Source organism: Hypanus sabinus, chromosome 15, assembly GCF_030144855.1.
Source record: "Hypanus sabinus isolate sHypSab1 chromosome 15, sHypSab1.hap1, whole genome shotgun sequence".
In the NCBI taxonomy this organism is placed as follows: domain Eukaryota; kingdom Metazoa; phylum Chordata; class Chondrichthyes; order Myliobatiformes; family Dasyatidae; genus Hypanus; species Hypanus sabinus.
In genome coordinates, this window is record NC_082720.1 from 85229502 (window position 1) to 85517859 (window position 288358).

Genomic DNA, 288358 nt, shown 5'->3' on the forward strand with positions numbered 1-288358 from the left:
TTATAGTTAGGGAAGAATTCTAGACAATGTTTGTGGGCACAACTGCCATTGAAAGGTGGGAGGATGAAATTAACTGGGTATCCACAAAAGTAAAAGAGTATTTCATGAAGAAAGTCAGTTTGCATACAATGAGGAGATAAGCAATTTTGGATCAGTCCCTGTAAACTCTTGATAATAATATAATATTGCAACATAGAACATGAAAACCTAGCGACATGGGAAAATTATAATAAGATGGAAATAATAAATACATTTTTGACATGGTTAAGGTGGAAGGGAAAAGTAAGAGGCCGGTTTTAAAGGAATAGAAGGTGGATATAGACTGGGTTGAAATCATGAAAGCAAAACTATTGTTTTGGATAAGGAATTAAAACAACCATGGACATTACAAATTTGAACAACTAAAGCACTTGTTAGGAATCTGCAAAAGCAAGTTGCTACACTGGGCAGTGGGGTGGAGATACGTCTCTACCAAAGGAGGTGTAAGGCACTCCTTCCCTCCACTAGCCTGCAGGTCACCCCGAGCAAGGTGTTGCACTTGCTTAGCCCCCTAATCAGGGCCACATGAAGCCACGGGAGCAGGTGGCAGAAGGTTGTATGAGCTGCTGGTGAATATCACAGGTCCTAGTTAAACGACCACTGACGCTAGGCAGACATAATCCGAAGGCCACCCATCCTGCCTAGAAGGTGGCTACGGCAAACCACATCTTTAGAAAAATTTTCCATGAGCAACCATGATCAAAGACCATGATCACCCACATCATACGACATGGCACATGATGATGCTGATGAAAGTGCTGGAAATTTGAAATAAAATTAAATGCTGGAAGTATGCACGCTATCAGAGTAGACACAACCTGCTCATGGTTCAGGATCCTTCACCATAATGGAACCATTGCAGTGTAGGTAACAAGGTAGGAATAGTAGTCAACAAGGTATGAAGTAGGATAGAATATCAGCCATTGAGTAGTAAAGTTTACAGAGGCTGGAGGACAGAAGGCTGGTGTTCAAATATGACAAAGTAGTGGTAAGATAAGGTTACAATATCAGATGGATTGGGATAGAGGAAGGAACAACTGCTGCTGTACCGATGGAAGAAAACAGACGATATTGATCTGAAGCTGAACACACAAAGTTGTTCACCGTAATTGCGAACTATATTGTTCAATTCAAGACAGTGTCTAAGAGGAGAAAAGATAAAATATTATTCAAAAATATTGTTTTGGGAGATTTTGATAGTATGGAAGGGATAGAACATTTATAAGATAGATTAAAGCCAGATGGAACATTGAAGATGTAATGGATCACAGAGATGACTGCAGTAATATCAGATTGTCATGGCTAAGCTTAACAATAGGAACTCAAGGTTGATGACACTTGAAATAAAAAAGCAAATTATTGTTGATGCTGAAAATTGAAAATAAACTGGAAATTGTTGTGACACACTTCATCTCATAGCATCTGTGACAATTTGAAAAATGCCATATTAATGTTTTAGATTCATGGCTCCTTGTCAGATATTACATTAAGAGCAAATGAGGAAGTAAAGTATTAGAAGGGAAAGAGAAGAGTAATTTGTGGTGATTGGATGGAACATGGGAGATGGTTAAATGACACTAATATTGGTAACAGAAAGGAACGCAAGGCATAGAGAGAAATTAGCCAAATAAAAAATGTAGCCAGGATGTTAAAACAGAATAGCAGAAGCAGCTGCCTGTTAGGAGACAAATCTCAAGGATGTGTAACGTATAAATACTTTGATAATAAATGTTCTTTGAACTTTGGGATTTGGGGGATTTGTAGGTGCACATGCGGAAGTCATGAGGAGAATGGCAAAGTAGAGCAGCGTCTGGTACTTGGGTGGATATGGCAGAGAAGCAGACCATCTATAGGTGGGATGGATAGATCAGGGGTGTCCCCATTCGAAGTATCAACCCAGGACCTCTGACTCCCAGACTAGTGAAACCAGTAAAGCCCTGTTAGACTGTTATGTCTATTTGTATTACTTTACATTGTTCTAAATATCAGAAACTATGGACTCAGTCTTTGAGACAACTCAGTCATCAGAGAAATTAATTGTGAATCTTCTCTGCACTGGCTCCTTAAATAAACCAACTAAAATTATATGCAGAACCTCACATGTAGACTCACCAAAGCCTTGTTCAGTTCTTCTCTTTGCACAAAACCTTTTTTGCAATAAAAGCCACCATTCCATTTACTTTCTTCATTACTCACTGAACCTGCTTGTTGATCTTGTGTGTGTGAAGACTTGCAGGTCTCTCTGAACCAGTATGTTCATTGGTTTCACTCCATTTAATAATCACCTGCTTTTTTACTTTCCTACTAAATTAGTTAACTCATATTTCCCCAACTCTGCTTCATCTTATATAAACTTGCCCACTCAATAAACCTCTCTCCATATCCGTTAAAAAATATTTTGTACCCCAGTCATGGGCCGTATCTCCAATATTGATGAGTTGGTGTACAGAAAAGAAATACACTCAGTTCCCACTTTCTTATGTACCTCCTGTACCTTATAAATCGGCCATTGAGTATATGTTCATGGTCTTCTGCTGCTGTAGCTTATCCACTCAAGGTTCAAAGTGTTGTGCGTTCAGAAATCCTCTTCTGTACTGCACAGTTGCAATGCATGGTTATTTCAGACACTGTCGCCTTCCTTTCAGCCTGAACTAGTCTGACCATTCTCCTCTGACCTCTCTCAGTAACAGAGTGTTTTCACCCACAGAACCACTCCTCACCAGATAATTTTTGTTTTTCACATTATTCTCTGTAAATGCTAGAGGTCTTCATGCATGAAAACCCCAGAAGTCAACAGTTTCTGAGATACTCAAACCACCCTGTCTAGCACCAACAATCACTCCACGTTGAAAGTCACTTAGATTAATTACACTTCATTCCCTCTTGTGCTCTGAACAAGAACTGAGCCACTTGACAGCGTCTGCATGTTTTATGCATTGAGTTGCTGACACAATTGGCTGATTAGATGCTTGCATTAATGAGCAGGTGCACAGGTGTACCTGAGTGTTGAGAGCCTAGTGACATGGTGCCCTCATTCAGAAAGTGAGGAGGCCTGGGATCCAAGGAGACCTTGCTTTGTGGATCCAGAAATGGCTTGCCCACAGAGGCAAAGGGAGGTTGTAGATGGTTTGCATTCTGCATGGAGGATGGTGACCAGTGGTGATCTGTTCTAGGACCTCTCCTCTTTGTGATTTTGACCTGGCTGAGGAAGTAGAAGGGTGGGTTAGTAAGTTTGCTGATGACACAAAGGTTGGGAGTGTTGTGGATAGTCTGGAGTGTTGTCAAAGGTAACATCAGAACATCAATAGGATGCAGAACTGGGCTGAGAAGTGGCAGATGGAGTTCAACCCAGATACGTGTGAAGTGGTTCATTTTAGTATGTCAAATTTGAAGACAGAATATAATATTAATGGTAAGACTTTTGGCAGTGTGGAGGATCAGAGGGATCTTGAGGTCTGTGTCCATATGACACTCAAAGCTGCTGTGCAGGTTGACAGTGTTGTTAAGAAGGTGTATGGTGTGTTAGCCTCACCAACCCTGTGATTGAGTTCAAGAACCATTCAAACTATATAAGACCTTAGTTAGACATTCCCCTCCCCCACCCCCCTCAGAGTACTGTGTACAGTTGTGGTCACCTCACTACAGGAAGGATGTGCAGAGAGTGCAGAGGCAATTTACAAGGATGTTGCCTGGATTGGGGAGCATGCCTTATGAGAATAGGTTGAGTGAACTTGGTCTTTTCTCCTTGGAGGGATGGGGGATGAGAGGTGACCTGATAGAGGTGTATAAGATGATGAGAGGCATTAATTGTGTGGATAGTCAGAGGCTTTTTCCCAGGGTTGAAATGGCTAACATGATGGGACATAGTTTTAAGGGGCTTAGAGGCAGGTACAGGGGGGATGTCAGAGGTAAATTTTTCACATAGAGAGTGGTGAGAGTGTGGAATGCAGAGCCACCAATGGTGGTAGAGGCGGATACAATAGGGTCTCTTAAGGGACTTTTAGATCGGTACATGGAGCCTAGAGAAATAGAGGGCTATGTGCTAGGGAAATTGTAGGCAGTTTCTAGAGTAGGTTACATGGTCGGCACAACATTGTGGGCCGAAGGGCCTGTAATGAGTTGTTTTTATGTTCTATGACAACAACCTTTCCTTCAAAGTCAGCAAAACAAAAGAGCAGGTCAGCCCATGTTCCTGTTTACATCAACATTGCTTAAGTTGAGAGTTTCAAGTACCTAGGAGTAAACATTACCAATAACAACACAATCAGGATGCTGGAGGAAGTCAGCAGTCAGACAGCATCCATGTAAAAGAATAAACAGTTGATGCTTTGGGTTGAGACAGGATGAAAAAGGAAGGGGGAAGAGACCGGAGACTGGAATAAGAAGGTAGTGGGGTGGGGGGAGGGTAAGGAGTACAAGCTGGCAGGTGATAGGTGAAACCAGGTGAGTGAATCAAAGTGGGGGGGGGGGCGGTGAAGTGAGAAGTTATGAGGTGATAGGTAGAAATAGGAGAGCACAGTGGACCATGGGAGAAAGGGAAGGAGGAGGTAGACCGGAGGGAGGTGATGGGCAGGTGAGGAGAGAAAGGGTAACAAGGGGGCCAGAACAGGGATTGGAAAAAGGGTGAACTTCATCAGTAGCCTGTAATGGTCCAACCACATTGATAGCGTGCTCAAGAAAGCTCACCAACAGCTTTAATTGCTCAGGAGGCTAAGGGAATTTGGCCTGTCCCTCTTATTGATACATGGCAGTAAACATTTTATAGAGACACACCATGACTTGGTATGGCAACTGCTCTGCCTATGACCACAAGGAAATACAGAGTTGTGGGCACAACTCAGAATACGACTAAAATCAGCCTCCCCTCCATAAACCCTGCCAATGGATAAACGACACAAAAACCCCACAGGATGTCCCACTAGGCTCAACGATAGCTTCTGTCCGCGTTATAAGACTATCAAATGTATAAGATGGACTCTTGACTTTACTATCTACCTTGTTGTCACTTTATACCTTACTCTCTATCTGTGCTGCACTTTCTCTGTACTTAAACACATTGTTCTATCTCAATGCACTCTTGTTATCAATTGAATTGTATGGACGATATGCAAGATCAGTTTCTCACTACACCCCATTACATGCGATAGTAATAAACCTATTTACTATATACTAACTTAATTTCACCTTGCTAATTTAATCTGGTTTGTCAAAGACTTGCAACCTTAAGAAGTCTATCTCTCATTTTGCAGTTTTAGTCAGAAGTTGCAGTTATTTGGTACTCTGGTGTAAAACAGCAGAAAAGGATGTCAAAGATATTTCTCTTGTTTGTCTTCTTCCTCCCTTTCCTCATTATGTGTTTAATACAGAAACTTATGATGTACTAATGGATCTGATAGACAAAATATACACAAGACATTTTTGTCACTGCAGATGCACCAATGACACTTATGGCACCTGTCACTCTCAATGTTTTATAAGGACAGAAGCAATATGGTATGAAAACCATATATATGATTTTTGCAGATGTGTAATTGAATGTACCTTCAAGCAGGTGAAGTCTAATTATTATTAATTAAACAAGAGCTTGTATTAAGGCACCTATTTTTAGCAAACTTTGAGTGAGTCAATTAAGAGACAGCAGACACACTACTTTCGCTATTTTATGTTCCTGAGAATGTTCTACTTACCTTTAAGAAAGAGACAAACTTTTGAACTGCAACATATATTTTGACTGTGTTGTGCTGCAACATTCTTCTTGTTCAAGCAAACACGAGGGAATCTGCAGATGCTGGAAATTCAAGCAACACACACAAAATGCTGGTGGAACACAGCAGGTCAAGCAGCATCTATAGGGAGAAGCACTGTCAAAGTTTCGGGCCGAGACCCTTCGTCAGGACTTCGTCATTCTTCTTGCTGTTTTGTTTTCATTGTAATGGAGTTATACTGAGTTATATTTTATAAATCACCCCAAAGAAGTGGTGACAAATACGGTATATCCATGTCTAGATTATGAATGAAACAATGCCTGATAAGGACCTTATCTGAAATGAATTAAGCTGACCTGATTCAATAATTGTATCACAAATGGAACAATAGAACATTTCCCTCCAGGAAGATTTTAGTTGTCAGGTGTAGCATTATTCCCACAAACTATAGTTTATTATAGAAATAATACCAATTGAGATGCTGAAGTGTTTTTAGTTAAAATAGATAAAAATGGAATATTGTTCAAATAGTTTCATCACACTGGAGTTTCATGTATTATTTAAAGATGATTATACTATTTTTCCAGGCCAGTTAAAGCAGTCTTTGAATGTCTTATATGTAACACAGAGCAGGTTCTCCCAGTGATATTGGAAGGAAGAGATACTGGACTTCATTCCACTTACAGAGCGATTTTAATTCCAAGGCCCTTGGAACGAATCTTTTCAGCTTCATATACATCTATAATAAACGTTATTGCGTCAGGACAAAACTTTCAGCGGCCATGCGAGCCACGCTTGTGTATTTTACAGCAAATGCAGCATTTAAACAAGGGAGAATAAATATGTATAAAACTTTCGGAGCTTGTTGAGTTTGGATTATGAATTGCAGGATCTTAATGTAATTCTCCCACTCCATTATAAATATACTTCCATTTAGTTATTCTGTACTTTAATTCTCAGTGTTATTTTATTTCACACATCGTAACACCACTTTCCGCATCCACGTCTTGGGATAAACGTTGACCAATGACATTAATTCTTAAATTTGATCATCTGATTCCCCACCAGAAAAGGGTAATTGACTTCACAACGGTTTAAGAGTGTAAAGTTGTTGGTAACTTATTCTCACTTAAATATGCCCTACTGATTATTATACGGACTGAATCAATCATTATTCCATATCTGCTAATTGCATTCTGCCGTCAGTATCTTGCGTTCGGCGTGAGGTCAAAATCCTAAACGCTTGAAGTAAGGTGTTTGCTTTGCAACGCCACTGGACATTTTAAATTAAAAAAAACGCAAGCGGTTGAAAGATAACTGACAAGTGCTGTAAGACATTTAAATGTAAAAATAATATACAGAATTAAATGAGATGCGCATCCTTTTCCCGAGCCCATCTCTCTTTAGGTTTCCCTGTCCTTCGAGCATTGCAATATTTAAGTAAAAGACGCCAGTTTTGACGCAGGGAGATCTTGTCTCTTTCAAGAGGCAATTTTAAGTACGTCATTAATATGGCGCCAAAAGATTTTGAAGTATGAGCTATTTCGTTGCTAGGTCCTGTAGTGTACGCCCGTGCCAAAAAAAATCGCGTTGTTTTTCCTGGAGGTAAATTTCCCGAAGTGAGTCTCCCTCCTGCGTTCTGACCGTCCGGGCTCTTGTTTTATTCCCACCTCCAGATTAATACTCTAACCGAGAGGGGATCGGACTGCAAAAAAAAAGGAGGGAAGATTTTTTTTTAAATTAAAAAAAGACACAAGATGCAGTTTGCAAAAAGGATCGGTACGAAAGGATAAGAAACGCAACAGGACTGCATTAAAGTGATCTGGAAGGTGGGAATGAGAGAGAGTGTGAGTGAGTAAGGAAGGGAAGGGAAGGAGCTGCAAAGTGTGTGTGTGTATGTGTGTGTGTGTGAGAGAGAGAGAGAGCGCCCATTGCATTTCATTGGCAGCCATCTCAGCACTGTGTAACTGCATGTTTTTTTTTACAGAAGGGAAGAGAGAGAGAGAGATTTAAATATATTAATGTGCATCGGATCGATGCGCGTTTCCTCATGAGCCGCTTTTAACATATATCAGCACCATCGCATTTATATTACAACACCATCATCACCATCGTGGCCCGAGGAGAGTCACCGCAAAAAAGAAGCTAGATCTGAAGCCAACAAGCAAGCAAAACAAAAATTGCATGGTAATTATTATTGATCGTTTATAACTAGAGGGCAGAGTAACTGTTTCGGGGAAATTAGATCTGCACCCCACCCGTGCACAAATGCTTTTACTTAAGTGATCAGGAGTGCAAAGCTCAACTTTTTTTTCTATTGCCGATATTCTATTGCATGTCTGTATCAATGATTGCAGTCCAGTTATTAAAATATGTAAGCACCCTTGCCTATGAAGGGGGGTACGGGATGGTATGGTGGTAGGGGTGGAGGGTGCTGTTTATGACGATCTGTGTGCCCATGTAGCTCACAAGGGGTAGGGGGGGGCGATTCGGATTTTTTTTTTGAAAAATGCACCGTCTTCACTTAGTTTAATTCTCAATGTGCGTGATCTGTGCTGCGTTAAGGCTGCCGTTTGCGAAGTACGAGTTAATTTGCTTAAAATGTTTAATAATTTTAGTGTGTGTGTGTGTGTGTAATCCTGTAGGTTTTGCTGGTTGCTCAGTGCAAACTGCTCTGCCGACTCTAGGGGGAGTGGCTCTTGTTTATCCCGAATCCGCTGCGCTCAGGTTCTCTGGAGGAGGCGTGGCTCACCCATTTCATCCCCTGCCAGCGACAGCACAACTGAAAGGTGGGGGCGGCGAATTAAAAAAAAGTTCCTTACGCAGGTATAACTTCCAGCTCGCTTAAAAATCATCCATCCAAATTCCTGGCGATCTGTTCCCCTTCCCTACCGGGGGGGGGGGGGGGGGGAATACTTGCACTGCTAACCGTAGGCCTGGACCACAACTTTATGACAGCTGCACACGTGTTGTGCTTGATGCCGTGTGGCAATCATTTGACCAGTCGCTGCATCACGCACTCAGCGAGAGTCCATAGATTGGGGCAGAAAGGGAGGAAGAGGAGGGCTGTTGACCCTTCCTACGCTGGCAACTTTTTGGGTATCACTGACTTGCAGTGAAGTACATTTTCAACTTAAGTGCAAAACATTTTTAATGGAAAAAAAGCTAGGAAACTTATTGGCATTGAGAATTAAATTTATAGTCCAGGGGGAAAATATGTTGACTGGAACATTAAAGGATAAAACTTGTTACAAGGGAGATAGAGAACTAACCGTTTTTGTAACGTGAAATGGATGCATTTGATAATCTGTTGCATCCCAGGTGAAATCGGAAGTATAGACAAAAGTTGTTCTACGGTTAGAGAAGTGATTAATATTTTCTATCCGGTGATGCAGTGTGGACTGGCACTGAGTTAAAGAACTGGAAAGATTTATGAAGTATAATTGAATGTCTTCTATGTTGTATGTTTTGGGCTTAGTAAATTAGAAAGCTTTACTTGTTTAAATAGGACTTGCAAGTGCAGAGTATGAAACATAACAGTTGCAGTGCGTCAACCTCCTCCTTTCTTTAAACATCTCTTGGCTGTGCACTACTTTGCATACCGGTGTTCTTGTGGTTAGTGCACTGTGACCCTCCCTTGATTTGTAACTGGTGAAGAGTATAGACTTTTTTCACAGCTGTGGTCACACACACACTTGCTAAAAGAAGTGGAACTCTAGAGGTCAGTGTTAAGTCTGAGTTGGCATCTGGATGATAACTGAACAATGAGTTGTCCACAGTAATTGGCCACCGTGCCCTTTATTGACCTTGAGTTTGTCTACCTGCAACATGGGAGGAAGGGAGTTTCTGTGATGAGCTTGCAGGTTTTGGTCTACCTGATTTGTGTACCTTTGGCGAAATGGTGTGAAGATAATAGATCAAGTGCCACGATGCATACTGTGCAAGCGAGTTCAGGTAGCATGCTGACATAATGTGCGGAGCATTCAAGTGCACGGTTCAGATCTGATTCTGATGTTAATCCAGTGTTGATTTTGTATTGTGAGATTGTGTTGGTAAAGACAAAATCTGGTAAATAGTTGCAATATGCAAATGAGCTGAAACCCAAACCTTTGTGAGATTTGAACACAGTTAGCGCTGGTCCAGCTACATTTTAGAGAAGTGAGGTTGACCTGTGCTCTTTCCTGTTCTCAGGCAGGTCTCCACTAAAAGAGGATATTTTAAGAAAAAAACAACTTACAGCTCTTGAACCAATGCCAGCAATAACTGATCTTCTGACTCTGCAGTCAGTTCTCACCACTTCGCAACCCAACCTCACTCCACAGTCTATTGCGCTCTCTAATCTCGTTTTCCTTATTGCTATCTGACTGACTCGCGGAAAGTTCTGCCTCTCAATCCCACCGTATTCTTCTTCGGGTGCCTTTGCTCACCTCCTATCGGTGGGCTGTGGGCATGTTATTAGAAAAAGAACAGTCACCTGTTGCTGTTTCCACAAGTAGGAAATTTAAAAAAATATACAAAAAAAAAGACTATTTACACTGAAGTGAAGACATCCCTTGGTAGGTGCAAACTCAAATGAAATAAATTGAGGTGAAGAAACAGGTGGATAAGATCCAAATTCTGCTTAGTTTGGCTCAACTATCCTTGTGTCAGTGGATATACTCACCTCTGCCAGAAGAGCTTTTGAGTGGACTGTTCTGAAACTAATGGTCATTGGAATCATCTGTTGCTTCACTGACTCAATCCATGTTCACAATTAGTAGATCCTTTTATTTGCAGTGCATCAGGGTAGTAAAAAAAATCAATGATTTTCACATTATTGCCCTGATTTCCAGACCAAATACTTTGAATGTTTGTGAACTTCATTTCTTATCCATTCACAAAAGCTCTGAAACATTGCAAACTTCTGTTAGCATTTTGAAAACTGTAGTTTTTTCTAGTCTAGCCTTGTAACTGAAACTATTCCAGTATATCTTATCTGTAGTCTTCTACTGACCTGTATTGCTTTCCTGAAGTGTGGTTAGTGGAACTACCATTTTCCATTTACTCTCCACTTTCTGCAGGGATCACTCTCTACGCGACTCCCCTGTCCACTGACCTTCCTCCTGCTACTTATCCTTGGAATTCGAACAAGTGCAACACCTGTGCCTGCACTTCCCTCACCCCTGTTCAGGTCCCCCAAACAGTCCGTCGAGGTGAGGTGGTGCTTCTCTGCGAGTCTCTCAGGATCACCTACTGTAACCGGTGCTCCTGGCACAGCCTCCTCTGCCCATGGGAGCTCTGACATAGATTGTGGATTGCTTCATCGAGCACCTTTGCTCAGACTGGATTTCCCGGTGGCCACCCATTTAAATTCTAATTCCCCATTCCCGCCTGACGTGGCCTCTTCCATGGTCACTCTCAGGTTGGAGGAGTAACACCTTACGTTCTGTCTGGGTAACTTCCCACCTGGTGGCATGAGCATTGATTTCTCTAACTTCTGGTAATTATCCCCTCTTCCCCCTCTTTCTTTTTCCATTCCCCATTCTGTCTCTTCTTCTCATCTGCCTGTCACCACCCTCTGCTGCCCCTCCTCCTTCCCTTTCTCCCAAGGCCTATTGTCCTTTCCTATTTCATTCCATCTTCAGCTCTTTACGTTTTCCACCGATCACCTCCCAGCTTCTCACTTCGACCCTCCGTCCTCCACCCACCCGCATTTCCCCTCATTCGGTTTTAAAAACACCTGCTGGCTTGTACTCTTTCCCCTCTCCCCAATCTTCTTCTGGCTTCTGCCCTCTTCCTTCCCAGTCCTGATGAAAGACCTTGTCCTGAACCATCGACTGTTCCTCCAGCAATTCGTGTGTGCGTTGCTCTGGATTTCCAGCATTTACAGAATCTCTCGTGTTTATGCAGTCCTCCATTTGTGACCTAACTTGTGTTTCATTGAGGTTCAACATAACTTTTATACCTGATGCCTCTATTTATGAAGCTGAGCATCCCCTGTGCATTCTCCCAATAAACTTTTCTATCCTGTATGATTTCAGATGAGTGAGAACTGTTCTACCTTTATGCTGACATGAACCTTGCAGCTGGTGGAGATGATCTGTGGGTTTAGAAAATGAACATTTGTAATAACTGTCAGACAATTTAATGTTAATAACCTGTTGCCAGTTAAAGATGAGTTAGATAGGGAAATTGCAGGTGACAACATTGCTGCCCTTGTGTTTCTCAATGTTGAAATAATATTGTATTAGAGTAGTGCTTTTTTTAGATTGTACGTACTGCAGCCTCTGTATGTTTGAGATCAAATAATGAATATGAAATTATGTTATCATGCAGAAAATAAATACTGAGGTAGTGTAAATGGATTGCCACAACCTATGGACTCACTTTCAAGGACTCATCATCTCACGTTCTCGATATTTTTTGCTTATTATTATTTCTTTTGTATTTGCACAGTTAGTTGTCTTTTGCACACCAGTGGAACACTCAGGTTGGTGCAGTCTATTATGGATATTATTCTATTTTGGATTTATCAAATATGCCTGCAAAAAAATTGAATCTTGGGGTGTATATGGCGACATATATGCACTTTGATAATAAACTTACTTTGAGCTTTGCCCATTCAAAAATCTGATGGTGGAGGGGAAAAAGCACCAAGACTTTGGTGATATACTGAGTATCCTCATACTCCTAATGAAATAATAGCCACTGTTGTGCTGCCTTGGTAATTGTATCAATATGTTGAGGGCCAGATAGATCTTCAGAGATGTTGACACACAAGAACTGGAAACTGCTCACCCTTTCCACTGCTGATCCCTCTATGAGGACTGGTGTGTGTTCCCTTCCTGAAGTCCACAATCAGTTCTTTGGTCTTACGGACGCAGAGTGCAGGGTTGTTGTGCAACACTACTCAACCGGCTGATCTATCTCACTCCTGTATGTCTCTTCCACACCATCTGAAATTCTGCCAACAATAATTCTATCGTTGGCAAATTTATAGGTGGTGTTTGCGTTGTGCCGAGACACACAGTCCTAGGTGTGGAGAGAGTAGAGCAGTGGGATAAACAGGCAACCTTGAGGTGTACCAGTGTTAATTGTCATTGAGGAGGAGATGGTACTTCCAATCTACACTGACCGTAGCTTCTAGATGAGGAAGTAAAGGACCCATTTACAGAGGAGGGTACTGAGGTCCAGGTTATGGAGCCTGTTGATTAGTACTGAGGGTATGATGGCTTTGAATGTTGAGCTGTAATCAATAAACAGCAGCTTGATGTAGGGATTGCTACTGTGCAGGTGATCCAAAGCCAAGTGGAGAGCCACTGTAGACCTATTGCATCCAATGTAGACCTATCATCTCGATAGGCAAATTGCAGGGAGTCCAGGTGCTAGCTTGGGCAGGAGCTGATTCTGGTCATGACCAACCTCTCAAAGCACTTCATCACAGTCGATGTGAATGCAATTGTTGAAGGAGCTCACCCTGCTCTTCTTGGGCGCTGGTGTGATTGTCGCCCTTTAGAAGCAGGTGGGAGCCTCTGACTGCTGCAGTGAGGGATTGAAGACGTCCTTTAACACTCCTGTTAGCTGGATGGCACAGGGTTTCCAGGTACACCATCAGGGACTGGTGCCTTTTAAGGTTTCACCCTCCTGAAAGTTGTTCTGATGTTGGCCTCTGAGACAGACATTATAGGTCACCAAGATGCTGCAGGGATTTCCACAGGTGTAGTTTTATTCTCCTTTTTAAAGTCTGCAAAAAAGGCATTGAGCTCATCTGGGAGTGAAACATCACTGCCATTCATGATGTTAAGCTTCACCTTGTAGGAAGTAATGCCTGCAATCCCTTTCTGTGCTGACGTGCACATGATTCCGTCTCCTAACTTCACTGGAGTTGTTTCCTTGCCCTTAAAAATGCCTCTGTAGATTGTGCCTGGACTTCTTGAATAGTTCTGGATCACCGGTCTTGAATGTCACAGATCTAGCCCTCAGCAAACTATGATTCTCCTTGTTCATCCACGGCTTTTGGTTTGGGTATGTCTGATAGATTTTCAAAGGCACGTACTCATCCACACAAGTTCTTGATGAAGTTAGTGACATCTCTGTTGTCTTTATTGAGATCCGAAAATCAATTCCTGAATATTGTCCAGTCCACCAACTCAAAGCAGTCCTGTAAGTGCTGCTCTGCCTCCCTTGACCATACCTTCATGGTCCTCACTGCTGGTGCTTAGGCCTTTAGTCTCTACCCAAGCGCTGGAAGTGGAAGTACAGCCAGGTGATTGGACTTTCCAGAGTGCAGGCACAGTAAGCATTCTTGGTGGTGGTATAACAGTGGTCAACTGTGCCGGTTCCTTGGGATCCATAGGTAATATGATGGTGGTAGTTGTTCAGAGGCTTCTTCAAGCTATCCTGGTTGAAATTCCCCAGAATGATGGGGATGGGGCAGTTCTGTGACTGCTGATTACAAGCTCAGGTCCTCCAGAGCCTGCCTGATGTGGAATGTACACTGCGACCAGGGTGATGGTGGAAATCTTCCACGGCAGATAAAATGGAGGATGCTCGACTGCTAGATATTCGGGTGAGTGGGACTGAGACAGAACCATCCTGTCTGTGTCCCGTGATGAGTTAATCATGAGGTATACGTACCCCCCCCAACCCAACTTTAAAAGACTCAATTCATCTATCCTTGCAGTGAATGAAGTGCTCTGGTAGCAGCACTGCATCCGTATTGGTGGGGCTGAGCCAAGTTTCCGTGTAGCAAAGTACATAGCAGTCCCATACATCCCTCTGGTACTGCAATCTTGTTCTGAGGGCTTCAGTTTTATTTTCAGAGACTCGTATTTGCCATCAGGAGAATTGGGAGTTCGGGGGGGGGGGTGTATCTAAGGCCTCTGTGTTTCAATCGTACCTACAGACCAATACGCCTTCCCCGCTTCCATTTTCTTAAAGTGAAATTGGATTCATGACCTGAGTCTCCCATCCAGGTATGTCCATTTTGAGGATTGATAGATTTTTTTGAAATGTCTTAAAGTGTGTTGCTTACTCTAGTACTGCCTGTGACAGTGGATTTCACCTGTAGTTGTCTTAAACAGGAATATTCGATGATTCCTATCAGAGCTGCACACAGAGGCACCATTTATTGGCATCACCTTGAGAACCTTGGGTCCATATTGAGTCTTTATAAAGCAATCCAATCATTCCCATTTCCCCTGCTTTTATCCTCAGCTTTGCAAATTATTGTCGTTCCAAATATCTCTCCAATTCTTTTTTAACAGCCTAGCAATAAAAAGTCAATCTCCTCACTCACATCACCATTGTGCCTTCCGTCTATCACTTTGAACCTGTGCCCTTGGTCCTTGAACCATCCATAAATGGAGGTGGCTTCTCTATCCACTTTAATCCTCATGATCTTGTGCCCTTCAGCCTTCTTTGCTGTGGCAAACTATCCCAAGTTGCCCTGTGGCTGAAATCCTTGTGGCTAAAATCCCTCAATCAGATGTGTGAGGAGATTGGTGAGTAAAATAGGAGATTGGTGAGTAAAATCAGAGCTCATGGCATTGGGGGCAGGGTTTCAACATGGATAGAAAACTGGTTGGCAGATAGAAAGCAAAGGGTAGCAGTGAATGGGTGTTTCTCAGACTGGCTGGAGGTGACTAGTGGGGTACCACAGGGCTCTGTATTGGGACCACAGCTCTTTACGATTTATGTCAATGATTTAGATGAGGGCATTGAAAACTATATCAGCAAGTTTGCTGACGATACTAAACTGGGTGGCAGTGTGACATGCGAAGAGGACGTTAGGAGAATACAGGGAGACTTGGATAGGCTGAGTGAGTGGGCAGATACTTGGCAGATGTCATTCAATGTGAATAAATGTGAAGTTATCCACTTTGGAAGCTGGAACAAGAGGGCAGAGTATTGTCTGAACGATGTCGAGTTAGGTAAGGGAGAAATGCAAAGAGACCTAGGAGTCCTAGTTCACCAGTCAATGAAGGTGAATGAGCAAGTGCAACAGGCAGTGAAGAGGGCAAATGGAATGTTGGCCTTTGTTACAAGGGGAATCGAATACAAGAGCAAGGATGTTCTTTTGCATTTGTACAGGGCCCTGGTGAGACCACACCTGGAATATTGTGTACAGTTTTGGTCTCCAGGTTTAAGGAAGGACATTCTGGCAATTGAGGAAGTGCAGCGTAGATTCACTAGGTTGATTCCTGGGATGGCAGGGCTGTCTTACGCAGAGAGATTGGAGAGATTGGGCTTGTACACGCTGGAATTGAGGAGATTGAGAGGGGATCTGATTGAGATAATTAAAGGATTTGATAGGATTGAGGCAGGAAATATGTTCCAGATGTTGGGAGAGTCCAGTACCAGAGGGCATGGATTGAGAATAAGAGGTCAGTTATTTAAAACAGAGTTGAGGAAGAGCTTCTTCTCCCAGAGTGTTGTGGAGGTGTGGAATGCACTGCCTCGGAAGACGGTGGAGGCCAATTCTCTGGATGCTTTCAAGAAGGAGCTGGATAGATATCTGATGGATAGGGGAATCAAGGGATATGGGGACAAGGCAGGGACTGGGTATTGATAGTGAATGATCAGCCATGATCTCAGAATGGCGGTGCAGACTCGAGGGGCCGAATGGTCTACTTCTGCACCTATTGTCTATTGTAATACCTGTTTATCTCACTGCTGGCATGAGCTTTGAAAACTGGCGACAAAGACCTGAAGGTTCAGAAAATGAACCAACCTAATTATACTAAATTTCTTCTAGTGATGGTGTTGAAAAGGCAGTTCACTTCAGTTTCAGATCAATGGTGACTCCCAAAAGGTTGATAATAGACGATTTAATGAAAGGCTGGAGCTATTTATAATCAAGGTGGGTCAAGTGAATGACCTTTAGAACATTTGGATGGAAATAGCTTAAGCATGGTGTATGGTTTGTTGATTATCTATTGTTTACCTTTTGTAAACTGGCCTGACTGATATCATAGGAAGAGTTTTGAATGAAGGTCAATGTTTTTAAATCATTGACTGTCTCCTTCTGTCTGCTCGTAGTATGAAGCATCTGTAGATAGTTTGGCTAACAGCACTGTGCTAAGAAATTTTCCTCAATATTTGGTGGATTATAGTAATTGGCATCTAATAATTGAGACTTTTTTCCTTTTGTGTCATCTGACTCTAGCAGTTAAATTGTTTTTTAAACTTGACATCAATTGCCTTGCTTTGCCGATACTTATCGTTGACATGGTTTACAGAATGCGGGGGTTATTATTGCTTCTCTTCTAGCAGTTTTCTCTTGTGGTACTTTTCATTCCAAGCTGTAATGGAATTTGGGACTGAGTGATTTTGACCAAATCCAGAATGAGCATCATTTAGTGAGAAGAGTATTGAGTAGGTGTCACTTGATGGAACTGTTAATTACTTCTAACACTACAAGTTTGTTAGAGGAGGGATATTGGACATTAATAGGTTAGGTTATATACATTCTCTTTTGTTATTTATTGGGCAAATTTCATGATGTCAATGCAGTATCTGAACTGAAACCTCTGTGCTAATTTACCAGAGACTATGTTATAAAATAACAGACTTCTTTCAAAACATACACCTTGAGTATGTTTTTGCTATTTAGTTAACATAAGTAGTTTGTAAACATAATTTCAACAAAAATGCAAATAATTAACATACTTTAAGTTATGTATTTTTTTTGCCAGCGTTAATAGACATTAAAGAATGGTGATACAACAGCATCAGGGTAAGAGCCGCCTGGATCTTGGATGAACATAGAACCCTAGACAGCTAGGAAATACCACCACAGTGTAATGGAGTGTCCTCTTTCTCCCCTGTCCAATACTTAATTGCAAGAGAAAAATGGTCTACAAATCGATTTGCAATATTATTACACTCTTGTTTTATTCTCTGAATTGACTGGAGGTGAATTTTATCAAACTTGTATGTGAGAAATCCGACTAACAGATAGCAGTTACTTGTATGCTTGCGAGTATTTTTCCAGTCTAATGATCCTTATAATTTGCAGTACTTCAAATTGGAAGTTTAGAAGAAATCAAATACAATATTAGCATTGATTTCAAGAGGACTAGAATATATTAAAAAAAGGGTGTAATAGGGATGTAATGCCTATATAAGGCATTGGCATATTGTGAGCAGTTTTGGGCTCCTCATCTAAGAACGAATGCCTTGGTATTGGAGAAGGTTTGGAGAAGGTTCAGAGGAGGTTCATGAGAATGATGGCAGGAATGAAAGGGTTAACATATGAAGCGCTCTGGCGCTGTACTTGCAAGAGTTTAGAAGAAGTGTGGACTTCATTGAAACCTGGTGAATATTGCAAGGCCTCAATAGAGTGGATATTGAGAGGATGTTTCCAGTAGTGGGTGAGTCTAGCACCAGAGGGAACATCCTCAGAATAGAGGGACGTACATTTAGAACAGAGATGAGGAGAAATTTCTTCAGCCTGAGTGGTAAATCTGTGGAATTCATTGTGTGGAGGCCAAGTTATTGGGTATACTTAAAGTGGTAGTTGATTAGTGAGAACATCAAAGGTTACAGGAAGAATGCTGAAGCATGGAGTTAAGAGGGAGAATACATCATCCATGAACAATTAGTGTAGAAGATTCAATGGGCTGAATAGTTTGATTTTGCTTCTCTGTCTTGTGGTTTTATAATGTATTTTAAAATTATGCCCACTTACACCATAATGTATTATTGTGTGTTTCTCAATATAGTTGAAATTGAATTGAAATGCATGACTGTTTCATTTTGTAAATGGTTTTATGAGTCATGTAGCAAATTTCTTTAGCCATTTTGAATAAAAGTCTCAAATTTGTGTATGTAAATTATTTGTCTATATCCCAACAATCTGAAGCTTTATTTATAACATATTTCCTTCTCGTCCACATATAGTTCATATAAATGTTATATTAATGTGACAGTCTGATATCATTACTAAAAATTAGATATTTTCTTGTATCATGTACTGAGATCTTCTGTGTTGACAATTTCATTGAAAAGTCAATCCATTGTTGAAAACAGAATGACTCCTTTTATGCTCATGCCAACTTTTTTCAGGAAAAGAAGCAAAGGAGAATTGCATTCCTCGTCCTTCAAGTCTACCATTAATGCCTGTTCTCTACCACCAACAAAAAAAAAACTTTTCTCTTCCATGATCCAACAACAGATGCTATTTCTGCTACATATTAAATGGAGCAAACACATCTGGATAAGAAATTGCTTAACAATTTTGCTGCAATCATTGTGTCTTAGAAGACCAGTGTTTAGCATCCACTCTGTTGCCTGATCTCCATTCCATTTCTCTGACCTCCATTCCCTTTGCCCATTTGAGAAAGATTGTGAATTAGAATGGAGCTCAGAGGCAATTTTCTGCCATGGGCTTGTAGACACAAGGAACTAGTTTAGAACTTCTCTCACCTTAACTCAAGAGACATTAAAGGTAAAAGGTAAAGCAGGCGCAGTTCACCTGTCTCAGATAGATTTTAATGCAGGCGCCGATTCTTGCGTGCGTTAATACAACTCATTCTGCCATCGTGAAAAGGCATTGTGAAACACAAACGTGTTCCTTCACAATCGTAATAATGTTTTTATTAATAAAGCATTATCTGAAATAATGCTTTATATGCTTTTCAGACCCAGGTTTTGAAGGAAGATAATGTAATGTTTCTGTTCATATTTAGATGTTTTAACATCCGTGGGAGCATCTTATTAGTTGGAAATGCTGTTACTATTCACAATACACGATGTAGCTACTGGGCATGTAATCTGGGAAAACGGGCACATACTTTGAAAAGACCAGAAGATTGTATCAAAAGGTAAGTACTCCCTATTGCTTCCTCTGAATCTGTTTATTAATTGCAGTTCTGATTGTATAGCAATTGAATAATGATTTTTTCCTTTTTTCTGGTTAGAGTTCATATTTCCAGAAACTTTCATGACAAAGTTTAAATTTCTTTTATCCTCTCTAGCTGTGGTTATCTTTACCTGCTTTTCTGGTGGCACCTTGTGGCAGTCACTCACCATTTTTTGGCAAGTTTTTGCACCTGAACCCAGATTTAAGGAGTCAGTATGAAAATTTCCACAGAACAAACCTTCCCGTCTCTTGGGAGATGTTTGCCTTCTATTTAACTCCAATCCATGACTAAGAACAGAAGTACACAGTGAATGAAATCACAGGTATAAAGTTGCTTTCTAGACTCTAATAATCCAGTGAGCTAAATGTCTCTACCCTTTAAACTTAAATGTTTAAAAGAATAAACTGCAAACTTTCATATAAACTTTCATATAACTGCAGAATTTCATATAAGGTATTTCCTTGCTGATGGAGCTCCAAAATGAAGTTACAATACCACCAAAAGTTTATTTTTAAGATTTAATTGAACTATAAATTTAATGTTTCAACATCTTTATCCAGAAGACTCTTAAATAATGCCTAACTGGACAGGTTTGAAACGTGTAATATTGATGCTCCATCACCAATTAATCGATTTACTGCTGTAAATAAATACACAGGGCATCATTGCAGTTGTGGAGTGATCACTTTGCAGACTTTCTTAAGGGGAGGCTGCTTTATGATGAGGTACTATGGATTATTGTGGATGGTAGAAGGAAATAGACAAACGCCCAGTGGCATACAACTACTAAGTGGAAAGTACAAGTGATGGAAGTGTTTGGGTCTTGGTAGCATCCCATACCTGGAGGTGTATACTGTATGAAGGAAGTTCTTCATTTTGAAGGAAAGTACTTGGGTAAGTAGTGAAGATCACAATCACATGTGCCCTATCACATTTAGCAGAGAATGGCAGTTGGCAATTATTTTACAGTTTTGCTTAAGGTAAGGTTAGTCGTCTGCTTGATAGGAAAAGCTTCTGAAGCTGTATGCTGGAATCAGCCCAAGCTATTTAACACAATTCAAAGTAAATTTATTATCAAAATGCATATTGGTCAACATATTCAACCCTGAGATTTGTTTTTTTGCGGGCATACACACTAAATCTAAGACGCACAATAGGATCAGTGAAAGACAGCACCAAACAGGATGGACAAACAACCAATGTGCAAAAGACAACAAACTGTGCAAGTGCAAAAGAGAGAAAATAATAATAAATAAGCAATAAGTATTAAGGACATGTGGTGAAGAGTCCTTGAAAGTGAATCAATAGATTGTGGGAACAGTTCAGTGAAGCGGGAAGTGAGGTTGAGTGATGTTATTCCCCCCCCCCCCCCCCGCCCACCTCCGGTTCAAGGGCCTGATGATTGAGGGGAACAGCTGTTCCTGAACCTGTCGGTGTGGGTCCTAAACCTTCTTCCTGATGGCAGCAGTAAGAAGAGAACGTGGCCTACGTGGTAGGCATCCCTGATGATTGATGCTGCTTTCATGCAACAATGCTCCATGTAGATGTTCTCAAGGATGAGGAGGGCTTTAACTGGGAAGGACTGCGTCATATTGAATAATTCTTGTAGGATTTTCTGCTCAAGGGCATTGGTGTTTCCATACCAGGCTGTGCTACAGGCAGGTCAATATAGTCTCCACTACACATCTACAAAAGTTTGCCATAGTTTTAGATGTCATGCCAAATTTTTGCAAAATTCTAAGAAAGTAGAGGTACTGCCATGCTTTCTTCATAATTTAATTGAATTGATCTCATTTCTTTGCTATAATTACAGCATGATGATGGCTAAGTTATTATAGTGGCCCAGAAAAGCAAGAATTATTTACTGCTGTCTAAAAAAAGATCATTACAATGCTAGAATGAGCAACAAAAAGAATCAAATCTTTAGATAGCAAGCAAGCATGTGTTTAACTGTGTATTTTATAGGTCCAGACAGTATGCCTATCAGAGAGCAGCATTTTCTCCAACTACAGAATTATGCTAACTAGTGCCTTTACTTTCGCAGAGCGTGTGTCTCCATGGTCACTACTGTGTCAAAATTGATGATTGATAATGGGAATAGGATCAGAATCTGAATTGGGTTTAATATATCTGGCATATGTTGTGGAAATTTATTGTTTTGCAGCAGCTATATAATGCAATATATAAAAAACTTGATATATGTACAGTATATAAACAAATAAGTGCAAAAAGATATTGTAAATAATAGTGAGGTAGTGTTTGTGGGTTGGTTCATTGTCCTTTCAGAAATCTGATGGTGGAGGGGAAGAAGCTGTTCCTAAAACTGAGTAGAAACCTGTGTCAATAAAATGGTACACTTATGAAATCTAAGGATAGATTATGGTAGAGGATCAGGGAGATAACGAAATCTGATTTGTGCAATTGATGTATGTATTCAGGCAGTGATTTTCATGTGACTGGTCTAGAGCATCACCATAGAAGGTGCATCCTTGCAAGAGCATTGGTAAATGTTCTGACTTTTTCTACCATAAATGAAGTGCAGCACAGCTTTTTAAGTAACAACCATGCACATTTCTGAAATCTGCACCAAATTATTTGAAGAAGACACTTGGGGTGGGGGATCAAAAGGTTTAGAAGATAATCACTTAATAGGCATGGATTGTAGTTGACCATATATTGTTGGCATCATGAGGAGAGGGTGAGCATCCATTAAGAAATTTGGCTCTGAGGGTATTGGGATCTGTTGACCAAAGTGTGATAACATGTTTTGAGCACTTAATACACTGGGGATCCAGAAGCCAAATGCATTGAAACCATCTTTGCCCTCAGAGCTTGGCCTCTGGTTACAAGAAGTTGTGAATGTCTCTCAACTGAGTAACAAACAACACAAAATAGACCACTGTTAAGCTAGGATAGGACAATCAAGCAACTCTTGAGGCTTGTGAGCCAGAAACATGATTGGGGAATTTTGCCTTCAATTTTGGCAAAAGGTTCTAAGTCAAGAACATGGGATCCTGTGTTCTGTATTCAAGAGGGTGAGTGGGTATATTACCCCAATCTCGAGTTTATAGTAAAGTTGATCTTATGATTTTTTTTTTTTTGAGAAGCATTGTGTGAAAAGACCAATGTCACTGATGATTTAATCTAAACGATTATAGAGGAGGTCATCATCTGGATAGTTTTCCAACTGGGTGTGAAACGTAATAATAAACACAATTTTTACAGCCACAGGAGATCTGTAATATCAACCAAGTTGCCATCAATAGTTGCATTTTTCAGATGACTCAGATTCTTTTTTAGAGTGTCTGGCACAGCATCAACATGATAGAACAATCATGTTCCATCATATTGCTGTGCTCAGTCTGGGCTGTTACACGAGGCTGAGAATAATTTCCTTCTAGTCCAGTTCTGCGGATTCAGGAGAAGAACAAGTCTCCCATGCAGGCTTTGCAAGAGGAGCGGATGCATACTCGAATCTATTATCTCTCTATGTAATTCATCGACTGAAGTTGGAGTGGCCTTGGATATGAGGTGGAGGCAACAAACCTTGAACAGGTTGCCCTTAACTGGTACCTGAACTCCACTCCATTGAGGAGCTTGTTGGAGATGAAGAATTGTAGCAAGGAGCATTGGAAAGAGAATTGACTAACTCCAGACTGTACAGCATTGAATTTGTGGTGGATGTATTGAAGAGGATTTTGACTTGTATGCTTTTGCAGAACAGATGGAGGATGATGACTTTTCAAATGGCGACAGCTTGTTGAAACTTGTATTGTACTTCTACTTCAGGCAGTTATCCCCTAATAATATTCTTTATGGAAAGAAATGGGTGATAATCCTCATCTTGTATGATCGCTTGTATAGCTTCCTGCGGCTTCCAGCACCACCCAGGGTGTTCCTTGTTCTCATTGCAACCATCAGGAAGGAGGTTCAGAAGTCTGAAGGCACACCCTCAACGATTCAAAAACAGCTTCTTCCCCTCTGCCGTCTGATTTCTAAATGGACACTGAACCCATGAACACTACTTCACTATTTTTTTTAGAAGTTAATATTTTTGCACTACTTATCCTACTTTAAATGTTTAATATACATATACATACTGTAATTCTGTTGTTCTCCTATATTTTAATGTTTTGCATTGTACTGCTGCCGCAAAGTTACTGAATTTCACAACATTATGCTGCTGATGGTAAACCTGATTCTGATTTGGAATCAGAGCTCGGATTCTGATTCTGAATGCCAGAGGTTCGTATGATACGCATATTTTCAGGAAGCTGCTCTCCCTGAACTCTTGTTGTAGGATGTCTAAGCTTGTGTGTGTTTCTCAGGAGGTGACTGTAGGTAGCAAGGACAACCACTGAGGAACATGATAAGGTAGATTCCTGGACTGAAGTTATCATTTAAGTGTTCACTGGGCTTTGTTAGGTTGTGCTGCCAAATACCATCTTGTAAAGTGTTCCTTGATGTTTCCTGTGGGGTCTAAAGGTCTCCATTTGGAGATTGTTGGTGATGAGACACAGTTGCTTTGAAGGCACTGAAGTGTTCAGTGGATTTTAAGAAGCACCCTCATTTTGAGGTTACAGAAATAACTATTACTTCAATGCAGTACTTGTCCTGAAATTTCGTTGCATTTTCAGTCTTCGTTCCTACCAGGCTTGGCAGCTCCTTGCAATCTGAAGCTTGTACGAGAGCAAGCTGAGTCTTCTTTCATGTTTGATTATATGTTCATGAAGGCGAGGGATAAATATATCCTTCATTATGATCAGTTCTGATTGGGTTTCCTTCATACTGTTCTGAGAATAGTTGGAGTTCAATTTCTGGCTGGAACAACTGCAGAAAAACTGTCCTTTTGGACAGAACAGCTGACTCTGAAATGGTATTTTAGGGGATCAATTAGCTCTTCTATAGAGAGATGTCTGTCAATATCATTTGTGATGAGTTTAATTAAGTTTACTGGAAAAGCTGTGCCTTAAGAATTTGTGTATTCAATTTACATTATGCCAATTGTGTGGGCATTCAGAAGTATCCTTTGCCTATTATAGTTCTTCCCCAAGATACAACTTCATGAAATGCAGTTGTCTACTGACAAGTTACCAAAGATTATTGGTAGTGAGAAACCTCTCCTCTCCAGTCTTCCTGGGAAGAACCAACTGCAATGTGCTCCTGTTGACAGATCACATGAACAGGTGAACTTGCCTTCTGTTTTTACTTCAGTGCACTATCAAGAGGCAAAAAACGTGATCCTGACACATGCTGCTGTTGTGAGGAAAGACAGCTCATGTCAGTGGCTCCTGGGGACATCAGATTCTGGTGTGTAGGTTTCTGTCTGTTTTTCACCCTACTGCAGTACTAGGGTGAACCATGACTTCTTCAAACTATACTTGTAAATAGAAGCCACCTGGTGCTCAGTACAGACTTCATCTCTGATTCCATCTCATCCCTGGACACAGTCTGGTGTAGATGCAAAATGTTCCCAATTATGGCATCTTGTTTTATCTCTGAACTCAGTTTCTAGCCTCATTCCTCTTTGATAATTTTCACCTTTGTGACTTTTGCCCAAGTAATGATTGCCCAGATTGAATCCTTTTTTTGTTGTTGGCCTGATGTTTTAACCCAACGTGGTAACTTTGGTAAGTCTTGCCAGCTTCACATTGAGATTGTTTGCAATTTTGCAGGTTTCCGGATGGATAATGAAATAATGAAACGGAGGAAATTTTCCATCAGTAGTGAGGACTCGGACACCACTGACAGTAAGGACCTCAGGGGTAGAAACTACACTTTATGAATTGAAGTCAAGCTCATATTTTTTTTAAAAATGATTGTTTTATACTAAGAATTTATATTTATTTTTATATCTACAAATACATTTGTCAAGTTTCTGTCTACGAGGAAACTTAGAAGTATATGTCTCTACTAGTTGTCAGAAATTAATAATAATGTTTATAATGTCTATTTATCTTTTCACTAATGTAACTGAAATGATGATCTTGGTGTGACCTCACAGAGTCACAAAATGCTTACTATCATGTCCACACCGACAATTGAGGACCCATCTATACTAATCCCATTTTTTCGTACATGCCCTATACCTTGGTGTTTTAAGTGTTTGTTGAGAAATTACTTAAATATTGTGAGAGTATTTGCTTCTAAAAGACCAGGCAGTGCATTCCAGCCACCCTTTCGGTAATGAAAATATTTTTCAGGATCTCTAAACCTTCTAATCCTTACCTTCAACCTGTATACCTCAGCCCTGGAATAAAACTTCTCCCTACCCTGATCTATGCTACTTTTAATGTACTTGTCCTCTCTACTGCTCAGAGACTAAGGAAAACAAACCCACCCTGTTCGTTCTCTTATCATTGAAATGTGCACCCCAAGCAACATCCTGGAGAAATTGCCGTGCTTGTACTCCAATTCAGTTGGGTCGCTCCTCTTTTATGGTGACTACAATTACTCATGGAGTTCTAGCTGCAGCCTAACCAACGTTCATAAAGTTGTACCTGTCTGTACTTGTATTTATTTGTCCACCGAGTGAAAGGTGCCTTATCTTCCACCTTCAGAGATCCTTGGATTTGTACACCAGTGTTTCTCAATACTTCCTAGGCTCTTACCATTCATTCTGTATACCCTGCCTTAATTGTCCTTCCAAAATTTATTGCCTCTCAACTACCATGATTACCATTTCCAACTGCCCATCTTACCATCTCATTAATATTGTGTTGTAACCCAAGACTATCCTCTTCACTGTCAGCAGCACCATCATTTTGTGTCATCTACAAACTTACCTATTATACCTCCTACATTCACATCAAAATCAAACAGTTGAATCCCAGCACTGATCCCCCTGATACATCCTTGGTCCCCTGCTTCTAATCATGAAAATAATCTTCCACTGTTACCCTTGACCTCTTAATACCAAACAAATTTTGGATTCAGTTAGTCAATCTGCACTGGATTCCATGCATTTTAACCTTTTGGTCCAGTCTTCCACTTGGGACCTTGTTGGAAGTCTTATTGAAGTCTTTGAGGACTGTATCAACTGCACTGCCATTATCATTGCATCTTCAAAATTTCAAATCAATCAGACAGGACTCTAGCAAAACCATACTAAATATTTTGATTATTTTTTTGCTTTTGTTAATGTAAGCTAATCCTATCCCTCATAATATTTTCCTGTATTATGCAAGGAGAATGATTCAATTGTCAGCCACCTCCAAATGTTGTAATCAGCTCTACACTTCATGTCCTGAAAAAAAAACAAACTGTAATATCAATATTATCTTTAATATTTTAATAATTAACACCAAAGCAAAACTTAATTTAGTAAGTGGCTTCCATTATAAATTGGCACTGTAAATGAAGACTGTTAGAAAATGATGTCCCACCACTGAGTTGGCATTCCAATGTTCTGCTATACTGAGTAAGGCCAGTGCTTTGCCTTGCATTTCTGGAACAAAGAGCTTCTAACCTTGCAAGGTTGTCAGAGATTATGCTTTGAAGGAGGAAAATATGGCCTCTATCTCTTAACGTTATGATGGATTGCAGAATGGTGTGGGCAGTGATCTCGGAGCAGGTCATGCACCCAGCTTTTTGAGCAGGAAATCAGATGTGAATGTGGGAAAAGGCTTAATCCCGACAACGTTCTCAGAGTCTTTTGTAATACAGCTGTTTGTACCATCATTAGCGGAAGCAAACGCCTTCTTGATGATATCAGCAACTCTCCAGCTTTTTTTTTTAATATAAGCGCTAAATCAAACAATTTGAGTTACTTCCATTTTTTCATTTATGCAAAGATATATTTATAGTACCAGTTCTGTATGAAATCCCTTTTACTCTTGAGTACTAGTGTCTTGTATTTCTCTGCCCACCTCTCCCAAGGTCACATAACACTATGGTCTCGTGGTTCTAAATCAGCAACTACAAAGCACCCTTGGACAAGACAGGAAGAGAAGAAACCTTCAGAGGTTTGTTTGTTCATAATTCTGCTGTTTCTACAAATGAGTTTCAGTGCATGGGGATCTTGCCTATTACTGGAAACGCTTCACAATTAGAATAGGCAGTCAATGGTTGAATTTTAAAAGCCACCCAAGGATCCTTTGGTTTGTTTTAAAATGATTAAGTGCAGATTGCTTTTTGTAAGATTCTGTCGACTATTCTTGGCACCTGAAACAAAATTACTGTATTAAAATGAATATACCTGCACATTCAAATTGATGTATTAAAAATAACATTTTATGCCATATTTATGTCCTGTTTTGACATCACATGCAGAGCTAATAGTGCTATTCATACTAAAAAAAAAGAACATTAACAATTGCACTGCATGGAACTCGCATTGAGCGCTAAAAGTTTTACTTGGGATTCTGATTTTGGTGATGAAATTGGCCTTTGCCACTGTTTTATCAACTGTCTTGTCAGTATTTACTGTTTCCTGCTTTCGGCCAACCCCAGTTTCACCTCTCTCGTCCCCGTAACTGGCGTTAGATTCTGTTGACTTGTTTGTATGTTTTGGGTGAGGGGATATTTTACAATGCATGGGTGTGTTCAGTTTACTATGTGCACCACAGGAAGTAATGAAAAGGTACCAGTTTTAAAAAATAACAGCAAGATTTGTGCAATATCAAAAAATAATTATCAGATCGTAAAGGCAAAGTAAAAACAGTTTCAACTTGAAAAAAGCTGTACCTGGACAAGTAGTCTAAAGGTATACTACAGTTGTTTGTATTCATACTGGAGTTTCTATGATGTGGTACAGAAGAGTATCATATAACCTTACTGCATCACTCTGAGGGGAAACAATTTTACCACAGTCATTCCTTCACATCATTCAGCTTCTTTGTTCCAAGTAAGTGACTAAAACTCCCGAATTATTTTCCTTTCCATGTGATGACAGTACAGACCACCACCTTTAGAGCAGTGCTGGCGCGTCCTCTCATAACCTGCTAGTTTATTAGTTTGTTATGTGCTGGGTGATCTTGGTCTTATCCATGACCATGATTGTTCTTGGCAAATTTTTTGACAGAAGTAGTTTGCCATTGCCTTCTTCTGGACATTCTTTACAAGATGGGAGACCCCTCAGCCATTATCAATACTCTTCAGAGATTGCCTGGCGCCAGTGGTCACATAACCAGGACTTGTGATGTGCATCAGCTGCTCATACGACCCTGATCGGGGGGCTAAGTGGGTGCTACACCTTGCCTCCTGTGGGAGAGTCGTATCTCCAGCCCCACACCCTACCGGATAGTACACAATCACATAACTGTGTAAGGAGTGTTGATTTAATTGTAGGGCAGAGTTTGTTCATGACAAGAGGCTACTCGTTGTCTGAAGCGATCCCTGTGGAAAGTGGCGGGCGTGGATGGAGTGATCCCTGCTGGGAATTGGTGGTGGGGGTGGGGGCAGTCTGTGTGGAAAATGGGGTGGGGGAGGGGTTGATTCCTGCAGTAAGTGATTGGGGTGATGGAGGGGGTGATTCCTGCAGTGAGTGAGTGAGGGGACACGGGGTGATTTGTGCGGTGAGTGAGTGAGGACACACGGGGTGATTCCTGCGGTGAGTGAGTGAGGGTCACGGAGGGGGTGATTCCTGCGGTAAGTGATTGGGGTGATGGAGGGGGTGATTCCTGCAGTGAGTGAGTGAGGGGACACGGGGTGATTTGTGCGGTGAGTGAGTGAGGACACGCAGGGGGTGATTCCTGCGGTGAGTGAGTGAGGGTCACGGAGGGGGTGATTCCTGCGGTAAGTGATTGGGGTGATGGAGGGGGTGATTCCTGCAGTGAGTGAGTGAGGGGACACGGGGTGATTTGTGCGGTGAGTGAGTGAGGACACGCAGGGGGTGATTCCTGCGGTGAGTGAGTGAGGGTCACGGAGGGGGTGATTCCTGCGGTAAGTGATTGGGGTGATGGAGGGGGTGATTCCTGCAGTGAGTGAGTGAGGGGACACGGGGTGATTTGTGCGGTGAGTGAGTGAGGACACGCAGGGGGTGGTTCCTGCGGTGAGTGAGTGAGGGTCACGGAGGGGGTGATTCCTGCAGTGAGTGAGTGAGGGGACACGGGGTGATTTGTGCGGTGAGTGAGTGAGGACACGCAGGGGGTGGTTCCTGCGGTGAGTGAGTGAGGGTCACGGAGGGGGTGATTCCTGCAGTGAGTGAGTGAGGGGACACGGGGTGATTTGTGCGGTGAGTGAGTGAGGACACGCAGGGGGTGGTTCCTGCGGTGAGTGAGTGAGGGTCACGGAGGGGGTGATTCCTGCAGTGAGTGAGTGAGGGGACACGGGGTGATTTGTGCGGTGAGTGAGTGAGGACACGCAGGGGGTGATTCCTGCGGTGAGTGAGTGAGGGTCACGGAGGGGTTGATTCCTGCAGTAAGTGATTGGGGTGATGGAGGGGGTGATTCCTGCAGTGAGTGAGTGAGGGGACACGGGGTGATTTGTGCGGTGAGTGAGTGAGGACACACAGGGGGTGATTCCTGCGGTGAGTGAGTGAGGGTCACGGAGGGGGTGATTCCTGCGGTAAGTGAGTGAGGGGACACGGGGTGATTTGTGCGGTGAGTGAGTGAGGACACGCAGGGGGTGATTCCTGCGGTGAGTGAGTGAGGGTCACGGAGGGGGTGATTCCTGCGGTAAGTGATTGGGGTGATGGAGGGGGTGATTCCTGCAGTGAGTGAGTGAGGGGACACGGGGTGATTTGTGCGGTGAGTGAGTGAGGACACGCAGGGGGTGATTCCTGCGGTGAGTGAGTGAGGGTCACGGAGGGGGTGATTCCTGCGGTAAGTGATTGGGGTGATGGAGGGGGTGATTCCTGCAGTGAGTGAGTGAGGGGACACGGGGTGATTTGTGCGGTGAGTGAGTGAGGACACGCAGGGGGTGATTTGTGCGGTGAGTGAGTGAGGTCACGGAGGGGTTGATTCCTGATGTGAGTGAGTGGGGTGATGGAGGGGGTGATTCCTGCGGTGAGTGTAGAATGGAGGGGTGCAGAGGGAGTTTCCTTGTCAGTGAATGGGGGGAGGCGATCACTGCAGAACATGGAGCGGGCAGAGGGAACAATCCTTGCGGAGAGTAGGGGGAGGGTTAGGTGGAGGGATCGACACTTGTTGAAAGTGGAGAGCTTTGGTGGGGGGCTGGGGTGGGCCATATGCTTGATCTAAGCAAGCAGAATAAGATTTAAGCATTGTCTTGCAATGGCAAATATTTTTAAAATCCTTCCCTCTGAGTTCAGTTATTTGCAGTCTAATAATTTGCGTAATTATTGTGTTTGTTATTCGGCTTTCTAGTGTGTGGTAATTGTACCTGTGATTTAACAGTGTCAAATTCTAATCCTGTGAATTTAATGTCTGGATGTGGCTTTATTGAGAATCCTTTCAATGAGTTGCCTTTTTTAAAAGTTTTCCTATTTCTCATATATTTCGTTAGATTTCCTTCTTTTGGAGTCACTGTTCCATATTTGTGGTTGTTCCTCCTTCAGTGAGGCAGCCCTTCTTCAATTAACGTCTCTTGTTACTCGGTGAAAATGATATGTAACGTCTTGGATGTCTGGCATTTCCATGCTCGTGCTCTTTGAACGGAAGAATGTGCAGCTCCAATAAATTAAGTACTCGTTTAAAGAAACTAGCTTGTAAAAGAGAAATTTAAGTTGATTTAATCCTTTTCACCTCTCAAGCACTTGCCTATTCAGTCACCTAACTACCCATAACTACCACTAGGTGCCATTAGCTCAGTTTGTCACTGTTACGCAGTACACTGACTGTATTGGCACCAATATGCTTCCTTATTGGAGAAAAATGTTGAAATACAATCTACGTGGAAGTGTCTTTAATGTCTTTTGTCTGTAACTTGTCTATATGTTTTAGTTTATTGCCTGTAATACAAACAGAAATTAGCTTGATCACTAATTCCCTCAATTGTATTGGACAAAGATTTCCTGACTGAAGAAATGTCCAAAGCAACAAACAGGAAATGCTGGAGGAACTGATCATGCCAGCCAGTATGTATGGAAAGGAGTAAACAGTCAACGATTTGAGCCAAAACTCTTCTCTGGGACTGGAAAGGTAGGGGGAAGATGCTAGAATAAAAAGGTGGCATGAAGGGAAGGAGGGCAGCTGTGAGGTGGGTGGGAAAGGTAAAGGGCTGGAGAGGAGAGGAGGAGGGGACCCTGGGGAAGTGATAGACAGGTGAGAAGAGGTAAAACGTCAGTGTGAGGAATGGAAGAAGAAGGGAACGGGAGGGATATTTTTTGGTGGAAAGAGAAATCGATATCCACGTTGTCAGGTTGGAGGCTACCCAGACAATATCAGGTGCTGCACCTCCACCCATCACGGCTGGAGGAGGCCATGGACTGACATGTCGGAATGGGAATTAAAATGTTTGGCCACTGGGAAGGTCTGTCTTTGTCAGAGGGAGTGGTGGTACTCCCTCAATTTGCAACGGGTCTCATCGATGAAGAGGAAAGGTCACAGAGACCACCGGACCCGACAGATGACCCCAGAAGTTTCACAGGTGAAGTGTTGACAGACTGCTTGGGGCAACTAAAGGGAGGTGAGGGAGGAGCTGATAGGCAAGTGTAGCACTTTGGCTGCTTGTAGGGGTAAGTGCTGGGTGGGAGATCGGGAGGGGAGGGAAGAACAGATGAGGGAATCACGGTTGGCGGGAGGTAAAGATATATTTGGTGGTAGGCTCGCTTTGGAGATGACAGAGGTTGTGGAGATTGATGTGTTTAAAAAAATTTTGTGTTTCGTGGGATTTGGAAGTTAATACGAAAAGTAACTAAAATAATTTGAGTAACCCCGCAAAACACCAGAGAAAAATATGTGAGAAATTTATATTGAACTGAGTGACAGAAACCATGATCAACATGGCGACCACTGAACTTGATCATTGACAAGTGTGGAATAAAGTATTGCTAATTTTATCAAAAGAAAGGAACTGAGATCGAGTTTGAGGTATTTCTGAAGATTACATTCATAACAGTTTTTGGAAAGGACAGACTGTAAAGTATTTAACACATTTTAAATCCTTTTGCATTAGTTCAGTATACATCATCCTGAAAACGTAAGAGGAGATCAAAAGCTGATAGGTCTGAACATGAAACAGAAGTTTGTGTGATTAGTGCAGTGTTGTTGCAGGCATGAAGTGTATTTATTGGGCAGAACTCTTGGAAATAAACCTCTGAATCAAGTAGTCAGACAAAATCTGTCAGAAAGCTGAGAATTGATGAGCTGTAAGCCTTGTTTGCCATTTAACTGGTCAGATCAATAAAATGAACAATACATTTATTGACAGTTATTGGAAAACAGTTTATAGTCTGAAGTTCCAGACTGTTGGTTTGGAGTTAACTCGTGATTTGCTGTTCAAGATCTCACAGTATGGGTTACTGACGAAACTAAGTGCTTTTTTGTCATAGGACCTAAATTATAGATTTGTGACATTTATTACTCAGCTATAGTGGGTCTAATTAAACATCCTATTGTTTATTCAAAGGTGATAGGAAAAATTGGAGTTACTGAGTGATCTTTTATCTACGAGGTGATGTTAATGAGGTGTAGTCAGAGTATCATTAACTATGCATAAAATTTTCCTGCTTTCCCATCCGGACCAGAAGGGAAATGACTAAAGCCATCCCGTGGATGAAAAAAGTTACAGCTTTCAAGCATAATTTGAGACTTTGCGGCTTTTCATGTTTAGAATTGCAGAGGTTAAGAAGTAATCGGATAAACACCTTTTCCTCTAGTTTGAGCACGTGACGTTAGATTGCATGGTGAATAATAAGATATGAGTTGCATATAGTTTGAAACATTGAGTACATTTACCATATATGGTTTGCATCCTCTGTGGTTGAGTTCTGTGCCTGCAGTTAGTGCACAAGAAGCTGAGAAGGTTGCTGTTTGCCATTTGTCAAGTTTATATTTAAAACCCAAGTCACCCTATACAATGAATGTCAAATTGTAAATTTAACATTAATTCAATAGTCCTATGGTATCACCTCTGATTAGGGGGAATGCTTTCCCTACCTGGCCCTTGCAATGTAATTGTGGGCAGAGGAAAAGAACACTACAGGTGCAATTTTTGTGAGATCTGCAGGTACGCTAGGCTCCACTTACACTATCCTGCCTAAAAAGTTCTTCAGAAGGTTATCTAATCCCCAACGAAAGTAGTCATTGAAATACAACCTCTGGGAAATTTGATTGTAAATATGCTTAATGGGAAATTCGGTTCTTAGAAGAGCATGTATATGGTAGGATGGTCCTTTAGAGGCATGTTTGCCTCCACCGTTATCAGTTAGAATTGAGTTCTAACTGCTGTTAGAATAAGGTCCAAGCTCATGGTTTCTCAGCAGCATGAGGTGGTTGCTTGTCTTGGAGCTGGTCACATCTACAAAGTGTTTGACCTTGTCCCGATTACTTGCACTCCGTGCCAGTTTCCCGGTAAGACTGACCTGTCGGTGTCTGGGGGGAACACCATTTTGCTGATGCACCCAAAGCTACTACTACAAGTGGAAGTTAGAATGGATTTCAAGTAACTTAATCCATGAACCACCCTTGAAGCAGAATGCAACATATTACCTCATTTTAGTGCCCCATGCAGTTGCTGAGGTTTTGAAGGGAAGGTTGTTACGGATTATAGTTCAGTTAAACAAGTGGTGCCTTGAGGACACTCTATCCTGTCAATATCCTTGTAATCGAGCAGGGATAATGCAGGTAGGGCTGTCTGGGGAGCTTGTTGAATGGTTTTGCATGTCTTCTATATGTTCGTTCTATATATGTGCATCTGAACTGTTTGCCCATCAGCGGTTAGACTTGTAGATGTTCTGATGTGACAACATATTCTGTCACTAGCATGCTCTCTCATGATTCAGTCCACAGTATTGTCACAGTAATTTGCTGATTTCCCAAAGGGAAATAATTCACTGATATGTGAAGAACAGGATGATACCACACCCTCCCCGATTCTACTATTGCAGTAAATGGTTACAGTGTACATGCTCCGACCTCTTGCTGATTTGATGGCACGGAACTGAATTATGCACTACCAAGATAAATTTCTATTTTACCCGTAGGGTTAGAATTCAGGAAATGAAATAGATCCCTCCTGAATTTGTCACTCCTGTGTTAACAGTTGTAGTCTAGGAATGGCAAAGCTTCTTGTCAAACAGGACAAGTCAAGGAGAAGTATGTCTTGTCTTGTGGTAGGGTTACACCCTTCCCCTTAGAAGAAAACAGAAGCACCGCGAACCCATTACTGGTGATTGAACCTAATTTGCAGCCAGAAACGCAGCTTTTTGTTTAATATATTTTTATTCCTCCACAAGCTGTTTAAAATGTATCTCTTCGATTATTACCAGACCAGGATAAAGCACACTTAGCCTTTGGTGGCCTGTGACATGTGCACCGCAACGCATTTATGCAGAGGTCTGTATTTTTTTTTAAATTCATTGTAGCTATTACACTGATGGATGACTGCTTAACAAAAGATGACTGTCACAGATCACGAGACCTCATGAAGGTGTGATGTATTCTCTGGGCTTTACAGTGCATTTCCAGTCTCTAATGATTGTGTCAAAGGAAGGAAATGTATTTTTTTCCCCCTTTAAGCTCTCCTCCTCGTACTCCACAGCACTGAAGAACATTGGAAGGTCCCAGCTGTCTATGTTATATACAATCCAGGGCAGTACGATATGGCGAGCAAGCTGTGCCCATGCAGGAGGCTCCACCTCTCCATGCAGCTGATGAATCCAAAGCTACAGCAGAGACCGATAGAGTTTGGCACCATTTTGGCGAGAGTTGCCAGTCTGTTGAACTCAACGTAGGACTGGGGACTCCAGCTCTGGATTTTCCACAGGGTTTACTCCTGAAGCCTTCCCTATGTGTGGGTATTGTTGCAAGGCAGCAGAGGTTTGAGATCTGTTTTCCTTCTTGATGAGCTACCAATCATGGCTGATGAGCCCCCTCCCCATCTGCCAAAGTGACAGGTTTTAAGGCCCGAGTAACTCCTTTCTCCTGTTAGTAGAAACAGTGCCACTGGGCTTAGTAGGTGAAGGCCAGGAGCTGGACTTGGTTGTCAGAGGCTGTCTACAATTCACGCCATTGGGAGCATTTAATAGGTAGTGGGAGCTTATCCCCACTTGCCCCAGTTATGACAACCTTAGGAACCAAAGGTAAGAGATGCATATTGAAAGTGGAGAGGTAATAAATTCTAAGTAACTATTGCTTTATGAATGAACTTCTGTCTTGCAAAGTATCACAATATTGCGTGAAATTAGGTCATTCTGAAGAGATTGGTCGATGTTCCAGAACCAGCTTTAACAATACACCAGAGCTAGAATGAAAAAGGCTGGAATGACCGCTTGCAAAAACGTAACCAATTGCTACTTGGTTAAAGTAAACTATATTAGATTGTAGATGTGGCACTTCAGAATAGAAACAAAGAGACTATGACTTTCACTGAAATATAGCCTTAACTTTAGCATTATTTGGCATATACATAACTCTGTAAACAGTAACATTCCATACTGTAGTATGGTGGGGTGCTAATGGGGCATTAAGTGCTTCTTCTGTTATGATGTAAGTGAAAGCAGTAAAGGGAGTTGTAAGGGCAAGGCTCAATCTTCAGTGGCATTACAAGTTCGGCATTGCTGTGCTAAGAGACTTGGAACATGTTATTAGGAAATTAAAGGTAAACAGGGCCGAGACCCTTCGTCCCAAAACGTTGACTGCTCGTTTCAACGGATGCTGCCCGACCTGCTGAGTTCATCCAGCTTGTTTGTACCTGCAGTATATTTTGTGTTTACTAAAGGTAAACAGGGCTTGTGTCTCCATTTATAAGATGCTGCTTTCTTAGATTTCATGAGCTATTTGTAAGACAGTAAAAGAATTCTTCAAAGTTGTGTTATGCTGCAGATATGAGCAGAGTTTTCGTATGATAAAGAAGTTAATAGTTCAAAAACTGGTTTTATGATAATTAGCAAGAATTAAAGTCACAATTTGCCACACAAGGAACAAATGACTCATTTTCCCCCTCCTCCATTGTTATAGGACTACAAACAAAAGTTCCTTAAAACTAATGTCGGAGGAGTTTGAGTATTGTGCTTCTCAAAGTTGAAAGTAAATTTATTATCAAAGTACATATATGTCACCATATACGACCCTGAGATTCAGCAGATCTATAGAATGATAACTATAACAGGATGAATGAAAGATCAACCTCTCACTCCCGTATGAAGCTGCTTTGCTTCATCATTTCACTGTTAGTGACCTGCCAGTAATGTGCACTTGTGGTTCTGGCAATCGTAATTAAATCCTTGGATTTTCTGATGCATTTTGCTGGAAATGTATATATTTGTCTCACATTTTTTTTCTATTTATATTTTTCTTACTTTGAATAATTAAGTAAAAATATTGAATTTTGAATTTTTAATCCATCTGTTATGGAATATACCGTAGTGTGAAGTAATCTGAATTCATGTTTACTTTTCCTAAACCCTGTATGCAATATGATTGATATAAAGAATAATCAAAGAACTGATCTCCTGTACGTTGTACCTGACATAAGAGAGCGATGTGGTTGATCCATGCTCCAAAGCTGCCGTGTAACTCTGTATACTACAACTTGTTCACGGTGTCAAAGCTAAAGCAAAGGGAAGCAGGAATCGGATAAGGGATGGTAGCTTTTAACTTGCGTTATGCTTAATCAAGCATTCACTTTTTAATTTGATTGTTTAGAGCAAATAATTTAATGATTTGTTTCAGAACAACTGGCACCTTGCCCTGTGTCAAGAATTTCAAATTTATACAGTGAGATTCCACATACATTAACTGCCCCTGGAAGAATTCAACATCTGGCATTAGTTCAGTGATTGCCTGGTGACTAGTTCTGGACCTACACAACTGTATTCCTGTAAAAGGAAGTAAAATTGGATATTTTAGCTCAGAAAGGGATAGGAATCAGTTGGTCGAACCAGCATCATCTCTCCGAGACTAGGGTTATTGTAATCATATATTGGGCATTGGCACTGAATTTAATGGAGCATGAAGTATCTGTCAGTGCCAAAACTAACTCCTAGGTAAAGTGGAACGAGATAACACCGCTCAGATACCTTCTCTTTGTTGTGGTGACAGATTGTTCCCTAATCACAGATTTAAGTTACATTGCAGTTGAAACATTGGGCACTATGAAGCAGCTTTGCAGTGTCAGCAAACGTAGTGAAAATAGCAATTTATAGCCAAGGAATTCTAGAGATGTACCGCTTAGAAAAAGGCCTTTTTATCAGTTGTGTCCATGTCGACTGAAAACGAACTGTTCTGAACAATCCCAACTCTTTTTGCCTCTTGCCCGCAGTCATCCAGCTAATAACGCAAGTGCATGGACAGGTACCTTTTAAGTGTGATGAGGGTTTCTGCCAAAGCATATTCCCTTCCACCACCACTTTGGGGAAAAGAAGATTACTCAACTTCTCTGCCACTTTAAGTTTACCTGAGTAAATGTAAGGTGTCTTGTTGAAGGTACACAGTGTGCCGGTATTGAAGGAAGTGAATGTGAAGGGTGAGGATGGGATACCATTTATATGTCCTGGATGGTATTAAGCCTCCTGTGTGTTACTGGAACTTCACTTATCCTGGTGAGTGGAGAATATCGTATCACATTGCCAGCTTGTGCATTGTTGATCAGGGAGGCAAGGAAAGCTTTGTGGTGTCAGCAGGTGAATCACCTGGAGCAGGACACGACCTCTATTCAGATCTTGTTGTCATAATTATGTGGCAGGTTCTATCGAGTTTCTGGTCATTATTGACCCAGTCAGGATGACGATGAAAGATTCATTGACATAAACACGCTGGAGATAGTTAGTGCCTGGTATTTTGCACAGTAAATGTTATTTGCTACTTAACTACCATGCCTAAAAAAAAATTCACCTCGGTCTTGCTCCTTGCGGACGCAGACAGCATTATTTGCTGAAGAGATGTAGGTGGAATTGAATGTGGTGCAGTCATTGGTGAATGCCCTCACATCTGACATGATGATAGAAGGAAGGTCCTTGATTTAATAGCTGTAGGGCAAAGCACATTGCTCTGAGGAAATGTCCTGGGGCTGGGGTGATTTACCTCCAACAGCCACAACTGTATTCCTTTGCAAAGGTGTTTTCTACTTGATGCTCACTTTTACCAGAACACCGTCATGTCACACCTGGTCACCTCCCTCCTTGGTATCATAGGCAGTCACTCTCACCTCAGCTACCTCAGAAATTCAGCTCTCTGCTCCATGTTTGCCCCATGGCTGTTGATGTGTAGAGTAAGAACCGTGGTCCAGGTACAGGAAGGTGAGACAAGACAGGAGGCAAGGTTGGAATGAACTAGATGGTCTGAAAGGCCTGTGTTTCTCTGCCGTAGTACTTGTGACTCTTAAGATATCCTGGAAAAACCAAAACTGGGCACCTGTGAGCAGATTATTGGTGAATAAATGCTGATTGTACTGTAGGTCATCATTTTGCTGATAACAGAATAGAATGATTCTGCAGTAATTAGCTGGATTAGATTTGTTCGGCCTTTCATTAACAGGAGCAAACAAAGTCTTCACAACTTTCAGTTTTGCCGGGTAAGATGCCAGTGTCGTTACTGGACTAGAACGGCTTGGCAGGAGGCATGGCTAATTCTGGAGTGTCTGCCTTCAGGACTGCCTCTTTTCATAGCCTTTGTGCTCAGGTATTGAATCGGCTGCAGTGAATTGAATGGTCTGAAGACTGGGTTCTCTGATGCTGGGATCGCAGGAGGAAGATGAGCTGGATCTCTTGCCTGGCAAATGCTGCAGTCTTGTCTTCAGTATGTGCTGTGCTGTTTGCATCGAGAATGAGGATGTCCTCCTCCTGCTCATTGTCCACATCCATTCACTACTTGGTGAACCAGAATCAAAATTCAAAATAAATTTATTGTCAAAGTACGTATATGTCACCACAGTTTACCTTGAGATTCATTTTTTGCAGATATTTACAGAAAAATAAAGAAATACAATAGAAATTATGAAAAATTATACATTAAGACAGACAAACAACGAATGCAAATAATAAAAAGTAAGTAAATAATACTGAGACCATGGGTGGTAGAGTCCTTGGAAATTAGTATATATTGCCTCTATTTCCTAAAAAGATTGAGGCATACAAGGCTCCCACCCCCCCCCCCCCCATCTTAACTGCATTTTACAGGAGCACCATTGAGAGCATCCTGACAAGTTGCATCTCCATCTAGTATGGGAGCAGTCGAGAACCAGACCAGAAGTCCCTACAAAGGACTGTGAGTACAGCTGAGGGGAGCATAGGGGTCTCTCTCCCATCAATCGACATTTATCAGGAACACTACGTACAGAGGGCCCTTAGTATTATTAAGGATCCCACCCATCTATCCATCATCCCCTTGACTTTCTGCCACCAGGCAGGAGACTACCATGCATAAAAACAAGAACGGTCGGAGTAAGAAACAGTTTCTTCCCCCAGGCTGTTAGGCTTCTGAATTTCCTGCCACATCGTATTTGAAATGTCACTGGTTAATCTTTCCATACCTTCCAATATTTAATATTAATGCACTTTATATGTAATTTATGTGTGATTCATCTGTAGATTTTGTCCTTGTCTTCATAAGTTATAGTGTGTTACGTGTACTACTGTGCTTTACACCCCGGTTCAAAGAAACTTTGTCTTGTTTCTATATACATTATATGGTTATGTATATAGTGAAGTGACAATAAACCTGACTTGTGGAGTCATTTTAGCATTAAGGTGCTGGTTCAGGAGCCTGATGGTTGTATTAGATTTATTGTTCACTGACATGCTGTAATTTAGGGAAGCAGAACACTGCAATACTGTAGTTATAATAAATAAATAGTGCAAGAAGTATTTAAAGAATGGTGTGATGGGACTGTAGGTTGCCTAACTCTATATTGCAAGTGTGCTTTGCTGTTTAGCATGGATGTAGTGCAGTGTTGAGGTTGCAGTGTTGATTTTATGGTTTGTATAGTGCTTCTCTTGCCAAGCCCTTCTGTGGGTCTCATGGCTTTGATGGTCATGGAAGAGTGCAGAATATTCTGGGCCGTGAAGCCATAGATTGAGGCGATGAGCATTTCAGCTTTGGCGATAATCCACAGCATCTTAAGATGCCTTGTTTTGATACACTTAATCTGTTCTGACTCAGTCCTATATAATATGAGGGTGGTGCCAATGCGGAAGTCTGCCCTGAGCTTTTACACGAGGATTATGGTGCTGTCATTTCTACCAGTGCACATCTCACACACATGGGTTGGTGAGAACAGTTCAAGTACGTTTATCCCTTGCTTGAGACAAACACTACCTGCTGCAGACCCAGTCAGCTAGCTATGCCCCTCACGGCTTGGTCAGGGTGATACCCTGTTGAGTCACCTACCCACAGTTTGTTCTGTGTCATGTTACCTTCAGTGCTGTTTTTTTCTCTTCAAGCACTGCTCATCTTGGAGGAGCACTGGCATATCAGTTCAGGGAGGGCAGTCGCTGAAAATCAGGAGCACATTTCCCTGCTAATGGGATTTCATAGCGATTAATCCTCACCCGTATATCACTGTGCACACTTTAGTTTGTCTGTGCTATTAGTGGAACAGGTAGTTAGGGAGTTGGATAAGTACATTTTGATTGCAGGGTATCATCTTATGAGTACCACTGTGATAAAACTATTACCTGACTTGGCTGGAGGGCAGTTCTCAAAACGTGGGCATCAGTGCAGATGCTGTGAGTGAGGAGGAGTTGCTTAGCTGGGCTGGGAGTGACATTATGTCCAGATGTGATACTTTGACTGCTAGATGTTTTGATGAAGCAGTTATGGTACAACTTGATTGTCTTGTTAAACCATTTCAGAAAGCATTTAAGAATAAATTGCATTTGGCATCTGAAATTGCCAATAGGCCAGAGTGGTTAGTGACCCTATTTGATCATTTCTTGTCCTCTGGCCAGTTAATTGATACCTTCCTGCCAGTTGGCCAGTTCATTAATAATCTTCTGTCTATAGCTTTCTTTCTCACCTACTTAAACATCTACAGATGTCTTAATCATTATTTATATAAAAACACAAGGGACTTACCACCAGGGACTGCTGAACCCCACTACACAAAATAATCCAGTTTTGAATATTCACCTCAGCCATTACTTTTGCTTCTTGTGACCAAATCAGTCTGGAATCCAATCCCACTTTGTCTAGAACACTCTATATTATGACTCTTCAAATCAGCCTGACATAGGAGACTTTGTCTCTCTCCTTTCTGTAATTCATGTAAACTCTAGAAAACTCAAAATCTGAATCCACAAATATCACTTGTTGTTGCTTCAAATAAATTAATCAAAGTAGACATTTAACAGGTCCATCTTTGATTAGCATGACTTGCTAAACTAAAATATAAAACGTTAAGCTTTCTCAAATTATTTTCCTACTCTTTTGCTCAGCTGACGGGCCTGTAATTACTTGATCTATCCCTTTTCACGCAACTGGTAACACTTATTCCATTTTAAACTGGAATATGCTTGTTTGATTTTGTTTCTGCAAACTGTTCATGAGTAATGCATATTGTGCTAAGTGGCATTTTGTTCACAAATTGACTACAAAGTTGAAGTGATTACTTAAAAAATAAGGTTTTGGCTGCATTTTAATCCTGCTCTCTGTTTATCCCAAGTCAATACAAAGAATCTGTTTGCAATCACTAATTGATTCCTCTTGTGATATTACAACTTGTATCATACCCGTCCTTCACCTTTTCAGTAATGGGAAGAGCTTCATCATTCTGTTCTGCACCCTTTGTTGATATAAGGGTATATACCTTTCTTGTTATCTATATTTGACTTGAGTCCAATTTTTCACTGTTTATTTATAACTTCCAGTCTTTAAACCTTTGTCCTTGCATACTGTTTTCAATATAAAATCCATAAACTCTGCCTAATTATAGGTTTAATGCAACTGATAAGAAAATTATGTAGTAACACAATATTTACTCTCCTATAGATAAACATATAATTTTTCCCTTCAAATCTCTAAATATTTTTGAAATAATATTTTACTTTTTTTGTAAAACAGTTTCTATGGCATTAATTGATGAGGAGACCATTATAATTTAACTACAATAAGAATTAATGTGTTGCTAAGAAACATCACTACAAACAATGAGAGTTAGCCTATCTCAGTAACAATTTAAGCTCTGCTGGGGCTGTAGCATATTAAGTATCACTTTCTTGTTTAAAAAAAGTACTGGCCTGTATAATTGTGTTTACTTTTGTTGCTTTGTAGCTTAGAGAACTGTGTAATAGAACAGATACCTTGCATCTGAAGCAGTATTGTGGATTTTTTAAATAGAGCCAAGGAATGTAAGTTATTAGAAACACACAAATTCCACGAACATTTAAAAGTGAAACATAAAATGGTTTTAAAAGAAATTGGAACATTTCCCCCCTTTGAGTGTCAGTAAATTGGTCCAACCAATTGGTCATAATGGTATAAATATTGCCTCATCTAATTTGAAAAGTAGTAGTTGCACCAATTTCATTATTGATTCTTGAAAAGTTATCCACAGCATGAAGGCATCAGTTGTAAGAGTAGCATTTAGTGTCCATTCTTGAGTCTTTTTCACCACTGGTAACTTCTTAGATCTGAAAGTTAGCTCATTTGCTTTCAAATGCTGAGGCTATAGTTGCTGAACGAACATTTTGAGAGAATCATGTGCTGTAAAAGATACAACCTGTAGGATTGGATGTTGACCTGGGTTTCTACCTAAGACTGTAAGATATAGGAGCAGAATTAGGCCATTTGGCCCATTGAGTCTGCTCCGCTATTTCATCATGGCTGATCCATTTCCCTCTCAGCCTCAATCTCCTGCCTTCTCCCTGTATGCCTTCATGTCCTGACCCTGTAGGTGCAAAAGTCATGGGTATTTTTCCATGTAAAGTTTCTAAAAAATATTAATGCTATAGGATATAGTTTCACACAATCTGTCTCCAAATGTTGAGCTATTGGCTGCATATTTTGAGATAAAATGGTTTGGTAATATCATTGGACCGGTTTTTAATCGGCCCATGGACTGTGTTACAGCAATGCAATGCACCCCTTAACAAGTGGTCTGCCTCTGCTCGTGTTGCCTCACCCCACCACCTGTCCAGAAAGGTGTGGCGTTGTGGGTATTGACAAATGACGTGAAAGCTTTGATTGATGGAGAGTTGGTGTTGGGCAATGAGTGTTCACAAAACAGCAACATGATACTCTCCAGGAAACCAGTTACCAGGCTGCTGCAAGCACCATTTTGCATTTCTTCACAAAAGCGCCTGTGCAGACAGGTAGGACCTCAATTTGGCATCCTGTTCGAAAGGTGGGACTACTGAACTACACCTTTACCTTAGAGTTACACCGCAGTCACTTTATGTTGCTTGTGCATTAGCAGTCATGGGACATTGTGCAATTAAAAATATCTAATGTTATATTGGAAAGAACTATATTTGTCACAGGTATCTTTTGGCAAGAATTGCCTCCAAGTTGGGTTACTTCCTAGGTGAGTTGGCAAAAGTAATCTTCTGCACAAATCCAAGTTCAAAGTAAATTTATTATCAAAGTACATATATGTCACCATATACTACCCTAAGATTCATTTTCTTGCGGCATACTAAATAAATTCAGTAACCTTAATAAAAAGATAACCAATGTACGAAAGGAACTGTGCAAATACAAAAAAGACAGGAAAAAAGTTTTTAAAAAAATAAGAAATAAATACCTAGTGATGTGAGTCCTGAGGCTTCCTGATGGCAGCAGCAAGAAGAGAGCGTGACCTGGGTGATGGGGGTCACTGACGACAGATGCCGCTTTCCTGCAACAATGCTCCGTGTAGATTATTCTTGTAAACCTCCTCTGGACCCTCTCCAATGCCAGCACGACTTTTCTTAGATATGGGGCCCAAAATTGCCCACACTATTCTGTATGTGGTCTGACCAAGCCTTATGAAGCCTCAGTTGTACATTTTTCTATATTCTAGTCCTCTCAAAATAAATGCTCACATTGCATTTGCCTTCCTCACCACTGAATCAACCTGCAAGTTGATCTTTAGGGAATCTTACATGAGGAGTCCCTTTGTACCTCTGATTTCTGAAATTTCTCCCCATTTAGAAAATAGTCTATACCTTTATTCTTTCTACCAAAGTGCATGACTAGATACATCTCCACACTGTATTCTGTCTACCACTTCTTTGTCCATTCTGCTAATCTGTCTTAATTCCTTCTGCAGAATTCCTCCTTTCTCAGTCGTACCTGCCCCTCCACCCGTCTTTGTATCATCCGCAGACTTGGCCAGAAAGCCATCAATTCCATTATCCAAATCATTCACATATAATGTGAAAAGAAGCAACCCCAATACTGGCCCCTGTGGAACACTGCTAATCACAGGCGGTCAACCTGAAAAGGTTCCCTTTTTTCCCCACTCTTTGTTCCTGCCAGTCAGCCAATCTTCAGTCTATGCTAGTATCTTTCTGTAATACCATGGACTCATATCTTATTTAGCAGCCTCACATGTGGCACCTTTTCAAAGGGCTTCTGAAAATCTATGTAATCAACATCCATTGACCTGCTTTGTCTATCCTGCCTGTTATTTCTCCGGAGAATCCCAACAAATTTGGCAGGTAGGATTTTCCCCTGAGGAAGCCTTGCTGACTTGAGCCTATTTTATGAATGTTCCTCCAAGTACCTTGAAACCATATTTTTAATAATTGTCTCTTAATGTCTTGCCGACCACTGAAGCCAGGCTAACTGGCCTCTTGTTTGCCTACCTCCTTTCTTAAAGAGCGGAGTGACTTCTGTGATTTTTCCAATCCTCTGGAACCATTCCAGAATCCAGTGATTCTTGAATGATCACTACCAATGTTCCCACAGTCTCTTCAGCCACCTCTTTCAGAACCCTGGGGTGTAGTTCATCCGGTGCAGGTGACTTTATCTATCTTCAGACCTTTCAGTTTCACAACCACCTTCTCCTTGGTAATGGTGACTACACCCACTTCTGCCCCCATTACACTTGATTTTCTGGCGAGTTGCTGGTGTCTTTCACAGTGAAAATTGACACAAAAATACTTATTCAGTTCATCTGTCATTTGTTCCCCATTACTACCTCTCCAGCATCATTTTACACTAGCCCAGTGTCCAGTCTTGCCTCTCTTTTACTCTTTATATATATATATATCTGTAAAACCTTTTGCTATTTTATTTTATATTATTAGCTAGCTTCCTACTGATTTTTGCTAGATTGTATGCCCTCTCTTTTGCTCTTGTGCTGACTTTGACTTACTTTGTCAGCCATGGTTGCTGCACCCTCCCTTTAGGACATTGCTTCTTCCTTGGGATGAACGGATCCTTCATCTCAGAAACTCCGGCCATTGCTCTTCTGCTGGCATTGCCCCGCCTTACCATCTTTGGTCAGTTCTCTGTCCTGCCTCTGTACTCAACAGTAATGCTGACACATCTGATTTTCGCCTCTCCCTCTCAAATTGCAGGCTGAATTCTGTCATATTATGATCACTGCCTCCTAAGGGTTCTTTACCTGAAGCTCCTTAATCAAATCTGGTTCAGTAGACAATCCAGAATTGCCTTTTCCCTTGTGGGCTTGACCACAAGCTGATCTAAAAAGCCATTTCATAGGCATTCTAGGAGTACTTTCTGTTGAGATCCAGCACCAACCTCATTTTCCTAATTTACCTGCATATTGTATTCCCCAATGACCTTGTCCTTTCTATGTGCCTTTTCTACCTCCTGTTGTAATTCGTGTCCCACATCCAGGCTACTGCTTGGAGGCCTGTATATAAACTCCCATTGGGATCTTTTTACTCTTGCAGCTTCTTATCTCTAACAAGGATTCCACATCTTCTGATCATATGTCACTTCTTTCTAAGGAGTTGGAATATCTATTCATGCATTGGGCATGATGGTGCTGTTGAGTACAACCCTTGACTTTTGGTTTAATGGAGTTTGAAGATTTATCAAGTGCTGTTATAGAGGTAATGGGGACTTGGTGTAAGGCATTCTGTTAGTATAGTGCACAGTTAGTTGTTATGGTGCCTGGAGACATCAGGTCAAAAATCAGTTCAATCCCTATCCAATTGTAGCTTGTCTTATGAACCCTGAAGATTAAAATGCAGAGACAGATAGCAGTTCAACACTGAATCAGATTCCCCTTCCAAAAAAAGTATTGACTCAGTAAAGCATGGTCTTTCAGATGCAACATTAAGCAAAGCCAGTTAGTTGCAGCTTTGTGCCCGCAACCATATGCAGGTGCGAGTGTTTTCAGCTTGTGTTTGCACTTTTGGTGAACATTTCTTCTACAAAGTAAGTATCCAGAAAACATTTGAAATGAGATTCCCACTTGGTGGAAGCACGTAAGGGAAAATGTAGCAGTCCTGTAGTTGTACAAGGAGGAAGAAGAACCAAAGCTTAAAAACCTGGATCTTTTGAGGAGAGCTGTATTTCTGTGACTGTACTGAAGTACTCTGGAACAGTATAGAAGATAAAAAGAACTATAGATGATGGAAATCTAGAATTAAACCAGACAATACCATAACACTGAATAGGTCAGCATTTGTGGAAAGAGAGACAGTCACTGTTTCAGGCCAGAGACATTTTGTCAGCATCAGGAAAGAGGAAAATCAAGTTGTCAGGAAGGGTGGGATAGGGATAAATGGATTATACCTGCTCACACTCCCTCTGCTCCTGGTAATAGCAAGGGTATGAATCCTATTAGTCCTCACTTTCTACTCCATCCTCAGCACTCCCTGGTATATACTTTGCAATTTTTTTCCCAGCGCCAATAAGATCCCACTATCAGAACTAATTCCCTTCCTCCCTTTCAGCATTTCAAATAAGAACATAAGAAATGTCTCAATGGGCCTGATCCTGTTCCACCATTCAATAAGATCATGGCTGATCTAGCCTGGACTAATCTCCACCTACCTGCCTTTTCCCCATAAACCTTAATTCCTCTACTATGCAAACATCTATCCAACCTTGTCTTAAATATATTTACTGAGGTAGCCTCCGCTGCTTCATTGGCCAGAGAATCCTACAGATCCACTACTCTCTGGGAAAAGCCATTCCTCTTCATCTCTGTCCTGAATTTACACCTCCGAATCTTGAGGCTATGACCCCTAGTACTAGTCTCACCTACTAGTGGAAACAACTTTCCTGCCTCTATCTCATCTATCCCTTTCATAATCTTACATGTTTTTATAAGATCTCTCATTTTTCTGAATTCCAGCGAGTACAGTCCCAGGCAACTCAATCTCTCCTCACAGTCCAACCGCCTCATCTTTGGAATCAACCTGGTGAACTTTCTCTGCACTGCCTCCAAAGCCAGTAAGGAGACCAGAATTGCATGCAGTTGTAGCCTCACCAGTACCCTGTATAGTTGCAGCATAGCCTCCCTGCCCTTAAATTCAGTTCCTCTAGCAATGAAGGCCAACATTCCATTTGCCTTCTTGATAGCCTGATGCACCTGCAAACCAACCTTTTGTGATTCATGGACAAGCACTCACAAGTCCCTCTGCCTCTGCATAGCAGCATGCTGCAGTTTTTTTTACCATTTAAATATGAATCACCTCTTCCATTTTACATTCCAAAGTGGATGACCTCACACTTACCAACATAGTACTCCATCTGCCAGACCCTTGCCCACTCATTTAACCTGTCTATATCTCTGCAGAGTCTCCATATCTCCTGCACAATCTGTCATCAGCAAATTTAGATAAACTACACTCGGTCCCCTCTTCCAGATTGTATATTGTGAACAGTTGCGGGCCCAACACTGACCCCTGCGGCACACCAATCACCACTGATTGTCAGCCAGAGTAACACCGATGTATCCCAACTCTCTGCTTTCTATTAGTTGAACAATCCTCTATCCATGCTAACACATCACCCACAACTCTAAGCATTCTTATCTTATGGATAAGTCTTTTATGTGGCACCTTATCAAACGCCTTCTGGAAACCCAAGTAAGTAACATCCATCTGTTCCCCTCTATCCACTGTGCTTGTTATATCCTCAAAGAACTCCAGTAAGTTTGTCAAACAGGACCTGGATTTGCTAAATCCATGCTGCGTCTGCCTGATGAATCCATTTCTTTCCAGATACCTCACTATTTCTTCTTTAATGATGGCTTCAAGCATTTTACCAACTACAGATGTTAAACTAGCTGAACTGTAGTAACCTGCCTTTTGCCTACATCCTTTTTTGAACAGCAGTGTGACATTTGGCGTCTTCCAATAGATATTTCTCTTGTTATTCCTCTTTCATTTCCTTCCCACCACTCTGCTTCCCCTGCCTTCACCACCTCCCAACCCAACTAGTCATCTCTATTTCCCATACAGTCACAGGAGATGCAATACTCATTCCCCCATCCACAGACCCAAAATGTCCTTCCAGGTGAAGCAGTAATGTACTTGCAATTCTTCCAATCTTGTATAATGTATGACACGACTGTGTACAATCTTTGAGTGTTGTGATATTTCGATGTATTTGTGACAAATAGTTAAACTAGCACTATGTCACTACTGTACTTGCTGTTCACAAATACATTCCATGCTGTATTGGAGAAACCAAAGATACTGTAGATCAGCTGATGACACCCTGAATTCAGTCGGAAATGGTGATCCAAAGTTTCACGATACCTTTAGTTCCTCATTTCTTTCCCTCTGAGGCTTCCTGCACTTTTATTATGAGGCCCAGTGCTATAGTGAGGAACAACACTGCATCTTCCATCTCCTCCATTTACCTGATCACGGATCCTCAGCCTTAATCCTCAGCCTTATTCTTCTCAATTTCATCTCCTGGACACTCCCCACCTCCTGGTTTAGCTCAGTCGCAAACTGACACTGGGCTGTATTCCATAATTTCTGGACGCTGGTCCTCCATCTCCCTCCATTTTCCTCTCCAAGGCAGCTCATTTTCAATTGTGAACATAGCTTCCTTTTAGCTACACCCTCAGTGCCTCACTGCAGTGGTAAGTTATATTATCCGGTTGTGTCCACCAAATTTTCTCGTCAGTTATGTTTTTACTGAGGTTGATTGAGGGAAACTTAATGTTGTGGATGTCAGTGGTCGATCTCCTTCAGAATAGTGGATAGAATGGTGTGCATGAATCTCAGAGGAAGAATGAGAGGGCTCTGGTAGTCCCACGCCATCTATTGCTGATCTGCTTTGTCAGCCTAGATTTTTTCTGGTCTCAGGAATGTACAGACAATAACCCACTTTTAACTACCCAAGCAACAAATAATCTTACATACCCCAGAGACGAAGACTTTGCAATTTAGAGCAATTTGCTCGACGTTGGCTCAGATTATAAAATAATTTTTTTTTGCCTCGTTACTTGACCAAATTCCAAGACTGGAGGCAGAGCTGATGACTCACTCTGTATTGGGCTTGGCTCAGTTCTGCTTGCTTCTTTCAAAATTTGTGGGTCTGAAAGTGGAGAGGCATAACGAGTTTCTCCCTCCAGTCCTCTTTTGATTCTGTTGCAATATACAATACCTTTTCATCACACTACCAGTGCCTGGCTCTTTGGAATTTCTTCCCAAAACCACTCTATTGCTCCTTTGCTTAAAATCCTTCATGAAACCTTCCGAGCTTTTACCCATCTGTTTTCCCATTTCCTCATGTGGCTTGATGACCAGGTTGGTGTGACCTTCTGAAATACTTTTAGCATGGAAGTACTGGAGAATCACAAGTTGGTTGTTCACAGATTGTTCACTCTTCTGAATGAGCTCCTCCAGAACTGGCCCGTAAACAGCCAGCAGGTTTGTGCTGGTGTTTCATGGTGTACGATAAACTAAAGTAATAATATATTACCGTAGTTCAGGAATAGTTCTGTAAATAAACCAAAAAGGCCTTGCTACAATGTATGGATGTGCTAGAGATGCCAGTGGCTCTTGTGGTTTGTTCAAGTAAAGAAATAACGTCTAGCATCTTTTCTGCAACATGCTAACATATGCTGTGAATTATGTTGGTGTTCCTGATACAACATGAGATGAATTTCCCAGCTTACTTGCCTTCTACCAAGGGAGCGTTTGGTTCACATGGAGGAAAAGTTGTGTTACATTGTAAGTAACTTCACTGCATAATGTTGGTTCGTTTAATGCTTCATTCTTGAGCATGGAAGGAGCTCACAAGAAAACAACATGTAGCAGTACAGACTGGGAGAAGAAGTGATTACTTGTGGTAAAATAGCTGAAACTGAATGATTGAATCTTACCAAAGTCAGTACTTGTTAGCATAATGTTATTACAGCTTCAGGAACCTGGGTTCAGTTCTCACCACTGTCTGTAAGGATTTCTATGTTCTCTGTTACCACGTGGGTTTCTTCTGTGTCCTCCGGTTTCCTCCCACTTTCCGAAAGGCATAGAGATGAGTTAGTAGGTTAATTGGTCACATGGGTGTAATTGGTCGGCAGGGGTTCATTGAGCTGGAAGGGCCTGTTACTGTGCTGTATCTTCAAATAAATTAAAAAAAACAAACAAATGATAAAATCCATCGACTACACATTTTCGAACAGCAGTCCTTGTTGCCCCACTGCCTTTCTCAAAGATGATCTTTTTGTTCTCTTTCAAATTTATCGATACTCCAGATCAACAATGAAGCAGACTTTGACCATTCCTCTGCCTCTTTGTATTTGCTACCTCCTCACTCATGCTGATTTATTATGTAGAGTACCAATCCAAAATGTGGACCATCACTTTGACTCCACAGATGTTGCTTGGTCAGCGGAATTCCTTCAACACGAGCGTTCCCAGCCTGGGGTCCACTGACTCCTCGCCCATTGGTATTGGTCCATGGTATAAAAAAGGTTGGGAACCCCTACTTTAGCAGTTTGTTTCTGACTGCAGGTTCCAGCATCTGAAGTCTCTTCTGTTCCTAGTGACTCTACAAGGCTCTGCATTCCAAATTTTTAAAAATGTATCAATAAAAAGGTTTTCCTTGTGTTGCCTCTGATTTGTTTGCCAATGACCTTAAGTCTGTGCCATACCATTTGCCCTCTTGTCCATCCTTTTTGAGCTCACTTCGTGTATAAGAGCTTTTAAAGACCTAAAGGTTGCTTCCAAACCTTAGAAGTCTGGTTACGAATCAAAGAGCAAATTTTGAAGAGGAGCAACGCGAAATAATGGGAAAAAAATGGAAGGAAGGGAAGATATAGATCTTTGATTTGTTGATTAATGGAAATCTGCACAAAGGAACTTTTATCTGTTGATTTCATTAACACTATGTTACCCTCACCAGTATTACCATTGCTGCAACTAGCCTACTGATCCCCTAACCCTTGCTCTTTCTACTGCTTCACACTCCTCTCTTCCCTCATTCCTCTCTCTTCCCATTTGCTCTGCCACTCACCCTCTCAAAGATGAAGGAAAAAACAGCATCTGAATGGTGAGAACACCAGAGCTCTGAAAAAGCTTTTGGCAAGTTGGCTTTCATAAATCAGTGCACTGGGTACAGGAGATGGGATGCTGAAGTTGTATAAGACGTTGATGAGGTCTAATTTGGAGTATTGTGTGCAGTTTTGGTCATCTACCTACAGGAAAAATGTAAACAAGGTTGAAAGAGTACAGAGAAAATTTACAAGGATGTTGCTGGGTCTGGAGGGCCTGAGTTATAAGGAAAGATTGAATATACTTGAACTTTATTCCTTAGAATGTACAAAGTAGAAGACTGAGGGGAGATTTGATAGAGGTATACAAAATTATGAGGGGTATAGATGGGGTTAATGTAAGCAGGATTTTTCCCTGAGGTTGCCTGGGGCCATAGGTTAAGGTGAAAAGTTTAAGGGGAATATGATAGGAAATTTTTTCACTCAGAGGGCCGTGAGAGTGTGGAATGAGGTGCATGAAAGCTCAATTTCAATATTTAAGAGAGGTTTGGCTAGGTGCATGGATGGTAGGGGTATGGAAGGTTATGGTCCCAGGGCAGTTCAATGGGGGTAGTAGGTTAAATGGTTTTGGCATGGACAGGATGGGCTGAAGGGCCTATTTATGGCTATACTTCAATACGACTCTCCCAGTGCCCTAACACATGACGCACAAAAGGCTGTTGTGCAGATTTTTCATGTGATTTGGAAAACGATAAGAATGTTTCCTCCATGAGAATGCAGAATTAGGGGTCACCGTTTAAATGTATGTTTGGAAGTTCCTTCATCAAAGTGCAGTGGAACCAGGGTCTGGATAATGTAAAGTCGAAGGTAGATAAGTACATGGGATTGAACGGTTACCATGGTCAGATGGTATTGTGGAGTAGTTGTAACAGTCAGATCAGCTGTGATTTAATTAGCTGACAGAACAGGGTGAAGGATGGGTGACCTGTTCCTACTCTTGTTCATTGATATCTATATACGCCATTAATCTCTAGCTTCCTCTCCCTCACCTCTCTTACTCTCACTCATTTTCACTTTTTCTCTCTTTCTATAGCTGACTGTCATGCAATTCTCCTTTGTCCCCTCACACCAATCCCTCCTGTCTTTTTCCCTGCATCTTCCATTCCTCTCTTCCAGTAACTCCTACATCCCTCCCCTGCAAGATCCAACCAAGTATTAAGACATTTACATCATTTTGAATTAACTGAATTTGCTTAGATGTATTTAATTGTTTATGATCAGAATCAAGTTTATGATCACTGACATGTCGTGAAATTTGTTGTGTTACAGCAGCAATACATAAAAATACGATAAATTACATTAAGAAACATATAAATATTAAATTTAATTACTGCAAGGAGAGTGCAAAAGTAATGAGGTAATGTTTATGAGTTCAGATATCCGATGGCAGAAAGGAAGAAGCTGTTTCTAAAGCATCAAGTGTGTGTCTTCAGGCTCCTGCACCTCCTCTCTAATGGTAACAATGAGAAGAGAGTACAATCGTCTGTCAGTATCTGTCAGTATCCAGGACCCTATGCGGATACCAGAATCCGCGGATGTTCAAGTCCATTATGCAAAATGGCATCGTATTTGCATATAACCTACGCACATCCTCCAGTATACTTTAAATCATCTCTAGATTACTTATAATACCTAATACAACGTAAATTCTATGTAAATAGTTGTTATACTGTATTGTTTAGGGCGGGGGTCGGCAACCCGCGGCTCCGGAGCCGCATGTGGCTCTTTTACGTCTGTGCTGCGGCTCCCTGTTGCTTTGGGAAATAATTGGTTGTGGCGACCCTTTTCCTGGCACATCCGAACCGACTCACAATTAGATAGCCTACGGGGGTTTGCGAGCACAGAGCTTTGGAGCCTCTGCGCCATGGGGGGCAGGTTGAGGGAGGCTTAAAAGTGAGGCTGAAGATTTCGAATAAAGTTTTTTCCTTCGACTGCAGTTACCGACTCCATGTCGTAATTTTAGCGCTGCGTGTAGCACACCGCTACATGGTCAGTATTTAATTAAAATGTATTTTATGTTAGTTTGTTAGTTTTTGAAATGTAAATCTAAATTTGAAGATTATGGTGATCTTGTACAATCTAAATAAGACTTTGTGGCGACCCATTTCCTGACACATCCGAACCGGCTCACAATTAGCCAGCGTTCAGGCTAAGGGAGATAGCCTACGGGGGTTTGTGAGTACGTGTCTTTTGCAGCATCCGCGCCCATGGGGGGCGGGTTGAGGGAGGCTTAAAAGCAAGGCTGTTTAGTTCGAATAAAGCTATCTTTGACTGCAGTTTACTGACTGCGTGTAGCAACCGCTACAACGTGTTTTTATCGCTGGCTGTCCAGAGGGGAGGTGCTGAAACGCTTTGTCGCGTGTCTGGAAGAAGTGAAAACTTTCCTGGGCAGCAAAGGGCTCACCTTTCCTGAGCTGGAACAGCCAGAGTGGCTGGAAAAGCTACACTTCATGGTAGACATAACAGCGCACCTGAACACGCTGAACACAGCTCTTCAACGGGGTAAGGACGTACAGCCCTGCACATGTTGGAGGATGTTTTGGCATTCGAGCGCAAGTTGACGTTGCTTGCCAGAGATTTACAGAAAGGCACATTGTCTCACTTCCCCAATTTGAGAGAGTTCAAAAAAGGTCACGACATGATAAATTCGGAGTATTTACATTGGGCAATCATCGCAATGCAAACATCGTTTGGGAAACGCTTCTGTGAGTTCAGAGAGGAAAAAAACACATTATCCTTCCTGGTCACTCCCCTAAGCATCGATCCATCCCTACTGAATACGACTGCATTGTCAGGTGTGAGTCAACCTGAACAAGGATGATAAATATTTTAATTGCCTATTATTTTACGTATATTCATATGTTTTCATTGTTCAGTGAAATAGTCCTTTTATTTTTCAGGTTGACAGCTGGCTGACGTTATTTTTGGTTTGCTGCTGGCGGCAAATTTAAGTTTGGCGTTTTTCATAAATACAAGAAGGACTCAAATAGACGTTGAGTATTTTACTTAAAAGTAACCTTCAACCCAACGTCTTTTTTTCGGAGGTCAACATGTTTTTGTTGCATGCAGAAATGTAATTTCGTTTTCTCTGCAGGAGTTCATCAATTTCATAAATGCAACACATTATAGTTTGTTTATACATAGCATAAAGGCAAAACAAAACGTTGTATGCAGTGTTATTTCATTTTAAATGTCAAACGGGTTTTGCGGCTCCCAGTGTTTTCTTTTCTGTGGGAAACGGGTCCAAGTGGCTCTTTCAGTGGTAAAGGTTGCTGACCCCTGGTTTAGGGAATAATAATAAGGAAAAAAGTCTGTACATGTTCAGTACAGAAGCAACCATCGTAGCTCTTCTGGGAACGCTGATGCTGCCTCGGCATCAGCCGATGCCGATTCTCACGTGATCTTTTACGTTCTTGAGGCTGTAGCGCTTTACATAGCTAGCCTTAAACTCCTTCCTCGCACTCACAACACAAGTAGCGAATGAATGAGACACGAGGCGAACAATGCTCATACAACGAGTGCTGGAGAGAGACTGAGGATTTGTGAAATGGCAGGAGGCTGCAGCAGGGTATGCCTACACATCACTTCATTCGCATGGATTCAGTGTAGTGCTCGGCACGCGGCAGATTCAAGTTTTGCTTTTTGGAACTCCCTTGAATTTTTTTTTTGAATATTTTCGATTGGTTGAATCCGTGGATATGGAGGGCCGACTGTATGTCCTGGGTGTTGGGGAGCCCTAATGATGGATGCCACCTTTTTAAGGCTTTGCCTTTTGAAGTTGTCCTGGATGTTGGGGAGGCTAGTACTCAAGATGGAGCAGGTTAAGTTTACAACCCTCTGCAGCTTTTTCCGATTCTGTGCAGTGCCCCCTGCACACCAGACTGTGGTGCGGCCAGTTAGCATGCTCTTCACGGTACATCTGCAGAAATTTGCTAGAGCCTCTGGTGACAAACCGGATCTCCTGAAGCTCCGGATGAAATATAGCTGCTGTGATGCTTTCTTCGTAATTGCATCAATATGTTGGGCTCAGTATAGATCTTCAGAAATGTTAACACCCAGGAACTTTAAACAGCTTAGCCTTTCTGCTATGGATCCTTCAATGAGGATGAAGTCCACAATCAGTTCTTTTGCCTTACTGATGTTGAATGCAAGGTGGTGGTTGTGACAGCACTCAACCAGCTGATGATTTGCGCTCTGCGTAGCTACGCAGTTATGGGTGTGGGGACAGTAGATCAGCTGGCTAATCGCGCATCCTTGAGGTTAATTGTCAGCGAGGAGGAGGTGGTATTTCCGATCCACACAGACGCTGGTCTCCTGTTGAGAAAGTCAGGGATCCAGTGTTTTAATGCTTATCTTTTTAAGATTTTGCTTTTTAAAAAGCACTTCCCAGGCCTGCATTCATATTTAGAACTGTTCTATTGTAGCTTATAATGGAAATAATGACTCTTTGCCCATTCTTCATTTAAAACTATCAACTCTAAACTTTTTTTTACACGGAGTTTCATCTACTGCCAGTCTTGCCTGTCTGCAGAAAGAGATTGGAGACTTGAAAGATGTCCAACAACTTTTACATGTTGGAGGTAATTAGCCTCCGAAGTGGCCAAGATGGGTGTTAAACTATAGTCCCAGAAATAATCTTGGTAAAGTAGTTGAAACCAACATACGCAATGACCTTGTGGCTTGCTAAATGGCTGATAAGCACTGAAAATGTCTGGCACTATCTGTTAATGAGACTGCTTGATACCTGTTGGCTGGTACTGTAACGAATGGTTGTACTGTTAATGCTAATTGAAGGGCTGCTCAAAAGAGTACTCAGCACTTTGTGTGTGTTGCTGCTGGAGTTACAAAGAGAGTGTCAGACACACATTGTGAAGCCTTGGTGGATATTTTGCCCACACTTAAGAATACGGCTTTCTCTGAAGATCGACCTCATGTCAGGACATCTTGCGAGGAGCCCGTGACCTGGACAAAGAATGGGACAAAAGTATGTTTAGATCCAACACCAATCGGAGGAAAGGTATATTGCCCATCTCAGAGTACAAGATACCGCTCCACTCCATCATCTCTCTGTGCCGATCCAAGAAGCGGAATAGTCTACCTAAGGAACTTGAGTCATTATCAGAGTACTAAACCTGTTCTAAAACCAGATCTCCAAGCAAACCAAACAATCCTGCTGCTCTCTAACAGGGTCTGCTTTCATCCTTGGAAGAAATAGCTCCCAGTTCCTTTACAACAGCATTTTGCACTTGGCAAATAAAGCTTTGAGATGGGTGTTCTGGTACTTCACTTGATTGTTGCAGCATCAGCGGAGAGCAAGTTCCTCCATGTAGCAGAGCAGCTTGTGTCCTGAAGAAGGATCTCAGCTTGAAACATTCATTTCCACGGATGCTGCCTGACCTGCTGAGTATTTTATGCACAGTAATTTATGCTTTTGATTTCCAGCATCTGCAAAATTTCCAGTATTTGTGACACTATTATCTGCTTAAGGTACAATCAGAATCAGGTTTAATGTCACCAGCATATGTAGTGAAATTTGTTAACTTAGCGATAGTAGTACGATGCAATACATGATAAATATGGAAAAAGAAAACTATCAGTTATTACAGTAAGTGTATGGTTGGCGGTCTGTCTGTCTCAAAGGACAATGGCCATCATCACAAGCCTGGGTGGAAGGTATGGAGATCCTGAGATGCCCGATTGTCAAGCTCCCCCTCTCGGCCTCACCAGTGTAGCCCAAAGGAAAGCTTATGAAGCAATACGTTGGGCACCAGCTTGGCTGCAGGAACTGTCTGAAGGCTACCCAATGACGTCCAGTTGCCTTGAGGGCTCTGCTCCAGATTTGCCGTCTAAGTTTACTCCCGTAGCCTTCGTCTCTCTTGAGGCTGCCCACAGGGCAGTGGGGCTATTTGTACCCATAGTTGGGGATCTGGTACACAAGCACCAGGGCGTGTCCACAGACTGGTGAGCCTGCGAGCTCTGAATGCAGGGGCCAGACCTCCTCTCCATCTTCGGTAGTTTAGCCTGAGTCAGAACAGAGTTCAGTTTCTCTGTGTCGCCAGCGAGGAGGCTCGCTGTTGGAGAGGATGTGTACTGGCACATTCCGCTCTCCTTTTTGCGAGACTGCTAGCCAGTGGTGGAAGCTGAAAGTGAGAGCGACAAGCACGATGCACTACCACACTGGATGTATCACAACAACCATTTTGACACCAGTAAGTGTGTGTATATATAGTTAAATTAACTAAGTGGTGCAAAAACAGGAAAACAAATGAGGTATTGTACATGGGTTCAGTATCCGTTTCGGAATCAGATGGCAGAGGTGAAGAAGCTGTTCCTGAATTGCTGAGTGTGTGCCTTTAGGCTTCTGTACCTTTTTCCTGGCGATAACAATGAGAAGAGGGCATGTCCTGGGTGATGAGGGTCCTTGATGAATGCACGCCACCTTTCTGAGGCACAGCTCCTTGAGATACTACGGAGGCTTGTACCCATGATGGAGTTCACTGACTTTACAACTTCCTAGCTTCTTTCGCTCCTGATTGGTCAAGGCATATGGAAAATGCACGACTGTTTCTGAGTAGTGATATAGCCTCTTCTGCATCAGCAGAGACAGCATCTCTTTCACTTCACACTTGAAAGGCAACACCTCCAACGGTGGAGTATCAGACTAACTTCGGGAGTCAGACTGGAACCATGACCTTTTAACTAAAAGGTGAGAATGTTAGCGCTGAGCCAAAGTTAACACCTGTAGTATATTTGACATATTCAGTCACTATAGCAACCAGCAAAAAAAAAACAATTGAAGAGACTCATTTTGCCAAAACAGAAGAAAATGCGTTTGATAAAGCAATAATATGTTCACTACTGCATTATGCAATAGAATACAAGGAAATCATTTCAGCCCCAGAGTCAATTTGCAGAAGTGCCAAGGGACCAATTCCTACTACTATAGTCTGAATAATGAGAGACAAGAAGCTGGAAAAATTGCCTTTTTGCTTTTGAAAGAATGTAACTGGAAGTTGGTTTTACATTGATATATAAGATGGAGATAATATTTCTAGAACAATACTTCTCATTACTTCTTTATAGTATGGCAAAGGAAATGCAAGAAAGTGGCTGACACATGAAATGGATCTTCAGGGAGGGTTGTGCACGTGGAAATTTAGGAAACATTGAAAAAACACATTGCTTGTCACAAGTGCCAAACACATTCCAGTTGTACTCCCCTCTGGCACGCTCTCTCCTGAGCTTTCTTTGCCATCAGCTTCAACGATTCTTCATTCTTATTGTTGTTTTGAGTACATGTAGAATTTCGGCACTTCCTAGGAAGAGAGTGAATCGCGACGTCTCTGCATTGTTTGAAAGGGCTGTGACACATGACACTGACAGCACCTGTGCTATCTTCTTTAGGAAGCACTTTCTCCTGATAAGGAGCCAGCAAAAGGGAAAGAGGGACTGAACTTGGGATCCGCAAGCGGGCTGAAAATGAACAAGTGACCATTTTTAGAATACAACTTAAGTTGTGCTTTTTTTTCCTGAGGTAAATGAAAAGCTATACAGTATTCATGAAAATGAACCTGACGAACTCACAATAATGAAGCAAATGATGGAACTCTTGAGTGAGAGATGGTTTGCACCAGGTGGTTTTTATGCTAGGGATCTTTAACGTTGATGAGAGCATAACAGGTTTTTTCATTCTGGCTCTTTACCCCTTCCTTTCAGGTCCTTATGAAGGGTCTCAGCCCGAAACATCAACTGCTTATTCCCCTCTACGGATGCTGCCTGACTTGCTGACTTCCTCCAGCATTTTGTGTCTGTTGCTTGCAATTTAAGAACTGCTCTTTCAGATTGCACGTGTCACTTTATTATTTAGGAAAGATGGGAGAGAAAAATCAGAGATTTATTAACTATCTGGTTAAACATCTGTTGTTGGGAAATGATCAGCTTTTTTTTTAAACTAAGAAGTGTCTGAACAGCCTGAAGACATTCAAAGCAACACACAAAATGCTGAAGGAACTCAGCAAGTCAGGCAGCATGCATCTAAGTGAACAAACAGTTGACGTTTTGTGCTGCTTTCCTTCTTCACGACTGGAAAGAAAGGTGGAAGACACCAGGATAAAAGGGTAGGGAAGGATAGCTAGAAGGTGATAGGTGAAGCCAGGTGGGTGGGAAGGGTAAAAGACTGGAGAAGGAACAATCCAATGGGAGAGGAGAGCAGACCACAGACGAAAGGGAAGGAGAAGGGGCACCAGGGAAGGTGATAGGCAGGTGAGGAAAAGAGGTAAGAAGCCAGGGATTAGAAAGAAAGGGGATGGAAAGAAAAATAATTTTTTACTGGAAGGAAAAATTGATATGGCGGCAGGTTGGAGGGCACCAAGCCAGAATACAAGGTGTTGCTCCACCACCTGAAGGTTGACCTCATCATGGCACAAGAGGAGGTCACGGGCCAACATGCCAGAATGTGAATAGGAATGGGAATTAAAATGTTGGGCCACCAGGAAGCTCTGCTTTTGGACGGAGCAGAGGTGTTGGACAAAGCGGTCCCACAGTCGTCGAGGAGGCCACATGGGGAGCACCGGATGCGACAGACGATACCAGCAGGCTTGCAGGTGAAGTATTGCATCACCTGGAAGGACTGTTTGGGACCCTAAGCATTCAACTAGATCAGAGAGAGTTGACAAGGATTTGTAAAGGGTAGATTACACCAATTTTCTCCAAAGAGGCAACTGAAGTAATGAATGGGATATATCAAAGCATGTTATCTATATTGCTTTGCAGAAATGTTAAAAGGTCAAAGTAAATTTATTATCAAAGTACATATATGTCACCATATACAACCCTGAGATTCATTTTCTTGGCGAGCGTACTCAATAAATCCATAATGGAATAATAACCAGAACAGAATCAATGAAACAGTGAACCAACTTGGGTGTTTAACCAGTGTGCAAAAGACAACAAATTGTGCAAATGGGGAAAAAATACAAAATAATAATAAAAAATAAATATGCAATAAATATCGTGAACATGAGATGAAGAGTCATTGAAAGTGAGTCCATAGGTTGCGGGAACATTTTAATGATGGGGCGAGTGATATTGAATGAAGTTATCCCCTTTGTTTCAAGAGCCTGATGGTTGAGGGGTAATAACTATTCCTGAGCCTGGTGGTGTGGATCCTGAGGCTCTTGTACCTTCTTCCTGATGGTAGCAGTAAGAAGAGAGCATGTCCTGCGTGGTGGGGGTCTCTGATGATGGGTGCCGCTTTCCTGCGACATCAGTATAATCTATCGTTAGTATAATTCAAAGTGGAATGTGCAGTATACTTGAAGAACTGAAATGCTGTTGAAGTTGACCCTTCTTGAGATGTCATAGCCTTAGAGGAGGTGAGGTGTTACATAATTGATAAGAAAGGTAGGGGAAAGCAACTTCCATGCAATGTGTCTGCAATGCTGACGAGAGTGGAGGTTTTGTATTGGCATTTATTACTTGGGTATAAAGCATAATCACATTGCAGTGAAATTCATCACTTTGCAAAGCAATGCAGCTGTTTACTAGTGAGGTAATGAAGTTGTGGCAGTGTTTGTCTTTTCTCAGCACGTTCCTGGTAGGTTTGTTTCTGTTTCATTTTTCAGTATTTTATCTCAGTTTGTCGTTCACATCTCAAAGGGACTAACTTATGGTCTTAGGGTCTTAATGGACGTCAGTCAAGATGTAGGCAGAGGTCCTTCTGCTGTGTGTAAATCTGATGTCCCATTTTTCATGCTGATCCATTGGAGTTCCCAAGATTGTACTTTGGCTATTTCCTGTTAAGATATGTACGTGTCCAATAATGTTAAGGAAACAAAATCAAGTAAAAATCATAGATTTGTGGTGCTAGGTGAGGCTTTGCCAAAAATAACCATAGGACACTACCCTACGTAACCAAAGGGTAAATGAGTGATGATGTCTGTAACATGAATGACTTACTTATAAGTTGCAAGCCTTTTATGTGTATGCTGTTGTAAAACCCTCACAGTACACGTAGGTATAAATGGAAGATTTTTATAAAACGTGAAAAAGAATGTTGTTTTTACATTCCGGTTGGTTTCCTTGCTGGCTGTGGAATGTCTTGCATCTTCTGATGGGTTTGTGTGATGTGGCATTGGGTGATGCCACCTTTGCAGCAGCCATCTGTCCCCCACCCACATTGGGTGGGGTGAGGGAGAGATGGCTGCGCAGAGCTGACATCAGTTGGCTAATCTGCCTCTTACAATTCCACTTAGCACCATGCATGAGATGTGCCCTTTGCCTGCTTCCCTTCCGAGGAAGAGAAACTGAGCATAACATGCCACTGTGGTGAGCAAGATGCCTGGCCAGGAAAAACAAATTTCTGCTCTTGCCGGGGGCGGGCAGTGTTTATATTTGCTTTGGCATCCGGGTCATGAGTCCCAGATTTTCTTAGGCTGGTAAACAAAAAAAATTTCATGAGGTGAGTAAGTTCAGCCCCGTGCAGGATTTGCTTATATAACTTAAAGGAAATAAAGCAGTTCTATTTAGTTTTTAACATCAAATACAATCTTTAATTTTAAGAACAATGAGACCTCGTGCTTTTCTATTAACTCAATTTTTCACTTTGCAAAATTTCATAAGAGAGAATGGCACAATGGAATCCCCATTCATGTGACCATGTGACTACAAGTCCCCTGACCTGACCATGTCACTGCATCCGCAAAGCAAACAGCATTATGAAAGACCCATGCATCCCTCATACAATCTCTTCTCCCTCCTGCCGTCTGGGAAAAGGCTCCGAAGCATTCGGGCTCTCACGGCCAGACTATGTAACAGTTTCTTCCCCCAAGCTATCAGACTCCTCAATACCCGAGGCCTGGACTGACACCTTGCCCTATTGTCCTGTTTATTATTTATTGTAATGCCTGCACTGTTTTTGTGCACTTTATGCAGTCCTGTAGTCTAGTGTAGCTTTCTCTGTGTTTTTTTTAAATTATGTAGTTCAGTCTAGTTTTCGTACTGTGTCATGTGAACCATGGTCCTGAAAAACATTGTCCCATTTTTACTATGTACTGTACCAGCAGTTATGGTCGAAATAACACTAAAAGTGACTTGACTTGATTTTAAAGTAACACTCTAACTTATTTATTATTTTGTTTGCTTTTGTTTCGTGCTTTTGTTGTCTTTTTGCACATTGTCTTGTGTGCATTTTTTCGTAGATTCTGCTGTGTATCTTCATATTTACTATGATTACCAACAAGAAATGAATATTAGGGTTGTATATAATGATATATATGTACCTTGATAATAAATTTACTTTGCACTCAACTAAAAGTGTTGGTGAGCTTCCAGTCGTTAGGAGTTTGCTGTGGTTGAAGGTCGGGTGGAAACTGACAGGCTTCTGCAAGTAGCTTGAAAAGTCATACTATCAAAATCTATTTTGGAATAAAATCAATTTAATTCCAGTTTTCACTAATATGCACACCTCCAGAATTCCTGGGAGCTCTGCAATGGAGGCCAGATTCTGTAACAAAAGGTCTAGGAAATCCGTCCATGAGTTTTACAAAATACTGAAATACTGTAATGTTCCCATGATCTGCTGGTATCTGGAGCTGTTCACTTCTACCTGTGCATGTATTCAGATTCAGCTGACTGACAAAGTTCCCCCCTACTTTTTTTCTCTTTCTCTCTGCCCATCACTCTACCTGTTGTCCATCTCCCTCTGGTGCTCCCTTCCCCCTTTCTTTCTCCCTAGGCCTCCCGTCCCATGATCCTTTCCCTTCTCCAGCTCTGTATCCCTTTTGCCAATCAGCTCTCAGCTTCACCCCACCCCTCCGGTCTTCTTCTATCATTTCGCATTTTTCCTTCTCCTCCTACTTTCAAATCTCTTACTATCTTTCCTTTCAATTAGTCCTGACGAAGGGTCTCGGCCCGAAACGTCGACAGTGCTTCTTCCTATGGATGTTGCGTTCCCTGCTGCGTTCCCCCAGCATTTTGTGTGTATTGCTTGGATTTCCAGCATCTGCAGATTTCCTCGTGTTTGCTTTTTAAACATTTTGTTTTGTCCACCTGATTACTTCCATTAGGGTCCTCTTGACCTTTAACTGAATCTGTAAAGTCCCTTTTCCTTAGATTAGTGGCATGACAGTAGGGGCATGCAGCGCTGTGATGTAACAGTGGAACGTGTGGAGTTCCACCTCCAGTTGCTTGCAGGGTCTGAATAAATTGACACGTTAGCCAAAAGCCAGGCTGCTGATTGAAAATCAGACGCAGCCTTCCACAAGTCCACCTCAGGATCTGGATGGTGAGGTGATGACTCCACAGGATCATGGCGGTTCTTTATCAGCACTGTTGCCTTCTGCCAAGCTGGAACGTTGCATGTTTATGCAACACGCAGTGGCACGGAGGGGAAGCTTGGCAGTTAAAATAATAAAGTACACATATAGGATTGAAGCTGTCAGAAAAATTACGACGGCAGTGAAGATAGATACACACACACACACACACACACACACACACACACACACACACACACACACACACACACACACACACACACACACACACACACACACACACACACACACACACACACACACACATATATTGTTCCTGGCAACATTCGTAATTAACTTTGATGAGGTGAAATTTGTGGTGATTGTGTAAATTAATTCACACAGAGAGCGATCTGAGCTACTGGCTTATTTATGATGGGCAGAGAGCTGTAGACAGGACTGCTCACGTAGCTGTCAAAGCTGTTAGTCAACAGAATTCTCCCTGATCAGGTTGCCATTAATGGCACAGCAGCTGCCAGCAGATTGACAAACTGCTTCCTCACTCTGCTCTCAGTTATTGGCGGGGGAAATGGCATCGCCGTGCCAAGCAGGACCAATTTTGCTAGGGCCATTTGGTTCCCAGAGCTCATTATAATCCCGCTTCAAACAGAGATCAAGAGCTCAATTCTAGACAGAAATGGGAAATAGTTTTCTTTTGACCTCAAGGCAGCATTTGAATGATTGTACTATCAAAAGGAACCAGTGAAATTGAAGATGGTGGATATCAATGGAAAATATGCAGCTGAATATCAATGTAAATTTATTATCGAAGTACATATATGTTGCCATATACAACAATGAGATTAATTTTCTTGCAGACATTCACAGTAACGCAATGTAATCAGTGGAAAACTGCACAAAATGAGATGGTCCACAATGTTGTGCTGATTTTGATGCCAATTAATACTAAATGTCCTATGTATCATCCATATCGCGCCCCATTCCCTTCATAGTCATGTGTCTGTCTAAATCTTTTCCAGATAACTATCACTTTTTGTTTAAAAAAATGCAAACTTCCTTCCTCTAACCTCTTAATTATGTTGTTTGGTATTTGGCATTTCTCCTCTGGGGAAAGGATTCTGACTCTACCCTAACTATACATCTCATAGTTTTAAAATCCTCCGTCAGACCTCCCCTTAGCTTCCATTGCTCTTGGAAGAACAACCCAACACTGTGCAACCTTTTCTTATGTCTTATCCTTTCTAATCCAGGTAGCACACTGGCAAACCTCATCCATACCCGATCTGCATCCTTCCGATAATGAACTGCAAGGAATACTGTGGGTGTGGTCTGACAGCTTCTACACCATGTCTTTGGTATTCTTATGCTCAACACCCCTACTAATGCAATACCCCAATTCCCTCCTTTATCTTTGAGTGAACCTGCCCTCTCCTTCATCATCTTCTTAATACAAGTATAAATGTCTTGGGAATATCCTTGAGCCTGCTCATCAAGGACAATTTAATGGCCTCTTTTGGCCATCCTAATCATCTACTTGAGCACTTTCCTGCTATCTTTATATCTCACAAGCCTTGCATATGCTGCCTTCATTTTCTTCCAGACTAAATTTAGAACCTTTTGGGTCATCCAAGGTTCCCCTACCTTACCACCCCACGTGTCCGATGTGGACTTGTGCAACAGCAGTTGCTTCCATTCATTGCCCTGTGGATCCTGTTGTAATTTGCCCTCCCCTGCAAGATCCAGTTTTATCCTTACTCAGAACTGTCTTTAAACGTAATCAGTTGTGGATGCTATTCCCAAAATACTCACCCACTATCATGCCTATCACCTGGCTTGGCTCATTTCCCAAAACCAGTTATGTTTTCTCCTCTAGCTGGACTCTCCACATGCTGTTTTAAAAAAAAAATCCCACTTAGACGCACTGAAGAAATTCCACCCTATCTGATCCTCTTGTATTGAGGAAGCTCCAGTCAGTACCGGGGAAATTAAAGTTTGTCACTATGATAACTCCACTGTTCCTGCATCTTTCCATAATCTGTCCACGTAACTGCTCTTCGGCCTCTCAATAGCTACTGGGGGCCTATATTATCGCACCTTTCTTACTTCAGAGCTGCAGATACATCACTTGCGAGGGTGAGCCCTCCAGCGTGCTTTCTCTGAATACAGCTCTGACTTTCTCCTTTATTAGTAATGCCACCCCTCCACCTCCTTGACCTCCCTCGCTATCCCATCTAAATGAAACCTAGAAACGTGGAGCTTCCGGTCCTGTCCCTCATGCAACCAGGTCTCTAATGCAGAAGGATTTCCTCACGCGACTGATGTGACTGTGTGCATGCTTCTGCTTTTAGACCACCACAGCAGAAGTCTTGGAGAGGTGAAAATAAAAGGAGATGTCCACTGTCTAGCTGGAGTGTATTAGTGGCCTTCCATAGAAAGCAGGGAATGGTTGATGCAGTTGTGTCCAGTTCCAGCATTGAAGTTCAGGATGCATTTCCAAGGTCACTTTGAGAGCCACCTGCAGTGCATGTCCTGCCCTGCTCCGGAGCTGCATCTGTGGCTACAGCAGGTGGCATAGTTCTGTGAAGGTTTCATCTGGGAACACGGACAGCTCACATATTGTTCATTGCTGGTGTTCGAAGGAGAATTACTTCCTGAACAAGCAAGGCAAACATTGCCTCCAGCTAGTAACTCATTTACTCTTTCTCCTCCTCTGTCCTGCTGTGTTATATCCACTGCTGATCCTCCTGCTATTGCTGGTTTGTGAAATGAACTGCTGATAATGCAACTGTGCCTGGGGGCAGCTAATTGTACAGCATTGAAATCAGCAGAGGTGATTCAGCGACAGTCAATCCACTATGAGATTTCTGCTATTCAGCTGTAGAAAGTTTTGAAAACTTGCTGAATTTTAGCAATGTCCATAAATTTTCATTAAGCAACTAAAATAAAGTTGAATTTGAATAGCAGTGACAAGGATTGGATAACCTTCATGCTGAGGAATGTGCATTCATAGAACATAGAAGAGTACAGGAGCAGCTCTTTTGGCCCACGATATCTGTGCTGAGCAGGATGCCAAATTAAACTAATCCTTTTTTATCTGCACGTGATCCATGTCCCCCCATACCTGCATATTCATGAGCCTGCCTAAAAATCTCTTGAATGCCACAGTCATACCTGCTTCTTCAGCTATACCTGGGAGCAGATTCCTGGCAATGCTTCAGCTCTGGGAGTTTACAGAAATGTTGGTTTAGGAAAAGGGTATTAGCATTAAATCCCCATAGCATGGTCATATCATGATCTGTCTTCTCTGCATGTTTCCGGATCTTGTTGGCAAAATGATATCTGTGGCATGCATCAGGATCCTTTTTAAACCGATTCAATCGATCGGTGCTGGATTTCTTGGCCAGTGAATTGGAACAGGGTACAGCACAGGAGAAGGCCCTTTGGCCCACAGTGTTGTGCCCAACTAAATAAATTGTGGTTTGTCCTTCAGTGGAAGATCGTACAAGTAGTAGTGGATAGGGCCCAGTCCATCACGGAAAAGCCCACCCCACCGTGAAGTGCTGTCGCAGGAAAGCGGCAGCCATCATCAGTGACTCCCAGCACCCGGCTCATGCCTTCTTGCTGCTGCCGTCAGGAGGAAGGTACAGGAACCTCGAGACTCACACCACCGTTCTTTATAATCCTCAAGGGCTCTGTCTGATTCTAGCTCCCTAAGCTTTGCATACTTTCTCTTCTTGTCTAAATTCACCACCACTCTCAACATCCGAGGATTTCTTACCTCGTCCTTTCTTCTGTCCAGAACATGCCTGTCCTGTACTCTTGTGTACAGTGGGTCTTTTAACACTCTCTACATGCACTTCCCCCAAAACAGCTGTTCCCTATGAACTCTTCCCTAGTTCCTCCCTAATGCTCTCATAATTTGTCCTGCTCCAGTTTAATACTCTCACGAGGTCAATACTTACCCTTGTCTATCTTAAAAGTCAGCGAGGCATAGTCACCGTTCTACACAGTGAAAGGTCAGTTACCTTGCCTGGTTCATTACCCAATACCAGCTCCAGCATAGACCCTCCTCTTGTTGGACTATCTACATATTGCTTTAAGATGCTTTCCTGGATGCACCTTACAAATTCTGCCCCATCTAACCTTCTGGCACTAAGAAGGTCCATGTTTATATTTGGGAAGTTGAAGTCCCCAATGCCAACAACCCTATTGTTTTTACACCTTTCCTTAATCTGCCTGCCTATCTGTTCCTCAATGTCCTGGCAGCTATGGGGGGGGGGGGGGGGGGGGGGAGGGAGGGTCTGTCACTCTTCCTATTTTTGAGGGTTTTTTCCTTTTTCTATTTTTTCAATTTGTTGTCTTTTGCGCACTGGTTGTTTGTCTTTCTTTGTGTGCAGTTTTTCATTGATTCTGTTGTGTTTCTTTGTATTTACTGTGAACGCCCACAAGAAAATGAATCTCAGAGTAGTATAGGGTCACATATATGTACCTTGATAATGAATTTTATTTTGAACTTTGAGGAGGGTTCACAATATTTATGGAGAAGCCTCACCAAATGTCTCTCCTGCTCCTCCTAAACAAAACTTGTCACTGTGTCTTTCTACTTTAAATGGATGATACAAACTGATGCCCCAAAAGGCTGATAACATGCAGAATTCCTTCAGTGAGTTGCTATCAGCATACAATTACTATCTTGTTATCCTAGAATGAAATAAGGTGGTAACAGAAAATGAGTTGTCTGGTGTTTCCGATCAAAGCTGGCTCTATGAATTGTGGCTAGAATAATACTGAACAGAATATTTGGAAATCTTGACGGTTCGGCATTTTTCTCATTACTAGATAGTTTTTGTGCTCCCATTCTGCACTCCTTTGAAGTTGCTAAGTTCATTAGAATTTTTTTTTAATAATCCTGTGTCATATCTTTAAAAAATGAATTAAAAGGATGTTGAGATGCATCCAGAAAGTCTGCCAGTCTTGTACCACCAAAGTCTTAATTATCGGGCTTAACTGTCTTTCACCACCTGCAGCAAATGTCACAATGTCAGGAGAAGAAAACCCTGAATATTTCCTGTCCTGACTACCCCATTGGATAGACTGTTGGGTGACATTTAGTCTTCAATCTATCCCTTGTTAAGTGAGGTTGAAATACTCAGATTCTGCACCCTTCCATGCAGTTCAGTCTCACTTACGACAATTTGTCAACAAAAAAAAGTTAATTTGCAGTAATGTTGCAAATAAAATGTTCTTCAGTAATTAAAGTCTGTTCCGTGCCTTATAGGCTCATCAGGCCGGTGCTTATTCCGTTTTTCATGGTGTGAAGCGACTGAGAGCACAAGACCCCCCCCCCCCCGCCGGATAGGATGCCAGTCTATCATGGGGTTAACCCCCAGCATTTTGCCAGTACCCATTTTCAGCTGGGTGGGCTGGAGCAAAGTGTGGTTAAGTGCTTTGCTCAAGGACACAATGCACTGCCTTGGCTGGAGCTCGAACTCACAACCTTCAGATCGCTAGTCCAACTCCTTAACCACTTGGCCACGCACCACACTTCTTCAGTAATTAAGTTGTGATAATATTGGGTTGAAACCCTTGGCGTGGTATTATATTTAATAATTGAAAATAAATTATCTTTTTAAAGTCTTCAATGCTGAAGTTCTGGCACATATGTATCATTTGCAGGAGTATGATGCAACCATTGCTGTTTAGGCAGGAATAAGATGTCTGTTTTACTCACAATAAATAAAGGGAGCTGTGGAAATGGTGTCCCAACATATTCAATCCTTTTTGACAAGGTGACCTGCATTTCCCTATGACATGTGTTAAGTGGTTCCAGGTGCACAAATAACTCCCGGTGGGGCCACTGTACATCAGGAACGTGATTAGACCCAGTGGACGAAGAGCAAGTCAAGGATGCAGCGTGTGGGTGGCATCTCCCTGCATGGTTCTTGGGGTGCTCTCAAACTCCCCCCTCCAGCTCCTAGAATATTGACCTGTGTTTGCCTGCAATACATTGTGAGATGGAGAGTTGACATATACGGGCTCGCTGTGAGATCAGGAGCTATCTAGTGTAGAGCGGCCCGCCTCCCTTCTCTCCTTGCCCTTGATGGAAGGGAAAGAAAACACTTCCTCAATCTCAGAATGTGGGGATCCCCAGGTAAGGCAGCAGATTATGATGCTTTATCTTTTTAAGTGAACTATTATGAGAATATTTGGAACCTGCCCAGACCCTTAACCCTGTTCTATCTAATCTGTAATTCATTGACCAATATTGGCTCCTTATTCCCCATAGCTCTAGACCAAAAGAAAATTGGTCTTAGATTTATTAATTGAACTGCTGCTTTCTGGGGGAGAGAGTTCCTGAATGATCCACTCCAGCTGCTTTCAGTAGTACTCAATGCACTGCCACTGCTTGAGAGAGCATTGAGCCACTGACCAGTGATGAGTTTCAGGGTCGCGAACCTTTGTGCATGTTCGCTTAGAAGGATAACTCCACTTTATAAATTTCTCTCAAAAGCACTAAAAATCTCATTCACTAATACTCTATATCCCAGAGAAAACCAGCACTGTTACACTGACTCTTTCCAAGGCCAGTATGATCATTTGAAGAAGCGATGTCAGAAATGTTTACATCAGCCAAGGAGAAGTCTAACGAGTAAATGTTTTATTCGGATAAGCTTATTCTCATCTACACCCTGGCACAATGAAATACCCTGCTCACGCAAAGCTCACAGAAAAAAACAGTACGCATAATGAATGCAACAATGAATGGAGTGATGAGCGCAGACACAGTGGAAGTAAAGTGGGTCAAACCGAGCAGTATTGCCGAAGTGGCAGTAATGGAAGAAGGAGAATGTGGCAGTGCCACAGAGAAAGGAATGTGAAAGAGGTAATTGGCTCAGAAGTTTGCTAGCAGTGTGGAAGAAGCTGTTTTGAGTCTGGCCGTCCAAGATTTTAAGCTCTTGTTCCTTCTAGAAGGTGGAGCAGCGTAAAGGTACTGTCATGGATGGCAGGCACCCCGATGATACTGTTATCCTTCGTGAAGGATCTGATGTGCCTACAATGGGCTGCACTGCATTCACCTCTCTCTTTTGCTTCTGAGAGATTTTCTGTCCTTTTTCTGCTGTATACTCTGTGAACCTGTCCAAAACATTTTAGTCATCTGTGAACTTGTGAATCTCTTTGGACCTCCATATCTCTCTTGTGTTCAGTCACTCTGTGCTTAATTAAAGGACAGCAGATGTTCCCCACAGCAGATGTTAAAGTAAATCTATAGTTTCCTTTTCACTTGTTTGAATAATGGAGTCATATTTGCAGTTTCCTCAGTTTAAAGGATGATTCATGAACTGAGAGAGTTTTGATGCATTACAACAAAAGCATCCGAGTCTCGAATTTAATCAGCTTCTACTTAAGTGTATTAAACACCCACAGGGTTTTTGTTCATGGACCCTCTGCTTGGAAATTCATTGCTGCGCTTGGCCTAAGGCACAATGTATTGCTGCTCAATCTCATTTGGGAGTTAAGGCCTTGCCTTTGAGTCCCCCACTAGCACAGAAAACACAAATTAAATCATAAATGTGTGACAGTGACAAATACAAATCCAGAGAGTCACAGAGGAAAGAAAGGGGGGTAGAGTTGAGAGCAACTTAGATTGGGGCAAGGCTCAGCTGCTAGGGAACAGGTGGGCAGGTTGCGTGAGTAGGGGAAAGGCCATGGGGTTTGAAACATCTGTAACAGGGGTGACGGGGCTGATAGTTAATTGTCAAGAGAGAATTTGTCAGTGGGCATTATGATTTCTGAGTGCAGGTTATTAACATTAGGGTCGGGTGTTGGGTGTCAACTCAGATGCTCTGATGGGGTAAGTCAAGTTTGTGAGACAGGAATTCACTACCGTGTGGGATAGGTTGGAGATACGATGTCCAAGAGAGAGCCAATAAATACACTTAAGTTGATTTAGGTGCTCTTAAATCAAAAAGGGATTCTACTTGGTTTAGCTTCAACTATGACCTACTTAGAAAGGACACATTGAGTTGCATTTCAGGAGGCTTTGTGAAAGTCATGTATATGAAGCTGAAAAGGATGGAGTTAACATCCAGTCGTGTCACATCAGAATGGCTACACTCTACGTGACAGGAATCCTTCCATGCATGAGTGTGTGAGCTGTTCCGAACAACTCGAATAAAGATCATGGTCTTCGTTACTCTTGACTTTCAATAACAATCTTGCTCATAGCAATTGTGTGGTGAACTACATATACCTGTCTGGACACGCCCCCTGCTGACTGCTCCTGTGGCTCCTCCCACAGACCCCTGTATAAAGGCGATCAAGGCCTGAGCTTGGCCTCTCAGTCTCCAGGATGTAGTATGGTGGTCACTCACTGCTTGTTCCTTCTTCCAGTCAATAAAAGCCGATATCTCGCCTTTACATCTCAGAGTGAGTTATTGATGGTGCATCAAATTGATTGGTGAAACGTGCAATTTTGAGAAGCTGTGGCATAGATTTTATAGATGCTGCAATTTCTTTCCAAAACCCTGAAGTGGAAACCTGAACATTTCTAGATTTTTAAGTTTTCATTTCAGCGATATTACTTTTCCTAATCTAGTATTTCTGCTTAAGTAATCAGTTATGAGTACCAGTCTTTGATTTGTTAATTTCTCTGGAAAGCCTCGGGGCTGATGACTGTATAACATGATTATCTAGTATCAGAATCAGGTTTAATATCACCTGCATATGTCATGAAATGTGTTGTTTTGCTGCAGCAGTACATTGTAATGTGTAATAATAACTACAAATTACGGTAAGAAGTATATATGAAAAAGAAAGTTAAATTAAATAAGTAGTGCTAAAAATATTGATGAATTGTTCATGGGTTCAGTGTCCATTCAGAAATCTGCAGGCAGAGGGGAAGAAGCTGTTCTTGAAACATTGAGTTTGTGTCTTCAGGCCCTTTCACGTCCTGAATTTCATTTGCAATGCTACCTATTCATATATTTTGAAAAGACACAACTTCTGATTATAATGTTTTGTAGTTTGTTATTAACCTTAATGAAGGTTTGAAGAGGTTGTCAGATGAACAATAAAAAAACAATGGTTTCTCTTTTACTTATTTTCAAAAGGTCTTTCGAACAGATCTGATCACTGCCATGAAGCTGCCTGAATCCTACCAGCTTAATGCTGATGAGTACTATGTGCTGGCGGACCCATGGCGACAGGAATGGGAGAAGGGTGTTCAAGTTCCAGCAAATACTGAGTCGATCCCTGAACCAGTAGTGAGGTAGGTCACAGCATACCCTGTTTGGAGTACAGAATTCATGCCTGACCAACACCACTGGAATTTGTCAGGTATGCGGTTTATTAGGCAATCTGATTGTGAAATGTGCTCTGAAGTTACAATATGCTGAACAGCAGAAGCATATATCGATAGTGTGCAGGGAAACCATGACTCGACGTGTTCTGCTGCTGGTTGAGTGAGTAAATGTGACATTTAAGCGTGATCTTTGGAGGAGAGCCAGTGTTAAGGGATGGAACTGTTGATGATGTCAGAAGCTATATTAACTATGCCCATTGCCATAGAGGTTGGCCATTATTGATTTCTATCATCTTTAGCTACTTCATTGCTGTGGTAGGGTTGGAAATTTGACATGAACAAGTTCCAGAGGTGGAGGATAAATCAAGTGGAAGCCGTGATATGAGGGAGTGTAGACACGAGAGAGACTGCAGATCCAGGAAGTGTGGGTCAACACACACACACAGTGCTGTAGAAACTCAGCAGGTCAGACAGCATCTGTGGAGGAAAATGAACAGTTCATGTTTCAGGTTGAGACACTTCAGCAGGACTAGAAAAGTCAAGTGTATTGCCATTTAACTATATACATGCGGACCATCAAATGAGAAAACGTTTCTCCGGACCAGGTGTAAAGCACAGTAGTGCACATAACACACAATATCTTAGGAAAGTAAGGATAAAATCTACAATTGAATTAAACAAAGTAAAATGCATAAATTAAATATTGTAAAGTACAGAACAGATTAATCATTTACACTTCGAACATGATGCGGCAGCAAACTCAGAAGCCTAATAGCTGGAGGGAAGAAGCTATTTCCCATCCTGACTGTCTTTGTGTTTGTGCGTCGGAGTCTCCTGCCTGATGATGGTAGAAAGTCAGAGGATGCTGGATGGATGGGTGGGTGAGATCCTTAAGGGTCCTGTGTATGCAGCGCTCCTGATAAATGTCCGTGATGGATGGTAGGGAGACACCTATGATCCTCTCAGTCATTCTCACAGTTCTTTGTTGGGCCTTCTGGTCCGAGGCTCTGCTGGTCCTCTTTCAGATGGAGATGCAGCTTGTCAGTCCACTCTCAATGGTGCTCCTGTAAAATGGGTGGGGTTGGAGGAGCCTGGCCTGCCTCAGTCTCCTTGGGAAGTGGAGGTGCTGCTGTGCCTTCTTGTTCAGGGAGGTGATATTGAGGGACCAGCTGAGCTCATCTGTGATGTGAACTCGGTGCACCTAACTCTCTCAACGGAGGTGCGTTGCCCCTTTTCTTTCCAGTCCTAACCTGAAACATTGGATTCAATGGGAGATGCCAGAGAGTAGTGGTGGATAACTGTTTATTGGGATGGAGGCCGGTGACTAGCCTGAGGGATCTGTTTTGGGCCCAATGTTGTTTGTAATATACATAAATGATCTGGATGATGGGGTGGTAACTTGGATTAGTAAGTTTGCCGATGATACTAAGGTAGGAGGTGTTGTGGATAATGAGGTGGGTTTTCAAAGCTTGCAGGGAGATTTATGCCGGTTAGAAGAATGGGCTGAATGTTGGCAGATGGAGTTTAATGCTGAGAAGTGTGAGGTTCTACATTTTGGCAGGAATAATCCAAATAGAACATACAGGGTAAATGGTAGGGCATTGAGGAATGCAGAGGAACAGAGAGATCTAGGAATAACAGTGCATAGTTTCCTGAAGGTGGAGTCTCATGTAGATAGGGTGGTGAAGAAGGCTTTTGGAACGCTGGCCTTTATAAATCAGAGCATTGAGTACAGAAGTTGGGATGTAATGTTGAAATTGTACAAGGCATTGGTAAGGCCAAATTTAGAATATTGTGTACAGTTCTGGTCACCGAATTATAGGAAAGATATCAATAAATTAGAGAGAGTGCAGAGATGATTTACTAAGATGTTACCTGGGTTTCAGCACTTAAGTTACAGAGAAAGGTTGAACAAGTTAGGTCTCTATTCATTGGAACGTAGAAGGTTGAGGGGGGATTTGATCGAGGTATTTAAAATTTTGAGAGGGATAGATAGAGTTGACGTGAATAGGCTGTTTCCATTGAGAGTAGGGGAGATTCAAACGAGAGGACATGATTTGAGAGTTAGGGGGCAAAAGTTTAAGGGAAACACGAGGGGGTATTTCTTTACTCAGAGAGTGATAGCTGTGTGGAATGAGCTTCCTGTAGAAGTAGTAGAAGCCAGTTCAGTTGTGTCATTTAAGGTAAAATTGGATAGGTATATGGACAGGAAAGGAGTGGAGGGTTATGGGCGGAGTGCGGTTAGGTGGAACTAGGTGAGATTCAGAGTTCGGCACGGACTAGGAGGGCCGAGATGGCCTGTTTCCGTGCTGTGATTGTTATATGGTTATATGGTTCATTTTCCTCCATAAGGCGCTGCCTGACCTGCTGAGTTCTTTCAGTATTTTGTGAGTGACAAGGGAGTAAAGGTTACATTGTAAAGCGTGGTGTCACAAGGTGCAACGGGAGTGGTTGAGGAAGTAAGTAGGTAGAGAAATACAGTGAATGCAAGACGATACGTTAGGAAATTAACAGGTTGAAATTTTGTTTGTTTAATGACCTTAGGCTGAGGTAGTTCCGGGATTAAATGCAGAGGGGTTGATAGTGTACAGAAGGTGGTGTTATGTGTGGTACAACGGAGTGATCAAAACGGCTTTTGGCAGAGTTGAAAATCAAGAGTAGAGCAACAGTGTGATATAGGAACTGGACACGAGAAAAAGAACATTCTGCCTGTGAAATCAATGGAAGGAGAATAATGGCAGCAGGGATGAATATTGAAGCAGTTAGAATGAGTTAGAATCCAGTTAGAAGGCTGCTTCCTTCTACTACAGAGTGCTTTCCCCTTACATTCCTTCTTCACCTCTCCTGCCTATCCCCTCGCCCACCCCTTGATCTTTCCCCTTACTGGTTTTTCACCTGGCACCTACCAGCCTTCTCCTTCCCACCCTCCCCCCATCTTCTTTACAGGGCCCCTGCCCCCCTCCCTCTTCAGTCCTGATGAAGGGTGTCGGCCCGAAACGTTGACTGTTCTTTTCCATGGATGCTGCCTGACCTGCTGAGTTCCTCCAGCGTGTTGTGCGTGGTAGAATGAGATGTTGGTCCAGAATCCAAATGGATGAGAAGGAATATGCTAAAGGAATGCCAAATAGTGAAAGGAAGCAGTGAAAGTAATTGTAAAGGTGTCACAGCAGTTAGTGCTGCTGCCCCACGGCTCCTGGGGCTTGTGCCTGACACTGAACTGGGATGCTGTCTGTGTGGAGTTTGCATGTTCTCTTTGTGTGTGTTTCTTCCAGGGTGTTCCAAATTTTCTCGTGTTCCAAAGATGTGCATGACTTTGTAAATTGCCTCTTAGTGCAAGGAAGTTGTTCAGAACTAAAGGGAATTAATAGGCTTGTGACAAAGTAAGCTGCAGAGCCACGGTGGATAGAATGGAATTGTTTTGGTTGCTCTGCTGACATGGTTATATTAGGTGAGGTCTCATTCTTCTGTAACTAGGTAACAGGACGGACAGCAGCCAAATAATTACTGAGAATATCAATTACCAGAAATATAGCGTAAGAGATTAGTAAGAAAAGAAGGAAAAGGGATTGCATTTTTGTCATGTAACCAAGCCTCCATCTTTAGTCAGAATACCAGAAAGAAAATCACCCACCTTATTTATGAAGGAAGATTGAATAAATTAGAGAGGCATCTCAGTAATGGAAGCAGGGAAAGAAATGATAAAGCGGCCCAGCAGTTGTTGCTGCAGCCTCACGGGTCCAGGGGCCTGGGTTTGAATCTTACCCTGGCTGTTGTCTCTGGAGTTTGCACATTCTCCCTTAGACGAATTGGGTCCCTTCATAGGAGTTCCAGTTCACTCTTGACTCCTAAAGTCGTTAGGTTAATCAGCTCTGTAAATTATCCTTTCTTGCAGCTAAGTAGTGAAGAGGTAAAAGGGGACTGATAGGCAGCTGATCAAGTTCAAGTTCAGTTTATTGTCATTCAACTGTACACAACAAAAAAGCAAAACAACGTACCTCCAGACCAAGGCACACAACGCAGTACGTATAACTCACACACGTACCACATAAAGTAATATACAGTAAAACGCTGTTATAATGCGATCGTTCAGGTCCATAAAATGTCATCGCAAAAAAAACGGTCGCGCTAAATCGGGGTTCAAGAAGATCAGCTTTCAAACTGACCCAGTGTTGACCTAACATCCTAAAATCCCCCCCCCCCCATTTGACCCGTTTTTTGCACGTTCACCTTCTGGCAAGTAAATTACCTTTGAATTAAAGAATTCCATGAATAAATCGTCGTCGTTACTGTAGAAATTAAAACACAAATTAATTTTTAGTAAAGCTTTTTAATACACAAAACAACAAATAAAAACATTAACTTACGTGTTCCAATCTTGTTTACACAAAACAACAACATCACGTGATCTTTGCGTAGTTTGACTCCCTCACGTCGGTGGGCATCATCTTTGCTAGCCAGTGTACAGTCTGGGATCATCTTGTAGCAGAGGCCTGTTTTGTCACAGTTGTACACTTGTTCTCCCACGTAGCCACCTTCTTCTAAGAGAGTTTTTAGTTCAGCCGGGTATTCGCTGGCGGCGGTACTGTCGGCTGAGCGAATTTCTCCTGACACTAACACTGAGAAATCCCATGACGGTGTTTAAACCGGTCTAGTCATCCATTGCTAGCTTTGGAACTGTGAGGTTTTTCCATTGATCTGCTTGTCAAACTTCTCAGCTTGAGCTTTGAGAATAGGACTGGAAATTGGAAGACCTTCTCAGCGAGCTTAAACGAACCACTTGTGCAGGGAGTCATCGCGGCTGACATCTTTGGCTGTCTTCAGGTGTTTGGCTTTTAGTCCTGCTTCTTCAACTTTGCAAAGCGACGTGCATAACTTTCCTTCATGAGACTTCCAGCCACGAAGTGTTGATTCCGGTATCCCGAGGTCTCGTGCAACTTGAGTTTGACTTTTAGTCTTGATCGCGTCAAGTGCATGAAGCTTATCTTTCATAGAAAAAGATTTTCTTTTTCTAGCACTTTGTTCTATTTTGAGCAAAAAAAAAAGTCCAGTGACTCTCACAAAGTGCTGGTGGAACGTAACAGGCCAGACAGCATCTGGCCGAGACTAACGGAAAGAAGAGATAATAAGAGATTTGAAAGTGCGAGCGGGAGGGGGAGACAGGAGGGGGAAGGATGAAGCCAAGAGCTGGGAATTTGTTTGGCAAAAGGGATACAAGGCTGGAGAAGGGGGAGTGTGGATGAACATGGAGTCCAATGACTCATCGTGTTATATCCGAATTCGCGTAAAATCGGGGTTTCCCTGTATTAACAAATAATAAGGTGCATATCCAATACAAATTAAAAAGTAAACAGTATCACACTGCTGATACTTCATATGTGATGAGACTGGGGTAGCAGCAGGGAGCTCAGTCGTCTAACAACCTGGGGGAAGAAGGTGCTTCCCATCTCCGAATGTTACGGTACCTCCTCCCTGATAGTTGAGGGTCAGAGAGATTGTTGGGTGGATGGGAGGGATCATTGACAAGAAGAGGAGATGCTGGGATATACTGAATGGATATCAGATTAAAGAAAAGATGGTCAATGAAGAAAGGTGAAGAAAAAGGCAAAGACAAATTAAATGATGAAAGAATATGAAAATAATAGTGTCTTCTGTAAACCAGAAAGAGTGAAAATCAATACAACAGTATGTTTACTGAAGGATGAATAAGCCAGCCAGGGAAATGGCACAAAAGTATTGAAAGTAGTTTACCTCAGTTTTCACTAACAAAGATATTAACTAGACTAAGGCACAGATTCAAAAGTATATGAGGTTAGTTGGGGAAAGGATGACAAACTAGGGAAATTAACAAAGTAGGAATCCAGGTCCAAATGGTGTTTATCTGCTGATACCTTAGAGAGGAGACAGAACTGAGATACCATTACAAAGATTCAGATGCTTCGGAGATGGTGCCAAAGATCTGTTCTTAATGTGTAAAATATTACTGTGTAAACTAAACCATAGAATTTATAGAGCAGTTAGGTTAATGTCAGTGTTAGGAAAGATTAAATCTACAGGAAATGAAGCAATATAAAGGCATCCACTCAAAATGTAATAACAAATAAATTATGAAATAATATATAAATAGATTATGAAAAGTTAAGTCGTGCTCAACAAAGCTGATAGAAGTGATAGAATGAGATGACGATGTAATAAGCAGTTTGTGCATTAATTTTCATAAATTGTCTATTAAGACTAAGTTCATGACAAAGATTAGGACATGAAGTATTGGCGAGCACATTTAGGAATAACACATTAGAGAGGAAGTTCGGAATAATGGTGTTGTACAACAAAAAGTGATCTTCAGTTTACCAGCATCTGTAGAACAAAGAGATAGTTGGTGTTTCAGGTGTTGATCCTGCATGGGGATTGAAGGTGCAGAGTGTCCATAACCAGTATAAGGAGGTGAAAGGGAGGGGTGACATAGAGGCTGGAAGGTGACTGATGGAGCTCGGTGGGGGAGGGTGGAATTTTGAGACGAAAGCTGGTGGGAAACAGACAAGGAAAGGTTTGGCAGGTCAAGCCTGATGGGGGAATGAGACGGGTGAACCCCATCACTGTTGCTGGATTAAGTTCCAGATTGTCATTTTTGTTGTGTTTATCTTTGTGGTTTTAGCTTTCTTCAGGCTTGCTTATATATTTGTATAACTACGTGTCTGTAAACGTTCACTATTTGTTTTAAGTTCAAAGAAATTTATTACCAGAATTCATAGACGTCACCGTATACAACCGGCATTTAATTTCCTGTTGACAATCACAGTAAATGCAAAGAAACACAATAGAATCAGTGAAAAACTGCACAAACCACCAGTGTGCAAAAGACAACAAACTGTGCAAATACAAAAAAAAACAAAATGATAATAAATAAACGCTAAATGTCGAGAACATGACATGTTCTTGAATGTGAGCCCATAGGTTGTGGGAGCAGGACAGTGTTAGGGTGAGTAATGTTATCCCCTCTGTTTCAAGAGCCTGATGGCTGAGGGGTCAGGCTGAACCTGGTGGTGTGGTCCTAAGGCACTTGTGCCTCCTTCCTGATGGCAGCAGTGAGGAGAGAGCATGGCCTGAATAGTAGGGGTCCATAATGATGGACGCAGCTTTCCTGTGACAGCACTCCTCTTAGGTGATCTGGGCTGTACCCATTACTTTTTGTAGGCTTTTCCATTCAAGGATGTTGGTGTTCCCACACCAGGCTGTGATGCAGAAGTCTGCTCTCCAATGCACATCTATAGAAATTTGTCAGAAGTTTTAGGTGACATGCCAAATCTTCGCAAACTTCCAAGAAAACAGAGTCGCTGCCGTACTTCCTTTATAACGGCACTTACATGCTGGACCCAGGACAGATCCTCTGAAATGATAATGCCGAGGAATTTAAAAGGGCTCACCCTCTCCAATTCTGATCCCCTGATGAGAAGGACGGGTAGTCAGTAATCATCCTTGTGTTCTTGGTTGACATTGATGGAGACACTGTTGTTGAGAAGCTACTCAGCCAGATTTTCATTCTCCCTCCTCTATGCTGGTTTGTCACCACTTCTGATTCAGCCAGTGACCGTGGTGTTGTTGGCAAAACTGAGTATCACGTTGGAGCTGTGCATAAGCATGAAGTGGATAGAGCAGGGGGCTAGGCACACGTTCTGTGCTGGTGGTGATTGTGGAAGAGATGTTGTTGCCAATCCAAACTGACTGGGTTCTGTAGTATATTGGGTTCTATACTTCTGTAGTCTCTTCAGTCTCTTCTTCTGCAAAGCTGAAGTGTGACTCAGTTAACAAATTTCTTAACTAAACCAGTTCAGACCAGTTTACGGTACAAAAGGGAAGCATTTGCTCAAGTTCCTTTGTTACTTCTTTACTTGCCTTGCTTGCTGGTACAGGGTGACGCAGCCTTACCTGTACCATGAAGACGGAAACTGTAAAATTTGTCCCTTTTTTTGACTCATGAAGATTCTTCATGAGAACATCCTCTCCAGATCTGGCATGGTTCAGAAATGGATTGATCTCAGCTAATACATCCATCCTCAGAAGCTGCTGGTGTAAACTGTCCTCGATGGGTCTCAGCACTTCCCTCTGTAACTGGATCTTGGACTTCTTGGCAGGTAGACCACAGTCAGTCTGCAGTCACGCTGAGCACCGGTGCAACAACCCCACCCCCCCACTGCCCTGGGGCTGCGTTCTCTCCCCCCCCCCACTGCCCGGGGCTGCGTTCTCTCCCCCCCCCCCCCACTGCCCCGGGGCTGCGTTCTCTCCCCCCCCCCACTGCCCCGGGGCTGCGTTCTGTCCCCACCCCCCACTGCCCCAGGGCTGCGTTCTCTCCCCACCCCTCCACTGCCCCGGGGCTGCGTTCTCTCCTCACCCCTCCACTGCCCCGGCCCTCCGCTGTTCACATTGCTGATATATTACTGTACTGCTAGATCCAGTTTAAACCAACTCATCAAATTTGCTGAGGACACAACCGTTGTTGGCCTCGTCAACAACCAGTTTTTACAGGAGCACCATCAATAGTGTTCTGACCATCTGGCATGGGATTGCAAGATATCCGACCCCAAATCCCAACAACAGATCGCCTGGACTGCTGAGAGGGTCAATGGGGTTGCTCTTCCACCCATCGGAGATATTTATCAGGAGCACTACGTGTGCGGGGCCCTTTGCATTGTCAGTGATCGCTCCCATTGGCTCAACGATCTCTTTGACCCTCCACCGTCAGGCAGGAGGCACTGTGGCATTAGATCAAGGACTGTTAGGCTGGGAACAGCTCGTTCCCCGGGGCCATGAACTACCGAACTCCCTGCCACCACCCGGCTCTCATCACATATGAAGCAGTGGAAGTGTTATACTGTTTTCTTTTTGACTTGTGCTGTAAATGCCCCTTAATATTTGTTAATTTATTTGTGGCGATGTTACCTTATATGTTGTGTGTAAGTTACACAGTGCCTTGAAAAAGTATTCAACCCTCACAACTATGCTCACATCTTACTGTCTCGTTTTCTACCTCGAAGCTCAAACCATCATGTAAAAGTGGAAAAAATATGAAACCGCAGCCACACTGCCTAGGCCAGGCTGTCCCTCTGAACTTAAGTCATCAGAGAAGAATGGCCCTTTAAGAGAGGCTACTGTGATTTTGCAGAAGTCAGTGGCTGCAACTGGAGATGAAGTTCTTGGCTCCATATTCTCTAAGGCATTGCACAAAAAGGATATTTATGGAAGTGTGGCAAGGAAGAAACCCTGGCTAAAAAATAAAGCATGTCCTTGTCTGCAGAGACTTTGCAAAGCATCACTTAGAAGATACTGTAAAGATGAGGGAAAAGGTCTCGTGTTTAGATGAAACTAAAGTGGACCTTTTTGACTTCAACTGTAAGCAGTACATGTGACATAAACTGATCACAGCGCATCAGCCAGGTAACACCATCACTACTGTAAGGTATGGTGGAGGAAGCACCATGCTATGGGGATGCTTTTCAGCAGCAAGGACTGGAAATCTGGTCAGAAATGCCGCCAAATACAGAGGGATGCTAGATAAAAACCTGTTAGCCTCTGCCAGAAAGCTTAAACTGGGTAAGAAATTTGTCTTTTAGCAGGATATTGACCCAAAGGACACTGCTAGAGCAACGATGGAGTGGCTTCAAATGAAGAAAATTGATGTCCTTGAGTGACCCAGTCAGAGTCTTGACCTTAACCCCATCGAACATCTCTGGCAAGACCTCAAGACTGCTGTCCACTGCTGCACGCCAACTAACCTGGCACAGCTTAAGCTATTCTGCAAGGAGGAATGGGCAAATCTTGCTCCATCCCGTTGTGCAAAGCTAATAGAGACTTATCCAAGAAGACTACTGGCTGTAGTAGCTGTGAGGATGAGTACTTTTGAACTGCTGACATTTCAGTTTTTAAATTTTTAGTCTTTTATGCTTTACAATTTTCCTTGCATGTGATTCGCAAATAAAAATTCTTAGTTGAGTTGCTAGAAATCCCTGGTTGTAATGTTCATTTATATGAACAAACAGCTGGGGCAGAATACTTTTACAAGGTACTGTGTATACTGTTTGTGCACCTTGGTCCGGAGGAATGTTGCTTTGTCTGGTGGTGTACATGGATATGGTTGAATGAGGATGTCGCTGAACTTGAATTTGATCAATGAGAATTGGTCAGCATCTGGGAGCATACAGCCCTCAGGTGTGGATAATTCCAAAAATTCTCAATGCCCTGAGTGAACTTCTCACCTGTGGACTAAATAACAGGTACTTATTCTGAGCTCTGCTTTCTATTTCTGTTGTCTTGCTGTCATAATAAGACAACTTTGCACCATCTATCCAGTCAAGCCTTGTTAAGATGTATGCTTCACTTGGATCATTTCTCATTCTTCCAAATTTTTGTATTGCTCTACAAAATATGTCTACTCTGCCTCTTCTCATAGAGCCAATCTCATCTGCCTCTTTGTTGTGCTAACATAAATATATCGTTCTTTAGGACCAGAGACCAAAACTATTTGTAGTATTCCATGTGTGATCTCACCAAACCATGTGTAATTGCAACAATGTTTTCTTAGTCTTGTGCTTCAGCTTGCTTTCAATAAAAGTAAGCATACTATTTGGTTTGTGTTAACAGCATATTAATTTACTGTATTTTGAATGAAAGTATATTTAAATCTCTCTGAGCACCATTACTATAAATTTCCTCACTTCCTTAGAAACATTCTGTTCTTCCTACCAAAGTAAATAACTTGACATTATAGATCAGGGGTTCCCAACCTGGGGCCCATGGACCCCTTACTGGTATTGGTCCCCGGCTTAAGAAAGGTTGGGAACAATGGGATGGTATAGATCTACCACCTGCCTTCTCCATACCTTTTGAAGATGTTTATATCCTAATGATAATTTAGTTCCATCCCCCACTTTCCCAGATTCGTGATTTTGGGGGTGACTAAATGGTCTAGAGATCTTTATTTTCTCTCTGAATTCTCTTTTGAATGTCGGTTTTACATTTTCTACCCACTGACCCATTGGAATTGTTCATGAAGCTAGGGAGGTTTGGAAAATCTCAACCAAAGTACTTTGTTTATCTTGTCAACCGTTTCTTCATTTCCCATTAGATTTCTTCCACCTGAGCCTTTAAATAAACTTGTACTTATTTCTGCTGTTACTAGTCTTTTTGTCCCTGCTTGCCCTCTTGTTCACCTCTGCTCCCAGTCTCAGTTCCATTCTATTTATCCTAGACGTACTTACATTGGAGGATCTTGGGCAACACTGTTCCCAAGTAATCAGCGTTGGTATTTGATTGCAAACAAATAACTGTCAAGGTATAATAGGCATTTTGACAATACTGGGAACTAATGTAACATAAAACAAAATATCTGGACAGGAATTTTCAGACTGTTCAGCAAATAATGTAAGTGAACTTGTATTTGGAATGAACATGAGGCTGTGAACTTCAGTAGAGAAAATGAAAACACTATCCACAGCACAAGATAAGAACCAAATAGCACCGAAAAACGAAGGGATCTAGATTCATTAAGAGGTGCATTACTGCGTAGCAAAGGAATTAAAAAAGTCAGCAAAAAGTATTCTAAAATTACGCTCCTCTTTCTCTTTGGAAGAAGTGAAAAATGTTGAGGAAATTGTGAATAGATCACTGAAATTATATAAGGCTTTACTGCAGGTAGCAGGAGGCTTCCCACTTGATCTTTTGTGCTTTATATTTCTCCTCTGCATTGCTCCCTGGATATATATCACACCATGCTCTCAGATTGAGAATGACGTGTTTCAATCAAAATTACAACATTTCACAGGATAGAATTCCAAGTATCGACCTCCTCCAGAACGTAAGATGTGTCTCCGTAATCAGGTGTAAGCAAGCATAAGAACACAGACAAGGAGGAGTGTAACCAGGCCACCGGGCTCCTGGAGCTGCCCTGTCATTCCACGTGGCCATGGCTGATGGGTTACAGAGTTGTAGGGAATAGAAATGGGAGCCTCAGCCCAGCACGACTGTACTGACCTTTTTGCCTATCTGCACTCAGTGCCATTTGCCAGCACTAGTACCATGTCCTTCTGTGCCTTGTTTAATAACGTTATATAAGAATTCTATTTGATTCCATCACCTCTGGCATTGTATTTCAGATTGCAAGCATTCTCTGTGTTTTTTAAAAAAAGTTAACCTCAGGTCACCTTTAAATCTTGCACCTCTTCAACAATTCTACCTTGCTTTGATATCCATACCATGGGGGAGAAAGAGGATTTTGGCTATCTGTGCCTCTTGTAACCTACTCATTAATGCTATCTACAACCTCTCTACTGTGCCAGTTATCAATAAGCCTCAGTTCCTCAACTTTTTAAAATATTTGCCTGTTTCCATCTTAAATATAATTCCAGAGATTCACAACCAAAGTACATTTATTATCAATGTATACAGTGTACAACCCTGAGATTCGTCTTCTTGCAGACAGCCACAAAACAAAGAAACACCATAGAACCCGTTTAAAGAAAAACCCCACACAAGTGCAAGCAGTAAAACGCATTCAGCACTGAGGATATTAAATGTCAAACCACAGTAAAAGTGAGTCCACAGCCACGAGCCTCGAGCCACCAATGCAATCGAACCTTGCAAAATGGGGCCCATCACTCCTGCACCTTCCGCTGGCAGCATTGAGACAGAAACCGGTCAAACATGGACAGATGGCACTGAATTCCCAATCAGTATCTGCTCTTATCCTCCTCGATTTTAATCTTGCTGGACGCTTTAATTGTCGTGGAGTAATGGCACCCACCACAGGTTTGTATTTTGCCATTGGGAATTGACACAGCGTACACCCCCAGCGAGAGCTGTAGCTGTATTCCACGTCAAATCCCCCAGGAGACCACAGAAGCACTAGATTGTTCAGTCGGCCCAAAAATACATTCTTAAAAGGGAAATTACAGGCTGCGTTTGACCCCGGTTCAGAAGAAGAAGAATAGTATCCAGCAAACATGAGGAAATCTGCAGATGCTGGAAATTCAAACAACAACACACACAAAATGCTGGTGGAACGCAGCAGGCCAGGCAGTATCTATAGGGAGAAGCACTGCCGATGCTCAGTCCGCCAGAGAAAGCAGGATCTCCCAGTGGCCACACATTTTAATTCCACGTCCCATTCCCATTCTGATATGTCTAACCATTGCCTCCTCTACTGTCAAAATGAATCCAAACTCAGGTTGGAGGAACAATACCTTATATACCGGCTGGGTAGCCTCCAACCTGATGGCATGAACATTGACTTCTCTAACTTCCGTTAATGCCCCTCCTCCCCTTCTTACCCCATCCCTGACATATTTAGTTGTTTGCCTGTTCTCCATCTCCCTCTGGTGCTCCCCCTCCCTTTCTTTCTCCTGAGGCCTCCCGTCCCATGATCCTTTCCCTTCTCCAGCTCTGTATCACTTTTGCCAATCACCTTTCCAGCTCTTAGCTTCATCCCACCCCCTCCGGTCTTCTCCTATCATTTCACATTTCCCCCTCCCCCCCACTACTTTCAAATCTCTTACTATCTTGCCTTTCGGTTAGTCCTGACGAAGGGTCTCGGCCCGAAACGTCAACAGCGCTTCTCCCTAGAGAATAGTATCCAGTAGTTTTGTAGGATGTCGCCATTGCTCACTGGTGCCATTGCCAGGTTAATCTGGCAAAAGAAGTTGCTATGCACCTCATCTTGCTCCTTATAGTGTAACTTTGTCCCCGTGATCATATCCACACTTTTAACTGGAGCTTCTCGGGACATGACTCATTGGAATTACGTCAGTCAGAAGAAATCTGCAGCCAGCTTTTCAAAAGTTTTTTTTAATGTTGGCAGATATTTGAGTGGATGGCAGCCAAAGTATTTAAGGAAGATTTGCATCTCTGTCAGTATAGCCCGACTTCAGGGCTTTCAGTAGATTTCCACAGGAAAGTGCGCCTTGGGGTGTGTTAAAGCAGAGATCTCTGCTCTTCCTGTGTCCCATGGATTTCTTCCAAGGAATATTACCTATCTATTCCATTTTTGGCAGTTTTCTAATTTTTTCCAATGAATTTCACATGACTTAAGTCTTACACTTCTTGTTAAAATCGCTTGTCCTAAAGAGATAATCATGGAGCCCTTGGATTTAGGTTGGACTCTTGACTGTTGGTAAAGGTGGCCATCAAAGTTGGAAATTGGATGGGAACACTTCTGTCTTGAACCTGTAGTTGGACTGTACTGAATCCAATTTGACCCTAATGTGTGTGAAATTGTTATTAGATAATTATTGTTTGAGAGACTCTGAGAAACATTTAACCAGTGAAGGTGTGGGAAGTATTTCACTGCAATGCTGAACAGGTCCAAGGGCTTAGCAAGCCTCAGTGTAAGACGTCTTCCTCATGAAAAAGTAGCTATAGCAGACATTACAGGGTTATAAAGCACTCATGTTTTTAATTGAGCTAGTTGGGTATTGGGATTATTTCACTGGTGTTTTAGCATGATTAGCTGAATGTTTTCCCTACCAAATCAAAGAAAGAACTGTGGTTTATAGGATGTGAGCCCTTTAATTCACAGATATTAGTTGTGGTCTGCTAATTGTTTGTAAGAGTTTATCCTTCTGCTGTAATATAAAATGTTGGATTATGTTACGAAGAGAGGCTCGGAGCTCTGGGAGTGTCGGGCTGAGGCGGCAGACCACAGCCCTCAAAGGCCAGATGTTTTTCTAAAGAGACATGGTGGTCTTTAGGTGGCTACCAAATAAGCACATACTAATTCTGTTCCATTTCACTCTGCCAGTATGCATAAATGGGGAGCTGTTTCTCTTCGGCAAGCTGCAAAGTGAGGCTTTGAAGTGGATTTGTTCATGTAGGAGTTTTGCCAGCTTGTTCTTACTAAACTTGGGTGTTGGATGCAGTCTGATAATTGTCTGATGGTTTGTTATGATGGGAGCCGTTCTTTTGCATTACACGTGTAGATACTGTGCAGCAGTTGCAAGCATGGACTGAGTGCTTCTTTACAGAGAGGAGGCCTGATCTGAATGGTGTCACTTCCCTCACCGCCAGCATCCTGACCTCCTTCATTCACCTGCTCACACTGCTGCCGTGCAGCAGAAGCTAAGGCAGAAAAAAAACCAGAACTTAAGCCATCACAAGAAGCATAAAGGAATGATCAAATCGTAGAACCAAATGTTGGAAGTTTTTGAATCCTACTGAAATTCGCCTTGCAGAGTTCACTTCTTACTTGAATTATTAACAGGCCTCCCTTACATGCGACTTCAGGAAAGGAGAAGATGCACTGAAATTCCAATTCCTTTGCAATTAAGCTTTGTATTGCTAAGAAAATGAACTTCCATTCAAATAGGAAACAATGAAGCCTTTAAAGTCACTGATTAATAATATTTGGTATGCTTGAAATTCAAGAATACACTGGTAACTTGGCAAATTTGGAAGTCTGAAATGCATTCTTCCCTTGGTATCCTGAGGCTAAGCACGAATTGTCAGTGATAGCAATGACGTGCAGCTTGGTCTGGAGGGTTACAGACTGGCAGCATGGTGGCACAATACACAACCACTTTGATTCTGGATGCAGGACGCACTGGTTAGTGCTCTCTTGTAGTCTGTACCTTCCTAAGGGTAACAATGATGGGGAACGCTGTAAGATGAACAGTGTAACTTCAGAAAAAATGAAATTGGGAGAGGTGAGAGGACTGATACTTAAATATTGATGCCACATCCTTGCCAGCAAAATCAGTGCTGAGATTTTACAGCTCACAGACACAAACCTCGTCAACTTTTCTTTGATAAAATTTTTCAGCATTCAGTCGACTCCAGTGGAAGATCTTCAACAATGTCATTCAAACAAAGATAATTTAAAACTTAGCAGAAATGTCATTTCCTAACTGGTTTTATTTTGCGATTTGCTTTTATACTTGGTCCTTTGAGCAAAATGGCCTCGTCATTCCACTCTCTTTGCCTGGCTGTATCGGTGGAGTTGCATCTCCTTCGTGTCAGGTATCTTCTGTGTTATCTCTAACCACAATGGATGCTTGCAGCAATGAGGAGAGTATAGTAACCGAATGTGTTACCCAGCATTACTGGGATTGCAAATGACATTACTTGCTCACGGTCCTTTGCACTGCAGCGTAACGTGGCAACCAGGTGACCTAAATAAATTAGGACAGTGGGCTGCAACCAGAGAAATGAGAAACAACGACAGGCCTTAAAGTAATTCATTGGAAAGGGGGGTAAATAATATGCCCAGTGGCCACTTTACTAGGTACACCTGTAAACCTGTTTGTTACTGCAAATATCTAACCAGCCAATTATGTGGCAGCAACTCAGTGCATACAATCATGCAGATGTGGTCAACTGGTTCAGTTGCTGTTGAGCCCAAACATCAGAACAGGGAAGAAATGTGATCTAAGTGACTCTGACCACAGAATGATTGTTGTTGCCAGACGGGGCTGTTTGAATATCTCAGAAACTGCTGATCTCCTGGGACTTTGATGCAAAACAGTGCCTAGAGTTTACAGAGAATGGTGTGAGAAACAAAAAGCATCCAGTGAGCCTCAGTTCTGTGGTGAAAATACCTTGTTAATGAGAGAGGTCAGAGGAGAATGGCCAGACTGGTTCAACCCTACAGGAAGGCGACAGTAACTCAAATTCATTAATGCAGTGCATTACAACAACGGTGTTAGAAAAGCATTTCTGAATACACGTGCCAAACCTTGCCGTGCATGGCTTAGAGCAGTGGTCCCCAACCACCGGACCTCGGACCACTACCAGGCTGCAAAGCATGTGCTACCAAGCCGCGAGGAAACGATATAATTTGGTGGTATGAAACGATATGAGTCAGCTGCACCTTTCCTCATTCCCTGTCACGCCCACTGTTGAACTTGAACGCACGCGAGGTCATCAGTCAGTCATTAACCTACAACTACTCGAGTAAAAAACATACGTCGTTTGAGAGTTTCTTTGGAAGAGGTGGTAGGGGACATAAAAGGCTTAATGATGATGATAACGCAGAGACAGCTGAGGCCGAGACTGCAAAAATAAAGAAAGATTCCTTCAACAGAAAATTCAACAAGTCGTACATAAAATATGGCTTTAATGCGACCAGTGACTCGAATGCTCCAAGCCCCCTGTGTGTGATATGTGGAGACAAGCTGTCTAATGAGGCAATGAAGCCCTCAAAACTGCTTCGGCACCTTGAGTCCAAGCACCCTGCATTTAAAGACAAACCCGTTGAGTTTTTTGAGCGGAAAAAGCGTGAGCAAGCGGAACAGAAGCAAGTGCTGAGAGCCACCACCTCCACAAATGCTGCTGCTCTGAGAGCGTCGTACTCAGTGGCTGGCCGTATTGCTAAGGCTAAGAAGCCTTTCACTGTTGGTGAAGAATTGATTCTGCCTGCTGCCAAGGACGTGTGCCGTTAACTGTTGGGAGGAGAAGCTCCAGCTAACAAGATGGCACAGGTTTCCCTTTCAGCTACCACAGTTTCAAGGAGAGTCGATGACATAGCTGAGGACATCAAAGCACAGCTGTTGGAACAGCTTAGCGAGTCACCATGGTATGCTGTCCAAGTCGACGAGTCTACTGATGTCGATAACAAGGCAATACCTCTGGTTTATGTGCGATATATATTTCAAGACGATGTGCACAAGGATATGTTGTGTGCACTGCCGCTGCCAAATACAATACAACTGGGGCAGAACTATTCAATTCTTTGAATGATTGCATGTCAGGGAAACTGGACTGGTCATTCTGTGTTGGAATATGCACAGACGGGGCTGCAGCTATGACTGGACGGCTGTCTGGTTTCACTACCCGAATCAGAGGTTGCTCCTGAATGCCAGTCTACACACTGTGTCATACACAGGGAAATGCTGGCTGGCCGGAAAATGTCACCTGATCTTAACAGCGTATTGAGTGACGTTGTTGAAGTTATCAATCACATCAAAGCAAAAGCCCTTAACTCACGTCTGTTTGAGCAGCTTTGCGAGGAAATGGATGCAGAGCACAAACGCCTTCTCTTACACACTGAAGTTAGGTGGCTATCAAGGGGGAGAGCCCTGGCCAGGGTTTTTGAGTTAAGAGAGTCATTACAGAGATTTCTTTCAGGAAAAAAGTCACCACTGGCAGCACCCTTCAGTGACGAGGAGTGGATAGCAAAACTAGCTTATCTGTGTGACATCTTCAACCTGCTCAATGAACTCAATTTGTCACTTCAGGGGAGAATGACAACTGTCTTCAAGTTGGCAGATGAAGTGTCTGCTTTCAAAGCCAAACTGGAACTGTGGGGACGGCGAGTGGATAGGGGCATATTGGACATGCTGTCAACATTAGCTGGGTTTTTGGGAGAGACTGAGGTTGCACTGTCCTTCTCACAGCTGGTGCGCATCACCTATCTTTGCTGTGTACAGAATTCGAGAATTACAGAATTACTTCCCAACTGCAAATGACCCAAGACGTGCAAAGGAATGGGCCCATGACCCATTTGTGAATGTCCCCGGTGAATCTTCCATGTCAGCGCGGGAAGAAGATCAACTCCTCGAGCTTGCAAATGATGGTGGGCTGAAAAGTATGTTTGACGTAAAATCTCTGCCGGCATTCTGGGTCAAAGTCAAGGCTGAATAACCTGACAGAGCCACGAAAGCACTGAAAACATTGCTTCCATTTCCAAGATCATATCTCTGCGAAGCAGGGTTTTCTGCAATGAATGCAAGGAAAACTAAATGGTGGAATGGACTGGACACAAGGAACCCCCTTCGAGTATCGCTGTCTCCCATCACCCCTCGATGGGACTGTCTTATTGCAGGGAAACAAGCCCAGGGCTCCCACTGATTCAGCGATATTGGTGTGTTGCAATGATTTTATATGTTCATACGAGGAAAATAAGCACTGTGTGTTTAATAGCCAAACGTTACTTAAAATGTTATGATGCTATTGACTTATAAGTGACTTATAATTGACTTACCACTATATTCAGGCGAGGAAAATATGCGCTGTATGTTTAATATTAAATTCGTTAGATAAACCCTTTTAGAAACGAAATTGAGTGTATTAGCCACTTGTGAATGACTTATAGTTGACATCACCTATATTCTGGTCGTGATTAACACCCACACCCACCCTCAGCTGGTCTGCAAGAATATTGTCAATATTAAACTGGTCCACGGTCCAAAAAAGGTTGGTGACCCCTGATCTAGAGTAGCAGAAGACCATGAACATACACCAGTGGCCACTGAGTTTTTAAACAACAGAAACAACTTCATTGATGGATTTAATTCAATTTTTACACTAAAAATTACATTGGAAAACTTATGACCTTTTGCATGACCTCTATTGGTTGCACCAGCTGAATTTATTATTATTGAATTGACTGTTAGAGTAACTCTTAAGTTGCTCAAATGATTTTGATAGAAAAAAATAAGTAAGGAGTTCAAAAATATTGAAAGAATGGTGGCCCAAATATACTGTATAGGCAATTGTTTGTCCTGTTGTATACAGGTTTCCCCAGCTATCTGAAGGTTGAGTGTTCCTATGAAGCCGTTTGTAAGCCGAAATGTCGTAAATTGAAGAAGCAATTACCATTAATTTATATGGGAAAATTTTTGAGCATTCCCAGACCCAAAAAATAACATACTAAGTCATACCAAATAACAGAGAAAATCTTAAATAACACGAACATATAGTAAAAGCAGGAATGATATGATAAATTTACAGCCCATATAAAGTAGAAATATTGTATGTACGGTGTAGTTTCACTTATCAAAATCGGGAAGACAGCAGCCAAAATCGATTTGGAGAAAACAAATTGGCACATACACGCATGCGCATGTACACGCATACGCACACAACTGCCCACTCAAGGCTTCACGGTCTTTCTCGGGGTAAATGCGCGTATAAAGCAGGCATCTTTTTTTCGTAAAAGCGAAAATCCTCTTTGTTAGCGAAAACAGGTACTAATATAGGTTTTTCATAACAGCGAGTTGTTGTAAAGCGAACGTTCGAAAAACAGGAGCCACCCAAATTACTATAAATTGCACATTGTCCTGTTTTCTAAGCAGGTTTGGGCAGAACAACAGCCCGGATACAGAGAATTCACTTGTGCACAATCAGGTTTTCTCCCTTCCTTTTCTAAAGACACTGGCAATCACCCAGTAGCCCTGCAAGACTGAACTTTTTCATTGATGAGCTTCCCAGGCAAGATACTTCGGCTAATTCATTGTGAGCACATCAGCTGTGAACTAGATATATCTGCAGTATCACAGCCTTAGTTAATACTAAGGACTTCTTTCCCCTATTTAATTCCATGGACAATAGCAGGACTAGGAGTTTACCAATTTAAAGGACTTAAACGGCAATCTTCTGAATTGAATGAGCACCAGCTGATAACTGAATGTGAAATCTTCCTTGGATTGTTCAGCTCACACTTCTAAATGTATCATTTAAACTTTTATAATGTTCTTTACTGTCTTAAATGCAATATTCTTTTGCAACACACACAAAATGCTGGAGGAACTCAGCAGGCCAAGCAGCACCTATGGAAAAGAGTGAACGGATGATGTCTTGGGTCGAGACTGGGAAAAAAGATGAGAAGTGAGAGTGAGAAGGGGGGAGGAAGTACAAGGTGATAGGTGAAACTGGGAGAGGGGAAGGGGGTAAAGAAGTAAAACGCTGGGAAATTGGTGAGAGATAAAGGGCTGGAGAAGGGGGAATCTGATAGGAGAGGGTAAAAGACTATGCAAGAAAGGGAAGGGGAAGTAGGAAGAGAGGGAAACCAGAACCAGGCACATCTTTTCCTCCCCCCAATTTCCGCTGGGATCGCTCCCTATGGGACTTCTTTGTCCACTCATCCCTCCTATTTAACCTTGCTAATGGAACAAATGCCACACCTGCCCCTACACCTCCTCCCTCACTACCATTCAGGGCCCCAAACAGTCCTTGCAGGTGAGGTGATGCTTGACCTGAAAGCCTGTTGGGGTTATCTCCTGTATGTCGGTGAGACCCGACGTAGATTGGAAGACCGCTTTGCTGAGCACCTATGCTCCATCTGCATGAGAAAAGCAGGATCTCCCTGTAGCTACCCATTTCATTGTCACTTCCCATTCATATTCTGACATGTCAGTCCATGGCCTCCTCTACTGCCGCAATGAGGCCACACTCAGGTTGGAGGGGCAACATCTTATATTCCATCTGGGTAGCCTCCAGACTGATGACATGAGCATCGATTTCTCAAACTTCTGGTAACTGCTCCCCCCTCACTATTCCCCATTCTTATTTCCTTCTCCCATATTATCTCCTTACCTGCCTATCACCTCCCTCTAGTGCTCCCCCCTTCCCTTTCTTCCATGGCCTTACATCCTCTCCTATCAGATTCCCCCTTCTCCAGCCCTTTATCTCTTTCACCAATCCATTTCCCAGCTCTTTACTTCACCCCTCCTCCCCTCCCAGTTTCACCTATCACCTGCCACCTTGTGCTTCTTCCTCCCTCTCCCCCCACTTTCTTACTCTGGCCTCCCCTTCCTTTCCAGCCCTGAAGAAGGGTCTCGTCGAATGTTTACTCTTTTCCAAGATGTTGCCTGGCCTGCTGAGCTCCTCCAGCATTTTTTGTGGTTTGCCTTGGATTTCCAGCATCTGCAGATTTTCTCGTGACTGTGCGTCATACTTCTGCTGGGTTACAGAACTGGAGACACCGGCTCTTGTTCAAATTCACGTGGCTGCCAATGCCTGACTGGAGTTGGAACTAGAGCAGAGGTCCTGTTCTGTTCTCACTTTACAGAACAGAGTGTGATCTGTGGTAGGTTTCTACAACCCTAATGAATGGAGCTGGGTTGCATTTTCTATTCCTCCTGTTTTTCTAGCTGGGATCAGTTACCTGGGTTTCCACTCTGTGTTGATCCGTTGGATAAATGTAGCAAGCGGTCAAATGGAAAATCCGGAAATACATTTGCATCTGCAATGGCTCAAAGCGATCTCTACTGAAGGGATTTCTTAACAAGTTTGTTTGGCCTTTTGTAGCTTCTTCTCAGTTTGCCCATTTGTAACATGATGATGTTTAGATGAAAATGTTTGGTCTGCATTAAGGAATTGCTGGTGGGCTCACTGCCAGGAACAGCCAGATCAGTATGACAAATTCCCTCTTCCACCGGAGACTACAGACTCTCTCTGATACTTCATCAGCTATCACGTCCATTGACATTTAAGTGGTTGCATAATTCTTCGGAAAGATGCCTGTAGGTCGAGATGCAGCTGGTGAATCAAAATGTTAAAAAAAAATGCAGATGCTGGGAAACTGAAATAAAACAAGAAAACGTTGGATACATTCAGCAGTTCAAGCAGCATCTGTGGAGAAGGGAGAACAATGCTCCTCTTCTTCTGAAGGGCATTTGACCTGAAACTTTAATTGTTTCTCTTTCCACAGTTGAGGTGACTTAGTGCTATGACTGCACCTTAATTCTGAAGACTCTGGGAATTTTGCTTTAAGATCAGTAGCTTTTTAAATCCAGCTTTGCTGTGCTTTTATCCCATTTCTTTGGAATTTAAACATCCAAAGTCTGACATGTAACATTAGAAAGTTGAAGTGTCATGGATTCATTAAACCCTTCATACCTGGTCCCTCTTACTCAGCCGCCAAAACCTCTTTCAGATCTTGTTGCTTCGTTGCACTTGATGCAACATTTAGAGATTCCAACACTTTAAAAACATCAAAGCAGCAGGTACTCTGTCCATTGATACCACTGGAACCCTGATCTTGCGTAATTAGCCATGGTTTGATTGGTTCAATTGCAACATCACCATCTCAAGCTCAGTTCCTCACCTGTGCATCTACGTAAGTTTACCAACATCACAAAGACAGATATTACTGAGAGATATTAATAAATTTAATGATTGTGCAGAGTTGTTACAATTAAAATTTTGGACTGGAGTATTTTTCTGGTTAAAACAAAACTGGAAATAGTGGAGGGCAAAAGAAATAGAGGGGCAAGTTCCCCAATCATTAAGGTGTCAGGTGCAGAAGGTATTACAAAGATGACACAGTGAATAGTGACCCAAATACACTTAATGGCCACTTTATTAGGTACCCCGTGTACCTAATAAAATAGCCACTGAGTGTATGTTCATGGTCTTCTGCTGCTGGAGCCCGTCCACTTCAGTGCTCTCTGTCTTGTGTGTTTAGACGTTCTTCTGCACACCACAGTTGTAACATATCCCATTATTAAGTCTGAGTTACTGTCGCCTTCCTGTCTGTTTAAACCAGTCTGGCCATTGTCCTCTGACTGTTCAAGGCATTTTTGCATAGAGAACCACTGCTTACTGGATGGTTTTTGTTTTTAGCTCTGGAGACTGTTGTGTGTGAAAATCCCAGGACATGAGCAGTTTCTGAGATACTCAAATCACCCCATCTGACACCAACAATTATTCCACAGTCAAAGTCACTTAGATCACATTTCTTCCTCATTGTGATGTTTGGTCTGAACAACAGCTGAACCTCTTGACCATGTCTGCATTCTTTTATGTGTCGAGTTATGCCACATGATTGGCTGATTAAATAGTTGCATTAATGAGCAGGTGTACAGCTGTACCTAATAAATTGGCCACTGAGTGCATATAGCCAATTGGAATATAGGTACTAGAATTAAGTCTGCATTGCCTGTCCTGTAAGCAGTTTTGGACACCAAATTTCAAGAAAGATCACTGAAGGGAGTTCTATATGATAATTGGACACCAAAAATTGAAATATCATGAGTGCTTAGACACACTGGTTATGTTCCCTGGAACTCGTATAGCTATGAGGTGATTTGATTGAACTTTACAGAATACTAGAGGAACTGAAAGATTTTTCTACTGATTGGGAAACTGAAGCCTTTGCATTTGCCGATGCGAGCAAGTGTGTTAATTTTAAGTTTGAGACTGACAGATTTTTGTCACTTAAGGATAATATGAGATATTGGGGGGGGGGGGGGCAAATACGTGGAGCTGGCTCAAAGATCAGCCACGACCTCACTCCTGCTGCTCGGAAAAGAGAAGTATTGTCATATATCTGGGAGTAGACGTTTACCCTGGTCTCACTTTCAAAGGAATGAGGTAAAGGTTAAACACACTCAGAAATAAAAATACAGCCACAGGCAGAATAATTACATTTAAAAAGGCACACTAACTCTTCTCCTATTCTGTCTAAATCAAATCTATGATCCATGTAGAAATTGGTATTTTATGCAGTTACTTTCTGATAATCCACTATTATTTGTTTTTGTTTGGAATTCCTCCAGCTGGATTTTTAATTGTATTTAGGAACTCTTCGATGTATATTGCAAGCCTGAGCCTCCAATCCCTTCTCTAATTTTAACCTTCTCAGAAAGCAGTGAGTCATAATGGCTCTGGCCTGAGTCAGACTGCAACACCCACATTCTCATTGCACTCCTCAAGCCACTGAGTTGAATTTTTTTTTAACCCCTTCATGTGCGGTGAATGTGACGGGACTCCCTAACAGAAGCTACTGAATTTGACAGCTCACGATACTGGACGTCTGCTCTCTTCTGCCCGTTGTGTGGAAGGGTATTCAATTGTTTTGAAGTGTGATCAAGATGCAGTACAATACTCTGGGCTGCTGCCAAGATTTTGTATGCCTGGATTCCGAGATCTCTATGGTGTATGACTGAGTCAGTGGAAGAAGTGAATGAATTTTATCTTTAAGGCTTTCTCTGTTTGAAAAATAGCATCAATATCTAATGAGGATATTACAGTAGGAGAAATCATTTCTGCAGATAACTCTCATAATAGACCAAGGGAAGACGCGCATTTCCTCAGTAACATATTCAACATTCTTTATTAGGCTGCATTGGCATGTTCCAGTCAAAGGGCAGAAAATGGAATTCTATTAGCAGTCCTGCAGCCCCAATGTATCATTTTTCATGCAACTTTAATTTCACCAGCCTTGTAGATGGTTGTAAACTAAGTACTTTATTTTGAAATAATAGTTTTAACATTTGTGCCGTACAAAGGTCTCATAAAGTAATCGCTAACTTTTGATGTTGAGAGGATTTGCTGAAAGAACTCAACAGCATTTTTGAATTCTGCTCTTTGTGCTCAGTTCGCTCTTCGTTTTGGCATAAAGTAAAGTAATAGCTGTTTATAGTTGGAGCTGTGATGTCAACATGGAGGTGTCTTGATTCTTCCTGCTTTTGTTCAGATTTGGAAGGAGGTGCTTTGGTTGAGGTAGCAGCTCAGGCACTGCATGACACTTGCAAGTGTTTTTAAAACCTGTTGAAATGGATGGTGTAGGAAGATATGATCAGAACAATAATAGTTATTTGCGGTGCATCCTGTGTCGCTGTTGACATTTAATAAAATGGAGGTGTTCGAATTTCCCACTTCAAAACCTTATTTTTCTTTGGTTTAGTTACTCTTTTGGTTCATGTGCTAAGAAAATTGAGCCATGTTTTAGTAGAAAGAATTGTCTTCCTTGCCGACGGCTACTTCTCCCAACTCCTCCCTCTCTCCCTTCCCCTCCCCCTACTAAATGCAACCTGTTTGTCATTTTTCAGCCCTGCTTAGTCCACTAATCACCCCAGATTCTTGTCTCGCCACTCCCCTCTCCTTTTTTCTGACCATCTACCTCTCCACTCTCAATCCTTCAGCAGGATTCAACCTGAAGCTTTCTTCCTGCAGATGCTCCTGAACCCGCTGGGTCGCTCCAGGAGATTGTTTGTTGCTCCAGACTCCGGCATCTGCGGATGCTTGTGTGTCCTCTAGTTGCTGCTGCTGGTTTCTGTGGACCCGTTGTGCTTCACTCCAATTCAACGCAGAATGAAATATCCATCCCAAAGATGGATCGTTGCTATTTGTTGAGTCCTCTTGACACGTGGTCACATTCAGAAACGAGTTAGATCCCTGCATAAATTTGTGAAATTAGCTAAATATCCATACTGAAAAGGCTTTACGATGGTTTACACCCAGAAACAAGACCTGTGCAGTTCCCGATTGATCCCCACATAATTCAGTGCAGATCCCAACTGTGGCATAGCTTTGAGTTCAGTGAGTGGTGGGGAGAGGGGTCTCAGCACTTGAAGTCACACCCATTCGATTACAGCCACACAGCAAGAACTTGTGCTATGGGAGCATAAAGATACGGAGGGAGCTGGGGACCTATAACATATGAAGTAAACTCAGAGGTCGGTCTGTGGGCCCCTCAAGCCCCCACTGAACTAGATCATTGTTAAAACAATCATAGACTCAACACCCACTCTCTGCCAATACCCTTGCACCACCTTGTAATTCAAATGTCTATCAATCTCCACATTGCCATTCAGTGACCCCACCTCCAAATTTCCCCATGGGAATTCATAAGAAAGAAGCCCCCCCCCCCCCTTTTTCTCTTCCATCTGAAATGGGTGTCCCTTTATTCTGAACCTATGCACTGTAGTTCTAAATCACCCCATTAGGGAAACATCCTCTCATTACCCATCTTGTCATGAACTTTGCACATTTCAAGAAGGTCACCTCTCGCTCCCTACATTCCAATATAGGCTGGATTTGTCAGCCATTTTTCATAAGCCCTCCCCTTCATTCTGGGAAATCAGAAAAGCCAGGGTTTATTTATCTTGTTACTAGATCTGCTTATGCCTCTACCTCTGCTGCTAAAACACTATTTCCTCTTCATCTTTGAGGGGAATACTTCCAGTAGACTTCTCGTATATCCATGGCTTTCTAACTCCAGTTAATCCAAAACCTGTCCTTGTACTCACACAGCAACACCATCTCTCTTCTTGGTTCCCTTTTCCAATAAGTTTATTTCAGAGTTTTTAATCAGTGTTTCAGTACCTCACGCTGACAATTTCTAACCCTGTTCTCTGCACTTTCTCGGTTCCTCCCATTATTACTGTATTCGGCTGCTCACTCTTCATTAGTTTAAACAGTAACTACAGCCGTGTACATTAAAACTCAAATCTAGCATTCTTTCCACCAATACCTGGGTTTCCTGTAGTATCCTCCTGATTTTCTAACTCTAGTCTAGTCCCCATCCTCTTTGCCCCTTTGCCCAGCGGAATTATTGTTAAGTTTCTGTGTTCCAACAGCTTGCTGGTTACATTATTGACTGATGAGGAGAGATGCGAATTTGAATTCAATCTTTATGGCTGGGAAATTTAAATTAAGATAATAAGATAAACCTTGAATTTAAAAAAAGATCGGCTCAATATTGTACAATCTGGCTGGTCCTGTAAGTGAAGAAAAGAGCATAGTCTATGCGGATTGGCGATAATGTATCCTCCTCACTGACGACCAACACTGGTGCACCTCAGGGGTGTGTGCTTAGTCCACTGCTCTACTCTCTGTATACACATGACAGTGTGGCTAGGTATAGCTCAAATACCATCTACAAATTTGCTGACAATACAACCATTGTTGGTAGATGGTGGTGATGAGAGGGCGTACAGGAGTGAGATATGCCAACTAGTGGAATGGTGCCACAGCAACAACCTGGCACTCAACGTCAGTAAGATGAAAGTGCTGATTGTGGACTTCAGGAAGGGTAAGATGAAGGAAAACATACCAGACCTCACAGAGGGATCAGAAGTGGAGAGAGTGAGCAATTTCAAGTTCCTGGGTGTCAAGATCTCTGAGGATCTAACCTGGTCCCAACATATTGATGTAGTCATACAGAGGCTATACTTTATTAGGAGTTTGAAGAGATTTGGCATGTCAACAAGTACACTCAAAAACTTCTATAGTTGTACCGTGGAGAGCATTCTGACAGGCTGCATCACTGTCTGGTATGGAGGGGCTACTGCACAGGACCAAAAGGAGCTGCAGAAGGTTGTAAATCTAATCGGCTCCATCTTGGGTACTAGCCTACAAAAGTACCCAGGACATCTTCAGGGAGTGGTGTCTCAGAAAGGCAGCGTCCATTATTAAGGACCTCCAGCACCCAGGGCATGCCCTTTTCTCACTGTTACCATCAGGTAGGAGGTACAGAAGCCTGAAGGCACACACTCAGCGATTCAGGAACAGCTTCTTCCCCTCTGCCATCCGATTCCTAAACAGACAATGAAACTTTGGACACTACCTCACTTTTTAAAAATATACAGTATTTCTGTTTTTGCACATTTTTCCAATATACGTAGTTGAGTTACTTGTTTGTTTATTATTGTGTTTTGTTTTATTTTATTTATTATTTTTTCTCTCTGTTAGATTATGTATTGCATTGAACTGCTGCTGCTCTGTTAGCAAATTTCACATCACATGCCGGTGATAATAAACCTGATTCTGATTCTTTTTAACCTGTTCCAAGCCATTTGTGACTTCAGACCTCAGAGCAATGGGATTCACCTGTCTGTCCCACTCTCTTCAAAGGGCAGTTAGAGATGGGCCGTAAATGCTGCTGACCTTGCTGATGACATCCATCTGTAGACGCATTGTGTTAGGCATCTGAAGACATGTTTTCATGTTTTGGTGACAAACATAGATCAGTGTCCTGGCAGTTTTTGACAGTCATGAGAATGAATGTGACCCAGTTCTGTTGTTTGCACTTCAAACAAAATTTACTGCAGAAAAATTGTACACTTGGGCAAAAGGCAAGTCCTCTGTAATTTTAAGGTAGCCCTTGCGGGGGAAATTATTTTATATTCTGTTTTCAGTGTCGGCTAATTACACAGATGCTTGAGGTCCTCATGTGGACTGGTAACTCCAGAGCTATACCTGGGGCTCACTGCAATGCTAGATTTGCCACCTTTTATATGAGATGTGAAATTTGGGTCTTGATTCCCCTCTCTAGATGTGAAAAATCTCATGGAGCTATTTCAAAGTAACGAGAGTGTTTTCTTTGAACGACATCCATCATTGCTGTATACTCAGCCCTTTGAACTGCTTTTGCTAACTGCTTACTTCACCCGAGCACTTAGACCTAATCTGTGTTTATTCACTGATAATCCACACCCTTCAGTATTTATCCAAGAAAGTTCTTGTTCATTTCAGTCTTGGGGATGTCTGTAGGCCCAGTCTCCACAGCCTGTGTGGAAATTGAGTTTAATATTTTTACTTTGATTTAATAAGTTGCTTCCTAAATTCTTCTCTGAACAACTGAGCCTTGAAATTATGAATTATTTCTGTATGCTTCTCCACTGATAAATAGGCTCTTTGTTGGATCCATTAATCATTGTAATAATATTAGATTGCTCCTCTGATCTTCCAAGTATACCAAAATGCAACCCACGTATACGTAATTTAATTCAACAATTGAACTCTCAGGAGTTATCAGTCCCACTTTGTAGTCCCACTTTCATTGCTACTTTGTATTTACTGAAGATGTAAGTGTACCAGGTAGATCCTAACTAAGACTACATAACTGATAATGTAGTTGATTTTTTTTTCTCATACTCCAGTCCATCAAAGATAAAACATTCATTTAGCCTTTTTGCCTACTTTGACCATTGGGTTTTGGTGAATTAAACACAAGAAACTAGGAGCAGGCTTTCAGACTTGCCGCACCATTCAGTTTAGCAGCTCTATGCTGGCCTTGGCCCCTTCTGTGCCATTTCTCCGTGACTGTGGACCATAACAAGATTCCTGGATGGTATGTTGCCTTCGGAGTGCCACGGTCTTGGATTGAATCCAGAGCGTTCTTAAGTGGGAGGGTGAGCAGCCAGAAGTCGCGGCACACATTGATGCCATTGACATGGGTATGAAGGTTGACGAGATCCTGCAAAGTGAGTTTAGGTGCTAAGTTAAAGGACAGAATTTCCAGGGTTGTGATCTCAGGATTGCTACCTGTGCCACATGCTACTGAGGCCAGAACTGGGCAGATTATATAGTTTAATACATGGCTAAGGAGTTGGCATAGGATGGAGGGCTTCAGACTTTTGGATCATTGGGCTATTTTCCAGGGAAGGTGGGACCTGTATAGACAGAACAGTTTGTACCTGAACTGGAGGGAGCTAAAATCCTTGTGGGAAGGTTGACTGGTTTTGCATGTGGGGGGGGGGGGGAATTAAACTAGAATTGCAGGAAAAGGGACCCAGAGCGTCAAAGCAGATAGTGGAGTGATTGTGGGGAAAGATGTCTTTAAGCCTACATACAAAGTCAGGAATGGAAAGGTTGAGCGTGGTAGGACTAATGTTCTGAGTTGTAGGAAATGCATTTGAGCTTTGGACATAGAATTATGACACTGTAGCCATTGGTGAGAATTGGTTGCTGGAGGGGCAGGACTGGCAGCTCATCATACTGGGGTTCTGCTGTTTCAGACATGATAGAGCGGGAGGGATGGCATTATGAGCCAGGGGAAATGTTTCGGCAGTGCTCGGGTTGGAGAGTTCATCTACTGAGACTATAAAGGTCAGTTGAGAAATAGAAAGGGATTACCATGTTAATGGAATAACAGACCACCCAATAGTTTGCGGGATTTAGAGGAGCATGATTGTAGAGAGATTGCAGACTGTTGCAGGAAGCATAAGGTTGTGATAATAGGTGATTTTAACTTTCCGCATATTGACTGGGATTCCCATACTGTAAAATGGCTAAATGGAATAGCGTTTGTCAAATGTGTTCAGTAAAATTTCCTTAATTAATAAACAGGGATCCTAACTAGAGAGAGTGCAAAGTTAAATCTCCTGTAAGAGAAAGACAGAGTAATGCCAGAAGATAGGGTAGTGGAACACTTTGCTTAGTGGTCACAATGGCAGTAGTTCCAAGGTAATTATGAAGGACTGGTGGTGTGATAGACACTGAGAAAGGTCCATAAGACCATCTAAGGTTACAGCAGCACCTAGATCAGCTAGAAAGTGGGCAGAGGAATGGCAACTGAATTTAGCTCAGACAAGTGGAAAGTGATGCATTTTAGGCTGTGATACTCACTGGAAGAAGTCAGCAGGTCAGGCAGCATCCATGGAAGGAAATAAACAGTCATCATTTCATGAACCTTTCATCCGGACACCTAAGTGAGCCACTGGATGATTGATTAGTTGAATTTCATAACAACTCCTCAGAATCAGTAGAAGACATGATCTAGGGTTTGCCACCCGGCCCCTAACATCTGCCTTGTACATTGGAAGTTCAATCTATTAGCTACATATAACCCCCAAAACCAGATCATCTAATGTTCAAGGCTAAAGGATGTTACTTGTCTTGTCCTATTTTGAATTTATGGGGAAGATGTTTGAAAAAACATTATACTTATATTCCATGTTCAAGTTATCCGGCTGATCAATAGGCTCTGAATCAGATTACCAGTATCTATCAGTATTAACAACTTAAAGTTTACTGCATGTATAATTTAGGAAACAGAAAGCTTCATCCTGTGCAGATACATTGTTTGAGAAGTCAAAAATTGTGAACTCCACCATATACTGTGAACAAAACACCTTACAGATATCACACTTAAGTGGAAACTAATTGTTATAATAGAATTATAAAATTATATTTGGAAAAGGATAAAAAATGGGAATAAAAGTAACACCATTCCCTCATTTAAAAGCATTTCTAATTTTTTGTTAGTTTCAGTAAATTGGCATCATTAAGTATTATTTAAATGTCAGTCGTTCAGGAGGAACTCCAAGATTTCCTGCCACTAAGGCTATTTCCTTCAGTATCCACAGCAATCTGATTTCTTGCACTGATAGTTAGTACAGCCCCTGCCAAATATTTAATCCCCAGGCAATTTTGTCTCTGAAGCTCCAAGAGTTTACAAAAAAATATGAATCTACCAATAGCTTACGTTGGCTGAAACAGGGAGCAAATATGTCTCCATCCTCTTTACACTAAAGATAGTTAGCAACAGGGACAGCTGAGACAGGGAATGTCAGAAATCTGTGGCCTGGCTCATCTACTGGCTAAGGCAAACTGGAAAGTTTAATTCCTGACCCCTGAGTTTGTACACTGAATATCAAGGAATTCTAAGGTTTTGGCTCTTGGCCACGTATGATCCTGAACAGAGAATAGCAAATGGATTAGAGTAAATTAGCACTTGAATGATGCCCCATGTTTCCTGAGCAAATATGATATGAGAAAACAACTCTGAAGGAAAGGTCACCACCTGTTAATGATAGTTGCTGCAAAAACAAACAGCATATTCAAGGGAATTCACTCTTACAAGCTTATTTTGCTAATTCAAGTGGTTTGTACCGGAGCTTTGTAAACATTGCCACTCTGAACAAGGTCAAAGGTCACTGTTAAACATTTATTAGTACAACTATATTCTGCAGTGATCTTAACATCCTCTTCTGCAGTGCCACCCTTTCTATTTCCATTGAGTTGCTATCCATATAGTTGGGTGTATGGATGATGCTTCAGTGAGTGGTGGGTAGCTCTGCAACCTCTCTACAGGATCCCAAGATCCATCGACTGTGGTGGTAATTGAATGAGCAGACTAAAAAATCAAACAACTTTCAATGGAATCTCTAATTTGAAGCCCCAGCCCGTGCAGGGTCAATGGTTCTGCACGTGTAGGTCTTTATTGATGATTTCTCTCTAGCTCCATGAACTTGTTGCAAACATTCAGACTGTGGCTAGGAATATTAAATGGCACTATAGAATTAGGTTGTGTTTATCACCAGAATAAAATTCTGATTAGAGTTAATGTTCTTCCTGTCACATGATCATTTATCTGGCGACAGTAGGTCTACAGGTGCCGTATCTTCTGCCTCTGAGGCAGAATCACCTCAAGTGAACTCTAGCCTCGGTTCACTACAACACGCACAATATGCTGGAGGAACTCAGCAGGTCAGGCCGCACCTGTGGGGAAGGAGGGAGTTTTGAGTTGGAGGCTTTGAGGTGAATAGGTGGAAACGGGTAAGGGAGGGATGGTGGGCAAATAGAACCTGGAGGGAGGGGAAGGGAAAAAGAAAGATGAGCCAAAGGAGAAGAGAATCAGGTGGATAGGTATGTGAGTGATGGGCAGGTGGAACCAGGTATGAGAGGAGAATGAATCTAGGTTACGAAGAATGGAAAAGGTGACAATGGGAGAGAGAATCTGGGTGGAATGGTTGGTGTAGAAAGGTTCAACAAGGGGTGTAGGTTACCTGGAATCGTTCTTGCTCCAGATTTTAGCATCTACTGTCACTTGAGTTGTCATTCTGAACATTATGGTTGCTGAGCTAGTGGCATCATGGCAAGAAACAAGTGTTGAACTGGTCATTGAATGAACAGTGGGAGGGCCACCTTTCTGCATCCTACAAGACAGCTGTGTTGTGTGGTTGTGGTTTGATACAGTTGAGCAGCTTGCTAAACTACTTTAGTGGGCAGCAAGGGGTCAGCCACATTAGTGTGGGATTGCAGTCACAGGAAAGCTAGATCAACTAAAGGTGGCAGTTAAACAAATGAATTTCTACATCAGTCCTACTGCTGTTTTGTGTTCTTAAATGACACCAGATTTTTAAAATAAAATCCATTCAAATTCTCAAAAAGTATTGTGTTCAGTTCTGGTCACCTCATTATAGGAAGGATGTGGAAGCTATGGAGAGGGTGCAGAGGAGATTTACCAGGATGTTGCCTGGATTGGAGAACAAGTCATATGAAGCAAGGTTAGCAGAGCTGGGACTTTCCTCTTTGGAGCGTAGAAGAATGGGAGGGGACTTGATAGAGGTCTACAAGATTATGAGAGGCATAGACAGAGTGGATGGTCAGTACCTGTTTCCCAGGGCACCAGTAGCAAACACCAGAGGGCATACATACAAAATTAAGGGAGGGAAGTTTAGGGGAGACATCAGGGGTAAGGTTTTTACACAGAGGGTTGTGGGTGCCTGGAATGACTTGCTGGGGATGGTGGTGGAGGCTAAAACATTAGGAGTATTTAAGAGCCTCTTGGACAGGCACATGGATGAAAGAAAAATGGAAGGTTATGGAGTAGTGTGGGTTTAGTACTTTTTTCAAAGGATTATATGGGTCAGCACAACATGGAGGGCTGAAGGGCCTGTACTGTGCTGTAGTGTTCTGTGGTTCGATGCCGTTTTGTAGATTGAGCTCTCATTCTCTAGCTTATAGATTATTCAAACTAATTGAACAGCTCTGGTAATTAGAAAGCTATGTAGAATGTAAAGGCAGACTAACTACTGTGAGCACTTGTTTCACATAACCTTGACGTTTGACTAACTTCACAAAATATATTCTTTACAAACGACTCTGTAGAGGGTGAACTGTATAATAGAATGGATAATGTGGCCAATCATAGCAATGGATTTGATGAGGAAACTTTGCTTTATACATGCTTAATCATATTCATTTGCCGTGTTTGTAGACCATATGTATAGTTCGAAAAGTTTTGCTACTGAGCAAGGTACGTGCATCTGAGTGTAAAAGATTCTATTTCAGTTGTAGGCATGTACAAAATCATTTTATTTTACCACTTTGGAGGAAAGTGTAGGGAGAGGACATCAGAAATAGATGGTGGGTGCGTGGAAAGACACCCAGGGGTGGTGGTAGAGGCAGATATATTACAGGAACCTAAAACAATCATGGATGAAAGACAAATGGAGGGCAATCCAGGGGGAAAACATTAGACTGATCTTGGAGCAGGATTAAAGTTCAGCACAACATTGTGGGCAGAAGGGCCTATACTTTGCTAATCTGTGTTTGTGAAGCTACCTCAGAGAATTTAACAACCAAGTCTTGAAGAGTTCAAGTCTTGTACTATATTGGAAAATTTAATTGATTCATTCACTGGGAACTTAATTCTTAATGCCAACAAGGGAAACTGGATTCTTTACATAAGCCATATCCAAATCACAAATCATAATATTGTGAATGGCAACAGTTACAGCAGACAATTCTGCTTCCAATGCAAGTGCAGCAAAATAAAATTCAGGTAAGAGATTTTTAAATGCAAAACATCTTTGGCAAAGTCACGAATTACACCCTACACCCTACGAAATGAACCACCAAAATTTAGATACTCAGTTGACTTAAAATTCTGACCACTTTTTTTTTCAGACTGGCATTGAAGTACCTGGGGGAAGGGGCAGTAAAATTCAGAAAATGAGATTTTGGATTAATTTAAATCAAACTTTCTCTAAGTCAACATGTATTTAAAAATTTGAGACAAATCTTTCCACAAGTTTAATGAAATATCAGCAGGAGTACAGCCAGCTGACAATAGTCTCAATAATATGTATCACCGAACAACCAACACTGATTTTATTGTGGATATCCTCCTCTTCCTTCTCTGTGAACGCTGCATTGTAAGTGATATTTCAACAGATTGGTGGCGTGTTGCGCCAGGAATTGGATAGAATCATCTTTATCCAAGTCCTGGTGGAACTTTAAAACCTTAAAACTGCAAGACTGATCCTTGATCTTCCAGTGGAGCCATATTTATTTGTGGTAGCACCACAGTTTGTCTTAAGATTAAAGCTGTAAGCAGTGGATGGAAGGCCTAATTGTCACGTGCATTGTTTCACATGATGATCCCTGTTGGCTGTGGACAATGACAGAAGACCAGAATCAGGTTTAATGTCACTGATATAAGTTGTGAAATTTGTTTTGAGGCAACAGTACAGTCCAGGCATAGCAAAAATTATAAGTTACAATAAAAAAAAGTAGTGTAAATGTGGAACAGTGAGGTAATGTACATGAGTTCATGGACCGTTCAGAAATTTGAATGCAGTGGAAAAGAAACAGTTTGTAACAGGATCTCCTGTTCTTCCTCCCTGATGGTAGTAATGAGAAGAGGGCTTGCCCCAGATGGTGTGAGTCCTTCATGATGGATGCTGTCCACTTAAGGCACCAACTTCGAAGATGTCTTCGATGGTGGGGAGACTTATGCCCCTGATGGATTTGCCTGAATCCTCTTAGATCCTGTCCGTCCACACCAGACGGTGAGGCAACCAGTCAGGATGCTGTCCACGGTACATCTGTAGAAATTTGCTGGTCTTCAGTGACATACCCAATCTCACGCTCCTAATAAGGTATAAAGAAAGGAGATACTGCAGATGCTGGAAATTCAGAGCAACACAGGGAAAAAAGAACTGCTGGAGGAACTCAGCAGGTTAGAAAGCATCTATGGAAATGAACAAACAGTCGATGTTTTGGGCCAAGACCCTTCACCGGGACTGCAAAGGAGGAGGAAGAAGCTAGAATTAGAAGGTGGGTGGGGCGGGTGGGGGAGGACAAGCCCAGAGGTGATAGGTGAAGCCAGGTGGGGGGAGAGGGGGGATGAAGTAAGAAGCTGGGAGGTGATAAGTGGAAAAGGCAAAGGGTTGGAGAAGGAGGAGTCTGATAGGAGAGGAGAGTCTATCATAGGAGACAAGGAAGGAGGAGGCGCACCGAGGGGAGGTGAGGCCAGAGTGGGAAATGAAGAAGAGGGAAGAGTTGAGGGGATTACTAGAAGTTGGGCAAATCAATGTTTATGCCATCAGGTTGGAGGCTACTTGGGCAGAATTTGAGGTGTTGCTGCTCCAGCAAAACAAGTTTCCAGGAAGGAACAGTTCACACGTGACATTGACGCTGATGAATTTGTAACTGAACTGCTGACCCCTCAGTGAGGATAGGTGTGTGAATATTATGAGATTGTTATAAACCTGATGGAAATTTGAAGTCCTGCACATGTAGGAACTTTTTTTAAGCTCTCCAGAAGGAGATCTCTCCCATCCATTAAGAAGGTAACAACATATGTACAAACAACAAAGTGACCAATTTGATGCATTGTTTTAAACTTGTCAATTTAAATCCTTACCAAAGGAATTGTTTTTAAACACACAACAATATAAAATCCAGTGAAGCAGTGACTCTAAATTGGGTTATCCAAGTGATGCATTTCTCTTGACAACACCACCTCTCTACTGAAACTATAGGTGGCAAAGCCAGTTCCTTCTGCCCTAACAAAGTAACAGTTTTTAGGATTAAATGAGGCAATTCCAGGCCAACTGCTGTTCTATGCCAGGTGTGTGGTCCAAGGTAACAGTCACCTGTTATGGCAATTCACCTACATCTCTTCCCTCACAGAAATTCTCCTAGTCCTGCAGAACCATTAGTTGAAAACAACTATGGTCAACAGTGACTGCCTGTTAAAGGGATGAATGCCAGATTAGGATATTCATCACAGAGGCATCGAATTGAAGGAAAATAGCAAACCATCCGGAAGGAAATATATTACTGAACAGCACTGTACAGAGTATCAATCAAAAACACCAGTCAAAATTCAAACCGTGGTAATGTGGCAATGTCAGCTTACTTGGGCTGGCTCTTTGCAGGTTACAGCACTGATTAAATATCAACTGTCAATCACTTGGCCTGCTCTTGCTCCTATTTCTTATCCTCTTTGCAAGCGCTGTGAAATTGATCCTGTAATTACGTGGTAAATCTCAGCTATACATCATTGATCACAGTGACTTGAATGAAGTATTGAGATGTAAATCATTGAGTGTTCTAACACCAAGTTGGGTGGTGAAGTCAACCCAATGAATGTCAGAGGGGAAAAAAAAGCTCAAAATTGTGAAACAGATTGAATTTCCAGAGCTATGGTGTATGGTTTAATGTTAGACATGCAAAATCAGTCACATCAAATCTATGCAAGACGCATCAGAGTATTTTCTTAGTGAAGAACTACTAGGAAGGAGAGGATCTCCCGGCCAGTTAGCTACATGTCTGTTGTTAACAAAATATTAGTGTCAGTATCAAAGGGGAAGCAACTAGTCAGGAGAGCTGAACATAATCAAATTTAATCAACATGAAAAGAAAATCATATTTGATTAATTTTGTTCTGTACTTTTAACAATGTGACGGGAAGAGATGACCGAAGGGAAGCTGTCGATACAGTAAATTTAGATTTCCAAAAGACATTTCACAAGGTGCTACATTGGAAGCTACTGCACAAAAGCCCAATGTATTGGAGGTATTGTGTGTTAGAATGGATTGAAGCTTGGCTGTCACACTGAAAATAGAGAGATGGAATAAATGAATCCTTTTCAGGCAGGTGGAGTGTGAGAGGGATCTGATCTTGGCCCTCAACTGTTCCCTATTTACATTAATGACATGAAGGAGGGAAAGAAATGAGGTTTCAGAGTTTGCTGATGCAAAAATAAATGGAAAGATACAGCATACTGTAATGAGGACATTGTGATTCTGCAGTTGGATATAATGTACATTCTTTGAGTGATTGTGTGAAACCTGGCAAATGCAATTTAACATGGGGATGTGTACGGCCATGAACTTTGGCCAGAGGAATCAAAATAAAGAGAGACTGGAAATGAATGACGTACAGAGCGGTATGGGTGTTTTTGGTGCATGAATCACAAAATGTTGGCAGAAAGGTTTGAGTTAAGAAGGGGTTGGAGAGGTGCAGAAGATTATGAGAGGCAGAGAGTGGACAGCCAGTGCCTTTGTGGCCAATACAAGAGGACGTCTGTTCAAGGTGAGTGGAGGAAAGTTCAGGAGAAATGTCAGAGGTAGGGTTTTTTACACAGTGAGTTGTATAGGCCTGGAATGCACTGCGAGGGGTCGTAAAGATACAGTAGAGATTCTTATAGGTGTAAGTAAAATAGAGGGTTCAGGACTGTGTAAGAGGGAACGGTTAGATTGATTGTGGAGTAAGCTTATATTAGTTGAACAACATTCCATCACGTACTGTACTGGTCTATGTTCTAACACTGGTAGAAAACAGAAACCAGCTAAGTTGGAAATTTCTCCTGGTTGATCTGTCAAGAACCACACATTTTTCTCAGATGAAGGTTGAGAAGGCATCACACCAGCTATGGCTTGGTTGCATATTCTGTGATCCTTTTTACTTGATGCAAATAGATCAGAACAAAAAGATGTGCAAGATTACACCCACTCCACTACAACCTCTACACTACTGCTATGAATCTAAGGTTCCATCTGTATAAATAGGACGTGATGCAATTACAAATCGAGCTATATCGTTTTATTTATTTCAAGGCATTTTTAAAGACAATTTTACCTTTTATTCTCAAAGCTCCAGAACCTAAATTTATCCATGTGTTTTTTTTAAGAGGACCTGATTTCTCAAAGGCCATTTTACAGATTTCCAGATTGTTTATTTTGTTTTCTGAAGAACAATATGTTCTTGAGTTTACCCAAAGAAGTGCTTCTTTAGCTCTCCTATTAATAGCTGGTCTGCAGGTCACAGTGTCTTTTTCTTTAACTTCAAAGTTCAAAGTGCATTTATTATCAAAGTACATATATGTCACCATATACAGCCCTGAGATTCATTTTCTTGCGGGCATACTCAGTAAATCTAATAACCATAATAGAATCCATGGAAGACTCCACCCAACAGGGCAGAAAACCAATGTGCAAAAGACAACGGACTGTAAATACAAAAGGAAAAAAAAAGAAATAGCTTCCTAAGGAACTCGTACATCATTGTGAAGGGTAAACGTCTGGCCTTCCTGCATTCCGAGTAACACAGATAAAAGAAGTGTAAACTTAGATTCCAGCTTAGCAAATATGTAATTTATACCTGTTGATGAACTGAGAGTGTGCCAAGTGGTTAAGGCGTTGGACTAGTGATCTAGGTTGTGAGTTCGAGCCCCAGCCAAGGCACCGTGTGTGTAGCACTTAACCACACTTTGCTCCAGTCCACCCAGCTGAAAATGGGTACTGGCAAAATGCTGGGGGTTAACCTCGCGATAGACTGGCATCCTATCTGGGGGGTAGTCTCGTACTCTCAGTCGCTTTACGCCACGGAAACCGGCTTAAGCATCAGCCCGATGAGCCTATAAGGCTCGGAACAGACTTTAACTTTAATGGACTGAGAGATTTCTCATCTTGAGTGCTGTCTGTCCAGAATGGGTTAGATGGCAGCAATGGAGACAAATGGACACTGAATCTTGAATGTGGTGCATGCTACATATATAATGAAGAAATTGCCATGAAGCAGCAGTATTGTGAATATGGTCAAAGAAATCAGGCAGTTTTAGGAAAAGGTTGTAAGTTAGAATTCCAATCTCTGTTAGGTACTACCATTAACCCAGAGGAGAAGCAAAGAGATTCAATGCCAAATGAAATCACAGCTCAAAAAGATAGCAGAAGATTTTATAGATGATGACACTGTCTTTTGGAAGATGGGGAAATCAGTGATGGATGAATGGGTTTGACTATAGTTGGAGTATGGAAAACAGACTTTGAGACAATGGAGAATTAAAGTTGAATTGAACTTGGCCTTACCAGAGAAGTGAGCTTTAGAAATCAAAATTGAAAAGGAGTTTCATTTCTATGAAGCTGTGGTCAAAATTATGTCTGATGTAGAAGTGAAAGTAAGCGATATAAAGGATGAAAACAATAGAGTTTGAAATATAATTCATGATTAAACAGATTGTGTGCAGTTCTAAGCAAGCTTCTGATGTAATGATGTGGAGCATTTGGCAAATGACATGGGCAAGTTTCAAGTGGGAGAAAATTTGCATTTGAGTATATTGTCTGGTCATGGAGTTGATACTGGTGATAATTAGATGTTGTCAGCATATGTTTAGAATATTGTTGGATGAAGTTATAAATAAGTAAAATGAATCTGAAATGGAGATAAACCTAGGAGTTGAGGAGAAGCTGTTGCTGGTTTTCCCTCATACTTTCACTTGCTGGGGCTTTGGTTTTTCTACACTGTAGAGTGTGCAAACTGTGTACTTAGTGCAGGATATGTGGCTAGAACAAAGTGCACTGGGAAAGGTATTGCACCCAACCCCTGAATCCATCAGATAAGCAAAGTGTTTTTACCTATTTAATTGCAAAAAGAGACACAGAGGAAGCGAGTAAAAAAGCAAATAGTTTAAATGAACTAAATATCTGTAGTTCACATTAGTGATCTAGATAGTGGTATTGATATCAATCAGCATTATTATTGGCCTGGTGGTGTATTTTTCAGGGTAGATCGTAGTTCAGCAGAAGCAATGCCGGTGCATTTCACTGCTGCTTTCTCTTCAGGGCCACATTGTACATCAACAAGCCGGTGACAAGTCTCTTGTAGCTCCCCGAAATCACCGAAATTCTGCTTGGCTGTCTTAACACACAAGTGTAAACGGAAGTCCACACTGGAATTGTGCGTGGTGAATTTGCTTGTGACAGAATATAGTTTAATATTTGACCTTCTTTGCTCTTTCTGTAGGGTTTCACCAGAATTTGAAAAAACACTCCTGGCTCCCAGCGAGCAAATGTTGGCGTCACTCAGCAGCTATGAGTCCTCAGAGTCTGGCCATATGGACATAAAGTTCCCTCCAAGAAGTATTTGTCGCTATGACCTTGATGAAGTTGATGTCCACTGGTTGGAATTGGCGAATGCAGAGTTTCAGGAAGCAGGTATCATGTTTACTCTTTCTAACTCATGAGGGAAGTACAGTAGCTGAGGACAAATATTCTTGCTGACGTTCTGAGAGGCATTCAGATTTAACACAGCCAGATTTCTACCCTGCCAGTCTGCTTGTTGCGTTCGAAGCCATAAATTTGCTGCTGCACAGACTGACGTGTTTCGCGATTTGGAGATGCACATTGTTTTTTTTTATTTTCTCTTGTTAAATGGGATTGAGTTAGTTGGTCTGGAAAGGAATCAGCTTTGAGCATATTTCGAATATAAATCATGTATAAGCACAGGGAAATAATCAATGTGCTAACAGTAAGGAAGTTGGATATCCTTTAAAGGTGAGTTTAAAGAGTAAAATAGTGCCATGTCTGGAAGCAGTGTGACATTATTTCATTAACTGTGCTCAGGAATTATTTATTCCTACAGTTTAGCTAAAACCAGAAACACATAAAATCTATACCTTTTCCTTGCAGTGGGCTAAGGTAGTCTTGGCCTTGGGCCAAGTACACCGTACAACCATCAGTTGGGCAAGTTAAGTACATACTGAGACTTTGAATCAGTATTTGTGTGTGTGTGAACAGGAACAAGGTAATTGAGTAAAGAAGCATTAACAGGATTGATGCTGAGAGATTATTACCAGTAACTAGGTAGTCTCTAACTGGAGCACGGACTTTGTCCATTTACAGCTGAAGTTAGGAAACTTGGTAGTTCTTAGAGTAATGTCGATGCCTAGTCCACAAGTATAAACCATGCTGAAAACAGTGGATCTCTGGAGACATAGATCTACTGGGGTCTAGACAATCTGAGAATCAGGAAAGAGAGTGCATAAGGTTGCCTCTCAGCCTCTTCCTATTGTGAAAAAAGCTCAAGTCTACTGTCATTGTACACATGTATACCTGCAAATGAAATAACGTTCCTTCAGACCAAGTTGCAAAGCACAGTACATGTAACACACACAACACATAAAGTAATATTACCACTAGTAAACTAACCAGTAATAAGATGCATTTGTGGCACGTTAAAAAGTAAACAGTATAACACTAGTGGGGCTTCATATTGATGAGACCTTAGTGGTGGCAGGGAGTTCAGAAGACTTGGGGCCAGGGGTAAGAGGTTGATTCCCATCCTAACAGGTTTTGTCCAAATGCTACGGTACCTCCTGCCTGATGATAGAGATTGTTGGATGGATGGGAGGGATCATTGACAATGCTGATAGCTCTGTGCCTGCAGCCCTTTTGTTAACTATCTCTAGTGGATGGAAGAGAGTCCCTGATATCCTCTCAGCAGATCTTACGGTCCTTTGTGGGGACTTTGTGGTCAGATGGTCAGGGCACTCTCGATGGTGCCCCTGGCAAAACTGGTCAGCTTGCAGCTTCTCAAAGTCCATAATTATCTCTTCGGTCTTGTCCACTTCGAGACTCAAGTTGTTTTTGTGCCATTTTACCAGCCGCACTGCCTCCTCTCTGTACACCATCTTGTCATCGTTGTTGATGAGGCATTGTGTCACCTGTGAACGTGATTGGATTTGAACTGGGTTTAGCGGTACAGTGATGCGTCAGCACCACGTGGATGGCAGCAGACTGAGCACTCAGCCCTGGGGAGCACTGGTGCACAGTGTGATGGAGCTAGAGGTGCTTCTGCAACACAGACTGACTGTGGCCTTTCTGTCAAATCGTTCAGGATCCAGTTACAGAGAGAGGTGTTGAGACCCAACGAGGACAGTTTACTCACCGTCTTCTGAGGGATGATTGCACTGAACGCCATGTTGAAGTCAATAAACAGCATCATGGCATGTGAGGCACCATTTTCCAGGTGGGACAGGATGGAGTAGAGTGCAGAGGCTGTGGCAACATCAGTGGTCTGATTAGAGCAATTAGCAAACTGGATAGGGTCCAGTGTAGCAGGAAGATGGGATTTCATGCAATCCATAACCAGCCACCCAAACAAGCATGTTATCAGACCCCTGATCTATAAATAGTGTATTCGTCCTGTAGTGTAGCCACCAAGCAGAACACAATACTGTAGATGCAGTCTAACCAGCTTTTTGTACAATTGTAACATGCAGCTTTAACTTTCATACCCAATGCCTAATGCCTGAAGAAGCATACCAATGCCTTTTTGCACTATCCTCTGTACCCTTGTCACTTTCAGGGAGCTGAGGACTTGCACCCCAACGTCAATTTGTAAATCAGTACTTGTAAGATCCCTGCCATAAGCGTCCTAACAGAATTTGACCTACAAACGTGAATTACCTCAGAATTGTCCAGAAGTTCCACCTGCCATTGCTTCATCTGTCTTTCTAGCTCATCTGTGTTCCACTATGTACATAGACAACCTTCTTCTCTATCTGCATCTCTGACAATATTAATGTCATCTGGAAACCTACTAATCATACCCTACGTTTCCAAATCATTCTTAGAAATAGTTGTTGCTTGTAAAATTCACTTATAAATATTACAAGCAACGAAGGCTCCAGCAGCAGTCCCGGTGGTAGATTACTTGTTATAAATTTCCAGTCAGGAAAGCACAAGTCCGCCACTACCCTCTGCCTTGTAATGCCAAGCCAGTACTGGATGGATTCAGTTTGCCAATTCACCTTGGGGCCCCTCTTGCCTTGAATAGCTCAAGGGGTGGCACTAACAGGGTGCAAGATTCATGGAGCCTTCTGTCTCCAATTAGTATATCAGAATCTTGAAATCAGGAAAATCCATTTGGGGAAAAAAAAACTCACCATTAGTTTCTGGGAGGTCCGTTTTTACACAACTATAAAGCAGTCCTTTTAAATAAAAACATCTTGCTGTAACCTGTCAACATATGGTTTCCCAGCTAGTGAAAATGTACATTGTGGTAGAGAATAATGCATTATTTGTCCTGGTCTATAAATACTGTACTTTTAGAATAAAACCTGAAATATTGGCTGAATACCGGATATCAGTGTAGTTGGGATGTTTACATAATTACAGTGGGGGAGGTAAAGTTGGCATGAATTTCCCAGTCAGCATTATTTTAACAACTATGTGAGTGACATTATATGGATGTATTAAGACTAATTCTTAATTAAGATGGTTTGGAACTTCTTTGATTGTGTATTTTCACTGAGGTCCATTGCAGAGCAGTTTATGATGCACATTTGTGCCAGCTATCATGATTCTGAGTGAAATTCATTTAGCCAGTTTTCATGACGTACGTAAATGGCCAGGATTGAATCTTCTGCAGTCCACTGCTAACTAATGTTAATTTGTATTCCCAATTAGAGAAACAACTATGAAAGTTGTGGGAGAAATGAATGAAGCATGATTGCTTTCAGATATTTTAGTTCAAAATGATAAGCACTGTGAGGATGAAACTTTCTCTCAAACTTCTATACATTTTATCTAATCTGAGGAGGTTAATTAATACATGGGGTGAAAACCTTGGAAAATAATCTCATCCATAAACCTTGAAAAAATATTATCAGTTGTGCTATAGAGAAAAATATCACAATGTATTATGTTTAATGTAATTCAAAAAATGCCAGAAGATGTTCAAGTTATACTGGGTCCCTTCATGGCACAAAAGACAGCTGATATACAGTTCAAAATTCCTCTCTAATATATCACTAATTGCAAAGCTCTGTATTTTCATATTTCAAATAAAAATATTCAAAAGTTTCAGGCTCCTGTTATCATCTAGAATCTACCAAAAAAAACACTTCAATATTGATGTACCTAAAGAAAGATTAAATGGAGCAGAATGCCCTCATTCTGTCCCTTCATCTTATGGTCTGATAGGCAGAAACTCTTCACGAACTAAATGGTAGATCTAATCACTATTATATTAACTAATAATTGAAAGGTAATTGAACAGTTTGTGTTAATAATTGCATTGAAGTCCTGTTGCTGTAAAAATTGAAAGGCAGGCAAAATGAGTTCAATGGTAAAAGTTAAGGAGTAATTTTTCTCAGCTGTTATAACTCTACCTAAACAATTCCACCTGGGCAAGTATTCAAAGCAAGAAAACATTTTGAAGAGTGGCTCAAACTTTTGGCAGCAAATTCTGTTTCATAGCCAAAGAGTCGAGCCCTAGCCCTGACAGCTGAATGAAAATAAAGCAGAGTGCTCACGGTGTCTTTTCTTATTATTGATCCTCAGTTGATCTGTAGACCTCACACCAACATTCACCTATTTCCTTTATCTAACTCTGCACCTCAGCTCATTTGTGTAGAAATTGTTACCTTCAGACTTAACATTTTTGATGAACATCTGACCAGATTTCCTCTTCTTATTCTTCTTAAACTTGAGTTATCTACATTCAATTCATCTAAAACACTATTCTAGCTCACACTGTTTCCCGTTCCCCTGTCACACCTGTAGGTACTTGGCTGACAGTTGAGTAACATCACAATGTGTTAATTCTCACCCCTAAGTTTGCTACTCTGTCCTCGTTAGCTTTGTAATTTCCAGTTTAACTAATGGTTGTATTTCTCCATTTCTGGCTCTTTACCCCCAAACGGAACTGAGTCACCATTGGCAAACTCAGCTTACTGCCCCCTAAGCTGTATGATTCCCTCCATAAACCTCTGCACTCCTTTCCTCTGGGCTCTTCCTTTCCACCTGTAAGGTTTCCATTACCCAAGCCTTTGGTCATCTGTCCTCATATCACCTCAAGTGATTTGATGTCAAATTAGTTTGATAACAGTGCTGTGAAAGGCCAAATTCAATGTCAGTGATGTTATTGAAATATAGATTGTTGTTGATGTTATCACTGTGGAAATGCTATATATAGAATTACATGTCTGTGCCTTCTGCTGTGGAATGTCACATCACTGTTAAACTCAATAAATGTAACTTACATGGACTCTGTTCTGGATCTAGCATTAAGGTGTGTGTAGTTTAGAAGTACATCTGTGTACAGCAGGCTGTTCCCTGCTGTTTTACTGACTGAGATAGTTCAGCACTGCCTCAAAAAGGGAGGGATGGTGAGAGCAAAATTTCAAAATTATGCCATAATTAATAGTATGATTGGCTGATTGTTAGAATTTCCCTTTTTGATGTGACATAAATGTGTATAGTTTTTGCTGGAAACTATAGAGGACAAATTCAGAACATCACTCTATTTACAGACAGGCAGACAGACTTTATTGATCCCGAGGGAAATTGGGTTTCATTACAGCCGCACCAACCAAGAATAGTGAAGAAATATAGCAATATAAAACCATAAATGATTAAATAATAATAAGTTAATCATGCCAAGTGGAAATTAGTCCAGGACCAGCCTGTTCGCTCAGGGTGTCTGACACTCCGAGGGAGGAGTTGTAAAGTTTGATGGCCACAGGCAGGAATGACTTCCTATGACGCTCAGTGTTACATCTCGGTGGAATGAGTCTCTGGCTGAATGTACTCCTGTGCCTAACCAGTACATTATGGAGTGGATGGGAGACATTGTCCAAGATGGCATGCAACTTGGACAGCATCCTCTTTTCAGACACCACCGTCAGAGAGTCCAGTTCCACCCCCACAACATCACTGGCCTTACGAATGAGTTCCAATACTTCATCAGCTACAAGGAGAGCCCTATTTCAGATTGTATGATGTGATTGGTCTGAACCCTCAGAAGTTAAAATGATGTTACTGTCTTATAGTTAGTTCCCCTATTCAATGTTCCACTGATCAAAAGAAAGTTTTCATTATAAATGACAATAAAATGGGAAAATCATTATGCATTAGAATTAAATGATAACTATTTGAATACTATAATCATTGCATTGTTAATAATTTTGGTCCATTGATGTGACCATTATTTGGTTTAGTATGAACTGCATGAAGGACTTCAAATGTCTGGGTGTGTTGGCACTTACCTTCTAGTTTGACCATAATGGACTTGCCAAGACAGGATTCTGCCACTACTACTACTACGACGTGGACTCAGACCTAGGGAGCCGGCGTCGGGCATGATGACGGACTCTCCACTCCTCCCTCTCCCTCATCAATGTGTTCAGTTCATCTACGTTAGTGGTGCCACTGTCTTCTAGGAGCGTGTTGACCATAGTCTTGGGAGGGCAACAGGGTTCATCCTCCCATGCTTGGGCTCAGGGTGGTGTAGACAGTGCCCCGCTAGTTGCAGTCTTCTTGCCTCGATATTAGTAGTGAGCATCGTAGGTTGTCATAGAGCTTGACATTGGTCATGTGCTGTTGTCATCTCACGTCAAGAGCCATCTGGAGCATTGGTGAATAGCAACTGTCTAGTGACATTTGCATGGTCTTGGTGAGTGCCCACGTCTGGCATCCGTATGCAAGACTGCTGTGAACATAACAGTCCATTCTGCCAGTACAAGGATATACCAGACACTGCGGAACATCTGGAGTCAGGTTATTTAGGTAATCCTGGTGTGGGTGGGGTGGCTCTGGCTCCCTTTGGTGTCTTCAGTTCAAATAAAGATATAATTCTTCACTAGATTTTGTAAACCTACGATGTGCAAACCTGCGTGGAGCAAATATTGAATTCACAGCAATTTGCAGGTAATTGTGTGGAGGAAGGAGTAAAGATTCTGATATTTAACATCAATTTAGAGAATAAACATTAGCAAGCTATTCTGTTTTGGGGTCATAATAAACAATTGCATTCCTATTGCCATTGAGTCAAATCAAAGCTCTGGGTGTGCATTCATCTGGAGTTACAATCCTTCCACCTGTCACTCTCATCCCAGCCTCTGCTGCCTCCAGTATCATCACCCTCATCCTCCTCCTCCCCATTCCAGTTAAACAAGGGAGAGATGCCAGTTGCATGGGTCAACACAAGACTTGACTGTATTCAGTCAGGGGTTCTTGGGAGCCAGTGAAGGACACGTGGTCTGTTCTATTTCAAGCAGAATTAAAAATAAGGTTGCCACCGAGGTCTACTTGATTAAGTTTGTTTTTTTTTTCCAGGAATGCTAGAAGTGGACGAGCTGATGATGGAAAAGGTCATCGAGGAGCTGGAGAGCCAGTGTCAGGAGAACATGAATCTGGCGATCGAGACAGAGGAGGGTCTGGGGATTGAGTATGATGAGGACGTGGTGTGTGATGTCTGCCGCTCTCCAGAGGGGGAGGATGGCAATGAGATGGTTTTTTGCGACAAATGCAATATTTGTGTTCACCAGGTAAGGGTGTTGGGTGTTTTTTTTGTTGTGTAATTGTTTTAGTTTCGAATCACTGACCGCTTTGATAAATGAAGTTAAGCCTTTTAACTAAAATGGTGTATTGCGTGCCCAACATGTAGATAAGCCAACTGTACCCAGTGGTCAACAAAGAATCTTTCCTCATTTATTCAGGTTTATTGGAGTGCTTCCTGGGCCAGCATATGCCTTTATCATTCATGTTTGTGTGGTATATTCACATATGTGAATTTGTGTTAAGACTGTGTGTTACCACAGCCCTCTATGGAAACACCAGTACCTAGGAAAAGAAAAGTGATGGACACAGCAGAGTCCTCCCCATTATCGAGCACGTTTACAAGGTGCACTGCCACAGGACAGCGGCATCTGTTGTCAAGGATGTCATCATCCAGGCCATGCTCCCTTCTCACTACACCCATCAGGGAGCAGGTTCAGGAGCCTTAAGTCCCACAGCACTAGGTTCAGCAACAGTTAATACCTTACAGATATCAAGCTGCTGAACCAGCGTAGATCAATTCACTCAGCTCAAAGCTGAACTGACTCCAGTCACTTGTAAGGACTTTACAACTCATGTTCTCATTATTGTTAATTTACCTTTTTATTTGCATAACTTGTCCTCTTTTGCACATTGGATGTTTGTCAGTCTTTGTGATATATAGTTTTGCATAAATTCTGTTATATTGCTTTATTTTGCTTTAAATGCCCACAAGAAAATAATCTTAAGGTAGTATATGATGCCATACATGTACTTTAATAATAAATTTACTTTGAACTCTAAATCCTCTAAGACAAACTCACTGATCACCAGTTACCTTAATTTTGCCTACTACAAGAAGATTATGTACAGTAATTGAAAACCACTCATTTCCTCATGGTTTCCAAATAGCAGGTACTTACACATGCAAATTCAAATGAATTCATCTGTGGTTTCACATTTATTTGAAAATTTGTTACAATAAATGAGCCCAGTTCACTGAATTCTAAATGCCGTTTGTCCAATAAATACAGGGGCTAAATATATCTGCAAAGTAATGACTTAATAATTTGTTCAATTTCAAATGCTTTGAAAGATCTTAACAACGAAAGTGACTACCATGATTTTATTCATATTGGTCTTCTATCTCTCTCTCTCCCCCTGTCCCCCTCCCTCTCTCTCTTCCCCTCCCCTCTCCCCTTCCCCCCCCCCACTCTCTTCCCTCTCCCCTTTCCCCCCACTCTCTCCCCTCAGAGATATATATATATCTGTGTGTGGTATGTATAAATCTCTCCAACTTTTTTCTCAAAATCCCATCCATCCCAAGACTCCAGCTTGCTAAACCTCTTCTACCATCCATTACTTTGATACTTTGTCCAAATCTTGGGCACTCACTTCCAATCTCTCCTTTTCTAGCTTCTGAAATGTTAGTTTAACAACCTGGTACTGCTTCACATTGAAATATTGAACAAACATTTTGCTTTCAGGAGTAGTTAATAGTTCTCAGTTTTACCCCATCCGTGTTGTGACTGCCATAAATATATATAAAAAATGAGTGTATGATACACCATAGATAGCAAAATAATTTTTGGCAAACTTGGAATCACCTTCGCCTCGATCACATCAGAAACAACCAATGTCTCAACATCTGAATTTGTGATGTTGGCTGGTGACTTCGCGGCAAGGCCAGTGTTTTAATGTTAAGACCCACTGGGATAACTATTGCAAAATGATTTGACCGTGGAGAAAGAATTCATTGCCTGGTAAATGTTTTCATGTGAAAGCCAGCCATTGGAAGCAGAGTACTGTGGTTGAGATTTGTATTTCTCATAAAGTAGCCAACTGCGTAAAGCTGTTTGTTGTGACAGCCTTGACAAAGTTCCATTCTTAAATTTGGGTTTGGACTCCTAAAAGTTGATATCAACTATTATGTTGTTCACTTGTTTAAGCTTCATCTGAAAGCTAACTAGATTATGAGGTGACATTCTGGCTCACGAATGATTATGTTCTAATAGCAGATATCTGACCATTTTCTATTTTTAAATCACAATAGGCTTGTTATGGAATTCTGAAGGTGCCTCTGGGCAGTTGGTTGTGTCGGACGTGTGCCCTGGGTGTTCAGCCAAAGTGTTTGCTGTGTCCCAAGAGAGGAGGAGCTTTGAAACCAACACGCAGCGGCACAAAGTGGGTCCACGTTAGCTGTGCCTTATGGATACCTGAAGTAAGAAACCTACCTGAATGCCGAGCTTCAGTGAACAGCCATTTCCTCACCTTGGGATAACAGGCACTGTATACTCTTCCAAAGCACCAGGCAGAGAAAATTCATGAATTAAATAATTTCTCAGAAGAGCAGATGGGAGGTTTGACTTTGTTGCCAAGAATCTGATTGTATAAGCTAATATTCAAAAGTGTGCAGGTCAGCATTAAGGGCTTTTAATAAATTACCTCATTGGTTGGCTGTTACTTTGATCAGAATTTAGTGCTGTAGCAAACTGAACACCGCTCCTGGGTCAGACTGCAGTACAAACTTTGCAAGAGTTCACTGTGATTTGATTACAGAAAATTATGTCCTATTTTCTCATGATTTCCTGGTTTGGTAAATTAAAAATAATTATCAGTGTATATTGGAAGTTATCATGGTTAAACTACAAACAAGAAAAAATGTGCAGGTGCTGGAAATCAAATACACACAAGATGCTGGGGAAAAAGTGATGAGAAATCAGAGGAAGAAGGTAGGGGAGGGGAGGAAGAAATACAAGGTGGTCGGTGATAGGTGAAACCAGGGGGGGGGGGTCAGATAATGAGCTGGGAAGTTGATTGGTGAAAGAGCTAAAGGGTTGGAAAAGGAGGGATCTGATTGGAGAGGACAGAAGGCCATGGGAAAAAGGGAAGGGGGAGGAGCACCAGAGGGAGGTGATAGGCAGGCAAGCAGAGAAGGTGAGGGGGAAATAAGAATGGAAATGGTGAAGGTGGGAGGGGTTACATTTACCGGAAGTTCAGGAAATCGGTGTTAATGCCATCAGGTTGGAGGCAACCCAGACAGAATATAAGGTGTTGCTCCTCCAACCCAAGTGTGGCCTCATCACGACAGTAGAGTCGAGTCAAGTGAAGTTTATTGTCATTTAACTACATACATGTGTATAACATATATAATAAATATAGAAATGAGACAAAGTTTCTCTGAACCAGGGTGAAACACACATAACACATGATAACTTATGAAGGTAAGGATAAAATCTACGGATGAATCACACACAAATAACAAACTAAAGTGCATTAATATTAAATATTGTAAGGTATGGAACAGTGACACTTTGAATACCATGCGGCTGGGAGTTCAGAAGCCTAATAGCCTGAGGGAAGAAACTGTTTCTCATCCTGACTGTTCATGTTTTTATGCATCAGAGTCTGATGGTACAGAGTCAAAGAGGATGCTGGATGAATGGGTGGGATCCTTAATTACACTGAGGGCCTTGCGTATGCAGCAATCCTGATAAATGTCCCCAATAGACGGCAGGGAGACCCCTGTGATACCCTCAGCAGCTCTCAATCTTTTGTAGGGATTTCTGTTCCAGTGTTCTGCTGCTCCCAGACCAGATGATCTAGCTTGCCAGGACACTCTCAATGGTGCTCCTGTAAAATGCACTTCAGACGGGGTGGGGGGAGGCAGGAGTCTTGCCTGCTTCAGTCTCCTTAGGAAGTGGAGGCTCTGCTGTGCCTTCTTGTTCAGGGAGGTGATATTGAGGGATCAGCTGAGCTCATCTGTGATGTGAACTCCCAGGAACTTGGTGCACTTGACACTCTCTCTGTGGAGGAGCCGCGTATTTGCAGAGGGCAATGGTTCATCTGCACCCTCTGGAAGTCCACAGTGATTTCCTGAGACTTCTCCACGTTCAGGCTGAGGTTGTTGTTCTCACACCAATCCACCAGCCGCTACTTCCTCTCTATACTCTGCCTTGTCATCCTTCTTGACAAGGCTGACCACTATGGTGTCAGCTGCAAACTTGATGACACAGTTTGAGCTGAATCCTGTGATACAGTCATGTGTCAGCAGTGTGAACAGCAGCGGGCTGAGCACACAGCCTGGGTGAGTGCCAGTGCTCAGCATAATGGGACGCGAGACGTTACTGGCCACCTGGACTGACTGTGGCCTTACTGTTAAGAAGTCCAGTATCCTATTGCAGAGGGAGGTGTTAAGACCCAGTGAAGACAGTTTTCCCACCAGTTTCTGGGGTGTGATGGTGTTGAACGCTGAACTGAAGCCCATAAAGAGCAGCCTGGCTTATGAGACCCCATTTTCTAGGTGGGACAGGACAGAGTGGAAGGCAGAGGATATTGCATCGTCAATGGATCGATTTAAGAGTTAAGCAGAAGGGTCCATTGTAGTTGGGAGAAAGGCTCCATGACCAGCTGCTCAAAGCATTTCATAATGACTGACGTTAATGCCACTGGACGATTGTCATTTAGGAAGGACACTGTTGCCTCCTTTGGCACTGGAATGATGGTTGCTGCCTTGAAATCTGATGGGATAATGGATTATTCCAGAGATCTTAAATATGTCCATCAGCTGGGATGCACAGTCTTTCAGAACCCAACCCGGTATGTTATCAGGCCCCACAGCTTTGTGTGGATTGACCCTGGCCAGGGTCTTCCTCGCCTCAGCTTCAGCTGGATGGAGTGTCTGCTCCCATGGGGGAGGAGTGCCTTCCATGCCAACACTTCATCTGTGCATCAAACCGGGTGTAGAAAACATTCAGCTTCTCGGGAGTGAAGCGCCCTGCTCACTGATGCACTCGGTAGACTTGTAGTCTGTAGTCGTCTGATTTCGCTGCTCCATGCGCTGGTGTCTCTGCAATCGCAGAAGTGACCCTGAATTCTCTGAGAATGCTCCATTTTGCCTGCCTGTTGGAACGGGAAAACACTGCTGTTCCTTCCCTGAGAGTTATCTCATCTCCCACTCTAAAAGCAGCGCCGTGATCTGTCAGCCATGCATGGTACTCTGCAGTAAGCCTTGGCTTTTGATTTGCCCTCTCCTGGATGTGGTTTCTGATGGTAACATCTTCAGTACACTTCACTTGTCCTTCTGCATCCTACCTGTTTCCTCAGAAGTACCTGCCCCTCCACCAGTCTTTGTTCGTATCATTTGCAAACTTGGCTGCAAAACCATCATCTAAGTCATTGATATACAGCATAAAAAGAAGCGGTCCCAACACCGACCCCTGCAGAACACCACTAGTCTCTGGCAACCAACCAGAAAAGGATCCTTTTATTCCCACTTGCTGCCTCCTACCAATCAGCCAATGCTCTCACCATGTTAGTAATTTTCCTGTAATACCTTGGGCTCTTAACTTGGTAAGCAGTCTCATGTGTGGCACCTTGTCAAAAGCCTTCTTAAAATCCAAATATACAACATCCACTGCATCCCCTTTATCTATCCTACTTGTAATCCCCTCAAAGAATTCCAACAGGTTCCTCAGGCAGGATTTTCCCTGAAGGAAACCGTGCTGACTTTGTACTATCTCGTCCTGTGTCACCAAGTACTCCATCATCTCATCCTTAACAATTGACTCAACATCTTCCCAACCGCTGAGGTCAGGTTAACTGGTCTATGATTTCCTTTCTGGATATGCCATCAGGTTGGAGGGTACCCTGACAGAAATTAAACTTTACACTGGACTTAACATTAGCAGCACTGTCGACAGTGAAATGTTCAGGTCTCCTATACAAAGCAAGAAAAAGGACTACATATTGTGTATCGAACAGTTTCTCAGACAATGTCAGGATGGTTACATGTAACACACATCTGCAAAACAACTGTACACTACGCAGTATTATCTTTTAGTGAAGTTGTATTTGCAGCAAAGGCTTGACTGTTGGGTGAGCAGGTTATCAACATGACAGTTAACTCTTGTCAATGAGCTGGAAAGAAGGCAGGACTTATCCGGGTGAAATGTTTTCATTTCTTGGCCATAGTTTAACATTTCAGATGCATCTTGAATGATCCAAAAGATATTCTTGTGCATTGTACCCTAATTCTGAAGCTTGGCTTCATTTAAAACCAGACTTTTAAAGTGTATTGCAGAGACTATATAATCATTTCTGTGGTAGTAACCAAGAAATATCTTCCTATTCACTGTGTTTCGAGGGATTTAAACTGGATTTAAGGAACAAATTTGTGGCAGTAGAGGGAGCTATACCCTATCCTTAATAAGTGTGATGTACCTTCCTTGGGAAATGGGTAATATTTAATTAACCTAATACATCAATGGAAAATTTATTCCAGTCCACAGCCATAAGTTAAAAGCCTTTGATAATTTCACTGCTCCTCCTGACCCAAAGTTAACATTTGTTTCATTGACATTACATTTAGTTTCCATAGTTAAAGATGATTAAAGTCTGCTTAGCAGACAGAATTCGAACTTTTTTAGCTAAAGCCAAAGTATGATGTTAATGTACAACAAATTGATTAGAATTACGTTATTAGTTGATCTGTCTCTGCGTGCCATTTTTTTCTGTTCTTATTTCACATTTCTCTTCCAATATTTTATTAGTTTCTACATAGAAGTACAAAAAGATATATAAGTCAAAAACAAGATAAAATAATACCAAATACATTATATTTGAATCACACTTGCAATCTCATTACCCTATATTCATATAAATTAAATTAAATCGTAATATTGAAATGTGGTAATTTTTTATACAAAACAAGATCTAAGCTGTTTGATAAAGAAAGAAAAAAGGGGAAAAAATCCTTATCATTTATAATATAACTTTTACTTTATCCCTTAAACATTGCAGAGTTAGCTTTGGGAGAAAGGACTTGTAATTCCTTCTCACTTCTCCCCTCTCATGAAAAATCGGAGTAATTACCTCATTGAACTCCCGTCCTTTCCTCTGTCCACTTTAGAAGCTGCTTCTTCAAGCAGATCACAATCCTCTGCCCAGAGAAAGAATGAAGTAGAATTGAAACCAAATTCTGAGCCATACGTATAAGATCAATGCACCGCAGGGTGTGTCCAGTCAAACTCAAATCACATTTCAACACTGTTGAGCAGTCTGTTGGTTTGAGACTAAGTATATTCATGAATCAGAGAGGAGGTGGCGTAGACCATCCACTGGGTCAGGAGCGGAGGCCTAGAATGAAAACTTCTGTCCATAGTGGTAATGGTAGCTGGTCTGGCTGACAGCAGAAGAAAATCAAATCTCTCGGGGATAAAGGTCCCAAAAATTGAATTGCCTTTTTAAATGCCTGAACTGTATTTCCTTGTTTTCAGGTAAGTATAGGTTGCCCTGAGAAGATGGAACCCATTACAAAGGTGTCCCACATTCCTGCTAGCAGATGGGCTTTGGCGTGTAGCCTTTGCACTGAACGGACTGGGACGTGTATTCAGGTCAGTATAAGCACATGACTCTTTTTCTGATCTGTGACTACAATAAAAAAAAGTTAAAGTATTTTGCTGTGATGGGAGACTATGAAATTACCTTGTGCAACTTCCAGTTTCTTACCTCACCTGAACCACCTGTGCTATTCAGTAGAATCGTACCTTTGGGCTCTCCTAACGCTGACAACTTGTCCAGGTATTGCCTCATGCAAGCTATAAATAATAAATTCTCTTTAAAGTACCCCTGCCTCATCAGTCCGTGCTGATTCAACTATCATGATCATAGTAGCAGCACTTTCAATTTGCCTGAAGGAAGAGGAAAACATTGACGTTCTCTAACACTGCGGACAGCTTACTGATGATTACTGCCAAAGCTATTGTGTGAGGGATGAGGGGATCAAGTGAGATATTTCCAAGTTTGCTACAAAGGAAGGTGATGGTGTGCACTTTGAGCAGTATTAAAGAGCCTTCAAGGGAATGTAGTAAACTGGGTGAATGGGAAAGGACGCGGCAGATGGAGTCTAATGTGCAATAATGTGAGATCTTATTGAATATTCTTTAAATAGCAAGAGGTTAAAGACTATTGATGATCTGTGTTGTCTTGGTGTCCTTGAACATGAGTCATTGAAAGTTAATATGCAGATTAAGAAGGCAAATGGTATGTTGGCTCTTATTGCAACTGGATTTGAGAATGAGAATGTTAGTGTCTTGCTCCAGTTATATTAGGTTCAGCATATTATAAGAACATAAGACGTAGGAGTAGAATTAGCCTATTTGGCCCATTGAGTCTGCTCCACAATTTCTATGGCTGATTCATTTTTCATCTCGGCCGCAATCTCCTGCCTTCTCCCCGTATCCTTTCATGCTCTGACCAATCAAGAATCTATCAACCTTTGCCTTAAATAAAGACTTGGCCTCCACTGTTGCCTGTGGCAACGAAATCCACAGATTCACCGCTCTCTGGCTACAGAAATTCCTCCTCATCTCTGTTCTAAAAGGACACCCCTCTGTTCTGAGGCTGGGTCCTCTGGTCTTGGACTCTCCCACCATAGGAAACATCCTCCCCACCTCCACTCTATCAAGGCCTTTCACCATTCAATAGGTTTGAATGAGATCACCCCTCAATCTTCTGAATTCTAGTGAATACAGGCCCAGAGCCTGTAATATGTATAGATCTGTTCTCTCTACCTGAGGAAAGGTTTACTGGCAGTAGATGGAATGCAGCTAAGGAAAACCAGCTTGATCCCTGAGATGGCTTGTTGGTTGTTGTAGGAGGAATAAAGTCAAGTGAGTGGTATTCTCATGTTTAGACGAGTGAGGAATGATCTTGTTAAACTGCCTAGAATTCTGAAGAATTTTGGAGGTGTCTAACCAGGGGTCATAGTATCAGAATAAGAGGTCATGCATTCAGGATGTAACCCAATGGTTATTGAGTCTTTGGATTTTGTTTTACACAAGAGGACTACCTTAATTGATATTTTCAAAATGGGGATCGACATAGTTTTAGACATTAATGGAACAAGAGGGACTTAGAATCTGTGCAGGAACTTGACACTGAGGTAAGTGAATGGTGGAGCAGGCACAAGAGATGATGGTTTACTTGAGCTGCTTCTTTTCTTTCTGTTCTTAATAAAAAAAATTGGAGTGAAAATGGCATTGGTTCCCAAGCAAACAATCTGATTAGAGCTTTTGCTCCTGGTTGCTGTAAAAGTATTCCTGTTCCACAAATTGTTTCTTTTTCTTTATGACAATTATGTTGGATACATTCACATTTTGTTTATATCAGAGAATTAGGGGAGTTTGACCACTGTGTGAGCCTCGACCCACTTTGTCTAATTCTGTCCTTTATCCTTTATTTATTTTGACTTAATCACGTTTATGCCTGTCACTTCAACCATGCCACTTGGTGATAAACTCCATATTTGCAACACTTGATTCCTAATCTGTCTTTTATTAGCTTCTAGGCATACTTTCCCAGCCATTAACATTAACAGTGTTTTAATGCCACTGTCAGTGACCTTTGATGATGAGACATCAAAACGTTTATAGAATCTCAGATTCAGATTTAATCATCACTTCTACGTTGAAACGTACAGTCGTTTGCATGAACACAGCTGAAGATGTGCTGGGGCTGCCCGCTAGGTCATTCAGCTCAGAAGCAAGCCCTTCAGCTTTACACTATCCCCATTCTATTCACCCCATGTTCCTTTCAACTCTCTCAGTTTCCACCACTCACCTACAAGCTAAGGGCAGTTTACAAAAGGCAAGATCACCTAACGGCCCAGGTGTTCTTGGGATGTGATGGAGACCAGTGCGTGCTCCTCCCGAGTACCGCACTATAACACCTTCTACTTGGAGTGAGAGGTGCACACATACAGCATCCAAGGTCAGAATCAGACTCGGGTTGCTGGAACTGGGAGGCTGAAGCTGTAGAGTGGCATCACTTAATCTCTGCATGCTTTAGAACTAGCTTACTTAGGCTGTTCTTATTGAAGAAATTATTCAGTACGCATACCTTGTCACTGGGCAAAGAATTGCACAACACAAGATTTTTGCGCACACTGGTCATTACAAATTAGAGGGAGCATTGCTTGTGTCACCATCGTGTTGGCAGGGAGCTGTCACCTACAGGGAATGCAAATCCTCACTAGTGGATTAGAGCGGCTCGGCCTGCAAAATCAATCAGAAGAACTCACCTCAGTCCTTCAGCTGACGGCACAGCAGTCTGCAGCCTCTGATCAGTGAGGACGCAGAAAGCGGACTCGTCTCCCAGACTGAACACTTAAAAGCAGCCTGATTGTATTTGCTGCTGGGGGAATTCCTTGGTCTTTCTACCTTTGAATGCATTTTCCAAGAATCTAATCAACAGAAGCTCCTGGCACAGGTTGAGACCAGAAGCTCAGTGTCAGCCTCCTCTCTGAATCACAATTTCCTGTCTTCCTCCCACATGAGATATTTCAGCATAGGAACCTAGTCTGACACTTTAGTGCAGGTCTGGAGGGGTGCAATGCAATGGCAGACGCCTGGATGAGCTGTTAAACTACTCCTTACCCGTGTGTACAATGTCCTTGAAGGGATGTTTGGGGGGGGGGGGGCGTTGTTATCCCTGATATTTCTACCTCAATCTACATTTTAAAAACAGATTATCATGTCATAATGATGTCATGGTTTTTTTGTGGGAGCTTTCTTCTATCACAACAGTGACTCCTTAAGTACTTAATGGGTTGTAGACTGGGGCATCAGTAAATTAAAATATATCTTCCTGTTCACAGTGACAACAGTAAAACGGCAGAAGAGTTCACCTCCCAGCTCTCTTCCCAATGTCTGACTTACAGCATTTTCACAGTCGGGCCATTTGGTCTCATAAGACTGATGATGTTTTTACCCCATTCAGACCTGTTCCTTGTCAACCGACCACATTTGAGCCCTCCAGAATATTTCTATCATGACCTTGTCTCTCGTGCTAATTTCTAAATTCCTTCTGAATGCATCCGGGCTTTCTGCCTCGTCGTCTGCAATGTCTGGAAGTTCTGTGCTCGAACCGTTCACTTTGTAAACAAAACCCTTCTGACTTCCCCGTCTTGTATTTTTGACCCTGTAAGTGGATTCTCATGCAAAACGGGACTTCTGCCTTGGGATTGAATTGTATGGCACTGCTTTCTCTCAGCTCTATGCAATCTAAAATCGATTTTATCTGGAGCACATCACCTGAGTGAACGTCCCAGGAAAAATAATGTCAGTCACAAAATAGGATCAGGCAATTCCAGTCACAATCTCGCATTAATATATCCAATGTTTTCCCAGTGTTAGATCTGCATCTAATGATGTCAGTCACCATGGAGCAAATATTCCCACCCCTTCTGACACAAACTGCAGCTGAAGCACCTATTGTTTAACAGACACGGGATATCAAGGACCATAACACACAGTGTTTTCCACTTTGCCATGATTTTACTCCGACATGGAAAAACACAGTCTGCTGAAGCAACTCTGCAGCATTATTTTTGGCTCATAGCAGATGATTAATAACAAGTTAATCTGAAATTACCATTCTTACTACTTGAGACATCAAAGTTTTCTAACAATGCTAAAGACCTTTGGAAGCACTTGAATGTTACTTATGTATTAAGAATTATCTTAAGAACAAGTAACATGCAATAAAACCTTAAGATATTGGCTTTTCTAATTACATACCTTGGAGTGTTACCACAGTTTAGGGAGTTAAGGAGATAAGATATCACTGCATTTAAAGAAAAGTAATTTCTAATGCACTTACTAAGAAAAATGGAAACTACATTATGTGTATTGGACAAGGCGGCATTGAAGTAGGTCTCACAAATTTCATGCCAAATGTTTGAAGTTCTTTTTGTTGTTATATCAAGGTAGCTCCCACATGCGCAAATTGTTCACTTCTGATAGAGAAATATTAGTGATAAGCTTGCTGCCAAAAGAGCGTGATTGCTCAGTGGGTAAGTTCACAAACGCTATTGGTTTACTGAAGTTTGTGGTAACTTTTTAAGCTGCATTGTCACCGTTGTCATGTCATAGTTGTCTCAGTGTGGAGCTAGAAACCAGCACTGGAAGGAAGATGTTTTCACCTGGTGCATGGGTAATAAAGCCATAGCAGAATTGAAAACCATTGAGTAAATCTTTATTTTATTATTTTTCCTCTCTCTAGTGTTCAATGGCCTCCTGTATAACAGCATTCCATGTCACTTGTGCATTTGATCACAATTTGGAAATGAGGACTATTCTAGCAGAGAATGATGAAGTCAAGTTTAAGTCCTACTGCCTGGAGCACAGCAGTACTCCCACCACCTGCTCTAACAAACGGGACGAGACCCGGCAGTTCACTGCGGCCACCGATGGGATAGCTGAGGTGAATCAGAGTGAGCAGGACTTGGAGAAGGCAAGCCTTAGGAAACAGAAGCTGCAACAGCTAGAGGAAGAGTTCTATGAACTGGTGAAGCCCGCAGATGTGGCTCAGGAGCTTCAGATGTCTGATGTCTTGGTGGATTTCTTCTACCAGTACTGGAGGCTCAAGAGGAAGTCAAACTTCAACAAACCTCTCCTGGCTCCAAAAACTGACGAAGTGGACAATCTCGCCCAGCAGGAGCAGGACATCTTATACAGAAGGCTGCGGCTTTTCACCCACCTTCGCCAAGATTTGGAGAGGGTGAGTTTGAAATTTAAAGTTAATTGCATCAAATACAGACTTTTATTAACAACCATCATATTAACCCGTCAGTTAAAAACATTCGTCCTGATTACGGCTCTCAGCCCAGAAAGTTGACTGGTTATTGCTCTCCATTGATGCTGCCTGACATCTTGAGTTCCTCCAGCATTGTGTGTGTACACATGATTGAAAAGCAAGACACTGCATATACGGTCAATCTGAAATAAAAATGTAGGGTATACTCAGCATTCAGACAGAGTTAACTTTTTGGGTTGAATAATTTCCTTCTTTACAACTAGGAAGAATAGATGATAAACTAGGTTAAATTGTAGAGAGATAGTAGGAGTTGAGGCTGTGTTCTAGAGAAAGTAGCTCTCCTTGGCGATGCCGTCTTCTCACCATATCTATCATGGTTTTATTAGCTGGGCAATTGCTCCATAATAATTCATCGCTTCACCAGTAATGTGTATTCACTGGAATGAGGAGTGACCTAATGGAAACCTATTGAATGGTAAAAGGTCTTGATAGAGTGGATATGGGAGAGCCTGAGACCAGAGTACACAGCCTCAGAGCAGAGTCCTTATAAAACAGAGATGAAGAAAAATTTATTTAGCCAGAGAGTGGTGTATCTGTGGAAATCTTTGCCACACGCAGCTGTGGAGGTCGAGTCTTTATGTATATTTAAGGCAGAGATTGATTGAATCTTGATTGGTCTGGATATGAAGGGATACCGGGAGAAGGCAGAAAATTGGGGCTGAGAGGAAGAATGGGCCAGCCACGATGAAATGGCAGAGCAGTCTTGATGGGCCAAATGGCCTAATTCTGCTCCTATATCTTATGGTCTTCACAAATGCAAATGCCTTGGAAATTCTGGTTTACACATTTAAAAGGAAAAGACAGTGTTACTTCTGTCAAAGTTACTTCCAACAGAAAAGTTGAAAATACTTAGCAGGTCAGCCTGCATCAGGGGGAGGAGAAACAGAGTTAATGTTTCAAACCAAAGACCCTTTGTCAGAAATGTTGTGACGATGAGTTCTCATGAAGGCGCTTCAACTTGAAGCGTTAACTGTGCTGCTTATAGACGCAGTCTGCTGAGCTCCGCCAGCATTTTCTCTTTCTGTTTTTCTTCTAGAATTGCAGCATCTGCAGTTTCATTGGTATTCACTGAAGAGTTATTTGCATCTGGCTGGTGAAGACAGATTGCTATGCAGCATGTATCAGAGCAAGATTCAGTGAGTTAGGTGCCTTTGATTCTGTAATCTCAGGGCTGGAGAGCCCACTGGCTGTGTGGGAGGTCAGTGTTCAATAATGAACGGACAGCACTACCCCACATAACAAGAGATGCTGTGGCCCAATAACTCTTTAGTTCCACGACACTATACTTGCAGATCATTTTTATTAGCAAAGTACTTAGGTTAGTTTATGGTGACATAGGCATGCTTTGATAATAAATTTATTTTGAACTTTGAAGCTTTCTGTAACACTCCAACATATTCCTTTCAGTTTCTTGCTATATTTTTTCCAATTTATTCCCATTTCAGAATGTTGGCACCCCCAATTACCATGGTGCCTGTTCCTTGAATTTGCTTTCTCTTTTGCTTTGGGAGAATTGGATTAGTACAGTAGTGGTCGAGCTACCCTTCGCCTCAAAGGTAGAGATACTGGATGAGCAAATGATAACTGGTTACCATAGTTAGAAAAAACATTGGGCTGAGGTTACAGACAGATCTTAACAGATAGCAGAGCAGCTTAAGGAGTGGAGTGGCTACAGCTGCTCCTAATTCATATGTTGATGGTTTTGCAAGTAACTTCTAAATTCCTGACATTGAACTATCTGGGTTCTCACTATTCAAAGACACCCACAAAGTATGGAGAGCAGTCAGCCATTCAGTCTAAGAAAGCCGAAGGCTTAAAGTATGCTGGAGTGACAGTGGGAAAATTATAATTATTACCAGAGTCCCTGGCCAGTGATTGTAAAATTCCAGTTTAAAAGCTCATGACTGCCAAAGGACGTGGTTGCAGTATCCCAGAGTGGAGGAGGCTGTGAACCTTCAAGGTCAAGGCTTCTTGAAGTACAGGGTTCCCAGTACCTGCAAATACAAATGGCATTCTTGGTCTCTAACAAGAACAAGAAAGTAAAAATGGAAAAGTAGCGTAAATAAATGAGTACGCTTTGGAAGGGGGAAAAGCATTTAATGAAGTTGAATTGGTGAGTAAGTTCCCTTATCTTTTAGGAGATTTACTTCCCATTACTCTTCAGTCTCCCCTTTCTCATCCCATCCTGATGTCGTCCCACTCAATCCCAATTGTGGTTCTTTATAACTTCATTGTTGTGACCAGCTATTTGGAACAGGCGTTTGGTGGATCGTCAGGGAAGGGATGTGTTCAGGAGCTAAGGAATTGGCTTAAATGGTGTAAAGCATTTCCTGGATTCTGTGATCTCTGCTGGACTCTTTGACCACGTACTCACCCAGACTCACTACCACAGCTACGTCTCCTTCCTGGGAACTTGCTTTCATTGTTGTCTTGTTCTGCTCCAGCCCTTTCCATCCACTTGGCTTCACCTCTCACTTTCTAGCTGTCCTCCTTCCCTCCCTCCCTCCACCTCTTTATTCCCCACCGCCAGTTCCCCTCCACCACCATTCTCCTCCGTCTGGCAGAACTGGTCCTCCCTCTCAATATTTCTCCTTTGGCACCTCCTATTTCCTTCAAACAAAAGGCAAAGCCATGGGCGCTTGCTCGGGTCCCAGCTATCCCTGCATTTTTGTCGGCTATGTGGAACAGTGTATGTTCCGAGCTTGCCCTGGTATCACTCCCTAGCTGTACCTACGTTACATCGACGACTGCATTGGCGCTGCTTCCTGCATCCATGCCGAGCTCGTGAACTTCATCAACTTTGCCTCCAACTTCCACTCTGCCCTCAAATTTACCTGGACCATTCCTGATACCTCCCTCCCCTTTCTCGATCTCTCTGTCTCTGTTTATGGTTTATCCACTAATATCTTCTATAAACCCTCTGATTCTCAGTTACCTGGACTAAATCTCTTCCCACCCTGTCACTTGTAAAAATGCCATCCCCTTCTCCCAGTTCCTCCGTCTTGGCCACATCTGCTCTCAGGATGAGGCTTTTCATTCCAGAGCTAATGAGGTGTTCTCCTTCGTGCACCATCAATGCTGCCCTTATCTGCTTATCTTCCATTTCACTCACAGCTGCCCTCACCCCATCCTCCTACCTCTTTTCCTCATCTGCCACCCCACCTGCCTCCGCATCCAGCACATAATTTCCCATAACTTCTGCCATAAGAACAGGATCCCAGCACCAAGCACATCTTTCCCTCCCTCAATTTCCTCAAGGTTTGCTCCCTACACGACTCCACTGTCTGTTTATCCCTCCCCACTGATCTCCCTCCTGGTACTTATCCTTGCAAGTGGAACAAGTGCCACACCTGCCCCTACTCCCCTTCCCTCACCACCATTCAGAGCCCCAAACAGTCCTTCCGGGTGAGGTGACACTTCACCCTGTATGTTGGGGTCATCTACTATAATCAGTGCTTCCGGTGTGGCCCCCTATATATCAGTGTGACCCGACGTAGATTGGGAGACCGAACACTTATGCTTCCTCCGCCAAACAAAGCGGGATCTCTGGGCAGCCATCCATTTCAATTCTACTTTCCATACCTATTCCAGCATGTCAGTCCATGGCCTCCTCTACTGTTGTGATGAGGCCACACTCGGGTTGGAGGAGCAACACCTTATATTCCATCTGGGTAGCCTCCAACCTGATGGCATTAACATCAATTTCTTGAACATCCGTTAATTGCCCCCCCCCTTCACCATTCTCATTCCCATTTTCCTCTCTAACCTTATCTCTTTACCTGCTTATCACCTCCCTCTGGTGCTCCTCCCCCTTCCCTTTCTTCCATGGCCTTCGGTCTTCTCCTATCAGATTCCCTCTTCTCCAGCCCTTTATCTCTTTCACCAATCCACTTCCCAGCTCTTCATCTCACTCCTCCCTCTTATGCGGTCTCACCTATCACCTACCACCTTGTATTTCTTCCTCTCCTCCCCCCACCTTTTTAGTCTGACTTCTAATCTCTTTTATCCAGACCTGATGAAGGGTCTCGGCCTGAAACGTCGACTGTTTACTATTTTCCATAGATGCTGCCTGGCCTGCTGCGTGTGGCTTTGGATTTCCAGCATCTGCGGACTTTCTTGTGTTTATTCAAAGTTCATTCTATTGGAAATCTGGAACGTGAATTTGTGAGCTGCTTTGTAGAACTTACTTGCAGTGGGAACACGTTATAAAATCACAATGAATATAGAGGTATACGTGGGTTATCATCATGTCATAGTTCACTATCTAATGCCACATAATTATATACGTTGTCATTGTCCTCTGACTGAAATGAGATCAAACAGACAAACACCTTTTTTAATAACATTACATATGCTTCTAAAGATCAGCCAAAGGAAGTGATGCCTCATTACAGTTAATTGCTAACTCTGTAATGAAAAGCAAATGTCCTTATTTTTTGATGTCATTTACACAACAGTTATTTGGAAATTATTGAGTCAGAGAAAAAACAAATCAGTGAACACTTCAGGAGGGCTGGCATTGAATGTACTTGTGTTTCTGAACGAGGTGGGAGAGAAGTGGAAACAGTCAATGCCCTGGATACCAAGTAACGGCATAATATGACATGAAGGAGTCATTAGCTTTGCCACGCACATTGTGCAGATGACTGTTGTTGCATCACTGTCGTTGGAAGCACAGAATTTTGGTGCCTAATAAAATAATACTTGACCTTTTGAAATGGAAATCAGCATGATGGTAGTGCCTTATGGCTTGGAAGTTAAGAATGCCCAATTTGGGCATCCAGGAGAGTGTAAGCAGTCCACTTTATGTGCGGTTCTGCTTTTGAAGGCCAGTTATGTGGATATGGGATGGAACACATCTGAATTCTAGGCCTTTGTTCTGCACTTGAAGGCCAGCGATGTGGACATGGGACGGAGGATATCTGAAGTCTAGGACTCTGTTCCACTTTTGAAGGCCAGTGATGGGACGGAGGACACCTGAAGTCTAGGCCTCTGTTCCACTTTTGAAGGCCAGTGATGTGGATGTGGGTCGGAGGTCATCTGAAGTCTAGGCCTCTGTTCCACTTTTGAAGGCCAGTGATGTGGATGTGGGTCGGAGGACATCTGAAGTCTAGGACTCTGTTCCACTTTTGAAGGCCAGTGATGGGACGGAGGACATCTGAATTCTAGGCCTCTGTTCCACTTTTGAAGGCCAGTGATGGGACAGAGGACATCTGAAGTCTAGGCCTCTGTTCCACTTTTGAAGGCCAGTGATGTGGATGTGGGACAGAGGATATCTGAAGTCTAGGCCTCTGTTCCACTTTTGAAGGCCAGCGATGTGGACATGGGACAGGGGACATCTGAATTCTAGGCCTCTGTTCCACTTTTGAAGGCCAGCGATGTGGATGTGGGTCGGAGGACATCTGAAGTCTAGGCCTCTGTTCCATTTTTGAAGGCCAGCGATGTGGACATGGGACAGGGGACATCTGAATTCTAGGCCTCTGTTCCATTTTTGAAGGCCAGCGATGTGGACATGGGACAGGGGACATCTGAATTCTAGGCCTCTGTTCTGCACTTGAAGGCCAGCGATGTGGATTTGGGACAGAGAAGATCCTGAGTCCGGACTCCCACTCTGCACTCCAAGTCCAGCAATGTTGGTGGGTGATTGTGGATGTTGGACTGTGCCAGCTGGGGCCTGAGATCAAATGTCGGTACAAGAGGAGGAACAAGAGTCTTCGCGCCCATCGCCTGGATTTCAGCATCCTGTCATCAGCTAGGCCGGGTTTTGAAACTGACGATCGAAATCCAAAGGTCAGTCGGAAGGCTGGAAGTGAAGCTTGGAGACTTTAGGTCTGGCCGGCAGCCTGTCCAGGAGTTGAAGGACTGTCAGTGTATGTGGGTGGGGGGGAGGAAATGGAGGAAGGTTATACACAGTAGTAACGTTCTCGTTTGGAAATTCATTTTGTTTAATAAGATGACTACATACTCAATTAGCTTTGTACATTGTCATTCAGTAAGAAGAGGATGCATTAGTGCCTGGTGTCACGGAACGCAGGAGTAGATGTCCACTCTGGCAACTTCACAGTAATGATAGGCAAATGAAAGTCCAGTCTCCTGGGAAGGGGGAGGTGGGATTGAGAACTGAACATCAGTCACTGAAAATGTGCATTGTTCCTCAAGTACCCAGCTTGAGGGCACCTTTACATTTGCTGTTAGCAAGCTCAGAAAATCTGACACCATAGAATCCAGGCAAAAGTATTGCTTCTGCATTTGATTAGTTAGCATTCAGTTGAAACCCAAAGAGAGAATGGTATCATGGTATGACATTCTGTCATCCTGACTGGGTCAATATTTGATACTAAGCTAGGCTGATAAAGGGAAAGCCTCCGTCACCGAGAGTGCTTATTCTTTCTGAAGTGAAATGTTCAATCTGAAGGCCACTCAAAAGATGTGCCCAGTAGTCCAACATCAAGTGGACATCTGGTAAAATACGTCACAGCAATTAGAATTTTTATGCACTTTCATAACAAAATCATCATCCTCTTTAAGAGGGCATGTATATTTTCACTACGCATACACTCAGTGGCCACTTTATATATACCTGTTCACATGCTTGTTAATGCAAATATCCAATTGTGTGGCAGCAACTCAATGCACAAAAGCATGCAGACGTGGTCAAGAGGTTCAGCTGTTGTTCAAACCAAACATCAGAATGGGGAAGAAATGTGATCTAAATGACTTTGACCGTGGAATGATTGTGATCCACAGAAGCTGCTGATCTCCTGGGATTGTCACGCAAAACAGTCTCTGGAGTTTACAGAGAATGGTGCGAGAGACAGTCAGCATCCAGTGAGCGGCAGTTCTGTGGACGTAAGCACCTCGTTAATGAGAGGTCGGAGGAGAATGGCCAGACTGGTTCAAGCTGACAGGAAAGTGACAGTAACTGAACCAACCAAGCTTCAGAAGAGCATCTCTGAACACATAACACCTTGTGGATGGGCTGCAGCCGCAGAAGTCCGTGAACATACACTCAGTAACCTAATAAAATGCAACTGCAGGTCAGAACAAATTAGGTAGGACGTTGTTCCCATGCAGAACATGGTAAGGCGGTAAGGCAGAAAGGCAGAGAGAGAGATTATGTTGTTCTGTTACAGCTACAACTCTTCAGCCCACACCTGCTGTTGACAAGACTTGACTAGGAGTGCAGCCTCACTCGATAGGTCCTTTATAATGCTGAGGAAATCTTACCTTGCTCTTGAGACAGAACTTAAATGACTTTTATTCAATATCCAAGCTAAGTTAAGTTTAATCTGAATGTTTGATGCCTCCAATTAGAAATTGTTCCATTTCCCATGACTCGCGTTGTGTATATTAATGAATCGCAGCTTTGGGATATGTAACACATTCTCAAATGCTTCAGAAGTTATTATCAGACGCCAGTGAATTTGGTAGCTCAGGTTAACAAATCAAATGAGAGGCACTAAACCTTTGGTGAATTCATGGTAATCAGGATCAACAGTATATAGAGCAGAGAACCAGTACAAGGAACAAGCTTTTCAGCCTAGAATCTTCTGCTGAACCAATTAAACTAGTAATCAATGGCTAACTAAACTAATCTCTTCTGCCTACACCAGGTCCATATCCCTCTATTTTCCTCACATTCATCTGCCTGTCTAAATGTCTCTTAAAAGTCCCTGATATTTCTACCTCTACCACCACCCCGGACAGCGTATTCCAGGCACTCACCACTCTCTATGTAAAAACTCCTGCACTTCACATCTCCTTTGAAATTACCCCCTCTCACCTTAAATGCATGCCCTCTGGTATTGAACATTTCAGCCAGAGGAAAAACAATACTCTCTGTCTATGCCTCTCATAATCTTATAAACCTCTGTCTGATCTCTCCTCAGTCTCCGCCGCTCCAGAGAAAACAGCACAAGTTTGTCCAGCCTCTCGTGATAGCACACGCCCTCTAAACCAGGCGGCATCCTGGTCAACCTCTTCTGCTCCCTCTCCAAAGCCTCAGCATCTTTTCTATAATGGGGTGACCAGAACTGTATGCAGTACTCCAGATGTGGCCTAACTAGAGTTTTATAAAGCTGCAACATGACTTCCTGACTAGTGAACTCAATGCCTGGACTAATAAAGGCAAGCAGTCTTAACCACCCTATCAACCTGTATAGCTACTTTCAGGGACTTATGAACTTGGACCCCCTTACCCCATGATCCCACTGTTCATCAACACTGTTAAGGTCTTGCCCTAACTCTGTATTATATCTTTGCATTTGACCTACCAAGGTGCAGCACTTCACATTAGGCCAGTTAAACTCCATCTGCCATTTCTCTGCCCATGTCTGCAACTGCTCTATATGCCACTGTATTCTTTGCCAGTCTTCTACACTATCCACCACACAACCTATTGTATCATCTGCTAACATAATAACCTACCCATCTACATTTTAATTTAGGTAATTTATATACATTACAAACAGCAGAGGTCCTAGTACAGATCCCAGTGGAACACCACTAATCACAGACCTCCATTTAGATCAAGTCCCTTCAACCACTACCATTGTCTTCTGTCAGCAAGCCAGTTCTGAATCCAGACAGTCAATTCACCATGGACCGCATGTATATTAGTCTTCTGAATGAGCCTCCCATGATGGACCTTGTCAAACAGCTTATGTGAACGTCCATGTGAACAATATCCACAGCTCTACCTTCCATCAATCACCCTCGTCACTTTGTCAAAATGTCTCAATCAAGTTAGTTTGACAAGACTTGCCTGCATAAAGCCATTGCTGATTCTGCCAAATTAGGTCATGGTTTTCCAAATGCTTCCGCGACCTTGCCTGTGTCTAGAGAGGACACAAAGAAATTGGTCAAGGCCCCAGCAATCTCTTGCCTGCCTCTTTCAATAACCTGGGGTATATCCCATCAGGCCCTGGGGACATCCACTTTATTGCTCTTTAAGATGCCCAATATTACTCCTCCTTTATCTCAAAATGCCCCAGCGTATCAATACACTCGCACTGATCTCCCTCTCCTCCACATTTGTCTTGGTAAATACTGATGAAAAGCACACATTAAGGACCTCACCCACATCGTCCTCTTCTAAGCAAATGTTCCCCTCTTTATCCTTGAGTGGTCCTTCTCTCTCCCTAGTTATCCTCTTGCTCTTGATGTATGTATACAACGCCTTGGGATTCCCTTTGATCATACTTACCACAGACCTTTCATGGTCCCTCTTGGCTTTCCTAATTCCCTTCTTGTGTTCTTTATAATCCTCAGAAGCTGTTTGATTCTTGCTTCTTAAGCTTTACATACTCCTTTTGCCTCTTGACTAAATTCATCAACTCCCTCAACATCCAGGATTCTCTTACCTTTGTCCTGTAGTCTGTGCAATTGATCTTCAAACACCCTCCACACGTCTGATGTGGACTTGCCCCACAAATAGGTGCTCTTCATTAACTTTTCCTTGTATCATATTTCTGCCCAGGCTCGCACGTGGGGCCGGGAATAATAGAGACTGCTACCTGCTCTTCACCCTCTTTCCTAACTCCCGATACTCACTGCGCAGGACCTCTTGCCCCTTTTTATCATTGGTATATAAGTGTCATCGTCCACACGTTGTTCAGTTGTAGTTCATCACGCTCTGCCACCAGCCTACTCACATTTACTGATGGTGCATTTCCCCATAAAGAGCAGTTGGAAGCTAATAATGATGTGTGCTATGGATTCTGAACACTTACAAACAGCTTTTTGTCATGGTTAGATCTCATCAACCCATCAATCCATCTCCTTGTACATCACTTTTCATGCTTGTATCAACTTGCTATTCTGAGCTCGCTCGTGGTTTCCATGTGTAGGCAGTTAATAGTCAGTCATATGGAAGCAGATGGAGAGGCTTTCAAATCTGACTGCAGTAATCCCACCACATATAAACTATCTCTTCCAGCCTTTGAATTTGTGTTATTTTCAAAAACTAGTATCTTGCATATCTTTATAGCCCTAATATTGTTAACTGTGCACGAATATTGACCTAACAGTACAGTAATATTGCTACTGCTAGTGAACAGAGTTATCAGGTCTTGCAGTACTCATACGGATGACAGTCAGAATTATCATCTTCGTTTTTACTCATGAATCTTATCACAATTCATCATCTTTGGTAACAGTCACATCACAAAGCCACCAAGATCAGTTTTGCCTTGGCATGGCTAACCATCAGAGATTTCATTACAAACAAACATTTTAAATCATTGCAGTTCCTTAATTATGCCATTACTGAACTATTATTAATTATTATGATGCTGCAAGATTTTTTTAATTACACATTGCTTATTTATAGTTACTACTATAATGTGACATCATTATTAAACAGCTGGATGCTTTTAGAGCTGTATATTGATATTGAGTGCCTCTCACACTAAATTTCAGATCGTCGCTGGAGAGGAAGTTACTTTTTTTCTCCCTTCATCCATGTTTCTGTCTCTCAGCTTCACCAGTCCTGGTTGTCTACTTCCAGGTCCCTGTTTGTATCTGTCCACAAGCTGGAACCAAAAACAAAAGTAGTAGTATCTCTTCTGGACCTCACACTGTCCTTCATAGTTAAAAGTCATCAAAGATCAGCCACTTCTCTGTGGATAAAGACAGAAAATGCAGAACATATTCAGGTTAGGAAGCATCTATTGAAAAAGGAAGAGAGTTCACACTTCAGGTCAGCTCTCCTTCTCCTATTTTTCTGACCAACCTTCTAAGAGATGGCCAGAGAAACCTTTTATTTGTCAGCATAACACCATCCCTGAGTGGAAAATACCAGGCCAACCTGAATGTATTGGGGATAATTATTTCTTCTATTTTAGAGATAGAGCACAGTACTTGAGCCAAGGGATGAAATTAGTCAGCTGTTAAAGTGGGGTATTCCTATCTGGAGGTGAGTGTTTTGAAACAAAATTCAAAACCTACCTTTAAAATAGGCCTTAGAACTGATTGTTGGGTTGTACTAATGGAATGGAGTGCGATCATTTCATTAACCAAGTTATCATGGAGTAAAAATCAAATTCCTGGTACAAAGTAATTGGTAATTTGTTTGTGATTTGAGCAAATGGTATAAGATTTCAAGCATCCTTTTCACTTTGGGAGCTTGAAAGTACTTAAGGGTAGTTGTACCATTGGTTAATTGGCATGCCCAAATGAAGAAGTGACATTCCCTTTGGGGTTAAAGCTCGTCTGTAAAATAAATAAATCTCTGCTTGGACTACTAGACAATTGAATTGAATAAAACGATTCTGGAGCAAAAGGTAGACTGCTGGAAGAACTCAAGAGTGTCAGGCAGTATCAGTAGAGGCAAAGAGATGGTCAGCATTTCAGGACAAGACAATGCTTCAGGAGTGTGTTGAGGGAAGATGGTCAGCTTATAACAGTATGAGGAAACAAGGGTTGATGAGTGAATTGTGGAACCAGGTGGAGTTGGGTGAGGGAAGGGAAGAGGGAGGGTAAAGACAGAGGCTGGTAGGGGATAGATAGATGGAACCAGGTAAGGGAAGGATGATGCCACAAGGTGGGGGGTAGGAGTGGAAAGATGAGCCAATAGAGAAGAAACCCAAGTAAATATGTAGGCTGGGTGATGGAAACAGGTGTGAGGGAGGTGTCTGGTTCCTTCTGCCCATTGTCCCTCACCTCATTTGGTTTGATCTATCACCTACCATCCTCTGTCTCACACCTCCCCGTCATTTCTCTATCCTGGCTCTTTCGCTCTACGCTCACAGTCTAGATGCAGATCCTGAACTGAAACCTTGACCGTCCTTTTGCCTCCACAGGTTCAAGTTAAAAACAGGTTCCTGAAAGTAAAGACAACTTCAGTAGAAATAGTTAAAGCATCAGACTTCCAAAACACGTTGCCAAGCTCTGTCATGGAATGTGATTCAGGGACAATTGAAAGCTCCTTTAAAGGAACTTTTAGCCCATGATAGATTAAAGTAGTGGACCAGCATCTAGTAAAGCACCAAGTACTTTGAGTCACTGTGACAGGAGCACAGAAGCAAAGCACAAAGTGCAGAAAGAGTGTGCAGTGGTCCAAACAACTCACAGACCACTTTTGTAATAACCATCTACCCCACTTGTCCCAGAGCCCATCCCACTTAGGATTCAGTAGGCATCCCAGAACCCACAGAACCAAGATGAGAGCAAGCCACTCTCAACCCTACAGAGCTATCTAAGAAGAACAGATTTGTCTTTTTCTACCCTTTTGGCATTAATATAGTGTTGCATTAGGTGTAGATCATTGTTTCCACGTGCTCTTTCTGAGAAAGTTCCACAGTAAATACATCGCATCAATTGTGTTTAAAATTGTGTTTATAGTACACTTCTTGTGTGCTGATTGAACCTTTTAGGAAACAAGATTTTATGAAGGCCTTCTATGTGTTTATTGAGCAAGGTCATTACTTTATATTCTGTCTAACAGAATTTCATGCAACCTTGTCAGTTTGAATTGAATTGACTTTATTTCTTACATCCTTCATAAACACGAGGAGTAAAAATCTTTATGTCTCTGTCTAAATGTGTAATTTATAGTAATCTGTAATAAATAGTATGTACAACAGGACAGTCAGTATAACATAAAAGTACAATTGTATCAGCATAAATTAATCAGTCTGATGGCCTGGTGGAAGAGCGAGGCCTGTTGGTCCTGGCTTTTATGCTGTGGTACCATTTCCCAGATGGTAGCAGCTGGAACAGTTTGTGGTTGGGGTGGCTCAAATCCCCAATGATCCTTCGGGTCCTTTTCACACACCTGTCTTTGTAAATGTCCTGAATAGTGGGAAGTTCACATCTACAGATGTGCTGGGCTGTCCACACCACTCTCCGCAGAGTCCTGCGATTGAGGGAAGTACAGTTCCCATACCAGGCAGTGATGCAGCCAGTCAGGATGCTCTCAATTGTGCCCCTGTAGAAAGTTCTTAGGATTTGGGGGCCTACACCAAACTTTTTCAACCGTCTGAGGTGAACGAGGCACTGCTGTGCCTTTTTCACCACAGAGCCGGTATGTACAGACCATGTGAGATCCTCGGTGATGTGGATGCTGAGAAACTTAAAAGCTGTTCACCCTCTCAACCCCAGATCCATTGATGTCAATAGGAGTTAGCGTGTCTCCATTCCTCCTGTAGTCCACAACCAGCTCCTTTGTTTTTTAATATTGTTCTGTTCTAATATTGAAAGTATGAAGAATGCAAAGAAGTAATATACTATCGGTAATAATTATACTTGTTTGATTCAACAGGTTAGAAATCTTTGCTACATGGTGACACGAAGAGAGAAAATGAAACGATCAGTCTCCAGGCTTCAGGAACAAATATTCCACCATCAAACCAAACTGATAGAAGAAAATCTCCATCGAGGTAGGGCTTTGTTAACTCAAGTGTCATCATTCACTGAAAACTAAAGATACTGTAGATGCTGGAATATGGAATGGAAAGCAATGGCGGAAGAACTCAGCCGGTCAAGCAGCATCTATAGAGGCAAAATGTATAAATCGATGTTTTGGGTTGAGATCCTTTTGCAGGGTCCTGATCTGAAGCATCATCTTACACCTTCTGCCTCCCTGTATGCTGTTTGACCTGCTGAGTTCTCACACCATTCCATTATTTTTCTTGTCCTCATTCTACTTTCATCCCTTTTTCTAAGCCATGTGTGCTGGAGTCATGGAAACAGGCCAGTCATCCCAATTCATCCACTGGACACCTTTCCACGTGAATCCCATCTCCTAGCACTTTGTCCATTGCTCTCTATGCAGAGTACAGGCTTCCCCTGCTGTCCGCAGGTAGAGCGTTTCTATGAAACCGAAATGTCGTAAAGCGAAGAAGCAATATGGGAAAAATTTTTGAGCGTTCCCAGACTCAAAAAAAAATAACCTACCAAATAACACACAAAACCTAAAATAACACAAACATATAGTAAAAGCAGGAATGATATGATAAACACACAGCCTATATAAAGTAGAAATATTATATGTGCGGTGTAGTTTCACTTACCAGAATCAGGAAGACAGCGAGCTAAAACCGATTTGTAGGAAAAAATCGGCACATACATGTATGTGCACACACCTACCCGCGCAAGGCGTCACTGGTCATGGTAGTCTTCCTCGGGGTAAACACACGTTTAAAGCGGGCATTTTCTCTCATAACAGCGGAAATCATCTTTCGATCAGCAAAGACAGATATTAATGTAGGTCTTTCGAAACAGCGAGGTGTCATAAAGTGAATGTTTGAAAAACAGGCGCCACCTGTACTTATCTAGACACTTACGCAATGGTGTCAGTGACCCAGCTTCAACTGCTGTCTTAGGCAGTGCATAGTTATTATGTAAGCAAATAAAGCAACAAATTTGCTCACATAATGACCACACAAATAGCAATAAGGAAAATGCTTAGGAAATATATTTGGTTGAGGAATGATTGCTAGCCAAGACAGTAATGAACCTGAAATCGTGTCTAGACTCCAGAGCTTTCCAATTTCAGTGCAAGAGTCAAGTAAGTACTGGGTCAGGGCTGATACTGAGGACTGATTGCACAGATTCCTGTCACTTCGTAGCAGCACAGTAGTGCGTTGGCGAGTCCTAGCGGTCACCAATTGGGTTTTACATTCCTGCCACTGTCTGTGAGAAATTTGTGCGTTCTCCCCGTGACTGCATGGGTTTCCTCCAGGTTTTGGGTTTCCTCCCACATTCCAAAGATGTGTGGTTAGGGTTGATGAGTTGTGGGCATGCTAAGTTGGCGCCAGAAGAGTTGTAACACTTGTGGGCTGCCCAACACAACCCTCACTGATTTGTTTTGATGCATTCGATGCATTTCTCTGTATGATTTGATGCACAAGTGAGAAATAAAGCTAATGTTTTAACCCCTTTCTGAGCCTTCCTGCAACACAAAATTCATTACTTCTTCGCAATTCTATAATTACATTTAAAACACTCCATAAAGGAATTTTGGTTCTCATATAGAATCATGAAATTTCCTTCAAGATTCTGTGCAAACTGGAGTAAGATCATTGGAATCTAAATGGGTTCTACCTCATTGATAAAGTAATAGGCTATCGGAAAGCTTCAAGTACAACTGGTGAATATTGGAAACAGTTCATCTTTAAGTCCCAACAACCAATAATGTTTGACGACATAGATCAAAGTTGCCCTTAAAGGAACATGTTCAATTTCCTTTTCTAGGATATTAGCCTAGATGAGAAGGAGGTGTAACCATTGATGGTGGAGCGATAATAAAAGTAAACTAAAGGAGAGTGCTGTTGGTTGATTTTCTAAAATCAGACTATTCTCTTCCCTAATTGCCCAGCAGCTGATTAACTCACTCTGTGATGGTGATTGATCTAGATGAAATTGCATTTGGAGACCACTTGGAGTAACTTGCACAGGTGAATGCTGCAGTTGTTCCATGCCTACTGTGTCTCCTAAGTGTGAGTTATTTTGTTTGTCGTTGTGTGAGAGCCAATATTGGCCACAAAGTCTGAGAGAATTCCATACTTTTATTCAGCAAAGTATTCTTGGATATGAAGTCAGTCAGGTTTGGGGATCCAAAATACTGAAATCACTGAAACCTAATGGAGCAGTAAAGAAAATAAATGATGTAATTGGAGCATTGGCCTTTGTCTGAGAGGAGACGACTGGGATACTGCCAAAGCACAGTCAGGATGAGGACAACCGTTTCCATGCTGTGCCCCTATGTGCCCCAATGAAATTTCCAATTTCATTGGAAATTGTGCAGTGGATTTCGGATTTCGGACACAAGTCAATGCTGAAAGGGTTAAACTACAAAGTGAGTTCAAATCCGTGCTCAACGATCCTTCCGATTCGAGCCAGGCACTTCTTGGATGATGTTAGCTTCTTCCCTAGACAGTTGATCTGAAGCTCTTCCAGAAAGCTTTTTTAACAGTGCTTGAACCCATGAATATTACCTTATCATTCATCTTTTGCACTATTTATCTATCTTGTAACTTCGGGTAATTTTTATGTCCTGCACTGCTGCAGCAAAACAACAAATTGCATGACATTTGTCAGTGATAACAAACCTGATTCTGCAAATCAATGAGTCAGACTGCTTCAGAAGAGGGAAATGGATAGTTGATGTTTTGGGCCGTGGTCCTTTGTCTGGGCTGTTTCAAGGCTTTACTTCCAGTTGTCTTTGTCCTTCTACATAAGTATTCTGATCACAGGCTGCCATCTACTCAATTTCCCTGAGATTCATTCAGTTCATTTGCACCTCGAAACTGACCTTCCCACCACTTGTCCAGATCATTAATAAAACTGTTTGCACCTCCAAAATATCTCTAATCAATGACCCTGCCCTGAAACCCTTGTCCATGCTGTTGTCACTCTGAACTTAACTATTAAAATGCAGTCTCGACCCAGCAGCCTCGTTGTGCCTTGAGGATATTCATAACGCGGTTATCCATATTTTAACTGGCATCAAACATGTCCACCTATCTCTTATATTGGATCTAACTTTAATATTTAAATTCTTATTCTTATTTTTCAACTTTACAGAGTCTTACCCCTTCCTGTCTCTGTAAGTTGAAGTTTAATTGTCAATCAACCATGCACAAATGCAGCCAAATGAAACCGTGTTCCTCCAGGGCCAAGTTGCAAAACACAGTACCAGCAATCATAAACAGCACAAGGCACATATAAGGACAATAGCAGTAAACATATAGCCACAAAAATAATCATGTAGCCCGCTTCCCTGGTGTCCTGTAGACTGATGTGGCATGGGATGTTGTTGGCAAGAACAAGCCTACAGCAGTCTGATCATCACACACTAGGGCAGCACTGATGGGGGTCCCAGCCCCCAACCCTGCATGGATGCCCACTGCGCCACACCGACCCCGGCATCTCCTAGCCGTAGCACAATGGCTTGATCCATGCAACAACCGAGGCCTCGCAGCTCCCCGCCACCGTGTAACTTCCATCTCCAAATTCCTCCAACACTTCACCCCTTCAGTTCTGCTCCTGTTCTGTCATTAACATGTATGTTTCCATCTTTTAGGATACACATTAATTATTGATACACATTGATTTCAAGATAAATATTTATCCTCAAGTAGAAGGGTCAAAGTTGCATATCCTTCTCCAAAGCCATGTTTATTTGTAGGAAGATATCCCTCATTCTTTATTCCAAACCAGTTGTAAAAAAAGCCAACATACTATTTTCTTCCTAATTGCTGTTCATATCTACATATCAATTTTGTGGGGTTTTTTTTACAAGGACACCTAAATCTCTTCAAACACCATCTAATATCAAATAATGTGAGGCTCTGTAATCTTTTTTGATCAATTTTTGTCATCCTTGTCTATCTCCTTGAAATCACTCCTTCAGCTCTTCCTTGTCATCTGCTCTAATAGCTCTTTGGTGTTTGGGGATCAGATCTTGTTTGATTATACTTTTGTGATGTTCTTTTGGCATGTTCCAGGAGGCATGGGATCCAGGCAGATTTGACTGCGTGCATTCAGAGTTGACTTGTCCATAGAAGGCAGAGAGTGGTTGTACATGGAGCATATTCTGCCTGGAGGTTGGTGACCAGTGGTGTTCCACGGAGATCTGTTCAGGAGCCCCTGCTTGCAGATGCTGTAAAAGGTTATTGTAGGTTTCAATGGGACATTGACAGAATGTAGAGCTGGGCTGAGAAGAGGCAGTGGGAGTTCAGCCTGGAAAAGTGTGAGGTGATTCACTTTGCAAGGTCGAATCTGAAGGCAGAATACAGGGTTAATGGCAAGGTATTGAGCAGCGTGGAGGAACAGGGGGATCTTGGGGTCCGTTTCCATAGATCCCTCAAAGTTGCTGTGCAAGTTGACAGGGTTGTTAAGAAGGCATATGGTACGTTGGCCCTCATTAGTATTGGATTGGTCCGCAAGGTAATGTTGCAGCTCTATAAAACCCTGATTAGACCACACTTGGAATATTGTGTTCAGTTCTAGTTGCCTCATTATAGGAAGGATGTAGAAGCTTAAGAGAGGTTGCAGAGGAGATTTACCAGGATGCTGCCAGGATTACGGAGCAGGTCTTATGAAGATAGGTTCAGTAGCCTCGGGGTTTTCTCTTTGGAGCGAAGGAAGATGAGAGGTGACTTGATAGAGGTGTACAAGATCATAAAAGGCATATATTGAGTGGATAGCTGGAGACCCAGGGCAGAAATAGCTAATATCAGGGGGCATAATTTTAAGGTGATTGGAGGAAAATAAGGGGCAAGAGAGTGGTGAGTGTGTGGAATGTACTGCCGGGGATGGTGGTAGAGGCAGGTACATTATGGATATTTAAGAAACTTAGATAGGCATATGGATGATAGAAAAATAGAGGGTGGGTTAGAATAATCTTAGAGTAGGTTATAAAGTTATCACATCATGAGCTGGAGGGCCTGTATGTACTATAATGTTGGATTTTCTACGTTCAGCTGCATTAAATATACTAAATAAATGGAAATTGTTATTGGTATAGGAAACTGAGAGAAGTTGAAGGTCATGGCCAGTTCATTTGTATCCTCAAAAAAAAACCGTGTCCCCCTTGTCCTCACCTATCACCCCACCAGCCTCCAGATCCAGCATATTATCCTCCGCAACTTCCACCACCTTCAACAGGACCCCGCTACCAAGCACATCTTTCCCTCTCTACCCCTCTCTGCTTTTCACAGGGATCGTTCCCTCTGCGACTGCCTGGTCCACATGTCCCTCCCCACAGATCTCCCACCTGCCACTTATCCCTGCAAGCGTAAGTGCTACACCTGTCCTACACATCCTCTCTTACCACCATTCAGGGCCCCAAACAGTCCTTCCAGGTGAGGCAACACTTCACTTTTGAGTCTGTTGGGGTAATCTATTGCATCCGGTGCTCCCGGTGTGTCCTCCTCTACATTGACGAGATCCGACGCAGATTGGGGGACCGCTTAGTCGAGCACCTACGCTCCGTCTGCCGCAACAGACAGGATCTCCCGGTTGCCACTCACTTCACATTCCCATTCGGATATGGCCATACATGGCCTCCCCTGCTGCCATGATGAGGCCAAACTTTGGTTGGAGGATCAACACCTCATATACCGTCTGGATCGTCTCCAACCCCTTGGTATGAACATCAAATTCTCCAACTTCCGGTAATTCCCTCCCTCTCCCTTCCCCCATCCCACCTTCACTCTGTCTCCTCTTCTAGCTGCCTATCACCTCTCATGACTCTGCCTTCTTCTACTCACTGGAAAGCAGCCACTGAGTGAGTGGGCCAGTGAAGGAGTGGAGATTTGAGGCTTTGACTCGAGAGATTCTGGCAGTTTTGGCAGTTGGACTGTGCAATCAAGTCAATCAAGATTTGAATAGCTCAGCAGAAAGCCGTTGATTAGACAATCAAGATTTGAATAGCTCAGACTCAGCAGAAAGCAGCTGATTGGGCAATCGAAGTCAGGTGACCAAGCAGTTTGAAAAGCTCAAACAAATAAATAGAGGGTTACCTCAAGCGGAGCGGCCTGTGGAAAGCGGCCACTGAAGGAGTGGAGATTTGAGGCTTTGACTCGAGAGGCTTCGACGAGAAGAGGCTGAGGACGAGCTTCACTCCAAGTGAGGTAAGGCCGGCTAAATTCCTTTCAAAGGAGAAAGTTTCAAAAGTTGAGGCAAGTATTGGGTAGGTCATGGCAGCTGAGATCGGCCCTGTGGTTTGTTCATCCTGCAGCATGTGGGAAATCAGGGATACTTCGAGTGTCCCTGATGACTGTGCAGAAAGTGTGTCCAACTGCAGCTTCTGGCAGAACGCACTGAGCATCTGGAGCTGCAATTGGATTCATACTGGAGCATCCGCAATGCTGAGAAAGTAGTGAATAGCACGTTCAGTGAGTTGGCCACACCGCAGGTAAGGGCTACACAGGCAGAAAGGGAAGGGGTGGCCACTAGACAGCGTAGCAGTAGGCAGGTAGTGCAGGAGTCCCCTGAGGTCATCTCCCTCCTAAACAGATATACTGTTTTGGATACTGTTGGGGGAGATGTCTCATCAGGGGAAGGCAGCAGCAGTCGAGTTCATTGCACCATGGATGGCTCTGTGGCACAGGAGGGAAGGAAAGGGAGTGGCAGGGCTATAGTTATAGGGGATTCGATTGTAAAGGGAATAGATAGGAGTTTCTGCGGCCGCAAACGAGACTCCAGGATGGTATGTTGCCTCCCTGGTGCAAGGGTCAGGGATGTCTCTGAGCGGCTGCAGGACATTCTGGAATGGGAGGGTGAACAGCCAGTGGTTGTGGTGCACATAGGTACCAACGATATAGGTAAAAAGACTGGATGAGGTCCTACAAGGTGAATTTAGGGAGTTAGGAGATAAACTAAAAAGTAGGACCACAAAGCTAATAATCTCTAGATTACTACTAGTGCCACATGCTAGTCAGAGTAGAAATAGGAGGATATTTCAGATGAATACGTGGTTTGAAAAATGGTGCAAGGGGGAGGGATTCAAATTTCTGGGGCATTGGAACCAGTCCTGGGGGAGGTGGAACCTGTATAAACAGGACTGTCTGCACCTGGGCTGGACTGGAACCAATGTCCTAGGGGGAGCGTTTGCTACTGCTGTTCAGGAGGCTTTAAACTAATGTGGCAGCGGGATGGGAACAAGTGAAGAGAGACAGAGGGGTGTAAAATGAGGGTAGAAGCAAAAAGTAGTAAGGTGAAAAGTAATAAGAGGCGAGCAGGCAAATCCAGGGCAAAAAGCAAAAAGAGCCACTTTTCAACATAATTGTATAAGGGCTAAGAGTGTTGTAAAAACAAGCCTGAAGGCTTTGTGTGTCAATGCGAGGAGCATTCGTAACAAGGTGGATGAATTGAATGTGCAGATAGTTATTCATGAATATGATATAGTTGGGATCACAGAGACATGGCTCCAGGGTGACCAAGGATGGGAGCTCAACATCCAGGGATATTCAATATTCAGGAGGGATAGACAGGAAAGAAAAGGAGGTGGGGTAGCATTGCTGGTTAGAGAGAAGATTAACGCAATAGAAAGGAAGGACGTTAGCCTGGAGGATGTGGAATCGATATGGGTAGAGCTGCATAACACTAAGGGGCAGAAAATGCTGGTGGGAGTTGTGTACAGGCCACCTAACAGTAGTAGTGAGGTTGGGGATGGCATTAAACAGGAAATTAGAAATGCGTGCAATAAAGGAATAGTAGTTATAATGGGTGACTTCAATCTACATATAGATTGGGCGAACCAAATTGGTAAGGGTGCTGAGGAAGAGGATTTCTTGGAATGTATGCGGGATGGTTTTCTGAACCAACATGTCGAGGAACCGACTAGAGGGCAAGCCATTCTAGATTGGGTATTGAGCAATGAGGAAGGGTTAGTTAGCAATCTTGTCGTGCGAGGCCCCTTGGGTAAGAGTGACCATAATATGGTGGAATTCTTCATTAAGATGGAGAGTGACGTAGTTAATTCAGAAACAAAGGTTCTGAACTTAAAGAAGGGTAACTTTGAAGGTATGAGACGTGAATTAACTAAGATAGACTGGCAGATGATACTTAAAGGGTTGACGGTGGATATGCAATGGCAAGCATTTAAAGATTGCATGGATGAACTACAATTGTTCATCCCAGTTTGGCCAAAGAATAAACCAGAGAAGGTAGTGCACCCGCGGCTGACAAGGGAAATTAGGGATAGTATCAAGTCCAAAGAAGAAACATATAAAGTAGCAAAAAAAAGCGGCACACCTGAGGACTGGGAGAAACTCAGAGTCCAGCAGAGGAGGACAAAGGGCTTAATTAGGAAAGGGAAAAAAGATTGAGAAAACTGGCAGGGAACATAAAAACTGACTGTAAAAGCTTTTATAGATATGTGAAAAGAAAAAGATTGGTCAAGACAAATGTAGGTCCCTTACAGTCAGAAACAGGTGAATTGATCATAAGGAACAAAGACATGGCAGACCAATTGAATAACTACTTTGGTTCTGTCTTCACTAAGGAGGACATAAATAATCTTCCGGAAATAGTAAGGGACCGAGGGTCTAGTGAGATGGAGGAACTGAGGGAAATACATGTTAGTAGGGAAGTGGTGTTAGCTAAATTGAAGGGATTAAAGGCAGATAAATCCACAGGGCCAGAAGGTCTGCATCCCAGAGTGCTTAAGGAAGTAGCCCAAGAAATAGTGGATGCATTAGTGATAATTTTTCAAAACTCCTTAGATTTTGGATTAGTTCCTGAGGATTGGACGGTGGCTAATGTAACCCCACTTTTTAAAAAAGGAGGGAGAGAGAAACCGGGGAATTATAGACCGGTTAGTCTGACATCGGTGGTGGGGAAAATGCTAGAGTTGGTTATCAAAGATGTGATAACAGCACATTTGGAAAGAAGTGAAATCATCGGACAAAGTCAGCATGGATTTGTGAAAGGAAAATCATGTCTGATGATTTTTTGAAGATGTAACTAGTAGAGTGGATAGGGGACAGCCAGTGGATGTGGTATATTTAGATTTTCAAAAGGCTTTTGACAAGGTCCCACACAGGAGATTAGTGTGCAAACTTAAAGCACACAGTATTGGGGGTGTGGTATTGATATGGATAGAGAATTGGTTGGCAGACAGGAAGCTAAGAGTGGGAGTAAACGGGACCTTTTCAGAATGGCAGGCCGTGACTAGTGGGGTACCGCAAGGCTCAGTGCTGGGACCCCAGTTGTTTACAATATATATTAATGATTTAGACGAGGGAATTAAATGCAGCATCTCCAAGTTTGCGGATGACACGAAGCTGGGCGGCGGTGTTAGCTGTGAGGAGGATGCTAAGAGGATGCAGGGTGACTTGGATTGGTTAGGTGAGTGGGCAAATTCATGGCAGATGCAATTTAATGTGGATAAAAGTGAGGTTATCCACTTTGGTTGCAAGAACAGGAAAACAGATTATTATCTGAACGGTGGCCGATTAGGAAAAGGGGAGATGCAACAAGACTTGGGTGTCATTGTACACCAGTTATTGAAGGTGGGCATGCAGTTACAGCAGGTGGTGAAAAAGGCAAATGGTATGTTGGCATTCATAGCAAAGGATTTGAGTACAGGAGCAGGGAGGTTCTACTGCAGTTGTACAAGGCCTTGGTGAGACCGCACCTAGAATATTGTGTGCAGTTTTGGTCCCCTAATCTGAGGAAAGACATTCTTGCCATAGAGGGAGTACAGAGAAGGTTCACCAGATTGATTCCTGGGATGGCAGGACTTTCATATGAAGAAAGACTGGATCGACTAGGCTTATACTCACTGGAATTTAGAAGATTGAGGGGGGATCTTATTGAAATGTATAAAATTCTAAAGGGATTGGACAGGCTAGATGCTGGAAGATTTTTTCCGATATTGGGGAAGTCCAGAACGAGGGGTCACAGTTTAAGGATAAAGGGGAAGCCTTTTAGGGCCGAGATGAGGAAAAACTTCTTCACACAGAGAATGGTGAATCTGTGGAATTCTCTGCCACAGGAAACAGTTGAGGCTGGTTCATTGGCTATATTTAAGAGGAAGTTAGATATGGCCCTTGTGGCTAAAGGGATCAGGGGGTATGGAGAGAAAGCAGGTACAGGGTTCTGAGTTGGATGATGAGCCATGATCATACTGAATGGCAGTGCAGGCTCGAAGGGCCGAATGGCCTACTCCTGTGCCTATTTTCTATGTTTCTATGTTTTTTTACCCATAGTGCTTTCCCCTTAGATTCCTTCTTCACTTCTCCTGTCTATCCCCTCCCCACTCCCCCTCCCCCACCCTTTGATCTTTCCTCTGATTGGTTTTCCACCCTCCCCCCCACCCCTGCCCCCTCCTTCTTTAGTCCTGACGAAGGGTCCCGACCCGAAACATTGACTGGTCCTTTCAGTGGATGCTGCCCGACCTGCTGAGTTTATCCAGCATGTTTGTACGTCTTCATTTGTATCCTCCTCATTTTCAAATCACCTATAGGCCAGCGAAATGTCCCCAGGAGAAACGTTGAAGTCCCATCAAAAATAAACTGGCAGGAAGCCACAGATGGAGACTCTAGGTCAGCTGACCAAAATCTCGGATGGAAAACCTCTGAGGAGCTCGTTCAGGAGCAACACACTCAAAGTAGTGGAGGAACTCAGCAGGTAGGGCAGTTTCAATGGAGTGAAATAAACACAACATTTCAGGTCTAGATCCCCCATCAGGACTGGCATTTTCAGGAACATCTTAAAGGAAAAGAGAGGTAGCTGGTTTAAAAAGGGAAGCCAAAACTGAGGCGTTTTTTCACTGCATAGAGACCGGGTGAAGGAGTTTTTTCTGATGGCCTTTCCTCCCTCCATCCCTCATCCCCCAAGAATTGCCATATACAAGGTAGTTCTCTCTCCATAGCACCAATTGCAATTATAACGTAACCGACATATGGAACCACTTGCATCACACTTACTGTGTCTTCAGCTTTAACAAATGTTTTCAGATCTCGGGGAATGAAAAGAAACTCCAGTTAGATGCTATTCAGACCTGTCAGTGGTAAAATCCTGGGCTTGAAATTACACTCATAACCAGCCTTTTGGCCCTGCGGCACATTCAGATTTTATTGAAGGAATTCCCCCTGCATTTGTTTATGCTAAGCTTTTGAACCTGGGTTTTTTTCCAAAAGTCCCACAACAGCTAGTGCACACCATCATGGATCTTTTTCTGCCATGCTGCGTTACCTGGCAGTTCCAGACTTTGTTCACCAGCAGCTGGAGCATCCGTTGTATGGAAGCCCATTCGGCGTTCTTCCAGATTGACTGCATGGACTTCAAGTTGGCTGCAAAAGGTCAGATACAGCCTGTAACACTTGTTTAACTGATTCACCCTGCCAACTAAATATTATATAAATGATTTAAATGAACTGTTCTGAGCAGACTTTGAAACTGCAAAAAGGTATGACTCAGATTAATAAACGAAGGGGTTCCCCCACTGTAGCCACAAATCGTACTTCTCTGCAACAGAAGTCATTTAGAAAGAGTATACAAGAACATGGAGGTGGACAAGTAGGAGCGACTGCAGCATCTTCATGCATTTCAGAGCTTCACCTCAGTTTACCTACTGTCCCACCACTTCCAAAACCACCTGTTGGTTGCTTGAGCATTTTCACTGAGTTAAAGTTACTTTCCAAACTAGAGGAATGTCAAATCCTCACCAAGAAGAGGTTATTATTCATTTTAATTTTTTTCTACTGGAGAGAGTGGAAAAGAACTGACTGATTGGAATGTAGGGAGCTCGGTCTTTAGAGTTCTGTAAATATTGGCCAGAATTTTTTTCTTCTGATTTGCTATCCAACTGTAGCTCTTGGTTCAGATATTTAATTCAAGGAGCAAGTTACAAAAGAAGACAAAATCTGGTTTTGATCCACTTGGTTCGGTCGATTTGATTACATCTGGTTTGATTCACTCGCCATTTAATTCACTGCATTGCTTTCAGAGAAAGGAAGCCAATTTTCAAAATTTACTTGCAGTGGGGGGCAAAGATGGGCTTCATTCAGTCTTAAGCTGAACCACAGACCTTGCTCTTGAGATCCTAGTACCTCAGATGGTGCTTAAAAAAGACTCCTGAAGTTGCTGTGCTGTTGGCAAGTGTGACAGTAACACCAGAAGGTGTGATATTCTTTGCAGTTGACAGGTGGTGACATCCTCACTAAAGGGCCAGGAACAGACAGAACTTACTGGTACACGTTATTGAATACCAATGTACAAAACACGTAGAAACATTCTTAATAACCATCTGTATTGTGTAATGTTGCATTTGGTGTATGTCACATTAAGGAATGATAATGGACGGATTACTGGGAGCAGCATAGATGTGGTGGAGGCACAGCCTGTCACCAGGCAGCTGCAAGCAAAGCAGTGTCTGTGTTCTGACAGATACTCTCCCTGTCTTTTGGAAAGTTCCGTTCGGTTGCACAGTCTTAAAGTGACTTTTCCAGCTGCTGCAGTTTTGAGTCCGTTATGCACCATCAATAACTCACTCTGAGACGTAAGGCGAGATATCGGCTTTTATTGACTGGAAGAAGGAACAAGCAGTGGTTGACCACCATACTACATCCTGGAGACTGAGATGCCGGGCTCAGGCCTTGATCGCCTTTATACCGGGGTCAGTGGGAGGAGCCACAGGAGCAGTCAGCAGGGGGCGTGTCCAGACAGGTATATGTAGTTCACCACAGTCAGCACATCTGCTCCGCTGCTGTCTTTGAAGCTGCAGTGTGACAAAGCAGCAGTGCAGTTCAGACACCACAGTCCAACTCTTAAACTCGAGATTATCCTGCATTAGAAAGAACACAGACCGCTGGAGGAGCTGAGCAGGCCGATCGGCTTCTGAAAAGGAGAAGGAATTGTTGACATTTTGGGTCGATATCCTGCATTGGGACCCGGTCCTCCTCTTCCCCCACAGATACATTGCAGTCCTCTCCCAATTTGTTTATCCCAGTTCCTGTGGTCCCCATGATTCTGTGCTATAATGAGGCTAAGCACTAAATGTGTAGTAATACTGTTTACCTTTGAGTTGCAAATAACTCCGGCGAGATGTGCAGTCAACAGTGAACCTGTAACTGAAGGAAACAATTCAAATCTGTGTAGTACCATTTACAATCTCAAAATATCCCTCACCCTTTTGTAATGTTTTATAAATAAACAGCACAGAGCAGGATTGCACAAACGGGAAGCTAAAGTTAGACTATCTGCTTTATTGATGAGTGAGTGAAATTCTGTGCAAAGACTTCTGCTTTTTGAAATCTACTATATCATTCACTCAAGAAACCAGGCAGAGCCTCAGTGTCAAGTCCGATCCAAAACACAGTGGCTCGGTTAGTGCAGCTTTCTTGAGGTATTAGGCTGGCATCATCTTAGACCTAATTCACTCCAGTAAAGCATGAAGAGAAATAGATATAGAAATGCTGGAAATACTCGGCAGATCAGGCAGCATTAGTGGAGAGAGAAACAGTTAACGTTTCAGTCACTGACAAAGGCGGGAGACTGAAGAACGGAGAGGGGATCTCATTGAAACCTATCAAATGTTGAAAGGCCTCAATAGAGTGGATGTGGAAAGGATGTTTCCTATTGTGGAGAAATCTAAGACCAAAGGACACAGCCTCGGAACAGGAAGGTGTCCATTTAGAATGGAGATGAAGAGAAATTCCTTTAGCCAGAGAGCAGAGTATCTGTGGGATTTGTTGCAACAGGTAGCTGTGGAGGCCAAGGCTTTATGTATACTTAAGGCAGAGGTTGATAGATTCATAATTAGTCAGGGTATGAAGGGATACGGGTGAAGGCAGGAGATTGGGACCGAGAGGAAAATTGGATCAGCCATGATGAAATAGTGGAGCAGATTCGATGGGCCAAATGGCCTAATTCTGCTCCTGTATTGTATGGCCAGTGATGAGGAACAATGAAAGTCAAAGATGCTTGACATTACAGAGGGAGGGGTAGATTGAAGAAGGGGAGTGTTTGTGAAAGCATGGACATCGAGAGAGGGTGAAGGATGCTACAATTCTGAGGGAGATTGATGAAGTTACTCTTGATTTGTCTAATCAAATAAAAGGGGATAAATGAACAGAGCGTTGAAAAATTGGCATTGAATGTACCTGTTGAAACCTATTGAAAATGGTGCTGGCACTGTGAGATATAAAACACTGCAGATGCTAGAAATATGAAATAAAGTGAATCCTGGAAATGCCTAGCAAGTATAGCAGCAACTGTAGAGACAGAAAAGCTGAGGTAACGTTACAAGTTGACGACCTTTCTTCAGAATGGACTGGTCCTAAAATTATCGAATTCAGTTTTAAGTTCTGAGAGCTGCAATATGCCTCGACTGGTGATGGAATGTTGTTCCTCGAGTAATGCAATGGGTCAGCATAATAGTCAGAGCCAGACGAACGGAGCAGGAGAAAGATTTAAGGTGATAGAGAGCTGGAAGCCCAGGATCACCCTTCGAATGTGAGCAGAGTTGCTCAACTAAATCGCTACCCAATCTGCTTTTGATTTCTCCACAGCTTCTAGTCAACTTACTGAGTATCTCCAGCAATTTGGAATTTTTATTTCAGATTTCCAGAGCTTATTAAGGCTGCTGACAACTGTCCTGGCTCTCTGCGTAGCACTGAGAGCATTGAATGGGTTAACTCCATTCCTGCGTTGTTTTTGTGGATGTGCCAGATCAGAGCTGGAAAATTTTAGATGACGTAGGTCACTTCCTGTGGTTGCTGCACAATTCTGGTTGTACCTTTTTGTTTCGTGACAAGTGACATGGGGGCCGTCTAAACTTGTGGGTGTTTGTTATCGGCAATTTGAACACACAGTGGCCACTGGGCAGCGTCACAATGTTTTTATTTTACAAGTAAAGCTGAGCACAGACAGACTAGTCTGGTGAGTGAGTTCAGAGAAATTTGAAGCAGCTGGTCGTGCAATCTTCTGTTTGCACGACCGGTTTAAAAATAATTTGTATCTTGAAATTTGCATTCAGTATCAGGTTTATGTTCATTAATCTCTTCGGGCATCGCGGAAAATTTAACGCAGGGAGGTTGGATTCAGGAGTTATGTTGATTCCAGTGTTCTTTGCTGGTGACATGAACATTTTCCGGCCATGGGAACAGAGCGATGTGGGGCCAGGAACAGTGAAACATTAGTGATGGCTAAAGAGTTAAAGCATATGACCAGTGCTGATAGAAGGTACTGTGGGGTCAGCCCCAAAGCAACACCACAGCATTGATCTGTGGTGGAGAGACAACAGCAGGTACCACTTTTGCAAGGAACAGTGATGGTGCCAGCCCTGGGAGAGGGGACATTTTTACATTGGCAATAAGAACAGTGGCTGGCAAAGGGGAGACAGTTTGGAGTTCTGTGCAGTAAAGACAGTAAAGGACCAAAATCAAGGTCCCAACTGTCCCACGGGGCCAGGCATGTGCGTCCACTTGACAACAGATATCTTCATGCCGAGGTGATTCCTGCTCTTGTAGACCCCCTAGTGGATGCTTTCAGAGCAACGTCTCTGGGCCAAGCAGGAGGATCCAAAACAAATCCTAATAAGTGAAACTTCTGTTTTAAAAACAGCATTAATGAAAAGAAACACAAAGGCCGCTGTTTTACAAGATATATATTGGCTTTTGAGATAAAAATGAGGACAGAGCTTTCAAGAAAGCTGTGAAAGGACTTGAGTAAATTAAGTAGTACAAAATGTCTAAATAGCCAGAAGAAAAACATGAAGTTAAGAAAAAGTTGCGTACAGCCCAGTGCTCCATCTGAAATGATATCTATTGTGTATTACCGAATTCAGCTCAGTTACCCTCCAGTTCTTCCTAAAACAAGAAAAAAAAGTCTAAATGACACATGACACAGGAAAATGCTAAACTCACAGCAACATCTTCTTTTAAGTTTTAGTTCATTTAGTCATCTTTGATGCTTGATACGCACAGCTGCTCAGAAATTCAATATCATGGATTATGTTCAGGGGCACTATTTGTGTGGAAGCTTTTTCTACAATGAAGGGTGATTACAGTGGTCTCACACCACAGTACAATTCAGCTGGCCACTTGCTTTGAATTATGCTTACATTGGTACTGCAATTTCCATTTAGACATACAATTTTAACTGAGGCAAAAAAAGGTAGTGAGATTATGGACCGTATCTGGATTACAGAAGAGGAAGTCTTGAGGCAGATTAAGGTGGATAAGTCCTCATGGACTGATGAGGTGACCCTCGGACCTTGTGGGAAACTAGTCCAGAAAATGCAGGGCCCCTGGAAGAGGTATTTAGAATGCCCCTAACCACGGGTGATATGCAGGAGGACTGGAGGATAGCTAATAGAACATAAAAACATAGAAAACCTACAGCACAATACAGGCCCTTCAGCCCACAAAGTTGTGCCGAACATGTCCCTACCTTAGAAATTACTAGGGTTACCCATAGCCCTCTGTTTTTCTAAGCTCCATGTACCTATCCAAAAGTCTCTTAAAAGACAAGCATTTCAGCCCTGGGAAAAAGCCTCTGACTATACACATGATCAATGCCTTTCATCATCTTATACACCTCTATCAGGTCACCTCTCATCCTCTGTCGCTCCAAGGAGAAAAGGCCGAGTTCACTCAACCTATTCTCATAAGGCATGCTCGCCAATCCAGGCAACATCTTTGTAAATCTCCTCTGCTCCCTTTCTATGGCTTCCACATCCTTCCTGTAGTGAGGTGACCAGAACTGAACACAGTACTCCAAGTGGGGTCTGACCAGGGTCCTATATAGCTGCAACATTACCTCTTGGCTCCTAAATTCAATTCCATGATTGATGAAGGGCAATACACCTTACCCCTTCTTAACCATAGAGTCAACTTGCGCTTGAGCATCCAATGGACTCAGACCCCAAGATCCCTCTGATCCTCCAGTGTTGTTCTGTTGTTTAAGAAAAGCTCTTAAGAATAAGCCAGGAAATTATAAGCCAGTGAGCCTGACATCAGTAGTGGGTAAGTTCTTGTATTCTAAAGAACGGCTATATAAGTATTTGAATAGATGGGGCCTAATTTGGGGATTGTTGACATCTTTGAGCGTGGTAGGTTGTGCCTACAATCTTAGAGAGTTCCTTGAGAAGGCTGACAGGAAAGTTGGTGAAGAAGAGGCAGTTGGTGTTGTCTGTGTGGTCTTTAACAGTGGAGGCTGGTCAAGGAAGTTCAGTCACCAGGCATTCAGAATGAGGTAGTAAAATGCATTAGACATTGGCGTCACAGGAGAAGCCAGAGATTGATAGTAGGTGGTTATCTCTCTGACTGGAAATTTGTGACAAGTGGAGTGCTGCAGGGATCAGTACTGGGGCCATTGGTGTTTGTCAGTGATTTGGATGATAATGTGATAAACTGTAATGCAAACTTGCGGGTGACAACAAGATTGGAATGTAGTAGACAGCAAGGAAGGCTGTCAAAGCTTGCAGTAGGTTCGAAAGCAGCTGGAAAATGGCGGGTGGAATTTAGTGCAGTCTCGGTTGTGAGGTGTTGCACTTTGGGAGGTTCAGCCAGGGTGGAGCTTACACAGCGAACGACTGGGCATTGAGTGCAGTAGAGAAGAGGGACCTGTGAATACAGATCCATGATTCTTGGAAAGTGGCCTCACAAGTAGATAGTATAGCAAAGAGAGCTTTTGACACATTGTGTTTCGTAAATCAGAATATTGTGTGCAGGAGCTGGAAGGTTATATTGACGCTGCATAAAATATTGTTGAGGTTTCACTTGGAGTATTATGTGCAGTCTGGTCACCTATCTATAGGAAAGATATCAATAAAATTGAGACTGCAGGAAAATTTTCTGGGATATTGGCAGAACTTGACAATCTGAGCTATAGGGAAAGGTTTAGGGCTCTTCTCTGGAGCACGGGAAAATGGGGTGCGGCAGGGGGGTGGGAGTGGAGACTTGGACCATCTCTTCAGCCACGTGTTAAACTTTATTACCTTCCTATTTCTGACCTCATTAGCACACGACACAGGTAATGTTATCACAACCCTGGAGATCCTATCTTTAACTTGGCCCCTAACTCCCTGAACAATTTTTGGAGGACCTTGTCATTTTTCCTGCTATGTCATTGGTATCGATATGGACCATGACCTCTGACTGCTTACTCTACCCTTAATAATGTTATACCATCAATAACGTAATGTTATCTTGATCTGAGATGTCCCTGACCTTGACACCAGGGAGGCAATATACCATCCAGGAATCTCATTTTCGTCCACAGAACTTACTGTGCGTTCCTCTAACCTATGAATCCCTTATCACTACTACTTCTTCCCCCTTCCCTTCTGAGTCACAGAGCCAGAGACCTAACCATTGCGATTTTCCTCTGTTAGTTCACCCCCTCCAACAGCATCCAAAGCAATATACTTGTTATTAAGGCGTACGGCCACAGGGCTACCCTGCACTGGCTGTCTATCCCTTTTCCCTGTGTCCTGCACCTCAGGCATAACTACCCCCCTGTATCTCTAATCAGCCAAGCCTTCAGCCTGCTGAATGATGCAGAGTTCAACTCCATCCCCTAACGAAGTCTGTGAGAAGCTGCAGCTGGATGCACTCCCTGCGGGTGTCATTGTCAGTGACACGGGAGGTCTCCCTGCCTTCCCACATCCTGCAAGAGGAGCATTCCACTATCCTAGTGCTCTAACTGTGAAGAGAAAAAGGGAGAGCTTTTTAGATTTTGCACTCACTCACAATTGACAGCTCAGGCAATCTCAAGCTCGCCTAAAGCCAGTCATGACATCTTATGTCTGCGTCAGAATGTAGCTTTAAGGCCCATTCTGAAAACGTATGCAAATTCAGATGGACACTTTATTGTAGTGTACAGTATATTGTGTATAATGCTGGAGGTGTTTTCTTTTGAATGAGTGATCTGGACTGCTCTCTTAGGAAACTAGAAAAGGTTCCTATTATTGATGTGGCACTATGCATTTCCAATCGTCCATTTCCTATATTGATGTCCTATCGTTCTTAGTCAATTATTTGCTTCTACACTAAGGCTTCAGATCACAGGCAGGTAGTAAGAGTGGGCTCCTTCACCTCTGCCTCTCCGACCCTCAACACAGGTGCTCCTCAGGGCTATGTACTGAGTCCCCTCCTTTACTCCCCATATACCCATGACTCTGTCGCCACCCACAGCTCCAATCTGCTAATTAAATTTACTGACAATACTACACTGAATGGCCCAATCTCAAATAATAATCAGGCAGCCTACAGAGAAGAAGTCATCTCCCTGACACAGTGGTGTCAAGAAAACAATCTCTCCCTCATTGTCGTAAAGGCAAAGGAGCTGGTTGTAGACTACAGGAGGAATGGAGATAGGCTAACGCTACTGACATCAATAGATTTGGGGTTGAGAGGATGAACAGCTTTAAGTTCCGCAGTATAAACATACTGGCTGTGTGATGAAAAAGACACCACAGTGCTTCTTTCACCTCAGATGATTAAAGAAGTTTGGTGTGGGCCCCCAAATCCTAAGAACTTTCTATAGGGGCACAATTGAGAGCATCCTGACTGGCTGCGTCACTGCCTGGTATGGGAACTGTACTTCCCTCAATCGCAGGACTCTGCAGAGAGTGGTGCGGACAGCCCAGCACATCTGTAAAAGTGAACTTCCCATTATTCAAAACATTTCCAAAGACAGGTGTGTAAAAAGGGCCTGAAGAATCATCGGGGACCCAATTCACCTCAGCCATGGTCTATTCTAGCTGCTACCATCTGGAAAACGATAACGCAGCATAAAAGACAGCTTCTTCCACCAGGACATCAGACTGCTTATCTCACGCTGACACAACTGTATCTCTATGTAATATTGACTACCCTATTGTACATACTATTTATTATATTATACTACAAATTACACATTGCACATTTAGACAGATGTAATGTGAAGATCTTTAATTTTGAATCATGTATATGAAGGATATAAGAAATAAATTCAATTGAATTCTACAAATTTCATCGAGGAATTGGCCCATGGAACATTGACAATCTACATTTGAAATCTGCATGATGGGTCTTCCTGACTTCAGACAGTTGCTGAAATGGGTTGCCTGACTACTACAATTAATACTGCAGTTGTATTTTGTGCACTGAATTTCTAGGCTACCATCTTTGCATTTTAAACTGTTACTTGATCTAAGATGCTTTTTAAGTTCAATAATTTACTGCATTACAGTTAGACCAAAACCAATAAGCCTGTCAACTGTTTTGCACCTTGCATTCCGGATTTCAACAGAACTTCTGATGTAAAAACAGGGAAATTAAACACCAGTAATGGTTGCTTCAGATCCAGTTTCAGATGAAGTAAAATGCTTAAAGTTTCCATAGAGTCATACAGATGACCAGAATTCTTTATTTACATATCTGATAAAACACATTATCCAGTTGACAAGGGGTATAATTCTTCAGCTGTACTGTTCGTTATTTACAAAGCTTTGTTGAAAGAGACACACACACTACATCATGTGCCATTTCCCGATGCTATAAATGGATGCAAGAGAAGCTCACAATAATACACTTGACCTGAATGAAAATTAACACAAATTGAAATAAATCACATTGACACAATTACAATCTTTGTTTTCAAATTGTGGACCAACCTGCTTTGTACTGACCTCCCTCCCATAGCTTAATTGTTTTTCTAGATAGATAGGTCTATGTGGCATTCGCTTCCATGTATGTTATGATTGACTAATACTGCTCTTGCTAGTATTAGAGAATTTAGTTATAATCTTAACTAAAATAATTGAAAAATAATCCAATTTTTCTCCCATTAATTGTAGTCAGGAAAACAGATATACAATCTGACACTGGATTCCATATGGAATTGTCTGATAAGAAGTTTGTGAGACAGTCCATAGACTTCCCTCCTCTGGCTTCGCTCAGTCCTCTCTGCAGCAGCATGACGATGATCTTCAAGATAATTGCTGTCGTGATATTTAATGTTCCCTTGCTAAGTAACGTGGCACATAAGTGCTTCGGTGAGCTGTGCCACTTTGTTGTCTGGAATCTATTTTCCTGAGGTTATTTTACCCTGGATCTGACCCTGTAGCTTTCACACAAGACCCTCATCCTCTCCATTAACGAGATAACACATCGATCCACGTCACCATATTTAGGAAACTCTCTGTTGGATTCTTTGTCCTAGGGTATTCTGGGAAGAAAATAAAAGGAAAACTGTGTGATCCAAAGGATCGTGGGAAGAACAGATCAAAGGGCAGCCAGGAGAAGAAAGGCAAGTTAACAAGTGAAACGCAATCCTTGCTGAAGCAGTTTGGTGAGTCATCTTATGTCTACTGACGTTTGTGAAAAAAACATCAGGAAGCTGTTGACAGTTCGTTGCCTTGTGTAACTGGGAGGCTGGCAACAAGGTCCTGAAAGGAGGGTGGAGTATTTTTGTTCCCAACTGGTTTCTTCACACATCAAGAGTATTGTTCTAAGCCAGATAAGCACTGCCCTCCTTTCCTCCCCAGGAGAAAAGATAAACAGATAACGTCTCAGCTGCCCTGGCAGTGAAAGAAAATGAAGTTGTATGCTTACTTTAAACTTGTGAATTTTCCTTCAACGCCTGAGGCAATAATGACATGAGACCCTATCTGTGTTATCTGGTATTGGTAGTTCTCCCTGAATCAAGCTCGGAGAGAGAGCTTTACTAGACAGCAGCAAAGCATTCCAGATCTCATTTTGCACATCACTGATGAGCAGGAGACTGAAGATAGAACAGCATTTATATTTCCAGTGGGCCGGAAGATGTAGCAGAGCAGAATCCCACTGCAGCTCTCTGAAGATAATCTCCCCAGAAATGGGACCTCCCAGCTTTTTAACCAGGCCAGTTCTGCATTAAAGATTTTTGTTCCCAAAAAATGTAAAATCATTTCCTTTTAGCTTTGTCAGGGTTATACTTAGTTGTGCTCAAGTTACTCAAGTGCGACCCCCCCCCCACCCCGCAACACACCAATCCCATCACCCCACAGATAATGTGACCATTTTAATTTGGACCATTACAACTGCTGGGACTGAAATTGGTAAGTATAAGGGTCCCAGAGGTAAAAAAGGTCAATGTAGCCTCAGCATTGTTGTAGGTGACATTAACTCAACAGATGTTTGTATATAATGCTTTCCAAACACAAATCATCTACTCTGTTATGAAAGACAGTTGATTGAAGTTAAAAAATTAGTGAGCTAAATCAAAGGTTGTTCAACGTTTTTAAATAGAGGTACAGTATATGTACGTTATTAGCCGGGCACAAAGCAGGTTTAAGTCTTACATCGTTGTAATTTCAGTAAATACTTTGGCAGGGTAAATAGCAGTTCCTCAAGAATGAGGGATAGGCAGCAGAGTAGAAAGAGGCATTCCATTCTTTATATTGGTGACAAATTTACTTCAGGAGATAATTGGATTACATGGAAGGGATTGGAGAAGGGTCTGACACAGGTGCATTTGATTCCTAATCATAGACGAAATTCTTGCCAACACATGGGGCACTTTACTAAGGCAGGAAGAATGGACAAAGCCTAAGAAATGGATTTAATGGCTAGACCATGTTCATAATAAATGTCCCTTAGCTATTATAGAATAGCGTCCTTCAGACCAGTAGCTTATACCTTGTTTGCTATCCACCAGTGAACTTACTTACTGCTTGTTACTCTGCTGACTCTTGGGCAGTAGTGACCTCTGGCAGTGTCCAGGGCTTCCTTCATCGTGTCAGCAGCTTCCTCTCGGTTTTCACACTGTCGGTCACGCAAGTCCGGGGTGAAGACTCAGGAACACAGTCGCACTCAGGTGTAAAAGGATTCTTCATTGCTGTTTCCCTAACAATTTGGTTTTACTAGTCAGGGTTGTTAGCCCCGAGCTGAACACCCCCCCCCCCCCCACAAACCTGGAGGAATCCAGCCACACCGCATCATTGAGATTCCAGAGTAAGGGCAAACTACGGTCAGTTTGTTTCGTTCAGCCAGATGAGGAGAGGATGTTCAAAGTCATTTCACATAAGTTCCGCACAAATAGTATGGACCGTGATAGAGTAAAGTGAGAATTATTGAGGTGAAAGGAGCTTATATCATCCAGTTGTTGCTACACAGTTACTCTCTGGGAAGTGCGGAGTGGCATATTCAGTCACGAGTGTCAGATTACCAGTTTTAGTGCATTTGTTTTATCCCCTCTGGTTGGTATCTTGTCCAGCTGGCAGTACATGAAACCATTCCAGTGTAGTGACACACACAAAATGCTGGTGGAATGCAGCAGGTCAGGCAGCATCTATAGGGAGAAGCGAAGTCCTGACCCTTCGTCAGGACTCGACCCGAAAAGTCGACAGCGCACCTCCCTATAGATGCTGCCTGAACTGCTGCATTCCACCAGCATTTTGTGTGTGTGGCTTGAATTTCCAGCATCTGCAGATTCCCTCGTGTTTGCCCGTGTAGTGGGCAGTGGCAAAGGGCAGCATCTGGCATTCAGCATTGGCAGCCCTGCAGACAGTTCGGCCAAGTCAGTGCAAAGTGGGAGTTCCCTGCTTCATCTCACCCGGCACAGGCTTTGCTGCTGGCCGTAGGAACGTGTGCTTGCTGCTAGGTTGGAGTGTAACACCACCACCCCCCTCCCCGTCGCCACAAGTTCATAGCAGGGGCACCTATCCAAATGACTGAGGAAATACCAACCAGTCTGGCATCTTATGCAACCCTAATGTCTAAACCACTTCCCGGGAGGAGAAAGCGGGCAGCGGGAAGGAAATAAGCTACAAACAAATATGCAGAATAGCAACTCCAGCCAAAGGGACCAGTAAAAATGCGATTTGCATTGAAGGGATTGTACTTTTGGAACCATTAAAGAAAATCATTTGTTGAAGTAGTTGCTGTGAGTTCATATGCCCACAATCTTATTCAAAGCACCAAAACATCTTCTGTTAGTAGATAGGAATTTGAAGATTCAAGCCAAGAAAAATAAGTGTTAGACAAATAATATTGTGTCCAGTGCTGAGTTTAAATGATGGGCAGGATTTAGCAGAAATTTTTCAATGCAGCAGCTAATAAACAAGGCTAATATTAATGGTTCTGCTATGAGCAGCTCTGACTATGTTACTGTGATTTTTAACCACAGAGCCTCACCACGACTTTTTTCTGTCGTGGGTCAGTTAGGGTGCTGAGTAATACAAATGAAGGAAGACATCTTCCTTTTGTTGTCACCGATTCACTGGGACAACAGATGGATAAGTCGAAAAAGTGAGACGTTTTGCGAGCCACAGAGTACATAGTGCATGGAGTACTTGCTAGAGTTAAATATTCCAGTACACTCGATCTTTTGAAGAGTCCCCAATCATCTTGTTGGTAAAGACCCAAATCCTGTCCATCTCTTCCTCTGCCCAACAATGTCATTCTAAATTTACCACCATGATCCAAGTACAGGTGATCTGATATTCCATCTAGTTACACACTGGCTCTATTTGATGAGTTCCTGCCCTCCCCAGAATTGGTGCTTTCTCAAAAACAGACCTTCCAATTAAGTCCGAGCTTTTTGCTGAAAGGGGAAATTCCTTAGAGTTCTTACAGCATTCATTATTATTTTGTGTATGGTCCACAATACTTCCTGCATACTCCCATTAGGAGTCCAGCACATGGCAGTCAAGACACACCAGATAAAGATAACAGGTTTCTTTTCTGAAAGAATGTTAATGAATCAGAAAGATTTTACAAAGCAGTTGCCAGTTCAATGTTATCATACTGATAGAGCCTCTTTTATTTTGCACCTACCTATTTAATGTCCACCTACAGAAAGGGCTGGAATGTGTGCTCCCAGGTCTGCGGTATATTCTAGTTTTCTGGTTAGAAGTCCACTCGAGTGATCTTCATTCCATTGTTGTTGACTTCAGCAATGAATGAAACTCAGGTTTTGCTTTTGTTTTTCCAGGTTTGTCAACTTCCATTTCATTGGATGGGGATCTTTTGCAGAATTGGCTGGCCCAGACTGTTCAAGCTAAGACAGAGAATATCTTGAGCCACTGGTCTTTCCACAGTGGTGCAGGAAATGAAGGAGTGGCGAGCTGTCTGTCGGATAAGCTGATGCACGACGAGCAGTCGTTGCTGAGCATTGGCTCAGTAAACAGTGCTCAGTCGCAACCCCCCGTCACGTTGGAAAAGGAGTCTAGGCACAAGGCAGGTGAAGAGAGTAAGTCGAAGCTGTTGAAGGATCGAGTAGGCATCGTTCATGCCAAGAACCAATGTAAGAAGCAGCTGGACTACCCAGTTGATGGCACGTCCTGGCGTGCCAACCCCAGTGAACTTGCTGCACAGGGCATTTGCACAAATGGGCCCAAGGGACTGAGAGCAAAGGCCAATGGAAGCCACAAAAGAGCAAGTGAGGTGCGAAAGACCAGCAAAAAGCAGGCCTCGCATCACTCCAGTTCCAAGGCAGCTCCGCCCAGCACGTCGCCAGTAAGGAGCGCCACTGAAATTGGCGAAACATTGGATTATTTTGAATCTGCTTTTCCTAAACCCAGTTCTTCGGTTCAAGTGCCTAAAACATCCACAAACTCTAAGTCTTGGGTAACTTTCAAGATCCCAAAAACGCGAGAGGGCGGCAGAAAGTCACAAGTGCAAAAGCAGGACCTGGGGAACGGTTTCCAGCAGGCCAGCCCAGAACGAGAGAAAAAGCCCAAAGAGACAACGAAGGTGAAGTTGCTCTTCGACAACGAGACTGACGGTTACTTTTCTGACGCCGAGATGAGTGACTCAGACACAGAACCTGCGGCCGAGAGGTCACAAAGGCTTCAGCAACTGAGTTCAGAAAGCATGGTTGTACACCGGAAATGTGGCAGTGAGGTGGTCAGGAGGAGTATTCTGGCTTCCTAAAGCATCTAAACCAATCAGATAAAAAAATAAGTCAGGTGGTTCGAATCCTTACTTCCTGCTCTCACGCTCATTTCTGTTGATAATCTGACCTACAAAATATCAGTCCTGCAAAACCCAGCTAAATGATTGAAATATCAGGGGATGAAACTTACTGATCAATAGTTTTTTTGTAATGCCCCGACTCTGTTCTCCCCTCTCGATATTCAGTCCCATCAACTTCACTGGAACTAAATATTAGGAAGGGAGGTGTGGACAGCTGGCCGATCAGAATTCTCCCGCTCCCATTGCCATTGCCTCTCTGCCCTACAGATTCCAGCCTAATCTCTGTATATGAAGTTTTAATCAGTCTGTTCCATAAAACTATATGTGACTCAACTTATAATAAACCAGGAAGCAGTCATGGTTACTAATTGTAATACATAGTGTGTAGCTTGTGCCCTGATGATCTGATTTATAACTCGAGGGTTAGTCATGTAACTTCATATATGACGTCATAACTCTCTCTGCTTCCTTCCTCCATTGTTCTGCTTCTACCTGTTGCCGCCAGAGGAAAACTGTAAAAAGACAGCCTTAATTGAAAAGCAGGAGTGGAATACACACTATGTATTATAAAGCTAAATGGTTAACAGCAGGTTCAAAGCCATGATTCAGTCTTTAAAAGAGTTATTCTGTCATTCATAAGCCCTTCAACTGTTCGTCTCCTAGTCTGAGGCATTAATTTCTGCCTTATAACTCACCACCAGCTGTGTTATCCAACACATTTACTGAGTTTAATGTGGAATATAGAAACATCATCAAGAAGTAAAGGGCATTCATGGCTTTGTCCCACCTGGTGGCCTGTGACACACTGACACATTGGCAGTCAGGTGGGAAATGTTATGCACCTGTGATTCAGATTTTGAACAGAAAACTCTCGTTCAGTGATAGATTAAAGTGCAAGGAATGGCTTGTAGGAAAATAAAGAAGATTTTTTTTGTGGAGTTGATCTTCTAATAAAAATAAAGCACAACATGCACTTTTTAGAAGTCTGGCAGGTTGTTGAAAGCTGACTTCAGAGGCCATACAAGGACTTGCCAAGCAAAAGGGAATTTTTTTTGTACTTTTTAGAAATGTAAAGAAGTAGCCAGATGATGCAAAGGAAACTTTGACAGTGTCTGTAATAATGTATACTGGAGTACATAAAGCAGTAACAATATTACCATATACTGTAGGTGTGCTCTACACAGGTGTTTTATGATGGGAAGCATTACATGTTACGCAGTGTAGTGTGGTACAGTAAATCTGAATGTTATCCCCAGGAACACTTCCATAGGGTTTTGAAGTTTCACCATAGGATATGGAGCTTCATGTGTTGAAAATTCTCCACTATTTTAACAAAAAAAGTTAACCTGATTATTTTAAAATGGCAAAGAAAATTCTGAGCAAGTTGCAGGAGCACCTTCACTTTGGTATCCCAATGCTGTAGAGAATTTATATGATATGACACAACACACGCTCCATACAGCAATGTCCTAACAGAATGGACAGAGCTGATGTATTAACTCTGCACACCTGCATGAATTGAGGATGGAGTTGAAATAATTATGCCCCCTTTTTTGCCCCACTCCTTGCCCTATTTGCTTTGGGCCCTTACAGGTTCTTACCTGAATTGACTGACAAGCTCAATGCTGTGAGCAGAATGGGATTCCATAGCATCCAGAGGATTTCAGTGCGCTTCAGAAGGACAAATCAGTGCAAGAGTCCACTGCACAGTTGAATCGTGTTTTTGCATATCTGGGAGGAGCTTTCTTGTTTCTCGGGGACTCAGGAGAAAAGTGGGCGCTGCTGTTGCCCCAAGCTTCCCTAAGTACAAAGGATAAACGTAAATCCAAATCTCAATATTCCAGACAGTGTTGCTTAAACATTAACTGGCAGGGGCAGTCTCCATATGTATGCTGGTTACCTCGACCCCATTCATCCTTGCCCATCATCACTACCCTGTCAGGTTTTCTGGCACTGACTTGGGAAACAAGAACTTCAGCCTTGACCAAGTCTCCACTATTATCATTAACTTCATTTTTCTCCCTGGCCCTTTGCTCAATCTGAATTACTCCTTGCGCAAAGTTGCCTCTGCGTTCAATGTCTACACTCAATTTAAAGACTCACAAAGGGACTTCAGTTGGTCCCACAGGCAGCCATCTGCCCACACCAAGACCAGAAGGATGCCAGGTTACTGGGAAACCTGTTAGCATGCGTTATCTGGGTGACTACATCCCAGGGCGTAGTTTACCTAAGCAAAACTGAAGCAGCTCGAAGGAATTGTCAGGTTTTGTTTCACTTGCCAGTCATCTTGAAATCCATTTCTTTCAGGTTGCATTAATTTTTTTTCTCATTTCTCATTAAATGTCAGCATGGGCTCATATCACTGTGTTTATACCACCCAATCTTAAATTCTCGAGCTTAAGCCTTTTCAATGCATCCATCTCCCTTTACTTCACCACTAGCAGCAAAGCTATCAGCTGACTCTGCTATTCTTCAGATCTATTTCCCTTGCATTGATTTGATCATACTTTGGATAAAGAGGCTAAGTTTTTCACATTAAATATAGATTTCATAAAGTTTGCTTTTATGGTAATAATTTTGACTGTTCTAACCCCTCAACCGTAATCAAGGATATTGTTTAAAGAAATAATCAAAGGCTTATTGGATACTCAAGAAAGAAATCTGTTCTCATTTTATTACAAGCCTAATGGTTACAAATTACTTTGAGCAACTTTTAATGTTCACTTCAAAACAAGATGGATGCACAATATGAATTCTGGCCCTTCATTTTTCTTAAGCATGCTAATTGTCAGGTATGTTCATAATGATGTGCTCTAACTGTTCCTTTATTTTCTTGGAGTACATGCCTTGCTTGGGCTTTTTTTGGCAAGGCATTCCTATTAACAATAGGAAGCCCTTAAAGAAAGAATTTCCTGATAATATCTTGGGCTTTCAGAAACTCACAGGACTTGCACCAGTCCAAAGCTACAGCACTCCTAGTTAATGGGGAAACCATTATGACTGAGCCCAAATCTTAAGGTGTGGTTTCTTGTGGGTTTTTCACACCAGCAACCATGTAGTACTGGCCACAAAGTAGAAGTGTACACATTATAAATAATTATGTTTTTTTTAAACTGAGTAATACATCAAAAGACTTTCAAATGCATAATATTACATCTGCCCTCCATACATTTTAATATTCTGGATCTTGTTAACTATTTTCTAATATATTCATAAGGGCAGCAAAACTACACTTTTTTCACGTTCGTATTTACTGGCAGCAATAAATACTTGTAGACCAGATCTGCTGAAGCTTAGAACTGATCTGAGCTTCACAACACTGAACTTCTCTGCATTTTGAACAGTGTCCCATGTAATCCAGTCCTGCTGTACCAAACTATGTAACCTGCCTAAATGGTCTCGATCCTGCAACTGATTTTGAACATGTTGCTGCGAAACTTGCCATTTCAAATACCACTCAGAATTGGTGATGAATGCACTTAACTCAATATGTTGACTAGAGCTGCTTTTCCTGCCTTGTTGATAGGTGTTGACAGCATCGTCCCAGTTGCTGTCACCTAGGCTGGTGGACTTCACCTCTGAGGCTGAGTTCTTCCTATAACTACCTGGGTGACTTTGTAAGTTGTTGTCAGCAGCAGCTTTCGTAAGACATAGGAGCAGATTTAGGCCACTTGGCCCACCAAGGATCTTGAGAAGGAAAGAGGTGAATGCCGTGATTGAGTAGTTGTGTTGTTTGAGGTTTCTTGTCCGGAAAGGTGAAAATGCCTGTACTTTCCTAATCTACAAGGCATCAAAATTAAGTAGAGATGCAATAATGCTGCAGAGATCACTACAGGTCAAAGGCAGGAAGCCTCGTTCTCCCACTTCAGTTTCTCTCTTGGCCTCCCATCCATTTGAGATGATTACTTAGTGTCATCAGTGTGATACTGACAAGACTATTAGTGTACTCATAAATTTATGTCTCTACCAAAGGAATGATAATTAATATGTCCAAGTATGATCATTTATATTGCTCATCTGAAGTTCCATCTTTTTCAGAGTTACATTGATGCTCTGTAACTCTGGACGTTGCATTAGAGTGCATAGAACAGCGAATAAATGCAAGTCACATTTAAAGACAGTATGTTGAATCCTCCAGCATTTGGGCTGGGAATGTTGAATGTGTTCATTAAAATCAATATCCATGTCTGACTATATAGCATAACATTGTTGATAATAATGTCTTTACGTATGAGTATTTCATGAGGTTTTGCAGGAGTCAGATGATAAAATTAATTTTACGTTGCAGTATGCTGCCTCACCATCTGGGCACAGTTTTAGAGTTTGCCAATGTGAGTCATTGTCTTCAGTGAAGCACTGGGAAAAAAATAGCTGCCTTTCAAAAAGGCTTTCGCTGTTTTAAAAATAAGTCTGACCGTTTTTCCACCACATGTCTGGGGTGTTACCTCAAATAAGTACTTTATTGTGGTATAAAGAGGCAGCGATTTGGCTAGAGGGTGTGCTGTACCTCAGAGATTCAGGTATTGGAACTGGGTCCCCATGAATCTGATTGTGAAGGTTGTCACAGATTAATTCCTGAGTGATCGTTGACCCTGAGTGGGAGCTCAGATGTAAATGAACACTTGCTTATGAGAAGGTCTGAAATCTTGATTCTGATGTGTTACTTTTTTATGTTAGCAGCTGAGGCATTGTGAAACACATGATCATTTGATATCAATAAACTAGACAAGCAAGATCTAAAGCTGTACATTTTTATGTTAAAAAAAGATTAATTCAGGAGAAATGCAGTTGGGAGCATTGGTTTTCCCATAATAGCAATTTGCATCCTAAAATGGTTAGAACTGAAATCCTCATTAGACGGTTGAAAAAGTGCCACTAATGTGCTTTAGAGCATACTAATTGCCTTGTGGTCTATCTGGTTCCTCACAGTTCTTTTGTAATGAATTAACTTTGGAGAATGGAAGGCATCTGTTACATTGGTCCATAGTTAGTTCGTTTAAAATATAGAATGGATTTGATGCATCGGTGTTAGAAATATTTCACTAGAGTTTCCAAGCTTCCTTTCTGTGTCAGACTATAGAGATTTGGTCTTCCCACTTACCCTCGTTCCCCACACTAATTACAAACACTGGATAAAAAGTATTTAATAATTGCATCTTTCTGACATTACCATGTGTCATTAGGGGGCTCCATTTCCTTAATCTTCACCCACCCAAGTTAGAAAACCAAGTTATTAGATGAACCCAAACTCCTTTCACTGTGAGTGAGCATACAATTCCCTGTGTTTTCTACGTCAAGCCTCCCTGGATTAAATGTAATTTCCTCTCAGTTAAACTTTAAAAATTATGTTAGAGGGGAGTCCATATTACTGATTTTCCTGGCCCTTAATCAATGTTTCTCATTCCCGGCCTGAGTCACTTCATCACCTGTAGCAATGGACCTTTCCAATCCCCTCCCTCTGAAACTGGCTGTCACTCTGACTATTCTGAAACCAGTGGATTAACAATCACTTTGTTCTCCTTGACACTGGTGTACTGAAGAATGACAATAAATAGTCTTGAAGAACATTTGGATGCACAGTCCAAACCAAAATGGGGAGAAAGCACGGTGCCTGTATTCCGGAAAATTCGGATTCTATGTGAACTCCTGTGAAGCACGTGTTTGGCAGTGTTTAATTGCCAACAGCATTACCCTGGTATTTTACACCCACAAAACACAAAAATTTAATAATAAGATGATTTAAATCATTCAAATTGAAACTTAAACTGTTTATTCACATAGTTTATAGTTCTGACCTACCAGTGAACTTTGTTTCCATTTAATTCCCATTTATTCTAGCTTCCCAGCTAATTAATAATTTACACCTCAAATTAAAATCTATTTAATGATAAGATCAAGTTAAAATTCTAGTTAAGTTGATACTTCAGGTGTGGTCTAAATGGTCTATGTATTGAGGTTCATATCTTCATTTTTTACCTAGTCTGAAGAGGCAAGAGAATGGAACAGTTGCACGTATTTGCAGGCACACATCCAAATTTATTGATGAAATGAAAGTGGAGGTAAATGCAGTTACTGAAGCAATCAAGTAAGGAAGAATTCATTTGGTCACTGAATGAATAAAGGTAGCAGATGCTGTCCTTTAGAATTCCTATCCCCAAGTTCTAAAAATGCAGAGATCCAGTTCATGGTACCATGAATAATTTTGGAGAAAATAATCCTTACAATTTATCTGGTGTAAAAATACTTTCAAGATGCTTTCTTCCAAATTTTTGATTTATCAAAATGGCTTCTGATTGAAGTTATTATAGATTACAAAACCATATTACAAACTAAGTAATCTTGATGACCTGGGCAATGTTCTCATAAGTACTGTGAAGCATCACAAGTATCATTTTAATTCCAGGATAATTATTTGATCACAATGTGAAATAAAATTGTCGTATATAGAGAGCATTAACTGCAAAAATGCAAGTCAGTATACTAAATAAAAGGAATGACTGCATAAAGGTAGAAAAAAAATCCAAACTTGAACTTTTGGAAAGCAAAGCGAGTGTTATGGACTTAAACAGGAAAGCCTTTATCCAGATTAAACAGCATCAGCTATGCTAAGAGGGAGAATGGGAACAGGTTTACTGCCAGGACAGGAAACTATACCAGTGCATGGCATGGTTATGGTTGGTGGTAGGAAATGGGAGGAAACAAATATCTTAAGACACAGATTCCTGTGACCTGGAGCTTGTATTTGAATTGAGTTTAGGTTAATGATTCCTTCTTGCCTGTGAGGATCCAAATGAAATCAGCAAAGAGACACTCAACTGAAAATGCACAAAGTAAAAGTAACCCTAATTAAGTACTAAATTTGCAATCTTCTTGTTAGTCCTGTACACTGCTGAGATGAGAAGTGGAAAATGTAGCTGCTTGTGATGAGCTTTGGGCTTGACGAAGGGAGCGAACTCTATTTGGCATATAATTTATCCTGGCAGTGGCTAAATTGTCAAAATTGTATTTTTTTAGAATTGCATCAGTCACTGGGAAAAACCGAGTATTTTCTTTCCCTGGATGTGATACCATCAAAATCAGAAAAAAAAATTGTTCTGAATTGCTCTGAAACAAAGATGTTCCTGAATAGTATTTTACCCAAACACCAGTAAATGTGATGTCCTGTATCCTGGTACACCTGTTAGATTTCTTGTGGGTTTCCCTGTAGTGGCATGCCAATCCTCTCCATCTTTACCATATGCAGCTGAGAGACTTGAAGCTTTTGTTGGAGGCATTGAGAGTGAATTTTATATGTGATGAGTGCAATAAGAGTCCCTGTAGTCTGCAACACAAAAGTAAGTTGGGAAGTCAATTGTATATCCAGAATTTAATGGGTGTGATCTAATCTAATTGAGAAGTTCCGGTAGAGAGAGAGAGTGAGTGAGTGTGTGTGTGGTGAGTGAGTGAGAGTGTGTGTGTGTGTGTATGGGATCTAGTTGTGAGATTCAGGCTGTTTGAGATCTAATTGAGAGTTTCAGGTAGTGTGTGTGTGTGTGAGTGATTGAGAGGTTCCGGTAGTTGGGGTGGGGGGGGGGGGATCTAATTGAGAGGTTCAGGTAGTGTGTGTATGTGTACATACACACACACACAGTGACAGACAGGAATCAGATTCCAGGAATCCTTTTGGTTTATGAGTAGTTACTAAGATCCGGGAGTTAATTGACAAGCTTGAGCAATGTACCACCATCTCCTGATACTGGGTAGGTTTTAGCCTTGAAGTTGCACCCCATCTGTTACTTTCCAATGATTTACACTGTTATCCTTTTGGATGAATTTATTTTTGAGCAGGCATTGCCTGCTGATGCACCATTGATATCAGGCAGTGTTCACAACTCATTGTATCACTGCCTTTTTATTGCAAAATTACCTACAACACTGAAGTTCCGATACCAATCTGATAAGCATGGAAAGGAAAGGATACAAGAAAGTTCAGCTCACATCTCGATTGTGATTGATACCATTTCCCAGTTACAGAATGCAAAGACTAGTTCACGAGATTATTGATTTGGAGCCTATTTGAATGGTCAACTCTCTACAAACATACTGAAGAAACTGATAACATTATGCGTTTCATGAGGAAAATTCTGAACCTTGAATGGAGTCAGATTTAGTCTCTGTAGATTATTTGTGCTTGCCATATTCATGTAAGGACGTATAGATTTGGTCATGTAAACAGAGAAGTAAGCATTAAAATAAATTCATATTCGGGTTTTGTTAGACTGTAGCAACAGTATGTACCATAGGCTCTCCAAATCTTATTGAACACTGCCTTCTACCGATGCTTGTTTCAATGTGCTTGAGTAGTTACAATATATCCACATGTTGTTTGCTGATACTGTACTCCAATTCTAGACCATACTGCCTGCTGAGTAGTTTCTTCCATCATATGTACTCATTACAGAAATTGCAAAAGAAAAAAGGAATCTTGTCTGTTGTCCGAGTTAAGCTGCTGTCTGCGCTGTATGTCAAAATATTAAAACTCCGTGCGAGGTCTTGACAGGCACACATTTATGGCAAGTGGGAGGCCGCGTGTGTCTTTTGTTTCAAGGAAAAGTGATGTGCCATTTGTTAATAATAAAGAGAATAATGGAGAAGATATATATAAAGAAGAAATGCTATTTTAAATTATTTTTGGCTTTTTTTTTGCAATATTTATTTTCTTGTATTAGAGTACTTATAAATCCTTTGTAGAGAAGAAATGTATTTTCCATTAGTGCAAAAGAAATCGTATAAACTGCAGACCTATTAATCTTTTGTACATTTTCCATGTCAGCAACCTTTAAAGCAATATGATGTACCAGAAGTTGTGTACTTTGTGTAATTGCCTTGCTGTTGGTGTCAACTTGGAATCGCTAAATCCTCTAATTGTTTCTATCTGGATCTCAATTGGAGTAAAGTTGCACTTAAGAGTCCTACAAGAGAGAACCTCTACAGAGAGGCAGACTTATTTTGTACAAAGAGAGAAAAGGAGACTGTAAGGAGCGGGACCCTGTTCACAAAGAGAAAGAAATAGCTGATTCTCGAGTTTGATAAATTGGCATTTGTCAGTTCATTGGCAGCATACAATCAATAAAGCAGTGTTTTACAAGTAAATGGCAGTCTTTTGTCTCTTTTTCCATCAATTCCTTAATCTTTTTTTCAAAGCCTCCAAATTAATCCAGAGTCCAATTTCCAAGAAGTTCTTCAGCCGTGAGATAAGATATTGAGTAGTGACCTTTGCAAGTTCAACCCTGGCTCCAAAGAGCACTCATAAATGCAGTCTCCAGCAAGGGTCAATGATTAAAATGAATCAACCCGTCATGACTCAGTATGTGGTGACCTGATACCAAGATTTGGGGAGAGAACTGGAATAAATAATGTAATAGTTATAGATGGTGATTGAACCTTGGTGATGCAATATTTCATGATGTCTTCACCTGTAACTTCCACTTGAAGTGGAGGACAAAGAGACAGAACTAGGCCATTTAACCCTCCCAACTCGGTGTCTTGTGAATGGTGGCAAGGCATTATGAGATGAGTCCCTTTCAGTTTTTCAGTATTTGCTACTGTATATTTGGTAGAGTATGTTAATGAAGGAGTAGGGAATCACTGCCAGCAACACTTGAATTTCAGTGTCTGGCTACGTGCGTACAGATCCCTGTGCTTGGAAGTCTCACGATCATGAAAGAAAACACCAGCAATTTAATGTTTTACATGTCATGAATTTAGTCTTTCAAGCAGCCATTCACTGAATTATACCCTCATATGTCTCATTTTGTGATGTTAATGCTATCCCTAGGCTAGTAATGTTCATTAATAATTCCTGATTCAATCATCTTATGTTTAATTTATTAAATGTTGAAAACTGCAGAAATCTTTAAGTTATGAAACTTGTGGCCAATTTCCTACTTGATAACCTTTAGATTTTTTTAAAAAATCATCTAAACTTTTAGCTTAAGATTAATAATCAGAATCCACTGATAGATCATGGCATACTGAAATTTACTGTTCAACCCTTTGTCACTGTTCTACATGTCCCTGATTGTTGTGAGATAAAGAGAACCCATATGATGCCTGCTGGATTGTGCATGTGCAACATTGCCCTGTGTCCAATATTGAATAATCTATTCTGTACCTCAAATGCCATTCTAAAACTTTGTATTTTTGTGTGTATCTGAATACAAATCAATTATGCATACATAAGACAATTACACCAGAAATTTTGCTCCATTGGAAAGCATGGGGTGAGGTTATCCTGTTCCCAGCCACTAAATGCATGTAGTAAGTTAATTAGTAGCTCACTTTCTTGGTAACTTAATACATGTTCAGTTAACCAATCGTAACAATTCCAAGACTAAATGACCACTTAAACCAATTAAGAAGGGGCAGATCAAGAAACAAGGCCTGTGGTTCCATTGGGATCAGCAAAGCCATGGCATTATAGGGAGTCGGCATAATTCAAGATGGAGGCCAATGGCAGAATTCTGTTTTGCTCTGAAATAGATCTCCAGTAATATGCTGCTGCATCCAGTGTTGATCGGGGGACACTCTAGAGATTGAGGACAAATTATTTATTCTTGACATTTTATTCATGTTTCTATTTATATCCTAATGTTTTAATATGCTTTGTTTAAAAAAAATTAAAGTAATTTTAATCTCTTAACTTTTAAAGCAATCTTAATATCAGAGTCATTTTGATACGGTTGGAGGCTTGATGGCTTTAACAGGAAATGAGTCACAATTCTGCTCAAGGCATTCTGGAGCCTGGGCCTCAGCTGAACTTAGATATTAGTGGGCTCTGCAAAACCTTACTGCTGATTTAAATACTCTGGCTCTACCCTTGCATCTCCCTTGATACAATGCAGTTTTACCTAGTGTGGTGAACTACGTATACCTGTCTGGACACGCCCCCTGCTGACTGCTCTTGTGGCTCCTCCCACTGACCCCAGTTTAAAGGCGATTGGGGTCTGAGCCCGGCCTCTCTGTCTCCAGGATGTAGTATGGTGGTCAACCACTGCTTGTTCCTTCTTCCAGTCAGTAAAAGCCGATATCTCACCTTCACGTCTCAGAGTGAGTTATTGATGGTGCATCACCTAGTCACCTCGTCTGCCCTTCCTACTCAATCCCCCCTCCTGGATATTGACAGCAAAGGGTCAGCGATGTCATGAAGGATCCCAGCCACCCTGTTGGACTGTCTGACCCACTCCCATCAGCCAAGTAGCATCCACACCAGGACTGGCACACTGAAAAACAGTTTCCCAAGCAGTAAGGTTGACCAACACCTCCACCGTTAACCCACCACACCCCCAACCGCCACTTTATCATTTCCTGCCAGTCACCTTATGTACAGACACTCCTATGCCTAGTGTCACTTTATGGACATACAATCCATCTATGTATAAAAGCTATCTTACACGTTAATGTTTATTGTGTGTGTGTTTTTTTATTATTGTGTTCTTTATCTTGTGTTTTTTTGTGCTGCTTTGGAAACGGAGTAACAATTATTTTGTTCTCCTTTACACTTGTGTATTGACATTAAGCAATCTTGAATACTCTTGAATTATTTCCTTAGCCTCTACAATTAGCCTCACTTCCATCTGTCTTCCTCAATGCGGATCTGTGACCTCCTTTCACCTGCAGCTTCCTCTCTCCTTCTCATTATCATAAAACATAGAACAATACAGCACAGTACAGGCCCTTTGGCCCACAATGCTGGGTTGACCATTTGAAGTTCAAAGTAAAATTTATTATTGGACTACATACGTAACACCACATATAACCCTGAATTTCCTTTTCCTGCGGGCATACATGGCAAATCTATAGAACAGTAACTGTAAAGAGGATCAATGAAAGGGTAAGAGCATAGAAGATAACAAACTGCGCAAATACAAAGTAAATAGTAATAAATAATGAGAGTATGAAATAATAACATAAAGATTCCCTAAAGTGAGATTATTGGTGTGGGAACATCTCAACAGATGACTGTAGTTGTTCTACTTTGTTCAGGAACCTGATGGTTGAGGGGTTCTTGAACCTTGTGGTGTGAGTCATGAGGCTCTTGTATCTTCTACCTGATGGCAGCAGCAAGAAAAGACCCAGACCTGGGTGGTGGGGATCTCTGGTGGATGCTGCTTTCCTACGACAGCATTTCATGTGGATGTGCTCAATGGTTGGGAGGGTTTTACCCATGATGTACTGGGTCAAATCCACTAGACCAGGCCACAATGCATCCAGTCAATACACTTTGCACCACTTAGCTATAGAAGTTTGTATAAATTTTGATAACATGCCAGTCTCCACAGACCTCTAAACAAGTAGGGATGCTGTTGTGCTTTTTTTGCAATTATATTTATATGATGGGTCCAGGACAGGAATTCTGAGATAGTGACACCTAGGAATCTAAAGTCACTGACCCTCTCCACCTCTGATCCACTGTTCATGGACCTCTGGTTTCTCTCTCCTGAAGCCGACAATCAGTCTACAAACCTACGTTAACATCAGTCTAACCTTTACCTTCCATGTAGCGCTCCATTTTAATCATCCATGTGCCTACCCAAGAATCTGTTAAATGTCCCTAATGTTTCTGCCTCTACCACAACCCCTGGCAGGCTGCTTATGCACCCACCACTCTGTGTAAAACAAATACTTACTTTCAATCACCTTGAAATTATGTCCCTTTGTCTTTGCTATTTCTGCCCTGGGAAAAAGTCTCTGGCTGTCCACCTGATCTATGCCTCTTATCTTGTACACCTCTATCAAGTCCCTCCCATCCTCCTCCGCCACAGAGAGAAAAGCCCCAGCTCACTCCATCTATCTTCATAGTCGTAACTCAGCCATCCTTGGCTTCCTCTCATTTCTTCAAATACATTTTGCAATTATTTACAAATGTTTGCAAAAGCTTACTAATGCGATCTGAAATGATGCTGCTCTCTGCTTCTGGACTTTGCCCAATTACTCATTCTTCTACAGAATTTAATTGATTGTAAATAATCGGCCACCCTCAAAGCCAGGAATTCAGAATGACTACATTTATTTGAGAAAGTATCCCAGGAGATGATTGCAGAAGAGTTGGAAAATCCTACGCTCGCAAGATGGAACCGGAAGCAAAACACAAACTGCTGGAAGAACTGGCCTTGAGCTGAAGCAGCAACCATCTGCCTGGCTGGGTCCCTGGCTTCCTTTCCATGTACATAACTGTTCAAATGTTGTAATTGTACCTGACTACCATTCCCTCATATCCATCTATATATTCCAGTAGTTCTCAGCTCCCTTTATATCTTTCCCCTCTCACTTTAAACCCTGCGTCCTCAAGCTTCAGGCAGCCCTACCCCCATTAAAATACTCTGATCATTCACTCTATCTGTGCCCCTCAGGACTATATAAACTTCAATATGGTCACCAGCCAGCCTCCTTAACTCCAGTGTAAACAGTTCTCCCCTCTGCAATCTTTCCTTATAACTCAAGCTCTCCAGTCTGGGCAATATTCATGTAAATTATTACTGCACCCTCTCCAGCTTCATCACATTCACCCAATAGTAGGGAGACTGGAAATGCACACAGTACTCCAAGTGCAGTCTGACCAACATTTGGCACAAATGCATTATGACATTCCAAATCTGATACTCATCGCCACAGATAATAAACACAAGCATGTCATATAGTTTCTTCAGCTCCCTCTCTACCTCTAACTCCACTTTAGAGTTCAATTTAATATCAGAGAATGTACACAACCTGAAAGCCTTACTTTTCAGACATCCACAAAACAGATGCCAAAACCCAAAGAATGAATGACAGAAGATGTTAGAACTCCAAAACCCAAAGCCCCCTCCCCCCAAGCATCAGTCCTCCCCCTCCCACTTGCTCCAGCAAAAACATCAGACCCCCCCCCCCCCCCCCCCCGGAGTCCATCAAAAAATACTGTCCATCCCAACACTCAGACAGGCCCCGTCTCGCTAGCAATGGAGAGAGAGAGAGAAATCACTCCTGCAACAGACTGGGGGAGGCCAACAGCTTGCTGGTTGATGTTACAATCTGCAGCATCGCTTCGACTAGTTCCCGACTCGAGGGCCTTCTTTTGACAGCAGCATACACGATGTTTCAATGTCCCACGACGCCGACGAGGAATCGGTTCATCTACAGAGCCGCAATCCGAACGAGCATGTCCTCCGAGAGATACTGAAAACACCAGGCAGCACAGCAAGCTCCTAAATATTTGTACCCCTGGATCTCTGTTTAACAACATTCTCTGGGACCATGCTGTTCAGTTACACATCCTGCCTTGGTTTAACTTCCCAAAACTCGTCATGTGTATGGGGCAAGGTGATCAAATGGCCCATCTCCACCTCACTGTTACCCATCGGTCTCTGAGGCCCTCATTGATCCAATGTCATCTTCAATTGTCTATTTCAATCCAGCCCATACTTATATGGTTCCCACTATTAGCATTTCTTCAAGATACGAGGCCGCTCACTCTGCCTCCAATACATCCCAAATTTTCCTCACCCTACTATATGCCATTGGCACAATAAGCCTCAAATTCTACCCCCCCCACGTAACTGAGTCCATAAATCCATCTCTTTGCATATATCAGGGTACATGCAAAGAGGTGGAACAGTACAGTAGTTAGCACAACGCTTTACAATGCCAGCGATCCCCAATCAGGATCAATTTGGCTGCTGTCAGTAAAGGGGCTTGTACATTCTTCCTGTGACTGTGGGGGTTTCTTCCTGGTGCTCTGGTTTCCCACAACCCTCCAGAGATGTCTGGTTATGATTAGGGTTGGTGAGTTGTCCACACACTATGTTGGCACCGTAACCATGGCAACACTTGTGGGCTGCCCCAGCACCATCCTTGGATTTGTTACGTACCCCGTAACTGGGTGTCTGACCAGCAGAGAAAGAAGAATCCGTTGGAGTCTGGTGGTACCAAACTAAAGGTGTTTATTAGTAAACTACACAATACAATATCAAAAATGCAAATATACATATAAAACAAATTAGCAGTAATAAACCTAAAAGTGTAGGAATAATAATAATCAATAATAAACAAGCTCTATCGATGTCTAGGGCTAAATGAATTATCATAGGAAAGTATATTCAGTTCATAAATGCTGAAGTAGTTATGGTTGTATTGAAATCATTGGAGAGCGAGCGAGATGTAACAGCAACAGCTGCTGCGGCAGGCAAACCTTTTGTGGCTTTCTTAATCCGTCGTGTCATTGTGGCCATTCAGTTATGACCTCCTCTGGTCTTCAGCTAGATCGTTCTTCTGTGGTGGACTCGTCACTCTGGCATGAGTGGACACACACACAAGTCCCCACCGGCCCTGCTGTAACACTGAGCTTTACTGACCGATCTCCTGATTCGGTCTCCGAAACCCCCACCTTTCTGTGGGTTCCCAACACTCAGTCAGTGTCCACTGGTGTGTCTGAAGGGTGTCTCTCCAGACCTGTCTTTTATCCCCACTCACGGGGTCTCAGCTATCCATCAACTCTGAATGACCGTGTCCATCAAATCAGGCCACTCCTGCTATCTCCTGAGGAATGTTAACGAGCAAAGTAAAGTCCTTGTAGTGGAAGGTAAATAATCCAGGAAGAGTCAAAATACAGTAAATCAACAGTCTCTCTCCCCCTCTTATCTGTAGCAGATGTTCTTGCCTGGGCTTTATCTCTCTCTCATGAGCAGCACAGCAACAGCAATAGTTCGTAGTTCTCAGGAGGGGGGTTGGGAATGGTTAACTCTGCACCCCATTGACCATCAGGTCTGTTCATCACTCATAACAGATTGTATTGATCGTTGGTGGAAATGACATACTCCACTGTATGTACATGTGAAGGATAAAGCTATCTTTAGCTTGCTGCCTAAAATTGGTGTGATGCTCCTGTGAAGTTTGGACATTTTTACGTTTTTACTGTGGTATGGGTAATTATCATTGCTGCTGTTGGAAGTGTAATGCTAGCTCTCGAAATTCAGTAAAATGTCAATTCCAGTTATCAAAACCCCAGCTTTAATTGTGGGTGTAAGTGTGATATATTTAAATGTGTCAAGCTGAAGCCGAACCATTCTAACTCCCAACGCTTACTGATAGATTACAACATTGACTCACACCATCCCCTGACAGGATGGATCTCCATGTTCAAAGTCAACTTACTATCTAAATACCTACAGTACTGTGCACGTCTTAGGTATATATCCAGCTAGAGTGCCCAAGACTTTTGCACAGTTCTGTATTCGTCAACAGGGAGCACCGTGGGACAAATGGATGGGGAGGAGTGCCAGGGGCTAAGAGAGGGGTTGCAAGGGTGCAGACACACCCAGCCCTGAGACACCAGGCAAGGACATTTGATTCCAAACAATTGTTTTATTAATCATTACAGAATGTCTCTCTGATGCTTTCCACCCCCTCCCCTCTCCCTTCCCCTTTTCCCAACTTCCTGCCCCCTTCCACTCTCAGCCCCCCCCCCCCCATATCAGAATCAAGTGTACCATCACTCTCACAAGTCATGAAATTTGCTTGGTTTTTTTTTGCAGCAGCAGTACAGAGCAATACAAAATTACTACTATACTGTGCAGAAGTCTTGGGCACACTAGTTTTGTATATCTGTGCCGAAGACTTTTGCACAGTACTGTATGTGTCACCTTATACTACCCTGAGATTTGTTTTCTTGTGGGCATTCATAGTAGATACAAAGAAACACAACCATTAATCAATGAAAAGAAATACACACAATCATGAACCAATGCACCATAAATTGCAAATACAAAAAGAAAAACAAATAACAATAATGATAAATAAATAAACAATATTGAGAACATGAGTTGTAGTGTTGTTGAAAGCAAATCCATAGGTTGCAGGAACAGTTTGGTGGTGCGATGAGTGAAGTTATCCACACTGGTTCTGGAGCCTGGTGGTTGAGGGGTAATAACTGTTCCTGAACCTGGTGGTTGAAGGGTAATAGCTGTTCCTGAACCTGGTGGTGTGGGACCTGAGGCTCATTGTGATGAGTGAAGTTATTCACACTGGTTCTGGAGCCTGATGGTTGTGGGATAATAACTGTTCCTGAACCTGGTGGTGTGGGACCTGAGGCTCATTGTGGTGAGTGAAGTTACCCACGTTGGTTCTGGAGCCTGATGATTGTGGAGCAATAACTGTTCCTGAACCTGGTGGTGTTGGACCTGAGGCTCATTGTGATGAGTGAAGTTATCCACACTGGTTCAGGAGCCTGGTGGTTGAAGGGTAAAAGCTGTTCCTGAACCTGGTGGTTGAAGGGTAAAAGCTGTTCCTGAACCTGGTGGTTGAAGGGTAATAGCTGTTCCTGAACCTGGTGGTTGAAGGGTAATAGCTGTTCCTGAACCTGGTGGTTGAAGGGTAATAGCTGTTCCTGAACCTGGTGGTTGAAGGGTAATAGCTGTTCCTGAACTGGTGGTTGAAGGGCAATAGCTGTTCCTGAACTGGTGGTTGAAGGGCAATAGCTGTTCCTGAACTGGTGGTTGAAGGGCAATAGCTGTTCCTGAACTGGTGGTTGAAGGGCAATAGCTTTTCCTGAACCTGGTGGTTGAAGGGCAATAATTGTTCCTGAACCTGGTAGTGTTCCTCCTTCCAGATGACAGTAGTGAGAAGGGAGCATGGCCTGGATGGTGGGGCCCTTGATGATAATGCTGCTTCCTTGTGGCAGAACTCCTTGAAAGCAGCATCTATGATTGGGATGTTGGAAGGTGGGTGGGGTTGGATTTTGTGTAGCTGATGACCAGGGCCTGGGAGTGCAGAGAGTAATTCACAAATATGTGTTAACCTGATGGAAGAGGATGGATTAGTTCAGTAAAGGGAAGCCTCTGCATTTCTTTGAGGTACTGAAGGAGCAGGAAAACTGGGGGCAAGTCCTGAATACACTTTATTTTACTGATGCTCAATGCCCATTCAATGTCATAGATGGGCATAGCAGGTGCAAGGCTGAGTCTCCACACAGATCAGGTCTTTAACTGGTTTTAGGATCCTGATGCAAGTGTCCCTGCTTTTGCAGTCTCATCACTACAACTTAAAAGCAACGTAAACACCTGTCAAAAATGTGTTTTTAAAGTTCTATTTTTATGAAACCAGGCTGGTCTGGGTCCAGAAATGATAACAGGCACAAGTGGGACAAGTTCACTGACTCCTCCCTCCCCCTCATCAGTCCTTTGGGTTGGGTCAGCCTCAGAAGTGAACAGAACGTTAAACTACATCAGGGCTTCCACTAGACCTTTATTAGAGTGCTTCATTTACCCCACGTCTCCACCACGATAGAATTTGCTTTATATCTTCGATTATACTATACGTGGCTCCTTTTATAAATCTATTTATTGAGAAGCAATGTAGAACAGGCCCTTCTGGCCCTTCGAGCCATGCTGCCCAGTAACCCCAGATTTAACCCTAGCCTAATCACAGGACAATTTACAATGACCAATTAATCTACCAACTGGTAGGTCTTTGAATGGAAGCGATAAGGGAGAATGTAACATCAGGGTGAATGCTGCCTTTTTGTCGCTGAGGGATCACTCTGCTGCTGGAGAGGGGAGACTGCCTTTTGATTGCAGGTGAGATCGCTCACTGCTGGAGAGGGAAAGGTCTGCCACTGTGCCCAGGGAATGTTACCCAGGTTTTCAGCCTTTTGGATTTGCACTTGAACTATAGACTTTTTTTTATAAACAGTCTTCTAGCCTTTTTATATTCTGTGTTTTTCACCTGACCTTTCTCGGTTTTTTGTGCGCAGGAGAGGGGAATTGGGGGCCAACGTGCCTATTCCATTTTTGTTTGTTTTTGTGCGCAGGGACAGGGGATTTGGCAGGGAGGAAGGATATGGAGGTTGATAATCATGTTGCTGTCCTTTTCTTTCTTGGTTTCATGGCTATGTAGAGAAGACAAATTCCAGAGTTGTATACTTTTATAATAAATGAACCTTTGAACCTTTTGTGGGAAGAAACTGAAGCACCCAGAGGAAACCCACTCGGTCACGGGGAGAACATACAAACTCCTTACAGGCAGCGGTAGGAATTGAACCCAGGTCACCTGTACTGTAAACCATTGTGCTAACCACTACGCTACCCTGCCACCCAAGCTAGTCATTCACTATTGCTGGTACAATTGGGGATGATTGATGTAAAAAGTATATTATTGGTTAGTTAGAGCTAAGAGGACATTTTGAAAAGTGTTCAGATGGTAAGCTGTCCGAGATGTCATATTAACTGTGACTGAAAGATGCCAGATCAACACAACTAAGTTCAGACAGCATCAGTCTATATTTTGATTGGCATCCTGGTTGTTTTGTCTATAAAGCCCAAAGTGTTCCCTCTGTCTGCAGTTTTCCCGTGACTGAATTCCAAACCCACACAAAACAAACTTCCAGTAAACCAATAAGGAAATGAGCAGAAACATACAATTACATGTTTGTGCACTAACCTCGTCCACTCATTAGAATCACTGAGCTCCTCAAAGTGTGAGAGAGTCTGTGCTGTCTGATCACCCTCCTCCTCCTCCCCCCATGCCCTGCTTGCCTGCAACAACACAATGTTCAGCCTATTGAGTCGATGCCAGTTCCCGACAGAGCAATGCCATTTGTCCTATTGCCCCTCCTTTCCCCACCTCCCCCCACATTCTGCCTCTCGTGCCCATCACTTGCTCTTTGCTTCTTGTTGCTGCTGACTTACACTTGGAGTAGCCAGCTATACAACCAGTACACCTTCAGGATATGGGAGGACTTCAGAGCCTCCTGCACAAACCCATGTGGTCACCGGTACGATGTGTAGATTTCACACAGACTGCAGGATTGGAGCCAGTTCTCTGAAGCTCTTCCACCTGTCAACCATATTCCAAACAGTGAGTCAGTCGCTGTGTAGAGAGACAGCAGGTTGCAAGTTCTGCCTGGCTGCGTGGTGCCTCTCCCATTTCTCCTGATGTCTAGACTGGTGTTGTCGATGCTAGGCTGATACGAGGTTTGCTGATTTACAGTAGCGTAACACCAGCCATCCGGCCGCTTTCTGTACAGAGTTTGTACGTTCTCCCTGTGACCCCACTCCAGCTTCCTCCGGGTGCTCCGCCTTCCTCCCATATTCCAAAGATGAGGTTACTAGGTTAATTGGTCACATGGGTGGAATTGGGCAGCACGGACTTGTTGGTCCAGAAAGGGCCTGTTACTGTGCTATCTCTAAAATTAAAATAAATATGACATATTTGACATGTACAATTGCAAACAAATCCACTCAGCAAATCTTTCAAAGTTTGGGGGTAAATGTAAACATGTCTCTTCAGGTTTCATGTTACTGCTGTTTATAGTTTTGTCTATAGAACTGTTAATGACTGTTATCATGTCAGATATGAAAAACTTGTCAACTCCATAAATCCAGTTGCTGCCATTTTTTGCATGGAATGATGAATATCTGTAGTTGCTGCCACTGTAATTTTTAACTAGAGGAAATCAATGCCAATTACAGAGCTCCATCTGCAACATGTTTCTCTAGAGCAGACATAGCAGATCATAATGGAGTCCCAGCTTCCCTTTCCCGTGAACAACTCTTCAGCCTTCTACCACTCTCAAAAAAATCAGGGCCCGTACTAAGGTCATTCTTCATGGCACATCTTTGTATCACAAGTGATAAATTAATCACTGAATCACCGGCATGTGATGATACTGATTCAACATTTAGTTACTTACTATTCTGTTATTAAATAATGCCTTATTCTTCATTACAGCAGCTTGTGGTTTTTTTACCTTGAATCATCCAACATAAAAAGATCTTGTGTCTCCTCCACAGAACAACAGGCACCTGTTCTTTCCTCACTGGCCTCAGAATTGACACCAGTTGCAAAATGAAATTCGGTAATGGTGTCCCCACAGGTCAATTCCGGCTCCAACCTTGTTCAATCCCTGAAACCAAATCTGCTAAAGTTGTATATGTGATGATTGGGTCACATCCTTCCAATCTAATGATGTCAAATTCATTGAAAAAAGAACCTTACCCAAGATATCAACTCCCTATCCAACTACTTCACAAAGTGGTGCCTAAATATGAATGTCTGTAAAACAGTAATTTCCATATTTTATCTGGACAGCCAACTAACCAAACTTACACTTAATATCAAACTAAATGACAAACAGCTACCCAACGATCCACACCCGAAGTACTTGGGAGTCACACTAGACCGAACTCTCTCGTACAAGATCCACCTTCAAAATTTTGCGAAGAAACTATAACCCAGAACAGGCCGTGATCAGGAAGAGAGCAGGAACCAAATGGGGAGCTAACCAGTCATTCGTCTTGAACGTCCAGCCTCGCACTACGTTTCTCAGTCGCCAAATACTGCACACCCACCTGGGCAAGAAGTGCTCACACAAACATTATCAACACACAGCTCAGGAGCCCTAAAATCCTCCACTGCCCAATGGCTCCCAACAACGAGTGGAATAGCACCTGGGACATCCACAGAAGAGCCGCTTCAGCAGAATCCTACCAGTGTATCCAAAATGTGACCAACAACATTCCAGTTTAGTTCGTAAACCAGGGGTCACCAACCTTTTTAGCACCGTGGACCGGTTTAATATTGACAATATTCTTGCGGACCAGCCGACGGGGTGTTAATCATGACCGGAATATAGGTGATAAATCAATTATGTCATTTATAAGTGGCTAATACACTCAATTTCGTTTCTAAAAGGGTTTATCTAACGAATTTAATGTTAAACACACAACGCATATTTTCCTCACATGAATATAGTGAGAAGTCAATTATAACTCACTTCTAAGTCAATAGCATAACATTTTAAGTAACGTTTGGGTATTAAACACACAGCACAGATTTTCCTCGTATGAACATATAAAATCATTGCAACACACCAATATCGCTGAATCAGTGGGAGCCTGCAACAAGACGGTCCCATCGAGGGGTGATGGGAGACAGAAAAACTAGAAGGGGGTTCCTCATGTCCAGTCTATTCCGCAATTTAGTTTTCGCGGCTCTCAGCACTTGCTTCTGTTCCGCTTGCTCACGTTTTTTCCACTCAAAAAACTCAACGGGTTTGTCTTTAAGTGCAGGGTGCTTGGACTCAAGGTGCCAAAGCAGTTTTGAGGGCTTCGTTGCCTCATTGGACAGCCTCCGAGCCCGAATTCCAGACGCCCTGGCCAGGTGCGGCTGGTCGTGGGTGGGATGAGAGGACAAGGTCAGGGCCCGAGGTCCCCGTGCCGGGGCCGCGGCGGTCACAGTCCGGAGAGAGCGACCAACCGAGCGAGGAGTGTGACAGGGCCGCGCCCACCCCCCTTGTAGGTAGGTAGGATCTATCGGCCGAGGGATGACTTTCAGTATATCGCAGCGAGGTAGTTGCGAAACCCTGAGCCCGAATTAGGTCGTCTGCGAATATTTTAGTACCGGGTTCCTCACGGACATCCGGTGTGGTAAACAGGTCGGCGCTCCAGGCCAGTATCAACGGCACTTCCCGCCGGCCGCGCAAGGGTGTCACTGCGTTTAGGCGACTCGCGTGCGTTCAGCTCCAAGAGGGAATGAGGAAAGGTGCAGTTTCCTCGCGGCCCGGTGGTTGGGGACCACTGTCGTAAACTCATTGAAAATACTCCTCCGACATCTCCACTCAAATTCCGAAAACCTTTCTACAACTTGACAAACTGGCACGTCAACACGCACCCACACCCGGCGGAGATCTGATGGACCCAGCTCTCTTCTCCTGCGCTTTGCCACGGCTAACTGGACAGCTGCAAATAGACTCAGAGGTCGGCATGCCAAAACAGCGCGAACACCACACTGATGGGGCGCCCGACAAACCCCCCCAGCTTGCCCCTGTCGTGCCCCAACCCAAGGACGTCCTCCACCGGATCCACACATGCCCTCTCACCAAGATCAGAGTCGGTTTTGCCGCGGTCCATCGGGGGAGGAGCGGCTGGCCAACATAAATCAGTTAGGAGCGTGAAGAGAAATCACGCGCCACACTAAACAACAGCAACCACCTTGATCAATTTCAGGCCATAAACAATGTTCTACAACAGTTTCCTTCTCATGAGCGCTGCATCCGTTTCATCCTGTGAACCCATGCATTTGCTTTCTCAAAAAAAACTGAACTCTGTTGAGCATTACTGCATGCAAACAAGAAATTGTTTATCAGGGCGGTTGGAATTCTTCTCCAAGTATCCCCTCATCAATCATTTATGTTCCATGTTAAATCTCTTCTTAAGTCATGTTGTACGTGAAGAAAGACAGTTATTATTTCTCACAGGTGGGAAACATGCTGAGAAAGAGCTAATAGATTGGTCATGCAGATTTCATCCGGAAACACAACCCATTTTAAGGTTTTGTGCATGAATAATTCAAATATACAATAATTTAATTACTTTTATGTTCATGCAGTTCTTGTCAAGTTATACTCCTTTCCTCCCTAATCCAATTTCCTTGAAAAGAAATGCACTTACTGTCTATCTCCACCTCTTTGAAGATTCACTAATGTCTGGGACAGTCAACTCATTTTAAGTTGAACCCCCGTTTACTGTTCTCTGGCAAACAAGAGAAGATCTGCAGATGCTGGAAATCCAAGCAACACACACAAAATGAACATAAAGCATAGAAATCTACACCACATTACACGCCCTTCGGCCCACAATATTGTGTTGGCCATGTAACCTACTCTAGAAACTGCCTAGAATTACCCTACCGCATAGCCCGCTATTGTTCAAAGCTCCATGTACTATTCTAAGAGTCTCTTAAAAGACCCAGTTGTATCCACCATCGCCAGCAGTGCATTCCACACACACCCACCACTCAGTTTGAAAAACTTACCTCTGACATCCCCCTTGTAACTACTTCCAAGCACCTTAAAACTATGCCCTTCATGTTAACTATTTCAGCCCTGGAAGAAAGCCTCTAGCTACCCACACGATCAATGCCTGTCATTTTACAGACCTTTCGGCAGGATTCGGACTGAAACGGCGACTCCCCAGGTGTCCCCCGCTTTTCGAACGTTCGCTTTACGCCGGTTCGCTGTTACGAAAGACTACATTCGTTACCTGTTTTCGCAAACAGAAGAGTGTTTCACTTTTGCGAAGAAAGGCAGCGAGGCTCCTCCCCCGGATCTGCCATCTAGCTGGCGTTGCTTGAACACGTGCCTGTGAGTATCTGTGCTTTATCTCGATTTATTTTGTGCATCCGTTACCAAGATGCTTTCTAAGGGATCGAAAAAGCTTAAAAGAGCTCGTAAAGGTGTTACACTTAGCGTAAAACTAGACAAAGCGTTTCAATCGTGCTGAACGAAGTAAGGGCATAGTGAGTTTGGCTAAGGGATTGTGGAAGTTGACGAAGATGATGTTGAAGAGGTTTTGGCATCCCATGATCAAGAACTGACAGATGAAGAGGAAAGGATAACGATAGAAACCGAACGCAGTAGCGAAAGTGAAGACGTCCAGGGAAACAATTGCGTGAGATTTTCGCTGCGATTGACAACGCTGCAATGATTGCAGGAAAGTATGACTTTAATTTTGATATGGTATAGGTTTAGGGCATATTTGCAGGATGGTTTGAGTGCTTACGAAGAACTGTATGATAGAGAAATGCGCGAGGCTAAGCAGTCAAGCAAACTGCGGTATTTCAAGCCTTCCACATCAGTCACAGCAGAGGACCAAACTCGACCTTCGACAACGAGGCAGGCAGACACAGAAGACGTTAGTGACCTGCCCGCCCTGATGGAAACAGACGATGATGAGATGACACCCCAGTCTCCTCTACCTCCCACCACCCCAACCTCCGACGGCTCAGCCTAACACACAATTATCAGTGTGCTCACTGTCTACCCGATTTCGGTAAGTGAAACTACACTGGGCGTACATTATTTCTACTTTATATAGGCTGTGTGTTTTTATGTGTTATTTGGTAGCTTCGTAGCTTAAAGGTTACTGGAAAGAGTGTTTCTGCCGGGAGTGCTTGTGCCGTGTGTTTTTGCCAAGAGCGCTTGTGTGAGATTTTCACTGCAGTGGACAGTGCTGCAATAATTGTAGAAAAGTATTCCTACATTATATATGCTGTGTATTTATCAGATTATTCCTGCTTTTACTGTATGTCACTGTTATTTTAGGTTTTACATGTTATTTGGCATGATTTGGTAGGTTATTTTTTGGGTCTGCAAACGCTCACAAATTTTTCCCTTATAAGTAAATGGTAATTGCTTCTTCACTTTATGACATTCCGGCTTACAAACCGTTTTATAGGAACACCTCTGCCTTCGAATAGCGGGGGATGCCCTGTATACTCTTTTGCGTGGTAGCTGCCCAACCTGCTGAGTTCCTCCAGCATTTTGTGTGTGTTGCTGTTCTCGGATATTAATCTTTGCAGTTTCACCATGTAAGCATGAAGGAAGTGTATAAGGCCAGAAAGCAGTTTGTTTGGATGTTGCAATGCCCAATGTCCAGCGAATAGAGAATGATGTGGCCGACTTGCTTTTCTGAAAAATCGTGTGATGCTAATTGTTGAACACATTTAACATCAAGTCCCATTCACCCATCACCCCTGAGCTCGTAGGTCTGTACTGAATCCTAAAGGAGCAGCTGCTTGGCTTTGAAATTCTTACCCTTGCTGTCAAATCCCTTCTTGGTTCAACGTCTTCATCTCAAGATTATCCTGCAAGATATCTGAACTTCTCCTGTACCAGCCTCTTGAATAATCCCAGATTTTGCTTGTTTCCCCTGGTGAAGGTGTTTTCAGATGGCAGGGCCCTAAGCTCTGAAAATCCTCCCTCAAGCACTCCCTCGTTTTACCTCCCCTTTCGCATTTAGACCTTTGACTGAGCTTTTGGTCGCCTACCCCAGTATATGGCTCAGAGCCAAATGCCTTCCAATCCACTTCCAGCTTCAAGGTACAAATCACTTGAATACAAAGCTCTCCTGAGGGCAGATAGTTCAGAAAGTGGACAGAATGACTGCATTCTTTAATTGAGGAAATCCACATCAGTGTACTTTATGAGAGGCTGTGTAGGTATACAAGGAAGAAAGGAATTTAAAAAAGCTGAAGTAAATCAGGAAGATGCTCAAAAAAAGTCTGATCACTAGCTGAGTCAGAATTGAAAACAAAACATAGAACATAGAAATCTACAGCACATTACAGGCCGTCAGCCCACAGTGTTTTGCCCACCATGCAACCTACTCTAAAAACTGCATATAATTTCCCTAGCGCATAGCTCTCTATTTTTCTGAGCTCCATGTACCTATCTAAGAGGCTCTTCAAAGACCCTATTGTATCCACTTCCACCACCGCGGATGGCAGCGAATTCCATGCACCCCCCACTCTGAAAAACTTACCCCTGACATCCCCTCAGTACTTACTTCCAAGCACCTTAAAACTACGCCCCCACTTATTAGCCATTCAGCCCAGGGAAAAAGCCTCTGGCTGTACTCTTCATCTTATACACCTCTGCTACTTGCTACCACCCAAACTGGACCCCCTACAATTCACCAACCGATACAACTGATCAACAGACGACACAATAACCACTACTCTACACACTGTCCTTACACATCCGGAGAAGAAGGATGCTTATGGGAGAATGCTGTTCTAGGACTACAGTTCAGCATTCAACTCCGTAGTTCCATCCAAGCTCGACAGATGCTCAGAGACCTCGGCCTTGTGCAGCTGGATCCTGCACTTCCTGTCAAATCACCGGCAGCTGGTAAGAGTGGGCTCCCTCACCTCCAAAGTGGTGTACTCCCTGTATACCCGTGACTGTATCACCACCAACAGCTCCAGTCTGCTAATTAAACTTAGACAGAGACATAACAAAGACTTTTACTCATGTATGTGAAGGATGTAAGAAATAAAGTCAATCCAATTCAGTTCTATCAGGTCACCTCTAATTTCAGTCACGTTGGAGATTTCATTCTGTATCTGTCGGTCTTTGTTACAGTGTGAGAGTGTGGGTTCATTCTGTATCTGCCAGTCTCTGCTACAGTGTGAGAGTGTGTGTTTCATTCTGTATCTGCCAGTCTCTGCTACAGTGTGAGAGTGTGTGTTTCATTCTGTATTCTCCCGAGGAGAAAAGGCCAATTTTACTCAATGCTGTCCAATCCAGGCAACATCCTTGTAAATCTCCTCTGCACCCTCTCTATAGTATCCACATCCTTCCTGTAGAGAGGTGACCAGAACTGAACACAGTACTCCAAGTGGGGTCTGACCAAGGTCTTATATAGCTATTTGAATTTGGCATTATGTACGTACATCCTTACAGTCACACTTGTATTACTGCAAGATGTTAGGATGTCCACCAATCATTTCTGTGTGTCACTTGGGTAGAATTGTTAAGCTAAAGTTATGGTCTGTTAGTGTTCCTTTCAGCCAGGACACCACTGACATAAGATTTGTGTACAAAACAACTGTGTGCTAGAATGAAATGTCAAGTCTTTGTTTTTTTTTTTGAATAGCAAAGCTGGGAAGACTTGTAAGGTACTTTCCCTATTACACAGACAAAGATTTTGCTTCCTGAATACTTTTGTTTGTATTTTATGGATTTTGGACTGCTGATCATGAAAATCAGCATGAAATTTTCCTATCACACACGTTATTTTGAAATTGCCTCCAATTCAGGTCAATTAAAATGTTGCCCACAATAGAAGCTGAAAAGTTTTCTATCTTGTCCAGACACACCTGGGCATGCTTAGACAGGGCAGAAGCCGTATGGCAGAAAGGCAATAAATTTCCATGAAGGATCTCAAATCTTGAGAAAGGTGTTTCCCAGAATAACTGATGCCAAGATTAAGGAGGGCATTTTTGTTGGACCACAAATCAAACAGGTCATCAATGACAGACAATTCAAAGAAATTCTAGAGAGACTGTAGAAAATCACATGGAAGGCATTCAAGGATGTTATTTAAAGTTTTCTTGGCAACTACAGAGCACCGAACTACATGCTGGTTGACAGCATGCTTTAATCATACAAAACCATGAAGAGCAACATGTCGCTAAAGATACATTTTCTGCATTCTCATCTAGACTTCTTCCCTGCAAATCTTGACACTGTCTGTGACAAGCATGGTGAGAGGTTTCACCAGGACAATGTGGTCATGGAGAAATGGTATCAGGGCAACTGGAATCCATCAATGCTGGCTGATTATTGTTGGACGCTCAACCAAGAAGCCTCAGACACAGAGTACAAATGAAAATGATCAACAAAACTTGTTTAGCTTAGTTGAACTATTGCAAAGCATCAGCACTGTTATGCAATTAAATGCATTATATTCAATAAAAGTTAATTTATTGTTTCTCCAAATTCCTACATGATACAAGTAGTCTGAAAATATATTTGTGCTCAGCTTCATGCAGCCTATCATAAGCAAAATAAAAAATTCTGAGGAAGAAACAGTTTCAAAGGAATTGTTGTCCAGTGTAATTTATCCGTAGAAGAGATACAGTAACTATTTGAAAACTTTTGTTTAATATCAGTTAGATGTTGTAACCTTAAATGGACATAGAAACTGAATATATTTGCTCACATTTCTTTGTATAAAAATTGCAGCTTTACTATGAGGAGATGGACCCTCCAATTACTTCAATCGCTTCTTCCTATGTACAAGCATAACTTCATCTGCTCGTAAATGAGATAGAATATACAACCAATCCTGACTCAGCTAGTCAATGCCAGTATTTATGCTCCACTTGAGTTTTCTCCTGTGCTCCCAATTTACTTTAGTTACTGGGATGCACAATTAATTCCCCTTTGAGCAACTGACTTTGAAAGCATCAGCTCAGAATATCACGGCTCAGAATTCTCCAGCATAAGAGCTTCTGAGCAATCTATAACCAGTACTGTTCCTTCACAAAACAAAAACCTATGGGCAGATTGTGCTAGAATCAGAAATCAATTTATTAATCCATACTTATATTGGCCTGCCTGCCATTTGATGATTCTCCCTCCAATGGTCACAATCTATGAGCTAAGGTATTTCGGGGCTTTATTTTTGGCCCCTTGACCAGCCCTCACCCTAAAGAGGTTAGTGGCTACTTGTGGTTCAGGATTCTATCAGACCAGATCATCATCTATTGAGAGGCATGAATAGATTGCCATGTCTCCTCTTCCCCGCATTTCATGTTCCCCAATGGACAAGATTTTTTTTTTTTTAAAGGCACCAATTCACTTCCCAGGAATGAGCAGCAATGTCACAACAGGTGAGACTCTTTATGCTGCTCCTGGTGGCAACTGTGGATCCTGCTTCTGCCACAGTTCTGTCAATATTCCACAGTATTGTTTAAAATAGTTTTCCATCCAGGTGGACATTAGCAGCGCATATTTATCACACCGAAACAAGATGAAACTCAAATTCTGGGTGATCTCCTTTCATAAAAGGTTTAATGCCATAGAACACAAGAAAATGCATGCAATAAATTGACGCTTTCAGGATTAATATTCACTTTTCAAGATGATAGCTCTGTTGTTGGTAGATTTCTGTCAACCAGTCGATTTTATATCCATTATTATTGCAGAGGAATGGGAGGCAGGGACATGACACGACAGAAAGCGAGTGGTCTTTGTGATGAAGATCATGTAGGATTGAGGAGGTGATATGGGATTGGCGGAGGTGATATGGGATTGGCGGAGGTGATATGGGATTGGCGGAGGTGATATGGGATTGGCGGAGGTGATATGGGATTGGCGGAGGTGATATGGGATTGGCGGAGGTGATATGGGATTGGCGGAGGTGATATGGGATTGGCGGAGGTGATATGGGATTGGCGGAGGTGATATGGGATTGGCGGAGGTGATATGGGATTGGCGGAGGTGATATGGGATTGGCGGAGGTGATATGGGATTGGCGGAGGTGATATGGGATTGGCGGAGGTGATATGGGATTGGCGGAGGTGATATGGGATTGGCGGAGGTGATATGGGATTGGCGGAGGTGATATGGGATTGGCGGAGGTGATATGGGATTGGCGGAGGTGATATGGGATTGGCGGAGGTGATATGGGATTGGCGGAGGTGATATGGGATTGGCGGAGGTGATATGGGATTGGCGGAGGTGATATGGGATTGGCGGAGGTGATATGGGATTGGCGGAGGTGATATGGGATTGGCGGAGGTGATATGGGATTGGCGGAGGTGATATGGGATTGGCGGAGGTGATATGGGATTGGCGGAGGTGATATGGGATTGGCGGAGGTGATATGGGATTGGCGGAGGTGATATGGGATTGGCGGAGGTGATATGGGATTGGCGGAGGTGATATGGGATTGGCGGAGGTGATATGGGATTGGCGGAGGTGATATGGGATTGGCGGAGGTGATATGGGATTGGCGGAGGTGATATGGGATTGGCGGAGGTGATATGGGATTGGCGGAGGTGATATGGGATTGGCGGAGGTGATATGGGATTGGCGGAGGTGATATGGGATTGGCGGAGGTGATATGGGATTGGCGGAGGTGATATGGGATTGGCGGAGGTGATATGGGATTGGCGGAGGTGATATGGGATTGGCGGAGGTGATATGGGATTGGCGGAGGTGATATGGGATTGGCGGAGGTGATATGGGATTGGCGGAGGTGATATGGGATTGGCGGAGGTGATATGGGATTGGCGGAGGTGATATGGGATTGGCGGAGGTGATATGGGATTGGCGGAGGTGATATGGGATTGAGAGCTGGATCAGATAGGATGCTTCATTCCATGATGAAAAGTTACAAAGGAGGTGAATGGAATCCATGGCCAGGGAAAGGTTGGGAGGACTGAGGTTAAAGACAGTGGGTTGTTTTCCCAATTAGCTTGTCCAAAACTGAACTTTAGAAAGACACTTTGGAAAAACAGAAGCAATGAACAAGCGGGGACAGTTGTTGAGGAGAAAGATACCTGGATCTACTTCAAGAGGGTCAAGAGCAGTTTCTTGGAAATACCAAAATTAATGATTGGATAAGTGAAAAGAAACCATTGTAAAAAAAAAATTATCTCCAGAAGAGCAAGAGAGGTGACAATATTTTTTCAAAAGATTTCCAACATTGCTTTTAATTTGAAATAAGATATTAAAATGGTAATTGTCCCATATCTGCAAGGACTCATCTGTTTATAATCTGATCTTTTCCCTGTAATACTTTTGATGTTACACTTCATTCCACTTTTCCACTTCACCCCTCTGTATTTGGTTTACGCAGTGATTTTATAACATTTTATTGTTGTGAATTCAATGCATTCAATTCCATTTTGCACAACTCAAACATGAAGATATAAATGGAAATCTGAATTGTTGTATTAATCCATTGCTTCCATTTTTTTTTTAAAGGGAGCCCTGGAGCAATACTATTGATATTTGGAATACAAAATATTGTATATTGTTAAATTATCATAGAAATAGACTGTGTTAAGATCTACATCCTCTCAAGACTGATCTAGCTACGCTAATCTCTGTGGCAGTTGAACCTGATGTACTGCCTGTATTGCATTGTTCTGTTGTACTGCAGACTTGTGACAGGCACTTGACAGATCACATCCGTGAGGCCACCAGGAAGATTAAGGAAGTAGGAGACCAGTTCCACAGTTATAATCCCACAGGAAGCTTGTGGCCATTTAGGATGATGGTGCTGGACTACTGACCTGCATTATGAAGTGACTATGGGCATTGTAATATTGAGAGTCATCCTCTTGTGATTTTTGTATAGTAGAGTAGGACTAAGAAGGAGAAGTTGTTGAAAATGGGTTCCTGTTGGTCTGGACTGGGAGAAGAGGATTTGCTTGACTAAAGCTCTGTGACGGTGTCAACTGAGGTCCTCCAGACCCGGCAACATCCTTAGAAATTTTCTTTGTACTCTTTCAACTTTATTTACATCGTTCCAGTAGGTAGATGACCAAAATTACACACAATACTCCAAATCAGGCCACACTAATGTCTTATACAACTTCAACAAAACATAAAATGTCTGAAATCACTTTGATTACTGTATTCTAAAGCAGAAACTTATGAAGTTATGCTGTTGTCATGTAATGACAAAGAGAGAATATGGAAATGTAATCAAAACTTTGAGAATTTATATGCATTTATATGCATTGTAATGAAATGTATTGTAATATCTTGTAATGTGACAAAATGGAACCTGTATAATCCCAGAATGCTTTGCTATAAGCTAAGTGTGTATGTGGCAGGAAGCATGTCTTCTCCTGATCATTGTTCATTGCATAACTAAGAGGAGGTTGATATACGGCCTGGCCTTGAGTACTGCAGCTGTACTGAGGAGGAGGAGCTGACTCCCGGAACAGATAACAGCCAAAAAACAGCATGAGAACTTGTATAAAAAATGAACTTTGAAGGCTGTAAATCAGAAGCAGTCTGCCATCCATGAGGAGTGGAGGTGCTTCTCCTCCGAGGTAATGAACAGATCCACTGTGTTTTTTGGTTCTTTGGTATGAGACCTAGCGAAAGGACAGCACATTGGCCTTCTTACATTGAGTACAGGAGATGGGATGTTACGCTGAAGTTGGATACGGCATTGGTGAGGCCTGACTTGGAGTATTGTGTGCCTAGCTACTAGACAGAGGTAAATATGGTTGAAAGAGTAACAAGAAAATTTATAAGGATGTCACCAGGTGTTGTGATGGAAATAACTGGTTCTTTGAGTCTCAACAGTAGAGGCCTGGACACACACAGTTTTAATAATAAGGAATTTATTTACAAGGGGAAGTTGGATCAACACAAGCAACTACAATATTCTAACAAAAAACGTTTAGGGTTAACACACATGGGGAAGGTCGGGTCAGCTGTACAATACACAGAAAGCAGTGTGGGGACAGGGTACAGTTACACATACAAAGAACAAGGGAAAAGCACTACGACAGCTATCCCCCTTGACCTTGGATAGCTGCAGCTCCCTTACCAGGACCAACAATAAACCTTCCCAAACATAAATCAATGCACTTACCTTCAATGAGGTGGTCTGTAAGAGAGAGCGAGCCAGGCACATGTCTCACCTTTTATAGCATGGGGCTGGGTGAGATAATCCAATTAAGGTGACCAATAATTTAGGTGTGCATTGATTAGTTGGGAGGGACCAAATGTTGATTGGCATGTGGTGTGTCCTCCGACCAGCCAGGTGGCAATGCATCTGTCAAGTGGCCGGTATCTCTGGATACACCAGGTCTGGAGGACCTGAGTTATAAGGATTGACTAAGTTAGGACTTTATTCCTTGGAACATAGAAGATTAAGAGCAATTTGATAGAGGTATACAAAATTATGAGGGGTATAGATAGGGTAATGCAAACAGGTTTTTTCCACGGAAGTTGGGTGGGGCTACAACTAGAGGTCATGAGTTAAGGGTGAAAGGTGAAAAGTTTAAGGGTAACATATGGGAAAACTTCATCATTTAGAGGGTGGTGAGAGTGTGGAATGAGCTGCCAGCACGTGATGCATGCAAGTTTGATTCCAACGTTTAAGAGAAGTTTGGATGGGTATATGGATGGTAGGGGTATGAAGGGCTAAGGTCCTGCTGCAAGTCAATGACAGTAGGCAGTTTAATGGCTGGGCACAGGCTTGAAGAGCCAAAGGACCTGTTTCTGTGATGTACTTTTCTATTTTGAATGCACTTCGTTAAAATACGATACCAGTGAATAACCTTTCCTCCTTACAGACTTGTTTCCTCCAATTTCCTAAATAACATGTCTGGACTGAAGGTCATAAGAGATCAGGGGGTACAGCTGGAACCACCAAGGGATGGAAAAGTACTGGGGTAATAATTATGTTACGCTTTAAAGGAATCCTAAAGGATATAAAAATGGGCTCTTTCCTTGTGCAGTGGGAGAGTTTTGGTCTTAGGCTAGGCCACAACCGTTGCTAGTGCTAAGAAGATAGGGACAAGTATGTTGAGAAAGTTAGAGTATGTCAAGTTTGAGTCAGAGAGAGGGAGCGAAAACAGGTCATATGTAAGATTGTTGGATTGTTGGATCCCCTGGATCATTACAGAGATCGGTTTGTTTAGTGGATGTTAAATAATATTTTGACTACTGCACTATTGCTACTGTAAACTTTATTTTTCTTTTTGTATTGCATTTGTGGTAGTTCTAATAAAGTTTCCTGTGGCCTTTCATGATGTCTCCTTGTTTGCGAATGCATACGCGAACACCCTGAACCGAATGACAAAAGAACACAAAACGAATTTTTAAATATTTTTTGTTACAGTCTGCTAACCAAATAGGACAAGGACAAGGAGTTGGTTATTTACAAAGCTGGGTCCATTTTTAAAAGGCAATGCATGATCAAATACGGATTTTCTTTCGCTGAAGTTTTTGTGTAAGGGCTATGCTGGGAGGAGAAGCACAACTGTAGAGCTGAGAGAGTATGTGGAAGACAAATAGTAAGAGAATGGTGAAGTGAATAAAACTCATCATTGTAAGGAGCCTGGCCTCTATGAGGAGTGTAGGAAAAGTTAGGATATTGTAGATAAATTAGCCATGAGTAGCAAGACATGAAAGAGAGAAGAGAGACAGAATGCAGCTCCTGGAAAAGAAGCGCTGCAGGGAATAAAGCAATTTTATTATTTAAAGGACTTTCTATGAAATTCACGACCTGTGAATCACCAGTTCCCAAGGAAGTGCTTTTCAGTGGCCCTGTCAGCCCTTTTAGGATTACTCATAAGCATCGGTCTATAAGTGACAACAGCAGAAAGGAGCTCTGTGGATTTTAATGACTTTCTCTTCTTTGTATTCAAGAAAGGACAAGAAGATTTAAAGGGAAAAGCTGGCGCAAATTGGCATGGTGTGCAAACTGACAATTATACAAAGCATGATGAATGAATTATAGAGGAGCTTAATTTATTTGTGATTGTACCTAATTGAAAATATTAAACTATTTCTGTTCCTTAATCATCAACAAAATGTTTTAGTCAAAGATTTGTAATTTCTAATTCCAGAACCTTATGCACAAAGTCCAGGCTGACAGTGCCTAGTCTTAAAATGAATTATTGCTGCACAGATGGACTTGTTTCAGTAGGGAAACAGTAGGGAAAAAAATCCATTCATTAAAGAAGGCTGTTTTTGCTTTTGCCTAGTGAGCATCTGACCTGTAACCAAATGAAGAATCATTTACACTCCCTTACCTTGTCTCTGAGTCTGTGTCCTTCAGCAGTTTATATTCGATCTCCCCTCAGATCTTACCTATATGATTATGATAATAAATGCACACTCCTGCTCTCTCAAATCCAATGCCGCTGTTATAAGACCCTTGAATGGACTTCTAGTATGTTAAAGATGAACTCTTGACATCAAAAACTACCCTTGCACCTTGTTGTCTACCTGTGCTGCACTTTCTCCATAACCATAACTGTAACACTACATACTGCATTCTGATTTTGCTTTTCAGAATCAGACTCTGAGCCAAGTTTATTATCTCTCACTTATGTTGTGAAATTTGTTGTTTTGTGTTAGCAATACAGTGCAAAAATATTAAAACGTTGTGCAAAAAGAGAGCAAAATAGTGAGGTGATCTTTGTGGGTTCATGGACCTTTCAGAAATCTGACGGTGGAGGGGAAGAAGGTGTTCCTAAAAGCACCCTGCACCTCCCTGATGGTGGTAACGAGAAGAAAGTATGTCCTAGACGGCGAGGATCCTTAATGATGGATGCCGACTCTTTAGTCATTGGCTTTTGAAAATATCCTTGAAGTTGGGGAGGCTAATATCCATGAGTTTATAACCCTCTGCAGTTTTTGACAATCTTGTACATTAGCCCCACCATACCAGACAGTGATGCAACCCTTCAGAATTCTCTCCATGGTACATCTGTAGAAATTTAATAGAGCCTTTTGTAACATACCAAATCTCTTTAAATTCCTATTAAAACACAGCTTCGTTATAATTGCATCAATATGTTCTGCGGAGGATAGGGGAGATCATAAATAGATTCTTTGCATCTATATTTACTCAGGAGACAGACACAGAGCCCATAGAAGCAGGCAAAGCAGGGATCATAGACGGATCACTGAGAAAGAGGTGTTTGCTTTCTTGAGGCAAATTACGGTGGATAAATCCCCAGGGCCTGGCAAGGTGTTTCCATGGACCCTAAGGGAGACCAGTGCAAAAATTGCAGATGCCCCAGCAGAGATGGTTGAAACTTTCTTAGCCATTGGTGAGGTATTGGAGGATTGGAGGATAGCTAATGTTGTTCCACAATTTAAGCAAGGCTCTAAAAATAAGCTGAGAAATTATAGGCCAGCGAGCCTGATATCATTAGTGGGCAAGTTATTGGAAGGTATTCTATGGGACCAGATTTATAAATACGCAGATAGATTGGGACTGATAAGGGATAGTGAGTGTGGCTTTGTGAGTGGTAAGTCGTGTCTAACCAATCTTACAGAGTTTTTCGAGGAAGTTTTCAGGAAAGTTGATGAACAAGGCAGTGGATTTTGTCTACATGGATGTGATAAACTATGTATACCTGTCTGGACACGCCCCTCTGCTGACTGCTCCTGTGGCTCCTCCCACAGACCCCTGTATAAAGGCGATTGGAGGCACTGCTCCCCCTTCAGTCTCCAGGATGTTGTGGTCTCTTTTGCTGCTAATAAAAGCCTATTGTTCACCTCCCGTCTCCAAGAGTTATTGATGGTGCATCAATGGACTTCAAGCAAAGGTGTTGACAAGGTATAGCATGGGAGGTTGTTCAGGAAGCTTCAGTTGTTCAATATTAAAGATAAGGTAGTAGATTGGATTGGATATTGGCATTGGGAAGAAGCCAGAGAGTGGTTGTAGACAATTGCCTTTCTGACTGAAGGCCTGGGATTATTAGTAATATGCCGCAGGGATTGGTGCTGGGTTTGTTGTTGTTTGTCATCTATATCAATGATCTGGATGATAATGTGGTTAACTGAATCAGCAAATCTGTGAATGACTCCAAGGTTAGAGGTGTAGTGGACAGTGAGGAGGACTATCAAAGCTTGCAGCAGGATCTGGACCAGCTGGAAAATGGTAGATGGAATTCAATGCAGACAAGTGTGAGGTGTTGTAGTTTGGGAGGACAAACGAGGGTAGGACTTGCACAGTAAGTGGTAGAGCTCTAAGGAGTGTGGTAGAACAAAGAGACCTGGAAATACAGACCTATGATTCCTTGAAAGAGGCATCAGTCATAGAGGGTCATAAAGAAAGCTTTTGGCACATTGGCCTTCATAAATCAAAGTATTGAGTACAGGAGTTAGGATGTTATGTTGAAGTTGTATAAGACTTTGGTGAGGCCTAACTTGGAATATTCATGCAGTTTTGGTCACCTGCATACAGGAAAGTTGTCAATAAGGTTGAAAGAGTGAAGAGAAAATTTACAAGAACGCTGCCAGGTCTGGGGGACCTGAGTTATAAGGATTGATTGAATAGATTAGGACTTTATTCCCTAAGTGTAGAAGAATGAGGGAAGATTTGATAGAGATATACAAAATTATGAGGGGTATTGACAGGGTAAGTACAAGCAGGCTTTTTCCAAGGAGGATGAGTGAGACTAGAACTGGAGGTCATGGGTTAAGGGTGAAAGGTGAAAAGGTTTAAGGGGAACATGTGGGGGAACTACTTCACTCAGAGGGTGGTGACAGTGTGGAATGAGCTGCCAGCACAAGTGGTGGATGTGGGTTTGATTTCAATATTTAAGAGAAATTTGGGTAGATACATGTAAGGGAGGGTATAGAGGGCTGTGATCTGATTGCAGGGCAATGGGGATGAGGCAGATTAATGGTTTGATACAGACTGGATGGGTCAAGTGGCCTATTTCTGCACTCTGTTGTTCTATGGCCCTATGATTTTAGGATAGATCTTCAGATCTGTGTGGGAGGAGGGATTTGGGGGTCGATGTGCCCGATCCGTTTTGCTCGATTTTTGTGCAGGAGGAGGGACTCGAGGGTTGCTGTGCCTGTTCTGTTTTTGTTTGTTTGTTTTTTGCAAGGAGGTGGGATTTGAGGGCTGATGATCTTGCTGCCTTTCTTTTCTTTCCTGGTTTCGTGGCTATCTGGAGAAGAAGAATTTCAGAGTTTTATACTTTGATAAGAAATGAACCTTTGAATGCACTTCCACATGGCTGAATTATACTGAATAGACTTTGTATTAATTCAATATACTTATGTTTTGAAATTATCTGTGTGGATAGCTTGAGAAAGTAAATTATTCTCTCTATTTTGGTACATGTGACAACAATTAATCAATTCCAATTCCCAAACTTCTGATGGCCCAACTTATTTTCTGGCCACTTTAGGAACATGTTTCATTGCATGAAATAGTAGGACAGCCTGTATCGATACTGAATGTCTGTCATCACTGGTAGAAAACAAATTGGTAACCCCATGAGGGCAATTCACTGCCCATGCAAATTTCCCAAATATGCCTATGTATGAACAAGCTGCCCAAAAAGTGATTATAAAATATACAAGTTTGCAGAAGCTAAGAAATGGGGAATCAAGATAAGTGTTATTATGTTAAAGGATTGTTTATCATACACCATGAAAGGTGATTATCCCCCTGTTGTTATCATATGCTGGTACACTGTTACTAAGAAATGAGCAACATCTTCTCACAAATGCAGTAATTCTTCTTAATAAAGGGAATCCACAATTCTTAAGAATTGATCCAACATTGATAAACAGAAAGAAAAGCTTCACCTCAAGTCATTTCCTGCACATAAGTTTTAGGAGAACAAAGTACTTGTCACTTCAGATTCAATGTAGCACAAAAAACATAAAAGATAAGGAACAAGAATAATAATAAAACACAGAATAAATATAAACACATAGATAGTCTTTGTACATTAGATGATGCTAGGCTGTATGTAAGATGACTGATGAGCAATAACAAAGTAGTGGTGGAGTTAGTGGGTGGAGGTGTTGATCATTACTTCTGCTTGTGGAAAGTAACTGTTTTTGAGTCTGGTGTCCAGGCATGGATGATACATAGCTTCCTTCCTGAGGGGAGTTGGGTAAATGGCCCATGAGCAGGAGTGTGGGATCCTTCATGATGTTACTGGCCCTTTTCTGGCATCTTTCTGGATACATGTCCTTGTTGGTGGATGGGCTGGTACCAGTGATGCATTGGGCAGTTTTGACTACCCGTTGTAGAGCCTTCCTCTCTGTGTCAGTGCAGTTTCCACACCAAGCAATGATACAGCTTATTAGGATTCTCTCTACTCGCATCTGTGGAATGACAGGAGTATGGATGTGAAAAGTCCAGCTCTCTTCAGCCTCCTCAGAAAATAGAGGCATTGGTGAACTTTCCTTTCTGTGTGGGGTGAGTCTTGGGACCACGAGAGGTTGTGAAACCAGTAAAAACACCAGTAAAACCAAAATCACCCATTGGTTCAATTTTATATATGATGAGGAACTGAAGTTGGAACATTTCCCATTAAGGTTCAGATAACAACGTGGAAATCACAGACACATGAATTGCTGAATCTCAAGGAATCCAACCCACAGCACCAGACACGTCTACAGTGCCTATAAAAAGTACTCACTCCCTCCACCCTGGAAGTTTTCATGTTTTATTGTTTTACAGCATTGAATCACAGAGGATTTAATTCGGCTTTTTTGACATTGACCAACAGAAAAAGACTCTTTCGTGTCAAAGTGAGCACCATGTGATCTAAATTAATTAAAAATATAAAACACAAAATAATTGATTGCATAGGTATTCACCTCCCCCTTTAATATGATACACAAAATAATCACTGGTCCAGCCAATTGGTTTTAGTTAAATGAAGATCACATGTGCAGTCAAGTGTTTCATTTGATTGTAGTAAAAATACTGTATCTGGAAGGTCCAACTGCTGGTTAGACAGTATCCTGGCAAAAACCACACCATGAAGACAGAAGAACACTCCAGGCAACTCCATATAAAGGTTATTGAAAAGCACAAGTCAGGAGATGGATACAAGAAAATTCCCAAAACACTGACTATCCCTTGGAGTACAGTTAAGTCAATCATCAAGAAATTGAAAGAATATGGTACAGCTATAACTCTGCCTAGAGCAGGCCATCCTCAAAAACTGAGTGACCATGCAAGAAGGGGACTAGTGAGGGAGGCCACCAACAGACCTGTGACAACTCTGGAGAGTTGCAGGTCTCCGTGGCTGAGATGGGAGAGACTGCGCGTACAACAGCTGTTACTCAAATGCCTCACCGGTCGCAGCTTAACGGAAGAGTGGCAAAGAGAATGCCACTATTGAAAAAGCTCACTTGAAATCTTAGCTGGAGTTTGCCAGAAGGCAAGTGGGAGACTCGGAAGTCAGTGGGAAGAAGATTCTATGATCTGATTCAATCAAAATTGAGCTTTAAGGCCATCAGACTAAACGCTATGTTTGGTGTAAGCCAAACATTGCACATCATCAAAAACACACCAATCCTACCGTGAAGCATGGTGGTGACTGCATCACGCTGTGAGGATGCTTCACTGCATCAGGCCCTGGAAGGCTTGTGAAGGCAGAGGGTACAATGAATGCCGCAAAATACAAGGAAATCCTGGAGGAAAACCTGATGCAGTCTGCAAGAGAACTGCGACTTGGGAGAAGATTTTGTTTTCCAGCAAGACAATGAGCCCAAGCATAAAGCCAAAGCTACACAGGAATGGCTTAAAAACAACAAAGTTAATAACCTGGAGTGGCCAAGTCAGAGTCCAGACCTCAATCCAATTAAAAAATTGTGATTGGACATGGAAGGGGTGATCCCCAAGCAATCTGACAGAGCTCACAGAGTTTTGAAAAATTGCAGTGTCCAGATGTGCAAAGCTGATAGAGACCTATCCACACAGACTCAAGGCTGTAATTGCTGCCAAAGGTGCTTCTGTTAAATACTGACTTGAAGGAGGTGAATATTTATGCAATTATTTTCTGTCTAATAATTGTAATTAATTTAGTTAACTTTGTAGTGATCTGTTTTCACTTTGATATGAAAGAGGCTTTTTTCTGTTGATCAGTGTCAAAAAAGCCAAATGAAATCCACTGTGATTCAATGTTGTAAAACAATAAAACATGAAAACTTCCAAGGGGAGTGAATATTTTTTATACACACTGTATATCAGCCAGGGTGTGGTGGCCTCGACTTTCTAACTAGGTCATAGGCTGAAACAAAATAGTTATTGACAGTACAGCGTGAGCTGGGGACGTGATGCGGTTCACAGTTATTCTCATTCCATTTTCCCATTTATTCACTCACCCATTTCGACCTGGATTTTTTCCTGCCACCATCTACACCAGAAGTAATTCAGGTACCAACCAGTGCGAGTTTGGGATGTTTGAGGAAACAAGAGCACAGGAGTCATAGGACAACGTGCAAACTCCATTCCAATCACACTGAAGGTTAGGGTCAAACTGGAGTCATGAGTCATGAGGTAGCAGCACCGCCTGTTGTACAATGGTGCAAGTGATAAAGACATGATTTCAATCTGTTGCTTGATGCAGGGGTGACGTTGTTGTTGTTCCAAGGTCCTAAGGAGTGGCCTGACGGGATCTTGTGGCGTTGGAATGTCAAGTTCTAGTAACTCGAGATTGCGGTCAGTCTGACACAGGCAGTACATGTGATGATGATGATGGCAGGCTCTTCGCTTGCGGACCTCAGGAGGGAAGAAAAGTCCTCGGGAGCAACAGCACGGTTGTTGGTGCCAGTTCCGGATCTGCAGACCCTGGGGCCATAGGGACACGGGAACAGCTGGGATGCGGGCTCTTGGGTCGAACGATCCTTCCTGTGCCTACTCTTGTCTTTGGCAGTCACTCTTCGAGATTCCTCAAAGTTCTCAGCTGCTCCGTGGATCAGCATCCTCCAGCGGTCTCTGTCACAAGCCACCTGCAGCCACTCGTTGACCTCGATATTTACCTGAGGGAACTGCCGCTTAAGTTGGTCTTTGTACCTCTTGCACAGGGCACCACGATCTCTCTTGCCCTGAGGGCATTCTCCATAGAGTGCTGCTTTCAGTAAGCTGGAGTTGTCCATGTGACACATGGCTTCAATGCTTAGGTGTTGAGCCTTCTCCAGGACCTCATTGTTGGAGATATGATCCTGCCAGCTGATACCCATGATGGAGTGGAGCCAGTGCTGATGTAAGCGAGTAGTGTTGTGACAATGGCAACCTGGATTTTTGTGGATAGACGCAGCTGGTGGTTCTTCCACGCACATTTTTGGAGATGCCCAAAGACACTGCTGGTTCTGGCGAGTCAATTGTCAATGTCAGTTATGACTGTAGAATTGTTGGAGTTGATGTTGCCCAGGCAGGTGAACTGCTCAGCCGTGGTGAGAGAGCGGTCATCAATGGTGATCCAAAGTGGGTTGTAAACGCCACGAGGAGGCCTCTGATGGAGCATCATTGTTAACGCGAAACCCCTTGCACTTTGGCAAACTGACTGCAGCCTGTAGCGCATCCTCAGTGTGCGTGAGAAGAGCAAACTCGTCTGCACATTGTATCTTGCGAGGTTTTCGTTCTGGCGGGAAGGCAGTCGAGAATGAAGATATTTCCGGCAGTGGGGAACTGAATGTAGATGCTCTGTGACGTGGTGTTCTTCGCTTCCTGTAGCATTATGCTGAAGGTAATGCAAAGAGTTTTGGTGCAAAAACTCAGCCTTGTTTCATGCTGGTATTGATGGGGAATGGGTCAGACTTTCCCATTGTGTTTAACCCGACCACTTTGGACTGCATGGAGATGCAGGGTAACACCCCTGTAGTTTGAGTAATCCAATTTCTCCCCTTGTACACAGAGACAATTACAGCGTCACGTAGTGATGCACCATCAATAACTCTCAGAGACGGGAGGCAAACGATAAGCTTTTATTAGCTGCAAGTATGACCACAACATCCTGGAGACTGAGGGGGGAGCAGTGCCTCCAATCGCCTTTATACAGGGGTCTGTGGGAGGAGCCACAGGAGCAGTCAGCAGAGGGGCATGTCCAGATAGGTATACACATAGTATACACATAGGTCATTTGGGACTCAACTTTTCTCCCAAAAGAGTGTGAAACAGGTTTGTGAGTTCACTTAGGAGAATGTCTCCGCCATTTTGTATGCTTCATCAATGCCTGGGGCTTTATGGTATTTCAGCTTGGAAATAGTGGCTTTGACCTCATCCAGAGTTGGCGTGCCCTCAAGCTTAAGCCTGACCTCATGCTGGGGGATCATTTTAATGAATGCCTCTTCTAATTGACAAATATCCCCGATAAGACTCTCGTAGTGCTCTGTCCATTGCCTCATGATGGCTTCCTTGTCTGTCAGCAGGCAGGAGCCGTCAGATGAGCGTAGAGGGGGGCTTGAATCTGACGAGTCGGACCACACACTGGGTGCAGCAATTTGTAGAAAGTTTGAGTGTTGCCGGTGTCTGGATAGTGTTGCGTTCATTCTGCTAGGGCAGTCTGCTGATCGTTTGGCATCTGTCTCAGCCTGACTTGGAAGGAGCTGCAGGCAACTCTCTTTTCTGCCTTGGCCGCACGGTCGTCGGGTCTAGACAGCACTGCCTGATGGGAGGAGCGTTTGATCTGGAGCAGATTCCAAATTTCAACATCATTTTCTCCAAATCAGTCCTTGTGTCTTCTTGAGGACATTCAACTGCCTCAACAGCCACATCTTGGATGGCAGTGTTTCCATTTCCTTCCTGTGTCGGAGACTGCGCTTGGGGTTCCCAGTTCCCAGTTTCTCCTTTGGCTTGATCTGGAATACATCTCAAAGATCAAAGACCTTATCCACCCGGAGTCTCTTCCACCGTGGTCCCCTTTTTGATAGCCAGTCTGACCTTCAACCTGACCAGTCTGTGGCATGACTCTGACGTGTAGAAAGTCCAGGAGCTGCCACGGTTTGGATCGGGTGATTCTAGGACATCTTGAACCTGGCTTTCTTTTTGAAACAGTGTATTTGTTATAACCAGGTCTAGTTATAACCATATAACAATTACAGCACGGAAACAGGCCATCTCGGCTCTTCTAGTCCGTGCCGAATGCTTACTCTCACCTAGTCCCACCAACCCGCACTCAGCCCATAACCCTCCATTCCTTTCCTGTCCATATACCTATCCAATTTTACTTTAAATGACAATACCAATCCTGCCTCTACCACTTCTACTGGAAGCTCGTTCCACACAGCTACCACTCTCTGAGTAAAGAAGTTCCCCCTCGTGTTACCCCTAAACTTTTGCCCCATCTCAACTCATGTCCTCTTGTTTGAATCTCCCCTACTCTCAATGGAAAAAGCCTATCCACATCAACTCTATCTATCCCCCTCATAATTTTAAATATCTCTATCAAGTCCCCCCTCAACCTTCTACGCTCCAAAGAATAAAGACCTAACTTGTTCAATCTTTCCCTGTAACTTAGGTGCGAAAATCCAGGTCACATTCTCGTAAATCTTCTCTGTACTCTCTCTATTTTATTGACATCTTTCCTATAATTCAGTGACCAGAACTGTACACAATACTCCAAATTCAGCCTTACCAATGCCTTGTACAATTTTAACATTACATCCCAACTCCTATACTCAATGCTCTGATTTATAAAGGCCAACATACCAAAAGCTTTCTTCACCACCCTATCTACATGAAATTCCACCTTCAGGGAATCATTATTCCTAAACAAAATGCTGGTGGAACACAGCAGGCCAGGCAACATCCATAAGGAGAAGCACTGTCGACGTTTCGGGCCGAGACCCATCGTCAGATCACTCTGTTCTACTGCATTCTTCAATGCCCTACCATTTACCATGTATGTCCTATTTGGATTATTCCTACCAAAATGTAGCACCTCACACCTACCAGCATTAAACTCCATCTGCCATCGTTCAGCCTACTCTTCTAACTGGCCTAAATCTCTCTACAAACTTTGAAAACCTACTTCATTATCCACAACGCCACCTACCTTAGTATCATCTGCATACTTACTAATCCAATTTACCACCCCATCATCTAGATCATTAATGTGTATAACAAACAACATTGGACCCAGTACAGATCCCTGAGACACACCACTAGTCACCGGCCTCCAACCTGACAAACAGTTATCCACCACTACTCTTTGGCATCTCCCATTCAGCCACTGTTGAATCCATTTTACTACTTCAATATTAATACCTAACGATTGAACCTTCCTAAATAACCTTCCGTGCGGAACCTTGTTAAAGGCCTTACTGAAGTCCATATAGACAACATCCACTGCTTTACCCTCGTCAACTTTCCTCGTAACCTCTTCAAAAAATTCAATAAGATTTGTCAAACATGACCTTCCATGCACAAATCCATGTTGACTGTTCCTAATCAGACCCTGTCTATCCAGATAATTATATATACCATCTCTAAGAATACCTTCCATTAATTTACCCACCACTGACGTCAAACTGACAGGCCGATAATTGCTAGGTTTACTCTTAGAACCCTTTTTAAACAATGGAACCACATGAGCAATATGCCAATCCTCCGGCACCATCCCCGTTTCTAATGACATTTGAAATATTTCTGTCAGTGCCCCTGCTATTTCTACAGTAACTTCCCTCAAGGTCTTAGGGAATATCCTGTCACGATCCAGAGATTTATCCACTTTCATATTCCTTAAAAGCGCCAGTACTTCCTCCTCTTTAATCGTCATAGTTTCCATAACTTCCCTGTTTCCCTTACCTTACACAATTCAATATCCTTCTCCTTAGTGAATATCGAAGAAAAGAAATTGTTCAAAACTTCCCCCATCTCTTTTGGGTCCCCACATAGCTGTCCACTCTGATTTTCTAAGGGACCAATTTTATCCCTCACTATCCTTTTGCAATTAATATAACTGTAGAAACCCTTTGGATTTATTTTCACCGTACTTGCTAAAGCAACCTCATATCTTCTTCTAACTTTTCTAATTTCTTTCTTAAGATTCTTCTTACATTCTTTATATTCCTCGAGCACCTCATTTACTCCATGCTGCCTATATTTATTGTAGATATCTCTCTTTTTCCTACCCAAGTTTCCAATATCCCTTGAAAACCATGGCTGTCTCAAACTTTTAACCTTTCCTTTCAACCTAATAGGAACATAAAGATTCTGTACCCTCAAAATTTCACCTTTAAATGACCGCCATTTCTCTATTACATCCCTCCCATAAAACAAATAGTCCCAATCCACTCCTTCGAAATCCTTTCGCATCTCCTCAAAGTTAGCCTTTCTCCAATCAAAAATCTCAACCCTGGGTCCAGTCCTATCTTTCTCCATAATTGTATTGAAACTAATGGCATTGTGATCACTGGACCCAAAGTGCTCCCCAACACATACCTCCATCACCTGACCTATCTCATTCCCTAACAGAAGATCCAACACTGCCCCTTCTCTAGTTCTGTGCAGAGGTCCAGGAGAATCCTCCCATTGTTGTTGCAGTTTCCAACACTATGATGACTCAAGTCTCCCAGCCATACCTTAACTTCTCTACCCACCCTGGCACTGAAGTCACCTAGGACAATGATCTTGTCTGTCTTGTATGTTTTCAGAAGGAGGGACTTCAGCTCCTCGAGAATGCTTCATTGATAGGAGGGTCTGCTTGCAGTGTGGGGACATAGAGTCTTACAAGAGTGACGAATTGTTTGTCTTGCAGCAGGGATCGCAGGGACATATGTCGATCTGAGTGTACGACGGGTAGGCATTGAAGTTTATTGACGGTGGTGTTTTTGATCGTGAAGCCCACCCTGAGAGGCTGTTCTCGTTGCTGCCTCTGCCTGACCCAAAGCGAGTGTGGCCTGCACCACGCTCTGTCAAAGATCCTTCATCTGCAAAACGTACTTCGCTTCTAGCAGCGATGTCAATGTCCAGCCGAGCTAGTTCTCATGCTGAGCGTCTTTGGGGTCGGTCACCTTCTGCAGAGTCTTGCATTTTGCGGACATTCCAGTATGTAAAGTCATGTAGTATATGTACTTCTGTCAAAAAATGTATAGAGAAACATTGCCATAGAAAACTGATCTCAATTGACAGATGCAAGTAGGACTTCCACAAGTTGGCTTTCATAAATCAGTATGTTGAGTACAGGAGAAGGGATGTTATGTTGAAGTTGTAAAAGACATTGATAAGACCTAATTTGGAGTATTTCATGCAGTTTTGGTCACCTACCTACAGGAAAGATATAAACAAGTTTGAAAGTGTCCAGAGAAAATTTTTAAGGATGTTGCCAGGTCTGGAGGACTTGAGTTATAAGGAAAGATTGAATAGGTTTGGACTTTATTCCTTGGAACGTAGAAGATTGAGGGGAGATTTGATAGAGGTATACAAAATTATGAGGGGTATAGACAGGGCAAATGAAAGCAGGCTTTTTCCACTGAGGCTCGGTGGGACTACAGAGGCGATGGTTTAAGGGTGAAAGCCGAGAAGTTTAAGGGGAACATAAGGGGAAACTTCACTCAAAGAGAGTGAATAAGAGTGTGGAATGAGCTGCCAGTGAGCTTGCTTTCAATGCTTAAGAGAAGCTTAGATAGGTACATAGATAGAGGGGGTATGGAGGACTATGGTCCCAGTGCAGGGCAATGAGAGAAGGCAGTTTAAATGGTTTTGGTATGGATTAGACAGGCCAAAGGGCCTTTTTCTGTACTGTACTGTACTTCTCTATGACTCTAGGAATGGCATGGTTTATAAAGAACGCATATTAGGACAGTGCCCCTTATGAATTCATCTGTTAAACAGTCCATGCATGACCAGTTTCCAAGACAGCTGCAATGGGGTATTCAAGAATGTGGAAATAATTAGCTATAGTAATCTAATCACAAAGTCTGAATAAGTGTCAGATCTTCAATTGTGCCAAGCACAGCTTTTGGTTAACTTCACTCTGTGGGTCTTCCCTGTCTCGGGATGCTGAACCTGATTTGTTAACTCAAGAGTCAAAACTAGGACAATTCCAGTCACTCAGTGCCATGTTGCCTGAAGCATTTTCCCACTTCATTTCTCATTTCCTGAATCCTCTCCACCTTTCTCTGTTTGAACAGCTGGAGCAAATAATAATATCACTGGCTCTATACTATGTTCCCCAGCTTGACTGTTTTGTTTTGTCACTTAACTGGTTCATTTGAAAGATATATGGTCAAAGCAAAATATCTTATGCAAATTTTTTACACTTGTAAACAAATTACATGCTAATGAGTCTAACATCTGTGGTAGGGAAATTATTGGAAAAAATATCTGGCGAGCAGATTCATCTCCACTTGGAGAGACAGGGATTAAATAAGGTTAGTAAAAGGAAAGATTATGACTGAATAATTTGATTGCGACTGCCTCCTCACCTGTCTCTGTTATTCCACTGTTGTGTAAGGGATCGGTTGATGTCGTCTACGTAACCTGGCTTTTGACAGTTACCTACTGACTGGTCTAAGAGGTGAACACCCATGGGATCTGGGACAATTTGGTAGATTAGCTTGGTGATAGGAAGCAGGAAGTGATGCATCACAGGAATTGATGTTGAAGCTCCAGCTGTTTAGACTTAGATTAAATTTAGAGTTTGATTAGGTTTAGTTATCACATGCGCATCGGATCATGCATCATTTGTGTTAACGATCAACACAACCTAAGGGTGTGCTGGGGCAGCACTCATTCCTGCACCAACATGCCCTGGCCACAATGGTCCGCAGAACAACACACAGCCAACATACAATGATCAACAGCGATAACAACAAAACAAACCCCTTTCCCACCCTGACTCAGAGGCTGCCACTGGTCCTCTGACCTCCAGTTCTTGGCCTTGGCCCCTGACTCACAGACGTTGGATCCACCCTTTGGATTCGCTGACCTAGAGATTCTCCAGACTCGGTGACCTCTAGGTTTGTCCTCAGGACTCACCAAACTTTGGGCTTCTACTTTTAGGTTATTATAACTGTTAAGGTACACACACACACACACACACACTCACAGTGCTGGAGGAACTCAACAGGCCAGGCAGTATCTGTGGAAAAGAGTTAACAGTCGACATTTTTGGGCCGAGACCCTTCAGCAGGACTGGAGAAAATAGATGCGAAGTTAGAGAAAGAAGGTGGAAGGAGAGGAGGAAGACGGACAAGGTGATCAGTGAAACCAGGAGAGGGGTGGGGTGAAGTAAAGAGCTGGGAAGCTGACTGGTGAAAAAGATAAAGGGTTGGAGAAGAGGGGAATCTGATAGGAGAGGATAAAAGGCAGTGGGAGAAAGGGAAAGGTAGGAGCGCCAGAGGGAGGTTATGGGCAGGTAAGGAGATGAGGTGAGAGTGAGAAATGAGAATGTTGAAGAGAGGGGGAGGGGTGTTCCCAGAAGTTGGAGAAATTGATGTTCATGCCATCAGGTTGGAGGCTACTCAGGGGGAATATATGGTGTTGCCCCTCCAACCTGAGTATGGCCTCATTGTGGCAGTAGAGGAGGTCATGGATTGACATGTTGGAATGGGAACAGGAAGTAGAATTGAAATGGGTGGCCACTGGGAGATCCTGCTTTTTCAGGAGGCTGGAGCGTAGGTGCTTAGTGCAACGGTCTCCCGGTCGACAGGAGCCACACCTGGAGCACCAGATGCAATATCTCCAGATGGCTACCTACTTCAATTCTAGTACCCATTCCCATTCCAACATGTCCATAGCCTCCTCTAATGCCACAATGAGGCCACACTCAGGTTGGAGGAGCAACACCTCATATTCCATCTGGACAGCCTCCAACCTGATGGCATGAACATTGATTTCTCAAGCATCCTGTGATTGCCCCCACCTCACCATTCTCCTTTCCCATTCCCCTCTCTCACATTATCTTCTTACCTGCCCATCACCCCCCCTCTGGTGCTCCTCCCCTTTCCCTTTCTTCCATGGCCTTCTGTTCTCTCCTATCAGATTCCCCCTTCTACTGCCTTTTAACTCTTTCACCAGTCAGTTTCCCAGCTCTTTACTTAACCCCTCCCCCTCCTGGTCTCACCTATCACCTACCACTCTGTACTTCTTCCTCCCCTCCTTCCACCTCCTTGCTCTAACTTCTCATCTTTTTTACCAGCCCTGGTGAAGGGTCTGAGCCCAAAAGGTCGATGTGTATTATTTTCCATAGATGCTGCCTGGCCTGCTGAGTTCCTCCAGCATTTTGTGTTCATTGCTTTGAATTTCCAGCATCTGCGATTTTCTTGTATATATGTTAAGGATCTGGATGTGGAAGTAGGAAGGTTCACAGATGATGCAGAAGTTGAAGTGTTCCTAGTAATATGGAGTGTAGCCTTTGGGTAAAGACCGATATTCATGTATTGTTAACATGGAAAGAGAAATGAAAGATGGAATTCAATCCTGTAAAATGGCTTTAGGAAGACTTGTAAGGTGACTTTGAATGAATGGAAGGGCTCCATAAATCACTGCGGAACAGAGGGATTTTAGGGTTCAAAGTTCGAAGCATATTTATTATCAAATATGTATACTATGTACAACACAACCACAAAGCAAAGAAATGCAATAGAAACCATTAAAAAAGACCACCAAACACCCAATGTGCAGGGAAAAAAAACATGCAAACACTAAAATAAATCTCTTTCGGAAATGAAATTCATGAAAGTGTGTCCGCAGTGAGTCAAAGTGAGTACATGTGGAAGGATCTCTTAAGACAGCAGCACAGATCGATATGCTGATTAATACAATTATTAGCATCATGGTGCTGGGGTATAACTTTATGAGAGCAAGAAGATTATGGATTACCAATGGAACACGGTGTACAATTCTGGCACCACACCAGAAGGAAGAATGTGATTCCACTGTAAGGAATTGCTTGTCAGCTCAGTCTCATTCAAATGGGACTATTCATCAGCACAAACAACACACTTTGAACCAGTCTGATGCAGTTAAGAGAGCTCAGGTGAGATAGAACCTTATTTCGTTTGCCTAGCTGTGTGGCTCTGGTCATATCCAGCTTTTGCAACCATCACCTTGTTGGACTTGTCTTTCTTGACCTTGGCTGGCAGAGATCTTTTCTCTTTCAGTCACAAACCGATGGATGGCGAGGATCAGTGGGATTTCCATCTGGGTGTTTCAGGAACCTGCAGTACTGTGGGTTGAGGAAGGCTCCGGGTAGTGTAAGGATAGATGAAGAACAGCTGGAAGAAAATTAAAAATAGAAACGACACGTGCTGAAAATCTGAACTCAAAGGAGAAGGTGCTGGAAACATCCAGCAGTTCACATGGCATCTGTGGAAAGAGAAACATTTCAGGTCAAAGATTCTTCAGAAGATAACAAGAAAGACCCAAGACCTGAAGCAATAACTTGGTGCCGCCTGACCTGCTGATTCTTTCCAGCATTTTCTGAGGAAAGGAATCATTTGGGCCAATAAGTGATGAAGAAGCATCTTTGGAGATGCTCAGGGGAAGTGTGAATCAAAACAGAAAATGCCAGAAGCACCGAACAGGCACTGTCAGCAGAGATTACATTGTAGATCAATAACCACTCATGGTTTCTGCTTTTGAGATAAGTGAGAAGTAATTCTTTCTTATCATAATTCCACTTCCAGATTTGCCCTCTTTCCCCTCAACCTTTCTTTTCCTTAGCTTCAATTAACTTCAAATTCCTCAAACTTCAACTCTATCTGTGCTGTACATTTTTACTTGTGCTTTCTCTTTAAAATAATCTTGTTCCTTTACTGCCTGGGTTGCTCCAAACGTGTGATTGCACTTCCTGCTAAAGCCACAGCCGCTCTCAACTTGGTTTCAGCAGATGAATCACCAGTTTATTACAGCCAATCCAAATTGCTTTAAACCTGTTACCAGGACATCTTATCAACCGATCTTTGGTCCAAGACCATTTGCACCTTGTTAGCTGCACACTGAGCAAAGCAATCTTGACTTTTTAAATCAATTTTAATGATTCAGGTCACAGTGCCATGAAAATGTGTTGAAAATGCTGGGCGGTTTTGTTAATGTGAAGTTTCTTTGCACGTGATTATTGGAAAATCACTGGTACAGAGGAGAGAGTAATGTGCAACTGTTATTTGAGTCTCAATTATCCGAGTCCAATCGACCAACACACCTAAACGAACTTCTCACTAATCAAACATACAAGGTCATTTGACAGTGTCTGGTGGTTAGCCCATTCACCTCATCACCTAGAATGTGGTGAAGAAATTAGGATCAGAGCAAGAATCAGGTTTATTATCACCTACGCATGTTGTAAAATTTGTTGTTTAGCAGCAGCAGTACAGTGCAAGACATAAGAATTACAAAAATGAATAATGAGATGGTGTTTTACAATCATGAGAAAATCTGCAGATACTGGAAATCCAAAGCAACTGGCAGGAAATGCTGGAAGAACTCTGCAGGTCAGACAGCATCCTGGAAAAGAGGAAAGAGTGAAGGTTTTGGGCCGAGGCCCTTCTTCAGGAATGAAATAGTGTTTGTGGGTTCAAAGGTTCAATTTAATGTCAGAGAAGTGTATACGTCCTGAAATGCTTTTTCTTTGCAAAACATCCACAAGAACAGAGAAGTGCCCCAAAGAATGAATGACAGTTAAATGGGAGAACCCCAAAGTCCCCCACCCCCCGCTCCCCCCTCCTGCACGTAAGCAGCGGAGAGCAACGATCTCACCAGCAAAACAAAAAGCTACCAAGCTAAGCGATAGCAAAGACACAGTCCTTGCGGTTACCCGGCATTCAGCAACCCACAGGTTCTCTCTCTCTCTGGCAAGGGAGAGGAATGTGTCCCCCATTTTCAAAGCGAGTGCGAGACATAACAACAACCCGCTGGTTTATGATGTTAAGAAGTCCATTTTGTCACTTCTTACGTGCTCTGTGGCAAAAGAGCCATAGAACCATAGAACATTACAGCACGGAAACAGGCCTTTTGGCCCTTCTTGGCTGTGCCGAACCATTTTTCTGCCTAGTCCTGCTGACTTGCACCTGGACCATATCCCTCCATACCCCTCTCATCCATGTATCTGTCCAAGTTTTTCTTAAATGTTGAAAGTGAGCCCGCATTTACCACTTCATCTGGTAGCTCATTCCACACTCCCACCACTCTCTGTGTGAAGAAGTGATGTTAAGAAGTCCATTTTGTCACTTTTTACATGCTCTGTGCCAAAAGAGCCATAGAACCATAGAACATTACAGCATAGAAACGGGCCTTTTGGCCCTACTTGGCTGTGCCGAACCATTTTTCTGCCTAGTCCTGCTGACTTGCAGGACTTGCACCCCCATGCTCCCTTTACGCTTTTCCCCCTTCACCCTTAACCCATGTCCTCTTTTTTTTCTCCCCTAACATCAGTGGAAAAAGATCGCAAAGACCTCAGGTCTTCGGGCCCACAGAGAAAGATTTTCTGGCCTCCCTGACGACACATGAGTCTCCTGCCGTGACTCCGACCCTCGATCTGCCCGTGACCAGAGCCCCGAGATCTTAGGCTTCCAAACACTAGGCTGCCTCTCAGGCCTAACCCTTGGCGTGCCGAACAGCAGCTGGTCCCAAAACCCCAAGAACGGGTCCCATTCCCCCAAAGAACTGAAGGCTTTGTGTAACTCCAGGTCAGCGTCTTCAAAAGAACCCTAAAAAGGAAAAATAAAGATATTAAAGGTGGAAATAGAGCTGTTTCCAAAGATGCAAGCAAAGGAGTCACCGTTAGGCTCCATCTTAACTCTGCCTCCGTCTCCAATCATGGACTGTTCAGAAATTTGATAATGGACAAGAAGAAGCTGTTAATAAAACATTGAGTGAGAGTGTTGAGGCTTCTGTATCTCCACCCTGCTGGTGGCAAGTCAAAGAGGGCATGTTCCAGATGGAGAGGGTCTTTAACAATAGATGTACCTCTTGAAGATGTCCTTGATGGCAGGCCAGGTTAGCCCAATATGGAACTGGCTGAGCCTACAACCCTCTGCAGCCTCTTGCAATCCAATGTATTGGAGGCTCCATCCCAGACAGTGATACAACCAGTCAGAATGCCCTCCATGGTACAGCTATAGAAATGTGCAGGAATCTCTGGTGACATAGCAAACCTCCTCAAACTCCTAATGAATTAGAGCAGCTGGTGTGCCTTCTTCACGGTTGCAATGTTCTGGGGCGAAGGTAGATCCTCTGAGATGTTGACACTCAGGAACTTGAAGCTGCTCCCCCTTTGCTGAACTGACACCTCACTGGGGCCTGAGGTGTGTTCTCCCAGCTTCCCCTTTCTGAAGTCCACCATCAGCTGTAAAAGAGGGCCTAGGTCACCCTGCGACCAGCAGGGAACTACTCATGATGAGCCTTTGTTAATCTACCCAGGAGGATATGTTGCTGCTTGTGCTCCGGAAAGGAGCCCTATGGGAGAAAGCCTCTGCCTGCCAAATCTTCCTTTGCTTAAAATATTTAAGAGATCTTAGTCATATGGTAGATTTTTAATAAAACTGTGATAACTCAATGAATCATTGAATGAAGTTATTGATTGTACTTGTTTACCCACTTGCTCATGTTTGACTGTTTCACAAGTGGACCCGGATTCATTTGGCTCACCTGAGGTAGCTGAGTCCCTGGTGCAATAGGATAGTGTTTTACCTCTCCCAGAATACACTGGAGTAATGAAAGCCCACAGAATATGTACATTCAAGGCAGCCTGGATGAAACTACTCTGGTTGAAGAGACTGGGCAGATGTTGAAAAAAGGGATGGCTTTGACAATACTTCTGCTTCTCATGGAGAGGCTAAGCAGCCTTAACCAGGCTCAGTTTGAGTTGGGTGCCTCAACAGAGAATCGTGTTGCCATGTAAAGGTGACTTAAGGACAATGAGGATCCCAGATATACACCTACCTCGGGTTTAATGTCAGCTTTGTGCACTGTTGCCAAGGTGCAGCAAGACCGGTTAAGAACCATGATGAAGGAGTTGTGCATACTGGAAACCATTCAGAAAAGGGATATCAGAGGTGGAAAGGTTACTGGGGAGAAGCCAAGGCTCTCTGTCCAAGGAGAGCCTCGGAGTGTGTTGTGAAATAAGAGCAACTATGAGGTCAGGTAGGTGAGAAGTTAGGTGATAAAACAATAAAACATAGGAGTAGAATTAGGTCATTCTGCTCTTCGAGACTGCCCCACCATTCCATCATAGCTGAATTATTATTTGCTCAACCCCATTCACCATAACTCTCAACACTCTTACTAATCTAGAACCCATCAACCTCCACTTTAAGTATACTCAATGACTTGGCCTGCACAGCCGTCCATAGCAGTGAATTGCACAGAACCCACCACACTCTGGCTGGGGAAATTCCTCCTCATTCTCTGTTCTAAAGAGACAAAACTATGTTTATACTGTACAATACACCACAACTGGAGCATTTTCTCATTCCAAAGTAGGTCGGCTGTGAGAGATTCGACTGAGGTGAAAAAGATTCATTTAGTTTGAGTAAGCAGAGATGTTCCCATTGACAGATGGTTCATAGACAAGAGGAAGCAGATCTAACATTTTTGTGAAAATGATACAAGGGTGTGAAGAACTTTCATTATTGAAGGAAGAGTTATGTTTTGGAATTCGCTGAAATATTATTAATTTGTGTCTTCAAAAGAGAATTGAGTAGAGACTTGAGGAAGAATAATTGCAGTTCAGGAAAAGAAGAGGTAAATTGAACTGACAAGTTTGCCTCAATAAAAAGTCAGTATAGATTCGCCGGACCTTTTGTGTAAAGATTTTTGACAATTCAGTCACTTCCGTCTCTGGCCTACAGTAGAAAGGAACTTGCAAGCAATGCTATTCAAAAACATCTCATTATCTCCTTGTACTTCTTTGGTTGCAGGTTCAATGCGTGCTGTTGAAGCCTAGATGAGAGTGGAAGTACATCTTTCATGATGATATGCCCTGTAGCCGTGGATTTCTGGTGGTGAAGGGAAGGAATGTTCGGGGTGGTGGATGAAGTGACAGTCACGTTAACTGTAAAGTGAATCAGTAACTTGGTTTATTATTGTTATGCCCTCGAGTACAGTGAAACACTTGTCTTTCATACAGATCAATTCATCACAAGAGTGCATTAAGGTAGTATGAGGTAAAACAATAGCAGAATGAAGTGTTCCATTTACAAAGAAAGTGTAGTGCAGGTGTACAGTAAGGTGAAAGGTCAAAATGAAGTAGATAGTGAGGTCAAGAGTTCATTTTGTTGTACCAGGGAACCATTCAATAGTCTTGTAATGGTGGTCTTCAGTCTAAATGGGATGTGCTTTCAGTCTCCTGTATCCTCTAGACAATGTGAGATGGGAGAAGGTAGAGTATCCAGGATGGGTGGGATCTTTGATTATTCTGGCTGCTTTATTGAGGCTGTGAGAAGAGTAGAGAGAGTGCATGGAGTGGAGGCTGGTTCCATGATGGTTCCATTGTGTCCACAATCCTCTGTAGTTTCTTGCAGTCATCTTTTGCTTGGGATGAGGTTTGTGAGAGCAGCCCAATCCCATTATATTCCTTGCTGTAAAGGTTGGGGAAATCAATAGGGAGTGACTCACAGCTCTAGCCTGCTCTTATAGCAGGAGGTACCTGGTAAATGTTGATCACGGTGCTCATGGTGGGCAGTAACACAACAGTAATACTACTCAGTGTCAATCTGAAGTGGTCAGATTGTCCATGGGAAAAGAGAAACATAGTAAAATGGAGTAGACCAGGTTGTCTTTTCTCACTTGCTGTACAATTGAAAAAGATCATGCTGATCATCTGTTTCAATACAATATTTCTGCTCACTTCTCACAATTGTAGAGATCTTCTGATTCTAGATATTTAACTATCTCCTTCTAAAACATACTCAACAAGTATTCCTTCACATCCCCGTGTGGTAGTGAATTCCATCAGGTTCTTCACTTGAGTGAAAAAAATTCTCCTCGTCATAAGGCCATGAGATATAGGAGTAGAATTAGGCCATTTGGCCCATTGAGTCTGTTCTGCCATTTCACCATGGCTGATCCATTTCCCTCTCAGCTCCAATCTCCTGCTCCCGATATTGCTTCATGTCTCGACTAATTAAGAATCTATCAACCTCTGCCTTAACAGCTACCTGTGGCAGTGAATCCACAGGTTCACCACTCACTGGCTAAAGAAATTACTTCTCATTTCCATTCCAAAAGGTCAGTCCTCGATTCTGAGGCTGTGTCTACTGGTCTGAGACTCCCCACCACAGAGAGCATCCTCTCCAAATCTACTCTTTTGAGGCCTTTTAACATTTGATAAGTTTCAACGGGATTCCTCCTCGTTCTTTGTACAATCCTAGAGCCATCAAATGCTCCTCCTATGATAAGCCTTTCCATCCTGGAATTATTTTTGTGAAACTCCTTTGCACTCTCTCCAATGTCAGTATATCCTTTCTTAGATAAGGGGCCCAATCTGCTCAGAATACTCCGTGAGACCTCACCAGTGCTTTATAAAGCCTGAATAATTTTATATTCTAGTCCTCTTGAAATGAATACTGATATTGCATTTCCCTTCCTCACCACTGGCTCAACCTGCAAATTAACCTTTAGGGAATCCTGCACAAGGACTCCCAAGACCCTCCGCACCTCAGATTTTTGAATTTCTTCCCCATTTAGAAAATAGTCTACATTTTTATTTCTTCTACCAAAGTGCATGACCAGACCCTTCCCAACACTGTCTTCCATCTGCCACTTCTTTGCTCATTCTTCTAATCTGTTTAAGCCCTTCCGTAGCCTTACCTTGTATTTTAAGACTGTGCCCCTCATTGTAGAGCAGCCAGTGAACATCTCCACTGACTTGGATGTACAGCCAAGAGAGCCAACCTCCGTGCATCTAGTCTTCCAGTCTGTCTAATTGTTGGACACGTAACATACACTCAGTGGCCACTTTATTAGGTACACCACCTCATTAATGCACACAGTCCTAAAGAAGGGTCTTGGCCCAAAATGCCGACTATTTACTGTTTTCCATAGATGCTGCCTGACCTGCCAAGTTCCTCAAGCATTGTGTGTGTGTGTGTGTGTGTGTGTTAATGCAAATATCTAATCAGCCAATCATGCGGCAGCAACTCAATACATAAAATCAGGCAAACATAGTCCAATGGTTCATTTGTTGTTCAGATCAAAAATCTGAATGAAGAAGAAATGTGATCTAAATGACTTTGACTGTGGAGTGATTGTTGATGCCAGACAGAGTGGTTTGAGTATCTCAGAAACTGCTGATCTTCTGGGATTTTAACACACAAGCTCCTGTAGGCTTTATGGAGAACAATGTGAAAAACAAAAAAAAAACCCAGTGAGTGGTAGCTCCGTGGGCAAAAACACCTCGTTAATGAGAGAGGTCAGAGGAGAATGGCCAGACTGGTTCAAGCTGACAGGAAGGCGACAGTAACTCAGATCCACATCTCTGAGTGCACAACACATTGAACCTCGACTGGATGGGCTACAGCAGCAGAAGACCACGAACGTACACTCAGTGGCCACTATTAGGTAAAAGAGAATACGTGCTGAGGTGAGATCATCTTCCATTTTTCAAAACTCAGCAGTGTTTCAGGTCTGTGTGAACTCTCGTCATACAACAAACCTGCTATCCCTGGAATCATTCCGATGAGCCTCTTTGGCACTTGCTCTACTGGAAGTCTGTCCTTCCTCAGGCATGGTGGTGAAATCCATATAAAATATTCTCAATGCAGCCAACACAATAAATCCATGTGCTCAAAGCATGAGACTTCTACTGAAATTGTTTTACAATAAAACCAACATACTCTCTGTTTATTTGCTTCTTAATACTTTTAGCACAGGGTGTACAGAGAAACTGAGTCCCTTAAAGCAATATTCAACCTCTTGTGTCTTATTATTTTTTCTACCAAAATGGATGACCTTATATTTTTTGACATTATATTCTAACTGGCCTGTGTCACTATCCTGTTCATACCCGTGAAGCTTCTTAGCGCCCTCCTCACAGTCCACACTGCCACCTAGCTTCGTATCATTAGCACACGTGGCCATGAAGCATCCAAATCACTGATAAATTTGTGAACTTGTGGGTGGGGATCTGCACTGATCCAGGCCACATTCCACTCATCACAGCCATCCAGTCCAAAAATGACCCATTTATTCCAATTGTTTTCTGTCAATTAACTAGTCCTCAATCTACACCTGTAAATAAACACAATAATTTGTATGCTAATTTCATTATGTAATTTCTTGTGTGGCGCCTTATCAAAGCTTCCTCTTCATATTTTCTGGTAGTTACAAGCTCAAAAGGTTCCAGAAAATAGACATGATCATCCTTTCATAACTTCATGTTCAGTAATGTCCAATCAAATTATTATTTTCCAACTATCCTGTTACCAGTACTGTACTTAAAAAGTCGATTCCACTACTACTGATGCCCGTCTATCTGATCTATAGTTCTCTGTTCACTCTCTGCTGCTACATTTGCTAGCATCTAACCTTTGGTCACCTCTCTGGATTTGGTGGAATTTTGGAAGGGAACAACCAATGCAGCCACAATGGAAGTGTACAAACATCTTAGGCACCCTCGATTTTTTTTTAAAGTTTGTTTTTGATGTTTATTTTTTGTCTTCTGCATTAATGTGTCAGTAGAAAAAAGCATTCATTTTCCAAAAAGTTAAAATGTTACAGAGAAATGTTTGTATTTCATTAAAGGAAGTAACACATTAAGTGATAGACCACTTTTCAAATAAAAAACGATTATTTTGTGGGTATATTGCCTAATGCATTATTAAACAAAGATAACCAACAGGTGCTAATGAGTTGAATGAACTGAACTGATTAACTGAAACAGAAATGGGTGAAGGACAACCCAACTAAAAGGTGAGGGTGTGGCAGATATAATCATCAAATCTTAAACCAGGGAAAGAGTGAGCATAGCAACAAGACACAAGGTGGTCATCCTGCATCAGCAAGGTCTCTCCCAGGCAGAAATTTTACAGAAGACAGGAGTTTCAATATGTGCTGTCCAAGCTCCTCTGAAGAAGCACAAAGAAACGAGCAAGGTTGAGGACCAGAAACGTAGTGGCTGGCCACGGAAACTGAGTGTAGCAGACAAGAGATACGTCAAGCTGGCGTCCCTTCTAAATTGGAAGAAATCCAGCACTGTTGTCAGCTCTGAACTCCCAGAAACCACCAGAACCCAAATATACCCCGCTACAATCTGGAGAAGGCTTGTTAGAAGAGATCTTCATGGAAGATTTCCATTCCTCCGAAGTGGAAACAAAACCAAGAGACTCGCCTACACACAAAGAACTGGGATGCTGAACAATTGCAGCAACGTGATATTTTTGGTTCATACAGGAGGCAGTTTGTTCATAGAAGATCTGGAGAGTTCTACATTGATGAGCGTCTGCAGCCAACAGTGAAGTACGCAGGTTTGGAACTGTATTTCTGCAAATGAGGCTGGTGATCTGGTGTGAATTAATGGAATCCTCAAAACACGAACAGGTTCTCATTCATCACACAATGCCATCAGGGAAGTGTCTGATTCCCAACTCAACTCTGCAGCAGAACAATGACCTGAAACACATGGGTGAAGTCCTAAAGAACGATCTCAGTGAAAAGAAGAACAAGGAGTTTTGTAACAGATGCCATGGCCTCATAGAACGCTGTTCTCAGCATCATTGAGGCTGTCTGGGATTACCTGGAGTGGCAGAGGCAGGGGAAACAGCCAGGGACTGCAGAAGGACGGTGTCAAGTTCTCCAAGGTGCTTGAAACAGCCCACCAGCCGATTTTCTTACAAATGTGCATGACAGTGAATTGATGCAGTTTTAAAGGCGGAGTGTGGTCACACCAGATATTGTTTTGACTTAGTTTTTTACTGTTTACAGCTTATGGTAATTTTTTTGGTATTTAGAAACTTTTAATTTCATTGTTTTTGAAAGCATCTTGGCTTTACAGAAATTTTAACATGTGCCTAAGACTTCAGTACATATTAGCCTCTTTCAAAATCCCAGGATGATCCCACTCAGTTTTCCTATGTTCAAATTTGCATAACTGCAAAGTTATTTCAGATCCTGATTTATTCAAGACCTATGGTAGAATTTCCATGTTTCCTCTGTGAAATAAAGTGAAAATATGCCTTTAGTTTATCTCTCAGTTCTTTATTCTCCTCAGTCTGTAAAATATATGTTTTTAGCTTTGCTAATCTATTGCTTTTTACACATCTATAAAAACTCATGCCATCTGCTTTTCCTTATCCTCCTTTGAGAAGTCAGCAATTTTCCAAGTCCTGAGGCTTACTGCTTTCACTTTGATTAAATCCTTAAATTCTCCAGGTACTTTTGGCTTGTCCATTTTCCTGCTGGACTCTTATTGCCTTAATAGAACATTTATTGCTTGTATTATGTATTTATTTTAAAAGTTAGCCATGTTTGTGCTGTCATTCTTTTTAATGGATTTCCCCTCCCATAGCCAATTCATGATCATGCCTGGGCAATTTATTTTATTCAGGTTTAAGATGTTGGTTTCAGATTGAAGTCAATTTCACTTTCAGTTCTTTTATGAAATTCTTTCATATCATGATCACTGTTCCTAATGTCCAAATCATCAAGTAATCTGTTCTCATAATACATTACTAAAATTTTAAAAAGTAAGCCTATATCCATGTTAGTTCCACAGCATCCCAAACTAGAAAATGAACTCGTTTCACACTCCATGGATTTGTCCTCTACACTATTATTGCAAGTCTGGTGGCCCCAGGCAATATGTAAATTCCTTCATGTTAATTACAATCTCATTGCTTAAATTTATACAGATGTCTATTTTACCACTGAGGTCCATTGTCACCAGTGTAGTCGGGTCTGTCAGTTCGATGCTCTCCTGACATCTTTGGTTATCATTAGTGTTAACTGCATTATAATTTTGTCCTTTCTCTTCAACTTGTTGTAAGACCATAAGATTTTGGAGCAGAATTAGGCCAGTGGAGTCTGCTACACCATTTCATCATGGCTGATCCATTTTCCCTCCCAAACCCAATCTCCAGCCTGTTCCCCATGTCTCTTCACTTCCTGATTAATCAAGCATCTATCAACTTCTGCCTTAACTACACCCAATGACAGCCTCCACAGCAATCTGTGGCAAAGAATTCCACAGATTTACCACTCTCTGGCATATGAAATTCCTCTCACCTCCGTTCTAAATGGATGTCCCTCTATTCTGAGGCTGTGTCCTCTGGTATTAGACTCCCCCATCTTAAGAAACATCCTCTCCATATCCACTCTGTCGAGGCCTTTCAACATTCGATAGGCTTCAGTGAGATTCACCCTTGTTCTTCTGAATCCCAGAGACATCAAACACTCCTCCTATGATAAGCCTTTCAATCCTGGAATCATTTTCATGAAGCTCCTTTGAACCATGTCCAATGTCCTTTGCTTAGATGAGGAGCCCAAAACTGCACACAATATTCCAAGTGAGGCCATTAACAGTGCCTTACACAGCCTCAACATTATATCCTTGCATTTATTTTTGAGTCCTCACAAAATGAATGCTAACATTGCATTTGCCTTCCTTACCACAGACTCAACCTACAAGTAAATCTTTGGAGAATTCTGTATGAGGATGACCATAAGATATAGGAGCAGAATTAAGACATTGACCCATTGAGTCTGCTCCGCCATTCCATCATGGCTGATTCAATTTTCCTCTCAGCTCCAATCTCCTACCTTCTCCCCATATCGAGGAGCTCATGCTGTTTTACCATGTGCCTCCAAAAACCCTGAGACCTCATCCTGAATAATTAACTCCAGCATCTTCCCAACCACTGAGGTAAGACTAACTGGTCTATAGTTTCCTTTCTTCTGCCTCTCTTCCTTCTTGGAGTGACATTTGCAATTTTCCAGACTTCTAGAACCATCAGAATCTAGTGATTCTTGAAAGATCATTAAGAATGCCTCCACAGATAACCAATAATTTTATCTTTCGAGCACCTATATATTTAATCCTATTTTTTGTAAATAAGGGTGCCAAATTTTCAGAAATATTTCATATTTATCTCTTAAATTATAAGTAATTTTTTTCTCTTTCTACAGGGATATGTTAGGGGGGAGGGGTTAAGGGGAGGGGTTGATAATTATTTTAATAATTTTTTCCCTTCTGTAATCTAGTTGAAAATTCAATTTTAAAAAATTATATTAAAAAAAATGCCTCCACAATCTCTTCAGCCACTTCTTTCAGAACTTTGGGTGTACACCATCTGATCCAGGTTTCTTTGGACCTTTCAATTTCCCAAGATCCATCTCTCTAGCTATGACCCCCGACACCTGGAACTTCCACCATACTGCTGTTGTTTTCCACAGTGAAAACTGATTCAGTTCGTCCACCATTTTGTTGTCCCTATTACAACCTCTCCAACATCATTTTTCAATGGTCCGATATCCACTCTTGCCTCTCTTTTACACTTTATGTATCTGAAGAAGCTTTTGGTGTCCTCTTTAATATTATTGGCTAGCTTACTTTCATATTTCATCTTTACCTTCTTAATGACCTATTTAGTGACTGCAAGTCACTTCGTAGCACAGATTTTTGAATTTTCTCTCCAGTCAGAAAATAGTCAATGTTATTTCTTCTACCAAAGTGCATGACCATACACTTGCTGACACTGTATTCCATCTGCCACTTCTTTGCCCATCCCCATACTCTGTCTAAGTCTTTCTGTAGTCTTTATATTTCCTCAGAACTACCAACCTAATAACTCATCAATAACTCAATTGCACCATCAATAACTCTTGGAGACGTGAGGCGAAAGATAGGCTTTTATTAGCTGGAAGAAAGCACTTTCAGCAGCAAGAGACCATCACACAACATCCTGGAGACTGAGGGAGGAGCAGTGCCTCCAACCGCCTTTATACAGGGGTCTGTGGGAGGAGCCACAGGAGCAGTCAGCAGGGGGAGTGTGTCCAGACAGGTATATGTAGTTCACCACACAACCCCTCCACTTATCTTTGTATCATACTGCAAACTTGGCAATGAAACCATCAATTCCTTCTACAATGTCACTGACATAAAGCATAAAAAGAAGTGGTTCCCAACACAGACCCCTGTAGAGTACCACTAGCCAACCAGAAAAGGCTCCCTCCATTCCCACTCTTTGCCTTGTGCCAATTAGCCAATGCTCTATCCATGCTGGTTCCTGTATGTCATGAATGTGTTTTAGTGCTGTATATAGAATAGTTCATTGTAGCTAAAATAGTTTCAAACTTGTTTCAAATCCAAAGATAGAATCATTATCAACAGTGTACAAATTCCACAAGTGTAAAGTAATTCTTGATGTAATTTGGCTTTGGAAACTTGCCTTGTATAAATTGACCTTATCCTTTCATCTGAGGAAGAGGATACCTAGATGGAAGCATTCTAAAACTACATTCCAGGCTGCACTGTCAGAAGCAAATCTGTTTATTAAATCAAAATGAATGAAGAGAGTTTATATCTAGAAACTTACAGCTCCCACTGAAAACAGTCCATCAAGGGAGCCACTTGATGCCCTGCATCACTTCATTCATTCTGTGGAGGACTAATGAAAGAAACTACAAGACATATTCTTCATATTCTTCAGATATCACGAACGAATGATTTATCTGGGATTGGAAGAAGATACTTGACTGTTATCCAAGAGTTTGATTATTCAAGGTTAAGTTATGGAAACTTCATTAAAGATCATAGAAAGAAATAAAATGATAAGAACGTGATTAAAAAAGTCTTGTTCAGGTGTATTTTATCTCTTTTTCTTTCTTTTTCAATCTTTTTATTGAGTTTCATATAAATATAAAAAAAACATAACATAATAATGACTAGGTTATGAATACAATAGACTTAAGATTACATTAATAATAGGATAATGATATCCTATTAAACATCAACAACAAAAAAGTACATTAATCAATCGAGTCTATATAATTATATATGAAAAAAAAACAAAACTAATCATCAAAAGAAAAAGAAAAAAAATTAGAAATGTGTGAAAGAAAATATATATATGAAACAAACACTAAACTAAAACTAACATGGGCAATAATAACAGTTTATAAGTATATGATAGTGTCAAAGAACTCTGGAACTCCATACCTGAACAAGAATAAACAGAGAGAAGGTCTGGGAAAGGCCAAATTAATTCATATGAAAATGTCGGATGAACGGTCCCCAAGTTTCTTCAAATTTAATTGACGAGTCAAAAATAGTGCTCCTAATTTTTTCCAAACTCAGATAAGAAATAGTTTGAAAAAGCCACTGAGACGTGGTAGGAGGGTTTACTTCTTTCCAATTTTGTAATATAGACCTTCTGGCCATTAATGTTACAAAAGCAATCATTCGTCTGATTGAAGGAGAAAACTGATTACCATCCTCATTTGGTATACCAAAGATTGCAGTAATAAAGTTAGGTTGTAAATCGATGTTCCAAATTGAGGAAATAGTAACGAATATGTCCTTCCAGTAGTTATGTAAAGTGGGACATGACCAAAACATATGGGTCAGTGAAGCCACTTCTGAATGACATCTATCACATTGAGGGTTAATATGAGAATAAAATCGAGCAAGTTTATCTTTAGACATATAAGCTCTATGTACAATTTTAAATTGTATTAAAGCATGTTTAGCACATATAGAAGAAGAATTAACCATTTGTAAAATTTTTTCCCATTTATCTGTTGGTATATTGTATCGAAGTTCTTTTTCCCATTGTTGTTTAATTCTATCAGACATCTCTGGTTGTATCTTCATAATCATGTTGTAAGTAAAAGCAACTAATCCCTTCTGACAAGGATTTAAGGTAAAAATCAAATCTGAGAAATCTGTTGAAGTTGAGTTGGGAAAAGATGGTAAAACTTTGTGTAAAAAATTTCTGATTTGTAAATATCTGAAGAAATTAGATTTAGGTAATTTAAATTTATTGGAAAGTTGGTCAAAAGACATCAAAGTACCTTCAAAAAAAAGGTCACGAAAACATTTTATACCTTTCCTTTTCCATATGCTAAAGGCTTGATCTGTCAAGGAAGGTTTAAAGAAAAAATTAAATAAAATAGGGCTATCAAGCACAAAGTTTTTCAAAGTAAAAAATTTCCGAAATTGAAACCAAATTTGTAATGTGTGTTTAATAACAGGATTAGATATCTGTTTATTAAATTTAACTAAATCAGCAGGAAGAGAAGGTATTTTATCTCATTCAAGTGTATTTTACTTTGAGGGAGTGACAGCTCAATAAGGTTAAGTCTGGGGAAGTGATTTGCTTAGATTTTAATAAGGTATTATTAAATAAGGCTACAGAAAGTTGTAGCCTCAGCCACCTCCATCATGGGCACAGCCTTCCACACCACCAAGGACATCTTCAAAAGGCGGCTCCTCAGGAGGGTGGTATCCACTACTAAGGGCCCTCACCATCTGGGGCTCTCCCCCTTCTTGTTATTACCACTGGGGACCAGTTACAGGAGCTTGATGACTCACACCCAATGATTAAGAAACAACATCTTCCCCTCAGCCATCAGATTTCTGAATGGTATTTGACCCACTAATAACATTTAACTCATTATTTCTTCCTTCTGCATTATTTGCTTATTCTTGTGATTTATATAATGATTTATATCTTTACACTATACTGCTGCTGCAGAAGCAATAACTTCCATGTCGGTTAAGTCAGTGATAATAAATATAATTCTGATGCGCCAGTTGTACGATGACCAAATCAGCATGTGACACCACATTTGCACTCTGCATCACAGAGTGATCTACTTGGGGGGAATATTTAATGACTTCATAAATGATCTGGAACTAAGACTCACAGGCAGTGTCTAAATTTGTGCTTCATAATGAAAGTGATAGTAAATAAACAGAAATGTAAGCTGTAAGGTTGTTTGAACCTGTTGACACCAGATAAGGTTTAACGGAGAGAAATACAAAGTATAAATTAAAAATACATTTAAACTATTGCAACGATGTCTATTAGGAATGAATAAATCAGAACAGATGTTAAGATGTATTGGAAGTCTGATATCACAATAATCCTACACTTTATGAATGATTGCTCTGCATTGCCCTTGGGAATATGGTGTACATTTCTTATTTCTGAAGTACAAAAATGTTTTATCCAAAGCTTTACACAAGTTCAAATAGAATGAGATGATGAGGGCAGGATTACTTGATGATAAACTATTAAGCAGAGTTGGAATATTCTGTCCAGGAAAAAATGGCTAGAGGTGATTTGGCTGCTGTTCTAAAATTCTAAAGGGAGTAGATAATATATTGTTTTGTCAATCTATATGTAAAGTCTGCCATGATTACCTTGTACATAGACATCTAATTTCCTAATTTAAACTATGGTCTACATTACCATTGAGCTCCAGTGCCACCCATATGTTCTCAGGTTTGTCTGCTCTTGACCCTTCGTGGCATTTTCTGTTATCATTGCCCATTCTCCTACATCCATTATCATTTTGTCCTTTCTCTTAACTTCCTAAGTTTCCCTTAACGTGGAACCTCCCTCCTCCTCACTCATCTGTTCATTTCAAAGCCTTAACTACAGTGTTAGTGAGTTTCAATGGGTACATTTAATGTCAGGGAAATGTACACAATATACATCCTGAAATTCTTTTTCTTGGCGAGCACCCACAGAGGAGTGCCCCAAAGAATGACTGACAGTTAAGTGTTAGAACCCCAAAGACCCCCCCAGCTCACCCCAAAGACACCCCCAGCTCACCCCAAAGACCCCCACCAGCTCACCCCAAAGACCCCCCCAGCTCACCCCAAAGACCCCCCCAGGACCCCAAAGACCCCCACCAGCTCACCCCAGACCCCCCAGCTCACCCCAGACCCCCACCAGCTCACCCCAAAGACCCCCCCAGCTCACCCCAAAGACCCCCACCAGCTCACCCCAAAGACCCCCCCAGCTCACCCCAAAGACCCCCCCAGCACCCCAAAGACCCCCACCAGCTCACCCCAAAGACCCCCAGCTCACCCCAGACCCCCACCAGCTCACCCCAAAGACCCCCCTCAGCTCACCCCAAAGACCCCCACCAGCTCACCCCAAAGACCCCCCTCAGCTCACCCCAAAGACCCCCCCAGCTCACCCCAAAGACCCCCCTCAGCTCACCCCAAAGACCCTCACCAGCTCACCCCAAAGACCCCCCCAGCTCACCCCAAAGACCCCCACCAGCAATAAAGCATCTGCAACCTCCACCGAGCACTTAAGCGTGCGACGAAGCATCAATAAAGACACAGACTTGCAGTATCCCAAAGACTAATTTGACATACCACAGGCACTCTCTCTCCCTAATAACAAAACAACTCACCAATTTATAGTGTTAAAAGTCTGTTAAATTTGCTGGGACTCTGCACCCAGACTGATTGAAATAAAAACCCATCCTAGTGGGCTTCATTGCACAGAACATCACCTTTCCCTCAGTACAGCTAGCAGTGTCCCTGAAATTATATCTATTTCTCCCACACCAATGTTTATCCTACATGCTCAGTTCCCCAATTTTTCCGAATCCCTATAGTTAATACTCTAATGCCTCAAACTTTCAACAGAACCTTTCCTTTGTTATATTCGTTTCCAGATGACCAATGACAACTGGATCTTCCACAGTCCCTCCCACCAATTCCGCATTCCTCTTCAGCCTCACTGAGCCGCCCTTAACTCTGCCAGTGGATAAGCAACAGCCCCCAGGCCACATGTTCACAAATATAGAGAGCAAACAGGGTTTATCTCTCAAACAATACTCTTCCCATTTATCATCACATCCCACTTCACTCTACCAACTTGACCAGCCCCGCATACCACAGTCCGGCAGACTGCAAGAACCTCTACCTGCTTAGATAGGTTCAAAAGCAACAATTTGTTGGAGGAACTCAGCAGATTGAGCAAGGAATGGAACTGTCAACGTTCTGAGTCGAAACTCTGCATCAGGACCAGAGACACAAGAAGACAAGTTCACATGCTGAGGCTCTTTCTCAGACCCGATACCTGTCCCATACTGTCATACACTCCTGTCCCTCTTTATTGATCCATTCCCTATGGATGTGATCAACTCCTGGAATAAAGTACCTAGATCATGTACCCCTTTCCTGATATACTGTAGCATTCAATGCTTGGACTTCAGTTTATCAAATCTGAGTCAAAGTTCCTCCAAATGCCTCAACTGCCCCATATCACACCCTTACTCAGGTTGGAGGAGCAACACCTCATATACCATCTGGGTAGTCTCCAGCCCCTTGGTATGAACATCGAATTCTCCAACTTCCGGTAATTCCCTCCCTCTCCCTTCCACCATCCCACTCTCACTCTGTCTCCTCTTCTAGCTGCCTATCACCTCTCTCATGATTCTGCCTTCTTCTACTACCCATAGTGCTTTCCCCTTTCATTCCTTCTTCACCTCTCCTGCCTATCCCCTCCCTGCTTCCCCTCCCCCACCCCTTGATCTTTCCTCTGATTGGTTTTTCACCTGGCACCTTCTACCCTCCCCCCACCTTCTTTATAGGGCCCCTGCCCCCTCCTTCTTCAGTCCTGACGAAGGGTCTCTGCAGGAAACATTGACTGCTCATTTCCACAGATGCTGCCCGACCTGCTGAGTTCATCCAGCTTGATTGTACGTCTTGATCACACCCTTACCTGACTGAAATCACTCACTCACCACAGTCCACATCCTTTGAAAACTGCATCCAGAGCTATTATGCTAAAAATCGAACAGGGAATGAGGAAAGGGCAAGAAAGAAAGAGAAGTGATAAAGTTGAATAACATTTCCCTAACAATGGTGGGAATTGCAAACAGAATGAGGCTGTGAGCAGAGAATGGTGAGAATTGTATACCGAACGAGAAGGTATGCAAAGTCTGTACTGAACACAGAGACTGCAGTACAGTACCATTTAGAGGGAGCAAGTTCTAGAGCTGAAATCACATACTGTAATATTGCTTGTAGAGGCTTGGGTTCTGTAAGTAATTGATGTTATAGGAATTATAATGCCACAATCTGATCTCTATTACTGTCCTTGATAATATTCACCTTTAACATTTTAAGATAATATCTTTGCAATAAATACCGATACCACCCCCCCCCCACACACACACACACACACACACAGACACACACACACACTCACACACACATGCACACACACACACACACACACTAGACTTTGAAGGTAATATATATTATTTCTTAGACTTAAGGTAATGGTTTTATTAATGAGATGCAGTGATTTTCTTTTGTTTGTTTGCCATACAGACTGATCGTGCTAAACAGCAGCTCATTGAGATAGTGCAAAAGAAAGAAAAACAATGCGGAATATAGTATTACAGGTAGATACAGTAGTTACAGGTAGATAATAAAATGCAAGGCCTTTGTACTAGAGCGAGAGATCAAGAGTTTGATTTTATCATATAAGAGAAACAGAATCAGAATCAGGTTTATTATCACCAGCATGTGATGTGAAATTTGTTAACTTAGCAACGACAGTTCAATGCAAAACATAATATAGAAGAAAAAGAAAAATAATAAAATAAAATAATAATAATAATAATAATAAATAAATCTTATTCAGTATACTTTATACAGTATACATATATTCAATAGATTAAAAATCATGCAAAAACAGAAATAATATATATTTAAAAAGTGAGGTAGTGTTCATGGGTTCAATGTCCATTTAGGAATCAGATGGCAGAGGGGAAGAAGCTGTTCCTGAATCGCTGAGTGTGTGCCTTCAGGCTTCTGTACCTCCTACCTGATGGTAACAGTGAGAAAAGGGCATACCCTGGGTGCTGGAAGTCCTTAATAATGGACGCTGCCTTTCTGAGACACCGCTCCCTGAAAGGTGTCCTGGGTACTTTGTAGGCTAGTGCCCAAAATGGAGCCAACTACCTATTTACGACCTTCTGCAGCTTCTTTCGGTCCTGTGCAGTAGTGCCCCCCACCATACCAGAATGATCTCCACAGTACATATATGGAAGTTTTTGAGTGTATTTGTTGACATGCCAAATCTCTTCAAACTCCTAATGATGTATAGTTGCTGTCTTGCCTTCTTTATAACTGCATTGATATGTTGGGACCAGGTTAGATCCTCAGAGATCTTGACACCCAGGAACTTGAAACTGCTCACTCTCTCCACTTCTCGTCCCTCTGTGAGGACGAGGTCCATTCAAGAGTCTTAACGCCAGTGGGGTAGAGGCCTGGTGTTCTCAAGCTTTTGTATATTCTGACTGATGGAAGGGGTTGGGGGGGGGGGAAGAAGAGAGAATAAGTGGGGTAGGAGGGGGTCGTTGATTATGCTGCCTGCTTTCCAGAGGCAGTGGGAAGTGCAGACAGATTTGGTGGAGGGGAGGCTAGGAGGCTAGTTGTCGTGATGGACTACGCAGCGTTCACAACTCTCTGCAATTTCTTGCGGTCGTGGGCAGAGCAGTAGGTATACCAAGCTGTGACACATCCATATAGGAGGCTTTCTATGGTGCATCAGTAAAAATTGATGAGGGTCATCAGAGATGTGCCGGGTTTCTTTAACCTTCTGAAGGAAAAAAAGGTGTGTTAAAGGACAAAAAAAATCAAGCATTTTTAATTGCTTTAAACTTTCTTAAATAATAAGTGAGGCAGCCTCTCCTTTTCAGTAACTCAAGGCACATGACCTTTTTTTATTTATTATTGTTATGTAATGGATGTGTTCTGAATATAAAAGATATAGAAATATTCCACATCAGTTTCTGAAAATAATAGTGCCAGAATGTCTACAGCATGAGACATGACTGAATAATTTTTTGTGTGTTTGCAAGAAGAATAAAGAGAAAGATGAGAGCTATTACTTTGCAACTTATGAACATCATTTTTCAGTGTTAGGGAAGCAAATATCTTCCAAGATAAGAATTCAGATTCCATTAATAAAAATGAGCCGAGCATACCTACTGCTTTAAAGGTCTCCTGTGTATCCCTTGTGTAAACATACACGGCTATTTTTCTTTGTATCCTGCTCTCATTGTCTATCTTCTTTTCTGTCTCCAATTGTGCTTCTGTCTTCTCCATTTTTCTTTCCTGGCATGATTTACTTCAAGAGATGTCCAGGTAGCTAGGAGGTAATGCCAGTTTCATAGGAAAGTAATTTCTCCATTTTCATAACATATCTTCAAATCAGTCTCAACAAAGGACTAGTGTGACATGTTTGCATTGTGCAATTCAGTCTACTTGACTACTTGGAATGAGTTTTCCAACCCAGGTGTAAGTTGTGGAAAAATCGTCTTGATTTGGCTCTTGCCAATCAGACGGTCAGTTGAAAACGTCCTCTCCCACCCCCACCAAAACTTTCCATGCAAAGCCCCAATCAACATTGCCACAAAACTGCTGCTAAAATGAACCTCCTACTTTCAAATCTCTTACTATCTTTTCTTTCAGTTAGTCTTGACTAAGGGTCACGGCTCAAAACTTCTACTGTACTTCTTCCTATAGATGCTGCCTGGCCTGCTGCGCTCCACCAGCATTTTCTGTGTGTTGCTAGAATGAATAATAGGCCTAAAGATTGAGAGGCTTTCAGAAATAACAACAATTAATTTAAAAAATTAGAGAACAGGACAAAGGTATTTGAGAATTGGTAGGAAACATGATTATACGAACTTCTTCAACTATGTAAAAAGGAAAAGGGTAGTAAAAATGAATGTACACTCAATGGCCACTTTATCGGGTTGCCCCTGAACAAGGTTCAAAGTAAGTATTATCAAAGTACAGATATGTCATGATACACAACCCTGAGATTCATTGTCTTGCAGGCATACTCAGTATGTTCATAGCATAGTAACTGTAATAGAATCAAAGAAAGACCAGACTAACTTTGGTAAAAGACAACAAACTGTGTCAAAACAAAAATAAATAAATAATGATAGTGTTAAATAAATAAGCAATAAACATTGAGAACATGAGATGAAGAGTCCTTGAAAGTGGGTCCATAGGTTGTGAGAACATTTCAATGATGGGGCAAGTGATGTTAAGTGAAGTTGGCGCCTTTGATTCAAGAGCCTGATGGTTGGGGTTAATAACCTGGTGATGTGAGTTCTGACACTCCTGTACCTTCTTCCTAAGGGCAACAGCTAAAAGAGAGCATAGCCTTGGTGGAGTGGGTCCCCGATCTTAGATCCTGCTTTCCTATGACAGCATGTGGTGTAGATGTGTTCAATGGTGGGGAGGGCTTTACCCATGATGGGCTGGGCCATATCCACTAATTTTTGTAGGATTTTCCATTCAAGGGTATTGGTGTTCCCATACCAGGCTGTGATGCAGCCAATCAACATACTCTTCACCACACATCTACAGAAGTTTGTCAAAGTTTTAGATGTCATGCTGAATCTTTGAAAACTCCTAAGGAAGTAGAGGCACTGCCCAATAAGGAGGTCACTCGGGGTATGTTCATGGCCTTCTGCCTCTATAGCTTATCAACTTCAAGATTCAACATGTTGTGCATTCTGAGATGCTCTTCTGCACACCACTGTTGCAATGTGTGGTTATTTGAGTTACTGTTGCCTTCCTGTCAGCTTGAACCAGTCTGGCCGTTCTCCTCTGACCTCTCTCATTAACAAGGTGTTTTTGCCCACAAAATTGCCACTCACTGGATTTTTTTTTTGTTTCCCTCAAAATTCTCTATAGACTCTAGAGACTGTTGTGCATTAAAAATCCCAGGAGATCAGCAGTTCCTGAGATACTCAAACCACCCCATCTGGCACCAACAATCACTCCACAGCCAAAGTCACTTAAATCATACTTCTTCCCCATTCTGATGTTTGGTCAAAGTAACAACTGAACCTCTTGAGCATGTCTGCATGCTTTTATACATTGAGTTGCTGCCACATGATTGGCTGATTAGAAATTTGCAATAATGAACAAGGTGTACCTAGTAAAGTGACTTCTGTGTAGACCCCAAGAAAATGAATGTACCTTCTGTTGTATACCAGCAGCAATAGATCACAAACTGAGTCTGGTTTTGATGTTAAAACCACTATCTTTATTAGTATCTACTCAAAATATGGAAAATTTAACAAAATAAACAAAAGTTAACAGTGTTATGCATGTATATGTGTTTGGGGCTCCCAAACAGTCAAGTTTAGGAACCGTTCTTGAAGTCTTAAGATTCAGATGGCAAAGTAGAAAAGTTCAGTAATCTACGGAAATAAATGATGGGAGAGCTTTGTAAATCCACGGTAAAATGTAGAGAGGAGGCGATTACGAAGAATTCCACAGATTTCACGCTGAGTAAATGAGGTAAAAGTCACCGAAGATCTTATCCATCGAATCGTTCTGAAATCCATGGAGAAAAAAATATCGCAAGGTGACAGTCACGGAATATCACTTCTTCCAAATGGTAACCACAGAACACACCCAAATCCAGGTAAGGGTTAACGAAAGTGGTTCCACAGGATACTCTAACAAAATCCACAAATGGACCATCCAAAGTGACAGTTACACATTCAATGTGCATGGTGTGCCATTGATCAACCCCATCCATTGGGCATGGGGAAGTATCAGACTTCACCCATTTGCCAGCAAGACACCTCCGGCAGCTTGCAGTCCAAACTCCTTTCCTCTCTTTCTCTCTCCTTCTTCTTCTTCTTCTGAAGGTCCCAGCAGTCTGTCGCAGTTTGTTATACTGACGTCATAGTTCTGCCTCATCTAAGCGTTTTTAAAGTGACAGCCACAGTACGAAACAGCGATCACATAACATTCCACTACAGGAAACACAGCATGTGTAGTGAGGTAATGTTACAGCTATATAGGACCCTGGTCAGACACCACTTGGAATACTGTGCTCAGTTCTGGTCGCCTCACTACAGGAAGGATGTGGAAGCCATAGAAAGGGTGCAGAGGAGATTTACAAAGATGTTGCCTGGATTGGCGAGCGTGCCTTATGAGAATAGGCTGAGTGAATCCAATCCAAGATGGCAGCGCGACGCAGCTTGCAGCAGCCACTCCAGAGCTGATGATCTGTTATTTGTGAAGTGGGGTGCCGTGGGCAATCATAATCAGATGAAAAATGGATGTGGGAGCACGGAGAAACATCAGGAAATCTCCAGGAAGACCTTCTTCATTGCTGCTGCTGCTGTGAGGTCTGGGTCTCTGCTGGGAAGAACAGGCCCCCTGTCCTTGGGGTTGCGTTGCCGATGGCTGTTGGCGGGGCCGTCTTAATACGCTCGGCAGAGGATGGTCCTCGGAGAATCTGTGCCTGAGGGGATGGTCGTCAGCTTGGAGGTTCGACAGACTTGGAGTCCACTGTGGTCAGGTCACTTTGCACTGTGCACTATGTCTGCGAGGCTGGGTTCGATGGAGCTTTCGGTGTCTGCTGCGTCTGCAAGGCTGAGTCGGGCGGCGCTGTGGAAGTCCATAGCGGGGGTATTCCCTTCTGCCGCCGACGTGGGATGGCGAGTCTGTTGGGACCCTGGGGACTTGTGGAAACTGTGTGGTGATTTCTTTTGAACTTACAGTCTCTTAACATCTTTGGACTATTTTTACTGTGCCCATGGTCTGTTTTTTTTAATCAATTATGCTATTGTTTGCACTGTTGTAACTATGTGGTTTTGTGCAGGTCTTGTAGCTTTAGTTTTTGGTCTTGTTTGTCTGGTGGGATTGGAGCTCCTTTCCGGGGAACGCGCTAAGACGGTAGCGCGATATTAATACGCAGCAGCCTCGCCGGACTCTGGATTGGGGATTGCAAAACGTTATGTGGATTTTCTGGTGTAGTCTGTTTTATCATGTGTTTTTGTGATATCATTCTGGAGGAATGTTGTCTCATTTTTTAACTGCATTGCGTTTGTGGTTTCTAAATGACAATAAACTGAATCTGAATCTAAATCTGAACTCAGCCTTTTCTCCTTGGAACAAAGGAGGATGAGAGGGGACCTGATAGAGGTGTACAAGACAATGAGAGGCATTGATCATATAGATAGTCAGAGGCTTTTTCCCAGGGCTGAAATGGTTGCCACAAGAAGACACAGTTGGGAGTAGGTACAGAGGAGATGTTGGGTAAGTTTTTTACTCAGAGAGTGGTGAGTGCGTGGAATGAGCTGCCAGCAATGGTGGTGGAGGTGGATATGATAGAATATTTTAAGAGGCTTTTGGATAGGTACATAGAGCTTAGAAAAATAGAGGGCTATAGGTAAGCATAGTAATTTCTAGGGTAGGGACATGTTCAGCACAACTTTGTGGGCCGAAGGGCCTGTATTGTGCTGTAGGTTTTCTATGTTTCTAAATGAAATCAACAAATCATAGGAAGGAATTTTAAGGCATTAACATCACTAATGAGAAAATACTAGAAAATTAAATGGACTAAAACTATTCAATTCACTGAGCGTGATTCTCTGTCTTAAAGGATTTGAAAGAAAAGTTGTTGCAGAGATAATTAATATTTTAGGATGATCATCTAAAATTCCCTAGATCCTGGAATGATCCCATAAGATTGTAAAGGAGTAAATGTGATGTTGCTGTTTGACAGGTTCTTGATTGGACATGGCACCTAAGGTTATGGGGAGAAGAACGGGAACTGGGGTTGAGGAGCAGGAAAAAAAAGGATCAGCCGTGATTGAATGGCAGAGCTGACTCGATGGGCCAAATAGCCTAATTCTGCTCCCATGTCTTATGGTCTTATGGACATATGGGGATGGCAAACGTAGGGAACTATGTGCCATTTAGCATGATGTCTGTTGCGGCAAAATCCTGGAATCCATTATTAAGTGCGCTGTAACATGGTACTTAGAAATACATAGCATCACTCATTAAAATCAACATGGTTTATGCCAGGAAAATTTTTGTTTATGAGTATTACTGAACCTGTCTTTTAATTCTCAGTTTACTTATTACTGTTTAACTGTTACAATGAGATTCAAGCTCGAGTCCCACGATCAATGGTCAAGCCCTTGAGATACAAGACCAGCAACTTAACGAGAGTGCGACAGATATTGCAAGCATGTCCCCTCAAACAACAGTGGAACTCTTTCCCGGTGTTTTGCTCCTTTTCCAAATACTGTTTTCCTATTCCTTTCCTGCACCTCTCATTGGATCCTTCATTCGCATCCCTGCTTTCTGTAGTTGCCCTAGTCAATTGAATTTCACTTCTCAATCTACTTATGCAAAACTATTTTTAGTTTGCTATGTATAACTTTTATTTTTGAGCCGTGCATTTGCTCTGGATTGTATCTACTTTAAATATACACACAGCTGATCTGCAAGCTTACCCACTATTAATTCAATTTAGTTTACATGATTGAAGCTGCTCTCCCTTTGCTTTACATCTTTACCACCGGCTCCTTTGGAGGGACATTTTCAGGTTTCGTTCCCCAAACTAATTAAGCAGAAGTCTTGCCAAATGCCATTATACTAGTTATCAGTCCAATTCTTTCCTCCAGGCTTATAACTTGACAGGAATTTACAGATCACTCTTTGCTGCCAGAACCCTGTTAAACTGGTAAAAAGCTAGTTTTTGAGAGAGATGTTGAAAGTGTTTTAGTGCTATATATAAACATTCCATTGTGGCTAAAATAGTTCCGAACTTGTTCCAGTTCCAAAATTAACAACAGTGTACAAATTCCACAAGTGTAAAGTAGAATTAATTCTTGACGTAATTTTGCTTTCATAACTTGTCAGTGTAACTTACTATCAACAAATAAAGATTCTGGGAATGAAATTGCCTCAATGAAAGACATTCTAAAAACTAGATTGTGTGCTGTGCACCATAAGCAAAAATGAGTCCAAATGAATGAAGAGAGTTCACATCTATCAATTTACAATTTCCACTGAAACCACTCCACCTAAGGGAGCCATTTGATATCCTGTGGTGTGGAAGGCCCAGAATTAGTAAAGGACATTAAGCATATTCTCCAGATATCATTAATGAATGGAGTTACCTGGGACTGGAAGAATGTATTTTGATTGTTACCCAAGAAACTATTGCTGAATAGTGTCACAAACACGAGGAAATCTTCAGATGCTGGAAATCCAAAGCAACACAGACAAAATGCTGGAGAAACTCAGCAGGTCAGGCAGCATCTATGAAAAAAAAGTAAACAATTGATGCTTTGGGCCAAGACCCTTCTTCAGGACTGGAAAGGAAAGGGAGAAGCTGGAATAAGAAGGTGGGGGAGGAGACTGACAAGAAGTGGGATTTCCCAATGGCCACCCATTTCAATTCCACTTCCGATTTTCATTCCAACATGTCAGTCCATGGTCTCCTCTACTGATGTGATGAGGCCACACTCAGGCTGGAGAAGCAACGCCTTATATTCCATCTGGGTCGCCTCCAACCTGATGGCATGAACATCGATTTCTCAAACTTCCGGTAATTGCCCCCTGCCCCTTTCACCATTCCCCATTCTTGTTTCCCTTTCTCACCTTATGTGCCCATCACCTCCCTGTGGTGCTCCTCTCCTTTCCCTTTCTTCCATGGTCTTCTGTCTTCCCTGATCAGATTCTCCTTCTCCAGCCTTTTATCTCTTTCACCAATCAGCTTCCCAGCTCTTTCCTTCACCTGTTTCACCTGTCACCTGCCATCTTGTTCTTCATCCTCCCCTCCCAACACCTTCTTACACTGGCTTCTTCCCTTCCTTTCCAATCCTTGCCTGAAATGTTGACTGTTTTCCATAGTCGCTGCTGAGTTCCTCCAGCATTTTGAATAGTTTATTAGGTATATTGAGTGTAATGGAATATTCAGTATAACCTTTGAAGCTTAAGTTATGGGGAAGGTTGAGATAGCAAAGTAGTTCTATCTCTTTATAAATCATTAGTTTACGTGCTTGGAATATTGTGTACATTTCTCCTTTCTACTGTACAAAAATGGTGCTATAATTTTTTTAAATATACGAAAGATCAACTGAAATGATTGAGGTGATGGAGGGGTTGTATTATGGTAAATAATTCTGCTTATTGGCAATGATTGCTCAAATAAATGGCAAAAGGTGATTAGAGTAACAAAATAATATTAATGGGGGATGGGTGGGTTTAAAACTAATCTGTAAATGTGGTTTTGTGACTGAGTGTTAAATAGAAAAAGACTCATGGTGGGAGCAGATGCTGTTTTATTATTGTGCAAGTTCTTTCTTTTGGGCTGTGGTATATGATTCCTCTAAAATAGGATTAGAGATTACTGCAGAATGCTTTCAAAGAGGATATGACTTTCATCCTGTGGTTGTCAATACTGGCATCTTTTCTTTGTCCATGTCTAGATCTGTTTACTTCACTCACTGGAGGCCGATTGTTATGGTCAGCCACACACAGTCTGTGGTTGCATCATAGGATTATGTCATCCTGGTTTGGACCTGGATGGTACAAAACAAACTGGATGAATCTTGGTCTTATTAGGAAGTTTTACCATACGTCCTGGTGCAGAAGAATGTTTCTTTCAATGGGATGGGTGTAGGGCAAGTCAGACTTTTGACAAGGTTCTGCATGGTAGACTGGTTTAGAAGGTTATGACAATTGCGAAATGAATCCAGAAGTCACTTGATGATGGGAGACAGAAAGTGGTGATACACAGATGCTATTCTGAATGGAAGATTTTAACTCATGGTGCACACAGAGGCTAAAAAGAAGAAGGGCCAGAGTCTCCTCTGCTTCCTGAGGAGGCTGAAGTTCTTTGGAGTATGCAGGCCTCTCCTCCGCATGTTCTACCAGTCCAATTTTCTATGTGGTGGTGTGCTGGGGCAATGGCATCAACACGGGTGATGCCAACAGGCTCAATAAACTGATTAGAAAGGCTGGCTCTGTTAAAGGAGTCAAACTGGACACACTGGAGGCTGTGGAAAAACAAAGGACCCTACGGAAAATTCTGGCAATTCTGGACAATGTTTCTCACCCTCTGCATGCCACTTCGGCTGAACAGTGGAGTACATTTAGTAATAGACTAAAATGTCTGTGCTACTCCAAAGAGTGCTAAATGAGGTCATTCTTACCCTCAGCCATCAGGCTCCATAATGAGTCAACCTATAGTCGGGGAAGTGATGACTCCCTCCTGTTAGACTGTTTGAGGTAAATTGCTTTTTATTAGAACCATAGAACATTACAGCAAAGAAACAGGCCCTTCAGTCCTTCTTGGCTGTGCTGAACCATTTTTCTGCCTCGTCCCACTGACCTGTACCTGGACCATATCCCTCATGCATGTACCTGTTCCAAGTTTTTCTTAAATGTTAAAAGTGAGCTTGCATTTACCACTTCATTTGGCAGCTCATTCCACACTCCCACCACTCTCTGTGTGAAGAAGCCCCCCCCCCCCCAATGTTCCCTTTAAACTTTTCCCCCTTCATCCTTAACCCATGTCCTCTGGTTTTTTTCTCCCCTAGCCTCAGTGGGAAAAGCCTGCTTGCTTTGCTCTGTCTATATCCATCATAATTGTATATACCTCTATCAAATTTCCCCTCATTCTTCTACGCTCCAGGAAATAAAGTCCTAACCTATTCAACCTTTCTCTGTAACTCAGTTTCTCAAGTCCCTGCAACATCCTTGTAAACCTTCTCTGCACTCTTTCAACCTTATTAATATCCTTCCTGTAATTAGGTGACCAAAACTGCACGCAATACTCCAAATTCGGCCTCACCAATATCTTATACAACCTCACCATTACATTCCAATTCTTATACTCAGTACTTTGATTTATATAGGTCAATGTACCAAAAGCTCTCTTTACAACCCTATCTACCTGTGATGCCACTTTTAGGAATTATGTATCTGTATTCCCAGATCCCTCTGTTCTACTGCACTCCTCAATGTTCTACCATTTACCTTGTATGTTCTACCTTAGTTTGTCCTTCCAAAGTGCAATACCTCACACTTGTCTGCATTAAACTCCATCTGCCATTTTTCAGCCCATTTTTCCAACTGGTCCAAATCCCTCTGCAAGCCTTGAAAAACTTCCTCAGTGTCCACTACACGTCCAATCTTTGTATCATCAGCAAATTTGCTGATCCAATTTACCATATTATCATCCAGATCATTGATATAGATGACAAATTCTTTCTACTTCTCTTCTGATATTTGTGTGTCTGTTCACTTGTAATGCTACAGGGACACTGTAATTTCCTTTGGGATCAATAAAGTATCGATCTATCTATCACAGGGATTGGTGCTGGGACCTGCGTTCTTTGTAACGTGTAAGTAGTTTGGATGGAAATGCAGGTGGTCTCACTGGTAAGTTTTCAAATACAATGCAAAATTAGTTGTAACCCCCGGATCGCCTCAGGCTCGCTCAGCTCATTCTCGTCTAGGGGGAGCAGCCTTCGGCCCCGCCAAACTGGGCAATCAGCTGGTGTGGATGCTGTGTGATGTCCCCACCTCACCCAAAAACAGACAGTACACCATATGCGATTAAATGAGTACAATTTATAAAGGTTACTATAACTGTGATTAATAACGATACAGTATATATGAAGAGAAAAATAAAGAAAAGGCGCCAAACTTATCAAAGTCCAAACCACTTCGTGCACAGCCGTTGGAGCTCAATTTCTGAAGTCTTCTGGCCACCATTCGATCCCCTCCGAACTCCTCGACTCGCAGCTCAGGACCCTCCGAGTGGTCAACCAAGCACATCTAGCTTCATCCCCCCTCCTTGGAGTACCTCCCAGCCTCGGACCCCCCCTTGGGGTCTGATCCTCGCCCAGCTTATAGCATTGCGTCCTCTCTCTCGACCCCCTCACGCCAATCTCCCCAAAAGCCTGTCAACAAAAGCTTACAGACTCAGAAGAAAGAACATTAATCCCCATTTGGTTTACAAAGGAATACCATTCTCGTTATCAGTAAATTTTAACAAACAAGCTTCCAGTACTCTCTCGCAACAAAGAAACATTCCTGCTTTTAACAAAACAAAGAAACCCTTTCCCAACAGTAACAAAGAAAAAAAAGAAGAAACTCCCTTTACATAGTGAAGCTGAAGGAAGCAAAGGAGGTTTATAAGCAGGACATTGATGAACTGGAAAGTTGGGCATAACAGAGGCAGATCCCAACATATGTGAGATAATGGAAATTGACTTTTGGTAGGACATATAGAATAAATGGTAGGTTCTTTAAGAGTGTTATTGTAAAAAGGTACTATGGCCTGTAAGTTCTTAGCAGTCTGAAAGTTGTGGATATTGTAGCGACAGCGGCTTTTGGTAGCTTCCATTCACAGGCGGAGGTGTTGTGTATAATGATTGGGTCATCATTTTGTAGTTACACCAAATTTCTGTTAGACTGCATCTGGAATATTATGTACATTTCTGGTCACCATTCAACTGGGAGAATGTGGGATCAATAGAGAGCATGCAGAAGAGATTCATCAGGGGGTTGCCTGGAATGGAGTGCTGGAATTACAAGGGGAGATTGGATAGACCTAGTTTATTCCTATTGAAACCAAGACAGGCTGAGAGGTGATCTTATGGAGATATGTAAAATTATTAAGGACAGATAGAACTTTGACAAACTTCTGTAGATGTGTGGTGGAGAGTATGTTGACTGGCTGCATCACAGCCTGATATGAAAACACCAATGCCCTTGAATGAAAAATTCTACAAAAATCAGTGGGTATGGCCCAGTCCTCACAGGTAGAGGCCTCCCCACCATTGAGAAATCCTAGGTGAAATATTGTTGCAGAAAGGCAACATCCATCATCAGGGACCCCTGTGCCCAGCACACGCTGCTGTATTCGGAAGGAGGTACAGGAGCCTCAGGACCCACACCACCAGGCTCAGGAACAGTTATCACCCCTCAACCATCAGGAAGGAGGTACAGGAGCCTGAGGACCCACACCACCAGGCTCAGGAACAGTTATTACCCCTCAACCACCAGGCTCAGGAACAGTTATTACCCCTCAACCATCAGGTTCTTGAACCAAAGGGAATATCCTCACTCACCCCATCATTGAAATGTTCCCACAACCTATGGACTCTTCATCTCATGTTCTCAATATTTATTGCTTATTTATTTATCACTATTATTTCTTTAATTGCGTATTTGCAGTTTGTTGCCTTTTGCATGATGGCTGAACACACAAGTCAGTCGGTCTTTCATTGATTCTTGTGCTGCCTTTGTGGTATTTGTTTAGTTTATTATATTTTAGTAATTCGTTTGTTACCGTTTTCTAGTTAAGGATCGTTAGAGTAAATTCGCTGCCCGTGAGGCGGCGCGGCGGCGGTGACGTCACGTCCGGTTCGGAGAGCCGGGAGGGAGGGGGATCCGCGCGGGAGAAGTTTTCCTTCTGCAACGCCGGAAGTCCCCGAGATCACCGATATGTTGAGGTAAAAATGTTAACGCTGATTCTGTTAAAAGTAATGACGCCTGATAAGGTTTATGTTTTTGTTATTTAAAGAGTTGCGGATAGTTTGTGTTGAAGTGTATTTAAAGCCAGTCGATGGCGTAGGTCATATATGTCAAACTCAAGGCCCGCGGTGGAATTACCTTTGGTCCGCAAGATAATATCTAATTATTATTAAAGCTGGCCCTATTGAGAAATATACCTGACATAACCACTATATATATACCTGAAATATAATCACTATGTATTAGCTATTTACTGTACTATGTAATCACTTCCAGGTACCAAATATTAATATGTATTATTTTCTAGACACATTTTGTTATGTGTTGTTTTCACTAGATACTTTGTACTCTTTTAGCTGCTTATTATGGCACTTACAGAACACCTGTCTGTGTCTCCAAGTCATTTCAAGTAACCATGACAGCCCCAGTAATTGAAGCGCCTATGGCTAATGCTGAGTTTATTCAGGTACCAGGTTTTCAGGGTTTTTAGTGTTTATTCGGTTTCCCTGATTTATTTCCTGAATATCATTAATGAATAATTTTTTTCTCTATTAGAGCTGGCCCGCTGGTATATTGCATGCACCACTAATACTACAAATCCCACAATCGCGTTTGCCTTACTCTCTCATCAGCATCCTTATGGCGCTAGTCACGTGTGGTCAACTTTCAGCTATCCCTCACCCCAAAAATGGCTGAATGAAAGGTGGACTTTGAAAACGGGTTTTCAAGGCAGGTGGGAGGCAGAGTACATGTTCGCAGATATAAAGGGCAAACCTGTTTGTCTTGTGTGCGGAGACGGTGTGGCTGTAATTAAAGAATATAACGTAAGACGACACTATGAAACGAAACACCACGACAAATACAAGCATCTGGACAAGAAACAGAAGCTCCAGAAGGTAGAAGAGTTGAAAAGAAGTCTGGCGTCACAGCAGGCTATGTTCACGAAAGCCAAAACACAAAGTGAAGCTGCTGTAAAGGCTAGTTTTATTGTGGCAGCAGAGATCGCTAAATCAGCCCGGCCCTTTACCGAGGGAGAATTTGTTAAAAACTGCATGATGAAAGTTTGCGACGTTGTGTGCCCAGATAAAAGGCAAGCATTTTCAAATGTGAGCCTGAGCAGAAACACCGTTGCTGACCATGTACGTGAGCTTGCCACCAATCTACAACAACAGCTGGTGGGGAAGGGAAGAGATTTCATCGCATATTCCCTTGCTGTGGATGAGAGCAGGGACTCTTCTGATACTGCCCAATTGTAAATTTTCATTCGTGGAGTGGACTCAAGTCTGTGTGTAACAGAGGAACTTTTGGGATTAAGATCAATGCATGGCACAACTACTGGAAAAGATCTCTTTGAAGAGGTATCCAGATGTGTAAATATAATGAAGCTGCCTTGGGATAAACTTGTGGGACTGACAACAGATGGAGCACCCGCGATGTGCGGTCAAAAGAGTGGATTAGTGGGCAGGATCCGGGAGAAGATGCGGGAGGAAAACGGCGCAGGTGAGCTGACAGCTTATCACTGCATCATACACCAGGAATCGTTGTGTGGCAAAGCCTTGAAAATGGAACATATAATGAGCACCATAACACGAGCAGTTAACTTCATAAGAGCCAAAGGTTTAAATCACCGCGAGTTCAAGTCATTTCTGGAGGAGTTGGGTTCAGAATATAACGATTTGCCCTATCACACAGAGGTGCGATGGTTAAGCCAAGGAAAAGTGCTGAAAAGATGTTTTGAGTTGCGTGAGGAGATCTGTCAGTTCATAGAAAGCAAAGGGAAAGACACAACAGAGCTCCGGGATAAAAAGTTGCTTTGTGAAATGGCGTTTCTGTGTGATATCACGAGCCATCACAATGCGCTCAACCTGCAGCTTCAGGGGCGGGGTCGTGTGATCACAGACATGTACGCTGTTAAAAGTGAAGACTTTTAAAACCAAGCTGCGCCTGTGGGAGACGCAGATGCAGCAAGAAAACTGGAGCCATTTTCCGTGTTGCCAAACTATGAAAGAGCAGGTTTCTACCGCAGTGTTCCCACGTGCAAAGTTTGCTGAAAAACTTAGCATACTTGGTTCCGACTTCACACGGCAATTTGCCGACTTTGATGCCCAAAAAAGCAGGTTTGAACTGCTCAGTAATCCATTTGCAGCTGACATGGAAAGCGCACCAACCAACATACAAATGGAGCTGATTGAACTCCAATGTAGTGACACACTCAAGGCAAAGTATGACTCAGTGGGCGCTGCACAGTTTCTACGTTTCATTCCCGACACAATGCCCCAGCTGCGTACCCAAGCTGCTCAAATGCTCTCTATGGCAGCACATAACTGTGTGAACAACTGTTCTCTTTGATGAAGATAAACAAAACATCACACAGGAGTCGTCTTTCTGATGAACACCTTCACTCAATTCTGAGGATTTCCTCAGCTCAGAGCCTGATTCCAAACATTGATGAACTTGCATCCAAGATGAGATGCCAAGTATCTGGCTTAGACTAGTGTGAATCACAGAGTGTTGGCCTGTGGAAAAATGTTTTCATTAGAAATTACTCTGGAAAAGCTGCAGATAAAACCATAAGAAATAAATGCAACTGATTTTTTATTTATTTAATGTTCAATGTTGTTTTTGTAGGCAATAACCTAAGCTTTGTTAGTTCCAGGTTAATATGTGTAATAAATTCATTTCAATAAGTTTTGCAATAAACGCTGAACCAGTCCGGCCCTCGACTTGCACCGATTTTTAAATTTTTGCCCACTGTGTATTTGAGTTTGACACCCCTGGCGTAGGTAGATTCTGACTGTATGTTGCATTTTAATGTAATATAGTTGTAGTTTTATTTTTACAAGTATTTATGATGTAAATGTGATGTCAAGAAGGAAACAAATACTGTATACATTTTGTATTGTTTTATCAACAGTTTTCACCATACGTTAATGTGGAAGAGTGAACAGTAAACGGTTAATCGTACGGCGATCCTGTCTTCATTGACTATGGTTTACCTCGGCGTTTAGTTCAGAGTTCTTTTAAACCTGTGCGATAACACTACAATTCTTATTATGAATTTATTGAGTATGCCCACAAGAAAATGAATCTCAATTGTATATGGAAACACATATGCACCTTGATAATAAATTTACTTTGAATAGACAGCATTTTCTTCCCAGGGCAGAGAGTCCAGAATTACAGAGCAAAGAACATAGGTTAAGATGAGCAAAGAACATTGAACAACAGTACAGGTCCTTTGGCTCTTGATATTCTGCCGACAGTTTTACCTAATCTAAGGTCAATTTAATGCTCCCCTCCCATATAACCATCCAGTTTTCTTTCATCCGTGTGCATACCTAAATCTCTCAAACGGCTCTCCGCCACCACCGCAGGCAGTGTGTTCCACAGACGCTCCAATCTCTGTGTAAAGAAACCTAGCTCTGATATCCCTTTTATACTCTCCTCTAATCACCTTATCTGCTGCCTCAGATTAGCCATTTCCGCCTAGGGAAATAGTTGATTCTATCTATGCCTCTTATCATCTTGTACACCACTTTCAGGTCACTTCTTACCCTCCTCCGCTCCAAAGAGAATAGCCCAAGTTTTTGAAGTGAGAGAGGCAAATTTTAAGGGAGATACGAGGAATATATTTTTCTTACAGGGGTAGTGGTTATCAGGAGCAAGTTGGACCGAAGAGGAATGTGAGAAAGAACACTTCAGCTGGAGTGTTGAAGGAATGGTTCAGATACCATGAAGAGGCTTGGTCTTTATGTAAATTCTGCTTGAAAAGACGTCATCAAATAGTGCCTTGCAAGTGTCATGACAGCAGATCGTGAGAATCTCAATCATTTATGATCTCTCACCTTTCTCAGCACAGCCCAGTAAGCATCGAGATGTTTCATGCAGCAGATAGGTTCACTTTCTGAAAAGATTTCTGAACAGCTGATACAATCCAGGTAAGAAACAATGCTTAAGCAAATCATTACATCTTAACTCATATGATTTTTTTAAAAATAAGCTTGACAGGAAAGTTTTTTTAAAGAATTATTTATTTTTCTGTAAAATAGAATTGTTGCTTTTGTTTTCATGTCCTTCAACTCCTGCTGAAATGTTTCCATGTAGGAACAGAGTCAGAATCACTCCTGTAAGGGCCAAATAACCTTTCAGCCGTCACCTTCTGGCACCACAGTGATGATTAGGAAACTTGATCAGAATCATGAAAATTTGTTTCTTTTTATGGCAGCAGCTGTACGGTGCAACACATAAAATTACTACAGAATTGTGCAAGAGTCTTAGACACCCTAGCTGTTTAATTGTGCCCATGACTTTTGCACAGTCCTGCATGTACTGTTTGCTTCTGCTAAAAAATTACCTGAACGTTAACCACACAAAATGCTGGAGGAACTCAGAAGGCGAGGCAGCAATTATGAAATGCAATACAGAGCTGACGTTTTGGGCCGAGACCCTACATCAGCATGAAATGTTAACTGTTTTTCTCTGTTTCAGTGTTTCCAACAATAGTAGTTTCCCGTGCTTTTCTAATTTATGGCTTTCATTAAAGAGTGAATGAAGTAAAGGACCCCTGTTGTTCTGTATTTGTGTGATATCTTTAATCTGTTAGGGTGGCATGATAATGTAGTGGTTAGCACAGCACATTACAGGAGACCCAGGTTTAATTCCCTCCGCTGCCTGTAAGGAGTTTGCAGGTTCTCCTCGTGACTGTGTGGGTCTCCTCCTAGTGCTCCAGTTTCCTCCCACAGTCCAAAGATGCACTGGTTAGTAGCTTAATTGGTCATTGTAAATTGCCCAGTGATTAGACTAGGGTTGAATTGTGGGATCGCTGGGCAGCGAGGCTCAAGTGGCCGGAAGGACCTAGTCCACACTGAATCTCAATAAATATGTAAATAAATTACTTACTGAGGCTCATTTTAGGATCCATCAGATTAAGGTTCATTATTACTATAATCTAGATCCAGCCATGGACACAATAGAGAGATATGGAGAATTGTCAGTTTGACTTCATGGTAGTTTTCAGTAACAATAGTGCAATAAATCAGGGTCATGTTTTCCCCACATCTTCTCCTTCATCTCCCCCCCCCCCCCACCCATTTCAGACGCCTTTGGAGCAATATTGGATAGAGGAAGCCAATATGTTGGGACATCCTACTTTTAAATCAATTGATATCAAATTCACAAGTAAGATTCTGATTTATTCTGCCAAACATTTTATCACAAATTAACCCATCTCGAGCTTCCAGCCGGATGGAGTATCGACTTTAACCAACATTTCAGTGACAGACTTTGACATCTTCATCAAGGATGATGCCTACGCATGTCTAGTCCAGTAGTCCCTCCCTCCTGATTGGTTCGTCCTCATCCAATCAGGTGTCTGCTGTCCCACCTTGTTTACAATTGAATTCCAGTCATTACTTAGAGTTATTACTTTTGTCTTTGTTAAAAAAAAGTTTCCCTGGTTTAATTTCAATGGCTTCTTTCACCAGGTGGTCCCAAAAGCCATTGGCCTGGTACAGTAGTTTTGTGCCATCGAAGTCAATCCTATGGCCATAACAAATGCAATGTTTTGCTATGGCCTATTTCTCCGGGTAACCCAAACAGATACACCTCCTGTGCTCCCTGATGCGCATTTCCAATGTGTCTGGCCGATATACGCTGCTCCGCATTCACAGGGAATCCTGTAAACGCCAGCTGACTTGAGTCCCAGGTCACCTTTGACCCGCATAAGCTGTGACTTGAGCTTCCTTACAGGTTGTGGCTGGTATTAATCCAGTATTTCTTCAGGATCCTGGCAATCCTCCCAGAAACCGTGGAACCTGGAGAGTCTCCATGGGGAAGTAAAATGATTACTCACATTTCTACAGAATGGCTACAAGATAAAGGAAATCAATGGGGCTCATTAAAGAGCCAATGGAAAAACCAGGAAGCTTAACAGCTTCCCATTGCTACTGGCTGTCTTTCCTATATTTCCACACTTTCTGGAATATTTGCCAGGATCCTGAAGAAATAGCTGGATTAATACCATCCACAAGCCTGTAAGGAAGCTCAAATCACAGCTAATGTGAGTTTATGATGACCTGGAACTCGGGTTGGCTGGCGTTTACAGGATTCCCTATGAACGTGGAGCAGTGTGTATCGGCCAGACGGAATGCATGGTGGAAATATGTCTCAAGGGGCACAGGAGGTGTATCTGTTTGGGTTACCCGGAGAAATGGGTGGTAATGGGCATTCACAATGGCCATAGGATTGACTTCGATGGCACAAAATTACTGTGCTGTGCCAGTGGCTTTAGGGACCACCTGGTGAAGGAAGCTATTGAAATAAAACTAGAGAAAAAGAACTTTAACAAAGACAAAGGTCTCACTGTAATAAGTGCTGGAATTATAAACAAGATGGGAGAACAGAAACCTGATTGGATGAGGACTAAACAATCAGGAGGAATGGAAGATGGGGTTATAAATACCACCAGACTAGACATGCTCAGGCATCACCCTGATGAAAATGGCAGAGCTTGTCATCGAAACATCAGTTAAAATCAATACCTGTACCCTGCTTGAAGCCCGAGAAGTTTATTTTTCATATACGCCAGGAAACACTAGATCCACATAACCACGAATTGAACGGGTCCATTGCTGTTACCTAGTGTCTAACTTCTGTTCTTCCCTGTGTCACCTGGGTTACTGGCCCATCAACCCAGAGTAACCAAAAGGTTACAATTTCATACAGAACAACAACTACTGGTTGCAGAATGGTGAGGTTCTGCAGGCTCTGTTGTTGATCCATGTTGGTAGTACACAAGATACAATGGAAAGCTTTTGCTTGTGTGCCATCCAGACAAATCATGCCAAATACACACGGCAAGCTAGTAATAAGAAAAGTCAGAATTCAGAATATAGTTCATTTTTTAGCATGTGAGAGGTTGATCTTCAAGAACTAACTTTACTGTGAGAATGATGAAATTGCATTAAGAAATAGAAACGCTAAAAGCTACCAAATTCACCAGTTCAACTTTGAGAAAAGGATTTCATGATCCTGCTCCTGTACGTGTATACTCCACATCGCCCTACTCTGTGGAAATAGTAGATCTGGACAGTACGTAGGAACGGATTCCAAGACCGTTTTCTCAATGGAAAGTTAACTCGTGTGCTAGGAGTAGGTACAAGGGGGATGTCGGGTAGGAATTTCCACACAGAGATCATTCATGGAACAGTGGTAGAGGCGGATACAATAGGGTGTTTTAAGAGTCTCTTAGATAGGTTCATGGAGCTTGGAAAAATAGAGGGCTATATGGTAGGGTAATTCTAGGCAGTTTCTAGAGTAGGTTACATAGTCGGCACAACATTGTGGGCCGAAGGGCCTGTAATGTGCTGTAGATTTCTACGTTCTATGTTCTAATAAGTATCTTACATTTTCATAACAGATGCTGCAATCAAATATTTTGGAGTTCAACTAATTTTTTGATATGTATTCTTATTTCTTCAGGCATTATCTACAGAAGCATCAAAGAAATGAAGGATTACATGAACGTGTCATCTTGCAAGAATGTGCAAGTGGAGGATATGAAACTTTTCTCTGTTGAGTTTACTCCTTCAAGTGAAGTGAGCTTATCCACTGAGAGGAAAATACCTTCTTGTAACTAACAAGTCAAATGAAATTCAGCTGATTCACCTGGCGGCAGAGCTGATTTAATAGCTAGCATTCCTGATCCTGAAGGTAGCAAAACAGATCAAGAGAATGATGATGTTTCCTCACACTCCACTCCTCAAGTGAAAATAGAAACTGTTACTAGCATCCAAGGCGGAGCTGACTCATTCTCAGAGTACTGTGGAAATGTCTTCCTCAGCCTCCAAAGTGACGACAGCATTTCCACAGACCACTGCACGATAAACGGTGAAAAAGACTGCACTTCTTGTACCATCACTGAAAGAGTGGAAAAGGTGAACAGCACTCAGTGCACAATCCCAATGCAGAACCAGGAGAAAGGAGATAAACTGGCTGCCACAGAGAACTGGTCTGGTAAATGTAGAAGATGCTGTACAGGATTTATCTATAGCCTTGCTTTCTTCGGATTCTTGATTCTCTCACCAGTCATAATGATTGGATATTGTTTGTATAAAATATTCAAGTGTATACGTAAATAAAACAACTTCTCTACCACTTAATGCACTTCTCCTCTTCACATTGATACAAAAATGCAACTTGTGAGCTTGATAAAAGCTGAGAAATCCTCCTTAGATCTTTTGCATCAATGATAGTCATTAATATTTGGAGCCAACTGAAAGCAATAGGCAGGGTTGGAATATTCCAACCAATATGGATGTATAATGAGATCAATATTAAATGTATTTTTCTCTTGTTATGAAAATTGAATTGTAATATCATTAATGTATTGTGGTGAACTACATATACCTGTCTGGACACGCCCCCCCGCTGACTGCTCCTGTGGCTCCTCCCATGGACCCCGGTATAAAGGTGATTGGGGACACCGCCCCGGCCTCAGTCTCCAGGATGTAGTATGGTGATCATTTGCTGCTTGTTCTTTCTTCCAGCCAACAAAAGCCTATATCTCGCCTCACGTCTCTGAAAGTTATTGGTAGTGCATCATGTATCTTTTAAATCAGCCTTACAGCACTAAAAATATGAGAAACATTTACCTCAAAGAGACCAAAAAAAAGTAATGGGAATATATAGGTATCTGTGCATTTGCTGATTGAAATTATTCTTTCTGCATTACTATTGACCAATACTTAATAACAAATAGGAACTGGAGTAGGCCATTCCTTTCAATTAAATCAAGATGGATCAAATCTTGACCTGAATTCTACTTCCCTGTTCCATAACCATTGATTTAACTAATGTCCAAAAGGTGTATTTGTCTCAGCCCTCAATATACTTAATGATTCACTTCACAGAAACCTGGGTTAGAGAATACCAAAGATTCACAAATGTTTTACTACATCTTCAGTCACAACTGAGACATGTTTTCTTATGAAACCAAGCCTTCTAGACCTACGTGATCTATTTCTAACATTAACACTGTGGTTTCACTTAAATATATGTGAAAATGTCGATGGAAGTGAATAAACAGTCAATGTTTTGGGCCAAGACCATTCTTCAGGATTGGAAAGGAAGGGGTAAGACATCAGAATAAAAAAGCTGGGAAGACAGGAAGGAAGTGCCTGATTAGAAATAGGAATCATAGGGAATGAAATATACATCAATTCAGGATCAGTAGGTTTATGCTGAATTAGCAATGGCATCATGTGAAGGAAGTACCGTCAACATTAAGAACAACACACACAACATGCTGGTGGAATTCAGCAGGTCAGGGAGTATCTGTGGAAATGAATAAACGTTTTGGGCGAAGACCCTTCTTCAGGACGGGAAAGAAAGGGGCAAGATGCCAGAATAGAAAAGCGGGAGTGGGAAAGGGAAGGATAGTTAGCAGGTGGTAGGTGAAGCCAGGTGGGTAGGAAAGGTAAAGGGCTGGAGAGGAAGGAATCTGATAGGAGAGGAGAGTGGACTGTAGGAGAAAGGGAAGGAGGAGGGGACCCACCTTTTTATTCTTTCCATGGATGCTGCCTAACCTGCTGAATTCCTCTAGTATTTTCTGTGCATTGCTTTGGATTTCCAGCATCTGCAGAATTTCTTGTGTCTATGATTTGTGATCATTTAAATTCATTTCAAATAATTGTTAATTAGTACGAAGACAAGTAAATAAAATGGAAACACAAAAGACAGCAGTTGCTGAATCTGGAGCAACCAACACTCAGCCAGAGGAACTCAGCAGTTCAAGTAACGTCTGTGTGGGTGAGTGAGCGGAGTTAGGATCTTTTGATGTTTTGAATCAAAATCCTTCAACAGGAATCAGATTGTAAATAAAAAACGTTTTTTGTGAACAAAATTATCACAAAACTGGTGGAGCAGATTAACTTACTGGATTAGTAAACCAGAGAAATGAGCACAAATTTTCCTTTGACAGCTGTGGAATTTAATTTCACCACAATCTGGAATTAAAACAAAACACACACACACACTCTCACTCACTCTCTCTCTCTCTCACACACACGCACACAAGTTAGCTGGAGGAATTTAGTGTGTCAGACAGCATCTATGGAGGGAAATAGATATTTCATATTTTGGGTTGAGACCCTTCATCAGGACTGGAAAGGAAGAGGAAGAGAAGCTAGTATAAAAGGCTGGAGTAAGGGGAAGGCATAAGAGCTAATGGGTGATAGGTAGATGAAAACGGAAGAGTGGGAATAATGCAAGAAGCTGTGAGGTGACAGGTGAAAGTAACAAAGGGCTGGAGAAGATGGAATCTGCTAAGTGTTACGAATGCAGCAGCAATGAATATGAAACTGAGACAGGGTTTATAAACAAATCCTGAGATTTATTAACCTCTGCTCAAAACTTAGAGAAGTAAACAAACGACTAACTTAATCGGAAGTTGACGGTAAGGCAGCAATACCTAACAAACAGTCAAACTTAGAAACTGTTCTTAATAAGTTCTCACCCAAGCACAGACTTAAAGTGGTAAATCCAAAAGTCCATGTAATTTATACAGTCATTAAGGAGAGACTTCCTCAAAACAACGATTTCTTCGAAGTAACGATGATCTGCCGATCCCACAGCCAAGAGATGCTTTGTTCGAAGAAATCGTGAGGAAGTAAAAGGGACTGACCTTTGGATTGGAGGGTGGTCACTGCACAAACCTTCCCAACCTTGCAGGGATTCAACTCAAGAGTGCATGCCACAATTCCTGAACGAAGTCAAAGGTCTATCATTCCCCAAAACGCTGAACAACATTAATTTTATCCAATCCTTTGAACTCGGATAACTCTGGTAATGCCTTCACTCTCCAATACTGGACTGTGAGGGAAAAATAAACATGCAATAAACAAAACCAGTGGAGCCTCCACACCTCTGACCGGCAACAATATTGCACAAAAATAAAAATGAGAACTGCGTCACAGATCGCAGGCGTTGTTTAAATACCATCTGGAGCATGCCATCATGTGACTTAACATCACCCCACGGTCATGAGACAATTACATCATCCAACTCACAAGACCATTTCATCATCCCACTGTCCTGTGTTCAAACTATGAGTATGTAACATAAGAGAGGGCAGTGGAACATGAACTAGAGAGAGAGAGAACCACAGGGAGGAAGGTGAGAGTGATGGACAAATGGAGAAAGTGGCAGAGAGGAAGAGATGGGGTGATAATGATTGATGGGATGAGGGGGAATGACAGAGGAGAATGTTTACCAGAAGTTAGAGAAATTGATGCTCGTGTCGTTAGGTTGGAGACTACAATGGCGGAATATGAGATGCTGTTTCTCTAATCTGCTTCTAGAGTCAGTTTGGCAGTAGAGGAGGCTGCAGACATGTTGATGTGGCAATGGGAAATGGAATTAAAATAACTGGCCTTCAGGAGTTCCCTGCCAGTACAGCTGAAGGAGCAAAGGTACTCAGCAGAGCGATGCCCAAGGGAGTGTTGGGAATCTCTGATGGAGAGGAAGCCACACTGGGAGCTCGGGATACAACAAATGGATGGTAATGATGACCACATCGTTATCAGGTTGTCATAAAAATCCATGCCATTCACTAATGTCTTTCAATGGAGCAAATCTGGCACATCATTACCAGGTCTGCCTTAGATCTACATGATCCATTTCTAACATTGATATTGTGTTTTCGTTTAAATATATGTGAAATTATCTATAGAAATGAATAAATAGTCAAATTCTTAGGCCAAGACCCTTCTTCAGGACTGGAAAGGGAGGGGGTTCATGTCCCTGCTGTCTGCCAGTCTCTTTCTGATACCCCCTCCCAGTTGCTGAAGAGCCGCTTCCTGAATTGAAGTGAGGATCCCATCAATCCAGAGATGCAGTGAACATAGTCTTCACTGCACAACAGTTCCAAGGAGTGTGCAGGGAGTAGCATGGTCCTGTTCAGCCTTACTTAAGCCTTTGACTCCTATAATGGAGAGTGACTGAGGAATATCCTCTTCTAGTTCATCTCCATCTGAAGTTTGCTCCATGATACTAATTGTACAAGCTATTAAAGCATATTCTGGACTTAGGGTGTATAGCAAAATATTAACCATCCTTAGAACTGAACATGACTGTAGAATGATTAAATTTAAAATGCAGCTCCAGACAATAGGTTCCCAGACCTGTAAACTACAGTCAATTCAAAAGCCAGATAATGTTGTTTGATAGTCATTTTGGGTGTCTAGTGTGGGCACAAAGAAAGAGGTGTGAAAATTACATGTAATTCGAAGGAAGCATTGCAGATACACTGTAAATGTAGAATTGTCCTTTGATCTTTAGTATATAAAATGTCATGTAATGATGGATCAAACAGGCCTCTTCATCTGAGACGGTCTCAATATGATGCCTGCTGTGCCTCATTTTGTCGAATAAGACTACTTCATATCTCGCAGCCGCATGTCCGGTGACTTCGTTCACATTACAACACAAGCTATTATCATGTCCATAAGAGCACCAATCTCAACTGGTGTTAAACAGGATTGCATTGTTGACTTCAGTTTTCTCAATACAACTTGTCACTATGTTCAACATGCTCTCTGCAGAATGAAGTTAATCTTAAGAACTGATAGATGACTAATCAACCCAGTGGAAACTGCACTCCAGGATCCAGGATGCTCAGACCACAACTCAAGCGGTACTACGCAGCTACACAGATGGTACTTGCATTTGCGTAGGCTCAGAAGCCCAAATCTTGCTCACTGAAACATACACAAGGTAGGAGCTTAAGCTCAACGTCTACAAAGCAAAGGTCTTCTATCAATTAGCCCGTGCTGCATCATACTACCTCGACAAAACCCCAGATAGCGTGGACCATTCCCCACACCTCGGGAGAAACATTTTGACGAAGGCAGGCACCGGTCAGGAAACTTATCTTGTCATTTTTAACCACCAAGAAACAGGCCCACCTGTGACTCTGCACCCACAGTAATGTGGTCAGCTCTTCAGTGAACTCCTCTGACTGGCTGTTGTTCTGGGACCGTGAGGGATAATTAACAAACGCTGGTTTTGCCAGCAACACGTGCACCCTAATAAATAAATAAGTAAGTAAATAGATAAGTGGAGTTTTTTTTAATGTAATTTCCAAATCTCCATCAGCACAGGAGCATTGCTAGGATGTGTGCTTAGTCCCCTGCTCTACTTATATTTCACCTATGACTGTGTGGCTAAGTACAGCTCTAACACCAAATACAAGTTTGCCGATGACTCCATTGTTCTGGGCTGTATCAAAGGGGGTGCTGAATAAGCATACAGGGGGGAGATTGAAAACTTGGCCAAATGGTGTGATAACAACAACCTCTCACTCAATGTCAGTAAGACTAAGGAATAGATTGTAGGCTTCAGGGGAGGGAAACTAGACGTCCATGAGCCAAAAAGGCATCCATAAAGATGTCAACAAAATGGAGAGAGTACAGAGGAGATTTCCTAGAATGTTACCTGGGTTTCAGCACCTAAGTTACAGAGAAAGGTTGAACAAGTTAGGTCTTTATTCTTTGGAGCGTAGAAGGTTGAGGGGGGACTTGATAGAGGTATTTAAAATTATGAGGGGGATAGAGTTGATGTGGATAGGCTTTTTTCCATTGAGAGTAGGGGAGATTCAAACAAGAGGACGTGAGTTGAGAGTTAAGGGGCAAAAGTTTAGGGGTAACATGAGGGGGAACTTCTTTACTCAGAGAGTGGTAGCTGTGTGGAATGAGCTTCCAGTAGAAGTGGTAGAGGCAGGTTCGATTTTGTCATTTAAAAAAAATTGGATTGGTATATGGACAGGAAAGGAATGGAGGGTTATGGGCTGAGTACAGGTTGGTGGGACTAGTGAGAGTAAGCATTCGGCACGGACTAGAAGGGCCGAGATGGCCTGTTTCTGTGCTGTAATTGTTATATGGTTATATGAGCCAGTAATCATCGGATGATCGGAGGTGAGATTGTCAGTAGCTTTAAGTTCTTGAGTGTCACAATCTCAGAGGACCTGTCCTGGATCCAGCATATAAATATAATTGTGAAGAAAGCACAACAGTGCCTCTACTTCCTCAGGAGTCTGCAGAGGTTCAGCATGTCATCAAAAAGCTTGGCAAACTTCTCCAGATGTGTGGTGTAAAGTGCTGACTGGCTGCATTATGGCCTGGTCTTGGAACACCTGAGTGGATAATCCTGCAAAAGGTAATGGAATCGGCCCACTGTATCACGGTTAAAACCCTCCCAATCATTGAGCACATCTACATGAAATGTTACCATGGAAAGCAGCATTCATCATCAAAGATCCTCACCAGCCAGGCCATGCTCCTTTTACACTGCTGCCATCAGGTAGAAGGTACAAATACCTCAGGACTCACAGCACCAGGATCATAACAGTACTACCCCTCTTGGCAAAAGGGGACAGCTACACTCATTTAAGGACTCAGTTACATTGTTGTTTCATGTTCATTATTTATTGCTAATTATTTATATCTGCATTTGCACAGTTTGTTTATAGTTTACAGTTACTGTTCCATAGATTTGTTAAGTATGCCCACAGAAAAAGAATCTCAGGGTTGTATGTGGTGAGACGTATGTACTCTGATATTAAATTTTACTTAGAACTTTGAAATACCAGAGTTCACAAACAGGTTTCACTAGAAACTGTGAAGGCTAATGAAAGCTTGAGCTTTCTTGCCAGTGGAAGGGTTGAGACACCTTGTTTCCAGTTACACTGAGAACTTGTGGAACTGCATTTGGAACACAGTTGTGTTGGAGAGCATGCAGCAATCGATCACTGGATTGATCGCTGAGCTGGATATTTGTGATATGGGTTGATATTAGCAGAGCACAGAAAACAAGCCCTTCGGCCCACCTTGTTCATGCTGGCCGCAGCACCCTCCCTGCTATCCTCAGTTACCAATGTTAGGCCCATAACCCTTAGAGCCACTCCTCAAAAAGCCTCTTAAATGTGGCAGTTGTACCTGTCCTGACCACTTCCTCTCATTTCAGGTACTCACTACCCTCTGTGAAAAGAAGTTACTTCTTGGATCTGCTTTATGTCTCACCCCTCCCTGCCCCCCACTTACCTGTATCTGTGACCTTTAGCTTTGGACTCCCTGAACCTAGGGAAAAGACTTTCCATAGTCCTCATGACTTTATAAACTTCTACCATCGGTAAGCTAGCTAATTATGCCATGTACATTGATATCCAAATCATGTACATACATAGTGGATAACGGAAGTTCTAACACTGACCCTTGGGCCACCCCATTAGTCACAGGCCTCCAGTCAGAGAACTGAACTTAACCATCATCCTCTACTTCTTATCATTGAGCCATTTCTGAATCCAGCTCTTTTTTTGGGGGGAAGGAAGAACGGGAATGCAGCGGGAGCCATTTTGATTTTTTCTTATTCTCATCTGAGTTAAGAGAGGCGGGACTGCAGACGTGTGACGTTGGACAGTGAAGCGGGGAATATTTAAAAAGGACACAGCCTTAAACAGCGGGCAGCATCGTTTGCGGGCAGTTGAGTGAGCCGGGAGCAGAGTCTAGGCTTAAGGGCTTTGGCTCAACTGGCTTAGGCGGAAGCGGGCGAGGCAAGGTGGGTTTAGATTTTAGTTTTTCCTGTTATTTGAAGAAAGGGGGAAGTATGAGTGTGAGGACAGTCTGTTGTTCTTGGTGTCAGATGTGGGAGGTCCTGGAGTCTCCTAGCCTCCCGGATGTCCACATCTGCGCTAGGTGCGCCGAGCTGCAGCTCCTAAGGGACCATGTTAGGGAACTGGAGATGCAGCTCGATGACCTTCGTCTGGTCAGGGAGAGTGAGGAGGTGATAGAGAGGAGTTACAGGCAGGTCACAGCAGGGCCACGGGATGCAGACAGGTGGGTCACGGTTAGGAGGGGGAAGGGGAAGGGTCAGGTACTAGAGAGTACCCCAGTGGCTGTACCCCTTGACAATAAGTACTCCTGTTTGAGTACTGTTGCGGGGACAGCCTACCTGGGGGAAGCAACAGTGGCCGTGCCTCCGGCACAGAGTCTGGCCCTGTGGCTCGGAAGGGTAGGGAAAGGAAGAGGAAGGCAGTAGTAATAGGGGACTCGATAGTTAGGGGGTCAGATAGGCAATTCTGTGGACGCAATCAGGAGACCCGGATAGTAGTTTGCCTCCCAGGTGCCAGGGTCCAAGATGTTTCTGATTGTGTCCAAGATATCCTGAAGTTGGAGGGTGAGGAGCCAGAGGTCGTGGTCCATAATGGTACCAATGACATAGGTAGGAAAAGGGAAGAGGTCCTGAAAGGAGAATACAGGGGGTTAGGAAGGCAGTTGAGAAGAAGGACCGCAAAGGTAGTAATCTCGGAATTACTGCCTGTGCCACGCGACAGTGAGAGTAGGAATGGAATGAGGCGGAGGATAAATGCGTGGCTGAGGGATTGGAGCAGGGGGCAGGGATTCAAGTTTCTGGATCATTGGGACCTCTTTTGGGGCAGATGTGACCTGTACAAAAAGGACGGGTTACACTTGAATCCTAGGGGGACCAATATCCTGGCAGGAAGGTTTAATAGAGCTGTTAGGGAGGGTTTAAACTAATTTGGAAGGGAGATAGGAACCAGAATGATGGAGCGGAGGAGAGGGAAAACAAAAATAGATCTAAGGTAGTGAGCAGTAAGGATGTCAGGAAGGACAGGCAGGTGATGGGGCAAATTTGCAGCCATTGGGATGAGTTGCAGTGCAATAAAGTTGCACTGCAATCAATGCAAAAAGTACCAAATACTGGACTTAAGGTGTTATACTTAAATGCACGCAGAATAAGGAATAAGGTGGATGATCTTGTTGTACAGTTACAGATTAGCAGGTATGATATTGTGGCCATCACTGAGACGTGGCTAAAGGATGCATGTCTCTGAGAGCTGAACGTTCAAGGATACACGGTGTATCAGAAGGATAGGCAGGTAGGCAGAGGGGGTGGCATGGCTTTAATGGTAAGAAATGATATTAAATCATTAGAAAGAGTTGACATAGAATCGGAAGGTACAGAATCTTTATGGGTTGAGCTAAGAAATCACAGGGGTAAAAGGACCCTGATGGCAGTTATCTACAGGCCTCCAAACAGCTGCAGTGATGTGGACTACAAATTACAACAGGGAATAGCAAAAGTTTGCCAGAAGGGCAGTGTTATGATAATTGTAGGGGATTTTAACATGCGAGTGGATTGGGAAAATCAGGTCGGCATTGGATCTCAAGAGAGAGAATTTGTAGAATGTCTATGAGATGGCTTTTTAGAACAGCTTGTTGTTGAGCCCACTAGGGGATCGTCTGTACTGGATTGGGTATTGTGTAATGAACCAGAGGTGATTAGAGAGATGGAAGTGAAGGAACCCTTAGGAGGCAGTGATCATAACATGATTGAGTTCACTGTGAAATTTGAGAAAGAGAAGCCGAAATCCGATGTATTTCAGTGGAATAAAGGAAATTACAGTGGCATGAGAGAGGAACTGGTCAAATTTGACTGGAAAGGGACACTAGCGGGAAGGACGGCAGAGCAGCAGTGGTTGAGTTTATGTGAGAAGTGAGGAAGGTGCAAGACAGATATATTCCAAAGAAAAAGAAATTTTCAAATGGAAAAAGGATGCAACCATGGCTGACAAGAGAAATCAAAGCCAAAGTAAAAGCAAAGCAGAGGGCATACATGGAAGCAAAAATTAGTGGGAAGACAGAGGATTGGGAAATTTTTAAAAGTTTTCAAAAGGAAACTAAGAAGGTCATTAAGTGGGAAAAGATGAACTATGAAAGGAAGCTAGCAAATAATATCAAAGAAGATACTAAAATCTTTTTCAAGTATATAAAGAGTAAAAGACAGATGAGAGTAGATATAGGACTGATAGAAAATGATGCTGGAGAAATTGTAATGGGAGATAAGGAGATGGCGAAGGAACTGAACAAGTATTTTGCATCAGTCTTCACTAAGGAAGACATCAGCAATATACCGGACATTCAAGGGTGTCAGGGAAGAGAAATATGCACAGTCACAATTACGACAGAGAAAGTACTCAGGAAGCTGAATAGTCTAAGGGTAGATAAATCTCCTGGACCAGATGGAATGCACCCTCGTGTTCTGAAGAAAGTAGCTGTGGAGATTGTGGAGGCATTAGCAATGATCTTTCAAAAGTCGATAGATTCTGGCCTGGTTCCGGAGGACTAGAAGATTGCAAATGTCACTCTGCTATTTAAGATGGGGGCAAGGAAGCAAAAAGGAAATTATAGATCTGTTAGCTTGACATCGGTGGTTGGGAAGTTGTTGGAGTCGATTGTCCAAGATGAATTACGGAGTACCTGGAGGCATATGACAAGATAGGTAGAACTCAGCATGGTTTCCTTAAAGGAAAACCCTGCCTGACAAACCTAGTGCAATTTTTTGAGGAAATTACAAGTAGGCTAGACAAGGGAGATGGAGTGGATGTTGTATATTTGGATTTTCAGAAGGCCTTTGACAAGGTGCCACACATGAGGCTGCTAAACAAGATAAGACCCCATGGAATTACGGGAAAGTTACATACATGGATAAAGCATTGGTTGATTGGCAGGAAACAGAGAGTGGGAATAAAGGGATTCTATTCTGGTTGGCTGCCGGTTACCAGTGGTGTTCCACAGGGATCCGTGTTGGGGCCACTTCTTTTTACATTGTATATCAACGATTTGGATTATGGAATAGATGGCTTTGTGGCTAAGTTTGCCGATGATACAGAGATAGGTGGAGGGCCAGTAGTGCTTAGGAAACAGGGAGTCTGCAGAGAGACTTGGGTAGATTGGGGGAAGGGGCAAAGAAGTGGCAAATGAAATACAATGTCGGTAAGTTTACGGTCATGCACTTTGGTAGGAGAAATAAACGGGCAGACTATTATTTAAATGGGGAGAGATTTCAAAGTTCTGAGATGCAATGGGACTTGGGGGTCCTCGTGCAGGATGCTTTTAAAGTTAACCTCCAGGTTGAGTCGGTGGTGAAGAAGGCGAATGCAATGTTGGCATTCATTTCTAGAGGAATAGAGTATAGGATCAGGGATGTGATGTTGAGGCTCCATAAGGCACTGGTAAGACCTCACTTGGAATACTGTGTACAGTTTTGGGCTCCTTATTTAAGAAAGGATGAGCTGACATTGGAGAGGGTTCAGAGAAGATTCACTAGAATGATTTTGGGAATGAGAGGGTTAACAATATGAGGAATGTTTGACAGCTCTTGGACTGTACTCCTTGGAGTTTAGAAGAATGAGGGGGGACCTCATAGAAACATTTTGAATGTTGAAAGGCATGGACAGAGTGGATGTGGCAAAGTTGTTTCCCATGGTGGGGGAGTCTAGTACGAGAGGGCATGACTTGAGGATTGCAGGGCACCCATTCTGAACAGAGATGCAAAAAAATTTCTTTAACCAGAGGGTGGTGAATCTATGGAATTTGTTGGCACAGGTGGCAGTGGAGGCCAAGTCATTGGGTTTTTTTAAGGCAGAGATTGATAGGTATCTGAGTAGTCAGGGCATCAAAGGTTATGGTGAAAAGGCGGGGGAATGGGACTAAAGGGGAGATTGGATCAGCTCATGATGAAATGGTGGAGCAGACTCGATGGGCCAAATGGCTGACTTCTGCTCCTTTGTCTTATGTTCTTATGGCTCTCTCTGAATCTCATGTGACCTAACCTTGTCAAAGGCCATACTAAAGTCCACGTGGACAACATCCACGTCATCTATCCCTTTCATTATCTCTTCCAAAAACTTCAAAATATCCCATCAGGTATGACCTCCCAGGCACACAACCATGCTTTCTGTTCCTACCAGGCCTCAGAAGTACCTCCTGCAACTGAAGTCAGGCTGCTGGCCTATCCTTTCCACCCTTCTTGAACAATGAAACAGCTTTAGCTGCCCTCCAATCTTCTGGAACTTGACAAGTTGCTAATGATGAAGCACGTACATTTACAAGGGCTTCTTATCTGAACTCTCCCAAGTAATGCTAGCAAACCTCCTAGCCAGATATTGGTTCCCCTCCAGTTAAGGTGCAACCCGTCCCTCTTGTGCAGGTCACCCCTGCTCCAGAAGAGGTTCCAATGATCTAAGAACCTGTCAATAAATAGTCGACATTTCGAGCTGAGACCCTTCATCAGGAAGATTTTGGGCTGAGACCCTTCATCGTGAGTCCTGCTGAAGGGTCTCGGCACGAAACGTCACCTGCTTATTGATTCCCATTGGTGCTACCTGACCTGCTGAGCTCCTCCAGCATTTTGTGTATTGCTCTGTGAATCTCTGGTGTTTATCCAAGAACCTGAATCCCTGCCCCTTGCACCAACTCTTGAGTCACACATTCATCTGGCCTCTCATTCTATTTGTGGTCTCTCTAACACATGACACTGTGAATAATCCAGAGGTCCCTACTCCCAGAGTCCTTCATTATAATTTCTGCTTTAATTAAGCAGACTAGTTGTGTACTCTGTTGACCTTCAGAAGTATGAGATGACTTCATTTAAACATACAAACCATTGACTCTTAGAATTGATATTTCCCAGACTGGGATGTCTAGAACTAGACATGCAGTCTCAAAATTAGAGCTGGGTCATTTCGGACAGGATGAGAACAAACTTCTTCTCTCAGAAGTCAGTAATCTATGGAATTTCCAAAGCCGAGGGCTTCAGGCGCTTTGGTTTTTTACTATATTCAAAAAGGAAATTGAGAGATTTGTAAATATTAAGGGAATCAATGATTATGGGGCTAATGTATTAAAAATTCAGAATGATCTTAATGAATGGCAAAGCATCCCTAAGGAGCTAAAGAGCCTATTTTTACTTCTATCTCTTATGTTCTTGAGTTTTTATGCTTTCCTATCTGACATTTACAGTTTGAGTTTACTGGATGGGATGTCATGCAGTAAGCTAATTTAGCACTGCAGATGACATCAGTCTCTGACACGATTAGTTGATTTAATGATCTGAATTACGACTGGCGATTTCTTGAGAACTGTACAGCGTCACACAGGTGTTCGTCATACAGAGAGTTGAAATTTATCTACGGTGGTGATCTACAAGAGAATGCTGCAAAAGACTCACAGGAGAATGTGGTCTGACAACGTCCCTGTGGTATATCAGATTATATTGCAGAGCCTCACAAGATATAACATGCTTTGCTCTCTGAAGAATAGAACACATGATGAGAGACTCATGAAAGCATTGTAGGCCAACAAAGAGCAATCAGCAGCGTAGAATTGGAAGAGAACCAAATCTACATTTTTTCTCTAGTCAACCTGAAGCTATGTCCCTTTACGTCAACTAATATCTGAAAGGATATTAGTAACCAAATTGCAGATACATAGTACTCTTCCTATACTTGCTTAATATTCTGTTGTTCAATCTTACATCTTTCACCTTTCTCCTGATTAATTTTGTGCTCACCTGCTACCCATATTCTAACTTTCACTAAGTTCCAGTCATCCATCAAGCCAAGTCAAGCCAAGTTTATTGTCATTTAGCAATATACAAGTATATAATACATACAGAAACAAGACGTTTCTCCAAACATAGCACACAATAACTTATGAAGGTTTAGATAAAGTCTACAGGTAAATCACACATAAATAACAAAAGTGCATTAATTTTAAATATTGTAAGGTATGAACAGATTAACCAGTGACACTTTGAATACAATGCAGCTGGGAGTTCAGAAGCCTAATGGCCTGGGGGAAGAATCTGTTTCCCATTATGTCTGTACTTGTTTTGATGCATCGTAGTCTCCTGCCTGAAGGTAGAAATTCAAAGACGATACTGGATGGGTGAGTGGGACCCTAAATAATTCTAAGGGCCCTTGTACGCAGTGCTCCGGACAAATGTCCCTGATGGGTGGTAGGGAGACCCCTGTGATTCTCTCGACTGTTCTTACAGTCCTTTGTTGGGACCTCCAGTTCAAGGCTCGGATGCTCCCATTCCAGACGAAGATGCAACCTGGCAGGATGCTGTCAGTGGTGCTCCTGTAAAACGCAGTTCAGATGGGAGGAGGGAGCCTCGCTTGCCTCAGTCTTATTAAGAAGTGGAGGTGCTGCTGCACTATCTTGTTCAGGGAGGCGACACTCGGGGACCAGATGAGGTCATCCGCGATGTGAACTCCCAGGAACTTGGGGCACTTAATTTGTTAATGACTCATTTATTCATTGGTAGACTATGAATCATCAACTAATGGCGCTAAATTGGTATCATAGATAGTTTATTTATTCAAGAGGAGGAGGAGCTTAGGAGAATCAATGGCGCCTAACAGTGGAAACAGCTCTATTTCTATCTTTGATATCTCTGTTTTTCCCTTTCAGGGTTCTTTTGAGACGCTGACCTGGAGTCACACGCTGACTATGGTTCTTTGCGGGATTGGGACCCGCTCTTGGGCTTTCATGACTGGCCGTTATTCAGCACGCCAAGGGCGCTGCCTAAAAGCTTCACTTGCCTATGGAGGTCTGAGATTTTGTGGCTCTGGAGAAGGTGGGGTGGGGGGGCGGGGGGGATCAGAGGTCAGTGTCCAGGCAGGAGATTGGTGTGTCATCGTGGGAGATGGAAGATCTAAGTCCGTTGTGCCCAGAGACCCGAGATCTTTGGGGACAAAGCTCAGAAAAAGTGACGCAGCGGACTTTTAACATCGTAAATCAGTGAGTTGTTTGTTATGTCTCCCCTCTCGTCATGAAGCAGAGACACCTCTTTCTCCCTTATTAGGGAGAGGGGGAGAGAGAGTCTGTGGGATGTCGAATACCGGGTGAACGAGTGGTCTTTGCAGTACTGCAAGTCTGTGTCTTTGCCGTTGCTTTGTTCTCACTTGAGTGCACAGGGGTGGGTGCCGAGTGGGGGGAGGGGTGATCAATGTGGTGTAATAACAACCTCTCACTCAATGTCAATAAGACCAATGAACTGATTGTAGACTTCAGGAGAGGGAAACCAGAGGTCCTTGAACCAGTAAGCATCGAAGGATCAGAGGTGGAGAGGTCAGTAACTTTAAATTCCCGGGTGTCACTGTCTCAGAGGACCTGTCCTGGACCCATCATATAAACGTAATCGTGAAGAAAGCACAACAGCACCTCTACTTCCTCAGGAGTCTGCAGAGAATCGGCACGTCATCAAAAAGCTTGGCAAACATTTATAGATATGTGGTGGAAAGTGTGCTGACTGGCTGCATTATGGCCTGGTACGGGAACACCAATACCTTTGAGTGGAAAATCCCACAAAAGGTTATGGATTTGGCCCTGTACCTCATGGGTAAAAACTCCCAACCATTGAGCACATCTGCATGAAATGTTGCTGCAGCAAAGCAGCATCCATCATCAAACACCCTCACCACCCAGGCCATGCTCTCTTCTCACTGCTGCCATCAGATAGAAGGTGGAGGTGCCTCCCACCACCAGGTCAGAGAACAGTTACTACCCCTCCACCATCAGGCTTTTGAACAAAGGAGGATAGCTACACTTATTTAAGGACTCTTTTATCTTGTTGCTACATGCTCGTTATTTATTGCTTTTTACTTATTATCTGCATTTGCACAATTTGTTTACAGTTTACAGATTCCTGATGTTTACTGTTTACAGATCCTGTTTACAGTTACTATTCGATAGATTTGCTAAGTATGTCTGCAGAAAAAGAATCTCAGAATTGTATATGGTGACATGTACGTAGTCCAATAATAAATTTTACTTTGAACTTTGCACTTTGATTGGAAAACCAACATTTAACATCCATTCCTAATGATCCTTTTGTAGACCACAAGATCATAAGAGATAGGAGCCGAATTAGGCCATTCAACCCACCGAGTCTTCTGTGCTAGTCCATCACGGCTGATCCCTCTCAACCCTGTACACCTGCCTCCTCGCCATATCCTGTGATGCCCTGACCAAAAGGAAGCTATCAATTTGCCAACCACAGCCCGCTCCGCTTCTTCCACAGATTCACCACTCTGTGGCTAAAAAAATTCCTCCTTACCTCTGTTTTAAAGGGTTGCCCCTCAATTTTGAGGCTGTGCCCTCTAGTTCTGGACACCCCCACCATGGGAAACATCCTCTCCACATCCACCCTAATTAGTCCTTCCAACATTTGGTAGGTCTCGATGAGAATCCCCCCGGCATTCTAAATTCCAGTGAGTACAGTCCCAAAGCTGCCAAACACTCCTCAAAGGTCAAGCCCTTCATTCCCGGAATCATCGTTGTGAACCTTGGTGGAAGCTCGAAGATGGAAGCACACCTCTTAAATTGATGCATTCATTGTGTATGCTCTTTGGTGCTTTTGGGTTTTGAGGTCTTAATCCAGCAATGTTGCTGCACAAGCTGATTGGGTGGTTAAGAAGGCATATGGTGGGTTGGCCTCTGTTAGTCAGGGGATTGAGCTGAAGAGTCGCGAGGCGAAGCTCCGTTTAGACCACATTGTGAGTAACGTGTTCAGTTCCGGTCGCCTCATTACAGGAAGGATGCGGAAGCTTTGGAGAGAATGCAGAGGAGATTTACCAGGATGCTGCCTGGATTAGAGAGGGTGCAGAGGAGATTCACCAGGATGCTGCCTGGATTAGAGAGGGTACAGAGAAGATTTACCAGGATGCTGCCTGGATTAGAGAGGGTGCAGAGGAGATTCACCAGGATGCTGCCTGGATTAGAGAGGGTACAGAAGAGATTTACCAGGATGGTGCCTGGATTAGAGAGGGTGCAGAGGAGATTTACCAGGATGTTGCCTGGATTAGAGAGGGTGCAGAGGAGATTTACCAGGATGCTGCCTGGATTAGAGAGGGTGCAGAGGAGATTCACCAGGATGCTGCCTGGATTAGAGAGGGTACAGAGAAGATTTACCAGGATGCTGCCTGGATTAGAGAGGGTGCAGAGGAGATTTACCAGGATGCTGCCTGGATCAGAGAGGGTGCAGAGGGGATTTACCAGGATGCTGCCTGGATTAGAGAGAGTGCAGAGGAGATTTACCAGAACGTTGCCTGGATTAGAGAGTGAGGTAGTGTTTGTAGGTTCTTCGACCATTCAGGAATCTGATGGCGGGTGAGGGTGGGGGAAAGAAGCTGTTGCTAAAATACTGATTGTGTGTATTCAAGGCTCCTGTACCTCCTCCCTGGTGGTCATAATGAGTGGTGGACGTCCTTATTGATGGATTCCGACTTCTTGAGGCATCAGCTTTTGAAGATGCTCTTGCTGCTGGAGAGCCTAGTACCCGGCTGAGTTTACAGCCCTCTGCAACTATTCCCAGTCCCGTGAAATGGCCAATCCATTTGATGCCACCAGTTAGAATGCTCTCCACTATACATCTGGAGGGATTTGATGAAGTCTTTGTTGGCATTCAAACTCCTAATGAAATATAGTCTGGTGTGCAGAGAATTTAGATCAAAGAGTAGTACTACATTTGTCCCTCCCCCATTAATCTTCCTCCTGGCAAGTGTCAGAAATGCTACACCTACCCATTCACCTCCTCTCTTGCCTCCATTCAGAGCCTCAAACAGCCCTTCCAGGTGAGGCAACTCCTCGGCTGCAAGTCTGTTGGGGTTATCTATTGCATCTGCTCTCCTGGTGTGGCCTCCCCAACATTAGTAAAACCTGACGTAGTTTGGGGGACCACTTGTTGAGCACTTCCCGGTGGCCAGCCATTTCAGCTGGGGCAGCACGGTGGCATTATGGTTAGCACGACGCTTCACAGTGCAGGCAATCTGGGTTCAACTCCCGCTGCTGCCCGTAAGGAGTTTGTACATTCTCCCTGTGACTGCATGGTTGCTTCGGTTTCCTACCACAGTCCAAAGATAAATAAGTACTTTCTGTCCCCCATGTCAGTCCACAGTCTCCTCCTGCCATGATGAAGCCACTGTCAGGTAGGAAGAGTACTTCTCTCTTTCTGTCTAGGTAGCCTCCAATTTCTCCTGGTAATGTTTTTCCCTCCTCCTTTCCTCTTTTTCATTTCCCCACTCTGGCCTCTGAACTCTTCTCCTGGCCTACCCATCACCTCCTCCTTCCCTTTCTCCATGGTCCACCCTTCTCTCCTATCAGATTCCTTCTTCTCCAGCACTTTACCTTTTCCACCTATCACCTCCCAGCTTCTTGCTTTATTCTCCACCTCCCCTAAACAGCTGACCACCTATCACCTTCTAGCTTGTCCTCCTTCCCCTTCCCCCCCCCCCCCCACATTCTGGCATCTTCTCCCTTCCTTTCCGGTCCTGATGAAGGGTCTTGGTCCCAAAACTCAACTACTTATTTGCTTCCATAGATGCTCTTTGACCTTCAGGGTTCCTCTGGCATTTTTTTGTGTGTTGCTCTAGATTTCCAGCATCTGCAGAATCACTTCTGTTTATAACGTGCAGTTATTAGTCACGTGTAATTAACCCCAAAATTCGAGGTAAGAAGGATAATTACAATGATTACAAATTACCAGAAATCACTGGACAATTTGCAATTTTCCACAATTTGACTTGATAGAACAGCTTCACCATCAGCCCAGAAACTGAGCAAACGACACAGAGAGCTGAAGGAACTCTGTAACTCCAGTAGCATCTATGGAATAAACAGTCAACATTGCAGGCCGAGACACTTCATCAGGACTCTCCCATTGCTGGATTTTTGTAGTAAACCATCTGATTATTTTCCCTTCTGACAGTTCTCTATTCTTAAATTCCATTGCTTCTGTTCTTCACCAAGGGCCCAGGATCTCCACGGACTTTGTTGTGCATTAACTTGCCACATTTTCATTCATTTGTTATGCAAAGGTGTTTTGTATTGAACTCTGAGGAAAGAATCTAGCTAGTAACACATTCTATTTTGTCTTACCTAAACATCCGCAGCTGACTAGGAGTTCCCTGATAATGATAGCACAGAAAGGATATCACTCAACTTCTGCCATACGCATTGTGAGCAGTTTTGGCCTCATTTCGAATTTCGAAGAAAAGATATTGAGAGGGTCCAGGGGAGGTTTACAGGAATGATCCTGGGAATGAAAGAGTTAACATACGAGGAGCGTTTGATGGCTCTGAGCCTGTGCTTGCTGGAGTTTAGAAGAATGAGGAGATTTTCATTAAAATCTATTGAATAATGAAAGGCCTAGGCAGCAAGTGGATGATTCCAACAGCAGTAGATTATTGGACCATAGGGCATATCCTCATAATAGAAGGATGTTACTTTAAAACAGAGATGAGGAGGAATTTCTTTAGCCACATGGTGGCAAACCTGTGGAATTCTTTGCCACAAACGGCTGTGGAGGCCAAGCCATGGCATATATTTAAAGTGGAGGTTGGTAGGACATCAAATGTGTTGGGGGGAGCAGGCAGGGGAATGGGGTTGAGAGGGAAAATAAATTGGCCATGATCAACTGGAGGAGCAGACTCAATGGCTGAATGGCCTAATTCTGCTCCTAAGACTAATGATCTTATGGTCTTGTATTGCATTTCCCTTTGAACACTTCATGTCCAAATCAGGACAGCATTTTGAATTCCGTTAAAAGTGATGAAACAAGTTTCAGAGGAGTAACTACTTCGTGTGAAGTGAGTTTAGCCAGTCGCAGTTTAGTTCAAAGTGGGAATGTAGATCAAAACTTTCAGCAACTTAGATTTGACTGGCTTTCAATTAGCCGTCTCGTACAGTGTTGCAGGAAAGAGTAGGACGACGGTTTACTTCACACACAGTCACAAAGCTATGTTCATCACCAAGGTGGCTGGCTTCCAGCTCTTTGAGAAGGGATTGACTTTCTACTTGAGACGGCAGTACACCGTCTTGTGCTGCCTTGGAGCACTGCACAGACAGTTACCTACAGAAACAACATCACTCTGCTTCTACCCTTTGTTGTTTTTTTAATTCATTTATTGAGATACAGTGCGGAATAGGCCCTTCTGGCCCTTTGAGTTGTGCCACCCAACAAGCCCCCAATTTAATTCTAGTCTAATCACAGGACAATTTACAATGACCAATTAACCTCCCAACCTGAACATCCTTGCACTGTGGAAGGAAACCAGAGCATCCGGAGGAAACCCATGCGGTCACGAGGAGAACATACAAACTCCTTATAGGCAGCAGCAAAATTTAATCCAGGTCACTGGCACTGTAAAACATTGTGTTAAGCACTACGCTACTAAATCTAACACATGGTGCCCAAAGCAGAACTGCATTTTGAACCTAGTAAATGTGGGGAATATGGTGACCAAAATGAGCACGCTGATACTCCTAAATAACGATGCAACAATAAAAAGAGAACCAGTCTGAGAGACCGTAAAGCAAAAAAAAAGCTGCAAATGCTGAAAATCTGAAATAACAGGAAGTATTGGAAATGCTCAGTAGGTCAGGCAACATCTGTATAGAGAGAAACTGTTGAACTTTCATCACAACTTAGAAGAGTTTAAAGAGGCATGTTTTAAGTTGCAGAGAAGGGGAGGGGTGGAGAGAACAAAGGGAATGTCTGTGATAGGATGAAGAGCAAGAGAAACCAAAATAGAACAGTGGTGCAGATTAAGAGAGGGTGCCAAAGATGTGGAAATCTGACAAAAACCTTGTTAAAAGGAAGTATTGATAGTAAGGGACTAGATTGCATGAGGAGGATTGAGAATCAGGTGTATACTGACAAGGAGTCTGGTATGGTGTGTTGCCTACCAGCAGCACAAGTAGAAGACCTCCTTGGATGAGTAGGTAATGTGTGAGGGATGTGAGGCAATGGAGAGAGTTCAGAGAAGGATGACAAGACTCATTCCAGAGCTATGAAGAAAGATTGAAAGTATTAAACCTTTTTAGCCTAAGTAGACATAGAATGAGAGGTGACGTGATAGAGGTGTTCAAAATCATTAAGGGTGTAAGTTAGGTGGATGCCAGGTGCTAATTCAAAATGAATCCAACATCGAGGACACGGGGCCATAGGTGGAGACTGGTTAAGGGGAGTTTTTAGACTAACGTCAGGAAGCATTTCCTTACACAGTGATCTGTGGACACGTGGAACAAACTAGTTGTGTGGTTGAGGGTGGTACGTCAGAGACTTTCAAATCTAAACTCGATAGTTATTCCAACACATTATGTGACTAGGAACTTGGCAAGCTTTGTTGGGCTGAATTGCCTGTTCTCATCAAAAACTTTCTAATGTTGTAATGTTCTGGTCTGAAGGTTCTGGAGTACTGTATTTAGCCCCAACATAGGACGAATAGAACATAGGAATCTACAGCACATTACAGGCCCTTCGGCCCACAATGTTGTGCAGACTATGTAACCTACTCTAGAGACTGCCTAGGATTTCCCCCATGCATAGCCCTCTATTTTTCTGTTCCATGTACCTATCTGAGAGTCTGTTATAAGAGAACATAGAACATAGAATAGTACAGCACAGTACAGGCCCTTTGGCCCACAATGTTGTGCCGACCCTCAAACCCTGCCTCCCATATAACCCTCCACCTTAAATTCCTCCATATACCTGTCTAGTAGTCTCTTAAACTTCACTAGTGTGTCTGCCTCCACCACTGACTCAGGCAGTGCATTCCACGCACCAACCACTCTCTGAGTGAAAAACATGCCTCTCAAATCCCCCTTGAACTTCCCTCCACTTACCTTAAAGCCATGAGGCTGAGGTTTTGGAGAGGGTGCAGAGTGATTTACCTGGATTAGAGGGCATGTGCTCTGAGGAAAGACGTGGGTTGATTCATCTGCAGTGGAGTCTGAGGGGAGACTCCATGGAAGTATATAAGATTATGAAAGGCAGAGATGGAGGAGACAGCTGGATTCTTGTTCCTAGGGTCGAACGGTCCAGTAGTAGAGGCCATACATTTAAGCTGAAAAGGGGTAAGCACAAAGGAGATGTGTGGGGCAAATATTTTACACAGAGAGTGGTGGGTGCATGGAATGTGCTGCCAGGTGTTGTAGAGGAGGCAACCACGGTAAAGGCATTTCTGAGGTTCTTAGGCACATGGATGCGCAGAGTATAGATAGATATGAACATTATGCAGGTGGAAAGGATTCGTTTACCTAGGCAATTAACTATTAGTTTAATTAGTTTAACACAACTTTGAAGGTGGAGTGACCTATTCCTTTGCTGTATTGATTGATAGTCTAGTTTATGATCCATGGGATCTTCCCGCTCTCCACCGCTTGATAGTTTAGGGAGAAGGGCTGGGCTTGCAGGGATACATGACATTGGAGGCTTTGACCAGGTCAACAAAGGAAACCAGTGACAAATTGGGGAAATCTGGACTGATGTTTGGTCAACGTTAACCACGTTGAGTTGATGGAAGCTCTGTGAAATCAGTTGCACCAGAACAACGTTATCAACACAGGCAACATTTCAAGACAAAGTTTGCACTTTATCCCATCATAAAGCACTTTGAACTACACTGTTAATTTGAAAAGTACTCCATAAATAAGTTATTATTATTACTAATATTATTATTAAAACCTATTTGTGTCTTAATTATAGAATACACCTACTTCTTCCAAACCCAGTCTCTGAGTGGGTTTGGAAGAAGTAATAAGGATGTCTGAACTGTTTATGCCATATAGGATTTCTTGTTTAATTTAAGCTGACCTTTGTTATTAGTATTTATACATAAAGATTAATTTCCTTAAAATAAAATACTCTTGGATTTTTAAAAAGTATTCTATATCTTTTGGCTAATGTCATTTTATCTCCCTTGGTATTCATATCAATCAACAGGAAACATACATTGATTTTACATCAATTCAAAGTTCAAAAGTTCAACGTTCAAAGTACATACATGAACGTCCACCACTGTTCATTTTCTTGCAGGCATATTCAATAAATCCAATAACCATAATGTAATCAGTGAAAGACTGCACCCAACAGGGTGGAAGACCAGGGTGCAAAAGACAACAAATTGCAAATACAAAAGAAAAAGAAGAAATAGTAACGACAAATAAATAAATGATTAACACCAGAACATAAGATGAAGAGTCCTTGAAAGTGGTCTTGGGAACAGTTCATAATGAGGCAAGTGAAGTTCAGTGAAGTTACCTCTCTGGTTCAAAAACCTGATGATTGAGGGGTAATAACTGTTCCTGAACCTGATGTTATGAGTCCTTAGGCTCCTGTATCTTCTTCCAGACGGCAGCAGTGAGACGAGAGCATGGCCTGGGTGGTGAGGGTCCCTGATGATGGATGTTTCGTTCCTGCTACAATGCTCCACGTATATGTGCTCAATGGTGTTGTGATGGACACCATTATCCACCACTTTTGTAGGATTTTCCGTTCAAAGGTACCGTAGTCTCCTTACCGGGCCGTGATGCAGCCAGTCAATATACTCTCCACTACAGACCTATAGAAGTTTGTCAGAGTTTTAGATGTCATTCCAAATCTTCAGAAACTTCTAAGGAAGAAGAGGCAGTGTTGTGCTTTCTTCATAATTGCATTTACACGCTGGGCCAGGACAGGCCCTCTGAAATGACATCTCTGAGGAATTTAGTTTCTGACC

General features: G+C 42.4%; 1 protein-coding gene, 1 long non-coding RNA gene and 1 pseudogene across 8 annotated transcripts; all 3 read left to right on the forward strand.

The window, feature by feature from the left end:
* The first annotated feature begins 7256 nt into the window (after positions 1-7256).
* Positions 7257-183371, forward strand: jade2 (jade family PHD finger 2). 6 transcript variants are annotated; one of them, XM_059990642.1, is made up of 15 exons: positions 7257-7349; positions 7732-7931; positions 8390-8533; positions 19415-19549; positions 25264-25338; positions 27467-27552; positions 73392-73549; positions 114612-114802; positions 121709-121920; positions 123963-124130; positions 129187-129303; positions 133973-134470; positions 147828-147945; positions 169175-169303; positions 172928-183371. In XM_059990642.1, exons 5-15 carry the CDS (start codon positions 25272-25274, stop codon positions 173866-173868), a joined length of 2685 nt encoding a protein of 894 aa, XP_059846625.1. In that variant the 5' UTR covers positions 7257-7349; positions 7732-7931; positions 8390-8533; positions 19415-19549; positions 25264-25271; the 3' UTR covers positions 173869-183371. The 6 variants fall into 6 exon arrangements, with proteins under 6 accessions (XP_059846625.1, XP_059846626.1, XP_059846624.1 ...); XM_059990643.1 differs by having other exon boundaries at positions 7272-7363; XM_059990641.1 differs by lacking the exon at positions 7257-7349 and adding an exon at positions 7444-7573 and having other exon boundaries at positions 8390-8570.
* Positions 183372-256824: 73453 nt separating this feature from the next.
* LOC132405653 (uncharacterized) lies at positions 256825-265599 on the forward strand. Of its 2 annotated transcripts, XR_009515937.1 has the most exons (4): positions 256844-256916; positions 257295-257404; positions 259853-260876; positions 264418-265599. It is a non-coding gene; the product is annotated as an uncharacterized LOC132405653 (long non-coding RNA). The 2 variants fall into 2 exon arrangements; XR_009515936.1 differs by lacking the exon at positions 257295-257404 and having other exon boundaries at positions 256825-256916; positions 264418-265595.
* LOC132405652 (general transcription factor II-I repeat domain-containing protein 2-like) lies at positions 257413-259844 on the forward strand (annotated as a pseudogene).
* Positions 265600-288358: the final 22759 nt, after the last annotated feature.

Bases quoted from the DNA above. Each gene is read 5' to 3' on its own strand.
- jade2 (XM_059990642.1), top strand. From the start codon at position 25,272: ATGGATAATGAAATAATGAAACGGAGGAAATTTTCCATCAGTAGTGAG. The intron at 27,553-73,391 runs GTTTGTTTGTTC...TATTTTCAAAAG, and splicing joins AAGAGAAGAAACCTTCAGAG to GTCTTTCGAACAGATCTGAT. The intron at 124,131-129,186 runs GTAAGAAACCTA...CCTTGTTTTCAG, and splicing joins GTGCCTTATGGATACCTGAA to GTAAGTATAGGTTGCCCTGA.